Source organism: Jatropha curcas, chromosome 8 (genome assembly GCF_041381405.1).
Source record: "Jatropha curcas cultivar XTBG-Jc1 chromosome 8, XTBG_Jcur_1.0, whole genome shotgun sequence".
NCBI lineage: Eukaryota > Viridiplantae > Streptophyta > Magnoliopsida > Malpighiales > Euphorbiaceae > Jatropha > Jatropha curcas.
This window is the reverse complement of record NC_143158.1, coordinates 5,528,685-5,803,148: the sequence shown is the minus strand read 5'-3', so window position 1 is coordinate 5,803,148 and position 274,464 is coordinate 5,528,685. Positions and strand designations below refer to the sequence as shown.

General features: G+C 33.2%; 39 protein-coding genes, 3 long non-coding RNA genes, 4 other non-coding genes and 1 pseudogene across 60 annotated transcripts in view; 20 read left to right on the top strand and 27 right to left on the bottom strand.

Moving 5' to 3' along the window:
• Nucleotides 1-2,214, top strand: part of BRS1 (alpha/beta-Hydrolases superfamily protein) — a 6,195-nt gene extending 3,981 nt beyond the window's left edge. The window contains exons 2-9 of the mRNA XM_012216131.4: nucleotides 198-305; nucleotides 385-480; nucleotides 561-653; nucleotides 735-820; nucleotides 994-1,406; nucleotides 1,491-1,586; nucleotides 1,665-1,770; nucleotides 1,865-2,214. Coding sequence (XP_012071521.1) covers nucleotides 198-305; nucleotides 385-480; nucleotides 561-653; nucleotides 735-820; nucleotides 994-1,406; nucleotides 1,491-1,586; nucleotides 1,665-1,770; nucleotides 1,865-2,008 — 1,142 coding nt within the window. The 3' untranslated portion in view covers nucleotides 2,009-2,214. The remainder of the gene's footprint in view (nucleotides 1-197; nucleotides 306-384; nucleotides 481-560; nucleotides 654-734; nucleotides 821-993; nucleotides 1,407-1,490; nucleotides 1,587-1,664; nucleotides 1,771-1,864) is intronic.
• A 272-nt stretch (nucleotides 2,215-2,486) lies between these two features.
• On the bottom strand, nucleotides 2,487-7,075 carry LOC105633527 (nucleoid-associated protein At4g30620, chloroplastic). The gene is made up of 7 exons (XM_012216133.4): nucleotides 6,870-7,075; nucleotides 6,149-6,303; nucleotides 3,981-4,081; nucleotides 3,845-3,884; nucleotides 3,206-3,277; nucleotides 2,939-2,995; nucleotides 2,487-2,854 (listed from the first exon to the last, which is right to left on the bottom strand). Exons 1-7 carry the CDS (start codon nucleotides 6,958-6,960, stop codon nucleotides 2,780-2,782), a joined length of 591 nt encoding a protein of 196 aa, XP_012071523.1. The 5' UTR covers nucleotides 6,961-7,075; the 3' UTR covers nucleotides 2,487-2,779.
• An 8,122-nt stretch (nucleotides 7,076-15,197) lies between these two features.
• Nucleotides 15,198-17,859, top strand: LOC105633528 (hydroxycinnamoyl CoA quinate transferase). The gene is made up of 3 exons (XM_012216134.4): nucleotides 15,198-15,346; nucleotides 15,507-15,939; nucleotides 16,781-17,859. The coding sequence occupies exons 2-3, from the start codon at nucleotides 15,511-15,513 to the stop codon at nucleotides 17,663-17,665; spliced, it is 1,314 nt and encodes a 437-aa protein (XP_012071524.1). The 5' UTR covers nucleotides 15,198-15,346; nucleotides 15,507-15,510; the 3' UTR covers nucleotides 17,666-17,859.
• A 4,093-nt stretch (nucleotides 17,860-21,952) lies between these two features.
• LOC105633529 (uncharacterized) lies at nucleotides 21,953-24,957 on the top strand. The gene is made up of 4 exons (XM_012216135.4): nucleotides 21,953-22,916; nucleotides 23,883-23,953; nucleotides 24,113-24,506; nucleotides 24,601-24,957. Exons 1-4 carry the CDS (start codon nucleotides 22,788-22,790, stop codon nucleotides 24,793-24,795), a joined length of 789 nt encoding a protein of 262 aa, XP_012071525.1. The 5' UTR covers nucleotides 21,953-22,787; the 3' UTR covers nucleotides 24,796-24,957.
• A 1,638-nt stretch (nucleotides 24,958-26,595) lies between these two features.
• Nucleotides 26,596-31,211, bottom strand: LOC105633612 (uncharacterized). Its single transcript, XR_016322066.1, has 3 exons — nucleotides 30,782-31,211; nucleotides 30,092-30,498; nucleotides 26,596-27,990 (listed from the first exon to the last, which is right to left on the bottom strand). It is a non-coding gene; the product is annotated as an uncharacterized LOC105633612 (transcript).
• A 1,593-nt stretch (nucleotides 31,212-32,804) lies between these two features.
• LOC105633530 (PMP3 family protein At4g30660) lies at nucleotides 32,805-33,594 on the top strand. Its single transcript, XM_012216137.4, has 2 exons — nucleotides 32,805-33,023; nucleotides 33,182-33,594. Exons 1-2 carry the CDS (start codon nucleotides 32,934-32,936, stop codon nucleotides 33,317-33,319), a joined length of 228 nt encoding a protein of 75 aa, XP_012071527.1. The 5' UTR covers nucleotides 32,805-32,933; the 3' UTR covers nucleotides 33,320-33,594.
• A 2,262-nt stretch (nucleotides 33,595-35,856) lies between these two features.
• Nucleotides 35,857-37,469, top strand: LOC105633531 (F-box protein SKIP1). Its single transcript, XM_012216138.4, has 3 exons — nucleotides 35,857-36,410; nucleotides 36,540-37,117; nucleotides 37,232-37,469. The coding sequence occupies exons 1-2, from the start codon at nucleotides 36,028-36,030 to the stop codon at nucleotides 37,111-37,113; spliced, it is 957 nt and encodes a 318-aa protein (XP_012071528.1). The 5' UTR covers nucleotides 35,857-36,027; the 3' UTR covers nucleotides 37,114-37,117; nucleotides 37,232-37,469.
• A 1,637-nt stretch (nucleotides 37,470-39,106) lies between these two features.
• LOC105633532 (hydroxycinnamoyl CoA quinate transferase) lies at nucleotides 39,107-41,939 on the bottom strand. Its single transcript, XM_020679090.3, has 2 exons — nucleotides 41,465-41,939; nucleotides 39,107-40,204 (listed from the first exon to the last, which is right to left on the bottom strand). The coding sequence occupies exons 1-2, from the start codon at nucleotides 41,873-41,875 to the stop codon at nucleotides 39,314-39,316; spliced, it is 1,302 nt and encodes a 433-aa protein (XP_020534749.1). The 5' UTR covers nucleotides 41,876-41,939; the 3' UTR covers nucleotides 39,107-39,313.
• An 819-nt stretch (nucleotides 41,940-42,758) lies between these two features.
• On the bottom strand, nucleotides 42,759-45,189 carry LOC105633533 (hydroxycinnamoyl CoA quinate transferase). Its single transcript, XM_012216140.4, has 2 exons — nucleotides 44,562-45,189; nucleotides 42,759-43,869 (listed from the first exon to the last, which is right to left on the bottom strand). The coding sequence occupies exons 1-2, from the start codon at nucleotides 44,970-44,972 to the stop codon at nucleotides 42,964-42,966; spliced, it is 1,317 nt and encodes a 438-aa protein (XP_012071530.1). The 5' UTR covers nucleotides 44,973-45,189; the 3' UTR covers nucleotides 42,759-42,963.
• Nucleotides 45,190-46,289: 1,100 nt separating this feature from the next.
• Nucleotides 46,290-46,933, bottom strand: LOC110009403 (uncharacterized). The gene is made up of 2 exons (XR_002284287.3): nucleotides 46,723-46,933; nucleotides 46,290-46,606 (listed from the first exon to the last, which is right to left on the bottom strand). It is a non-coding gene; the product is annotated as an uncharacterized LOC110009403 (long non-coding RNA).
• Nucleotides 46,934-48,256: 1,323 nt separating this feature from the next.
• LOC105633534 (uncharacterized) lies at nucleotides 48,257-49,069 on the bottom strand. Its single transcript, XM_012216141.4, has 2 exons — nucleotides 48,803-49,069; nucleotides 48,257-48,649 (listed from the first exon to the last, which is right to left on the bottom strand). Exons 1-2 carry the CDS (start codon nucleotides 48,906-48,908, stop codon nucleotides 48,399-48,401), a joined length of 357 nt encoding a protein of 118 aa, XP_012071531.1. The 5' UTR covers nucleotides 48,909-49,069; the 3' UTR covers nucleotides 48,257-48,398.
• A 2,050-nt stretch (nucleotides 49,070-51,119) lies between these two features.
• Nucleotides 51,120-56,685, bottom strand: MPS1 (multipolar spindle 1). 2 transcript variants are annotated; one of them, XM_012216241.4, is made up of 10 exons: nucleotides 56,383-56,685; nucleotides 56,100-56,157; nucleotides 55,878-56,024; nucleotides 55,743-55,799; nucleotides 55,282-55,361; nucleotides 55,110-55,164; nucleotides 53,994-54,104; nucleotides 53,582-53,771; nucleotides 53,172-53,242; nucleotides 51,120-52,926 (listed from the first exon to the last, which is right to left on the bottom strand). In XM_012216241.4, exons 1-10 carry the CDS (start codon nucleotides 56,545-56,547, stop codon nucleotides 52,742-52,744), a joined length of 1,119 nt encoding a protein of 372 aa, XP_012071631.1. In that variant the 5' UTR covers nucleotides 56,548-56,685; the 3' UTR covers nucleotides 51,120-52,741. The 2 variants fall into 2 exon arrangements, with proteins under 2 accessions (XP_012071631.1, XP_089580751.1); XM_089724625.1 differs by lacking the exon at nucleotides 53,172-53,242 and having other exon boundaries at nucleotides 52,790-52,926.
• A 3,117-nt stretch (nucleotides 56,686-59,802) lies between these two features.
• EIFISO4G1 (MIF4G domain-containing protein / MA3 domain-containing protein) lies at nucleotides 59,803-66,671 on the bottom strand. The gene is made up of 9 exons (XM_012216143.3): nucleotides 66,167-66,671; nucleotides 64,973-65,044; nucleotides 64,490-64,585; nucleotides 63,992-64,219; nucleotides 63,140-63,237; nucleotides 62,137-62,224; nucleotides 61,705-62,055; nucleotides 61,357-61,599; nucleotides 59,803-61,287 (listed from the first exon to the last, which is right to left on the bottom strand). Exons 1-9 carry the CDS (start codon nucleotides 66,347-66,349, stop codon nucleotides 60,244-60,246), a joined length of 2,403 nt encoding a protein of 800 aa, XP_012071533.1. The 5' UTR covers nucleotides 66,350-66,671; the 3' UTR covers nucleotides 59,803-60,243.
• On the bottom strand, nucleotides 65,478-65,582 carry LOC119370552 (small nucleolar RNA snoR103). Its single transcript, XR_005178058.1, has one exon. It is a non-coding gene; the product is annotated as a small nucleolar RNA snoR103 (small nucleolar RNA).
• Nucleotides 66,672-73,492: 6,821 nt separating the features above from the next.
• On the top strand, nucleotides 73,493-74,137 carry LOC149494065 (heat shock 70 kDa protein-like). Its single transcript, XM_089725362.1, has one exon. It carries the CDS (start codon nucleotides 73,493-73,495, stop codon nucleotides 74,135-74,137), a length of 645 nt encoding a protein of 214 aa, XP_089581488.1.
• Nucleotides 74,138-74,266: 129 nt separating this feature from the next.
• Nucleotides 74,267-75,694, top strand: LOC105633541 (heat shock 70 kDa protein-like). Its single transcript, XM_089725361.1, has one exon. The coding sequence runs from the start codon at nucleotides 74,425-74,427 to the stop codon at nucleotides 75,463-75,465; it is 1,041 nt and encodes a 346-aa protein (XP_089581487.1). The 5' UTR covers nucleotides 74,267-74,424; the 3' UTR covers nucleotides 75,466-75,694.
• A 707-nt stretch (nucleotides 75,695-76,401) lies between these two features.
• LOC105633540 (Translation initiation factor 3 protein) lies at nucleotides 76,402-81,060 on the top strand. 2 transcript variants are annotated; one of them, XM_012216151.3, is made up of 10 exons: nucleotides 76,402-76,750; nucleotides 76,825-76,864; nucleotides 77,025-77,084; nucleotides 77,668-77,720; nucleotides 78,625-78,680; nucleotides 78,781-78,814; nucleotides 79,084-79,156; nucleotides 79,258-79,350; nucleotides 80,107-80,298; nucleotides 80,557-81,060. In XM_012216151.3, the coding sequence occupies exons 1-9, from the start codon at nucleotides 76,467-76,469 to the stop codon at nucleotides 80,248-80,250; spliced, it is 837 nt and encodes a 278-aa protein (XP_012071541.1). In that variant the 5' UTR covers nucleotides 76,402-76,466; the 3' UTR covers nucleotides 80,251-80,298; nucleotides 80,557-81,060. The 2 variants fall into 2 exon arrangements, with proteins under 2 accessions (XP_012071541.1, XP_012071540.1); XM_012216150.3 differs by having other exon boundaries at nucleotides 76,403-76,750; nucleotides 80,606-81,060.
• Nucleotides 81,061-82,339: 1,279 nt separating this feature from the next.
• Nucleotides 82,340-87,202, top strand: IRX3 (Cellulose synthase family protein). Its single transcript, XM_012216147.4, has 12 exons — nucleotides 82,340-82,523; nucleotides 82,643-82,838; nucleotides 83,210-83,418; nucleotides 83,509-83,602; nucleotides 83,687-83,801; nucleotides 83,888-84,154; nucleotides 84,252-84,597; nucleotides 84,692-84,955; nucleotides 85,032-85,244; nucleotides 85,353-85,757; nucleotides 85,838-86,191; nucleotides 86,420-87,202. The coding sequence occupies exons 1-12, from the start codon at nucleotides 82,449-82,451 to the stop codon at nucleotides 86,999-87,001; spliced, it is 3,120 nt and encodes a 1,039-aa protein (XP_012071537.1). The 5' UTR covers nucleotides 82,340-82,448; the 3' UTR covers nucleotides 87,002-87,202.
• MEF29 (Pentatricopeptide repeat (PPR) superfamily protein) lies at nucleotides 86,248-90,026 on the bottom strand. The gene has a single exon (XM_020679065.3). The coding sequence runs from the start codon at nucleotides 89,929-89,931 to the stop codon at nucleotides 87,556-87,558; it is 2,376 nt and encodes a 791-aa protein (XP_020534724.1). The 5' UTR covers nucleotides 89,932-90,026; the 3' UTR covers nucleotides 86,248-87,555.
• A 389-nt stretch (nucleotides 90,027-90,415) lies between these two features.
• On the bottom strand, nucleotides 90,416-99,744 carry LOC105633542 (AUGMIN subunit 8). 2 transcript variants are annotated; one of them, XM_012216153.4, is made up of 7 exons: nucleotides 99,442-99,744; nucleotides 96,328-97,774; nucleotides 95,761-95,880; nucleotides 94,449-94,565; nucleotides 94,275-94,364; nucleotides 92,858-92,965; nucleotides 90,416-90,761 (listed from the first exon to the last, which is right to left on the bottom strand). In XM_012216153.4, the coding sequence occupies exons 2-7, from the start codon at nucleotides 97,630-97,632 to the stop codon at nucleotides 90,651-90,653; spliced, it is 1,851 nt and encodes a 616-aa protein (XP_012071543.1). In that variant the 5' UTR covers nucleotides 97,633-97,774; nucleotides 99,442-99,744; the 3' UTR covers nucleotides 90,416-90,650. The 2 variants fall into 2 exon arrangements, with proteins under 2 accessions (XP_012071543.1, XP_012071542.1); XM_012216152.4 differs by lacking the exon at nucleotides 99,442-99,744 and adding an exon at nucleotides 97,902-98,573.
• Nucleotides 99,745-106,386: 6,642 nt separating this feature from the next.
• PDE327 (FAD/NAD(P)-binding oxidoreductase family protein) lies at nucleotides 106,387-113,583 on the bottom strand. The gene is made up of 14 exons (XM_089725101.1): nucleotides 113,192-113,583; nucleotides 112,912-112,974; nucleotides 112,144-112,593; nucleotides 111,325-111,396; nucleotides 110,653-110,778; nucleotides 110,297-110,509; nucleotides 108,944-108,991; nucleotides 108,632-108,793; nucleotides 108,205-108,366; nucleotides 107,775-107,868; nucleotides 107,577-107,695; nucleotides 107,447-107,491; nucleotides 106,832-107,246; nucleotides 106,387-106,742 (listed from the first exon to the last, which is right to left on the bottom strand). Exons 1-13 carry the CDS (start codon nucleotides 113,504-113,506, stop codon nucleotides 107,013-107,015), a joined length of 2,103 nt encoding a protein of 700 aa, XP_089581227.1. The 5' UTR covers nucleotides 113,507-113,583; the 3' UTR covers nucleotides 106,387-106,742; nucleotides 106,832-107,012.
• Nucleotides 113,584-114,131: 548 nt separating this feature from the next.
• Nucleotides 114,132-117,682, bottom strand: LOC105633545 (Ubiquitin-like superfamily protein). Of its 2 annotated transcripts, XM_012216157.4 has the most exons (5): nucleotides 117,507-117,678; nucleotides 117,337-117,391; nucleotides 115,872-116,057; nucleotides 115,698-115,737; nucleotides 114,132-114,541 (listed from the first exon to the last, which is right to left on the bottom strand). In XM_012216157.4, the coding sequence occupies exons 2-5, from the start codon at nucleotides 117,337-117,339 to the stop codon at nucleotides 114,459-114,461; spliced, it is 312 nt and encodes a 103-aa protein (XP_012071547.1). In that variant the 5' UTR covers nucleotides 117,340-117,391; nucleotides 117,507-117,678; the 3' UTR covers nucleotides 114,132-114,458. The 2 variants fall into 2 exon arrangements, with proteins under 2 accessions (XP_012071547.1, XP_020534691.1); XM_020679032.3 differs by lacking the exon at nucleotides 117,337-117,391 and having other exon boundaries at nucleotides 117,507-117,682.
• A 1,375-nt stretch (nucleotides 117,683-119,057) lies between these two features.
• LOC149494064 (uncharacterized) lies at nucleotides 119,058-122,710 on the top strand. The gene is made up of 2 exons (XR_016322178.1): nucleotides 119,058-119,212; nucleotides 122,397-122,710. It is a non-coding gene; the product is annotated as an uncharacterized LOC149494064 (long non-coding RNA).
• A 2,862-nt stretch (nucleotides 122,711-125,572) lies between these two features.
• LOC149494063 (uncharacterized) lies at nucleotides 125,573-128,088 on the top strand. Its single transcript, XR_016321971.1, has 2 exons — nucleotides 125,573-126,130; nucleotides 127,775-128,088. It is a non-coding gene; the product is annotated as an uncharacterized LOC149494063 (long non-coding RNA).
• A 1,086-nt stretch (nucleotides 128,089-129,174) lies between these two features.
• LOC105633546 (uncharacterized) lies at nucleotides 129,175-133,899 on the top strand. 4 transcript variants are annotated; one of them, XM_089725342.1, is made up of 6 exons: nucleotides 129,175-129,413; nucleotides 129,531-129,637; nucleotides 129,746-129,842; nucleotides 129,950-130,059; nucleotides 131,261-131,335; nucleotides 133,579-133,899. In XM_089725342.1, exons 1-6 carry the CDS (start codon nucleotides 129,344-129,346, stop codon nucleotides 133,627-133,629), a joined length of 510 nt encoding a protein of 169 aa, XP_089581468.1. In that variant the 5' UTR covers nucleotides 129,175-129,343; the 3' UTR covers nucleotides 133,630-133,899. The 4 variants fall into 4 exon arrangements, with proteins under 4 accessions (XP_089581468.1, XP_020534692.3, XP_012071552.3 ...); XM_020679033.3 differs by lacking the exon at nucleotides 133,579-133,899 and adding an exon at nucleotides 131,540-132,772 and having other exon boundaries at nucleotides 129,178-129,413; nucleotides 129,531-129,655; XM_012216162.4 differs by lacking the exon at nucleotides 133,579-133,899 and adding an exon at nucleotides 132,800-133,157 and having other exon boundaries at nucleotides 129,179-129,413; nucleotides 129,531-129,655.
• Nucleotides 133,900-135,791: 1,892 nt separating this feature from the next.
• On the top strand, nucleotides 135,792-138,801 carry LOC105633547 (uncharacterized). Its single transcript, XM_012216163.4, has 4 exons — nucleotides 135,792-136,171; nucleotides 136,324-136,411; nucleotides 136,922-138,353; nucleotides 138,451-138,801. The coding sequence occupies exons 3-4, from the start codon at nucleotides 136,965-136,967 to the stop codon at nucleotides 138,472-138,474; spliced, it is 1,413 nt and encodes a 470-aa protein (XP_012071553.1). The 5' UTR covers nucleotides 135,792-136,171; nucleotides 136,324-136,411; nucleotides 136,922-136,964; the 3' UTR covers nucleotides 138,475-138,801.
• A 3,256-nt stretch (nucleotides 138,802-142,057) lies between these two features.
• On the top strand, nucleotides 142,058-142,360 carry LOC149494062 (signal recognition particle RNA). The gene has a single exon (XR_016322331.1).
• A 1,308-nt stretch (nucleotides 142,361-143,668) lies between these two features.
• On the bottom strand, nucleotides 143,669-146,788 carry LOC105633614 (Leucine-rich receptor-like protein kinase family protein). The gene is made up of 2 exons (XM_012216242.4): nucleotides 144,189-146,788; nucleotides 143,669-144,075 (listed from the first exon to the last, which is right to left on the bottom strand). Exons 1-2 carry the CDS (start codon nucleotides 146,734-146,736, stop codon nucleotides 143,669-143,671), a joined length of 2,955 nt encoding a protein of 984 aa, XP_012071632.1. The 5' UTR covers nucleotides 146,737-146,788.
• Nucleotides 146,789-150,099: 3,311 nt separating this feature from the next.
• On the bottom strand, nucleotides 150,100-150,403 carry LOC149494061 (signal recognition particle RNA). Its single transcript, XR_016322379.1, has one exon.
• A 1,499-nt stretch (nucleotides 150,404-151,902) lies between these two features.
• Nucleotides 151,903-166,492, top strand: SCA3 (DNA/RNA polymerases superfamily protein). Its single transcript, XM_012216164.4, has 19 exons — nucleotides 151,903-152,875; nucleotides 154,763-154,966; nucleotides 155,128-155,258; nucleotides 155,616-155,685; nucleotides 156,137-156,195; nucleotides 157,588-157,705; nucleotides 158,131-158,244; nucleotides 158,708-158,839; nucleotides 159,092-159,508; nucleotides 160,855-160,905; nucleotides 161,776-161,846; nucleotides 162,078-162,162; nucleotides 162,253-162,405; nucleotides 162,738-162,812; nucleotides 162,917-163,006; nucleotides 163,737-163,784; nucleotides 163,874-163,988; nucleotides 164,810-164,913; nucleotides 165,661-166,492. Exons 1-19 carry the CDS (start codon nucleotides 152,042-152,044, stop codon nucleotides 165,769-165,771), a joined length of 2,982 nt encoding a protein of 993 aa, XP_012071554.1. The 5' UTR covers nucleotides 151,903-152,041; the 3' UTR covers nucleotides 165,772-166,492.
• A 255-nt stretch (nucleotides 166,493-166,747) lies between these two features.
• LOC105633549 (Tetratricopeptide repeat (TPR)-like superfamily protein) lies at nucleotides 166,748-170,826 on the bottom strand. Its single transcript, XM_012216165.4, has 2 exons — nucleotides 167,726-170,826; nucleotides 166,748-167,015 (listed from the first exon to the last, which is right to left on the bottom strand). The coding sequence occupies exon 1, from the start codon at nucleotides 170,603-170,605 to the stop codon at nucleotides 167,849-167,851; it is 2,757 nt and encodes a 918-aa protein (XP_012071555.1). The 5' UTR covers nucleotides 170,606-170,826; the 3' UTR covers nucleotides 166,748-167,015; nucleotides 167,726-167,848.
• Nucleotides 170,827-171,475: 649 nt separating this feature from the next.
• On the bottom strand, nucleotides 171,476-174,391 carry LOC105633550 (cyclin-dependent kinase-activating kinase assembly factor-related / CDK-activating kinase assembly factor-like protein). The gene is made up of 7 exons (XM_012216166.4): nucleotides 174,164-174,391; nucleotides 173,968-174,067; nucleotides 173,770-173,874; nucleotides 173,230-173,303; nucleotides 173,050-173,153; nucleotides 172,722-172,787; nucleotides 171,476-171,935 (listed from the first exon to the last, which is right to left on the bottom strand). The coding sequence occupies exons 3-7, from the start codon at nucleotides 173,829-173,831 to the stop codon at nucleotides 171,699-171,701; spliced, it is 543 nt and encodes a 180-aa protein (XP_012071556.1). The 5' UTR covers nucleotides 173,832-173,874; nucleotides 173,968-174,067; nucleotides 174,164-174,391; the 3' UTR covers nucleotides 171,476-171,698.
• Nucleotides 174,392-174,968: 577 nt separating this feature from the next.
• Nucleotides 174,969-177,694, bottom strand: LOC149494060 (serine carboxypeptidase-like 29; annotated as a pseudogene).
• A 736-nt stretch (nucleotides 177,695-178,430) lies between these two features.
• On the bottom strand, nucleotides 178,431-185,021 carry LOC149494059 (serine carboxypeptidase II-2-like). Its single transcript, XM_089724728.1, has 10 exons — nucleotides 184,420-185,021; nucleotides 183,575-183,682; nucleotides 182,830-182,925; nucleotides 182,642-182,734; nucleotides 181,753-181,838; nucleotides 181,393-181,656; nucleotides 180,631-180,764; nucleotides 179,906-180,001; nucleotides 178,910-179,015; nucleotides 178,431-178,756 (listed from the first exon to the last, which is right to left on the bottom strand). Exons 1-10 carry the CDS (start codon nucleotides 184,709-184,711, stop codon nucleotides 178,595-178,597), a joined length of 1,437 nt encoding a protein of 478 aa, XP_089580854.1. The 5' UTR covers nucleotides 184,712-185,021; the 3' UTR covers nucleotides 178,431-178,594.
• Nucleotides 185,022-188,541: 3,520 nt separating this feature from the next.
• On the top strand, nucleotides 188,542-193,240 carry LOC149494058 (splicing factor U2af large subunit B-like). 3 transcript variants are annotated; one of them, XR_016322043.1, is made up of 13 exons: nucleotides 188,542-188,849; nucleotides 189,416-189,702; nucleotides 189,810-189,923; nucleotides 190,027-190,109; nucleotides 190,728-190,804; nucleotides 190,886-190,933; nucleotides 191,040-191,099; nucleotides 191,184-191,244; nucleotides 191,326-191,438; nucleotides 191,543-191,989; nucleotides 192,174-192,303; nucleotides 192,426-192,690; nucleotides 192,816-192,896. XR_016322043.1 is itself a non-coding variant. In XM_089724727.1 (13 exons), exons 1-13 carry the CDS (start codon nucleotides 188,697-188,699, stop codon nucleotides 192,951-192,953), a joined length of 1,776 nt encoding a protein of 591 aa, XP_089580853.1. In that variant the 5' UTR covers nucleotides 188,543-188,696; the 3' UTR covers nucleotides 192,954-193,240. The 3 variants fall into 3 exon arrangements, 2 of the variants coding, with proteins under 2 accessions (XP_089580853.1, XP_089580852.1); XM_089724727.1 differs by having other exon boundaries at nucleotides 188,543-188,849; nucleotides 190,889-190,933; nucleotides 192,623-192,690; nucleotides 192,816-193,240; XM_089724726.1 differs by having other exon boundaries at nucleotides 188,543-188,849; nucleotides 192,623-192,690; nucleotides 192,816-193,240.
• A 768-nt stretch (nucleotides 193,241-194,008) lies between these two features.
• LOC149494057 (phosphoribosylformylglycinamidine synthase) lies at nucleotides 194,009-198,342 on the bottom strand. The gene is made up of 7 exons (XM_089724582.1): nucleotides 197,589-198,342; nucleotides 196,757-196,812; nucleotides 195,704-195,813; nucleotides 195,442-195,601; nucleotides 195,100-195,192; nucleotides 194,355-194,486; nucleotides 194,009-194,186 (listed from the first exon to the last, which is right to left on the bottom strand). The coding sequence occupies exons 1-7, from the start codon at nucleotides 198,340-198,342 to the stop codon at nucleotides 194,136-194,138; spliced, it is 1,356 nt and encodes a 451-aa protein (XP_089580708.1). The 3' UTR covers nucleotides 194,009-194,135.
• A 98-nt stretch (nucleotides 198,343-198,440) lies between these two features.
• Nucleotides 198,441-203,943, top strand: LOC149494056 (vesicle transport protein GOT1-like). 2 transcript variants are annotated; one of them, XM_089724589.1, is made up of 9 exons: nucleotides 198,441-198,464; nucleotides 198,558-198,673; nucleotides 200,466-200,527; nucleotides 200,684-200,747; nucleotides 201,642-201,733; nucleotides 201,833-201,913; nucleotides 202,032-202,129; nucleotides 202,214-202,295; nucleotides 203,521-203,943. In XM_089724589.1, the coding sequence occupies exons 4-9, from the start codon at nucleotides 200,717-200,719 to the stop codon at nucleotides 203,557-203,559; spliced, it is 423 nt and encodes a 140-aa protein (XP_089580715.1). In that variant the 5' UTR covers nucleotides 198,441-198,464; nucleotides 198,558-198,673; nucleotides 200,466-200,527; nucleotides 200,684-200,716; the 3' UTR covers nucleotides 203,560-203,943. The 2 variants fall into 2 exon arrangements, with proteins under 2 accessions (XP_089580715.1, XP_089580714.1); XM_089724588.1 differs by lacking the exons at nucleotides 198,441-198,464; nucleotides 198,558-198,673 and adding an exon at nucleotides 198,958-199,097.
• Nucleotides 203,944-205,386: 1,443 nt separating this feature from the next.
• Nucleotides 205,387-212,726, bottom strand: LOC149494055 (mRNA capping enzyme family protein). Of its 5 annotated transcripts, none has more exons than XM_089724587.1 (15): nucleotides 212,062-212,726; nucleotides 210,619-210,708; nucleotides 210,192-210,275; nucleotides 209,604-209,728; nucleotides 209,444-209,512; nucleotides 209,274-209,345; nucleotides 208,831-208,932; nucleotides 208,556-208,612; nucleotides 207,810-207,948; nucleotides 206,763-206,827; nucleotides 206,632-206,682; nucleotides 206,342-206,404; nucleotides 206,034-206,157; nucleotides 205,851-205,912; nucleotides 205,387-205,694 (listed from the first exon to the last, which is right to left on the bottom strand). In XM_089724587.1, the coding sequence occupies exons 3-15, from the start codon at nucleotides 210,271-210,273 to the stop codon at nucleotides 205,605-205,607; spliced, it is 1,101 nt and encodes a 366-aa protein (XP_089580713.1). In that variant the 5' UTR covers nucleotides 210,274-210,275; nucleotides 210,619-210,708; nucleotides 212,062-212,726; the 3' UTR covers nucleotides 205,387-205,604. The 5 variants fall into 5 exon arrangements, with proteins under 5 accessions (XP_089580713.1, XP_089580709.1, XP_089580712.1 ...); XM_089724583.1 differs by lacking the exon at nucleotides 212,062-212,726 and adding an exon at nucleotides 210,893-211,346; XM_089724586.1 differs by lacking the exon at nucleotides 212,062-212,726 and adding an exon at nucleotides 211,053-211,346.
• Nucleotides 212,727-219,737: 7,011 nt separating this feature from the next.
• On the top strand, nucleotides 219,738-227,448 carry LOC149494054 (autophagy-like protein). Its single transcript, XM_089725025.1, has 5 exons — nucleotides 219,738-221,694; nucleotides 222,807-224,484; nucleotides 225,549-225,766; nucleotides 226,176-226,389; nucleotides 226,821-227,448. Exons 1-5 carry the CDS (start codon nucleotides 220,751-220,753, stop codon nucleotides 227,244-227,246), a joined length of 3,480 nt encoding a protein of 1,159 aa, XP_089581151.1. The 5' UTR covers nucleotides 219,738-220,750; the 3' UTR covers nucleotides 227,247-227,448.
• A 2,406-nt stretch (nucleotides 227,449-229,854) lies between these two features.
• On the bottom strand, nucleotides 229,855-234,183 carry LOC149494053 (uncharacterized). The gene is made up of 6 exons (XM_089724826.1): nucleotides 233,846-234,183; nucleotides 233,006-233,287; nucleotides 232,699-232,872; nucleotides 232,487-232,593; nucleotides 231,666-232,000; nucleotides 229,855-230,986 (listed from the first exon to the last, which is right to left on the bottom strand). Exons 1-6 carry the CDS (start codon nucleotides 234,005-234,007, stop codon nucleotides 230,373-230,375), a joined length of 1,674 nt encoding a protein of 557 aa, XP_089580952.1. The 5' UTR covers nucleotides 234,008-234,183; the 3' UTR covers nucleotides 229,855-230,372.
• Nucleotides 234,184-235,886: 1,703 nt separating this feature from the next.
• Nucleotides 235,887-237,541, bottom strand: LOC110009395 (uncharacterized). Its single transcript, XM_020679045.1, has 6 exons — nucleotides 237,526-237,541; nucleotides 237,328-237,422; nucleotides 237,023-237,196; nucleotides 236,837-236,934; nucleotides 236,436-236,737; nucleotides 235,887-236,203 (listed from the first exon to the last, which is right to left on the bottom strand). Exons 1-6 carry the CDS (start codon nucleotides 237,539-237,541, stop codon nucleotides 236,193-236,195), a joined length of 696 nt encoding a protein of 231 aa, XP_020534704.1. The 3' UTR covers nucleotides 235,887-236,192.
• On the bottom strand, nucleotides 237,335-240,344 carry LOC110009404 (uncharacterized). Its single transcript, XM_020679088.3, has 7 exons — nucleotides 240,060-240,344; nucleotides 239,250-239,364; nucleotides 238,951-239,012; nucleotides 238,647-238,820; nucleotides 238,447-238,559; nucleotides 237,684-238,074; nucleotides 237,335-237,422 (listed from the first exon to the last, which is right to left on the bottom strand). Exons 1-6 carry the CDS (start codon nucleotides 240,303-240,305, stop codon nucleotides 237,720-237,722), a joined length of 1,065 nt encoding a protein of 354 aa, XP_020534747.2. The 5' UTR covers nucleotides 240,306-240,344; the 3' UTR covers nucleotides 237,335-237,422; nucleotides 237,684-237,719.
• Nucleotides 240,345-241,827: 1,483 nt separating this feature from the next.
• Nucleotides 241,828-244,418, bottom strand: PRPL35 (Ribosomal protein L35). The gene is made up of 3 exons (XM_012216182.3): nucleotides 244,028-244,418; nucleotides 243,740-243,856; nucleotides 241,828-242,079 (listed from the first exon to the last, which is right to left on the bottom strand). The coding sequence occupies exons 1-3, from the start codon at nucleotides 244,301-244,303 to the stop codon at nucleotides 242,002-242,004; spliced, it is 471 nt and encodes a 156-aa protein (XP_012071572.1). The 5' UTR covers nucleotides 244,304-244,418; the 3' UTR covers nucleotides 241,828-242,001.
• Nucleotides 244,419-244,785: 367 nt separating this feature from the next.
• Nucleotides 244,786-248,407, bottom strand: LOC105633561 (Transducin/WD40 repeat-like superfamily protein). The gene is made up of 5 exons (XM_012216183.4): nucleotides 247,647-248,407; nucleotides 246,447-246,516; nucleotides 245,788-246,022; nucleotides 245,421-245,494; nucleotides 244,786-245,344 (listed from the first exon to the last, which is right to left on the bottom strand). The coding sequence occupies exons 1-5, from the start codon at nucleotides 248,279-248,281 to the stop codon at nucleotides 245,291-245,293; spliced, it is 1,068 nt and encodes a 355-aa protein (XP_012071573.1). The 5' UTR covers nucleotides 248,282-248,407; the 3' UTR covers nucleotides 244,786-245,290.
• Nucleotides 248,408-248,582: 175 nt separating this feature from the next.
• Nucleotides 248,583-249,244, top strand: LOC105633562 (DNA-directed RNA polymerase subunit beta). The gene is made up of 2 exons (XM_012216184.4): nucleotides 248,583-248,944; nucleotides 249,065-249,244. Exons 1-2 carry the CDS (start codon nucleotides 248,673-248,675, stop codon nucleotides 249,195-249,197), a joined length of 405 nt encoding a protein of 134 aa, XP_012071574.1. The 5' UTR covers nucleotides 248,583-248,672; the 3' UTR covers nucleotides 249,198-249,244.
• Nucleotides 249,245-250,556: 1,312 nt separating this feature from the next.
• On the top strand, nucleotides 250,557-266,102 carry LOC105633563 (Tetratricopeptide repeat (TPR)-like superfamily protein). The gene is made up of 23 exons (XM_012216187.4): nucleotides 250,557-251,208; nucleotides 251,511-251,572; nucleotides 251,832-251,924; nucleotides 254,412-254,484; nucleotides 254,625-255,011; nucleotides 255,122-255,186; nucleotides 255,276-255,407; nucleotides 255,520-255,561; nucleotides 255,674-256,198; nucleotides 256,289-256,446; nucleotides 256,719-257,235; nucleotides 257,449-257,511; nucleotides 257,595-257,696; nucleotides 258,841-259,161; nucleotides 259,246-259,338; nucleotides 259,427-259,528; nucleotides 259,629-259,733; nucleotides 260,240-260,373; nucleotides 261,092-261,275; nucleotides 262,444-262,575; nucleotides 262,664-262,776; nucleotides 263,391-263,469; nucleotides 263,573-266,102. Exons 1-23 carry the CDS (start codon nucleotides 251,139-251,141, stop codon nucleotides 265,631-265,633), a joined length of 5,613 nt encoding a protein of 1,870 aa, XP_012071577.1. The 5' UTR covers nucleotides 250,557-251,138; the 3' UTR covers nucleotides 265,634-266,102.
• Nucleotides 266,103-266,572: 470 nt separating this feature from the next.
• On the bottom strand, nucleotides 266,573-269,748 carry HHP2 (heptahelical transmembrane protein2). The gene is made up of 4 exons (XM_012216188.3): nucleotides 269,323-269,748; nucleotides 269,151-269,243; nucleotides 268,942-269,026; nucleotides 266,573-267,578 (listed from the first exon to the last, which is right to left on the bottom strand). The coding sequence occupies exons 1-4, from the start codon at nucleotides 269,571-269,573 to the stop codon at nucleotides 266,922-266,924; spliced, it is 1,086 nt and encodes a 361-aa protein (XP_012071578.1). The 5' UTR covers nucleotides 269,574-269,748; the 3' UTR covers nucleotides 266,573-266,921.
• Nucleotides 269,749-274,464: the final 4,716 nt, after the last annotated feature.

Genomic DNA, 274,464 nt, shown 5'->3' with positions numbered 1-274,464 from the left:
ATGCAGAAATGATTATAATCTTATACGAAAAAATGGTATTTTATATAGAAAGATGGACGCATGGAAATGTCCAGAGCTAGAAGTTTCCGTGCATTGTTGGTTATACTAATGCTTGAATTTCGATAATTAAAAAGTAGATAAAATAGAGAGAAACCATTGATGGGTTCTGAGACAAGTTTAAATGAATGAAAATGCAGGACCAGGTTGTTCATCAGTTGCATATGGAGCATCAGAGGAGGTTGGACCATTTCGGATTGACAGAACTGGTTCATCTCTTTATCTGAATAAGTATTCATGGAATACAGGTAATTAACAATAAATAACAGTTCTTAATAACCGAATTTTAAATGAAAATTTTATTAAATCAAATTTATATGCTTACAGAAGCAAATATTCTTTTCCTGGAGTCACCTGCTGGTGTGGGATTTTCATACACAAATAAAAGTTCTGATCTTAAAGATTCTGGTGATGAAAGAACAGGTACCAAAACTAGAGATTCTCAGTGCTAATGCCAAAACTACGTAGTTTAATAATGCAATTTACTACTTTTTATGGTGCAGCCGAAGATGCTTTGATCTTTCTCATCAGATGGTTTTCAAGATTTCCACAGTACAAGTACAGAGATTTCTACATAGCTGGAGAAAGTTATGCTGGTTAATAACCCAATACTATAACAATTAAAGAATCTAATTAACTACATTTTTTTCTCTAATTTCAATTATCTTTGTACATAGGGCATTATGTTCCTCAACTGGCAAAGAAAATCCATGATTATAATAAAGCACATTCCCATCCAATCATCAATCTCAAAGGATTCATTGTGAGTACAACATCAATCACATGATTTTTTTTTTTTTTTTTTTTTTTTGGGGTTTTCAACCAGTTTCATATACCCTTTATATGGTATGAGACTAATATCGGGATTCTTGGCAGCCCCTCACTATATGGCAGCCCCTCACTATAAGTAATATTCATACAAATATGTAAATGCAGGTAGGAAATGCAGTAACAGATAGTTACTATGATAGCATTGGAACTGTTACATTCTGGTGGAGTCATTCAATGATATCAGATAGAACGTATCGATCAATTCTTGATAACTGCAATTTCAAAGACGAAAATAGATCATCCGAAAAATGTGATGAAGCAGTAAATTATGCAATGAATCATGAATTTGGAGATATTGATCAATACAGTATTTATACACCATCTTGCATACAACTGCAAAATAATAAGAGCAATTTAAGGCCTTTAAGGCTTTTCAAAAATACGCTTCTACGTGGAAGAATTTCTGGTTATGATCCTTGTACTGAGAATTATGCAGAGAAATATTATAACAGACCTGATGTTCAAAAAGCAATGCATGCCAATGTTACAGGAATTCCTTATAAATGGACTGCTTGCAGGTAGATTTTTTTTTTATTCGGTTTTAACTAATAGAATTTAAAGATTTCTATAATAATTATGTGATCTTGTGTTGTGATTGGCAGTGATGTGCTTATTAAGAACTGGAGGGATTCTGAATCTTCTGTATTACCTATATACAAGGAGCTAATTGCGGCTGGTCTAAGAATTTGGGTTTTCAGGTAAATTCTTGACATTTTTAGAAAAAAAAAAGTTTCATACTAACAGAGTATGATGATATTGCTGCTTCTTTGTTGCAGTGGCGATACAGACTCTGTGGTTCCAGTGACCGCCACGAGGTTTTCCCTCAGCCACCTCAATCTCACCGTTAAAACGCGGTGGTACCCTTGGTACTCCGGCAACCAGGTAAATACTCAACATAATGTTCTTGAGATTCATCCTGTTTATATGCTCTTTGGGACTAGTTTAAAAAGAGAACTTTTGAATTTGTGTTAAATAGGTAGGAGGATGGACAGAAGCATACAATGGGCTCACATTTGCAACAGTAAGAGGAGCTGGCCATGAAGTTCCATTATTTCAACCACGAAGAGCTTTCATTCTTTTCAGGTCATTCGTAGCTGGAAAAGAATTACCAAAATCTTAACATTGGCATATTACTCCAAGATTTTTTTTTTTGGCTGCTTCAAGAAGGTTCTTGGAGTAATCCTCATGTAGAACCTTCCTCCCATAAAAATGATGGGTGAAGCAACTAGCTAGGTTAGTTCATGACTCATTCAAAGTGTAATCCATGTTTCTAAAGACAATTTGTTCTTGTTTCAATTCATACAAATAGAGATTTCTATTTTTTGACATGGGTATAAAGCAAAATGTTCTTTTACTATCTTTACTCTGTTTAACATAGCTAGAGAACACCTTTCCATGGGATGCTTCATATGTTATTCCACAGAATGATTTCTTCTTCAACCCAACCAAATTTTGGTTGCACCCAAAAAAGAAAAAAATTCAGAGTACTGCAAAAATCTCAGACCCACCAAATGAGTAAATTCAGGCTTCACTTTTAGATTGGAGAGAGGATTCCAGAAAGCGTTAAAGTTTACATCTTTAGTACGAGGGCACCAAAATTTACGAGGAATATTCATTGTCAACCAGAAATGAGTTACCCAATTGTGGCTCATCATCACACCTTTAGCGTTTGAAAGGAGCAGTTAGTAGCCACAGTATTCTTGTTGCAACGATAACGAAGATCACAAAGTCCCCAAATATTTTTCACTCATTAAATTAAAATAATCATTAACATAAACAAGGCTGTAAATTTCAAGTTGCACTATAAATGAGAGAACTCCTAACCAGCTCAATTACAAAATTTGAGCTCATTTCAGAGACCAGTATGAGATGAATCCACCTTTACCTTCCTTCACTTTAATCCTTCGCTCATGCCAGGAGGCATTCCTAAACTTTGGGCGAGATTGCTCATCCTTTCTTTCATGGCCTTAAAAATAATAAGTGCAGGTGTTTTATTACAGTTACAAAATGAAGAAAGAGAGTTTTGATTTAGTGAAAAATAGGAGATTACCTGGACACTTTTTTGGTGTGCGTCCTTGTATGCTTCATTAACTAAAAGTGAGAGCTTCTGCACAAATGAAGACAATTTCTCTTGGTTTGTGTGCATGTGAAATTTGAAGAAAATATACAGCATTTATTTCTCAACAGAATTTGCATGAAAATTGAATAACCACATTTAAATCAACATGCAAAATGATATAATCCTTATGACAATATCTTGTGCATACTGTACAAAAAAGAAATGCATAAAAAATCAATAGAATTAGTGTGTACTCACTTCTGGACCTAATTCCATTGCAGCCTCAGTGATCTCTGTTCGTATAGGCTGTTGGTTTCCAGATAGTGTTACCTGAAAAATCACATCAAAGTTCAAACTGTGCTTGAAACCAATATGTAGAGATTCAGTTAATGTTTGGAATAGAACCATATAGCATTACTTCTTCCTTCTGAAAATGATCTAGATATTTTTTCATACATCAACATATAGTGCCTCTAAAACCAGGATCTCCCATTAGAAAACCAAAACATCCATCTTCATGAAATCCATAATGACTGACCGAAAAGGAACCATAATGCCCCCAGTCCCTTTATCAAATCATAAATGAAAATGATAAGGGCAGAATACCAGGTTTTGCAGTCCAGTTCAGATTATGGCTAACTCAAATCTAAATTTAAGATATTTTGACAAGATACTAGCCAAATTCAGTCTGCCAATGTACATACTGTCAGTAAACAAAAATCACAAATTTGTATTCAAATACCAGACAGCAAGCATGATACAAGAATACTTGGAGATGCAATGCTGCATGCACACAAAAAACACTCACACCCATGAATGTATGTGCCTATATACGATGCACATGTATGCTCTCCCACAAGCACAAACTCACACCGAAACACAGAGAGCATAACATACCTTAATTAGCTCACCTTCACAGTAACCATCAAACTCTGCCCTGCAAGACGGAAAGAAAGATAAACAAAAGTGAGAAATCAACAGAAGCCACAAAACAAAAAAAATTTCAGTGACTGTAATTATTTATGAGCCATACGCAGCAAGTTCTTTTTGAACCCTAACTGCCTCAACTTGGACAACCATCTGCGCCTTCTTCACAGTTTCATATAAATTCTGCATGTTTCCAAGAATTCCTGCCTAAAATCAATCAGTGGGGACAATGTCAGTCTCCAATAGTGAGATAAGATCAGTACCTCTCTCTTTTCATGTAAAAGAGTCCAGAATAAAAAAGAGTGAGTACCATAACTACAGAAATATGAATGAGAATTCTAAATTAAACAAATAACTGCAGATTCTGAATCAGTTAAACATGCAAGGATGATGCTTCTGCAGTAGTCAAAAGAACATGCCAGGTCAAGGCAACAGAAGTAGCGCTCAAACACATATAGTGAGAGCAACTTACAAAAACGTTCTTCAAGCTCATTAATTTCAATATATATGACTGGTTTAAAGTGGTAAGTAAAAGATTCCGCCTGATTTCACCTTTGTAAGCGTGAAAAACTATAGTTATCTATAAGGATTATATCTTTGCAATATCAATGAAATACTTTTTCCATCATCCCCATGCACATATCACATTCAATCATTTTCATATTAAATCTATATAATTCTAGTATTCAAATAATAATTTGAAATTTAGCTTCATGTGCATGATTGAATTATTTGACATTGCTAAACACGAGCCATTATTTGACACTGCTAAGCACGAGCCATAGACAATTAATGATTTACAACAATTGATGGACTTAATTCTGAAATTAATTACATATATTTTTAAATAAATCCATAATAAATCAGTGAACCCCCCTATTGGCTTGGTGCTTTGTGTGTGTTCTCTAGGAGACTAGGACATGTGGTGTTTTCTCAATTGCCACTAACCAAAATAGCAGAAATAAATTGCGTAAATGTATTCAAACTTTCCAAATTTTTTTTTTTTTCTGTATTATGAAAAACTTTGTACAACACACAAGACAAAATTGCAATCTTTGGTAATCTCTTCAATTCAATACATATTGCAGCATACTCATTTTTACAGTCACACAACTGACCGCAAGATTGTGATAGAAGAAAAATCTATCACTGGCCTTTAGAAGATCTTCCAACAACTCTAAAAGGAAAAAAAAAATTCTTGATTTTGGTAGGTACTTAGACCAACATGCTACCAGCTCAACTGCTAGAACCAATTACAACTGTAGATATTTAATATAAATTATCAAAGAGACATGAGCAACACAACAGGGTCAGGGAGCAAAGTTTAGTCTCCTTCCCAAACTATTACCAAAAAGCATGGTGGATCATTGTGGTACATGCAACAACAATATTAAGCCTTTACTCCCAAACTAGTTGGGATTGACTACATAGATTCTTTGTCTCCATTTTACCATATTCATAGCTAAATCCGCATTAATATCAAGAAACCACAGATCTGTTACAACAAAGAGAACACACAACGTTCTTGTCTAAAAATGTGGTACAGTGAAGTAGATTTCTATTTAATCACTTGGTGGGAACAAAATATGATTATCCAGATAGCATATGTAATAAAAAAAAAATTATGCCAAAATATCATGTAAAGATTGATTGAAATAAAAACAATCACGAAGTTTTTTTCACATCCAATGCTAAATTGTTTTCAATTGACAAATTCTACTTCACCACCTAGGTGGTGCAGAAATATCCAAATCTTAAAATTATCACATAATAATGTTAATAGTAACAATATCATTTGAGCTTTTTGTGAATAAGATTGTTTGGTTCTTTAGCCAGATTGTTTGCATTTTGTAATTGTAATTTTTAACTTTATGAATTGCTATAATCTAGATCTTGCAATCCAGAAAACACTCCCTGCAGTGCAATAGGGGGTTGCAATTTCTAGTTGTATTACTCTAAACCATAGCATAAGTGAGCTCCAACATAGTAACTGGGCACCATTGACCTGTTTATATCCACATTGACAAAATATAAATTATGAAATCTATCAGTCTGAAATCTCCTTATACACCTAGACTGTTCAAAAGGAAGAACCCTAGGGAATTAAAATCAGATGAGAAGCATTGTTGCGGGGAAACGGTATTGCATTATAATATAGAAACAGATGGTCTAATGTAAGGGCGACGTGAATTATCATTCTCAATTAAAAAAAAAAAAAATTAAATTCAAGTTCTGTATGTAACGTTCACTACAAGAAAAGGGAGCAAGGTTGACCTTTGATGGTGCATCATCACTCTTTTCATTATTATCCTTTTTCCCTCCGAACAAACCATGTACACAAAGAGACCTACTGCTACGCCCAGATTTCCAATGGCCAGACTGAGATATAAGCTGCTTACCGACTACATTTGGATTTAAGCTCAGATTACCTGAAAGTAATGGGGCAAAACTAAGTTAACACGCATTCAACAAGATTCAAACTTGAGAATGGAAAAACAGATTCATACATTGCAAAACATAATTTTCTCCACCTATTCAATCAACTAATAAAAAAAAACAATCAATGACATAAAGCAGGCCACTTTCAAACAATTATGAACCAAAAGCATATGTAATTTCTTATGCAACTGAATTTAAAGAACTACATAAAAACAATTACTTTAATCACAATATGCCATTACCTTCTAAACCCACTTTCACTTTGAATTACATTAAATGTATAAACAGCGAATAAAAAGATATGTTGAACTGTTCAGAATAATCGAAAGTCCAAATTCCATTTATCCATAATAATCAATATGACATAGGTTAGTATATCCGTTCGCATAAACAAATATCGTAAACTCAAAAATAAATTCATGAGCAGCCTCAATTAATTCTTTTCAAATAATAATAGTAATAGAGGGCAAGGAAAGATTAAAATTGCACTTCCTATTGGAACGATCCATTTTATCAGCAACCAATCACAATACAATTATAAGGAGAGAGAGATTACCTAAATGAAATGAAGAAAGCCTAGGCCTTTTCCAGTCAGCAAGTCCGCTTAGGTTTGAGACTCGGGGAGACACTGCACTCGTCGATACCATTTTTCCGATTTCAGAGAGAGGAGGAGGAAGAAGAAGAGGAAGATAGTTTTGAGAAGATAATGTAGGTTTACTTTCTCCGATTTTTTTTTTTTTTTTTTCTGTTCCAAAAAAATTTCTCTTTACATTTTTTAGGGAAAAGTTCAAATTAGTACTTATAATTACGGAGTCTTCTAACATTAGTCTTTAATGCACCATTTGGTATAAATGAACTCCAACTGTCGAATTCATTTATAAATAAATTCTAAATATAATTTATTTATAAATAAAATTTTATTTAGAATAAGTATAAAAATTAAAAATTTATTTACTTTTATTCCTAAATTTAAGATTGTAAACAAGCCGAGCTGCCCGTGAGCCGTTTATGAGCCGCTTAAGGCTCGGCTTGGTCAAAACTTGTTCGAACTCGTTCAATAAACTTATCAAGCTAAGTTGAGCTCACAAGCTAACGCAATAAGTTAAAATCAATTAAAATCCATATTAAAATGACGTCGTTTTGGTTAATAGATTTCAAGCTTGAGCTTGAGTATATTCTTATTGAGTTGAGCTGAAGTCACCAAAGCTCGACTCATTTACGGCCTATTTAAAATATATTGACATAGTAATTTTGGAAAGTTGGGAGAATGAATAGAGGTGACTCGCTTGAAAAATAAATAACATAGTAAATGCTGTGAATTTACCTATTTACCGTCACTTTCAATTGCATAAAGTTTTGCATTTAAAAGAGCTCATTTATTCCTTTTGCAAACCTAAATCGATTTCTAGGACATTGAAAATAACATTTTTCTTCTATCAATTATGGCTCATAGGTAAGGGTGGCCATATTATGGTTTTGGAAACCGAAACCGTCGATTCGAACCAATCCCGAACGGTAATTGGAATCGGACTGAACCGGAACCGGAGATTTTCAGTTCGATTTCGGTTCCAGAAAACTGGTCGGAATCGGATTGGAACCGCCGGTTCCCCGTCCAGTTAGAACCGCCGGTTCGAACCGGTTTGAACCGGCGGTTCTAGCCGTTATAAACTGTTAGTTGTGTTTTTTTAAAAAAAATTTTGTTGTGAAATCTCTTAATTACCCCTCCCAACAGCCATAAACGGCTACATAACGGTTAGTTTCAAGGGTATTTTTAGAAAAATAATTTTTTGGATTTATTATAAATACCTCATTTCATTTACAAATTCATCACAAAAAAATCTCTACTCTCTCTACTTACTCTCTCTACAATATACTACACTCTACTATACTCTACTCTATATTATTTTTCTCTACTCTACAATCTCTCTTATTAAGTTATTATTCTCTCTAATTTTTTTTATTCAATTTTCCAAATTATATCTTATTATCATATAATGGCAAGTGGAGGAAACTCAAATTCGGGTAAGGGCAAGGAAAAAATTGGAGAAACACAATATTCATCTATCCCTACAAACGACATCTATGATTTCACTCTTAACCAATTTAATTTTGAGGGATATCCAAATGAAAATTTGGAAATTCCAACTCAAGAATCTGAATTTAATGAGCAATTACAAGAAGAGGAAGAGCAAGAGCAAGAGCAATGAGCACAAATTGTTGGAAGAGCAAGACAAAGTTCTGACATATTCGCCATTCATTTCACGAAAAAATTCAAAGGTGAGAAAATGTACGACGTAATTTGCAATTATTGTGCAAAATCTTATAAATTTAAACAAGCGGGCGGCTATGGATCATTTTGGAAGCATTTGGAGACAAAACATGCAACAAAAATAGGAGTTGATCGGTCTTAAACACAAATTTCTAGATACGCATCTTCTAACCTTTCTTTATTTTAACATTCTGAAAAAAATACAAAAAGAAGAATTAGCAAAAATGATTTCTATGGAACATTTAGCTTTTAGTTTTGGTGAAAAAGTAGGTTTTAATAATTATTATCAAAAAGCTTTAAATCCTTCTGCTAAAAGAGTGCCAAGAAATACTGTAAAACGAACTATTATTTCTTTATATAATAAAGGAAAAAATAGTTAGAAATTTTATTTTCTCAAATGAAAATTCGTGTTTCAATTTGTTGTGATATTTGGAGTGATCATTGGCAAATGCATTCTTATATGGGTATTACATGTCATTGGATTGATGATGATTGAAAAATTCAAAAAAGAATTATTGCATTTCGTGTTTTTGATGATAAATATACTGCAAATAATATTTATAGAATAATTGTTTCAATTTTAGATGAATATAAGTTGACAAAAAAATTTTTTTCAATTTCATTTGATAATGCTTCTGCTAATACTAAATCAATTATTGAACTTAAAAATATTTATGAACCAAATATTGGTGGAAAATTTTTTCATATAAGATGTGCATGCCATGTTTTAAATTTATGTGTACAAAATGGTTTAAAAATTCTTGAATATTTTATTTCTCCAATTAAAAAAGCTATTTCATACTTATGGGGACATCTCCAAGTGATGAAAAGTTGGGCTAAATTTTGTAAAGAAAATAATAAAAGACCAAAATGTTTTTCAAGGGATGTCCCAACTCGTTGGAATTCAACATATGAATTACTAAACGAGTCTTTTTCTTATAAAGAATTATTATGCTTTTTTGTTACTAATAATATTGAAAATATTAATTTATATCCACAAAATTGGGATATTTGTGCAAAAATTTTAGATATTTTAAAAATTTTTAATGATGCTTCCTATAAATTTAGTGTGGTTTATTATCCCACATCTCATTTATTTTTACCTATGTATATTAATATTGTTAGTGCACTCCAAGAATTTGAAAATGATTGTATATTAAAAGATTGTATTTTTTCAATGAACAAAAATAGTTATCTTATTTTAAAAATATACCACCCCTTTATCTTGTTGCTATTGTATTTGATTCTAGATGTAAAATTGATGTTTATGTGATTATTTGACTATTCATTATGAAGTATTAAATCTTGATGTAGAAGATAATGTTAATATAAATGTAGTATTGCATAAAGTTAAACAAAATATTATGCAATTATATAATGAATTTGTTCAATTTTCTAGTTCATCTACTTCTAATTCTTCTCAATCTAATATTCAACAATTTCCAACACAAAGAGTAAGTGGTGTTGGTGTTGCTCAACAAGTTTTACTACAAAGATAAAAAAAAAAACAAGGAAATTCAGTTCTTTTTCTGAATTTGATAATTATCTAACCACTTCTTTTGAGTTTGGTGATGATTATGCATGCAGATACTGATTTTTCAATTTTAGATTGGTGGAGTCGTCACGCAAATACTTTTCCAATTATTTTTTTAATTGCAAAACAAGTTTTAGCAGCTCCGGTCTCCACTGTTGTGGTTGAACAAGCTTTTAGTCAAGGAGGAAACATACTTGATGAAACACGATCTCGTATGACACCCGATTCATTAGAAGCACAATCATGCGTGGATGATTGGAGCAAGGCCGAACTAAGAGCACAAGAAAATCTAAAAGAAAATGAAGATTTATATGATTTATACGATGGGTCCTTAACGGGAATATCAATCGGTGGTACAAATTGCGATTAAGGTAAAAGGGATGAAATTGGTATAAGGTAAGTAAGAACTATGTGGGCTTTGATTCCTTTAAACCCCAAGAGGATACATAGGCAACTTAATTTTTTTTTTTTAAAAAAAAAATTGAGTTCAAGCCCTTTTTTTTTTAAATTATGTTCAAACTTTTTTAAACAAAAAATAAATTCAGTTGAAATTTTTTTTTTAAAAAAATAATTATGTTCAAGTCTTCAAAAAAAATAAATTTAGTTGAAGTATTTTTTAAATTTTTAGGTGTATTTTTTAATTTTTTATGTTCAAGTTTTTTTTTTTAAACCGGTCTTTAAAATTTAAAATTTAAAATTATGCGATTCGCCGAAAAACCGACCGGAACTGTCGGTTTGGTCACCGTACCAGAACCGGAACCGAAACTTTTCGGTTCGGTTCCGATTTCAATTTTTTTGGAACCGGAACCACCGGTTCTGGAACCGGAACGGTGGCCACCCCTACTCATAGGGACTTCAATGTTGTCTTTACCCGGCAAATTTCCAGGTTCTGTCATTAAAAAATATTTAAAATCCTAAACATTCCAAGCAAGCAGTTAACTTAACGTGAAGGCTTTAGGATATGGGTTTGTATTTTGTTTATCTACAATGGAAGGCTTTAGTTTGTAATGAATTAACTCAAATGATAGATTGATTGTTTCGGGTTAATAGTAGTTTGTAGAAATCTCATTTTTATCTATTTGAATGATGTATTAATCCACCCAGACTTGTCAGATTATATTGAATGACAGTTGTTCTTTTTTATGCATACCAGCTGTTTGATTAAACTTGTGAATGAATACATTCACTTTTTCTTTTTATGCATACCAGCTGTTTGATTAAACTTGTGAATGAATACATTCACTTTTTATTTATCTACTCTGTGATATGAACAGGGTTGGTCATGTCACGGTTTTTAGAATCTGAACTGTTGGTTCGGAACCGGTGGGAATTCGAACCGAAATTAGAATTGTGAAGAATCGAAATCAGTCCGAACTGAAATCAGAACCAGGGATTTGCGGTCTGTTTCGATTCTAAATTTTTTGAGGAACTATAAACTAGCGGTTTTAAGAACCGGCTGACAGTTTTTTCAACCGGTTAGAAACGGTGGTTCTGACAGTTCGAATCGGCAGTTCCATCCAATTCTTATAACTTTTTTTATTATTTTTTCAAATATTTTTGTGAAATTCCAAAATTAATCTTCTAACAATTATATAACAACTAGTTTTAAGGGTATTTGTGAACAATTGATTTTTTGAACTTATCATAAATACCTTTTTTCATTTAAAAAAATAAATTAAGTTTAAACCCTTTTTCTTAAGGGAAAAAAAAGTTCAAGCCTTTCTTTTTTAAACAAATAAATTAAGTCTTTTTATTAATTTTTCTTAAAGTTTTTTCTGAAAATTATTTCATAAATATTTCAATTTTCAATAAAAAAAATATTTTATAATTTTTTATTTTATAATTATATGATTCGCCAGAAAATCAATCGGAGAATCTGCCGAAACCATCAATTTCAAACCGCTGAGAAATCGAACTTAAAATCGTAACCGTGCAATTTTAAATTATAACTAGAATCGTCAATTTTCAGTTTGATTCTAAAACCAAAACCGACGGTTCGGGAACATTTACCCGTGGATATGGATATAGTAGATTTTACTTATAGACATACTTCTTTTAAAGGTTTAGGTGTAGGATGGTGACAGATTTCTGTGTTGGCATTAAATAATCAATAAACATTGCATTAACTAATTCTAGAACCCATATACTAATTGTAGCAAGCAAACCATTTCTTTACTTCTGTTCTTTGCAAGTACTGTCTGAAGATTTCTAAATTTCTCTTTCCTTCCCCCTTTTAGATCCTTGGCTTCAACCTCCAGTGAAAATGTAATTAATCCAACAACAATAATAAAAATTACAAAGTCCAGCAACTTCTTCATCAAACTGCAAAATAATTAAATGCAGCGATTCCAACTGTATGCTTCTACAAGCCAAACGGTGCTTCTGGCCCCTGAATATTGCAAATATATTTAAGATCAAACAAAAGGTCTATCGATTCAAAAAGAGTAATAAAAAAAAAAAAAAAAAAAAAAAAAAAGAAGAACTTGCTAAACAAAAAGACTATTATTATCTGTGAATTACCGGTATATTTCAATTGGGAATGAAACTAAAATTTAAATGAGACAACTCTGAATTTGGATTGATAATATCTAAATAGTTTTGTTCTGTAGATGAAATAAAAAACTTTCCATGAGGTAACTCATTTTGAAATTTCTTCCAGGAGGCCATCCATTTTAAAATTTCTCTTAAACAAATACATTTTTATTCGAATTTCTTTCAACTATCCAGACCATTTCACCGTATAAAGTTTCTAACTTAACTCATTTGTTAAACCAACTCCCTAAATAAGTTAGAATTCCACATTTTTCCATCAGAATATGAGCATTGTAGTATCATATCCAACACAAAAGAAAGACAATGACTCGTCTGAATTGGTAGGTGGCGTTTCAATTTATTGATAATGCCTTTTGAATGGTAGAATTCGTCCCACATCTTACTGGCATACAATATATTCAGTGGGTGCATAAATAATTGTCATATTATATATATATATTTTTTGTCCCTTAAAGCTTTTTGATTTATCTAATTTATAATAAATTTTTGAAAAAAATAATTATATTACCAAGAGAGAGATTTTTAAGATAATATTAATTAATATATTTTATTTTACAAATGATAAAAATGGATAAATAAATTTATTATGGAGGGAGGCTGTCATTGTCTATGTCGATTTCAAAATAGTTAAGACAACAGAGGTAGTTGGTCAATAAATGAGTAATAACTAAAATTGTGTCATTTTCTTTCGCTTTCTTGACGCCATTCGACTAGACCAACAATGGTGGTTGTGTCATCGTCCACGATTAGAGGCTAAAAATAGTTCCTCGGAAATTTTGGGGATATATATGTTATGAAGTTCACTAACCGTTTGTTTGGAAGACGGAGGAAGGAAAGTATTGGAGCGAAGAAAATAATAAAGGAAAATAACGAAGGATTTTTTTTTTTTTTTCGATAGTTATTTTCCACACTTGTATTTAGATATAATGAAGGGAAAAATAAATAATTTTTCTTTTCTTTGTTTGAAACAGGAAAAATTTTAAAGGAAAATAAATGTTTTGTTGCAAGTTGACAATTATTTATTTATTTATTTAAATTATGGAGTATTTATGAAAGGCTTAAAGTTTATTAATTAATTTAGGTTATTTGGAGAGATTCATAACTTGGGATCTCAATGGAAAATAAGTAAATATTAATTCCTTCAATATTTTCCTCATTTTTCCCAAACAATGAAAAATACATTTTCCTAGATATGTTCCATAGTTATTTTCCTTCATTCACAAATATGCATCCATCCAAATAAAGGGTCAGAGTTTAGAAATAAAAAATTGTAAACGGAAATAAAATGTTTTTTCAATAATTCATTTTTCAGTAATATTAAAAATTAATTTGGAAATATTTAGTTTATAAAAACGTGAAAAAAATACATAAAAAAATATAAATACCGATAGTGATCGTGACTATATTGATTGGATAATATACTAAATTAAAATTAATTGAGGAAAATGATTGAATTCATAAGAAATTTATATATGAAAATTAAAATATAAGCGAGAACAACGAATAACTTATAATGAATAATGTATACCTGCAAATGTAAAAATTATTAACAATCAATTATTAAATCAAATAAATTTCCTATCAAAAATCAAGAAAAGTAACTATAAATTAACAATTAAATTTATATTTTAATAATAATAATAAAATAATATAATATAAAAACGCAATTATTTAGTCCGTGGACCATAATTCTACGAAGGGCGCTGATGAATGGAACAAATCGTTCCAAGTCACGGATATATTTTAGAATCATGGTGGGCCATAAGAATTCCATTGGCTACAACGTATAAGAAATAAAGCAGGCAATAGGTGTAAGTGACTTCCATAATGACAGGAGCAAAGAAGGAAAAAAAAAATCAGAAACGAATCGATTTGGGTAAAATGGGAGGAGGTAACCTAGACTTGAAATCTGTAAAAGAACTAGATTGAAATCAACAAATCCTCAATTAAAAGAAGAAACAAAACATGAGTATTAAATCAAAAAGAAATTTTAATTGCAAAAACGGCTCAATACATAAATTCACTTATATATTTCTCACAAAATATTTTAAACACTTTAATTTATAAAATTATATTTATTAAATATTTTATTTGACTCATTGAACACGTTATCTTATAAAATTAAATGGATTGAACTTATTGAAAAATTAAAAAATATAAAATTATTAAATTAAAAAGTTATATTGACTAAGTATCAAACTAATATTTTAGTTAAAAAATCTTAAAATTTATTGTTTTTAATATAAAGAAGTAGGAAATTGTTATAAAAATTTAAATTCAGGGCGCCACAAAGATAATTTTATAGTCTGGGATGTCACAAATTTTTTCTTTTTCAAAATTTAGGGGTTAAATATTTTATTTAGCCTTGCAAAACGTTGTGCTCCAATGCCACAGCCCAGGAGTTGCATTGCATTTACACTTTTGTCATCTCCATTCTTCACATGCTATTACCATTCCAACCGTACACGTTCGTCTACAATTATTTACTGGCCCTATACTGTACTATTTGAGATTATATTATAATATGACAGTGACTTAAAGTTAAAGACGAATCGGGCATCTATGTTGATCCTTTTATAAATATCACCATCACTTAGCACTACATCGCCTTGAAAGCGTGTGTTGTGTACAAATTTTAGAGTCTGCAACTGCAAGTCTTTCTCTCGTTGTCCTTCAGGTAACTCTTTCCAGTTTCTAAAATTTCTAAAACAAGCATTTTATTAATCCCTTGTGTTCTTGTGTGTGTGTGTATGTGTCTCTCTCTCTCTCTCTCTCTCTCTCTTTTTCTATATATATATATATATATATATATACACTTCATGTAATTAATTTTTCAGGTGCATGGCTCTTAAGGAGATGAAAATTAGTGTCAAAGAATCAAGCATTGTACTGCCTGCAAAAGATACACCAAGAACAAGCATATGGACTTCAAACTTAGACCTTTTAGTTCCAACAATTCACATCCCAACAGTATACTTCTACAAGCCAAACGGTGCTTCTAACTTTTTCGACTCTGAGGTCCTTAAGAAAGCTCTAAGCCACGTTCTGGTTCCCTTTTACCCATTGGCAGGGAGGTTACGTACTGATAAAAATGGTAGAATTGATATAGAGTGTAATGCAAAGGGAGTGTTGTTCGTCGAAGCTGAAACAGGTTCTGTTATAGATGATTTTGGTGATTTTACTCCTAGCTTGAAGATGATGCAACTTGTTCCAACTATGGATGGCTATTCATCGGAGGATATCTCTTCTTACCCATTACTGGCCGTACAGGTACTCCTAATTAGTACATAATAAGATACATAACTCCCTCTATCCAACAAATATATGTACTTACTGTTTCTATTTTGCTCTGTCAAAAAAATTAGTTAATATACGTGTCCACGACAATATGGAAAATAAGAGATCTCAAGTTCGTTCCAATCTTTTTGACCATTAAAATTTTCATTAAACCCTTATTCACTAATAACATTTAATATAATGCTTTATTTATAATATTCGATGCTATAACGTTTATATTAGTACTTAAAAATTTGAAAAAATAGAATATGAAACTTTAAAACCCTAGTAAAATATTTAATAAATATTAGAACAACTACTTACTATTAAAATAGATTTTTTATTAAACAATACTTGATTCTGTGAGCCTAACAGAGCGCTGCTATTTAAGATTAGACTTACTTATAATAAGTTTATGGCTCTACTCATAGATCAAATTAATATATCATCAATTCAGTAAATATATATATATTTTCATTGATTTGGTCCATGAAGAGGCTTATGGAGTGATTTTAAGGCAAGTTAATACTTACTTTTCATCATATCTACAGTAAAAAGTAAAGAAAATATTTGCCTAGACAGATTCATAACTCTACTTATAGATCAAACTAATTAAAATATAAATTTTTTAAAATTTATTCTAAAATTCATCATTTTTTTTATATATGATAAAAAACACCGTCGTTTATAGCGAAAAAAGAAATTCTATTTTATTGGTTTGATTTATGGACGAAATCATATTATCGTTCTAAATAAGCAAATCTCTAAAAGTAACGTAGATTCAACGATAATTTTACTTATAGTAATTCACCCCTTTGTTTCTTCTGCTGTCTAGGTAACCTATTTCAGATGTGGAGGGGTATGTCTTGGTGTGTGCCTGCATCATACCGTAGCAGATGGTACTTCTGCCATCCATTTCATCAATTCATGGTCTGAGATAACACGTGGCAACTCCATTACCCTTTCACCGTTCATCGAGCGGACACTACTTAGTGCTCGAATTCCGCCCACTCCTACTTTCCATCATGTAGAGTATGATCCCCCTCCGTCCATGATCACCCCTATCAAATTAAACGCTAAACCCACTTCAACTAAAATACTCAGGATCACACCTGATCAGCTCACCACTCTCAAGTCGAAGTTTAAAAAAAATGAGAACGGAATGGTTCGCCACAGCACTTACGAAACCCTAGCTGCACATATTTGGCGTTGCATGTGCAAGGCACGTGGCCTATCCAATGACCAAGCTACAAAACTCTATATTGCAACTGATGGACGGTTCAGATTGCGTCCTCCATTACCACGCGGTTACTTTGGCAATGTTTTATTTACCGCTACAGTAAAAACCTCATCTGAGGAAGTCCAATCAAACCCATTGAAGATAGTAGAAAAAATCCATTCAGCACTAAAAGGAATGGATGATGAATATTTAAGATCAGCCCTTGATTTTTTACAAATGCAGCCTGATCTAACGGCTCTGAAGCGAGGGGCCAGCACATTCAGGAGTCCAAATCTGAATATTGTGAGTTGGATGAAACTCCCTATACATGAAGCGGATTTTGGGTGGAGCCGGCCCATTTTCATGGGCCCAGCAAGTGTCGTTTTCGAAGGAATGGGATATGTTTTGCCAAGTCCGAGAAATGATGGGAGTCTAAGGTTAATTATTTGTCTGGAGACAGACCATATACAACTCTTTCAAGCCTACTTTTATGAGTTGTAGGTACACTTGTATTTCAACAAGTGTTTTCTAATCTCTTTTTTTTTTTTTTTTTTTTTTTTTTTCTGTTTTCATCTACATGATAAATGCTCTTTCAATTAATTCCTTCTTTCTTTTTCTCTGTGAAAACAAAATTTATTATTGCCATGTATCGTCAACCTGACCTAAGCTGGTTTAATTTAATCGTTTTGATTCGATTTATCGGCTTTCAGCTACTTTTAAGCTGATTTAAATTTATATATATATGAGCTTAATAAAAACTAGACTCAATTGAAACAATTTTATTTTTTCTACTGAAGACAAAATCGAATAGAAGATGCTAAAAACCAAATACTAAATCTAACTACTAAAAACTAAAATAAATAGTACAACCTTTCATTGTTTTCCTCACTTATTTTCTTTCCTCTCCTTCTCAAACATACACTTAGGGGTGTATTGGATTAGGAGTATGTAAGATTTTAAATGAACTGTTGAGTTTGATGTAATTGAAGGATTTCCTAAAATTTCTACAGATTCTATTAGAATTTTACATAGAGTTTTGTGGAATTTATGAGATTTTTTTTTTTTAGATTTTGATTGACTTTGATGGAATTACAGTGATTTTTCTATACATAATCAAAATTAATTTCAGGACCTAATCGAACAAATTACAAGGTTTTAGAGTCCAATAGAAAAACTGAAAAATAATGAGGAACTAAAAAGTAAATGCGTCATATTCTCCAAAATCTTTTTTTTTTTTTCGTTATTAAAACCTTACCGTCGCTAATAATAAAAGACTTATAACGGCCAGCGTCACCGGCAGTTATCTTATGCTTTCAAAATAGTCACAATGTAGTTATAAGACTATAGGTTTTTTGTCCCTTAACTAAACTATGACCGTCTCGTTGGAACATCCATTATATATATTTAAAATCGAAAACTAGCAACCACCGCTAGCTAGGACATGCACCAACTACCAGAGCTTGCCTAAGGAGGCGGTTTTATATTAATTTAAAACTGATGCACGACCCGTCGTTTACGGCTCATGGAGCCTAGTGGTTCGGCTGCAATAACGACAAATTGTATTCTTCAGCTCTTTGACTATTTCAAAGTTTTTTCAAATTTTTATTTAGTTAAATCATTATTTAATTGAAATCAACGTAAAAAAATTTCAAAAAATAGCAAATTAATTTTGAAAATTTTGAAGTACCATTAATATTAGTTTTTGTCAAAATATCAAATTCTTAGCATATGAATTAATTCAAAATTAATCCAATAATTAATACATTGTTTTACATCTTAAGGTGTAGGGATATAAGTGGGTACAAATATTTTATGGTATCCACTCTGCTCCGATTCTTTTAAAGAGTATATGAGTAGTTATAAAAGGGTTTAAACGAATATGGATAATAAATTACTATCTGTAATGTATATGAATAGTGAAATTACACCCATAATGGATACATGTAGGATATGTGTATAGATATTTGGATATCCGCTACCCATTAATTGCTATATTAAATAGGTTTGATAGTGGTACCTGCGGGTAATCTATCCATGGACATCCTATTCATTATTAGTAAAAAAATGTATTTTAAATAAATTCAGATTTGAATAATTTAAGATTCGTAAGCATCCTATCTGTTTAAAAGGTACTTTAGATGCATTTTAGACAGATATGACAATTTAAACGGGTTCGAATATGAGTACTTAAATGAGTTTAGAACGGACACGAGTAATAAAATTTTAAACGGATATTACATCTTTATTAAAGGGTATATTGAATTAAGACTCTGTTAGATTTTAAAAGAGTTTTGAAATCTTTTAGTTGGAGGATGAATTTGTAAATGGCTTTTTTATTTATACCTAGCGCCTTAAAGTCCAATGAAATCAATAATTTTATAAAATTTTTTCAAATTAATAATTTTTTGAATACCATCAAATTTATATGAACTTTTAAAAAGTCATAATTAATTATCATTATATTTTTATATATCTTATAAGAGTGAATTGAATACCACAAAATTTTAATACACTTCAAAAAAATCTAAATTAAATATCATTAAAATTTTAAAATCTAATAGAATCTTAATTCAGTATATCCTCGTGTCAGCTTCGTTTGATATTTACCGGTTAACATCTACGTGGCTCCCTCTATGCTGTATGTGACACGTGGATACTGGATATGAGGTTAAACTAATCCAACGTTGGTTCTAAACGTATCGTTTACGGTCTATAAAATTAAGGTCCATTTTAGAAAAACGAAGGCCCATTGGGTCTTCAAACTGCAACTAAAATTATTTTTTAATTGATCCAGTAGATATAACAACTGAGTTTTCTTCTCTTCAAAAAAAAAAAAAACAACTGAGTTTTCTATACATCCAAAATTTATTTTGAAAAAAGATTGAAATTTGAACTTTAATTGCTTTCAAATTGATTTTAAGCATCTGAAATATTTTTTCAAAATCAGTTTTGCGCATATTGTTAGTTGTTGCATCAAATTTTTTCATTGATATGAGAAAACTTTAAATCAAGTTAGCCTTAACTGCTAACATTTGTTAAACGATAAATGTTTAGTAAAATTCTAACAATAGATCCCAACAGAAATATTAAATGGCTATTAAAATTATAATTATTTTCATAAATTATCATATATTATATAGTTTTTTTAAAGAATTTTCAAATTTGATAGCTAATTATTATATTTAAATAATTATAAATCAAATGATGATACCAAAATGTTAATTTTTTAAAAAATAAAAAATATATTAGTAATTTTATGAGGTTAATACAGTTTATTAGTAATCAACTACTTACCTATCATCTCTATTGAAAAATTACCTATCATGAAAATTATTAGCCATGTAAATCAAACCACTCAAACTTATCTTGCCTCCACATAAAAAAAAAAAAAAATAATTAATAAGCTTTAATTATCAACCACTATTAAAAAGTTAAATAAAAAAACATTATTAGTTAAAGAAAAAAAAAAAAAAACCATATGTTACCCATAATTAGGAAATTGGTTTATTGATGGGACTAATCTATAATAGAAAGAAATAACAAAACACACAAAAAAGAAGTACAAAAAAAATGTTGATAAAAATCTAAGATTACTTAATTATTTTTATATTTATGACATCATCAACATGAATGAAAACATTGTAGTAAAACCTAATTAGTTTTTAACCTCTATTGATAAATAGATTTGAGGATAATATTTAAATTTTCTTGATATAATTAGTTTAAAAAACAATTAAAAGTAAAAAGTAAAATAAATCAGTCTCAAGTGTCCATGTCATGTAACTTCCTACCTCGATGCTATGAAATGGAACCATTTTTACAGGCATTGAAGACAAATAAGAAAGGCAAGGAGAGGAAGACACCTAACCTATATTCATCTCTCTCAAATGATAATAAATCCAAAACACCACCTCTCCATCTCTGCCCTCCTCTCATAAATCAATTTCCAAAAAGAATATACTCCAGAGAGAGAGACAGAGAGAGAGGAACTTAACTTGGTTGCCGACAAAATTGCAAGAGAAGGCAAGCCAACTTCAAGAGAGAGAACCAGAAACCTTTTTGCTTTCCTTTCACTTAAGTTGTATATGGATCATCAGTGATACACAAAATGGTGATGGTAGATCACTATAGTAATAAAATTTATAATTGTGCATCTGCTAGGATTATGAATTTAAATATATCATTATCACTCTTTAATCTTAATTTAAATAAAACTATTTAACAAAAATTCAGAGGCTTCATATCAAAAAAGTAAAATAAAATAAAAGACTTGGATCAAATTTGATAAATTCAGATATTTCAAGATGGTTACTCCATACTTATTAAAGAAATGAAGTTTTTTTCTGTCATTAGGTGGATAAACAGGTAGGGACTAGGGACTTGCATCCATAGTGGACAAAGGATGAGATAGATTTATAGAATGGGTTTTGCAAAAGTTTACCAATTTGCCCCAGAACAAGTTAAATTTGATAGCCATGGGAAGGGAACCGCTCAACCCTTCAACAATATAATATTAATGGCTTCAAGATTAAATTTGTTTGTGTATCAGCCAAAACGGGGTTTTCTTTAATTCTTTACGTTTTTTAACAGCCAGATTCTGGCAGGCTAAGTGGGAAAAAAAGACAGAAAAGGAAGCATTCTTGATGACAAAGGAAGCGTAGAGGGGCAAAAGAGTAAAAGCAAGAGAATAGACCAGGTGTGATAATAATATAGAAAATGAAAAGCATCTGCTATCTCTCTCAAAGCCTAAAAAAAAGGTAGTAGCAACAATTGCTGAAACAACAGCAACAACAACACATCAGAAAACAGCATCATCCCATTTATCTCTATCTATCTATGCTTTGCTTTTTCAGCCCCCCACCCATAACCCATTGATCTCATTCACTCTCACTTTCTCTCTCTAGAAAGGGGGGTACATTTCTTTTCCTTTCTATATCTCTCTACACAGTCACAGAGCCTAAAAAACACAAAGAAAGAAGAGAAAACATGGAAACTCCACGCCCTCAAAAACAAGGAAGAGTCCACACCACCCAACTCTCTCTTTCTCTCTCTTCAATGGCCCAGCTGGACCAAAATTTATGTTAGAAGAAAAACAAAAAAAGAAAAAAAAAGAAAGAAAAGAAGAGAGAAGAGATAGTATTAGTAGATGTCTTCAAATGTTGTCGTCCAACCAAACCCACCTCTCAAAAACACTCTTTCACTTCTCCTACAACAAATAAAAATTACATCAAGCTATGCCACAATTACCCTTCTGCAACCCCCCAAAAAATCCCATCTTCATCACTGTCTCAACTCTCAAAAGAAACATTTTTTTCACCGAATTATGTGGGCTTCTTTGGGTTTTCTTTGTCTTGGTCAGAGTTTCACAGAGAGAACAGGAAAGCGAGAACCTTCCCATCTCTCTCTTTCTTGTTTCTCTCTCCTTCTTTCTATCTACCCTCTTCTTTCCTTTCCTTACCTTCTTTTATTATTTCTTGTCCATCTCTTTCTCTTTCTTTCTTATTCATCTTTCTTCCCTCCTTTATTTCCCTCTACCTCCATCTCTCTTTCTCTCCTCCCCCACCTAGGTCTTTAGTTTTTTTCTTGTGGGTTTTTTTTTATCTTTATCTGATTTGATCTAATCATGAAGAGGATGAAAGGGGTAGCTGCTGCTATGGAATCTTCTCCTTCTCCATATTCGACTATGTATGAGGATCGAAGAACCAGGCTCAGGCATCAGAGTCTCATGCAGGACTATATGGAGTTGTTTAAGGTAATAGCTTGTTGGGTTTAGTTGAATTTGTTGTTTCTGCTGTGGGATTTTTGTATCAGATCTGATTTTTTATGGGATTTGCTTTTCTGGGGTTCTTTCCATGTATTCTTAGGTTTTATGTATTAGAGGTTTGCCATGCTTGATTGTTTTCTGGGCAAATATAATTAAGGGGATAAAAATTAATTCTTTTCTATTTTATTTTGCTTTTTGTACAAAATTTTGTACATCTTGCCTTACCTTTTGCTTGGTTATAGAGAAGAACTGGGTAGGACGGGTGGAAAATGGAAATTCCAATTTCTTAAGTTTCATTGAGGTTAAACCCACAAGCTAAGTATTTATTGTTGGGGCTTTTTTTCTGGGATATATGTATGATCTTTAATGTTTCATGACTTGGCCAACGACCAAACGGATAAGTTGACTCGTTCTTTAGTGACTTATCATGGGTTTATCAATAATTTCTGTTTTTGATCTGTGATTTTATGTTGCCTCTTTATTCGTGCACATGTTTATATATTTTGATTTATGTGGTTTATTGGGATCATTATTTCACAGTTATATTCTGTATGTTTGATTGATTGAAAATTTTCAATCTGAAAGTTCCCTGCCTTGAGAATTTCACAGAAAAATGCTTTTTTTCTTGCTTGGTTGGAGCTGTCTTGAGATGTAGCACTTATCTTTGGGGGTTTAACTTATTAATTATACCTTTTGATGTCGTCAATTTAATTTGTTTGCAAGTGTTATTCACTTTCCTTTGAATTTGTGTTGATTGATATGGTTTACTAAGAACTTGCCTTTTAATCTTTTATGTCCTGTTTGTAGTTTGAAAATCCTATTGTTTGGGTTCCTAACCTTTCTCCAGAAACTTTTTTTGTGTTGGGGGAGGGAAGGTGTATTTGAGCTTTAATTATGGATTTATGCAATAAGTTCAGTTAGTAATAGATGGATCTATTATTATGCTTTCTTCAGGAAACAGAAGACCAGAAAAAGAAATTGCAGACCATGAAACAGAAAAAATTGAACCTAATGGCAGAAGTCAGGTAAACTTGTTTAAATAAGTAAAGTTGGGAATTTTTTTTATTAAAATTTATATGACTGGTTTAATATTATATTACATGTTTTTTTAATTTGCGGATTTGCAATTTTGTATTGGGATTGAAATTGAATGTCACTCAAAGGTTGTATTTTTCAAATGGTAGATTTCTGAGACAACGATACAAGTATTTGATGCAAAACCAGTCTCAAAATCCTGCCCCTGAGCCAAAACATGTGCAGCGGCAAAGCCTAGCAAATGGAACTAGAGCTGTAAGAAAAGACAGGAATTACACTGGAAATGATGCTGCGATACAGCGCGGAGGCCCCCGATTTGATTTAAACAGGAAGGGAAAGATTTATAGTGAAAGGGAAGCCACTTTGCGAAACCCTGCTCAAGATTTTGATTTGAGCCAGAAGCATAAGACTTGCATGGGAAAGGAGCCTGCATTGCGTAATTCAGTGACAATTCCGGACTTAAATCAAAAGGAACGGATTTACGGTGGGAAAGAGGCAGCTGTTAGAAACAATACACCAAGTTTTGACTTGAACCAGATTTCGGTAATCAATTATAACCATTATAAATGACGTTAGCCATGAATTCATACATCATCATTTTGTTACAAGCTAATGTTATTATTGTAACTTGTTGCAGATGGAGGAGGAAGAATTACAGGCAAACGGAGATACGATGAGAATAGAGGAACCAAAGATATGTTTAATGAGAGGTGGAAGTGATGATCAACACAACGACATGAAGTTATCAGCTTGTAGGACAGTCGGAAATGGATCGAGTAGGGCAGGGAAGAGGAAGATTTCATGGCAAGATCAGGTTGCTCTGAGAGTTTGATTTTGTTCTTATTTCAATTGCAACTTAGTCACATTTGGCGAGGTTGGAAAAGTTCCCTAGCCTTGTTATGGTTAACTCACATTTTCATTTTTCTCTTATTTGTAAAGAAAGAAATAGTTCCACATATTATAATTACAGATGAATTGGTGTTCAGGTAGCAAATTCTTGGTTCTTTTTATCTTTTCATCAGCATGCCTCTGGCTAGGTTTAAAATTTTGCTAGTTTGTCTATTTGATGGACACATTAGTTTTAATAGAACAAATTTGAGGGAATTATAGTTCATTTTGCATATTCAGGCCGGCACAATTATTCTATACTTTGCGTTACTTGAGGGGTAGAATAGTTATCGATTACGACAATTGAGAAGTGTGGCAGATTCTTTAATGGGCAGCGTACGTATGAGGGTAGACTAATGACCAATTCGACAGCTCGTTTATGACTCTTTAGCTATACCTTTTCTATACGGGCAGACGTCAACTATGGGGTCGTTTGACATTATTTGTTGCTTTCGGTGGAAAAACAATGGCCACCGATCTTCACTTTAAATGCAATTTTCACATGTTCCTGTATCATTACGTGTTTAGACAATTGCCAGTAGGCTGTAATTCTTCCACTAGCAATACAAAATAGACGCCACTCCCTATTGTTTTCCCAATTTTTTTATTTTTCTTTGAGATTAATCTTATCTTAAAGATAGGGGAAAAAAAGAAAGTTCAAATTTTGGTTTTCTACTAATTGAGTTTTTAATGGGTATTCACAATAGGTGAATTGTACCTTTTGGAATTAAATTTAAGAGTATAGGTGGCAAACAACAAGAGAAATAGATACAGATCTAATGAAGAACGGAGAATAGCCACTGCAGAATCTGTTCCAATAAGTGGAGCTGATATTTTAACAGAAGAACACTGACCAGAAAATTCAACACCAGTAGTTATGGATATGAAGATTAACATGAAAGGAATACAAATATAAAAGAAAACGCTAGAACTATGTTAAAAAAAAAAAAAATACTAAGCTAGATTTGGAAGAAATAATGAAAGTAGATACAGACAATTGAAGGCAATAAAATAAAATTACGATGAAAATAAAGTGAGATAAAATATGCGTAGAATAGATTTTGTAGTGATAATGTAGGGTCTTCTGCAAATTTTCAAACGAGGAACTTACAGAAGTTGTTGTGTACTTGGTGCCTTTGGTAATGAAGCGGCATCTTGGCACTCAAATTGGCTAGTGTGAGGTGTCTTTCTCTTCTAGAACATTCACTTTGTATTCCTCATTCCACAATCCTTAAAATTATCTAACACCTTACGTTCCAATCAACGGAGTTTTTCATCTCCAAATGCATAAATTCACCCTCATTCTGTATAAAAAAATCTTATACTATCCTCAACTTTTACTTTGATCAATTTACACTTCACTTGTAAAATTGTATCTATCAAACACTTCAACTTATAAAATTAGATCTATTAAAAACTTATTGGATAGTTAAAAATGCGAAAAATATTATTTTAAAAATGTATTAACCACAAATCAAACTAATATTTTGCATATAGAGCCAAAGACCTAAAAAGATGTCATTTCCAATATAAAAGCCAAAATTGTATACTGTTACTAAATTCGTAACTTCAAAGATATAATAGGTGCTCCCTAAAATTTGAAGTGCTAAAAATTTTTTTTGATAAACTATAGAGTGAATTTATGCCCTTTTAATCATTGATAATAGTTACAGACTCCATAGACTTTTGCCTCAAATACAAAGACCCATAATTGATGAATTTTAGAGTGTAAACATCTACAATATCTAGAACCCTTGGCCACTTGGCCATTTAAGGTTATATATATTTTTGAAAAACACAAAGATTATCATAATTCAAACCCACAACTTGGTCAAAAGGCTAGGCCATTTGAACTATCTGGCGTTTTGCAAAGCAAAGACAAGGGGCAAGACAAAAAAAGAAAAGGGAAAAACACTAAATAGTTATTATATATGGTTTGAGCAAAAAGTGCTTGTTACAGTTACCTCCAGGATCTTTGCATCTTTGACTCGATGCCAATTCCAAAGGTGTAGATCAATTGTTCAATGCTGATATCTGTTGTGAAAATAAGTCCATGTTTAAAGACCCTGTAAGAAGAGTTTTCAACTTCCAATCCAACCTACAAAGGAACATGATAACAATTTCAATCATGATCTATCCAATCTTGAGGCTGAGTCAATTGCTTCTGGTGCTATTTCATCAATTTCATGACTCAAATAAGATACAGCATACATGTGTTTACTAAATCTAAATATACAGAACCAAATAAAGGAACCTTGAACTTCAAAGTCTATGTCCAGAGAGGTACCTTCCGAAAGGCACCGAGAAAATTTTTGCTTATTAGTTTGCCACTCATCCATCTGCAATTATAACTGCATTTTCTGTTATCTTTTCATTATCTGCAACAGTTTTTGTTTTTTGATTCCTTTTTTATGGAATTGTCAGTCAAATTCTCATTTGCTTTATCGGCCACAATTATGTCATTCTTTGCCTTACGATCAGCTTTAGATGATTCCATGCTGGCATTGCCCAGGACAGTTTTCCCATTTTGATCAAGTTTCCGCAAACGATCTGCATGCTTCTTCCCCATTTTATGAGCCTCCATCACCATAGTAGAGTAAGCACCAACATGACATTCTTCGCACCAGAACTTAAATTTCTTCTTCTTTCTAAATTCTTCTGTCCTCTTCTCTCTCTGCAATTTTGCTGCCACATCTTTCTTCACACTTGTTGCGCCCTTATTTTTCTGCTTCAACTGCTTTTCATTTTTCTTCCCTGAATCTTTTTCATTCCCTATTTTCTTTTCTGTGTAATTACTCTTAATAACTTGAAGGGATTCCTCAACTTTTGCCTCTAGTTCTGTGCATGAAACACCAATAGTAAGCTCGGCTGGCTTTGCAGTTTTCTTTGGCAATTGTAAGGCACTGAGGTTTTTCGCCATCTTAGTTGCTCTCAATCTTGCTTCTTTGGCCTTGTGCTTCTTCCCTCGAAGATGTTCATTCAAACCATTTTCACTTGTAGCACTAACCTGACATAGGGCACAACTCCACTCCTCCTTGGGTTTCTTCTTTAAACCAGCCAAACAGAGCTCCCCAGCATCTCCTGCAGGTATTGTTGCAGCCTTTCGCTTTGCCCGACAGAGATTTGGATCAGGCTTCGCCTGCAACATAATACTCAAACACAGTATATAACCTGCAGTCGTGTAACATTACTTGCTGGAAGAATTGTAAGAGTGCCCTCACAAGCAAGAAAGTAACACTAATTCAGAATCACAATTAGGTAGTTTTCAAAAGTCAAAGCCATCAGTAAATCAAGAAATCACATTTGGTTTAATACAGATAAATGTTCTCACTTAAAAACTGTGACATTGATATAATTTAAGTAAAGTAACCACTCATTGTAAAAATTAAAAGAATAATTTGTCAACCCATGCCTGCTAATGCATTTCTTCCAAAAAATCAAACATTCCAATAAGTTTTTCTTCAATCATAAACCAAACCAATAAATTTAACATCAGACCTGATCACCTGAAACAAAGCTTCTTGAAAGAACTTGATTCTAAGGCAACATATAAAAATTGCTTGCAGAAATTGATGAAGTGATTTCTTAAAACAATAACATGTCCGTTTGACCACCAGATCTCAATTAACTAATTTATTTTCTAATATAAGGATAAAATCGTTATATACTGGGAATTTGAAGTTCTCTCTTCCCACCCATTATCTTTCCAATAGAAATGTTGGCCTACTTCTGCACAAGATATATCATATATTGCCTTTAGTGAGTTGATGGAACATAACAGAACATTCATATTGCCTTCTTTATATGTGTTCGAATTTGTAAATTATAAATGTCCTCGGCGACACTGACCAGCATTTCCATGGCAACAGCCGAATTAACAGGGCTGTGCCTCAAATATTGCAGCCACAATAATTTAAGACATTTAATGCAGAGATGTGCCATGGAAACTTTTATTTATAAGGTGGCAAGAATAGTGCATTTCTTAGCATTATAGATAACACATTTTGAATAAACAGATTTGGTGACTCCCATACTGGTTCGCACTACTACACTAGTGGATCCCTCTGCATGACATGGATCGATAATGATGAAGGTCTTTGGTGGCAGCTTTTACTGCTACCAATGCCAATATTACTTCAATAATACCAAAAATAAATGCTGTTTAATCATGTTGGATCCCTTTGCAACAAACAGAAAACAATTTCAGGCTGAAAACCATATTATAATATCCCATTCAAAAACAGGCATGACAAAATCATTTAAAGGGCTTGAACTAAAACCAAAAGTTCTATAATTGTTGAAGCTATGGTTTCCCTGGTCCTGGACATGCAAAATGTCACCTGAGGTTGTGATTCAACTTTAGCCTAGGGTCACAAATAACTAAGGCCTAGAGGCTTTTTCTTGAGGGCTAAGGAAGGACTAAGAAGTAAGAAAGCAATCAGAATGATCATGAACAATCATAACTCTGAGGTCAGCGTAGAATTAACATCTCATAAATGTGTTTTTGCAATCTGTAAAAACTAAAAGGTGCTGACAATGAATTCTGAGATCCCCATCGACAGGTTTACTCCATGCTTTACATATTAGGATTTGCAGTACACAACTAGACTAATTTATGGGGAGCATACTGCCTTGGCCCAAATTTTATTACCAACTGCATTAGCATTCGTGCATGTGCCTTTAAGTCGCGCACATTTACTTGAGTTCACCATCTCAAATTGTGGATTTCTCACCTAGACCATGGTTCACCATTGACCATCTCACATGGTGTGGGTCCAACATGTAAGGTGGTCTATCATGAACCATGGTCCAGGCAAAAAACTTCCATGAGCAAATGCTATTGCATTTGGATAAAATCAAGACAGTTGGAGCATCTATGCATTACCCCAAAAAACTATGTAATGTGTGAATTGAAACCAATGCTGAAATGCACTTTAAATGGATAGATCCAAGGGGAGCCGTTAAAAAACATTTAACCATAAACTCCCTAGTTTTTTTTGTTCCTTAAGTACCTTAAGCTCCATGGTATTCTTTCCACCAACTTGTGAAAATGCTTCAAGAGAAAATGTTTGCTGATTCTGACTCATAAAGCTAGAACAAAGTCCAATCCACTAAATCAAGAAAAACTATTCCACAACCTAACATGCACTTGACATGCAAGTTTAAATAAAGAAGAAAGGAATTACAAATTTAAAAAACATAGTTAACTGATAAGAGTATGCAAAATTAGGAATGCTTACCAGTACTATTAATCTAGACTGATTATATTCCGAAGCAGGCTTAACATCAGGCGCAACCAAAGCTTCTGATAACCGGGGTGGCTGCAGCCACTGATCGAAAACGCCACGAGCAGGAAATGGCGGACGCATTTCAAGTCGCCGATTGTAAAACTGGTCGTTCAAAGAGCACGAAACTCTAGGGCGAATTCCCATGGTCAGTCTTTCCTCAAATGAGAGGCCTCCTTCTATTCCTGCTCGCATTGCCATTTCTCTCTCCATCATAAGCTCTCTCCTAACTTCAGCTTCAAGCATTCGACGCCGCACAATTTCACCAGTGATTATCTCTTCTCTTATGCGCTCCTTCTTAATCTCGCGCTGGAGCATTTCGTTTCGCATTAGCTCCGGGTTTAGGATATTTGTATAGGCGGCTGAAACAGAGAATTAGTGCAAAAAACAATTTATTTACCGTTTCGTTCCCGGGACAATAAAGTGTACTAACTGAATTAGATGCAAATAGATGAGATAATTCCTTCAAGTCCTATCGTTCGAAAAATTTTTAACTGAAAACTCAAAATTGCTAGCTATATAAACCTGTTAGTCTAAATTTTCTCAGCAACCAAACATCGAATGTATAATTTTTAAGTTATGAGGCCGAAAGTTAACTGTCCTGAAAACAGAGTACTGATTTTGGAGGTTAGAATTTGTACGGACCTCGAAATTCTTGTTCAGAGAAGTATCCAGCGGTAGTGGAAGAGGATTCGTACGTAAACCGCGGTCTTCCATCCACAGCTCGAAACTTAAATTCCATGGAAATTTACAAAGATAACTGCAGAGGAAACTGACAGAGAACCGTAACCGAAAAATATAACCGAGAGAGCAAGACAAGGGAAGAAGAAAAGGAGATTGTAAGCTGTTTGCACGCGGAAATTGCGCGTGAGAATAGTTGCGGTTAAAAAGCTTGAGTTGGGTGCCGTGAGAAGTCTTCCGTCGAGTCTGCGAGTATAGGGCAGTGTGTTCCTGTCTGTAAGCAAGCCAGGTGCACTATGCGCTGAGTCGGGAAGGCGGAAAAGAAGAAGTAAAGAACGTTAGCAAAAGAGACTATTTTCCTTTTGTTTTCACTTTTTGGGCCTAAAACAGATGGATATAGAAGAAAACGCATTGATGGAGTTAGATTTAATATCATTAATGATATTAACTATATTTCTTTATTTTATTAAATAGTTAATAAAATTAATAATATCATAAATATTTTTTTTAAAATAATAAATATTTTAGTTTCTTTTTTTTAATAATTAATGAAATTAAGAATCTAATTAATATTGTTTAAAGTAATAAATAAACTACTAGCATTATTAACATTTTCATTTGAAAAGTGTAAAATAAATTTTTATAAAAAAAGAAAATTTATAATTTTATCATTGTATTTTACATTTCATTAATACCATCCCATTTCTAAAGAGGGACTCCTAAACTTAACAACTTTTGAAAAAGGGAGAAAGGATTACTCCTCTCCTTCGATATAAAATATAATGTAATATAAATAAAAAATAATATTTTTAAAAAAATTTTCCTTTGCCGTACATCACTAGCCATGTAAAGATAATTGCTATCAGATGATGAAATGATGATAATGTATTACCACGTTATATTTTAGCGAGTACAGGTACATCACTCATAGCAGCACCTGGCTATCTTTTCTTATCTTGTTTCTGACCATAGGTCGTACCACATTCCTAGATCTAGACCGTCCATTGCCTGGAACAACAGCTGATCACTGATCTAGATCAACATGCACTCAATAACAAAATTCACCCCGTAGAGAAAACTCATTAATTTAGGAGGAGTAATTATTATATAGTTACTAAATTTTATTAATAAAGATTTTAATTTTTTAAAATATATTCTTTGCATTATAATTTTGTTACATTGAAATGTCTAATTATTAGCTTTTCGTCAAGTGAGAAACGTCAAAAACATCCCTAAAGACATTAACTATATAATCCTACCCTTTGGCAAAAAATATTAATAAAGACTTCAATTTTCTTTACATTATCTAATTTATATATATTATAATTATCTTTAACGGTATTTTACTATTTTACAACCATTTAAAAGAAAAAATAACTGTGTAATTTTATAATATAACAGAATTATTATGCATGAACCAAATGGTGTAATTTTGAAAATAAAAGTCATTGTTAATGTATTTGATAAAAACGTTGGTAGTATAATAATATTTACACTAATCTAATAAACCCAAATTCATAATTAGATTATTAATTAATGAATTAACTAGTTAAGTAACATCAAGGATTTACTTATACTCCTTTATTTTCAAATATTTATCACATGAAAAAGTACTATATTATTAAATATTTGTCATATTTATGCATTAAAAAATAAAAAATTGATTTTTTAATTTTATAATTTATATACAATTAAGAGTAATTAATGAAAAATTTAGTGTTTAAATATTATAAATTATGAATAATATAATTAATTTATTCAATAATTTATTATAATTTAGATAAATTGAATAATTTTTTTAAATGACTGAAATATCCAAATGTTATAAATTATGATTCATCATGGGATTTAACGCTATTAAATATTGTGAAATTTATTTAGTTCTCACATTTATCATTAAATTATTAGCTATCCTCACCTTCGTACCCGGCGGGTTGTCGTAGAAGATTAGGTCTAATAGATTTGTTTTGTTTTGTTTTCTTCCTCATTAAGATCTCGTCACTGTCTATCAGCGCGATATAAGGATCAAACTGTTTGTTAGATTCAAGGCCAAAGAAAAAAAAAAAAAATCCTGAGCCAAAGAAAAATACTCGAGTTTGGATTTTACAGTTGAAAAATGCCTACCAAGTGTGAGATCTTCTGCGAAATCCTTATCGCCGTTTTGCTTCCTCCTTTGGGCGTCTGCCTCAGGCATGGGTGTTGCAGTGTACGTCTTCTTCTTTTTTTTTTTTGGTTTAGTTTTTTGTTTAGTAAATTAATTCATTAGATCGAAATTTTTTACTCTAGCTCTAATTTTCTCTTCAGCCAAACAGATCTTGAAAATTAGTTTATTTATTTCTTTTTTTTTTAAATGTGATATTGTAGGTTGAGTTTTGGCTTTGTGTGCTACTGACGATCCTCGGTTATGTCCCTGGAATCATCTATGCTTTGTACGCCATCGTTTTTGTCAATCGTGAAGAATACTTTGATGAGTATAGGCGTCCTCTTTATGCCTCGTACTAGTGAGCCAGTTCCTTGTTATTTGTAGTTTCTACGCTGTAGTGTCATGAATTGGTGTATCGTGTTTGAACTCTTTGCAATAAGATGAATTTGATGCTTAATTTCCTTAATTTGATGTTGACTGATGCTTTAGCTGCAAGCTTGATCACAAACAAAAGGAATGGCATGTGGGATTATGTTAAGATGGGCTTGATTATGTCTATGACTGATTCTGGTTCACCACTTTGTATCTGTAAGAGATATCACTTATTTGAGGAATGTGATTTTGATTTTTTATACCTGGGTTAGTATTTTTGATGAATTCAAAATGGAGCGTGGCCTTTGTTTGTTACAATTGTTTTGGAACTATTGGATGTGCTTATTGAGTCATTTGTTCAAATTTAAAGGTTTTCTTATTCTGCCTGTTCATAAATTTTCATTACTGGAGTGAAATGACCGTAAAATTTCTCTTTCAAAATTGTTTCTACAAAAAAGTATTTCAAAGCGTTTTCCGATTTATATTTTGCTTTGGGCTGCTATTAGTTTGATAAGAGTGGATATTGGAAATAAATGATTCATATAGCCGATCTCAACTAGTCTGGGACTAAGACTTGGTTGATGTTGTTACTAGAGTGAAATAATGTGTTTGTATGGCTGAAATTTTCATTACTGGGGGGATTTGTCTACAAAATTAGTTGTGTTTGTACAGGTGAAAAATGGCTTTAGATAGTTAGATTGTTGCTGACGGTTCATCTTTTATCATATAGGGGAGACGAGCTTACATATATATCTCAAGTCTCACAGAAAATTGGAACTTAGATTTCTTTTCTAACTTATTGTCATTGCAATAATGATGCCATTGTGGTTTAGAAATTAGATCATCTATTATTTGTGCGTTTTCTACATAAGCTTTCTTTTGGTTCCTGAGCAAATCGCTAAGATAAGAGAAATGAACAGTAGTGAAAAGTGCAAAAATTTGATATACTCATTCAGGGTTAAGGTCTCTGGTTTGGTGTTTGATGGTGGTGGCATGATACTGAATAGAAGTGGAACTATGAGTTTAAAAACTTATGGTGTAAGTCTTTATAATTGCTGTTTCCTTTATTCTGATGAAAGTGGCTTAACTGGGGGTAACTATTTGAAAGTAGTATGGTTTATCACTGTCAAACTAGGTTCACCTATTGGTCTTGCAATTATGACATCTGAGACCGAGAGCCTTGCTTAATAGCTCATTTCAAGCTTTTGCCTGCACAGGCTTTTTAGTTTTTATTTGGTTGTGGAAGTCAGCAATTTCTCCCATCTTCGCTTTCGTTATTAGTCATTACTTTGTTAAAGCTTTTTTAATTTTATAGATGAAGGTTGGATCTGTTGATAAATGATACAGTGCACAGACCTTTCTAATTATATGAATAGCCATAGGAGGCAAGAGAATAGTATAACTTCTATTACGTGATTCCAGAATTCCTAGCCTTATTAGCTTGCAAATGCTGTTGAATATGTATATGTTTCTGCATCCAGTTAAGTTGCATTTTTTCCATTAGATGCAGTAGACAAATGGCGGCTTCGTGCCCACCGGCGGTAAAAAGAAATTTTTGTTTTAAATTTACTTTATCAGTTAGAGCGATTCGGTTTGTTTTTTTTGGGATTTTGCCTTTCTAACTTTTAAATTTTTGTTTGACCCCCTAATTATAAATCTCGGATTTCCCTAATTTAGAGTGAATCCTTGATGAAAAAATCTGCTAGAGCCATTTAGCTGATTCATTTAGCTTTTAACTGTTAGCTGTTTGAGTATTTTTTTTTTCATAAAATGCTAATACAAAATGTCACGGAACACTATAAAAAATAACATTTAACGGTTTGATTGGTTAAAACTGTAAAAGTTATTTAAAAAGCTTTAAAAGTTATCTATTATTATTATTTATAAAATTATAGATTAAATTAAAAAAATTAGTTAAATTGGCCAATCAAATAATAAAAAAAGAAGAAAAATTTTAAATCTTAAAAAAAAAAAAAAAGAATGTATGGCAAAGAGAACGCTTTAAAAATATAGATTTTTTATTTTTTTTTATGTTTGCATTGGATTTAGAATTTTGTTTTTGAACAAACTTTATGCATTAAAGCCAAACCCACAACGAGGGACCAAAATTACAACAGTTGACATAGAGCTTGAGGTGGAATACTATAAATATCAACTATCCACCAAAATTCATTTAATTCATAGTTATATGGATGTTGTTAAAATAAATTAATTATTCTTTTTTACATTTTCTTAATTAATATATAAATTTTGATTTTTACAAATTTAAAAAATAACTTTAATTTTTTCTAAAACTGTCACTAATTTTATTTTATACCATTAAACTGAGCAAAGAGCTTCTGTGGCTGTTTGATCCATTTCAATCAATTTAAAATGGATTTAAATATCAATTAAATGTATTCGAGATGCATATATTAAAATTTGGATTATACTTTTCTATATTAAAAATGTCATTATTTTTTAATAAAAAATTATTTTTTTATTGATCTGCTCCGTTGATAAGTCTATGATCGAGTTTAGGCAAGAAAATCCATATGAGAATTTGAGAAGAAATCGTAAGGGATTTAATAAAAAATTATAGACAGGCTATGAATAAGCCTACAATGTTCCTAAATTATCATTTTATCCATTTTCCATCCACATGATATGATCTTGGAACACGAAAGTTCGGTGGTTACCATAAACCCAAAACAAAATGAACGGATACGATGGCAATGGCGATGGGGTAGACACCGAGACCGGAACCGAAACTGAGTTATTGGGAAGGGACTGGTCCGAGTTGACTCACGAGTGTTTGATCAACATCATTGCGCGACTCACCCTGGAGCACCGATGGCGAGGACCTATGTTGGTGTGCAAGTCCTGGCTCAACGCCTGCAAGGACTGCTCACTCAACTCGACGTTCGATCTCGATGCTTTGTTCGACTCATCAACTGAGTTGTCTCGGTGGTGGATTCCCGAGTTCGAGCGTAAGATGGATTCGATGCTCCGTTCTGTCGTCGCTTGGAGCGATGGCTCTCTCACCGAGATCCGCACCAGACACTGCTCCGATCGCGCCCTCTGTTTCGTAGCAGAAAGGTACAAATTATAATTACCCCAAAAAGAAAACATCAAATTTGAACTTCTGTGAAAACTTGCCTGATAGCAATTAATCTTTAAGTTTTGATGATTTCTTCAATATTCAATCTTGGGTTATTGCATTTTCAGGTGCCCAAACCTCGAGGTGCTATCTATTAAGAGCTGTCCAAATGTTACTGATGCATCTATGGCTAAGGTAGCCTTTAAATGCACCAAACTTAAGGAGGTTGACATTAGTTATTGCTATGAAATATCTCATGAATCTCTAGTGATGATAGGAAGGAATTGCCCTAATCTTAAGGTTCTAAAACGAAACTTCATGAACTGGTTAGATCCTTCCCAACATATGGGAATTGTCCCTGATGGGTATTTGAATGCTTGTCCTCAAGATGGGGATTCAGAAGCAGCTGCAATTGCAAAGTCTATGCCTCAGTTGGAGCATCTTGAACTTCGATTCTCTAAGTTATCATCGAAAGGGCTTGCATCAATTTGTGAAGCCTGTTTGAATCTTGAGTACTTGGATTTATGTGGGTGTGCAAATTTGACAAGCCGGGATATCATCAATGCAACATCTGGTTTAAAGAATTTGAAGGAGATTAAAAAGCCAAATTTCTATATCCCCAGGTCAGTCTTCCATACTGAAAGGTATGGCCATTGGAGGCTGTATGATGAGCGATTCCAGACGGATGTTTTTCGTATTTGATCAGGTGATTTTAATTTGATTATCATCCATGACAACATCTTGTTTTTCTTGTGCTGCTGTCAGAGCTTGTAATGGTTTGTTCTGCATCTGGACGTTAATGTTTTATTAAATCTTGCAGATTGTTGAATGCTACTGGGAAGTTGGATTCCTTCATGTTTGCTGCTTTGGTGGATTGGTGCCTACGTGGTAATTTCTTATAAGTTATGTCTTTGAATTTTTTTTTTTTCTTTTTTGAAACTTTCTTTGCATGTTTCTGCATATTATGTCTCAAATTGTTGTAAAGCCATTATTTGTTTCCTACTTGGTCTTGTGCTGAATAATTTATTAAATAAAAATGTATAGAATTGTTAGTTTTATTTTGGTTGAAAAATTGGAGAGTAGTAGCTTCTTCATAATTTTTTTGTTTGTTTGATTTGAATGTTATAAAACTTCAACTTTGTTCATTTTCTTCTTGGTTAGTTTTGCTGATTGGTGTCTCTTGGGCATGTTCTGTATGATAATTTCTTGACAAACTAGGGCATAAAATTCTGACCCATCAAGCAATAAATTAAAACAGGAGTCCTCTCTTGGAAACCAGTTCTCTACCCTCTATGATAACCTCTTGTAGCAATTCAAAACTACACATATTTAAATTCAATGAACAACAATATGTGTCCAATACTAGTAAAGCATGCACCTAGCTTAAAAACTTAAAATCTGTACATAAGGTCAACAAAGTAGTAAGCTGAACATCCAAAATATCACATTAAATCTTAGAATGTTGGAATTTATAACAGGATTTTAGAACGAGTGCATGTGATTTGCCTCTAGGCATATTTCCAATGCCCAATTTTCACCACAGTTCAGAGTTAGTATTATGTATGCCTTCCCATTGGAAGGAGTTACATGCCTGACATGTATTGGTTTGCTCATCCCAAAATCAATGTCATAGAAAGGGAGCTGCATCCAACTAATGATGTTGAGGTTTTAGAAACTGAAAAATTGAGGGCCTTAGATGTTAGTGCTTCCAAAATAATCAATAGTCGATCTTAAAATACTCATCATCCATCCGCTTTATTGCCTTGTTAATTCTTTCCAGTGTCCTCTAATGACTCTGATAAGAGGTCACTGGATAAATCAGTTGGTTTAGCCAAGAGGATGGCATTCCCAAAAGTAATGGGCTGTGACCTACTGTCTATGGTTACGTTTAATTGATTGCCAGTAGATGAGCCACATGCTTTTCACGTAGGATCTCATAGCTACTGGACTTCATTTTGCCATTGTTTGTACTTGATTTAAGTTGAGTAGGAGTGATCTTAAGGTCAGGATTTGAATAAAATTCGATTGGTTTTATGGTTTTTGGTGGGCGGTTTGTGATCTTCAATGTGCAGAAATTTTGGGGATTGAGGGACTTGGCCACCGAAAATGGTTTGATTAATGCATGGTAAGATGCTAATGGGGAGGCCATCTGCTAGTGTTCGACTCCATTGTGAATTGGCAGTAGTAAACAGTATGTTGTCTGCTGGGAAAATAATAAGAGAAATAAACCATTGCTGGAGCATAGAAATCGAACATTAAAGAAGATAAAAAAATTTTTGGCAAGTTATTATAAGGGAATAAAATGTAATGTGATTAAATAAATGTTTAATTTAATATTGTTTTTTCTAAAAATATATTTATTGAACTATTTCACTTTATGCTGTACATTAAAAACTAAAAATAAATTTAAATATGTTACAATACAAAAGATAACTTATCAGAGTACGTGTGTTGCCCAATTCACAAAAACAAAAGATAACTTATTTAACAAAAAGGCAATACATATGCGATGAGCAGAAGGTATCAAGTCCAAGTCCTAGTATTTAGTGAATTAAGGGGAGGCCTACCCCTATCCCTATTGTAAAAAATTAAAAAAAAAAAAAAAAAAATGAAAAGCAGTACATATAACTCATTCTAACGATACATAATCTCAACAAATCTCCACTCACTACCAATACTCAGGATAACTTTATTCTTAAATTAACAAAAAGAAAAAAAATAACTATCCCCAAGAGTGAAATGAGATGGAGAGAGCCCTTCTCGCACTTTTAAATCTCAAGAGATTCCTTTGTAGACCTTAAGTGCAAATCTAGATTGGCTGAACCAGCAGACTTTAAATACCGAATGATTTACAAAAAAAAAAAAAAAAAAAAAAAAACACTATATTTTGGAAGGAATAATATCAGAGATCTGCCTCCAACATGTAGAATAACTTGTTGAAGGATTCCATATGATTTATCTCTAGGGTTATAATTAATGCCCAACTCCCATCGATTTCATTGCTCGGAGTTGGTAGTATGTATCCTTTACCTTCCACTGGATTTACAGGTCTAAAACATAATGGCTTACCCATCCCAAAATCAAGAGAATAAAAAGGAATCCTCATCCAACTTGTTATACCTAAATTCGGACACCTGTTTTGAATTGCACTTATATCATCCAATCCATCAATATAATCCATAGTTGACCTCAAAAACTCATCATCCATCCGATTTATCGCCTTTCTGATTCGTTCTACAGTTTCCTTCAACGTCTCTGATATTATCTCACCAGATAAAGCAGTGAGACTAGCCCGGAAAACTGCATTGCCGAAGTAGCCGCTTGGAAGTGGAGGTTTTAACCTTGACCTCCCATCCACAGCCATGTTGATCTTGGTCGCTTGATCATTCGATAAGCCACGTGCTTTGCATGTGCAACGCCATATATGTGCAGTTAGAATTTCATAACTACTGTACTTAGTTTTTCCATTGCCATGGTTGTTGTTTTCTTCCTGTACCTTAGATTTCAGGGCATTAAGTTGTTCTACTGTGATCTTAAATATTTCAGTTTTGGCATTATTGTTTTGCGTTGGATTTATAGGAGGTAGATTGTCATATTCAGAGTGTCGGAATTTAGGTTTTCCGGCGACTTGGTTACGGAGGATGGTTCGGTCGATGAATGGTTGATGGCTAATGGGGAGACCACGAGCTATTTCACACCATGTCTTGGCAAAATGGATATAGGCTCTACCATCTGATAGTGTATAATGCCACTGCATTCCTAGTGATAGTCCACCACATCTAAATTTTGTTACCTACCAACAATAACCCTATCTCATTACAGATATAATTATACAGTAAAAAATTATACAAACCAAATCAAACTATAATAATAATTTCAAAGAATAATGGATCTGGATCACGTGAAACGTATAAATTCTTTTTGGCCTTGTTGGACAATAATTTTAAGACAATCGGCTAAGGCCAAAGCATTATTTCTGTAATTATACTGTTAGATAATATAATACATATCTATATCTATAAAAATATATCAAATCTCAAATATAAAAGTTTATGTGTCACAATATTAGAATATTAATATGCTTACGTTGCATAATGTTAAAATATTATTTTATTGAGTTACAAATACTTTTTATATATTTTTAAAAATTATTTTTTAAACAATTAATAATATCATTAATATATATATGTATATATTTATTTTATTAATTTTCTTTTTTCTTGCGAAATCTATATACATATCTTTCATATAAATAAGAATACAAAAAACCAATTCATACTTTCAATAAAAAGAATTGGATTCTTTGCGATTCTTTTCATAGTATTTTATTGAAGTGAGCTTGATTATTGTGGGATGACGATAAAATTATGAAGTGTATTCAGTTTCTGATAATCAACTAAGTGTGATTTTGTGATCTGTAACTATTAACGTCTTTGATCCATACAAAAGTATTTTTTTTATTATTATTACTAAACTTAAGTTTTTCTTGTTATTATTCAACTGTATGTCATCTAAATTATACAATTCACTTTTCACCGGTGCTATATTTCTAATGAAATTAAAGTTAAAATTCATTTTTTAATGTGATTATGTGGGCGATAGGAGAATATTCTATAACAGAATTAATGTTTATATTTTGTTTTATAAAAGGAGATGATGGTGTTGTTCAACCTATTTCAAATCAAAACAAATTTTGATGAATAATTTTTTTTTTAACTTTTTAATATTCATTGGGTTTATGCTTGGATTTTAAATTATTTATTTAAAATAAATTCAATAACTTTTTCTTATAGATTAATTTTAAGATGTATTAAAATATTTCTAAAAATTAAAAATTTTATATTTCTAAATAAGAGTTACTGAAATTAGGAAAAATTCTAAATAAGAGTTGGCCATGAATTACTACTCTATCCATGCACTCTAAAAAATACACTGCAACATCTTTATAGTTTATTTTGTTAAAAGCTTTTGTCCTTCCGTATATTTTTTACAACTTATGTCGTTTTATAGCAAACTACAAGGACAAATTTATAAAATAAAATCCAAGTTTTACCTGTAATGCAAAAAGTGGAAAAGAAGATATGTCGTTCTTGGAATGATCAACTCTTGGAATAAGTTGGCGATTTTCCTCATAAAGCATGGAGTCACCAAGCTCATGTATGGCAGACTCTGTTTCAGCTTCTATAAATAAAACCCCATCTCCATTACAGTTTATTTGAAGCCTGCCCTTCTCATCTCTTCCCAATCTGCCTGCCGCAGGATAAAATTGCACTAAAACGTTGCTCAGTGCCTCTTTTAGCACTTTAGTACCGTCAAAAAAATTATTATTTGACTCGTAAAAATACAGCATATAGTGTATGCTTGTTTGAGGCAGATTTATATCCAGTTTAGAGAGATATAGATGCTGGTTAGGCAGCTCTTGGGCTGGGCATATCATGCTTGTTTCTTTTACCTTTATATTCATCTTCTGTGTTACTTTGTAATTAACACAAAAGGACTTAGAAGACAGAGTGATCAATATATTGTTAAGAAAGTTTTTGGGTCTTCTGTTTTTTCATGAAGTGAACTATATATATATAAATATAATATTTTTCTGAGCTTTGATATCAAAGATGTGGTTCAGAATGCGAATCAGGTGACGGTACATAAAAATATTATTTTATGTGATATTATCGCAACAGTTATATATCTATTTAATGAAATAAAGTCATATTAATAGTTTATTTTTTTCTGTTATCTGTGATATACGGACACGGGAGAGACTTGAGGTTTTCACATTTCGAAAATATTTTTGAAAACAGAAATGGCTTGAAAATGTATCGGTTCCATTTCCATAAATGTTAAAAAATCGGACACCAATTTCCACTTGCTGGAAATATTTCTTGCATTAAAAAAAAATCAGATTTTAAATCCAAATTAAATTTAGATGATTAGCAAATCCTATTCGAGAAATAACAAATAATCCTACTTTTAATTTCAATATTCAAATTTAACAGAATTTCATTATTTTGTTCCATTTTAACATTTGCATATTTTCTTTTCTTTTTTCTTTAGAATATGAAACTTATAAACAGTTTTTTCTCTCTTTGGATGTGATTTATAATGATTTATTTTTAATTATAGTTAAGAAACTTTATCTGTTATTGATTGTTTTTTAAAATTTATAAATATACTCTTTCTAAATTATTTTTATATTTATTCATATATTTTTAAATTTTATAAATAAATCTTTATATTTTTTATATTTACATGTTTTTTCCACATTTCCGTTTCCTATATTTTTGAAAATACAATTTCCTTATGTCTGTGTCTGTTTCCCCCTTTCTGTGTCTATACTTCATAGTCCGTTATACATCAATAACTTCTAAACCAACACAATTAGATTTCCTATATCTAAACAAACAGAACATTTAAAAGGATTAACAGGAAATAAGTGGAAAAAAAAAAAAGCAAACATATATATATATATATATATATATATATATATATAACAAAAATGCACTACAACCACTTATATATATGTCTCAACAAGCTCTAGGCATGCGGCCAATGTCACAGAAGCTCATCATAAAACAAGTTTTTGAAGAATTGCATATGATGAACCTCTAGGCATAGAATCAAAACCCAACTCCCATCAATCTCATTGCTTGGTGTTGCTACTATGTATCCTTTACCTTCAACTGGATTTGGAGGTCTCATACACAGTGGCTTACCCATCCCAAAATCAAGAGAATAAAAGGGCAACCTCATCCAGCTAACAATACTTAAATTCGGACACCGACAAAACTCCGGTCCCCTTACAATTGCCATTATATCATCAACTCCATCAATATAATCCATAGCTGATCTCAAGAACTCGTTATCCATCCGATTTATCGCCTTTCTAATTCTTTCTACAGTTTCCTTCAACGTCTCTGATCCAATGTCACCAGCTAAAGCAATCGAACTAGCCAAGAAAAGTGCATTACCAAAGTAGCCACTTGGAAGTGGAGGTTTTAGCCTTGACCTACCATCCACGGCTATGTTCAACTTGGTTGCTTGATCATTGGATAAGCCACGTGCTTTGCATGTGCAACGCCAGATATGTGCAGTTAGGATTTCGTAGCTACTGAACTTAGTTTTTCCATATCCGTTGTTGCTGTTTTCTTCTTGTACCTTAGATTTTAAGGCATTAAGCTGTTCTAATGTGATATTGAACAGTTCAGTTCTAGTATTGTTTTGGGTTGGATCTGTATTGTTTACAGGAGGCAGTTTGTCATATTCAAAGTGTTGAAATTTAGGTTTTCTGGTGACTTGGTTACGGAGGATGGTTCGGTCGATGAATGGCGGATGGCTAACGAGGAGACCACGAGCTATTTCACACCATGCCTTCGCAAAAAGGATATAACCAGAACCGTCTGATAGTATGTGATGCCATTGGGTTCCAAGAGATAGTCCACCGCATCTAAATTTTGTTACCTACCAATAAAAAGAATATATGAAGCTAGGATAATTATACAATGTATGACTCGAACCAAAATCAAACTTAATAGTAAATTATGGTTTTATTTAAATGGAGATTTGAGTCGATTTAAACAATTATACATTTAAGTTCATAGTTTTACTTTCCAAAAATGGAAGTATATTTGCAAATATTTTGGGATATCTAAAAAAAAATAACAACGATGGAGGGAGTATATTTGATTTTTAGAAATTTTTAAATGTTAAATAAATCATACCGAGTTATTTTCAATTAAATATCAAAAATTTTCTTTTATTATTTTATTATTGAATTAAACGGAACTAGTTAGATTCGATTTCTTTTTCAGTTTATCCATTATTGCCCATCCCTAGTTGCATGGAGTTGCAATTTAATTAAAAGGAGGAGAGAAATGTAATATCTATGTATTTGGTTTGAATTTTATACTTCAATTAAATTTTGTAATAAAGTATAATCTACATATTTTCCTGAAAAATATTTATTGTCACCTAAAGTAAATAATTCATTTAATATCTTTATATTTATTTGTAGAAATCAAAATTTCTTAAAGAAAGTAATTTTCTTTGAACTGGATAACCAAATACCTCCTAATAAAATAGAAAAAAATATATATATACTAACTAATTAAAATAAACAGATATTAGTATAAAGTAAATACTAGTATAATTACCTGTAAAACAAGTAGTGGAAAAGAAGATAATATGTCTGTCTTGGAATAATCAATACTTGGAATAAGTTGAAGAATTTGCTCATTAAGCATCAAGTCACCACCAAGTTCTTCTACTGTAGAGTCTGTTTCAGCTTCTATAAATAAAACCCCATCTCCATTACAGTTTATTTGAAGCCTGCCCTTATCATCTCTTCCCAATCTGCCTGCTACAGGATAAAATTGAACTAAAACTTTTCTCAGTGCCTCTTTTAGCAGTTTAATGTCAAAAGAATCAGTATTTGACTTGTAAATATACACTTTAGAGTTTTGGCTTCTCTGGAGAAACAGATCAATGTTAGAGAGATATAGATGCTGATTGTTCAACTCCTGAGCTGGGCATATCATTGTTGTTTCCTTTATGTTTATATTCATCTTGTGTAATATTTCCACCTACAATCATACAAAGGTATAATTTTTATAAAATAAAATTATATATAAATCACTAAGTTGTGAGAATTAAAAGATTTTGATTAACAAAACACACTAAAGGAGAGGAAAAGAAACCAAGAAATTGAAATGATGGTGAAGAAAGGAAAGAAAAGGCCAGAAGGGTAGGGAAGTGAGAAAGAAACTTGGTGGGATACAGAAAGAAAATATTGATTCCTATTTAAGTTAATTTATGAAGAAAAATCTCTATTAATAATAAATGATTACCTGCACCCAATGTTCAGGTACACCTGTACATTAAACCAGTCAAAAAGTTTTTTTTTTAAAGTATGTTAGCTACTTTACCTTTTTTTTCTATACATAGATAGAAATATTATCGTTTAAACTAAAATATTATTTATAATTAGTTTGGTGTGTAGATGAAATGGTACGCCGGGAGTAGTTAAATCTTCCACTATTAATATGTAAATCGTATGAGAATTTGCAACCTCTATTTTCAAGTAGTTAATGAATATATTCTTTTAGATATAACTAGACGTTAAGTATCGGAGATCAATTATTTATTTTTTTTTTTTTAAAAAGTAATAGCAAAATTAGGAAAAATATATAACTTATAGGGAAAACTTTTAATTTTAAAAATTTTGGAAGGTAAATGTAGATGTTTTCGAGAAAATATAGAAAAAAATTAAGGAGGGACAAATAAGAATATTTTTGAAAATTTATATAAAATTCTATAGGGAAAATTGGCATTTTAAAAAACTTACGTGCTTGTTTTATGAATTCTCTCAATTATATTATCCGTTCACGCCTTGATGCAAATGCTAGATGATAAATAAAGCCGTCATCATTATAGTATGAATGGATAACCTTATCCACGGTGGGGAAGCAGTGGAGCTTGATGGGACTCGGCGTCGGAGAATGTTGGAATGATTCAAGGTGGCCCGCCAATTGCGCTACGGGTGGCATTTTAGATAAACTGAATTTTTTTTTAGATAATTATATTTTAAGCTTCTGAAATTTTAAGTTTTTATCACCTTTTTTATTTATAGGAAAGTTTCGCGTCCACTTTTGAAATCATGTCCAATTTGAAATCTTCCAGACCAAAACTAAACTCTGTTCACTCAATTTAAGATTGGATTTCGGATAATTTATTCGTAATTAAAATTATTAAATTTTATTTTTTGATAAAATCAATTATGTTAATTTATAATTAATATAATCAATAATTCTTATAATTAGATACATTTAAGACGTTTTAATTATTTAATACATGTATTTTAATTGCATGATACAATGATGGCGGAGAGGAACCTCCAGCTTAGCTACTAGGCCAAGGCTTGAGGGAGTCCGAACTTCATTTCAGTAACAAAACAAGTACATAATAGAATACATAAACTGCTTTATGTGCACTAATCAAACAAATACAACGTAAAACAGCAATCCTACCACAATATATCTAAATAATATTATTACAAATGAAGATGATTTGAGTAGAAATGAGCCTGAAGCTTTGCTCCGGCGAGGAGTGCGGGGACGAAGAAGATCTCCGCCGCCATAAGATCCCTTTCCATGTCCACCTCTTTGGACAATCTTTACATGCACGTCCTTGCTATGTAAATCTACATGCAAACGAAATATATATTATATGTATATGTATATATACAGAGAGCGAGAGAAAGAAAAAAATCTTATTTACAAAGGAAGAAAAATAATGAAAAGAACTATATATATACACCTTTAGCTATATGATTTGGGTTGGGTAGTGGGCTAGATTGAGGGATGAAATGATCTTCCAATGCATTGCTTGAAATATATGTGCAGAAAATTATGAAGAAAAAAGGCCCTGAAAATATTACTCTGGCTGTCATGTTAATGGTTTCTTTTCACTTTCTCTTTTAGAGTCTGTAGCTAAATAGGTAGCATATATTGAAAGACCTGCACTTTAAAGTGATGAATAATGGCCTTTGCTTCCTTTTTAAGCTTTTCTTTAGTGGGGAAACTGTTAAAGATTTCAGATTTTTTTTTTTTTTTTTTTTCAAGTTAAAGATTATGGCTTTCCATTGGCATGCCTGTTATGGAACTGATGCTATATGTTATTCAATTTTATGGTCTAGAAGAGACTTGAAGGCTTGTTTCAGAAAAAAATAAATAAATAAGTGGAGAGTTTGTGAATAGGTAAATGGCATTTTATGTCACAAAAAAACCAACGGATTTATATTGAGGAGCAAAGCCACAAGTTTCAATTAAAGGGGGTAGAAAATTAATTTTTTAAACTTCATTTACTAATTAAAGAGGTCAAATATTATTTATCAATGGGGACAATTTTTTTTTTTTTTTATGCTAAGATACTATTTTGTAAATTTTACTTAAACTACACTTACTTTGAAAATATTTTCAAATTTTTGATATTTAGGTTGACAGAAAAATTAATCAATGGAAAATATTTTTCTAATTAAAGAGAAATACTAAGTCGTTTTACAAAAAAAAAATGAAACCCTTTCAAAAAAAGAAAAACATTTTCTAAACATTAATAAATTTACTGTAATTTTATAAATACATCTTTTAATATATTAAATATCAATAGTCACTATTATCAATCACTATCGGCCACTACTATAATTTATATTTTTACCTAATTTTTATGTCAAATTTATTAATAAATGTAATGCTTTTCATTCAACAGTTAAAATTCAAAGTGGAGAAAGTATATAATGTCTGCATATGTTTTATTGGAATTTCTTATGTTCTTTTTAAATACATAAGTAATAAAGAACATCAATTACGGATGGGCATATGCGCTGCGTTTTGGATAAATGCCACTTTTATCTTATTTTTTTTAGATTCTTCAGATCATGCAAAGAATATTTACAACAGAAGAAAATGCATCCACTCATATAACTGGAATACAACTAATTCAAAAAAAAAAAAAAAAAAATCAATAACTATAATAACTTCCTGAGATTCTAATTCTCATGGCATAAGTGATTTGCTTTGAAGTCCGCTGAAATTCCCATCTGACATCTCCGAGAAATTTTGCTATGGAATTTTCTTTTAATTAGGTTTCCATTTGAATTTAATATCGAAATTAATTTTTAACGAATCATTATTATTTTTAGGATTTTCTTTTTTATGCATTTGAAATATATATAGGGAATAAAGATGTGAGGATTTAGATTGCTAACATCCTGCAGCACTGTACATATGGATTGAGGTAGTTCTGTAAATATTTAAAGAACTTCTGAAAATTTGAACTAATAAATATAAACAGCTTTCTCAAAATACTGCAAAAATTAATTTAGTTTAAAAGAAAATTAGGCAAACACACTAGCACCATCCAAATATCTTGTTACAAAACACCAAGTTGCTCCTTAACTGTGTTCCAATTATGGTATACTCACCCCAATCTAGGACTCAAAATAACGCAACAAAAACTATAAACCCTACTGTAACATGTCTGAGTGTAGAACAGAGGAGGGTAGAGGATTTCAAGAGTAAAGAGCTTGCTCCACTCTTTTTAGGTACAGAGCGAGGCCGAAGCGTATCCCCACCACCATAAACTCCTTTCGCGGCTTTCTGAAAGCTCTTCGCATCAACTTCATGTCTACTCTCATGTATACTCGGATTATTTTTCTTTTTTGATTCGATCATCGATTCATATACATCTATAAACCAAAAAAGATTATAAAACACTAATCTTATTAGCTCGATTAATATATTTGTAAATGATCAAAAAAAAAAAAAAAAAAAAAAAAAAGAATACGTACGATATAAATAAACACATGAACCTTAAAAAAATAAATAAATAAAACACTTACTCTTAAGTTGCTTTGCCCTAGTATGAGGGTTGTGCTCAGGGTGACAAAGTGTCTTACAACAAATGACAAGGAATAGGGAAGCTAGAAATAGTATTTCTGTCTTCATGGTAACAGTTTACCTTTCAACCTAGCTGGTTTTATTTGATGATGTAGGAGAAGGATTAGGGGAGATGTGATATATAGCTAAGTGTATTGTGATTAGAGCTTTGGTTAGGGTGATTAATTCAGATCTAGTTGGCTTTATAATAAGATGCTTCTTATGACCAGACAATAAAGAAGAGAGAGTTAGTGGCTCAAATTGCAAAAGTTAAGTGAATTCGAATATGTTCTCTTTCAATTCAAAACATTCATTTTTAAAACTCAGTCAGCAAACCGTTTTCACATAACCAATATCGATTAGAATGGAGTGATTGAAACTCATTTTCTCTTAAGCAGAAAAACTAAATTATTTTCAAAGAAAATGAATTCTGATAAGACTGATTATAAGTAAAGTCTTATCCCACATTAATTTATAATAGTTTATAAGTAAAGTCATACTTTTAGGGTTGTAAAAATAGCTAGTGGAGGCCACAACTTAAAGTGATAAAGGACACAGTTTAATTTATGGCTAATGTATCTTTCGGTAATAAAATATGGTCAGAAATTGGATATGGAAATGCTGTTGAGAGGTGCCGGGAATAAATAATACTTTCGGTAAATGTATGTGAATAAAATGCTTTCGTTTAAAAAATTTAAAAGCATCTACTTTAAATTTGAATAATATTTTATTACCTACTAGCTAAGAGTCAATACAGTAAAAGCAAGTTCTAATATCGGACATGATATATAAATTACCTTTCCTTTGTTCTTTTTAAAAGCTTTGCTTGTCTCCTTGTAATTTAAAAAAAAATTGTTCGCGGCATCTCATAGACGAATCCCAGGAGGAACCAGACAACGCCTTTCGTTTTTTCCCCCTTCGTTGGCACTTGCCGACTTTCTTAACCAGCCCCCTTTGCACCGCCTTCTTTACAGAATAGACGGGTGATTCGATACTTTTTCCTCGAATACAAAATTTTTCATTTAATAATTGATCTGATAAGAGCAAAATATAATAAAAGACTGAAAATACATGTAGTTAATTATAAATATATATATATATATATATCAATCCATGTGGCAGATAAGAATTAATTAAGGTGGACGATGTTGAATTTTCGGAAGGTAAACTTACAAAGGATGACAAGTAATTGCAATGCTGCAATAACGTATAACGTATCTCCATAACAACAACAACACAAGTTTATATATACTGCTAGTGATTTAATCTGTATAATTCTGCCATGCAAGTGCCATATTTTCAAATCCTTATTCATATATCTCCGAAAATGGAAATGGAAATGGAAAATCCAAACTGGGTCACATGGCAACCCAAGCAAGTCAGGCTACAGTAACAAAAATGGCACAGAAAAAACAAAATAATATATCATGTTGTAATATTTCTTAAAAAAAAGGGTTTCGAAAAGAATACAGCCGAATTCTCATGGACCGTCTCTTGTAAGTATAACAGTACAAAAGCAGGCACCAGGGATGACAAGGATCATCATCATCCTATGATAACTTTCAAATAACTTTTTCTTAAATAAGATATTGCCATTTGCCACTTTACGTCAATATTATATGAATTTATTTATTTTTTTTGATATAATAATTAAATTCACAAAAGCAAAATTTAACATAAAATCCATATTTGACTATATATATATATATATATATATATATATATATATATATATATATATATATATATATATATATATATATATATATATATATATATAGTGGTTAGGTAATCAAAAAAAAAAAAATCCATATTTGACTAATGGCTCTTTGACAGAAAATATAACATTGTATAAAAGCTAAATAATTGAATACCATTCCAACAAACGATTATGATAACCATAAACTAATAATAAAATGTTAAAATATTTTGTTTACCCACAAACATATTACACAATCCCACATCACAACCGGCCCCTTTTAAATAATAATAATGCACTAGTTATTGTACATCCAGATCCTTTCATTGTACTAGCTATAATATAGTGTGATTTTCCGTTCATATATATATATATATATATATATAGAAGAAGAAATCACACTACAATACTACATGATAGCTAGATTTGAATTCTGAAACTTTACTAGTAACGAAATCACCACCTTCAAAAGGCTATCTAGAGCATGAAGAAACAAAGGAAGAGAAAGGAGCCAAGAACAGAACCAATCAAATGGAATGAGGTCATCTGAGTTCGGATAGCAGATGATTTAGGACGTGTACGTGGAGCAAATCGAGCCCTTCGTTTGATCTGAATCCCAAGCTTCCTAGTAGAGAATGAACTAAGATCAATATGAGCTAATTGTCTACCCTGGTGAAGATACTGGGCAATAGCTTTGTTGAATTGATCAAGGACAGGTTCATTAGCCATAATTGGAAGAGACTGGGACAGCAAAAGTAGGGAAAGAACAAGGAAAGTGAATATATATCTTGTTGGAGCCATCTCTGCTAAGCAAAAATTGGAGAAAGGTAGGAGGAAAGGATATCCTATCATGTAATGCTATAATGGACCATAGGAAGTTAAAATATATTTTTGAGATATTAATAGGCAGTAGTTGAGGTGGGCCAGCTTTATAACCAGAAGCTTCTTCAGGACAAACTGCTAGTGCTAGCTTTTGACTTAGTATGAAAACCCATTTCAAGAACAATATTTTTATCTGTACACTGTCTATCTGTAATACAAGAGGTTAAAGATTCAAACTCTAATAATCTTCGACGATAATCTCTAAAACGATACAATCTGTCTGTTGAAAGATGAAAAATATGACGGCAAGAGCCTAGCTGAATGAATTTGCAGTGAATCTAATAGCATTCGCCTAAAGAGGATCACTTTCGGCAAAAGTGTATCACAAGTCTCACTAATTTATTTCTGTGCCTCAAAAGGAAGATAAATGAAAAGGTTCACTTGTTATTCAGAATTCAAGGGCATATATTTCTACAGCCTTAACCAAATTTCGGACGAATATTAGATTGCATAGCAACATGCACCGACTAAGTAATAAAAGATTGGAATCAGAAGAAAAGAGACTAGTAAGACCAGAAAAATGAAAAATCTGTGTTAGGGGTACCACTGTCCTCGATTCAAAGAATTCTATAAGATGTGGATACATACCAATGTTGTAGTTGGTTGAAAATTGAATCCTTGCAGCTCTGAAGAACATTGGTTTACATTATGTATGGAAGTTCACTAGAGAGATCTCATCTGGAGATTAACCTTCTAACCATATTTGAAAGGTTACTTTAGAGTTCAAGTAAAAGTTAATGACTGTCAAGATTTATATTTATTAACCAACCTCAAAAATATCCATTTCTTTAAACCATCAAAATAAAAATATATAAGGTGGAAAATAAAGTTTTTAAACTCCCAACAATATAAGATTGATCAACTTTGCTTTACAAAACACAGTAAATTCCATATTCTTACCTTCATTAACCTCCCCCCATTACCCTAAAAAAGAAACTCAATGCAGAAGTAGCCAGAAAGGCAGCAGAGAATGATTCTCTAGACAATTAACTGTTCACTTAGATTTGAGGCACATATTTACTTTAAACAAAATTGCAAAGGTAACAAAACTTAAGAGAAGAGTGTCAGAAACATGTTAATGCAGAGTGAGATTCCAATTCGAGTGGCATCAAATCATTCAATTAATAATATTTCTTTCTTACTACTTAAAGATTTCAAAATCTCCAGCAAATCAGGCTTTATTTGAAATATAGGCTTTCTCAAGTGTTTAAAATGTATTCTTTCAATTTCAAAAAAGAAAAATTAATCTTTAAGTTTCGGGATGCAACTTGAGCTTTACCAACAATACACAGGAAATACCTTTAGTTTTAGCACTTTGTAGTCAGCGGAATAGATTATCCAGAATATCTTGGTTGAGCTTCGGGATTGGCGAAACTTGACCCACTTGTTTAGCCAGTTGGCCCATGACTCGATCCAGGTATAACACATAAAGCCCATTTCTGTTTTCCAGAAGTTCTAATGCTTTTCGAGCATGAAGTAGTGATATCACCCACTCTTCAAACAGTACTGCAGTGTCAATATTGCATATCATTTTTCGGGTAACCGCGATCCTTCCAAGTTACTCAAAATAAAATTCTGTTAATGCAAATTGCTGAGAAAATATTAATCTGAGAGCTACAAGAAAAATCTTGGTTGTAAAAAATAGTTATTGAGTACATAACACCGTGAAAAAGTCTACTACCACGAGCCAAATGCATAAATCAGTTGTAAGAGACTAATTAAAATGGATATGATGCAGTCAAGATAATTACCATTGTCAAAGCCTTCACCCTTTAACCAAGTTAACAAGTAATCCGATAACAAAAACTCAATAAGCTGTATCCTGTCATGCAAATTTAAAATGAGTGAACAAAATCTGATGCAACATTTCACAAATGATATATACTCGGATCTTAAGTTCTTCTGCCCTATGAAACTAAACTGTATCACTGGCTGAAACGTGTTCAGATTTTACATATGCAAGATTCGGGTGCCGAGGCCTATTAATTATATGTAGAACCAAGAAAAGGACTGCAAATTAGCATGTCATTGTTATGTATATTCTAAGGTAAATACTAATGGATTTCTCTGTTCAAACAGAATAATTTTGACAAAGATATTAAGATTAGTGATGGAATGGATGATCAAGGTAATAAACATATCATGGAAAATGAACACTTACATAATATACAAACATCTATGCATATTTGGAAAAGCATCATCAAATGGGTCCATGAAGAGCAAATTCTCTGCCACTAGAGATATTTTTTGAGAAACTAAAAAGATTGCACGCTGCCCGATGTAAGATTCACTTCCAAGCTTGCGGATCAAGTGTTCAATGTAGAACTGGGTATCAGCGCCACAGTTTGGCTCTAAAACAGCATATCAACTAATTAGTAAGAGGCACTCACTGAGAGACAACAATAGAAAGGCCGAAGGTAGCATCATCCAAGAAACAAGAAGAAAACAGTGTCCATTTCTCAATTTATGAAGTAATGGTTCCTTCTATTAACAAAACGAAACAAAATGCCTCTAATTAATACTTCAGAATTATGAAAGTTCAAAGAGCACCACAATTTCTAACCAATACTCACCATCTTGTGAAGGGGAACACATCCTTCTAACCAATCTCACAATCAAGTTGTTGACAATTCCTTCAGTAAAGTCCATATTCTTTTCTTTTGACAGCAGGTTCCTCGTTGAATCTGAAAGAGACGAGAGGAAAGTGGAAAATTATTACCACAAATGGTAAGCAATAAGGAAAAACAAAAACCAGAGGTTGTGATGAGGCAATGGTCCAAGACCAACCTATGAATTAGAGGAGAAACTTCACAAATAAAACATCATATAGGCAAAACTTATCATGAAACCATTAGAGGTAAACCGAACAGCATGAACTGAAACAGTACTCTTCAAAACTAAACTGCTCCTTGAAAATCTATTAAGAGATCATCATGTTTCTCAGTCTTGTGGCAATTCTCATTTTAACCTGACTTTAACTTTCGTACTTCGTTTTCACAGGATTCTTAGTTCGTGAAAATCTAATCCTGAGGCAGCCAACCACCATCCTTCATCAACCTCTTCCTCATATTAACATTCTCTAGAACTTCTTTCTAACACTTATATTGCCCGAGTTAATTCAATTCATGATCAATTCACCTAGCATCTGGAATACCATTTTGCATCACAGTAATTTAAAGTAGGAGGTTTAACGAAGTTAAGAATATTAAATATTTTGGTCACAATGGATACTTTTATGTAAAATTATACCTATTACAGCATGGATAACATGAAACACTTGCATGCACCATTATTCTTGTGAGATTGGAATAGTAGACCAACCAATCAAACAAAATACAGTAGCCAGTTGCAAAAGTAGAAACCAATGGATACACCAAACAAATAAAAGATAACTAATGATCTCATTTGCCATCACATTGCCCAAGATAACTTCTCCTAAAGCAACAATCAAAATGTCCTAGAAATATAGTTTCCCTTTTCTCTCCTCTTAACTACCAGACAAATGAAGGAAAATACATTTTCACATCCCTTCTTCCAATTTCCACCCATCTCCCTCATAACAAACAAACTGCTACTCTGCTGAAAATGACTTACAATGAGCTTTTGAAATAGATCTGAATGTTGAGTGTTGTCACATTAATATTCTCAAGAGGAGAGCTATCTAAGAATGTAGAAGCTAATATCAGTACCTAGAATGAAATCCACAGCTTGGTGCGACCAGTTTGCAAAATTAGCCTCTTGCACCTGCAAAACTTAGGTGAGCATAAACAACAGCTGCCGATAGATATAGTTTACTTAAAAACATTTGATTTTTGGAATAAAATGAAACCATAAAGAAAGCAGCCAGCATAGCACTCTCACAGGAGAGGCAGTGTCACAAAGCTCCACAAGAAAATCAATAGAGGCCCTTAGCTGCTCAGCTGCATCTTCATTGTTGAAATCTGCAGATGTATAGTGAGCAGAAATTTCATTTCATATTTAATACATATACTTGCATATATATTACATTACACTGCTCTAGAATACCCAATTCTTCAGATGTAAAAGCTCTCAAACTTTATCTATTATTAACCTGCCAAAGTCATAGTCAACACTCTTTTTTTTCTCTTGACTTGAACAGAGTTAAGTTAACTAAGCAACAAAACAAGAGAAATAATTGGAGAATCAGCACATCTAGCAACTTCTATAGTTATATACGCCTGTCAACAATGTGGTAACATATAGTAAGAAATTTGGCCCAATTAACAACATTTTGAAGCAAAATGAAATCAAGTGGAGGAATAATTTTGGTTAACTAGTCCAAATAACGCGATCTTTTAAACCTGAAAACTTCAATTGTTGTTTTGGACCACCAGTTTTCCTCCTTTCCTTTAACCGCACTGGAAAAACAAAACAAAAGAGCTCTTAAACTTAACCGATAATTAAAGCATATATTATGATAAGATTGAATGCGAAACCTTGTCTGAGGAATCTGCGGCGAAGAACGTCGTCGAATCTACGATCAGAACCATCTCCGTCTTGCTTAAGGCTTAGTTTCCCCGAATTGTCAAAGAAATAGCACTTGCATGAAGCATTTTGCGGGAACAATTCGTAATGCGAAGCATCTAAACAAAAAGTCCATACACACAATAATGAATATATCCAAAAATGAAAATAATAGTGGAAATCCAGAGAGATACCTTCTGCTTCCTTGAGCTCTTCTCTGAGTCGAAGTAGCTCTTGTTTCCGCTCCTTAGCCTGAAATTCTCATCAAATAAGCGCGAAATTAGCCTCTGTTTGCCTGCCTAGAAAAATAAAAAAAAATTAAAAAAAAAAAAAACTGAAAATAACGCCGAGAATAAGAAGGATATTTACTGCCATTGAAGGATAAAAAAGCTGTTAGTAATATTATTGCATTTAGATTTAATCGTGAACTAAACGAAGAATCAAGTGATTATTGGAGGGTGGAAAGTGGAGAGAAACCTTTCGCTTCCAACGAAGAGCGTCGGATTCGGGACGACTATCAGGCAAAGGAGATTGCCTTTGGAGGAGCTTTGATCGGAGAAGAGAGATCGCTACGGCGAGCTTCAGTGACTGATAGCTCATCGATGCCGTATTGGCGTTCGCTGCTTGTTCGCTTGAACCCATTCGCTGGACGCCTGTAATTAGCGCGGGAAATATTCGATTGTTTAAGAACCTTCAATTGCTTTGAACGTTCACTCGCTTTTTATATTGGTCAGAACTCTCTTGTAACTGCTGATCCTGCACTTCTCGCCTCACAAATTGCTAAGCATGTCGTTCAAATTTAACCGTAAAGTTTTTGAAAAAAAATGGATAAAAATTACAATTTCATGATGTAAATTAAGCGAAAAAATTGATTTTGTTCAAAATTATTTTATTACAATTTTGAAATAGTTTTATTCATAGATATGCTATCATTAACTCAATAATAAACTAAGAATATTTTGAAAAATGATCATAAAAAATTAAAAGATATTTTCATTCCTTAAATTAAACCATTAAATTTCACCTCAATTTGAATTCTCCTATCTATTTATTTCAATATAAATGTATAATTTTTAAAGGACGAAAATCACGTGGTAATATACTAGATAATGAAAGTAATAATGCCGCATTTTTTTACTTTTCCTTTCAATTTAAACTCCATTTATTTGTGGAAGATAACTTACATTTGAAAAATATTTTTCAAATCACTTATTTTCTGTTGTTTAGCTTCAATTTTAAAATTAGTTAAAAATATTAAAATTCTAACTCATAAGACCATAAAAATAAAAATACTAATAATATAAATTTCATATTTTAAAAATTATATTGTTAAACACGAGAATAATGCAAAAAGAAAAAGTAAATTATGAAAGTCGTCAGTGGCCGTTGGTGATGGTCGATGGTAGCGGGTAGTTATGAATGATGAGTTGTGGTAGTGGCTACCGATTATTAATAAATTAACAAAATATAAATTTATAAGATTATAGTAAGTTTCTCAAAATCTAAAAAATATTTTATGTTTTTGAAAATTGAAAGTCATTTTCCTTAAAAATTACTTAATTTTCATTTGACTAAGAAAATATTTTCCGTTGACTTATTTTCTTGAACGTCCCCCAAACACAGAGGCAGCGTCAGAGTATATAAAGTGGAGTCAATTGACCCACTCAACTTTTAAAAAATATTTATAAAATAATTGATAAAAAATTTTAAAAAAATGTATATTAAATGACAAATTTTAGATTTTTTTAATCTAATTGGCCCAACTAAAAATTAAATTAAATAAATGACTCCGCCAACAATAAAAAACTATAGATAATATTTTCCTATAAATTATTTTACGAAAACAAACGGAACAGATTTCTTTTTTTCAATTTAATAGACATTAAGTTTTTTTTTTTAACTAAAAAAGAATCCAATGGAGTTAATATTTAATGAACACTAAGTTTTTAATTAAATAAAATAATAAAATTACAAAATAATACAATTTATTGAAATTATAATTAATAAACATCTAAATAATTCAATTAATAATAAACTTTAATAATTGCTTCCTCATTTGGGTCCACCGATATACTCACTAGGAAATTGTCTCATACGTTGTGTAAAACAAGTAAAATGAAAGTAATCATAGTGGTAGCGAACTCCCGGAGTATAGCTAACATATATTAGCGGTTGCCTATCCAAATCTTCTCCTTCGCACACATGGCAACGACGCACAACAAAATAAGATGGCAGATAAGAAGGAGGGCATAAATACGACCTTTTTGATCCAATTGTGAGCTCCGAAGGTAACATGCAATTGACATGAACATCAAAATTGCAATCATAGCATTTGTAGCCAACTGAGCTGCCCACTTCATCACAAATAATACATCGAAATTGGTAATTGTACTTAAAGGGCATGATTATGAGATTAAAATAATGTTTATGCACCCCATCATAAAGAATAGCTGGCAAAATTTCAAGTTTGAGATTGGTTTGCAAGAGGCAATCATAACAATCGTCTGAAAACTCTTCACAGTTGTTACATTTATACGTCTTCTCGAATTCATATTTTTCAGGGTTCTTTGCTGTCAAACAACTGGAATGCGTAAATCTTGAGGCTGACTCTGCACAGAATTTATGAAAGATGAATTCACTGCACTCTGCACATTCATAAGAGAGGCCAGAAACAAGATTTGAGCATTTTTTGCATTGGATTTTCTCTGTTCTTGGTTCTTTAGATAAGACTAATTCATGCAAATGGTCATTTAGTTTTTCTGCATTCTTTCTCATACCCTTTTTAGCACGGCAAAGTAAATTAAGTATTTTGGTGACATCTTCATTCACGTTAAATAACTCTTTACTGATAGTTACCTTTAAGATAGGTCCACCGTCATCATAAAGATAATGATCTTGATGATAAATTGTTTTGGGTTGAATAATGACCGAGCGTGCTTTCCCAGAATGCTGCAATTGTTCCAATTTATGGAGACGCTCGTTATTACATTGCATGTTGACAACAACAACATTGAACTTCAAACTAAGCTGGGTTAAAGCGATTCGACAAATAATTCCAAAAGATGAATCGACAGCAGCGTCATTAGAAGCTGCACTTATGGTTGGAGATGATATTGTTTCAGGGGTTGGAGTGATATCGTTTTCATCAACGAGAGGACATTGAAGGAATTCTGCGAATTCATGAGATACTTTCCTGCTGCCAATGGCTCCTGAAAGATCGTTAATTGCAACAATTAGTGGTACCTGTAGATGTTTTAGTTGTTCCATTCTTTTTTTGCACTTTCTTCTCTCTTTCTCACTTGAAATAATAATTTGGAGTAATTATAACATACAAAAGGCAAAGCATCTTATACCTCCTGTAACCATAGCAAGCAAAACAAGCCTAAAAAGTAAAACACAGATCTTACTCGTAGAATCTTAGAGGTGTGCAATATGTCTACACTATTAGTTTCAGGTCTTACATTTAAACTAGATGAATTTAACCTTAATCATAATTATCAAACATACATTTGCCAATTAGACCAATAATAACTTGATTAAGATTTTAAATGTATCAAAAATTAAAAAGCAGCAGCAAGAATCATGATATCAAAGACTGTAAGCAACTTTAGCTTTCAATAAGAACAAAATGCAGCATCAACAGTTGTTTTGTCGACCAAGGAAGACTATAATGCCAAGATTATCCTTATTGGAAAGGAATAACATGCCACCTTCAACCAGCTTGAATAAAGCTTTTAGATTTATAAATCAAATGTATACCCATAGAATCATGAAGCTGATATACATAGAACGTATAAATAATTTATACAGCTCCAATAGAGAGAAGCTTAATAAAGGCTGCAAAATCAAAACCAAACAGCAGAAGAAAATTGCATGTACAAAATGCCATCAGAAAGATAAATGAAATGATCTCTTTACTAGTGCAAAGATAAAATTGTACGATTTATGAGCTGAGCAGTTTAAACAATAAACTAAATTACTCAAAAAGGTCAAGAAAATGAAGATCAAAACTAATCAAATACAAAACAACTGGATCCCTTAAAAGGGCCACTCTTCCCAAGCTATTAGGCACATAATTAGCCACGCTCGAGAACAAAATCCATGGCATTATGGTTTTGATTCTTTGCTCAATAACACACAGCTATGACCTTGGGGGAAAATATATCGACTTAAAAAGATAAAAAAAGTAACCTGTTCTTGGCAGCTTCATCTTATCACATAGTACAAATTGCTCGCCTCAAAAAGGTTCGGGACGGGGCATTATGATTCGAAACAAAGCACAAAAAGTTCTTGTGGATACAGACGCTCAAGTACTCACACAATTGCATGCCACGCCTACTAAAGCAAACTCTGGCAAGCCTCAATATCAGATGCCTGCGAATCTAATAAGCCTTGCCCATTTGGACTGCAACCAATGGTCCTTATCGCTGCATCAAGTACAGCTTTTTGATACATATCATCTTCCATCTTCTTAAGGACCTCTCTCACCACTTTAAAGTCCAATGCCCCAGCCAAAACCAGTTTCCCAATAATTTCACCAAAATTATGAGGTGCTTTTGGTAGGTCAATGCCAATATCATCCAACAATGAACCATAGAGCAAACATCCAGTTCCTACGTCTTTAGCTGTGATAACCTTCTTCGCAAACAAATACTCCAAAAGTTTCGCAACTGGCTCAACACAGGGTGGGTTTTCCTCCAAGCCAAGGGAGATGGCTTCCTTGACAACTTCAGGATGGTAAGCAGGGGACTTCAGTTCCTCCACACATTGCAATGCTTCATCCAAAAGTCGGATGTTGAAATATTCTTTCAAAAGCGAAATTGTTTTTCTCTGGAGTTCATCAGGATTTATACTTGCGGCTGAAACAACTGGTTTCTCTGCAACAGGAGGCATATAGGGGGTTTTACTAGGTATGGGAGTTTGAGGAGAAGGCTCTGTAGCCAAACCAACATTGTAAGGACGGGGAGAAGGGCCACCACTTCCCTGCAATAGGGCACTACTCTTTCCACCTATAAAGCCACCACTTCCCTGAGGCAATAACCTAGCGTTAAGTGATGTTGACTTATTATACATTGGTGATGGCACACGTCCTGTAGACTGCTGCATAGTTGCTCCATCACCCCTTGGGATTGAACGGGTCCTTGGAACCTCCCAATTTTCATTATCAATTCCAGGCATCCCAGGCATCCTCCTAGTTCCTGGCATGCCTGGCATCATACCACCTGTGCCAGGTCTGTTGATGGGAAAGCCCCCTGGGCCAGTAGTCCCTGGAGCAGCAGAGATAACCCCACGACTATTTCTGATACTTGAAGTAGCACCTGGACGCAATCCAAGATTCTTTTCTGCCTCAGAATGTATTTCTGTAATGGTTTTGGCTTTAACCTGCACAATAACAGGAGGCGTTAATATAACAAAATTTGCATTTAATTACCAATGAAAACTAAAACACACCTCTTCGCGTCTAGGAATCCAGTTATTTGACCGCAGATCAAGAACATCACGAATCATGAACCTTAATCGAGGAGCCAGTTGAGGGTTTGATGCCAATTCCTTTAAACGACTAAAGTATATATCATTTATACGCTGCGACTTTGGACCCTCGTCAAGCTGCTTCCCAATAGTGTTAAAGAATTGACATATGGCTTCGACATTTTCTTCAGCAGGACAAACTTTGTTATCAGGTCCCAGAAGCTCCTGTTTCACATAGCAAACAATGATAAGAAATTAAAAAAAAAAAATACACATAATAATCTATCTCATCTTATTGTCAGGAAGTGCAACATGAATTTCTAATTTAACCTTAACAATGTGATGAACAATTTTCTCAGGAACCATCTTCTGCTTCAGAAGTTCTCCAATCAAACGGATATTTCCAAGAGTACGAAGCTTGACCAATCTTTCCTTATCCCTGCGTTCAAGCTCTTGCTCTGGAGCAGTCATCTGCCTGACTTCCTCCCTTAATTTATCAGCACCTTCAAATGCCTCCTGGCAGATATTCAGGAGAACTCGCTTGAACGTGATTTCTTTCCCACCTGGTTCATCTGATGGGAATGGAGGGAGCTTCTCATTAAGATCAGAACACAGCTGAGCATACATGGGACAGAATGTGGGCTCCAGAACAGCCTTCTCAAACACAAGCTGTATCACACCCTGCATGACAAGGTACATGTGAATTCATCTGGCAACTATAATTCATCTAAGGAACAACTATATAAAAACAGATTAATTAACCTTTAAGATGTCAGCCGATGTAATGCCAGAGTCAATAAGTTGACCCTTGAGAAGATCAAATTTCTCAGGGGTAAGCTTGTTCAGTATACTGCAAAAAAAAAAAGGGGGGGATAGAGATCCGTTTTAAGCACACTAAAACTTGTACCTAATACTGACCCTTGCATGGCATCAAGAAAAACCAAAGCAGGGAACCGTTTAAACAAAAATAACGAAAGACATACAAGACCTATATTCTAACAAGTCCATGAGGGTTATTTGTCATTTAACCGAGACCCAATATTTGTTATTTGTCATGCTAAACAATGCTTCCTAACCAAATTATAGAAATATAATCATCTTCAGAAGCAACAAGTAAAGAGAGAGTAAAAAATAGGAACCAGTAAAATAATAAGCCAATTCTATCTCTTCAGGCTCTTTTGTTGCTTACTACATGTCATCTGTGACTGGGTAAATGTTTTTGGTTTGAAGCAGTCAATTTATTGATTTATCATCTTCATTTTAATACTAAATTATTAAGCATAAAAACAAGTATAGGGTTATGAGATTCTGTCAAAAACAATTTATCAAATCTGAAAAGGATGCTGCTTTCTAACATTTCAAAACATGATTGAAACACTAACATGAAAAAAACCACTAAAATGCAAACAGGCGAATACAGAAATGCATTAAGAATTTTTTTTCCCTAAAATGAAAAAACCACTAACATATTTTAATTGCTTAAAGGAAAAAACTGGTGTTCAAACGTACCAGTGAAATTTTATGAGGATCTCAAATAGATAACCTGCTTCAAAAATTAATCCTCATGCAAATTTCATTATTTAAAAAAACATATACATGCAGGATTCTTTAGTGCCTTCTGGGTAGCATACATGAATTTGTATCTAAAAGATCATAAAGCCATTAAGACTCACAGCAAGTCCACACTTTCAATGAGTAAATGCATCAATTCAAACACTTCGTAATCAGTGATTCAGTGACACTTCAAATAATTGCAATAAATTACCCTTTCACAGTCTTCAATACACGTTCATTCTCAGAAAGATTACCCCTTCTAGCTGACCATGGCACCTCAGCCTTGACTAGAGCTGGAGCAGGACCTCCCTGGTTTTCAAAATAATCCAAAGATGAATAGAGAAACAAAGAATATCACTACTGTGTAAACAAAGAGTTCGAGAGTAAGCATTATAAAATCTCCAAGACCAAAAGGCAGGTTTTTACCAAAAGCCAATCCATATGCCCGGGGACAGAATTTCGAACCAAATTATTTTAATGATAATAAAAATAATGACAGAACCACAACAATGCAATCAAGATAATATACATTTACACATTTTATAATATAACTTAAGCAGGGTTTCCAGCACAGTGATATCTTTTAATGCCAAAAAATAATCATTATTTAGGAGGCAGGAAAAATTAGAGAAAATTAAAAGACCACGCTTTGATAGAATCCTTTTGCAGCACTCTAAGATGAACTTATATTCACATGCATTTTATTAAGATGAAATAGTTTTGACATTTCATAATGTGTATTAGAAATGGTTACCACAGTATATTAAAGTCTAAATTCAGCTATTTGTGTTTCAGCATGCCACAACTTTTTTGCAAAATGGCATTCAAATAACTAGAGCAAGACCCAAACAAATGGAGGGACAAGACACATTGGATGACTTCATGAGAGGAGAGGAACTTCCAAATTCTTGTCATTGATATAGATATCATCATGGAACTGAGTTTTTATTTGGTAAATTATATTACTTTACTCACAGGTGCATAAACAGCAGTTTCAGAAAACTATACCAGAACCAATAATAGAGCAAAAATACACACCAATAAAATAGATTGTACAAATTACCGATTGATTGGAAGAAATCTGAGATCTTGCAAATTGGGAGTTGAGTTGGTCCTGACGACTAAATTGATTTGCTTCCTGCTGTCTGGAGTCATATCGACCAACCAAGTCTCTGTTTTCTCGAAGAGAATCCCAGGACCTCTCCTCTCCTGGCGAAGAAAATTGCGGAGTACGACCACGCCAATCACGATTGTCTGGCTCTGAATAACGACTCTGAGGCTGAACTGGTGGCTGCATGAAGCAAAATAAAATCATTTTTCAAAAAGCCGAATAACTTAAATGCAAGCAGAAAATTCATCACTTAATCATATTTGACCATTTTAGTTACAAGCAGTCCAGCCATAACAGAGCATTTGTTACCATTTGGTATTTGGAAGGTAACTAGCTGTCTGACTAAATTAAACAATTTTAAAAATCCACCACCCTTTCCTTCTGACAAAGGGACAAAATATAAAGCTATATATAGACAAGAAATCAAATCAAGATAGAAGAAGAATTTACATTGCTTTCTCCACGACTCCAGCTTTGATCTTCACCAAAAAGCTCAGCTTCAAATTCCCGTTTGATTTTTAAAATCTCATCAGAGATGATAACAGCCTATGAGAAAATTAAAAAGCCACAATCAGGCAGTGAGGATATACATGAAGTGCATAACTGAAAAGATTCCCCAATAAAAATACTATTTCCAGCTTATATGCTCCACATTCAATCCAAGATCATAATCTGACTTGATCATGTATGCAACTAAATCTCAAGGAGATGCAAAATACACTAACTATGAAATGAAAATTTTTAGGGGGAAGGAAGGAACATTCTGTTCTGAACAGAGAAAAAAAGTCTAATTCATTCATCATGGTGTTGACTTTTGGTGCTGTGTCACCACAATTGAAATCAGTCTAAATGAGCCATCAAACACAATTTTAAACTAAGAAGTTACATTTACCAAGCCTTATGATATCTCAAGCATAAATTTAGAAGAATTACCTCTCTGAGCTGCAGCAATTGGTCCCTTGTGTACCGCACTCGCTCACGAACCTCAAACCGTGAGTCTCCAGTCTAACAACAAATCAAACAGTTGGGAAAGTCAGGCACTTCAACAATCAACTACCATGTTATAAAGACAACAAATGAAAACCAAACAGTGAATGAAATCCACTGAAATAAAGCCACATAGCTTGCACAAAACTAAGGTGGATTATTACAATAGGTGACACAAATCATATACTCATTTTATAACTAATGTCATCATCACATAAAATAACTTCTCTTATCCATTAGCATTACTTAAATAAAAGTAAAAGAAACATTCAAGAAACATGCACATAATAGCAAGCCAACAGGAAATTACATAGCCTCTAGATATACTTAAGATGAATAATTAAATTCAAGAATTAGATATACATTTGGATGAATAATAATATCTAATTGTTGTAGAACACAGGCAAAACATCATCTTCCATTAGCATCCATTCACAGTCCACATAAAATTAAATGTTAGTAGGTCCTTTATGGGCAAGCTGAAACTCAGTACAGGCCCACCTAAAGCCTACATATTAGTTTTCGTCCATATTTACAGCAGGTACACATATTAAGTGGCCCACCAAGAATTAGGACGCTTGAACAAGCTTCGGCTTTAGACCTTCTAAATGTAGGAAATTAAAAAGGCCATAAGTTAGTTGCACCAATCCAATCCAATTATGAGCAGTATCCAAAATATAGAACAATACGAGAAACAGCAACGCAGAAAAATGAAAAACTTTTCAAAAATAGCTTAATCTACTGCTCCTTTTTCAACATCTATCTGAAACACCAGCTTCTGGGAGCAAGAATTGCAAGAATCTCAAAACCAATCACAAAATACAGCCTGACAAAAAGTAGGTTCTAAGTTTATTGGCTTGTAGCAACTACCAAAACATCCGTAGCAGTGAAGCAAAAATTCATAAATAAAAAGCTCGCACATGTAATAAAATCATCGACATAACCAATCCCAGATCCAATATATTTCAAAACCCAAATCACAAACAGGCACCTTTCCAAATAACAATACCAACAACAAAATCATAAAAATACACTGCAAATAATCAGAACAATAATATCTATAAGCTCCAATAACTCCAGATCCAAATAGAGATAACGATTTTAAAATAATAACAATCAATAAACGGAGAAAGAATCAACCTTTAAAGCAGCACCGCCATGAGGACGCAAGAGAGGAAGATCACCAAAAGCGATGGAGGAAGAAGAAAGTGCGGAAGAAGATGAATTATTAGATGAGGATGACTCCAAGCGTGGATTGAAGAGTCTATTCCCTCGACCACCACCAGGTCTCAAGCTCAACACCGTCTGATCAGCCTGCTGCATACCTCGATCTTTCACTCTCAGATATAATCACCACCGTGCAATCAAAAAAGCAAAGAAAACCAAAAAAATTCCTAGATTCAGCTATAACAAGACAAGCTGAATCGAGATAACGCCTTCTTTTCTTTTATATATAAAAGGAAAGAGCTACAAATCTATATATATAAACAAGGTAGTATATATATTGATAAAAGATAAAAGAAAGGATGGATTTTGAAATAAGGGTTTGGTGGGGATGGGGGCTTTCGTTGTTTTTCTCTCTCTTCTGCAGAGACAGAGAAGAGAAGAGAAAGAGAGTATGTGAGGTGTGGGGGCAGAGGAATACAAACCCTACTTTAGGTTAGAGAGCTCGTTTTTTTTATTTTATTAAAAATTAAAATTAAAACTATTTTCATTTATATCTTCCTTTTTTTGGTTTTTTTTTTTAATTTTCAGGATTTTATCTTTTCCCATTGTGCGTTGGAGTGCTTTCTAATTACGTTGCTCTCCTTGGCTGTTGAGGATTTCAGTTACTGTCTATTTACAGCTGTACCCTCCTACTTGTGTATTAACTATTCTGCTGTTAATTAATTTCGTTGGGTTTATAGACTAATTCTTTTTTTTTTTTCTTTCAGTATTTTGATATCCAAATTCTATTTTGATTTTAATTTTTCATATCAAACACTATTAGCTGTTGGATTTCCTTTTTCCTACCTTAATTAGGTACCATACATCAATAATTCAATTCAATTCGGTTTCACCAAATCTAAAATGACAGGTTAAAAATAAAATAAATTACTTAAGTTAGATTAAATATTTTTAAGAATTTATGAATTATATTTAATTATAAATTCAATAAGTAAAATTGTATAGGGATCCAATTCATGAATTGATAATAACCCTACTTTTGATTTTATGTATTATTTTGTTAATATTTTACATTATATTTGTAACAATTCAAGTAATTTAGGATTTCCTAAATACTATATAATTATAAAATATAAATAAAAAAATAAAAACTTGGTACATTTTCATTACTGGTCTTTTTTTTTCCAATCATTTAAATCTCTAACTTTCATGCACTGGTTTATAAAATCCATATATAATGCTGGATGATCAGGAATTTATTTTTTTTATTTTTAATTCTGCTTTGTGTAAATTATTTTAAAGCATATAATATTATTTTCAAATGAATTCCATTTATAAGCAAATCTTTCGTGATAAGTTAAAATATAAAATTTAATTGAATTTCACGTCATTTATACTTTGCATCGTTATGTCATCTAAAAAGGGTTGGATTTCTGATTAATATTAAAAATTAATTGTTAATACCCTTATAAATCAATCAATATATGTTATAGAAAATAAATTTTCTCCTGAAATTGCCACGTGTGACTCTAAAATATTATGTTGTCACATAGGATTTCAGTTTAGTATTTCATCATAATATAAAAATAATCCCTGTTCTTGTCACGTATGAATCCAAAACAATAAAACTTTTAGTTATGATAAGTATTTTATTAATTATTACACGGTGTACTTTTTTATTAATAATAATTTTTATTTATTTTACGGAAAACAATGATAATAAAATTAATAGCAACAAAAATTTTTTTCAAAGTAATGACTTAGTTTATGTCTTCGAGTGATCGACAATCAACATTTTAATGATTGATAAGTCACATTATTATTTATCATATAGGATTTCAAAATAATAATTTAGGTTTATATTTATTTGAAATAAATTGAATTTTATGGTTATTTATTTATTGAATAAAAAGTGTGTTAAATAAATAAATTATTTATTTATTTATCATTTTAATCGATTAACTATAACATTAGAAATGCCAATTTATATAGCTTTTAATAAATAAATTATTTAATTAATATACTTTAATGATATGACTATTATTTTTAATTCATAAATTTTAATATATAGGCAGTTATTATTTACATTAATTTCAAAAAAAATCTTTAAAAAATATATTAAATTTATTAATTGTTGACTTACCTAATTAGATTTGTAAAAATATAATTGATAAATTATAACGTTAGATAACTAATAACATATTAAATAACAATTTATGTAGTTTTAAATAATTTTAATTTGATTATTGAGGATTGTAAATTGATTTCAACCATCATTCGATTATTTCAGTTAGTCAATTAGATGAATTAGGAGATAAGAAAATATTGAGGCTCATAATTTAGCTAGAGACTTTTTTGCTCATGCTGATCTCCAAGTTTGGAGTTCCATCCCTACTTATTTGTAATTTATTTACTTTGATTTATGAAATTTCACATTTCCCTTCAGAAAAATGATTAAATTACTTCTTCAAATTTTAATAATGAATGGCGGCGCTTATTGTTTTGAATTATTTATAAAATAAATTAAATTAAGAAATTTTACTCATGACTATTTATTTCACTTTTTTTTTTCTAATTTCATTTTTATAAATTCTACCATTTTTAATTCACACTCTTCAATACCTATCTATAATTGATTCATGCAAATATTCTTTTAATTTTTTTTGGATTGAATCTTTGATTTTTGTATAAATTGTCAATTGAATCTAAACATATTTTACTATTTAATTCATTTGTTATGGGTAAAAAATTTTCTTTTTTTTTTTCAGAAAATAGTTATTGTATACTACAACCCAATAACCATACCCAAACGCAAAAAATAAGACAAAAGGGCAACCAAGTACTTTCAACTCCAGTCTCCAGCTTGTCACTTTCGTAATCAAAGTTAAGGGAATATTCAAGGACAATATTGACACTTAGGAAAGCAAGATATATTTTTAAAAAAAGAAAAACAAGATAAAATTAACTTCCCAATTTCCCAGCCAAAATTCGTCATTAAGTAGAATATTTCCGAACGTTACCGTTTCACGAGTTGAAAAAAACGACGGCGTTTTTGTACGATTGTCAGTCGCACTCGCGCTTACCCTAACTTTTTTAACTGATTACCTGTTACCGGCTGCTGGCCCCACATTCAGTCACTTAACCTCGCCTAGGTTCAATGCAGTCATGATGCTTTATCTTTCACGACCTCATGTCAAAGCAACAGCTAGCTATTTGCTAGTAGGCCTAACTTATACGTGGCGGTTAGTCTATTTTGTGTGAGGCTTTGGTCGCTTAAAGCGTGTCCGGCATTAATGTGGACTGTAATTAATATGTCATGTGAGAAATAACATGTGAATGATAATATTATTCAAAATTTCTAAATAATCACTCTAATGTAATAAATTTTTTCGTTGTTTAACATACTTTTTAAAAATAAAAGGTGTGATAGATAATATTTATATATTTATTTGACAGTTCAACTTGACATAGCAAATAAATATTAACATAAGAGAATGTTTTTTAAAAATTATTTTCTACTTTTTTTCTGATTTGTCAATTAAATAAGAGCAATATATATTAACATTGAAGATGCTTTTGATGCTACATGCATAATAAGACTAAAATTCGATTTTTTCGGTTCAAATCAAACATAGATTAATTTTATAACAGAAACCAAATTGAATTAAATTGGATTAATTCAATTCAGTTAGGTTGGTTTTTTTTTTCAATATTCTAAAACATCGAACCAAAAAAATTCGGTTATTGTATTATTAACAGGTATAAAATTGATATGAATGAATTGAGTTTGATTTTCGGTTTTTTTAATATTTTCCACCACAAGGTAAAACATTAGAAAGAAAGAAAGTAAAAGATGAAATGTTAGATTAGGTATGCCTATGGGTTACCACTTTCCACACGTCATTATTATTTTGGCTGTTTGTGAAGGATTTTGTCTGTTGCGGATTTGGGTTTCACTTTCACTTTATCGCTCATTCGTCTGGGTTTAACCTTAAGAGTAACTTTAAGGACAGTTAATGGCGATAGGCAGTGAATTTTATTTCCATTTTTACCTTCACTTAGATTTTGGAACTTGTGGATTCGTGTCACGTTAGGGAACAATTCTTATATGTTTGCTGGCCAAAAATCATAAATTTCATTTTGAATCTCCGTTTCACCGTGATTCTCTAAATTTTGTATGAATTTAATTTCCATATTTCAATAATAACTATATTATTCGCTAAAATGAACTAATTTACAGAAATGTAATTATGATTTTACATTTTCATATTTTATTTTCGCGAGGAATATAATTATTACTAAAATGTGAAAATATAAATTATGATAGATTCTCGCAAAATTTAAACAATCACAAAATAATCGTAGAGAGTATACGATGCAAATGTAGGCAAAAATTTTTGTTATTCATCACGATTAAAATTATTTTACATTTAAAATATACATTCTTCATATCCAATATGTAGACATGATGCTTTAATTTATCTCGTGGTAAAAAAATAAAATATTTTTTAAAGCTAGCTCAACATCGCCTTAATTAAAAGACCGTGTGATTGTCACTTCAATCACAGAAGCAATATATTGATAGTGGTGAAATTAATTCACTTAAATACTTTTAACATGTCAAAATAATTATACTAATAAAATAACATATCTACGATTGTTTTTTTTTTTTTTTAATGAGGAGAGTGGAGTTTGAACTTAAATCATTCTTGCAAATGGCAATATGGCATAAGTAATTTACTGTTGGCTAAAGCACATTCCCCACATATTTATGAAAAATGACTTGTTGTTTTTATTTAATTAATAACAATAGAAAAAAATTACAGTGGATCCTTATAGTTTGTAAAATAGAATTAGTTCGGACATGTTTTTTTCTCTAAATATACTAATTTGTTTTTATATTTAGCTTCTGTTATACTATTAGGTCATTCTGTCTAATTTTTGTATATTTTCCGTTAAACCAATAAAAGAACACAAAAGTCAAAAGATAAATGTTAAAATAGTACAATCACTATAGTATGAAAAATACAACTAATTCGTCCCTCTGTTTGTAAAAATAAATGGGATATTTTCGTTATTTCATAAGATACTGAACAGAAAATATACAAAAATTGGACAAAAATACGTTATAGTATGACAGAAGTAAATTATAAGAATATTTTAGTCTATTTCTTAAAAAACGGAACGGAGGCGAACTATTTATATTTCACGAACCATAGAAATCGTAATGTAATTTTTCCATAATAATATGGCTTAATAAATTAAAATCAAAATAAGTAGGTTTAGTTGTAAGAAAGACACTTATGCATCGTTGCGATGAAGCATTTTCGTAATATTGAAAATAATATTTTTAAACTTTATAGATTGATATGGGATGAGTGAGTGTTTAAAATTGTTTGGTGAGAAAACTTGAGTTCGTTACATAGAAGTCGATCTATGTAGAATCACTCTATATTGTTTTCAATGAGTTTAGAAAATAAGCAAAATATGTTAGCATTCAATTCAATCAAATCAAATAAATAAAATCACCCCATTTAATTCGATTTTGTAAGCTCAAACTCATTAAAAATGATTAAAAACTGAATTAAATTTGTCGATTTAGATTAATCAATTCGATTTAATTTTTGTTTCAAAATATTTGGTTTGCTTTGATTTACTTCAATTTGAACTAAACCAAGCAAATGTTTTGAAAATATTCACAAACAATAAGTTTAGGTAAAAATAGAATTGATTTTCGGGTCAATTGAAATTTGAAATTCACAAATTTACGCGATCAAATCGCTTTACAGTGAGCTCAAATTGACAAATGCCTTATATAGATACTTCCATGAGTAAAGAAGTTAAGCATGCAAGGCTAACCTGGTGGTGGTTTATTTGGTTATCTCACTTATACGAGAAGTGAGGAGTTTTGAGTACGGAGTGTTATTTTGGACATAAAGATCTTAATGACTTCAAAAAAAAAAAAAAAAAAAGTTAAGCATGGACCTAAAAATACAATACCTTTTTGAGAACTGAGTTGGGCAGGCTTGCAGGCTGCCCGGGCCGAATCCACCTTAGCCGGATCACATGAGGCCGTAAATAGATCTAAAATTCTAAATATAGTGCCGATTAGAAATGGAAGCACAAAATATTCTTACAAGTATCTTTGACCTTCTTTTCAAAAAAAAAAAAAAAGTATCTTTGACCTTTGAAACGCCACGTGTACTCAATTAGCTCCTTTAACTGACACCTCACCTCCCTTCCCACCAGCTGGTTTTTGTCTGCCGCCGCATTGAGAAACGTTTCCAAAACAGTCCCGCCGTTTGACGTTCTCATCAAAACTGACCAAAAAGTCACTGATTTCTCTTTACATGTACGATGTACAAACCTCTGAACTTTTAAGCAAGTGAATTTTATAATCATTTCTTTCAGATAAAATCAATAATAATAATAATAATTACTATACTTAATAATTTTATCTTAAAACACTAAACATTAGTTTTATAAACTTAATTTAATGTTCGTTATATAAGAAATAGAGAATAAACTGATATTATCATTTGACGATTAGTAATATTTTTCTTTTTAAAAAAAATTATGAAATTTTGTAAGTACTTCTAAAAAAGATAAAATTTATATGAAAGCCTACTTATAAATCATAAATAATTTTTAATTATAATGAACATATTTTTGATCTAAAAAAATGATAAGGCAACAATAATTTTTAAAATATTTTTATTTTATTTGGATGTATGGGTAGTCCGTAAAATATATTTAAAAAAAAAATGAACGAAAATAGAGATGAGTATTTGATTAACCAAATTCAATTACGCGGTTTTAATATTTTGAATATATATTTTTTATGATATTTAAATTTAAAATCAAATAGTATAGTAATCAATGGAAATTGAATTAAATCGGTTTGATTTAATTAAATTTTAATTATTTAAATTAAATTAGCATTTAAAATAAATTTGGTAACCATACGTTCATAACCGAATCAAGAACTAATAACCAAACATATAGTTTTATAACTAACCAATCGTTAACCAAATTTCTAAAATATTTGAATCCGACCAAATCAGTTGATTTGATTCCGTTAGAAACGCGAATTGGTCACCGCTAAATGAAACAAACTATGGAGATCAGTAACTCTCCGGAACAGTCTAGCTAACTCTCACATCTTCCATTGTATGTCTGAGCGCTGGAGTTTCCTGTTTCTCTATAAAACGTAAGTCTCTGCTATTTTCTTTTATCCGACACGACCAAAGCTAATTATCTCAAACAAGCTGTCTACTTTCCATTTCAAGCTTTTCAACAATGTCAGTCAATACTGAGAAAGCCATAGGGATCGACTTAGGCACCACCTACAGCTGTGTAGGCGCTTGGCTAAACGACCGCGTTGAGATCATCGCTAACGACCAAGGCAACCGCACTACACCTTCTTATGTTGCCTTCACAGACACCGAACGCTTAATCGGCGATGCAGCAAAAAACCAAGTCGCCATGAATCCAGAAAACACAGTCTTCGATGCTAAACGACTGATCGGTCGTCGTTTCTCTGACGCTTCTGTTCAAAACGACATGAAGCTCTGGCCTTTTAAGGTGATCCCAGGACCTGGTGATAAGCCGATGATTGTCGTTCGTTATAAAGGAGAAGAAAAGCAGTTTTCTCCAGAGGAGATATCGTCTATGGTGTTAATCAAAATGAAAGAAATAGCAGAGGCGTTTCTGGGTCACAGTATAAAGAATGCGGTGGTTACTGTTCCTGCTTATTTTAATGACTCGCAAAGGCAGGCGACGAAAGACGCTGGTGCTATTTCTGGCCTTAATGTTTTGAGGATTATCAACGAGCCAACTGCTGCTGCTATTGCTTATGGTATTGACAAGAAGGCATCAAGAAAAGGCGAACAGAATATTCTTATCTTTGATCTTGGCGGGGAACTTTTGATGTTTCTTTGTTAACAATAGAAGAAGGGATTTTCGAAGTGAAAGCTACGGCCGGTGATACTCATTTAGGTGGTGAAGATTTTGACAATAGGTTGGTTCACCATTTTGTATCAGAATTTAGGAGGAAACACAAGAAAGATATTAGTGGAAATTCCCGAGCATTAAGACGATTAAGAACTGCTTGTGAAAGGGCAAAACGAACATTATCATCAACTACACAAACAACAATAGAGATTGATTCTTTGTATGAAGGTACTGATTTCTATTCTACGATAACTCGTGCGAGATTCGAAGAATTAAATATGGATTTATTTAGAAAATGCATGGAAACAGTTGAGAAATGCATTCTTGATGCCAAGATTGATAAAAGACAAGTTCATGAAGTAGTTCTGGTAGGTGGGTCGACAAGAATTCCAAAAGTTCAACAGATGTTATCTGATTTTTTCAATGGGAAAGAGCTCTGTAAAAGCATTAATCCTGATGAGGCTGTTGCTTATGGTGCTGCTGTTCAAGCTGCGATACTTACAGGCGAAGGAAGTGAAAAAGTGCAAGATTTACTCTTGCTTGACGTAACACCTTTGAGTCTTGGGCTTGAAACCGCTGGTGGCGTTATGACTACTTTAATTCCAAGAAACACGACAATCCCGACCAAGAAAGAGCAGATTTTCTCTACTTATTCTGATAATCAACCTGGAGTTTTAATTCAAGTTTATGAAGGCGAACGAGCAAGAACAAGAGATAATAATCTTCTTGGGAAATTTGAACTTACTGGAATCCCTCCAGCTCCAAGAGGTGTGCCTCAGATAAATGTGACATTTGATATTGATGCAAATGGGATTTTGAATGTTACTGCAGAAGATAAGACTGCAGGAGTAAAGAACAAGATTACGATTACGAATGATAAAGGGAGGTTGAGCAAGGAAGAGATAGAGAGAATGGTGCAAGATGCAGAGAAATATAAAGCAGAAGATGAGGAAGTGAAGAAGAAAGTAGATGCAAAGAATAATTTGGAAAATTACGCCTACAATATGCGAAACACTATCAAGGATGAAAAATTTTCAGGGAAATTAGATCCACAAGATAAGGAGAAGATAGAAAGGGCAATTGATGAGGCATTGGAGTGGCTTGATAGGAATCAATTGGCTGAGGTTGATGAACTTGAAGACAAGTTAAAGGAACTTGAAGGGTTGTGTAATCCTATAATTTCAAAGATGTATCAGGGTGGTGGTGGTGGTGGTGGTGGTGGTGGTGGTGGTGATGCTCATATGGGTGGCGATATGCCTGGGGGTGGGACTAGCGGGTCTAATTATGGAGATGGGCCAAAGATTGAGGAAGTCGACTGAAATTGAAGTAGCAAGTAGAAAGTCTTGTGGGGTGGTTCTTTTGGTTTGTTTTAGTTTATGTTTTTCTGGGTAGATTTGTAGTCTTGTGCGACAATAGTGTTCTTTTCCCTTCTTTTTCTTTCCATTTTTGTTGGTCTTTGGCCTTTAATTGCTTCTGTTTCAGTAGCATACTGGCATTGTATATATGTATATATACTAGGAAGATAAAAGATAGTTCCGTTAAATAGCAGTTTGTTTTTTTATGATTTAGCAATTACTCTAAAACGTAAATAAAAAATATGAATGAAATAGAAAGTGTTTACTAATACCAGTTAGAATTAAGAAATTAAACACAAAAGAAGCTAACATTTGATTGGACAGCAGCAAACACTATCCTTACAAGATTAATTAGTCCAAACTCTTCGATGTATAACCAATAAGATGTAAGGTGTTTTAGTGTAATGGCGGAAGCTGATGCTTTTAAATTTCGGGTCCAATCTCTATCCTTTTCTTGAATGGGAATTTATAGACTGTTGTTTAACTCGTAGCGGTTTATACAATTGTTTAAATAATAATAAAAAAAAGAATTCAGTTATTTATTTAATTGAATTCAAACAAAAGAAATAATAAATATTGATTGTCAAAAAAAAAAAATTAAAAGCTAAATGATAGAGTGTGATAAAAAGCTCTCTCATCATTTAAAAGTTATTGTAAAAACTATATTACCCAATAGAGCCCCTATCTCCAAAGAAAAATAAGAATTTGCAAATTTTTAAGTACCAGAAAATAAAACAAAATGGTATTATTATTAATTAATATAGTGGCAAAAATTTATTCATTTTATTGCTTTATGGGCTAAGTCCAGATTTAAGCCAGTCCTAGGCCCGGCCCAAATTTCCTCAACCCAACACAGAAAAACAAAATTAAATAAAAATAAAATTTTCGGATAAGAATTTCTCTCTCCTAAGTCCTGAGCTTATCAGCCGAATTGCCACTCGACTTTCACTCTACCACCAGAGCTAATGGCTGGGATCACCAGCACCAGCAGCTTCTTTATCCTAACCCCGACAACAAGCAGAACGACGCCGTCTTTACTCTCTCTGTCCTCTCTCGAATCCAAGCTCTTCGGCCTCCGATTGCCTGGCTCCAATCTCTCCAAACCCGACTCTTCCATCGCTTTATCGTACGCCTTCTCCATCTCTGAAGTCACTGCCCGTTACGGTGGGTCCCGTTCCGGTTTTGATTCCCGCCGATCGAGGAAGAGTGATTCTGATGATGAGCAGGCTCTTGATATGTCTATTATTAGGTAATTGTTAGTTTGTTGCATAGTTTGTGCGATTGGAAGTTTGAATTAAATTTGTAAATGTGGTTATATTGTAGGTCAGCTAGTGTGAGGCTCATTGATGAGCAGCAAAATATGGTTAGTATTGGCTCTATCTTCTTTTTTTGTAACGTTGGAAAGGGAATTTTGTCAAAAAATTGAAGCTTTCTGGAAGTGCTTTTGCTGTGGAATAATGGGATGTGAACATTTACTGTATTTAATAACCAAGTTGGTAATGAGGTTGCCTGTGCTTATGTAGGTGGGAGTGGTGCCTAAAACTCAGGCAATTCAAATGGCTGAAGATGCTGAACTTGATTTGGTATGTATTCTTGGTTAGTTTCAGTTAGTTTACTTAGATTTGTTTGAGTTAGGTTATGGTTCCTTAAGGTGCTTAGAGTGGTTAGTATGTATTCCTCTTTATATCAACTAATCTATCCAAACATTTTGCTTAGTAGTATACGTTTTAGTTCATTCATCATTGTTGCTTTAGTACCATACTTTGCTAGTTTCATTTGAATTCGTAATTATATGGTAGCTGTATATCATAAGGTGACAATTAGAATTGCACTTTTTCCATATGATTATGGATGGCGGCATGTAGTATGAATATGTTTGGGTGTGGCTAATGAACTGTTTTTTAGAACTTGAATTTGTGGGTGAGAGCTCATAAACTTGGGATTTTTACGGTTGGATATCAGAGTTTAAGGGCCTAGATAATTGAATCTTGTTATTATTTTTAAGAACCAGTCTCCTGAGTAATTGGATATGGCATGGCTGCAATTGGTGCTGCAGCTTATATTTACAACTGTGTTCGAGGGAAACAGAAATTTGTTTACTTTCTTTAAAACCTTTTAACTTTTAACCTTCTGATGTTTGAGCATTTTATTCTTTTATCTTTGTAGGTGATATTATCCCCAGAAGCGGATCCTCCAGTTGTCAGAATAATGGATTACAAGTAAGATATTTTCTGAACCTTTCTTTTACACATAAAATCAAATGTGTCCTTGTAGCATGGAAGACCATTGCAGCTGATAATGCTTTTTTCTTGTAATTGGGTAGCATTTCCAGATGAGTGCATGGTTCAATTGCAGGTTTTAGTGCTTAAATATCATTTCAAGTTATACAGATCAACGAATATTTATGGGAGAATCTCTGTAGTTACTGGATAGGTACTAGATATAATGGGCTGGACCTGGACCCTTGTAGTTGGCCAATGAACCAATGGGTCAGGCCTGGACCCCCTGTAGTGGCCAATGAACCAACAGGGCAGGCCCTGGTTGGCCAATGAACCTACAAAAGGGGCCAAATCAGTCGATATGAAAGTGTGGATTGGACAGGTTTATGCATAATGATGAAAAAGATTTGATGAAGGACATAATCGATATGAGCGTGTGCATCAAATGGACACTCTCATAATTTGGAAAGTGGGCGAGATGGTTCAACCGGATAAATTATTATATGCCCCATTTTTGCTAATTATGACTGTTGGCCTTTTCCATTTTTTTGTATCTTCTTCTAAACATGAACTGCAAAAATTTTGCTTAAGCTATCTTTGAATTTCTTTTTAGTTGGAAGTCTTAAAATGAAATTGTGTACCCATTTGTATGCTTATCAACATATTGTGAAGCTATTATTTTTCATTTACTGTTCTCTTCATTAAGTTCGCTGAAACATAAAATATTAATATGCAAGAGCAAAGTGAGAAGGGATGGAAATGATTTAGTGCAGCAAGAGGGAGTTGAGCCACCTATGTAGCTATATGAATGTCCTTTCTAGTTAAATTTTATATTTTTAATTGTCTGCCTTGTGAACTTTTCTAAATGGAATGTGCAATAATACTTGCGATATGTCTTTTTCAGCAAATATAGGTATGAACTGCAAAAGAAGAAGAAAGGACAGCAGAAGAAAAGTGCTGGTGAATGTCTAATTTGTTGTTGAGCTTGATGCATTTCTTATTCATGTTAAGTCTCTGTTATAAGAATAAATACTGACCAAATTGTGCTCCTAAATGACAGCAACTCGCATGGATCTAAAGGAACTTAAAATGGGGTAAGGAACAGAGTTTTCGATTGATGATATACTAATTTATTCACAATCTCACTTGTAATTCCTCAGCTTGTGTCTTTCTCTCTAAGAATCTAACTTTTGTTAGCTCATCTGTAAGATTTGCCATTCATAGCTACAAACTTGACATCCTGGTCATATATAATCTTTTCAAGTGGATGTTTCTTACATTGGTTAATGGGGTTAGTTTTTCTAGATTTATTTCTATATTCACTGAAAGAATGTCAAATTTTCTTGTTTAATTCTGTCAACAGTTACAACATTGATCAACATGATTATGATGTACGTCTGAGAGCTGCTCAGAAGTTTTTAAAAGATGGTGACAAGGTTGTTCTATAGTACCTTTATTAATATTAGCATATGATCACATACTCAAATTCCAAATGCAAGATGGCTGTCAATTGATTTATTTTATTTATTCCTTCCAGGTTAAGGTCATAGTGAACTTGAAAGGCCGTGAAAATGATTTCAGAAATATTGCTATTGAGCTTATCAGACGTTTCCAGAATGATATTGGGGAGGTACCATTCATACTTGTGTATGATTGAGAGATCGTAACCTATTTTAAACTATTTGATGCCTTGATACTTGTTAGAAGTTAGAACCAAAAATAAAAAAAATTTCTCTCCAGAGGTTTCTCATTTGCACTGGAATGGGTCTATTCATATCAGGCTGACCTAATTGAAATGGAAACCTGTGTAGATCCGTCTTGCTACAAGGCAGGCCATGGTTCCAGACTGAACAAGAACCAGAACTGCTGGTTCAGGCCAGTTCTTTCGACTGGATGGGCTGGCTTTCAAGGCCAAAATTCAAAATTTTCATTTTTTTGGAACCAGTTCCAAACCGGAACTAAACCCTCAGCTCCAACCTAGACATTTGATCCCATTTCCAGTTCTTTTTTTTATGGTTCCATCTGATTCGGCTCCAGACGTTTCCATTCCCAGTTCCAAACTGAAAATTGGCCAGGCTGTATGTATGGCTGTATATACAACCATACTTTGAAATGGTCTGAAATGCCTTACAGTGTAGGAGGTCAGGCATCAAACCCCTGGCAGCCTCTTCCCTTCAAGGCTTCCTGATGTACAAAAAGAAAAGACTGACCCTAACAGCAAATAAGTTCTTTGCCCGGACAATCTTAAACTGTCCACTATCAAGGATATTTTCTTTTTCCTTCATCTGTCTATTTTGATTATTTTGGCAATAAATTTTTGTTAAGTATCTTCTTTAGATTCTTCATTTCTGTATGTCTAACTTTCATTTGATGCGGCAATCTGTAGCTTGCAACCGAAGAAAGCAAAAACTTTAGAGACAGGAATATTTTCATTACTTTGGTACCAAATAAGGCTATTCTACAAAAATCGCAGGAGCCGCCAAAGAAAAGGGAAAAGTCAGCTACAAATGAAATATCAGCTGGCGTATGAGTTCAGTTGGAAGTTTCATGAGGGTTTTTAACTAAGGATTATTGGCAGGTACTCCATGTTTTATTTGGCAAATAGGTTTGGGATCTCAATTTTTGTATAGCTTAGTGTAATACATGTATAACAACATTCTTACCAAATTTTTACAACGGAATCAACCTTTTGTATTTTTAATAATTGTGAGATAAGCTAGGACCGGCCTTGATTTGTTTATTTATTTCTTTATGTTCCAAATATGAAGTGGTTCAAAGCATTTTGTTCTATGATATTAGGCTGAGTTTAGGGCTTATAGTGAATATATAAATGCAGTGATCCTATGAGCGTGGAACTCCAACAATAGAATTCTTTATTCTTCCAGGTTGATGCAACTAAATTTTTCCATTTTGTGGCTCGAACATAGCAACAATAGTCGTGGATGGATCAGGCCAATCATACAAGGGCAAGAATTCTCTAAACCATTTTTTGAAAGTTGTGAAGCTGCCTTCCTGAGGTTTCTGCATATGGTTTGTGTTGCTGAATACATTAAATCATCATATGGAGTTTCTAGTAATAGTTACACGACCGGAGATCAACGATGAGAATTTGTCTTGTGGATTATGGTTGTTTTTCTCCAATTCAAATGTTCAAGAGCAATACCCACTCTTGATTGGTATCTTTTTGAATTATTAAGTATATAGAACTATAGTTTTCTCATAAATTTTTAGTGGAGAAAGGGTGGAACTTTAATCTTAAACATTGTATGCTGTGAGACTACCAAGTAGTATTGTTGATTTAAAAACAAGTTTCTCTATTAAATTTTTTAACGTACCAAAATTGGGATATGGCAGGTTTGGTGTGGGCGCGGCATCTGATCTGATATGTAAATATAGTAGAGGGTGGTGGTGTATTTAAGTAGGAGAGCTTACTCTTTTCTAGATAGAGAGGCTTCAACTTACTCAACTAACGATTTTGCAGTTGGCTTAGACGCTAAGTTCTTGCAGCTCAAGCATTGCCCTTCACATGTTTTTTTTCAGGTTCCATAACCAGCTAACGGACACCTCAAGTTTTGAAAATTATGGATTTTTAACCCTAATTTAGTATACATGTATATTTTTCTTCAATGCAATCTTCTATTTATTATTATTATTATTATTATTATTATTTTTTTGTAGTGATGCCTTGAGTTTATTCAAGTGGATCCTAATTAACCAAAATGTGGTTGTAATGGAATCAAACTAAAACACAAAAAGGGTAAATCAAACCTTTTAGGTTTAACATTCATAAAAACATGAACCTAATTTTGTAAAAAAAAAAAACAAAATAAAGAAAAGATTACAATCAATGCATGTCTAAGTAAACATCTTAATGTGATTCAGAGGTGTTCAGCTCTTTTTATGGAGCTGCTAGCTACTTTGTACTTATCTTATATTTAATTTTACAAAAATAAATATTTTTTTTTTCAAATTAATACTTTTACGTATTTTTTATTTATAATTTAAAAATAATAACTACTATACATTATTATAAAAAATTTAATTAATATTTGTTATTTATATAACATACTATTAAAATAGAAAAATAAAATACATTCACTTTCAAATATATATATAAAATATGATACAAGATAATATATAAAAATAACTATATTCTTATCATTTTATATTTCAATATCAATCACTATGAACGCCAGTTATTAGTTACTGTAAGTAATTAATTCAATATAAATAATAACGGTTGCCAACAAATATTTCTTCTAACTAACTATGCTTAAATTATGACAACACTATAAGTCATAACCAACATAAAATATAAATAAATAAATAAATAAATAAAAGAGACCTCTTCAACCTTATTTATATTTATTTCCAATTACACACACGTACTTCTGTGAAAATTAAAAAGAGAGTACATTCAGTTTTTAGACATAAATTCCAAAAGAATGTATTTATCACAAGACAACCAAAAGGTGGCCGTTGAAAAAGAAGTATAAGGATACGAAGGTAGTTGAAAAATAGACGAAGCTTAGCTTTACGGCAATGGTGACTCTGCAACCAACAACAATACCACCATCCTCCTTACACATTAGGTGACAGATAATTCACATTCTATGCCCAGTAACCCTACCCTTTTCATTCATAAAAAAGAAACACTCTTTCACCAATCAACCTTAACACACATTTCTCTCTATTCTCTTTCCACTTCTCCTTCTCCATTGACCCATCATGGAAGCCAGTGCCGGACTTGTCGCCGGCTCTCACAACCGCAACGAGCTCGTCGTTATTCATGGCCATGAAGAGGTAAACAAGAAAGATTAGTTCTTTTTTTTTTTTTCCCTTTTTGTTAAGCAAGTTAATTATGCATGTGGGTTGTTTAGTTAAGTTGATATTGGGTTGGTTATATATATTTGCATGTGCAGCCAAAGCCATTGAAGAACTTGGATGGTCAAGTTTGTGAGATATGTGGTGATGAGATAGGGGTAACAGTGGATGGAGATTTGTTCGTTGCTTGCAATGAGTGTGGTTTTCCTGTGTGTAGGCCTTGTTATGAGTATGAAAGAAGAGAAGGGACTCAAGTTTGTCCCCAGTGCAAAACTAGATACAAGCGTCTCAAGGGTATATTTGGGATTATAAATATATGATACAGACAATACCATTTTTTATCATTTTTCTGCCATTGCACTACTAATAATATCTCAGAGAAATTACAGGAAGTTTATTCTGTTTTCTGTCACTAGTTTGATATTTTGGTACTAAGTACTTGTTTCTCTTAAAAATTTGTTTCTCTTTTTCCTCAAACAAAAACATTTTTCAGTTAGTTTATCAGTATCTGAAATGAGTTCAACACAGAAATATTAGCTTTTAGAATGAAATTTTCATGCATTTGGATTTTTGTTTATCGAGTGCTTGTCTAGTAACACATAAATAAAGATTCAAAATCTTGATTATATTTGTAAAATTTTAAAACATAAAATTTCCCCGCACAGGAAGCCCGAGAGTGGAGGGAGACGATGAGGAAGAGGATGTGGATGATATTGAGCATGAGTTCAACATTGAAGATGAGCAAGACAAGAACAAACATCTTACAGAAGCTATGCTTTATGGGAAGATGACTTACGGAAGAGGCCGTGACGATGAGGAAATGATCAATAGTCAATTCCCACCTGTTATCTCAGGCGGAGTTAGATCAAGACCAGTTATTAACCTAACTCTTAATTTCTTACTTATGATTTTTTTTTTCCCAAGTTTTAATATTTATTAAATGTATAAATGGATTTGCAAGCAGGTGAGTGGAGAGTTTCCTGTTGGTTCTCATGGAGAACAAATGTTAGCTTCTTCACTTCATAAAAGAGTGCATCCATATCCAGTTTCTGAGCCTGGTATAATAATATTATAACTATTGCTTGAAGTATAATTAAGGGTTAATTTTCTTATAATTCTCTAATTATTATTATTATTATTAGGAAGTGCAAGATGGGATGAAAAGAAAGAGGGAGGGTGGAAAGAGAGGATGGATGATTGGAAATTGCAGCAAGGGAACTTGGGACCTGAACCAGATGATGATCCAGATGCAGCCATGTGAGTATTGAATTACCCTATTGAAGCTAATTAGTGCTTAATTTGGGTGATGTTTGATAATATTTTTAAACAATTACTGGTTGCAGGTTAGATGAGACAAGGCAGCCATTGTCTAGGAAAGTACCAATTGCTTCAAGCAAGATCAATCCTTATAGAATGGTTATTGTGGCTCGTCTTATCATATTGGCATTGTTTCTTCGGTATAGACTTTTGAACCCTGTGCATGACGCAATTGGGCTCTGGCTGACATCAGTCATCTGTGAAATTTGGTTTGCAATTTCATGGATTCTTGATCAGTTCCCCAAGTGGCTCCCAATTGATCGCGAAACGTACCTTGATCGACTCTCTCTCAGGTTACAGGCTATTATAATCTATCTATAAAATGATTTACGTAACTGAAAATGTAACCTTTCAATTCTCATGGTGGTGAGTGCTGATTTTGCTGTGCAGATATGAGCGGGAAGGTGAGCCTAATTTGCTTGCTGCGGTGGATTTCTTCGTTAGTACTGTGGATCCTATGAAGGAACCTCCTCTTGTGACTGCAAATACAATTTTATCAATCTTAGCTGTGGACTACCCTGTAGAAAAGATTTCATGCTACCTATCTGATGATGGTGCTTCAATGTGCACCTTTGAAGCGATGTCCGAAACTGCTGAATTTGCTCGAAAATGGGTACCATTCTGCAAGAAATTTAACATAGAGCCTCGAGCCCCTGAATTTTACTTCGCTTTGAAGGTGGATTATCTCAAAGACAAAGTCCAGCCAACTTTTGTTAAAGAACGTAGAGCTATGAAGGTTTGTGATAAACCTCTCTAGATGGGCGTAGAAGAGCTTGCAGCTGTATTAGCCAATGAACTAAATGTTATGTATTTGTGTTTGTTTTTGGCAGAGAGAATATGAAGAATTTAAGGTTCGGATAAATGCAATTGTAGCAAAAGCACAAAAAGTTCCTCCAGAAGGATGGATCATGCAAGATGGGACTCCATGGCCTGGAAACAACACCAGGGATCATCCAGGTATGATTCAAGTGTTTCTAGGTCATAGTGGAGGTCATGATGTTGAAGGAAATGAGTTACCTCGCCTTGTTTATGTGTCCCGTGAGAAGAGGCCTGGTTTTGCACACCACAAGAAAGCTGGTGCCATGAATGCCCTGGTAATTCAATTTCACAAGACGAAGATTTCACTACATTTTGTATGATAAATATATAACTTCTTTCGGCAATTTACAGATTCGTGTCTCTGCGGTGCTTACAAATGCTCCTTTCATGCTGAACTTGGATTGTGATCACTATATCAATAACAGCAAGGCTGTCAGGGAAGCCATGTGTTTCTTGATGGACCCTCAAATTGGGAAGAAAGTTTGCTACGTACAATTTCCTCAAAGATTCGATGGTATCGATAGACACGATCGATATGCAAACAGAAACACAGTCTTCTTTGATGTAAGTCCATTCTTTATGTATATTATAATTTCTCTAACTTTATTCATATAAATATATAAATAAATTGTGCAAGAAGGAAATGTCAAATGATGTACCTTTGTTCTGCAGATTAACATGAAAGGTCTAGACGGAATTCAGGGCCCAGTGTATGTCGGGACAGGATGTGTTTTCAGAAGGCAAGCGTTGTATGGCTATGAACCTCCAAAGGGTCCCAAGCGCCCAAAGATGGTTAGCTGTGACTGCTGCCCATGCTTTGGACGTCGTAAAAAGAAGCAAGCTAAGAAAGGTGCCATTGGAGAAGGTGCAAACCTTGAAGGAATGGATGATGACAAGCAGCTATTAATGTCCCAGATGAATTTTGAGAAGAAATTTGGACAATCAGCAATTTTTGTTACTTCAACTTTAATGGAAGAAGGTGGTGTTCCTCCTTCCTCGAGTCCTGCAGCTCTGCTAAAAGAAGCCATTCATGTGATTAGTTGTGGCTATGAGGACAAAACTGAATGGGGAACTGAGGTATGATCAACAACCAAACTTCATAACTCTTTTCGGTTACAAATTTTTGATCTCTTAACTAATTTCGCTTTCCTCTGCAGTTGGGCTGGATTTATGGTTCAATTACCGAGGATATCCTTACAGGTTTCAAGATGCACTGTCGTGGCTGGAGGTCCATCTACTGCATGCCAAAGAGACCTGCATTTAAGGGTTCAGCTCCCATCAACTTGTCTGATCGGCTGAACCAAGTGCTTCGGTGGGCTCTTGGTTCTGTTGAGATCTTCTTTAGTCGCCACAGCCCTGTCTGGTATGGCTACAAAGAAGGAAAGCTCAAGTGGCTTGAGAGATTTGCATATGTTAATACAACTATCTATCCTTTCACCTCCTTGCCACTTCTTGCCTACTGTACTCTCCCTGCAGTCTGCTTGCTGACTGATAAATTTATCATGCCAGAGGTACATAAACTCTATTTTCTCCAATGAATAAAAGAAGGATAAATAGCACATGTATGTTTTGGAAGGCAAAAAAAGTTAAAATATTTTATTCATCAGCCTAAATTATTTAAAACACGAAATATATAAGTAAACTCAATGAAATCAAGGTAAATTGCATATTAGCATGAAATATATATTTTTTAACTTCTAAGATAATGGTTAACATATTCCGACTTGATATCCATCCAGATAAGCACCTTTGCAAGTCTCTTCTTCATTGCTTTGTTCATTTCAATCTTCTCAACGGGTATCCTTGAGCTCAGATGGAGCGGAGTAAGCATCGAAGAATGGTGGAGAAATGAGCAATTCTGGGTCATTGGCGGTATATCAGCTCACCTTTTTGCTGTTGTGCAAGGTCTTCTGAAGGTTTTAGCTGGTATTGATACCAACTTCACTGTCACATCCAAGGCAACTGATGATGAGGATTTCGGAGAACTTTATGCTTTTAAATGGACAACCCTCTTGATACCGCCAACTACCATCTTAATCATCAACCTTGTGGGAGTTGTTGCTGGAGTCTCAGATGCTATAAACAATGGATACCAATCGTGGGGGCCTCTATTTGGGAAGCTCTTCTTTTCCTTCTGGGTCATTGTTCATCTTTACCCATTCCTGAAAGGTCTAATGGGACGACAAAACAGGACTCCGACAATTGTTGTTATCTGGTCTGTCCTCTTAGCTTCAATCTTCTCCTTGCTTTGGGTTCGGATAGACCCATTTGTCATGAAAACCAAGGGACCTGACACCAAGCAATGTGGAATCAACTGCTAAGAAGTTCATATTTTTTTACTTCTTTGATGTGCACTTGGCTGGAAATACATGTACATTATTGCTTTTCACAAACATATGATATATGAACACAACATGGAGATGCACAAAGAATAAAATTAGAGTGAAAATTTTTGTGTAGCAATTTGTAATGTACCAACTACCAAGTTTTGTAATGGAATTGAAGATTTGATTCTTACATAATTATTTCTTCCCAACTCCCCCAAGGATTGCAGAATACCTGAAAAGTGTCTGAAATATTGAAAAGGCTTAAAACTTGTACAGACATTTAAACTTCCTTGCTTCCTGCAAGTAAGTTGTGGCTCGATATAGTCAGCTTTTATTCGGCTATCAAGCAATTAGGGAGACAAAGAGCTTAAGCATGAAATAGCACTGTTGGCCCATAATCTGTTAACAAAGTCTCAGAATATGACGAGGAAATGCAATGCTATGCTTCTCAAAATGACTGTGCCACTGTTATATAATCAGCATGAAACTGACACATTGGATGGTTATTCCAAACTCACATGCCTTAATCAGTGTAGAGAACAATTTTATCACCAATAGTCCCCGCAAGAACATATGCCATCCTTGAAATGATGGAACCTATTGGCATCCCTTACCACAATGAATCTGTTTGTGATTTTGGATATATATTTGGTTGCAGTATGACAGTCTAAACAAACCCGGAGATTCTTAGTAATCCTAATTTCAGTTCCGGGTTCAGTAGAGATAAGGCCAAAAACAATGGCTAACTTCTCACTGTGAACCTTCATCATTAGTTCCTTCTCCTCTTCCTCCACATCATGTAAAGCAGTGTCGGTCTCTGTCTGAAATCCAGCCTCCTTCAGCTTTCCAGTCAATTTCTCCAGCTCAGCATATATTGCTGCTGATTGAGGATGGGACTGATCACCAGATGTGAAAACATGTGGGACCTGGCCTACCTCAATTAAGGTGCAGCCTGGAGTCTTTATCAGCTTTCTATTTTTAGCTGTTTGTCTCACCAAAGCAGCTTGTGGATAGTTCCTCTCAGTGGAGTAAATATTTGACATCAAAACATAATAACCCATGTTTTGTGGGTCCAATTCAAATAGCTTTTCAGAAGCCATACTAGCTAGTTTTGTGTCTTTATGAATCATGCAAGCACCGAGCAAGGCACCCCAAACAGGAGGACCTGGCTCAACTGGCATTTTCTTGATAAATTCCAAAGCATGCTCCAACCGTCCAGCTCTGCCAAGGATGTCAACCATGCATGCATAATGCTCAGCTAAGGGTTCAAACCCAAAGTCATGAACCATGCAATGGAAAACTTCATTACCGTCCCTTACTAGACCAGCATGACTGCAAGCATACAATACAGAAAGAAAAGTGACCCTAGTTGGTGGAATGCCAGATTCTAACATATCATAGAAGAGTCTTAGAGCTCTCTGCCCATGGCCATGGAGACCATACCCAGAAATCATAGCATTCCAAGTTACCTCATTCTTCAGTGGCATCAAGTCAAATAATTGCCGAGCCTCTAATATACTCCCACATTTTGCATACATGTCAATTAAAGCAGTCGAGACATATATATTAGACTCAAAGCTCTTACCCTTAATTAATCCATGCACCCATTTTCCTAGACTTAAGGCTCCAAGTTGAGCACAAGCTGAAAGAATACTAGCAACTGTGATGGGATTTGGACTGATGTTAGACATCTGCATTTCCCGGAAAAGAGAAATTGCTGTTTCTGTTAAACCATTTTGGGTATAACCTGCTATCATGGCATTCCAAGAAGCTAGAGTTTTCTCTGAAGATTCATCAAATAGTTGTCGTGCTGATTCCATTTCATTTAATCTACTATATACTGTGGTCAATGCAGTTGAAACAGAAGAATGCGAAGCAGTGCCAGATTTCACACAAAAACCATGGATGCAGTTAGTAAGAGATAAATGACCAAAAGGGAAACATACAGGAATCAATCCCACAATCGAACTAGAATTGACCTTCTCCCCAGAACTAAGCCACTCTTGGAACAATCTCACTGAAGACTCTGTATCACCATTAGAAGTAAATCCTGAAATCATAGCATTACAAGATATCAAATCTTTTCTACCAATATCCCTAAACAATATACTTGCCGTCCCAACATCCCCACATTTAGAATACAATGAAATCAAATCCGTAAGCACTGAAATATGAGAATGAAAGCCACGCTTTATTGTCAAGCATTGAATCCCCATTCCTAATCTCAACTCCTGCAATTCTGCTACAGCCGGCAACACTGCAATCACTGTGGTTGAATCAAACCGCGGCCCGTTACCAGAAACCATATCCTTAAAAAGATTAATTGAACCCTCGAAGCAACACATCCTTGACAACCCAGAAATCATTGTATTACACAAAACGGTATCTCTATGAGGCAATCCATCAAACACCTTATGTGCTAAATCGTCTCGGCAAAGTTTAAAATACATGTCGACAAGAGCAGAACCCACATACAAATCTGAACCAAATCCATCAACAATTCCCTTCCCATGCAATACAAGTCCAACTCTCATGTCCCCGAAACTCGTTGCGGCAGATATAATAAAAGCATAAGTAAAGTTATCAGGATAAAGATCAGTGCTTTTTCTCAAATGGGTAAAAATCGAAATGGCGGACAAAGGCGAGTTATTCACAGATAAGCCTTTAATGAGGACGTTGAATAAGAAAAGGTCAGGTTTTGGGACGGTGAAAAAGAGGGCACGTGCGTGGTGGGTGGAGCTGAAGTCGAAGAGCTTGTGGGTAAGCTTAGTGGCAACCGCGAGGTCGTCCTGGAGACCGCTGAGGAGGAGCTGGGCATGGAGTTGGGTTAAGTGTGAGAGAGTGGTGGATTTGTTGAGGAAATTGAGGAAGAAGTAGCGGGTACGAGGCACGCAAGTGATTGCTGTTATGCTTTTCAAGGACATTTCTTCGATTTTCTTTTTCTTTTGGTTGAAGATGGAGGGCGTTAATAGGAGTTTACCGTCATGGTTTTTGAGAAAGCGGCGGGAAACGCAAACTATTTTTTTTATTTTATTTTTTGAAGTTCAACCCTTTAGTAAAAAACAATTTTTTCCTTTACAGTTTACATAATTTTATTAATTAATTTAGAACAATTAATTTCAATCAAAAATTATTAATCATTATTAAATAATGATAAAACTTTTAACAAAAATGTTATTTTCTAATGTCCATTATAATTATTATTTGGTAATATATTAATAAAAATGTTATTTATATTTAATTATATTTTCAGTTTTAAGTTAATTGACTTATAAATTAATAGGAATTTACCCAAAATATAAGAAAAATTGGAAAAATATTAACTTCAATGAAATTAACCTATAAAACCTTATTTTTCTTATTATTAGTATTATTTTTTTATTCTTTCCTTGATAAACTGCTCATACATTGAATTGCCAACCCTTTGCTTCCTTCTTTACTTTTCTTTTTCATTTGCCTGATACAAAAAATTACAAGTAGAAAATGATGGAGCCAAAAGCTCACTGTTGACAAAAAAGAAAAGAATTAACCCAGATGAAACTTCTGACCAAAGACAAAAAGTAAAAAGAAAATCAATTTACATTTACTGAGACAGTAGAATACTCTGATTTGTCTCTCTGCTGAAGTAATATTTGGTAAAAGGTTAGCTTAGAAGATGAGCAGGCCATGGAGGAACTCTTTTCACCATAAACAGTCGATTATTAACAGCATGCTTCATCTGTAAGAGATGGGTTCTAATGCTATACTCCTCTACCTGATTCATAACCCAGAAAGGGAAAAAAAATGGCAATCAGACATCATCCAAATTCCAAGATATGCTTCATAGGGGAGAAATGTAAGTAATAAGCATCCTTTATAGAGTAAAACTAATTTTACCTCATATACTGACAAGCACACATATTTTCATATCTATGCATATCTGACTTACACGAATGGTGACAGACCGAAAAATAGCTCCAAAAAAAAAAAAAAAAAATCTTTCTAGCAAGAAAACCTCCTTTCAAGCAATGCAAGTAATTACAAGACTGAACTAGGCCAACGGAACTGATAGAGATATATCAGATTAGCCACATGTATAGTGATAGAATCACAACAAGATTGAACACATTGCTAGAGAATGAAGCAATTGACAGCCTGTATATAATTGACCTCAACAGGCAACAACTTGAATATCCAACCAAGGAAGCAATAACATTTTTGAATTATATCAAATAAATGAAAATGGTCAAGCCCAACCATTTAACCTAACCTATAATGTCTTGATTGACGCTACCAAGTGCCGATACTACTAGAACCGACTCCATTAGCATGGGCATGGGCATTCTTGTAACCAAGTAATCCACAGAACGAAGTGATTTTGCACTTAGCGCAACGATGAAATCTAGATCAAATAGACCTTATCTACAGCCACACAAATGGCATACATATTAAAGCATGTCAACCTGCCACATTAGCTTACAGATGAAAGGACTCTCCAAATTCAGGCAGATATATATTATGCTTGTAATCTTTCCATCTTCTATGTTCTTTTTTTTTTCTTTTCATCTAAACATGGCCTGTGAGGATTGATTCAACCCCATGTCAAATGAAAAATCCATATGCAGATTCAAATTTCAACAATAAATCCATCGTTTTAAGTCCTTAGAATGGATGTAGAATTTTTTTTTTTTTTAACATGAATCTCAAGCAAAGTACACAGACAATAAAGCAAGGATAAGATAGGAAAATAAAATCTGATGGATGATGTAATAGCATAATCCAATAACTGGTATGTGGTAGCTCAAAATATCCCAAATCAATCACACTCAAAAAGCCAATAGTTGATGGTGTAACGAAGAGTATAAATTCAAGGAAGACGAAACCAGGAACAATGCATGGTAGGTAGGGATGGACCCACGATATGTGGATGAGAGGCCAGGGGCCCCCCAATTTTTTTTTTAGTTTCAATTTTGTCCTTTTTTGTCTTTCATTTTTCCATCTTGGTTCTATCAGCTTTGAATATTTTTCATTTTGGTCCCCTCAACTTTTATTTTTTTCTCATTCTAGTACCTCCACTATCTTTTTCCATTTTTACTTCCAGGTTTGTTTTTCCTATTTCAGTACCTGTACATTTTAAACATCTTCCCATTTTTTTACCCCATTTTATTTCAAATATAAATAATAGGTCTCCGGATTTCTCTTTTGAAATGTAAACTCATATTCTAACTTCAAGTTTTTCTCTCTCCCTCTCTCTCTTTTTTTTTTGAAAAATAATAAATGCTGTTTTAAAGTGATAAAAAATCATTATTTAACTAATTTTTTGTTTTATCATAGTTCTCCATCTTGATTAATTTAAAAAGATGTAAGAAATTTATAAATGTATCTTAATTTTGATGTATTTAATCTTAAAAAGAATTCCTTAAAAAATTTTAAATGAAAAATAATGGAATAGAGAACTTAATTTTTTAATAAAAACAAATTATATGAAAATTTTTAATTTATAAAAAAATATCTTATACTAATTTTTATCAACTATGGAAAAAAAAAAATTCCCCCATTCCCCAAAAATGAAAATTTAATTCCATCCTTGATGGTAAGGTGTACAAAGTAACTAGATTAATATTAACTTATGATTCCTAATGATCGTAACTGTAGCAATTTTTCTTAATTAATTGCATCCACTTGATGCCCTATCCAAACGTGAAATCTCACAATATTACAAGCTACTGTGATATGTTGAGGCAGAAAATGCAAGCATCTAATTCTAACCATGTCAATAGCTTTTTAGTTACTGCACTAAAGTTCTTCATTTTTGTAACTCTTTATCTTCTGCAAGCATTGGGTACTACAACCATGCATTTTTGTTCTTACCTGCAGAGCGGTTGTGGAAGCCAATAGAGTTTCCAGTTCATCAAGCATAGCTTTCTCTTCTGCTGCTATAAAAGCAAGCTCAGAAACCAATCCATTCATCCCCTCCACCTATATCACAAAAGTAGAAACAAGATTTAAGCATCAGATGTGCAAATATTACCGGAAACAACAATCTGCAGCACATATAAGCACAGTAGAGATTTGGGCTGTGGGGCTAAAACTCAAACTGCTAACAAGAACCTTAAATAATTAAGATACTCATGCCCTTGTCCCAAGCGGAAAAAAAAAAGTGAATGCAATTAGTATATTAGTAACACGTGCTAAATGTGAACAGTTAAAAGAAAAGGAGATATGAAGAAAATCACCAACCAACTGAGATTTAAGTGAATCCTGAAGTATTGTACTCTAAAATGCAGCATTGGACACCCAAAAAATCAGCACTAATCTTGTGCAACACTATTATAACTTCACCTTGAAAAGCTTTTAAGATTCTGAATTTTACTCTTCTGTAACTCGTCCACACTATCCAAACGAGACTTATTTTGCAGATCAACCACAGAAACGGAAGTCCAAGAAACCAGTCTCCATATGTCATCAAAGAGTTGAGAGGAAAATTAAACACATGTGAAATGACTTTACCATGTCTCAAAAGAATACCATGCCATTGGCTTATATTCAAAACACATATGACTCAAATTTTTTAGCTTTTCCCTAACTTGTACCTTCTTGTACGAGATATTTCAACTAGTTAGTTGATACGGGAACTTGAGTGATGACATTATGCAGTCAGTATCTGCTTTCTGCCGCATGAACTACAAACTAGATGACAGTTTTGTTTTGAAGCTTTGGTAATCAATGTCATTAAACTTAGCTTCGGAGATGCCATTTGTCTGCATGACAGTTTTTTATATCTATCCGGTGTTTCAGAAACACACAATCTATATAAAATTGTTTTTGAAGTTAAAACCAAGGATCTGTCCAAAACCAAGCAGAAGATGAACATATGTGAATATATAATGAGTTTCATCACCACCTGATGCCAGCACAGATAATCTTAACTTCTTTTGTAACTCTTAATTTTCAGCTCAAGCAGCACTAAGATCCACAAGCAAAAAATAGTACTTTATAGCTATCATATCAGGTTATTAATCCTTCAAGTTACACACTGATGAATTCAACAAGATACTAGCTTGGCTCTACAAGCAACCATATGGTTCATAAACCACCTAAGAAATAAATGCATAATTGCATGGAAAAATGCATGGTCCACATAATGGAACCAAAAAAAAAAAAAAAAAAACAATTAGCTCAAAAGAGAAGTGAGCAAATCTAAATTCACCATTGTGCTTTCTACAAGAATTGCAACAGGAGGTATGTGAGAGAGAGAACAAGGGGGACAGAGAAGATTTTATCTCACCCTTGAGAGTAAAGAACATATGGAGGATCCCATTGCCTGCAGCACATCAACAGCTGAGGAAATAGCAATCTTCAAAGAGCCTATATCTGCCTGAAAAATGAAAATCAAATAAAGATGTCAAAAGTTCTCTATCTTTAGAAATCAATTCAATGATGTTTAACAATCAAACAAAACCTTTGCCCCTCTAGTCACTGGAACACGAAGAGTGGTTGCCTCCAAATCTTCCAAAGCCCCAGATAAAGAGTTTACATGATCTCTTTCAAGTAAAGTCCAATCATCTAGGTAGGCCATCTGAAACAATCATTGAAGTTATTAGATTAATGCATAACTACTGAGTATGCAAAAAAAAAAAAAAGGAAAAGGAATTGGTAAAGATTGCTATTCAAAAATAAAGGAGGTTAAAAAAATGCAACAGAAGTTTGTAGTTAACTCTTAAACAGGCATAGAATAATGCTTCTTCACAAGTTGTTCTGTCACCAAATCTAGTCGCCCTACCCCATGGGACCAATTATTAGTCTCTAAGGACTCTCCAATTCAGACATCTAAGGCATCTTAAGCAACTTGGCCACACAATAATTAATCTGTTATCACTGCTTAGGCAAAGAAGAGGAGGGGGTGCATGTCAAGGGTGTATCTAGTGTTGATAAGCGACAGAAGTAAATCCTATAGCTATTCTCATATGACTAGACCAGTGAATGCAGCAAAGTTGCATAACATAGGACCCAAGTAGAATTGACTAGATGGCTGAAGTAAAATGACAACCGATCTTGCTGATGACTCCAAAATGAAACCACAACCCTTCAGAGATTGAGAATCAGATCTCTTAGTTCGATGTTAGATTAGGTCCTAAAAAATAACAATGTAGTACATGTATCAGATTTAAATCCAGTACTCTACTGAACTACTGGCACATGCAGGACGACGACTCTGGTTCTAATGGCCTCTAAGCTACCACAACTCTGGTTCTCATGGCCTCCAAGTTATCACAACATCTTTGTCTCTTATGAAATCACTAAAACTCTTTTGCGAAGAGAATTAGAGAATGGCTGGACATTGTTAATTTTGCTAGATATGACTAACATGCAGAATTTGCCGTGTGCATATCTATAAGTCTGTACAAGGTACGTGCTTTTAAGTTAGTATCTCTATCAAACCTAAATACAACCAAGCATTTATGTTGTAAAAATCCAAACCCATTTATAATGGTTCTAACACCTCTGCTTTCAAAATAATTCTGCTGCTAATTCCAAATTTTGCTTGCCAAACCCCCAGTCAAAAGAAAAGTTTTGAAGGACACAAGGTAGCTCAAGTTTATTTTTGGGAGAACTAAAGAGAAAAAACTATTGCACAATCAAAAAATACATTAATACCCACCACAAGAACTACAACCAACACATGTTCACATAGAAAACCACTCCAGGGGATTGATATAAAAAATTAGATATAGTTGCAAAATTATGGTGCTATAACAAGGAAGAGACATTACTTGACCATTCAAAATAGCGATCAACTTAAGTTCTTGCTTCAGTTGTTCAAGATTGATCCTCTTCTTTATTACTGAATCCCACAGTGCTAACATACTGTTCCAAACATCATACAGAGTTTTCTGCACCATCATAAAAAATTCTATGGAATTAAAATTGTCGTAAAATGGAAATTCTATTCTAAAAAAGTCAAAAATGAAAGAAAGATTTTGCATTACATATGAAAACAGTAAATTTATATACCATGGAGGATAAGTGAAAAATAATTTAGTTAAACTATAAGCAGATATACATTTTTAGCAACTTCTAATATTTTCAGTAGCAAAAGTTTCTCTCCTCTTTTTATTTCTGTTTTCAATTTTTCCTTTTATTTGTCTTCTCAATTTTTTTTTTACTCTGTACATATAAACGTTCTGCATTTTATGATACAAGGAAAGCTGATAGTTTAGGCACACATGAAAATATTACCAAAAGCATCACTGTAGTAACAAAAGATTAAGAAAGACATATGAAAAATTTGGGAGTCCTACATAACAAATTTAGCTAGCTAGATATTCAAGATACCGTACCTCTGCAGTTATTTTCTGAATGTAAAGAACAGCCTCAGCTCTGGCATTAGCAAACCGCCATTGCAAGAATCTGTTGTATAATAGCCGTATCTGATGAGCATCTTCAATATAACTTGCACTCTTTTTCCCTTTCTTAAAATCGACTATAAAGCTAAGCACAGAACTAGAACTATTGGGTTGGCAAGAGACACTTGCTGGCCATGCCCGAGATGGGCTGACCCCTCTAGCAGGAGGAGTGGATGGCCTTGCACGAGTTGGACTGAAACCTCTATTTACAGAGTTCTTACTTGGAGATGAAGGGCGTGATTTAGGGGTCGACAGGGACTGTGATCTAACTGTAGGAGTTATTATAGACATTCTATCTGATAAACTTGGTGTAACAACCTTTGGAGTTCCAGATAGCCGCAGCAAATTATCATCTGAAGAATTTGCCTCAAACCCTATCCTGCGCATATCTTCCAGACCTGATAATTTTGCAGCGTCACTACCTGATTTTTGTAAAGGTTTAAAGTTACTATCAGGCAGAGACAATCTCCTGAGTGAAGGTAAACCAATTCCAATTGGTGGGGGCAAAGCTCTCACTGTCTTATCGGTGAGATCCACACTTTTATTTGATGAATTGGAAGGTACCTTCCCGCCTAACCTACTAGGCCACCTGTGCTGATCAATCAATTTAGCATGTAAACCATCTACAGGTTTAGCATTCTCTGATTGATCCTGTACATTCTTCCCTCTGAGAGGACTCTTCCTTCTCGCTGACGTAGGTTTTCGCGATTGAGTAGGTGTTTCAGGCTGCTTATGGGCCACATTTGAAGATGGCCGCAATGTACGATCAGAGGAGATATTAGCCACTGGTTTTTCCTTCTTGCTGATAGGAATGGAAATAATATCTGACTGGAAGGAAACACTAAGACTTCTCATTGTAGAAGGCCATAAACTCTCAGGTAACCGGCTGCCACTACTAGGCCTTCTAGATTGTAACTGAACATCGACAAAAGAATCATGAACTGGTGTAGAGGGGCTCAAGGGTGAAGATGGAGTGGAAGGCCGCCTTCTCTCGGCTGATTGGGCTCTTTTTGGCACCGCCAGGGGAGTTGCAGGCAGTGCTCTTGATAGCTTCGGTGACGAACAACGCTTGGAAACAGAAGGTGTTGGCATTGGTGTTGGCGATTTATATCTAGAACTAAGTTCCCTCGTTCGAGGGCGACGAGTGAAGGCTGCTGCATTGCTGTTCCCTTCAGGTGAAACCAAGAGAGTTCTTGGGGTAACCACAACTGTGTGCTTCTCTGATTCATATACATCCATCAAACAACGTCCAAATTATAACGCATTGATGGAATATTTCACATAATTGAACCAAATTTGACCGTTTTAGCTTCCATTTAACCCACAGTGAAGGGAATCAGACCAACAGCTCAAAAAGAAGATACTTTCCCCTGCAATAAATCTGCCACAGACGCACATAACCAGAAAAAGTACGATATTACAGAATGGCAAAAGAAAAGCAACGAATAATAAACCAATAAAAGATTAAAAAAAAAAAAGAAAAAAACTTAAAATTGAAAAAAGATTACATCTTTCCAAAGACCCAGATCTGACTGGGGATGAATTTGATAATGACAACAACTAAATGCAAATGGGCACTTAATTATCATTAACAAAAACACAACTCCAAGCAGATCAGGCATCTCAAACATTTTAGCCAGTGGTGATGACAAAGATGAGGATAAAACAACATCAGGAATATATCTAATTACAGAGAAATCCTTAGCATGCTACAATGTGTATTAAAGTCATCGCTAGAGCTTGTTCTTTTTAGGGTAAGGGGGTCCCCAGAAGAAAATGGGGAGACCAGAGAGTAGACTGCTGTTATTGAGAGAGAGAGAGAGAGAGAGAGAGAGAGAGAGAGAAAGAATCAGGTAGAGAGAAAGAGAGAAAGGGTACGTAGAACAAGAGAGGTTCTTTTATTTCACTTTTCCTCTCCTAATTTCCCTTTTGTCCTTCTCACGGGACTGCCGCGGTCGGCTGGGCTGGCAATTTAGGTTCACTCACTAACACAACACAACACAACATTGCCCCACTCCTTCTTCATGATAAAGAATTCAATTGGAGTGATTTCATAACTAACAAAAGAGATCTTTCTCTATAACTGTCACTAAAAGGTAAATAAACTAATCTCATTGATATATTATCTTAGGATAAACTGTAATAAATCCCATCAACAGGATTACATCAACACTATCACTATAACAAACAAACAAACAAATATATATATATATAACTTATTTATTTAAGGATAAACTGCAATTGCCATTAATGAAACAAAGAGCTTACCTTGAGATCACACACTAAATTTCAACTGTCTCTTACCTGGGTTTTCTAGTTTTGTCATGTAGTTGAACTTAAATATTATTAAAATAAATAGAATAAAAAAATAATGTGATTTGTTAGTTTATAGCTAAATTATTAAAAGATTGAAGTTGCAGATGCTAATGTTCTTGGGGATATGGGAACAGACATGGAGTACCACGTGCAAGCAAGATCATTGTCCATCCCCATACTAACAGTGATATTCATATCATTAATTTACAGTATTGAAAAATTAGTAAAAATTACTAAGAAAATCCATTGATTTTCCATAACCAACGGGGCTTGATATAAATAATATTTTAGGTTTTGACGTACTGAAGAAAAAAATTAAATTTCCTCGTTTAGGAACGAAAATCGATAACATGTTAAAAAAACCCACAGAGGTTTAATTATAACAAAAAATTGATTTTGAAGATTAAAAAGGAAAGTCGGGGTTTTAATAAAGAATTAATTCACATAATAATTGCTGTGTTTGACAGGTTCATGTCTCTGGTTTTGAAGACACGTAAAGTGATCAATACTGTTCATGTAAATCTCTCTGTAGGTTTCAGAAATGGCAGGGGAGCAAAAGAGAGAGAAAGAGAGGGTTTATTGAATCAACAAAAAAAAAAAAATCGAACTTTGTCGATTATACAGGAAATGAATTTTCAATTATCCGATAAATTTGCAAGCAAAAATCGAATCAATGAGAGAGAGAAAAAAAAAAAGGAAAGAAAATGTCGAATTAGAAGGTAAATATCTCACCTTGAATCAAAACCCTAAATTCTACTGATCACTTCGTTTAATTCTGTCAAATTCCCTCTAATCAGTTGAAGAAAATTTTAGAAACTGAATCTAAAAAAAAAAAAAAAGATGGCGGAGGCTACAAGAGGTGACCGGAGCCGGAGCTGGGACTTATAGAACCTGTGGCGAACTAGCGATCGGAAATAGAATATTCCGGCGAGAGATTGGGGGAGACAGGGAGTTATAGTGATTAGAGTTTTATGGGAAGAGAGAGAGAGAGAGAGAGTGCTTAATTAATAAAATTTAAAAATAAAAAAAAAATGAAAAGGAGAAAGACAAGATTTTGAATAAAAATTTGAGGGAAACGGTTTTTCAGTTGAGAGGGACGTTGTTTTCGCGCCACCTACTCATGAATCAGACTTTCTTTTTACATTTTGAGTCTTTGACTGTTAATCTGTTTTCTAACTGACCATATCTTTCAATCTAATCCAATCTGTATTTTTTTTTTTTTCCATCATATATTTTTTTACCTCATGGTAAAATAATTATTACAGCTAAATTAGCTAATTTGGCAATTAAAAGAAAACATATTTTATATTAACAAATGTCCAAGTGAAAAAAAAAAATTCTTAAAATTCAGTTGAAATTCAGTTGACCTGGTGGTTAAATTTAATTAGTGTAAGTCTCACGCATGACATATCAGCATTAATTAAGAAATTCATTAACAATTCAAGAAAAAAAAAAAACCATGTTGATTAAATAATTCAGATTAACAACACTAAAATTTAAATTTTGACTATTAAAAGATCGAGTTTTTTCTTATCATAATTAATGTATATCGCATTCATATTACCAATTTTAATGTCGTGTTTTAAATGAAAATTAAACGAATGACACATTTACTAAAAAAATAAAATACAAGATATTAATTGATAAAAATAAAATACACTCGAAAAAAATTGATAAAATTAAAAAAAAATAACAAATATAAAAAATGATGATTTTTCTTTTTTTTTTTTTTTGTCAATTTAGACTTCATAATACACCATAAATTGACTCATTTATCACATAATTAAAAATACTAAGTTGAAATTAAAAGAAATGGCTATTCTAAATAATACTATACCAAACAACTATTACATCAATGGGTTAAGAGGCATTGTATTTATTGGTAACTATACTTTTCAATTTTTTTTTTTTTTTTAGAAAAGAAAAACTATACTTTTCAATTATTACGTTTCTCCTACCACAAAATTGTAATATGTTTTATAGAAATATTTAAAAATAGCAAGTTATAACTATAATTAATAAATCATTAATGGCATTTTAATTTCATATCAATCTTAATTAATGGTTTAATCAATGGAGAGGTGTGAGAACATAAATATTGGTATGGGTAGTTTTTTCTTTTTTTTTCTGAAGCTTAGTAATATTTTTTATAAAATATACTAGTGTTTAAACTGTATTTTTATAATGTATATAAATTAATAATCCATTGATCAAAATTAAAATTTTTATCTCCTCAAAAAAAATTAGCACAATTTATAAGAATTTATATAATAATGATCGGAAGTCATGAGCTTTTTTTTATCAGTAAAAATTTCTTTCATTATTAAAATTCAGAAAAAATTGAACATAGTCAAGCATTTAAACCCAGTCATCAAATCTTTTCAATACACTCATCTTTTCATTATTAAAATATTCACTTTTTTTTAAAAAAAATTACTAAGCAACATTAAAATTTATTTTTCAAAATTAGAACACAAAATCCTTTAATTTTTCAAAATTTCTCTCTTTTTAATTTTTAATTCAACTAAAAGATATTTTTTTATCATGAAAAAAAAAACTTATTGTTATATGAAGTTTGAATATAATTTTTTTTTTTTAACATTAGACTATTAAGCTACTAGTTGATTTAAAAATGATGTAGTATAAAAAGTATATTATTTTAATAATTGTAGAAAAATTAATTTAATGGGTTTGAAGGGTTAGCTTGTCATCTTTCCTTCATCACAATCATTCTCAACATAGAAAATTATCTTCTTCTCTTGGAAGGAATCCTCTGTCTTTAACATTGTCAATTATTGTTGTCTTAATAGCTAACTTTCAAAGGGACTTGATGAACACATAATTACATGATAGTCTCATTCTCTTATTAATTCCCAAAATCATAATTTAAATATTTCAAGGTAAAGGAGAATCACTTCAAAGAGAGACAATTGGAGAAATGAAATGATTCCAACTATAAAATGTTCACATGGTGAATAGACAAATGACAAGGAAAATGGATTAATTAATTTATATTCTTCACAATTAATTAATTATATGCACATGGTGGATTTTTTTTTTCCCCATTAGAACTATAGATAAACACAAGCTCTAGTAATTTTATATAATATTCTTTTCTTTTAAAAATTTTCAATAAGTTACAAATGAATTAAAAATAACTATTTGAATTATGAGGCATGGCAAAAATATTCAAATTATAAATTATATTTTAAAATTTTAATTAAATGATTTATTCTTTAGATGTATATATTTTTCAGTCAAGTCTTGTACAATTTTCAAATTAGATTTATTTGTGTGTATTGGATTTATATTTACCCAACTAAAGGAGACACATTTATGATATAATAATTTATATTTGTCCATAGTTCAAAGTCCTAATCTATGAAATTCTTAATTTCTATTTTTCTCTTTGGAAGTTCTTGATGAAGTGTGGGAGTGATCATTTCTTCTTAGGGTATGAACCAATAGAATTAGAGAAAAATCCCATGAGAAAGACAAATTCAACAAATTCAATGCCCATCATATGTTTTACTTTTTCAAAGAAAAGTTGTAATCTGGTCAAAACACACAAAATAATAATAATAATAATAATAATAATAATAAAAACCAACTTGTGGAAAACTCAACTCAATGCAAGCTTGAGTAGGATACTGTTGTTGTGTTTTGACTTAGGAATTGTTCTTATCCTCTTCATATATATCTAATCTATTTGCTTAGTTGACCAAATATATAAAATAATAATAAGGCAGAATTGAAATTCTAAATTAAAACACTCGTATAAAAATAATATAAACAGTCTGAATACAATTTTTTGAATAACCAACAATCAAAATTATTACATATTGCATCCAAAAATTTTATTAATAAAAATGCATATCTTTAGGAAAATCAAAATACATATCTCAAAATTTTAATTATTAATCCTTAATGCATAATTGTTTTTTATTATTTTTAATTAAAATTCAAAAAAATTATCAAAGTTTGAACCAAGTTACTAACTTGGGTGTTAAAATTTTAAATACTAGGCACACTTACAACTAATTAGATAGACCCACAAATTTTTTTCCCTTAATTAGTTAATTTTTTGAGGAAATTTGAAATTTGGTTCCACAATAATAATTACAAGCTTAAAAGGTCAACCAACCCCACTTAAGCTCTCAACATTTATCAATGGGCCTCCTTTTGATTAGGAAAAAAAAAAAAAAAAAAAAGGTAAAAGTACACTACACATCATGCTTAGAGCAGTACTGCCCATCATGTCTCTTTTATATTATTTGTCTATTTTATTTTGACTCATGTGATGAAATATTTAATTAATTCATTGACAAAATTGGTAAGTTAAAATATGAGATCATGAGAAATAAAATTATGAAACATGGAGTTTTTAAATTATCCATCAAAATATTCTCTTTATTTAATTATTATTTGATTTTGATGATGTGGTGTAAGCTCACATGTTTATGATTATTCTCATGATATTCTATGTGGGAATATGAGATGCTGGAAAATGGTATAAGAATGACAGTAACATCTCTTTATATTTCTAATAAAAAACAAATGATTATAAATACACAATTGCTAAAAGAAATCAGGGTACAAAAAAAAAAAAAAAATTCAATCACAATTTTTTATCATTCTAAATAGATTTTAAAAAATTAACCATCATCAATTTTCTATGCGTCAAAATAGAATAAGCTGTCAATACGAGATAAACACTCAATATTATATAGTCTAACTATTAATCATATAGAGGAATCTTAAGTGTTATGTTTAAAAGCTCTCCCCAAGATGCCAACTCCACAGAATAAAATTTAATGCGCTTCAACCATTAGACCAAACTATCCTAGAATATTATTTATCTCCCTTTGGTAAACAAGAAAAGGCATAAAACCCTTTTTGTCTTTCCCTTGTTGGTAAGAAATGAACAAATTTTGTGGGTTTGATCTTCATTATATTGAAGGGCCCATTTTCTAAAATTTGACCTTTGATCTTCATTAAGATGGAGGCCTTGATTGAGTTTCTCTCCTTTATTACAGTTTGTAAGATGATTAAGACATATCATGTATTATTATGTTACTTTCAGCTTCTCACTTGGGAGCCTTTTGTCCCATTCTTTTGGGCCTACTTGCCTTTCTCATTTTTATGTCTTTTGCATTTATTATATTTCTGTTTTTTAATTAAATTGCTTATCTTTTTGTTTTTTTATATAGTATTTATAATCATGGTGATGGAGATGGCAGACATCACCACGGTTTTGAATCTTCGGTTCGGTTCCTAAAAAGTTGAAATCAAGTTACATTTGATTATATTGAGATGATGTCAAAAGAGGGTTCTTTTTTTAAGAAATAAAATCAAGGATTCAAAAGTTTCTTTTTGCTTTTTGTGAGTAAGAAATTATTGAAACAATAGAATGATTTGGTTTCAACTAAAGACCGACCCAAAAAAATATATTTAATGGAGATACTATATAAAAGTAATGATTCAATAGAGATAAAAAGTAAAAATTTAGTAAATTAATGCAAATATATAATTAAAATATAAAAAAAAATTCTGAACTAAATCGTAAAATGGGATTAATGTCCCACTGCCATGACATAGATACATTTCTGATTGAATGTAATTTAATATGATTAAATGTATTTCTGATTATATAGATATAAATGCATTTAATTATATATTATACATAAGAAACTTTTGATAATAATAATAATAATAATAAAAGTAGCTCCATAAAAATAGAAGTTAAAATGGCCGAAAGCCCATTTGGTCCCCTCAAGAGCCGGTGGTTCGCAAAGCTTAAACCAAATGATGAGTACTCATGTCATGTGGGACACGATCATTGTGGTCAAGCCCATGCACATGCCATGTCCTTTTCCTTTTCTTTTTCTTTTTTAATAAAGTTAATTTTTTTCCTTTTATTTTCCAGGAAGGATATCATTTTCGTGTTTTTTATTGTTCTAAGAAAATATCTACTTCTAAAATCAAATATTCTAAACTTAAAATCACAATTATTAACGGAATTTTACTTGAGTATTATTTTAATATTTTTACTGCCCGTAACAATTTTTCCTATAGCAATCAATGAAACTACGATTTATATTATTCATAATATGGCTAGTGTTTATACCATTGTTCACAGTTTGAAAAAGCGGATTATAAAACGTCATCTCCTTCAATATTTAATGAAACGTTAGTTAAATAGATAACAATTAATTTTACCAAACATATCTGAATATAAGCCTATTGTGAATGCAAACAAGAGAAAAAAAAAATATTATTTATTAATTTATCCTTTTTTATTTTTTTTTTTCTTAGAAGGGTAAGGGTAAGGACAGCGTTGTTCCAATTTGCTGCCAAGATTTGAGACATTTCATGGCATACCAAATCCCAAACCCTTTCTTGTGAATCATATAATTCATTCAGTACAAGAACAATCCAAAAAATCAACATTAATAATTTAATTTCTCAGCAAGTCTAGAATAATATACAAATTATATGCCGTTTGCTATTTTGTTTGAATATGCTAGAGGATTTGAAAATGTTCTTGCATTGGATACCCTAGCAACCTAGTATGAACAAGACATTGATACATCAATACTGTTCAATTAGTAATTTTTTTGCTTTCCCCTCTGTTCTTACAGGGAAACTATGAAATTTTCTTTTCTTTTTTTTTTTCAATCAATTAATTTATGAAGATTGATAAAAACACACGTTGGAAGCACCACAGCAGATGGTCCTTTACAGAACAAATTGCACCACGGCACATCTTTCTGCTGCCAAAAGATAGAGCAAATACAGTTCACTAAAGTTTCATAGCCTCCTAATATCACTTGTGAAGGAAAGCTAGCTTAAAATAGGTATCAGAATTCGATTCTTGAAATTAGATTATAAAATTACAATTTTTTTTTTATTTACGAATTCTTTAATTCAAACGTGAATGTTTTATTTTTAATCAACCAGAAGAAGTGAAATTAATACGATATATAAAAACTAACCCAAAAGACCATTTTATCGTTAAACGACAAGGAAATATATGTAAGTGCATAGTTATATGATCCATCTTTTCCTCTACAAGCTCACTTACAAGAGCTAGCCTGACTAATTGCTTTGTGTTCAATTGAAAAGATGATCTATATATACGTTTCAATTACAGGCAATCCTTCTGAAACTAAACTTGTCTTTAGAGCTTCCATTTACATAATAAGCTCCAGAACTACAATTACTTTGAAATTAAAATTTTCCAGTTGAAGAAGACAGATGAGTTCTTTTCAGTTTTCTCTAACAATGACCTTTGATAATGCAACTAGAACAAACGAATTCAATCCCTTTAAAAGATAAATGTACTTGATCAAAAGCTAGTGGATGAACTTGACAGAATCTTCTTTATGCTTGTTTATGAAGTTAAATGAGTAAGTTACAATCAAAATTTGAAGTTATTTAAACAAACTAACTAAAAATTATCAAAATTATGCTTTCTAATGATAGATTTATTTAGGCTCAACTATAGTAAAATTAATGCAAACAAATTGTTTAAAAATAGTTAAGATTTTCATTCAAATTTAAGCTCAATTACAGTATCAAGTGTCAACCTTAGTTTCAGCTTGATACCCTTTTTTTGGTAAGTTGAAAATTATTAAAGAGGTGGTTGCCAGGGTTCAGACATGGACACTCGATCCCTTGCTACTAAACCAATTGCCAGCTTGATACTTTTAATTAAGCATTTTGAACAATAAAATGTCAGCTAGAATTCATTTTAAATAAAGTAGACCAAGCTGAATACCTTGATACTCAGTTGGGCTTATTTACATCTCTGCTGTTGTTTGCAATGGCTATTCCTAGGAACCGGTTGAAGAATGGTGCTCAGTTAAATGAGTTGAACCGTGTCAAATTCTCCAGCAAAACAGAGGAATATCCTTGCTTTTTCAAACCTTTTAGCATATTATTTAAGCTGCATGATGATGGTGGATGCAGAGAACGCCTATCATGAATATACACCTCGCACTTATATTCCACCCCTTTGCTTCTGCTTGCATCTGTTAATAAACATCGCAGTACATTAAAACAGAGATCCAATGTTCCAACCACAATGAACAGTTGAAGAAAAATGAAACGAAATACCAACCATTAATATGAAACTCATTGAATTTTTTACGTAGAAAGGACGGTGTTCAAACACATATTTTGCTACTGTAACAATCTTGTGAAAAGATGTCATTCCTTCAATTTTTCGATCTAGTTATATATATATATATATATGCATAATTGAGCTTGTATCCTTGTCGCATTGATGACCCACATGATTTCTAGTACTTCACATATCCAACACCCTGAGCCTTGCCCAAAACCAACTCTATGTCATCTAAAAAGAGATCAAAATTTTTTGCCACAGCAAATCCTGCGTGCATGCCATCAACTGCTGCACTTACAATACCGCCAGCATAGCCTGCTCCTTCACCGATTGGGTAGAGCCCTTTCAAGGACACGCTCTCATAAGTGTTACTATCTCGAGGAATCTGAACAGGAGAGCTGGTTCTAGTCTAGAAGAAAGAATGAAAATTCCAAAAAAAAGAACTTTAGATAGTGGCTAACATAAAGAAACAGCAGCGAAGATGGTTGCTCAATCAACATGAAGAGCAAACATTAAACAGGAAACTAAACATGTAGTTCCACATGAAATCAAATGCTCAATTGCTATGTTCTTAAAGGTGGATTGTAAAATAGGTAAAGAATGAGATACCTCTACCCCATGAAGAAGAGCACTTTTGGAGATAAATCCTGGTAACTGAAAATTAAAATGTTCAAAGAAAAACATAAGCTTCTCTGGTAAAATTATGAGGAGTTTTCCATAATTGAAGAAAAATTAAGACCTCTTTGTCAAACATCAAGATGGAATGCTGCAAAGCATCTGTTATATGAGAAGGGAACAACTCATGAAGATTCGCCGCCATCACTCCTAATCGATAGCTTGATGGGGGCAAAGATGTTACTGACAAAACAAAACAAATCAAACTAGCTGAAATTTTTGAAAGTTAAAAACACTTGTGGAAAAGAAGTAACAACTCTACCTGATAACTTGTTTTCAAGAAAATCATAAACTGTCTGTGCAGGCACCATAAAGTCTCCCCCTCCCATGACAGCTGCCCTTTGCTCAAATTCTCTCTTAATAATGGGGAAATAATTTCACACAACAAGAAAAAGGGGAGTTAAAACATTGATGTTTGAAGAAAGTATCGTAGTTTGAAGTGACAGAAGATAAATGTGTAAAGTAATTGTTTTGGTATGTCATTTATGGATGATACAACGTCCAGAAGAATATTGGCAAGGGATGGAGAAAAAGAGTATTCTCTCTTGCTGTGCAGGTCAAACATAAATATTATGGCCACGTAAGTTGGAAAGAAAATGCCTAGAATTTGTATGTATCTAAATTGAAAAGAAACAAAAAAAATACAATACAAAGGTTAATGAATCATAAACACTCACATACTACAAGACTACCTGGAATTCAACCCCAGCAAGCGGCCCACGGAAGTTCAATGCCTCAAAATCCTGTGTTGAGACAGTGACAGCAAGTGCAGCATTTGCCCACTTAGAAGCACGGCGAGAAAATGACATGCCATTTATGCAGAGTTCCGATGGACTTGTACTAGTAAGAACAACCTGTGGCCACAGATTTAAGCTTCGTCAGTGATACATTCTGGAAATTTTTTTATCAGATGTGATGTTCTCCTGATTCATCTGCCCCACCATACAACCATTTACAGAGGCATAGAAAATAGTAAATTTTGATGCTTCTATTCATGTGAAAACACGTATTTGCCAGTGCAACAAGAACCGAAAATAACATGACTGAGATGTGGCACCTAAAAGAAATGCCGCAAAGTACCAAGTGGAATTTTAGTAGTAGCAAGAACAACATGCATACCTGACCCCCGGGGCACATGCAGAAGGAGTAGCAACTACGACTTTTGGGCTGTGAAAATGAAGATGTTTCCACACCATCTCTACTGACATAATTAACAACCTTGTAATCTGCCACTGGTACTTTCCCACGTCCACTATGAACCTCAGCAGCCAAGTCAGAATACTGTAAATTTGTATAAACTAAGCATAAGTGCAAAAAAGAGAAGAATGCAAATGCACTAACTTTTTACAACATAGTAGAAAAAATCCAATTAGCAGAGCAATTACTCAATAAAACTTTCCCACACAGATAGAAAAGAGATGCAGAGCCAACCTGTATGCTGTTTATTAGTTCTTGGGGATGCTCAATGCGCAAACCAACCTGTTTAACCAAGCAAGTTATAGATGATAGAAACTTCTAAAAAACAGCCACTAGGCTAGCCAACTTTCAGCATTATAATAAAGGAAACATTTTTTGACTGCATATAAATAGAATCAACACAGTGCATGGATACCAAAAATAGAGCCAAAATCAGCAAGTAGATATCATAATGCAATCACTATATTATCAACTAATCAAAATTTTGTTATTAGAACATGGCATTTGATTCACCAAATACGTCATCATTGTATACTCTTTCGTATATATGGCACAACCCAACCCTTGGTTTTCAAGTTTCTAATTCCGAACTTTTGTGAATTGAAATATCTAAATAATAAGAAATTTCCTCCTCTGATTAATTAACACCTTGTTTTTTTGACCTCCTCCTTTCTTTAGTCCGCAGGAGTTCAAAAAGCATTGTAGGTGAGCAGATCAGCAAAGAATGAATCTCTTGAATATCAGAAGCGATAGAGATTGTTATTTTGGGTCAGAAAATGTTAAAACTGATACTATCAAGGAGACGAAAAGCTTCTTCTTCTTTTGATCTTACTTCCTTCAGATGGTAAGAAATTGCTTGCTTTTGCTTACTTACTACCAGCTCCTAGGTCCCAAGACAAGCATCACCCCTGCCACCAGTTGCATGACTTTTACTTACTGGGGATCACTACCTTGTAATTTGTACATTTTTTTTCCAATATGCTTGCTAACGTTCAACTAAAACATAAACATGGGCGAAGATACAAACCTATATCACCAAAACTACTTGTTTTGCGCATATCTTGAATGTCAAGTTTAATATTAACTGCAGATCTAAAACTATATCCATGGGCTTGCAGATTTTGTTAGCACACTGGTGTATAGTGCAAATAAATCGATGATTGTGCAGGTCCCCCAAACCTCATTTTGGATTTAAGATTATAAGTGGATCCCCAAGTCATGCATGTCAACCATACTATACAACCAGACAGTATAATAACTTAACAACATCTAAAGTTCAGTAGAGTGACTTTGATAACATGCTCTTTTCTAACCAAATTTTTTGGTTTAGCCTCTCCTACACCAAGCTTTTTAAGCCACCTTGTGACATTGTTTTAATGTCCACTATTTGGAGATGACATATTCTGTATTCCTCATAGATCTTTGTGCTAATGACATGCAACCACAATGCCATTGATACTTCAGTAATAAATCAACTATAGAAAAGAAATAGGTTGGTTTGTAAAGAACACCAGCTCACATAAAGCGGAAAAAACCATGGCATGGCCCAATGAAAAAGAATGATAGGCGAAAATATTCCAAACTCACAGCAAAATCTTTTGGGACCAAGTGAATATTATGAGAAAGAAGCATTTGATATACATCACGAGCAGAATGCCCCACTGCCAGAATAACTGCATCATACTGCAACCTCTGCCCATTATGCTGCAGTCTGTCATTTGAGTCGGAAACTTTTATCCCAACGACATGTCCATTCTCTATCATTAGATCATCTACCCTTGTGTCAAACATGGTAGAAACCTAAGGATGTTGGAAAAGCAAGACTCAGAAGGAAATTGAGACACCAATAATAAGTAGTTTAGCATAACCAGGTGAAAAACTCTAAAAAACAAGCATAATCAATAAATAGTTACTGACAGGAAAAAATTGATCATGTAACTTACACCTAGCCTTTGTATATGCTGCCGAAAGTTGCGAAGCAATGGAATCAACTTATCTGTTCCCAAATGAGGCTTCCCATCAACCAAAATATTTTTTGGAGCCCCAAAATGAACTAAAGTTTTCATAACCTAAGATAAAAGCAAATATAAGAAAATAAATAAATTTGAGAATCGACTACAATGACAAAATTGTCATAAAATTGTGTCAAAGTTTGTCTTATTATATCTTTGCTAGCCTAAGTAAACTTATTTTCTATATAAAAAAAAAGGATATAGTTAATTCACACTAAAATGCAACACAACGTGCAGGATGTAGCTGATTCATGCTGAAACGGAAGGAAACTGTATCTGGAGATGGTACTGCAACCTTATCTCCATGTGCACTCCTATATAAGCTTCTCAGTAAACAATTAGAATGAACCAACGAATACTCAAGAAGCCATTACAGCACAATAAAAACCTATTCGTTGTTGAAGGAGGACTCAACACTTGTGTCAATTCACGAGCACAAACAAAAACAAAAACAATCATTTCCATAAATGGCTGACTTCTAAGCAGAAAAGGGATTATGTAGTGAAGAAGCCAAAGAGAAAATCGGTAACATTTTAATGGAAAAGGAAAACCATGCATTCATGAAAATATATAATCAGAAAATATAAGAGGAAAAGTTCTCACAGCCAAAACACTGTCACTGTTCTTTCCAATTCTTGTTACTAGCTTTCCATCACTCCATGTACCTGCACCACCCTGCCATGCATAAGTCCTTAATATGACTTGGCAGTGAACAAATATAGAAAAGGTACCAAATGAATAGATAGTGGCTAACAAATAAGTACATGATTTCAATTTAACAAATCAAAATGAGGAAGAAAAGACCACGAAACTATTGAAAAAAAAAAATAGGTGGGAGGTGGTGGAGAATTCCCAGTATCATAATTCATATTCCGAATTTCTAATAATCCATCGGCTTATTAAACAAAGTTTATTCTATAAACAAGCTTATAATATTTGTTCAAATGTACTCCAGAGAATTAGGATAGCATATGTTATATATGCAAGCCCACCACCAAAAGATTTTGGTATCTTGTCATTAGCTTTAGCTACAATGTAACTGTTAGACCAATTTCTAGTGATATACCATTAATTTAAGAAGAAGATCTAAACATGCGGCATGATGATCAAATTTTAAAATGATCTTGCAATGAAGAAATCTAAGAAATTAAAAAATGAAAAGCAACAATAACAGTCAATACTTCTGCTAGTCTCCTAAATTCACTTCACAAAATCAATACTTAAATCACTAATCTGTTCAAGCTAAGAATCACTAACTTTGGCAATGTATTTAGTTCTTAAAATAGTAAAAGTAATTATCCTATACATAAATCAGCCAAAGTCATTTGAACTGCTTAATCAATAAATTGTATGGACTATGGACTCACATATGAGATATTAAAACAACCTTCAATAAGAGTACTAAATGAATCAAGATACAACCTCCCCATAGCAAAAATTGCTTTCCAATTCTAAAATGCGTCGAACCATCAAAGCACCAATATCACGTCCCCTTCGTTCAACAGGTTGACCTCTTTCTATTAAGGTAACATCTGCTCCGAGTTCTGCAAGAACAAGAGATGCAAACAACCCAGATGGGCCACTCCCCACAACTGCAACCTTTGGCCTTCTGGTTGTTGGGTACTTGTATGTGCCTGCAGAGCTGGAACAAATGCTACATCCACTTTCTCTTGACGATTTTTGTTCCTCAACCCTTGTGCAGCCATGTAGTATGCTGATTACATCACCTGAGACTCTTCCTTGAAGTGTATGTTCTACAACTCCAACTTTAGGCTCTAAATCAGAAATGAATTCCTGAGTACGAGGCTCTAGACTAATAAGTTTACTGGCATCCATATCCACAGTATACACAAATTTAGGTTCCTTTAACATCTGAAAAAAAAAAAGAAAAAAAAAAAAAAAACCAGTGTAACAAATTCATCAGGCAAGAAAAAAAAAAAAAAAAAAAAAAAAAAAAAAAAAAAAAAAAAAGAAGAAGAAGAAGAAGAAGAAAACGAAGACCATGTCAACCCCTACTTCTTTACAACAATCTTCATTTTCCCCATATAAGCAACCATTTATCACGAATTCAGATTGCCAGATGGCATGAATATTCAGTTTTACAAAAGTTGGCTAAATATATGAAACCACATTTCATTACAACTAAAAGCAAGCATGGAAGAACAAAGCTCTAATTTCCACCAAACTGACCTTTCTGGCATCAAAAGATTTCCTTATAACAGTAAATGCTTCTGGGGGAAGCATTGAAGCAACCTGAAAAAAGTAAAGGAAGAATTAATAAAATACATTTTGATACACCTTAGTTCAACTCTGAAATGTATAAAACTCAAATTGTGAACGTGATTTCAGCTTACTTAAACCCAAGAAAACAAAAACTGAACTATAGAATCACCATAACTCTTAATTCAGCCAAATCATTCCTTCTTTACTAAAAATTCTAACAAACCAGGCAGAAAATGAGAGAAATTACCGGGAACTTAATTGCTTTCGCAATTTCTTGAAGCAACCCGTCAGAGACGCCGAGAAAGTCCTTGCCGGGGTCATTTTCGACAGAAACAGCAAGCTTGGAAAGCCTCCAGATGCCTTCGAACTTGTTCTTCACATCAGAGAGGACTTCTTTATGCTTCAATTTGAGCTTCTTTTTCTCAGATGGATATCTCTTCTTCCCGCTTCGTTTCGTTGCGCAGAGGATTCGAAGTGTTTGGGGACAGTGATTTCGTCTAGGGGAGGGATAGGGAAGAATTGGGGAAGAGAGAGGAAGGATTTTATAATGGAGAAGCGACATTGTGAGAGAAGAACAGAGTACTCCAGATTGAGTTGGTGGTAGATAAGGAACAATGCTAGAAAGAAAACGATGTAAAATGGTAATTATAGCTGGAAGTAAACTTTTATCTTGTCCTTTATACGCAAGGAAACTTTTCTCTTGTTCTACGTACAATAAGGAAACTTTTCACTTTTCCAATCGCTCACCAACGACAGAAGAATTTTCTCTGTCGTCTGCACATAACATGTTTAAACTTTTAAATGAACGGTCGTTTGTTTTTTCCTGTGCCCATGTCGGCTGACTTAACGGGCCAGGATGCTTCAACACAATAGACAATCCAATTGCCCAAGATTTGGGCTTTCATCAAAATGGAAAACTTTTATGGGCCAAGTTACAGTATTCCCCAGTACATCCAAGAGTTATTTTTCTTTTCTTTTAAAAAATCTTGCACATAACGTATATTTTTATATTAGCACACTTTAATTAATAAATTTAAATATTAAATATATTTGATATTTATACATTAAAATTATTAGTAACATTTTTTTTATTTGCTAATAAAATAAAAATATAATTACTGGAAATAGTTACTATTATTAAATGAAAAATTAAAAATATCAATTAAGTAGTTTATGTTAAGAAGGAATAAATAAAATGAAATAGATATATTAATCAGGTAGGTAGCAGGAGAGAAGAAAGTCATCAAACACATAGACCAACCATACAATTATGTTAACCTATATGTTCAGGATCAGAAGTGTATTGTGGTATGAGCACCTCAGTTAAGTTCAAAATGTCACCTCCACAAGCAAGAATTTTTCAGCTTGCACAAGAAACTCTCATTTCCAAATTATAACACATGTGTTTTTATGGTACCAAGAAAATCCAATGTTAAGCACATTAGAGGCTATATAAACTGTGTACAGCTCAACCTACACTCCATGCTGCAGCCACTGCATTTCAAGGATGTCGCTCACCAATTGCCGTTATCTGCATCACGAGTCTGGTAGAAATCGTTTGGCCGCAAAATATTGATATCCTCAAACTCATTTTCATCTAGAAGACAAAAGGAAAGAAACTATTAAACCACAGATTGAAGTCAAGCACACAAAAATATTCAAACGAATTGGAAATAGGTAGTACTAAAATTTTAGTTTCCAATTTCTGTTTTATAAACCAGCTTAAACCACATTAGATATCACAGATTTATAAATTTGGTGCGCATTTTGATTTTGACCCTCAACTTGCTGAAGCAAGAAATGAAAATCCAGGCAGAAGAATGACTATTTCAATCAGAACAATCACTGAAGTACCTTTTAAACATGCATGAACAAAAAGATGCAAGTCATGCACATTGTAATTGAAAATTTTATTAGAAATAAGTAATGTGAATGGAATAGAGACGCAGTCCAAATTGTAATGGACTATAAGTATCAATGAAAAGCCAAGCCTGGTCTTCAAAATAGATAGCAAAATTGAAAAGTAAAATAACAAACCAAAAACTGCAGGGAGCAAGAGGGTGAAGGTAGAAGGCGGGATGAGTGTCGTGATTCATGGAAATTGATATTAATATTCCCAAGCGCTTATGCTAACAAAATAAATTTTACATATTATGACAAAAAATTCGGGAAACTTTGTTTCAACTCCAAAAGTTTTAGCTACCAGTTTCAAAAAGATAAGAAAACAAACAACTGCATGTGATTTCTATTTATTTGGGGCATAACACTTTTGAGCATGGTAACATTCTGGTTTATTAGAATTCATAACACAATCAGCAGCTAGAAAATTACTACTGACTTCTTACAAATTCATGAAGGAACCTGAGAGATGCATTACAATATTCTATTATAACCCTGCTCTCTAATCTGTCCACAAGCTAATTCACCCACTCTCTTCCCATAGAATGAATACCTCCCAACTGAAATCATTATGGATTTCAGTTTAGAAAATGCAATTCATGATGGTTCTATACTCCCGATGGAGATTTAGAAATATAGCTTATTTTCACATTTATAGGTTATCTAACCTGAAAAGACTTGCTCAAAGCATCTCACGTGAGAACTGTAAAGTTCAAAGTGGGTTCCTTTTTAGTTTTCAGTCTTGTTGATTAAGTAATAAAATGGACAATCAAGACCATTTGATCATGGTTCATATAGCCAATAGGAGTAGACATGAAACCAACATATATTAGAAAGCATAGACAAGAGTCAACCTTTTCTCAAAGTTAGTGCCACAACAGCATCATTTTCAACCTGAAAAAAAAGAAATGATGAATTTATTGAAGAATGTCAAAAGAAATTTAAATAATTTATAACCTCAAAATGCCACAACAAAGCCTTTTCCAGTAATGGAGATTTATTTTTTACTGTAAGTACTGGAGTGGTACCTTCTGGTCTGCCAATGACTTTGAATCATCCAACACTTCCCCATTAGGCATTAAGAAGAGTCTCTGATCATTAACTGGCTTATCAATCAGGACATGCAATTTCTGTTTAATCTCCAGAACTTTCTCAGTTGGATCACATTGGATAAAGTAAGTTGCCTTATCTCGCTTAACCCGGATATACATAGCCTATTCAATCATTACTGTACAAGTCAGCTGATAGTATAAAAGAGCAGAAAACAGAACAATAGAATATTTAAAGAATTACAATAAATAGGTAAAGCATAATAAATAACTGTTTCACATGTGGATTTTCTAATCCTCACTTAACTTGTGCCAAGCATTGGTACTGGTTATTAATTAAGCAAGTGAAACTTTGTCAAGCAATTGGATAGGATGTAACAAGAAATAAATACAGCTCAAAAAATCCAGCACAAAGTTTGAAGAATTTACCACTTGTCTGGAATATATAGCACATTTTGTGATATATACAGCTTACTGTTTTAATAGTTCAGCATTTAGAAATATATTGTTTAAGAAAAGCAGCACTATCCTCTAGTTACTCGGAGAACGGAAGAAGAAAATTCTCCTACGCTGGCTTTAGATAAAAGGAAAGTTTCATTTAAAATAAACAAGAATCAATTAGCTCTTGTTTTTTTTTTTTTATAATGATCACCTAACAACAGGCCAATGGACGTCCTATTGAAGAAATAGGCAATCTATACAGCAGTTCATAAAATGTTTATAAATGTGCCTCCTCCATACAAACTTTTTAAGCAACAAAACTTGAAGTCACATCAAGGTTTTCTCGGGCTTCAACTTGGCCCAACGCCAATCACTTTCTTTCCATATAACTTCTTTTCCATTCACTACAACTAAGATAACTAGGAATTTAGTTTCATGGGAAGCCTAGTCCTTTTTTAATTCATATATCAGCACCAATCACTGCCTAAAAAGAATATTGGATGACCACTCAAATAAATGTCCCATGTCCTGAAAGTGATACCTTTAAATAATATTAATCATTTGACGTGATTCTCATTGAGTAAACCAATGGTAAGCTCTCATTCTTCTATTTCCCTCTCTTTGTCCCTCTCTTTTTCTCATAAATCATAAGTAATCTACCTCAACAAAATGTTGTAACCATAGAGTTACTGCTTCATGCATATTCAACATGCCCATCAAAAAATCCTCATTTCTAGCACCATACCCCTTATCCAAGTAAAGCATCTTCCCTCCAGCATTCTTTCCAATTAACTCACAACCAAAGCCAATTTTATTCCACAACTATTAGTAACTCATCTATGATGCAACCTCAATTTTATACCAGTCTCTTCGTTAACCATCAATGGATGAAAACCAAGGATTGTGTAACAAAAAAAAAACTGTTCATAATTGAAATATAGAAATGCATTTTTAAAGCATCAAAATCAAAGGAAACATAAAAAGGGTATACAGATTCACTCACCATTTTTTAGTTGGAAATTAATGAGAAGGAAAGTGAAGAAGTTGCTGAGACGCACCTGCAGAAATGAATAACAGTATAATAATTGCCCAATTTGCAAATACAACGCCCATCAAATATTTTCAAAGTTAAAAGAGTATATGTATAAACAATCGGCGATAATAGAAACGGACCTTATTTCGCCGGACGACGAAAATCGAGGTGATAATTCGTGGGCTCTGTTGCTGAGTGCTGACCTTCGATCTCTGTCACTCCGTCCGTTACTCCTTCAACCCGCAGAGAGGCAGCAGAGTAAAAGACTTTTTGTACAGTTGGCCGCAGTTGGAGCCTTGGTTTCTTTTTATGGTTATTTCATTTGTTTCCGACAAATGCATTTTCATTTTATAAAATTTTTTATTTTTCTTAAAAAAATACATAAATAGATAGATATTTTATTTTATTTTATAGAAATAATCATTTTTTTATTTTTTTCTTCATTAACAGGGTCCAACGACACAATAATAATATTATGAGCTATATAATTGCAGTAGACTTTTTTTAACTTATTAAATTCATAAAATCTTATTGTGGAAAGAATTTAAATTTAACATTAGAATCTCAATCATACCACATTATTTTGTATTTTTTTTATTTTTGATGTTTGGATTTAATTAATTTTTTAGTTTAATATTTTAATATCATTTTTATCAAAATATTTAAAAAAATATTTTTTCAATTAAATATATTTCATTATAAATTTTTCATAAACATTTTAAATATATTATTTTACTTAGTATTCATATTTACTTATTCACCTTCTTTTTTAGAGTTAACAAAAAATTACAAAAAATACCCTGGTATATTGATATGCACCTTTATCAAAATTCAAAAGAGATTTGTATTTTTTTTTTTTTTTTGTCAAACAAATACTTCTTTCAATAAAATTTATTTTGCATAAAATATCAATTAAGAAATATTTTTACTTAATATTTAAGACATTAAAGTTATTTTTCCTAAAAGCACATTTTTATATAGAAAATTACTTTTGTAGGAAGAAGATAAACTTTCATAAAAGTGATTATATGAATATTGGAATACTTTGTTTAAGTGACAATAAAAATTTTGTTTCAAATCAATATTAATTGAACTGAAATATCCCGAATTTTTATTTTCAAAACTTAGGAAATTTTATTAAATCAAAAATCTGAATTTTTGATAGTATGGGTTGTAAAGATCGAGCAATTCTAATTTGAGCCCAAAATTTTACGAGTTGGGCCCAAGCCCAAATAAAATGTCGAAAATTTCGAATCGTAAACAGTTAAAGTTTTCGAGAAATAATATAAAATCCCAGCGATTAATATATATATATTTACCCTAAAAAACAAATCTCCTTACTAATTATAGTTTATTTTTATTTTTATATTTTATTTTGGTTAAAGGAGGAAATGTTACAGAACTTAATTAAAATAATCAAATGAATTGAACCGGATTCAGAAATCAAATTGATTTTTCAAAAACCACACGAATAATTGGAAAACCGATTGAAAAAGCCGAAAACCAATCGAAAATCAAAGATTTGGGTCGAATCGAACCGAATCGAACCGGTTCGACCCAAACCATCTAGAAAATTCCCTTTCTTTTTTTTTATCTCCAGCGCTGCACCTCTACTCCTCACCATCAAAGCAGCGCCTCCTCTCTTCTTCTTTGTCTTCTTCTTCTTCTTCCTTCTTTCTTTTCTTTGATCGACCACCGAGAGCCACCACACGCAGCTCGTCGCGCCATCGCCACCGCCTAGCCGCCGCTCCAGCACGCCTCCGACCACCAACAGCCACTGCTCTTCGATCCGACACGAGCAAATTTCCGATCTAGCAAAAATTCAACAAAAAAAAATATATTTGGGGTATAAATTAATTTAACTACATTTTCGTTAATTAATTTAATTTCATTAATGATTTTAGTTAGTTTAATTCTAATAATTTTAGTTGATTAATTTCATTTTAGTAATTGATTTTAGTAATCTTGAGTAATTAATTTAATTTAGTAATTTTGATTAGTTAAATTAATTTAATTTGGCTAGATCTACTGATTAGTTTAATTACTTGAGTAATTAAGTTAATTTAAATAGTATTAATTTATTGATAAATAAAATATTTAGTTAGTAATTTTAGTTATTTAGTTAGTTTAAAATGAATTCAAAATAGTTATTGATTAATTAATATGAAGTAATTATTGATTAATAAAAATGATAGTTAGCTAAAACTAAATTCCGTATTAAATAATTTATTAGGAAATTTTGGTAATAATAAAATTTATGGAATTTAAGTGTAGATTGAAGGTAGATTATATTGTATGTAATTTTAATTTATAAATTATGGATGTAGGGTGATGTTAAGGTTGAATGTAATGTTGATATTGTTATTCGGATGGAGGATGGGAAAAATTGAATTGATTGATTGCCCGATGGATGGGCTGTGTGGTTTGGAATTATTGATATATTGTTGACATTTTAACAGGTAGATAGTCCAATTTTTAGGGGAGATGCTGCCGAAATTTCGATAGAACTTAGACTAGTTTTAAGTAATGACATAATTAATAAGTTTATTTAGATTAATTCTATAACTTAATAAATATTAAATAGAGTGCTCTAATTATTTAATTATTTTCATTATTATTCATTGAATTATTCAATTATTTATTTATTTCCATTATTATAATTTATTTTATTGTTTGTTTATTCTTACTATTATTTGTTATTTATTTAATTGCACTTGAGAATGGTTGTCTAGTTGTGCATTTTATTACGTTGTCATGGCCCACACCTGGTTAGTATTGTCCGCTTTGGGCCACGCAGGCCCGCACGGCTTTGTCCCTTGGGCCAGGCTTTTCAACCCACCCCAAAAGGCGCCTAAGCAATTCAGTGGTCCACCTGGTAGGCCCTGCCTTACTTAAGTATTGTCCGCTTTGAGGTATCCCCAGAGTGACCTCTCACGGATTTGTCCTCTTTGGAGAGTATCCCCAGAGTGACCTCCAAGAGGCGCCTTTTGGGGTGGGTTGAAAAGCCTGGCCCAAGGGACAAAGCCGTGCGGGCCTGCGTGGCCCAAAGCGGACAATACTAACCAGGTGTGGGCCATGACAATTGGTATCAGAGCCGAAGCCTCGTCCCTCTGGTCCGGTGGTGGGGCAAACCTCAACGTGGGCGTTGAGTCCCTTAGGGGGGGTGAGCGGTGGCTGGTCACTCTGGGGATACCAGTGCACTCACCTTAGGCGAATCCCACATCGGCTACGCACGAGGAGGAAGTGATGTACATAAGAGGGGTGGTTTCTCACTTGGTTAGCGCGCTTTTGGGGTGGGTTGAAAAGCCTGGCCCAAGGGACAAAGCCGTGCGGGCCTGCGTGGCCCAAAGCGGACAATACTAACCAGGTGTGGGCCATGACAATTGGTATCAGAGCCGAAGCCTCGTCCCTCTGGTCCGGTGGTGGGGCAAACCTCAACGTGGGCGTTGAGTCCCTTAGGGGGGGTGAGCGGTGGCTGGTCACTCTGGGGATACCAGTGCACTCACCTTAGGCGAATCCCACATCGGCTACGCACGAGGAGGAAGTGATGTACATAAGAGGGGTGGTTTCTCACTTGGTTAGCGCGCTTTTGGGGTGGGTTGAAAAGCCTGGCCCAAGGGACAAAGCCGTGCGGGCCTGCGTGGCCCAAAGCGGACAATACTAACCAGGTGTGGGCCATGACAATTGGTATCAGAGCCGAAGCCTCGTCCCTCTGGTCCGGTGGTGGGGCAAACCTCAACGTGGGCGTTGAGTCCCTTAGGGGGGGTGAGCGGTGGCTGGTCACTCTGGGGATACCAGTGCACTCACCTTAGGCGAATCCCACATCGGCTACGCACGAGGAGGAAGTGATGTACATAAGAGGGGTGGTTTCTCACTTGGTTAGCGCGCTTTTGGGGTGGGTTGAAAAGCCTGGCCCAAGGGACAAAGCCGTGCGGGCCTGCGTGGCCCAAAGCGGACAATACTAACCAGGTGTGGGCCATGACAATTGGTATCAGAGCCGAAGCCTCGTCCCTCTGGTCCGGTGGTGGGGCAAACCTCAACGTGGGCGTTGAGTCCCTTAGGGGGGGTGAGCGGTGGCTGGTCACTCTGGGGATACCAGTGCACTCACCTTAGGCGAATCCCACATCGGCTACGCACGAGGAGGAAGTGATGTACATAAGAGGGGTGGTTTCTCACTTGGTTAGCGCGCTTTTGGGGTGGGTTGAAAAGCCTGGCCCAAGGGACAAAGCCGTGCGGGCCTGCGTGGCCCAAAGCGGACAATACTAACCAGGTGTGGGCCATGACATACGTTGTCCAACTGATCAATATGTCTGCACTTGATTGCAATGTTTGATTTATTGTGTTGTGTTTATGCTATGCTTTGTTTGTGTGGAGTTGGGATGAAGTGGGTCACCATGGGTTTGTGAGACTGTTTCTGTTATACGGATCCTGATTCTAATTTCTGTTATATTCTGATTCTGTTATATGGATCCTGATTCTGTTTCTGTTAGCCGGGTAAATGGGAGATCGGCGCCCCCGTGTGCACCTACTGTTACCGTTACTATTAACCACAGGTTGGCTTCTTTATTGGGCGCACCGGATAATCTAGATTTGATCGCAGCCCGCAGGGTGGCCTCCTGTTGTGAGCGCTTGATGATCTAGATTTGATGGAGACGACCGGGTTGCCTCCTGTTGGTATGAAAAAGAAAAGAGAGGATAGAAAAACAATGAGAGGGCTGGTCAAGTGAGGATTAGACCGGTCGGCCAGTATGGGGGATCGGCTCCCTGGTGCACATGTGAGAGGATGAGCCATGTGGGAGGACGGCTCATCGGGGGTTCGGTGACTCCACTGACTAATTTCCACGTGATGTGATTATATGAAGATGTTAATGATTGTGAGTGCTGGTGACATGTCATTTGTGTAACTGGCTGCGTGAGCATATAACTAGTCGGATGACTAGATTGATATATTTACACATATGTGTGAATGTGTGTGTTGTGCAATAATAGTTACTCCTTAGAAAGCTCACATACCTTGTTTAATTTTTCAGGAAGTAAGTTTCTCTTTAATTCGGTTAAGCTATGTTCCCTCGTCGCAGAGCTAGAAAGAAAATTTTTCCTAGACCAATAAATATTTTGCTATGTATCTAGATATATAAAAATCTATGTATATCTATTAGTTAGTGATTCCGCAGTTGTAGAATTTGCGTACAATTAGTCGTGTATTAACATAGACGATATAATTATGTGAGCCCATATTAAAAATGTGATGTACTATTAATTGGGTCCGAACCGTGGAATGTTGTAGCTGATAAATTTGGGCCGAGATTTAAAAATAAGAATTGAGGTTTATTTTTTTTTATAATATGGGCTGAATGTTTGAAATTTATATTGAAATAATAAATTTTAGTGATTCAGGCTTACTACGGGCCTCGGGAGCCTTAAGCTTACCTGGGCTCTAGTGCCGGTCCGGCCCGCGGAAACGGGTCGTGACAAAGTTGGTATCAGAGCTTAGGTTAGGGTTCTAGGACACAACTGCGGAGTATAGGAAATTTCTTTATGTTGGGATCGGCCGTAACCAACATAAGGAAGGAAGCTTGTGGTTTTCTTCTCTAGGGATGGTGGACGCACTAGACCCTATGAGGTGGGAAAACCCACACCTATTGTGTAGATCAATAGAGTATAGAAGAAGTAATTCAAGGTTTGAAGTGAAAGCAGTAGACAATAAGATAAATCCATCGCAATACCTATAGGGGCTAGAATGGTATCAACCCTTAAGCTAGGGAATAGAGTAATACCTGATGGTAGTGGATTGGCCTGATCACCCAGTACACTACTTTTCATGTGAACTCTATTCCTGTCAGTGAGTAGAATAGTGTAGAGAATAGATAGGATTTTTATTGGTATGGTAGATTCATGAACATAAATAATAACTTTGGGGTAATTAGAAATTTGTGTCTAGTTTTCAACACAGCTACTGAATTTCTTTAGAGTTTATTCAAAAATATAAACTTTTTATTTTTGTTTTCATTTTATTTACCTGACATTTTAAATTTAAAACCCCATTTTAATTTTGAATTCAAATTGTGTTATGATAAATAATTTGAAATTGATTATTTATATAGAAAATTATTTTTGAAAGCTGTCTATTTATATCACGGGGCCAATTAGATTAGATCATAAAAAGAAATGATTGCGAGGATAATAAAATTTTAAAGAAGATTTGGAAAAGAAGAATAAGACAAGTGGTGATGATGATATTAAGTAAGTAGACACTTAGTAGCTAAGTAAGAACATAAACATTGGAAAGGTTTGAGGAGACAATTTTAGTTTAGAAGCTAGATTGCAACCAGAGTTAGAGTGTAGGACTGTTTAATGTAATAAATGGGAGAAATAACATTAGAAATGAAATGGAATGATTTAAGGGTATAGAAATGATATATATAACAAGTGGTAATATATGTTTAGTTTTAGATAGGTGAGACAGGTAAATTGAATTAAAATTTGATATAAGTGAGTAACAGATAGATGCTAATTTTAAGTTAATAGTTCCACATATGGTACCTAATACTTGGTTAAATGAGACTAATTAAAATGTTAGCACTATGGTTTGAAATTGTAATCTAGGAGAATATGGACAAAAGAGTAAAGAAGTTAATAGTATAAGTAAATTATACTCTAAGGAGATAATGAGATCGATTTGATGTGATATTTGGATGGTAAAGTAGCATTACCTTGGGACTTAAGGAATTTTATTAGTACTGATGAGAATTGGGTAGAAGGTGAATATTTAAGGCAAGCAATAAAGGTTAGGTTAAAATGTTGGTGAGTAGATAAATCATGAATAATGATGATTAGTAGTACAAAAGAAACCAAGTGGACGAAATAATTAATAAGAGAGTATGTAGGATAAATAATAATGTCGGGATGAGATGCTGATAGTAAATAACTCAGGAATTACAATGATAAGTAGTATGAAAGGAGAAAGAGTAGATGAAATAATTGTTGAGAATATTCTAATATCTTTAAGGTATGTTAATTAGTAACTCAAATTGAGTAAAAGGTTACCAAAATAAGGAGACAAGATCATGAACCGAAACAAGGACTGTTAAAAGGCATTGTTATGAAATTAAATTTTAGTCATTAGTATTAAGGTGACATAAGGAATAAGCGCTAGAAAGGGGGTCAAAATTTTTAAATGATTGAGATAGCTAAGGGGTGCAGTGACTCAGGAGCTGTCTAATAGCTACACTAACATAAGGAAAGAATATTATGGAAAAAAAAAATAAAAAAAATAAAAAAAATAATGGAACTTGTATAGATAAGAACTAAGAGAGTGTGAGTTCGAGTTGCCCTGTGATACTATAGACAATGGGAGTTACAAAGGAAATTTTTTTTTCTTGAAATTTTGCCTTAAAATAATAAGTTTTCCAATTTTTGATCGAGAAGAGTTCTAGTAATTATGTGAGTTAATTCTGATTACCATAAATAAATCAAATTTCAATTGTTTTGCTTTTTGTAAAATATATGTTTGGCTTTTTTTTATGAAGAAATGCTTAATAAAATTTAAATTTTCAAATGAAATTATATAATCTTGAGAAATATATATTATGTACTTTCTTGATAAACCCTATTTTATTGTAAGACTTAAGTCAAAGAAAGATTTTCTAAAGGTTTCAGTAGCTGTTTGAAGATAGTAATTGGAGATTTAGATAATAAGCTTAAGTTTCTCGTAAACTTCAGCCAGGTGGCACTAAATAGGATAGTTGGCGATAGAAATACAATTAGAATATTTGACCCTTTTCTTTCCTCGGTTCATATTATCCACTCTTGACCTGTGTCCTTGGTATTGGAAGTAATTTCTTATGACTTTGAAATTCCCTATGTGTCCATTCTTACTCTCTCCTACTAGATTTCAATTCGGGGACGAATTGTCTTAAGGGGGGGAGATTGAAATATCCCGAATTTTTATTTTCAAAACTTAGGAAATTTTATTAAATCAAAAATCTGAATTTTTGATAGTATGGGTTGTAAAGATCGAGCAATTCTAATTTGAGCCCAAAGTTTTACGAGTTGGGCCCAAGCCCAAATAAAATGTCGAAAATTTCGAATCGTAAACAGTTAAAGTTTTCGAGAAATAATATAAAATCCCAGCGATTAATATATATATATTTACCCTAAAAAACAAATCTCCTTACTAATTATAGTTTATTTTTATTTTTATATTTTATTTTGGTTAAAGGAGGAAATGTTACAGAACTTAATTAAAATAATCAAATGAATTGAACCGGATTCAGAAATCAAATTGATTTTTCAAAAACCACACGAATAATTGGAAAACCGATTGAAAAAGCCGAAAACCAATCGAAAATCAAAGATTTGGGTCGAATCGAACCGAATCGAACCGGTTCGACCCAAACCATCTAGAAAATTCCCTTTCTTTTTTTTTATCTCCAGCGCTGCACCTCTACTCCTCACCATCAAAGCAGCGCCTCCTCTCTTCTTCTTTGTCTTCTTCTTCTTCTTCCTTCTTTCTTTTCTTTTCTTTTCTTTCTTTTTCTTTCTTTCTTTCCTGCACCTGCGTTTGCATCACTGCCCAGGAACTCCAGCCGCTCCAGCAGAGGTGATCGACCACCGAGAGCCACCACACGCAGCTCGTCGCGCCATCGCCACCGCCTAGCCGCCGCTCCAGCACGCCTCCGACCACCAACAGCCACTGCTCTTCGATCCGACACGAGCAAATTTCCGATCTAGCAAAAATTCAACAAAAAAAAATATATTTGGGGTATAAATTAATTTAACTACATTTTCGTTAATTAATTTAATTTCATTAATGATTTTAGTTAGTTTAATTCTAATAATTTTAGTTGATTAATTTCATTTTAGTAATTGATTTTAGTAATCTTGAGTAATTAATTTAATTTAGTAATTTTGATTAGTTAAATTAATTTAATTTGGCTAGATCTACTGATTAGTTTAATTACTTGAGTAATTAAGTTAATTTAAATAGTATTAATTTATTGATAAATAAAATATTTAGTTAGTAATTTTAGTTATTTAGTTAGTTTAAAATGAATTCAAAATAGTTATTGATTAATTAATATGAAGTAATTATTGATTAATAAAAATGATAGTTAGCTAAAACTAAATTCCGTATTAAATAATTTATTAGGAAATTTTGGTAATAATAAAATTTATGGAATTTAAGTGTAGATTGAAGGTAGATTATATTGTATGTAATTTTAATTTATAAATTATGGATGTAGGGTGATGTTAAGGTTGAATGTAATGTTGATATTGTTATTCGGATGGAGGATGGGAAAAATTGAATTGATTGATTGCCCGATGGATGGGCTGTGTGGTTTGGAATTATTGATATATTGTTGACATTTTAACAGGTAGATAGTCCAATTTTTAGGGGAGATGCTGCCGAAATTTCGATAGAACTTAGACTAGTTTTAAGTAATGACATAATTAATAAGTTTATTTAGATTAATTCTATAACTTAATAAATATTAAATAGAGTGCTCTAATTATTTAATTATTTTCATTATTATTCATTGAATTATTCAATTATTTATTTATTTCCATTATTATAATTTATTTTATTGTTTGTTTATTCTTACTATTATTTGTTATTTATTTAATTGCACTTGAGAATGGTTGTCTAGTTGTGCATTTTATTACGTTGTCCAACTGATCAATATGTCTGCACTTGATTGCAATGTTTGATTTATTGTGTTGTGTTTATGCTATGCTTTGTTTGTGTGGAGTTGGGATGAAGTGGGTCACCATGGGTTTGTGAGACTGTTTCTGTTATACGGATCCTGATTCTAATTTCTGTTATATTCTGATTCTGTTATATGGATCCTGATTCTGTTTCTGTTAGCCGGGTAAATGGGAGATCGGCGCCCCCGTGTGCACCTACTGTTACCGTTACTATTAACCACAGGTTGGCTTCTTTATTGGGCGCACCGGATAATCTAGATTTGATCGCAGCCCGCAGGGTGGCCTCCTGTTGTGAGCGCTTGATGATCTAGATTTGATGGAGACGACCGGGTTGCCTCCTGTTGGTATGAAAAAGAAAAGAGAGGATAGAAAAACAATGAGAGGGCTGGTCAAGTGAGGATTAGACCGGTCGGCCAGTATGGGGGATCGGCTCCCTGGTGCACATGTGAGAGGATGAGCCATGTGGGAGGACGGCTCATCGGGGGTTCGGTGACTCCACTGACTAATTTCCACGTGATGTGATTATATGAAGATGTTAATGATTGTGAGTGCTGGTGACATGTCATTTGTGTAACTGGCTGCGTGAGCATATAACTAGTCGGATGACTAGATTGATATATTTACACATATGTGTGAATGTGTGTGTTGTGCAATAATAGTTACTCCTTAGAAAGCTCACATACCTTGTTTAATTTTTCAGGAAGTAAGTTTCTCTTTAATTCGGTTAAGCTATGTTCCCTCGTCGCAGAGCTAGAAAGAAAATTTTTCCTAGACCAATAAATATTTTGCTATGTATCTAGATATATAAAAATCTATGTATATCTATTAGTTAGTGATTCCGCAGTTGTAGAATTTGCGTACAATTAGTCGTGTATTAACATAGACGATATAATTATGTGAGCCCATATTAAAAATGTGATGTACTATTAATTGGGTCCGAACCGTGGAATGTTGTAGCTGATAAATTTGGGCCGAGATTTAAAAATAAGAATTGAGGTTTATTTTTTTTTATAATATGGGCTGAATGTTTGAAATTTATATTGAAATAATAAATTTTAGTGATTCAGGCTTACTACGGGCCTCGGGAGCCTTAAGCTTACCTGGGCTCTAGTACCGGTCCGGCCCGCGGAAACGGGTCGTGACATGAACAGAGTGATTAAGACTCATTCTCTCTTAATTATAGTTTTTAAGTTCCAACATGAAATATAAAAATTGTAAAAATTTATATTTGGATATTTATTTTCTCCCGTACTTTTCTCATAATATTTTATTATTTAACCATCTATTGATAAAATATAATTTTATTTATAATTATTGGAAATATATTTTAAATTAATAAATTTTTAGTGAAGCCAATCACGGAAATTTAAAATGTTGTCTTTTAATAAAAATATAAATTATAAAAAATAGTATTTTTGTGCTTTTCTTTTTTATTTTAAATTCAAGTTAAATTCAAATTATAAAAATAAACTTCTCAACAAGTTAAAAACTACATGTATATCTGTCTTTTTTATTCTAAACAATGAACATATATGCGCTCAGTTTCAATAAATATTTTTTTAAGGTAAAATATACTATGCATTAACTTTTATAGGAGTATTTAATAATTATTATCTCTCATTTATTTTATTAGAACCCGCTCTTTTAAATTATAAAATTAGTGTAAATGTTTGGCTATAGAACATTATAAATAATAGAGATAGTTAAAATATTAAAATTATGTTAAAAATTGTTGCTGAATTTATTATCTAAACTTTGCACAAAATATTTATAGGGCCAAATTTTATTAAAATTTAAAATAAAATAGTAATTTTAAATATTTGACTAATTTAATTTATTAGTCAAAAACATTGAATATGTTTTAGACATTTTTTTAAAATTAAACAGTTTTTTAATTTAAAAATGCTATTTTTTAATATTTTAATTAATCTTTTTAAATATTTAACATTTTCAATTAATAAAATTTACTAATCAAAAATATTAAAAATTTGTTTTCCGTAAAAACGCATTTGGTGCAAAGCAAGATTGGTAATTTTATAAAAAGTTTACTTTTGAGCAACAGTAAATTTTCCCCAACCAAGTTCAGTAGCAAATTTGACATTTTTTTATGAATCATAGAACTTTTTTTCATCGTTAGACTTAATTCTCAACAACCTCCTTCACCTGCCATCACCAATGTCAGCAAACAGTTAGATACCAACTTCGAAGTAGTCGCACTTTTTTTTGTAAAAAAAAAACATCCCTGCAATTAGTATCAGCGTTCGTCGCCATGGGAAACACATCTTCAATGCTCACTCAATATGACATCGAAGAAGTCCAAGAACACTGCAACCACACCTGTAACCAATCAATTACTTCACATTTCAATTCGGAGGTTTGTTAACCGTTTGATTTTTTTCTCTTTAGATCTAATTTTCTGCATTTTTCCTTTTTTTTTTTTTTTTTTTTTTTAATAGTTTCGCAGCAAGAGATAGTGGCATTGTACGAAAGGTTCTGTCAGCTGGATCGAAATGGCGGCGGATTTGTCTCCGCGGAAGAGTTCCTTTCAGTGCCTGAGTTTGCCGTCAGTCCCCTTTCTCAGGTCCTTTTTTGCTCTTAAATATATTTCTTATGATTTTTTTTTTTCAGTTTTCTCACTTTTTGATTTTTTTTTTTTTTTTTTGGGAAGTAGAGAGTGTTAAGGATGATAGATGGATTGAATTTTAAGGAATTTGTGGCGTTTTTGTCTGCATTTAGTCCTCGAGCTTCTTGTCAGCAGAAAATTGAGTGTAATATCTGTTTTTTTCTTCTCAATTGTTCGTTGAATTTTTGTTAAGGTTATTTATTAACTATATCTTTGAATTGTTTTGTGTTTCTGTGTTTTTAAATTGTGTAGTTATTTTCAAGGTATATGATTCTGATGGCAATTGGAAAGTTACATTCAATGACATGTTGGATGTGTTGCATGATTTGACTGGACAATTCATATCGGAACAGCAGAGGGAGGTTAGTTTTTTTCTTAACATTATATTTTTGTTGTTAACTTTTGTTTTCTGCAAATTTGTTTTCCTTTTCATCAACTTTTGATGTAAAAGTTGTAGTGTAAAGGAGGGGAAAGAGGTTGCATACTTGTCTTGATTCATTTTGCCAATGAAAAGAAGGGAAAAGTATGAAATATAAGGAGGGGTAGCGGGGGAGCTTTATTTTTTGAAGTAAATTTATTTGAAATGCAGTTGATTGAAAACTTTTCTTATTTCAAATACTGCAAAAAAAAATCATTGATTTAATATCTTAACATCTAAGGTAGGTCTAGCAGGGTCTATATAAGGCATTTGGGAAGAAGTTTTTCAAAGATTATTTGTCTAATAATGTAATTTTCTTAGTGAATCGATTTCTTATATCAATGCTTTTGTTGTGTTAAATTTCCTGTGTAGGGATAGTTATTGATTATTCAAAATTACTAAACGATTGATAATGTTTTTGGATTAGATTTCAGTACTGGTGTGCAAGTTATGGGTTTTATCAAGAATTCAGGTTTCCTCTGATGTTGGTGTATAGGATAAAGTTTTTCTTTTTGGTGATAAGAAATGAAAATTTATTGAGAATAATAATAATAATAATAAAGTTTGCCTTGGAGAATGAGGAATCATCCTTTATAATTCAATAGGCAACTATAAACAAGAACATGAAAAACAAGCTAAGGAAATTGATACTCTCCAATCAAGTTGGATAACATTCGAAAGAGACTCTGATGAAAGCTTTTGAAGCACAAGCCTATTTAGAAGCCAAGAACCTACTTTGTCAACTAAACGACATATTTGGTTTTTGTGAACACACATTCATTTTCTCCATCCAAAGACTCCACAACACTGCAAAGAAAAAAAGCATAATTCCAAAAAGACCATATAGAATAAGCTTTATCTATGCTTCACCACTGTTGACAGAAGTGTAATTTGGGGTGGGGGAAGTAATATGTTGATGTTCTTCAGAAGCTAATCAATTTGTTTTCATCTACAATATGAAATTGGGACCTATTCAACAAGTTTTATTTGACTTTGTATCATCCTTTTGATGATTATTGTCAAAATCATTTAACAAAAATGGTTAGCACCATAAAGGTAGCAGTTGTATCTAACACATTGCTGACCAATTAATATCGACGTGAGTGTGAAGTGCTTTATGATGGACATGTTTATGTTTAATGCAGCAAGTGCTGATCCATGTCCTTGAGGAAGCAGGCTACACAAAGGATTCTTTGTTAGTTTTATCAGACTTTATAAAGGTACCATTTTGGTTCTACTTGCTGTATATGGTTACTGCATCATTGAACATTTTCATTATTTAGGATTACAATGGATTAACATGATTTTCTGATTATGGAATTGTAATATATTTCTACATCCTGATTTGCATATTTCTTTGCTTTGGTTAATTTTATTCATTATGTTTAAGCATAGTTTGGTCCGTTTGGGATTCTTTTTTCTAGGAACTGTAAAGAAGTCCAAAATCATATGATGACTACACGTTTTAACACCACTTCTACGAGTTTGACAGCCTCCCTATTAGTCTCACCTGGAAACAGCATCCTTTTTCCTCTTGTCATCTTACAAAGTTTAGCCTCATAAAAGAGAAGTGGTGAAAGTGTTTTTGTACGTACTTTTTGATGGATCAAATATTTTTAATGAGGAACATCATGTTTTCCAAGAGGGTAATGGTTCAGTTGTTTGTTGGAAAGTCAAATCTCGCATTGGTTAAATATAAGTACGGGATTAATATGATTTATGGGGCTTCTCCACCTTCTGTCTTGGGCTTTTGGGTTTTTAAAACTTCTAGTGATGGAATATTAACCACCTCTGTCGACTTTTGGCAGTGGAAGCCTGGTGAATTTCGTACAATTAAGTTGCATTGGGAAAACGAAGTCTTCAATAATTATCTTGAATGTTGGTGTGAAATTATCTTCAAAGTCTTGATAAAATCTAATCAGTGTCATTTTCAGCAGTGTCCATTTCTTAAAGGTGCCTTGGCATTGAAATAGGGTAAAAGGAAAGCAGTCCTAGTACATAAAATAGGATAGATGTTCCTTATGGACCTTACCAACTAATAGGATCTGATTCAAGTCATAAAGTAGGTGGCCTTCTGTTTTCTTGCCTTAGGTGGAAGTCTGAGGGAGGATATTGGAAATGCGTTTGGTTCTATCTGGTGAGAGTTAAAAATCTCTTATCATAAGCAATCCCTTGATCGGTGCATCCATATCCTCTTAGAATTTTGCGTCCTTATCACAGTCACTTAGAATTTGTTCTCTTGGTTTCCACATTGGAAAATGCTTAAATAGTTTTTGATGCGGTGCTAACATGAATTGCTCTAATGGTTATACCAAGGGTAGGATTTTATACTTTCTTGTCTAAGGTGGATTAAGATTAGTGATAAGTTGAAAATACTTAGTGATAACATGGAAGATCCAAGTGGTGATAAGTTGAATGTGTTCAGACTTCAGGGACAGTAACTCGGGGGTATAGCTTGTGGTTCTAAGGCTTGTGTAATACCTCATCTATTGTGGGGACACGATCCTGAAAACTGTTTTCGGTCTTTACAGCAAAATGCTGAATGAGGAAACTAAATTTTGGTTGCATCAAGGAACATGGCTGGTAGAGTTTATAATCTTAGTGTTGCCCATTGGTTCAAAATCAGTAATTTCTTTTGGCAAATGCTAGATTTATTTTTGAAAAATGGTTATCTTAATTTCCAGAAGTAAAGTGGAGGAAAGAGGCTTGATGCTGAGCAAAGGCTAATGTGGAGAAATCTTGGCCAGGTCTTGTTTCACTCTTGCTTCTGTGCGGAGAAAAAGTTTTCTTGTCCGAAGAGTTTCAGTTCTATGCTTGGCTTTGGCGCCTGTAACTCTCACTTAGAGATGACTAACATCTGGGGAGGCTAAGTTTGTGTCTATGGTTATCAGTTAATCCTCCATCTCACTATAAAATATTCTGAATTCTGTCAATCACAAAATGTATACTCTGTGCATTTCCTAGTTTCAGTTATTCGTACTTTTAGCTGTTATAAGTACCAAGTCCCTAAGCTTCTCTAAATTTCAGTTGCCCATCTGTCAAGATGCCATAGTGCCATCCATTTATTTATTTAATTTTTAGGTACATCATAAATTATTTATTTGGTGCTTGGATTTTTCATTCTATCAAATAGAAGTTTTAAGTCTAAATACGATGAATATGGACACAGTTGTCCTTTTTTTCATCTGTCCTCACGACTCGGTTAATTCACACTGTAACTCTCTCTCTCTCTCTCTCTCTCTCTCTCTCTCTCTCACTTGCACGCCCCTGTTCTCCAATGCAGATCACCACGTGCATCAGACTGAACTCCTATTATTTTTTTCAAATGCCCTTTCAACTTCTGCAATCTCCATTTGCTTTACTTTATAAAATCCTAGCTTCTTAAATTGGTTGACATTGTCTATGTAACATGTCTTTATGTTCTACTGTTTGCTTAAATACACTTCTTTTATATTGCATCCAGATTCTTGGAAATTCTGATTTGAAAATGGAAGTTGAGGTTCCTGTGGACTAAAACAAGGTAATATTAGGCGAGACTGTAGATGGCATCGTCTGAATTCTATTCCCATTGAAATGTGGTCTTTCCAATCTACTTCCCTTTAAATCAGTGCCAATTGTTTCTACAAGGTATCTGATTTTGAACATATAAAGCATCTCCCATTTCATTTTATTTTGTTTCCCTCAGCTCGTGATGACAACTTTGTAACGTTATGTGTGAATTTTACATTATGGATATGTGCCCATTACTTCCAAACTGCTAAAATCTCATTCATATCTTCTCTAATTCTCTCTTAGTGCAGCCAACAGGATCTTGTTTCAGAGGCTTGCTAATACATTGGTAGTCCTTGCTTTGTCATTTTCTAATCCTTCTAACAACCCATTTGATTGCTTCAAGCAACTCCCTCTCTCTCCCTCTCTCAAATTTAAGTGCTTGTTTTTAACACAGTTATTAAACCTGGCTCGTCCCGGCAGGTCAACCCGGAGAACTGGTAAAACCGGCCCCAAAATCGGCCGGATTTGATTTTGCACCACTTAAGGAAGAGAACCGAATTGAACCGGCTAACCCATGGTTGAACCGGTCGGCCCGTATAGATCCGATGATCTGGCCTGGCTTTTTGATATTTTAATTTTTTATTATATTATAATTATTTTTAATTATAATTATTTAATTAATATATATTATTAATGTTTTACAATCCATCCAGCTATGTTTTTAGTCGGGTCAATGTCCTAGCCGGGTTTAGTAGCACCAACACTGGTTTAGAATGATAAATCCATGTAATTTTACACTTCGTATTTAGTTGGAAAACATACTCCATGGATTTGAAGGATATTTTTATAATGAAATTAGGTGATTAAAATTTCATCATTTAATAAAAATGATGAAATTGAGAAAATTCCACATAAATTGGTATTTCTCTCTTTTTTAAAAATATAGAATTGACCATGATAAAGTTTATTAATTCCATGGATTTTAGATTATTTTGTTACTAAAATTTAATAGTGGTATAATAGATAATTTAAGGATTAACTATAATAAAAAAATGAAAGTGGATTATATTTTGGGACAAATCAAAAAGGAAAGATAGACTATCTTTTTGGAAAAATGCAGTATCTTTTATCAACCAAACAAAATAATCTAATAAATCTATAAAATAATTATATTCCATTACTCAATTTTTTTTTTTTTTTTCCTTTGGTATATATAGTAAATTCTTAAAAAGAAAAGGGACTACCAATTCTTTATTATCGATTAGATGTTGGTTTCTATTATTGATGAGGGATTAAATGTTAGTACACGATAACTAGCTGTATTCCCGACTGAAACATACTTATCTCGATAACAAGAAAAATGGCATTTTTTCCGATTTAGATGGAGAGAGATGGAACAAATTGGTTTTTATTTACATAAGAAAATACTTGCCTCTCTTTTTTTTTTTTTCTTTTTTTTTCTGTTCTTGAATTCACAGTTAATTGCTATATAAAAAAAATTGTAATTTGTTATTGTTATTATTATTATTATTATTATTATTATTATTATTTTATTCATTTTTCTTAAATTGATACCGTTATTTGCATCGAGCATTAGATTGACAGTAAACAAGTGACAAATATTTCCTTTTAAATAAATAAATATAAAGGACATTTTTTTTTTAAGTTGAGAAATAAAAACCAAAAACAGTAAACAATAACTACTGTCTTAGGTATGTTGTCTATTACTCCTCTGAAAGGAAGGCTTGTTTTTATTTTCACACCGATTAATAAAGAGTAATTATTATTATTATTATTTGAACAATAAATTATTTCTAAAATTTTTAATATTATATTTTTATATTAATATTAAATGTCATTTCTAATAAAGAATTACATGGAGAATGATTAAACATATTAAATAGAGGTAAATTAACTGTATTTTAAAAAATGAAAGTGTCGCATAATTTGGAACAATCATAAAAGAACGATAAAGTTTATTTTTGTGGATTCAATCGTCAAAGCAAACAAAAATTCTGCTCGCTATATCATATGGACACGTGTTTATGCTGGTACTGGTGACACGGTGACACGTGGACAATCAAGTCTTGTAATTGTAACCGTTGGAAACGCTATTAACAACGTTTTAAATTTGACGGATCCTTGAATAACGCTTTTATGTCTTGATGATTGAACAAACGAAAGCAAAAGATAAACGAGGACCCACGACACAGCATAATCATCATTATCTATCTATTAAGTATTAATCTCGAAATTTTTAAAATAAATTTTAATTATACAGATCAACTTGGCAACAAGGTTACTACATTTAGATCAGTTACAGACAATGATAATAAATTTTGGTTAGCTAATTAAGCATATTAGCCGTTTTAATTATCTAAATATGGTTTTATAATCTGTCATCTTCTCTCCTTTACAAATTTCAGATTTACTTACAGGGAAAGGAAAAGATAATCTTTTGATTATTTAGATTTATTTCAAATCTTGAATGGAAAAGCCAAAACAGAACCGTTATGGTTTGCTTTATTTTTGCTTTTGTATGGAAAGATAATCTGCAAATGATGGTGAGTTATAACTTTTGGATACTTGTAATGGGTTCTTTTATTTATACCTGAAATCTGTAATAAATATCTTTTATTTTTTGTTCTTCAATTTCAAATCTGAATCGTTCTTTAAGGATTTTACTTCAAATCCGATTGTTTCTTTGTTTTTCCAGTGTAAAATCCGGGTTTCTTGAAGAGGATTCAGTCTATTCTTCTCTTTTCAGATTTTGTCCCTATTCGGTGGCTTTTGCAAACTAGCAGGTATTAAATCTTTCAATTTTCTTCTCGTCCTGGTTCTTCTTTTTGTTGCTGCTGTTATTGTTAGGAAATTCTCATTCTATTGCATGAGATGAGACTCCCTGCTTTGCAATTGTCAAGGGAGAAGGATATCAAGAAACCCTTCCCCTGGCACCTTAAAAAACACACGGACCTTTTGATATTATAAATTTCTTGAGGGATTGAATCTTGCCAAGAGTTCTTAGAAGGGGTCAACATAGGTGAAAGCTATATCTTACATAGACATAGTTCATGGTGCACCATTTCCCATAGGGCAGGTACCTATATCATGCGAGAATGGTCCATATAGACTTGGTCTAGGCATGGATTTTCCCAAGATTTGGCAGGGATATAAATAGGTGGTCGATACTTCGATTTCTTGTGCATTTTTAAATTATTTTCTTGAAAACACATAATGTAGGAACTAAATGAATAATAAGAAATGTTAATAGGGATGTCAAGACTGATACGGAATTGCTATTTTTCTGTGTACAGAAAGAAGTCTTATCGGTTCCTTCAGATTTAAGCGAATTCTGCCATGGCAGAAGGTGCTTCATCGGTTATGCTTGAAACTGATGTTACTGCTTTAGAAGAAGCACTTTATGCACAACAGAAACTTTTGCAAAAACTTAATGTAGAAGTCGAAGAGGAAAGAGAATCTTCAGCCACTGCAGCTAGTGAAGCTTTATCCATGATTATACGTTTGCAAGGCGAAAAGGCATCGCTAAAGATGGAAGCAAGTCAATATAAGAGGATGGCAGAAGAAAAAATATGTCATGCAGAAGAAGCTTTAGCGATCTTCGAAGATCTAATATATCAAAGAGAAATGGAAGTTGCTTCTCTTGAATATCAAGTTCAAGCATACAGGTATAGACTAATAAGCATGGGATGTGATGATATAAGCATTCATGAAAATAAATTTCCGGAGAATCTACTAGGTCAAAGAAGTGAGTTTTTATTTGGTGATAAGGCTGTTAATAGCAATTCATGGAGACTCAATTCTTTGCCTCAGGCTCTTATCAAAGATCCCAATCATAAGAAAAGTGTTCTTGACAGAATAAGAGCATCGCATCCTGGATTAGAATCATTATGGAGTCCTATGGATGACATATTGATTCAAGAGGTTGATGAGTCAGAAAAGAGACTGGGAAGTTTCGCGGCTAAAGAGAGTCTAGACCTTAGTACATATTGGGAGCATATAAGAAAATGGGATGAGAGAGTAAAAGAGACTACTGGCAGTAAAGACTCAGGAAGAAACAGAACAACAACTACACTCTTGAAAGGTGGGAGTTGGTCTCCATCAGAATTTTCGCAAGTGAATGCTTATATTGATTCCATAACAGAAGTAAATGTTACTACATCAGATCAAGTTAAAAATGCAGAAAGTTTACAAGAAAGACAAGACATTATTGATTCTCCTTGCTCTTCCAGTGTCCATGATGTGTTTGAAGTTCCAGAAAGTAAGGAGACTCGTAGCGCTTTTGAATCTTGGAAAAAGACACATTGTAAATTGACTTTGGAACCCGAAGTCAGGTTAGGGAAGCTGGAACTAGCTGCTGAGGATGCTCTCAAATCGCCTAGTACGATTGAAGCAGAGAAGGTTAAGGCAATGTTAATATCTGCTTCTCAGGACAGGAAATTAAATAAAACAAGAAATGCAGCAAACCTTGCTCGTTGTATTTCGCCTGTTCTTCCTGCAGCCAATTCTCCTATTGAATATCAGCAGCTGAATTGGAGAGTAGAAAGGCTCGAGAGAGCGAGAAATAATACGAAGCAAGAAATTAGTGGAGAAGGAGGAGGAGAAGAGGTGTTGAGTATATTGAAGGAGCTTCGCGAAAGACTTAACTCTATAGATTCTGAAATGAAAAGCTGGAAAGCTACGAAATCATATTTTCCTGATGAACCATCTTTAGATCCTCTTCAAGAGGTATACCCTCTCTCTCTTTTAGACACAAAAATATATAATATCATTCTTATGAAATGCAATTTTGAAATTTTAACATGAGCTGTGTTTCTATTTGCAGGCCATGTTGTACTTCTGGATTTAACCAAATCATATAATTGCAGAGGACTGTTGTTTAACATTCTTGTAATTTATTATACAAACTTAGCTGGATTTGATTTTTTTTTTCTTTTTTTGGTTGGAATAGTATGAAAATTGAGAGGAAAATACTTTTGGATTAGATTTGATTTTCCATTTGAATGGATTTTTTGTTATAGAAATTTCATATTGTACATTAGCCATAGAACAAGTCTTTTTTTTTATTTTTTTTATTTTTTATTTTTATGTATTCTTTCCAGCGAGCTTATGATATATGTCTGTTAGTTCTCATTAAATATGGATTGTTAGAAATTAAAACTGAATTTGGTGGTAATGATATATGTTTTAATACCAAAGTAGCTCCAATTCTTGTTATATAACTATTTATTCAAAATTATACATGATTCTGATAAATATTATAAGTATTAATTATAAGAAAATATATGAAAAATGATAAACTTTAGTTTTTTATTTAATAAATAAAAAAAAGAAAATAAATTTGTGATAAGTACCCTTATTGTTAGATTTTCCATTATTTCTTGCCAAAGTGAAAATATATTTGTGAAATATAGTTTTCCCTTTGCTTCATAAAGATATCAAATAATTGTTATTTCCTTCTAATAATTTGCTTCTCAAATGAAATTAATCCAAAAAGAAAAAAAAAAGAACAATTTTCTTTTCTTATAATTTCTAATAGTGAGTTAAATTAATTGATTATTTGAAGATTCCACATAAAAATCCTAAAAAAAAAAAAAAAAGAGGAAAACAAATTATAATAATAATAATTTGTGAAAAGAAATTTGTAGTAGTTCCCTTTTTCTAACGTGTCTAAATCTAATGCCATAATCCTTATACAGTGGCTTGAAATCTTGAATCCAAACATCTGTCAAAGCTCAAAATAATTCAAGTTGAGTTCAAATAATTATCTTTTTCTGTCTTTTATAGTAACTAGTATTTTGTACGACGTGCGTTGCATATTGACTATGTTCGTTATATACTCATTTTTTTTTATTCAATAAGAGATTTGATAAGCTGAAATAATACTGCAGACTATATAACAATCATATCAGTAACTCACCTAATAAAAAAAAACATTTCAATTATATAGATATATAAATATATCAATAAAATATATTTTTTTTTAATTTTCAACTGTTTACCATCACAGATTTAATTATGTAAATTCTATTTGAAAATTTACTTTTTAAAAAATATATCCAATCAAATCTTAATATAAAGAACAAAAATATTCATAAAAATAATATACTTTTTTCTTCTTTTTTATCTCTCTCCTAAATAACATATTATATATATATATATTTTTTTTTTCTTCTTTTTAAAAAAATCTAATCATATCATACAAACATAAAGAAAATATATATATTTTGCTTCTTTTTTTATATATTTCCTAAAAGAATTAATATTTAATAAATAAAATATAAAAAATTTACAAATATCTTATTATCATATATATTCATTAAAAAATAAATTTAATAAAGATAAAACTTTAAATTTTGAAATGTTTAATTATTTATATGTATTTATTTTAAAAATAATTTTTTATTTATTATGAGGCCTCATGGCTCGAAATAATACTACGGGCTATACAATAATCGAATAGGTGAAAACACTTGTGGTTAAGAGGACTCGAACTCGAGACCTCTCACTCCTTACATAAGTGAGAAGACAATCAGACCGTACATAATGACTTAAAAAAATTTTATAAATTATATCCAATCAACTAATAAACTGTAATTTTTTAATTGGTTATCATTAATGGTATTTTAGAATATTTTAAATTTCATTAAAAGTTATATGAAAAATCTCATTATTCTTCTTTATTCCTACATTTATATATAGTATAGATATAGGAGACTAGCCTTTTCCAAGACATGCATTGCACAATGACAATGCTCGTTATATTTTCATTTTTTATACTCTTTTAATTTTTTATCTATATAATATTAAAGTATAAGTTTTGTTTATATTAAAATAAATACTATTGGTTAATTTCAATTAAACTTTATCGTATAAACTACTTGCAATGTTTTTTCTTATATACTTGATTCTATTTTTATATAAAGAAATGTTCGCAAAATAAAGTTCAATCCAATCTCTATACCTTATCTTTCAGTCTCTAATTTATAAACAAAGATTCTTAAAATCCTGATAGGTGCTCAAAAAAAATCAAGTTATAACTCAATTCCTAACCTTTGCCCTCAATCCTAAATCAATATCTATATACAGTTATAATGAAAAATAATAATAATTTTTTTTACTGGTAGGTAAAAGAAAAGAAATGAGAAGATGATTTAAATTAATAATGGTATTTATTTTAGCTATAGTGATAGAATTATTTACCCAGTGCATTAGAGAAATGAATATATGAACATACATACAAACTCTTGAAATCCAAAAAATATCCAATACAGAAATATATAGTTCTATTTTTTTTTTAATTTCATAAACATTATTTTCTTTCAAATCAAATATATTTAGGATATTAAAGAAAAAATATCAAAAAAATAAAAAATGCTTAATCAAGAGTCCATCTATTTAACGCAAATGAGATATAAATCTCTTACTAAATTAAAGTGATAGCGGTTGTAAATTAATTCAATAACGAAAAAAAAATAAAAAAATAATAAATTTTTATTAAAAAAAAAACTCTTTTAAGAACTCAACTGCTAAGAAGAAATAAATTATATTAAAAAATTACCGATTTGAATTTCAAAAAAACCCCTGAAAATGTTATAATTTAATTAAATTTAATTTTGATGGACAAAAAAAAAAGCCAAGTCAATAAACGAAAATTACAAAGCAAATCATGCTATGAATCAATATTGATCGGTGAATGAGTTTATTTAAGTATTTTGTTTCTCTATTGTTCTAAGTTGCAAATTTAAATAAATAAATAAGTTAATTAAGTAAGAAAAAAAAGATTATATAAAAGAAATGTTATATCCTCTCCAAATAAACTCATAACTTTTCCTACAACCATAAAAAAAAAGAGTATACTTTTTTTATTATATATATTTATTTATCTAAAAAACAATTTTTAGAAATAATATCCAATCAAATAATAAATGTATTTTTTTTTTTTTTGTCTTAACCACAAGTACACCGAGTCCACTGGGCTAGAGAACTAAATCCTGCTTGTACCAAGTTAGTCCAAGAAAAGATAAAGTGCTCTCAGCAAGTATTTGCTCCATTCGTGAGGATCGAACCCTCTACCCCACCTAAAGGAGAAAAGTGTTAACCACTCATCCAAACACTCGTTGGTATAAAATGTAATTTTCGAATTGGTTACGACTAAGGTTATTTTAGGATATTCTAAATTTTATTAAAGGCGATATAGAAAATTCCATTATTCCCCCTATTCCCACATTTATATATAGTATAAACATTATATATATATATATATATATATATATAAATTAAACATATGATAACAAGAAATTTGTAGTGATATTTGCATATAACTGAAATGAATTCCAAAGTCCCAAAAACACGAGAAACTAGCATATCCCACATCGGGAACAGTCTTGTGTTTTTACACTTTATAATCGTAGTGCAAACATCGTTGCACCGTCGGACTGGGTAACGCTGGCCTGTGACCTAAGTGGGGACACGAAAAGCATGGAACATGGCTTCTGCCCATCTCGTCGATCTCCACTTGGCTATTTCCTGGCTCGCCCGTTCCAAGCCGAGAGTAGAGTCAATTGACCCGGGCGAAGGCTTGGTTCGCTTGACTCCTAAAGTGGAGGGTACCGCGTTAGGCTGGCTTCACAGAGCAGCGATCACCTCCCTCTCCTGGCAGTGGAAGGATAACGGGTCGGTGCCTGTAGAGTTCAAATGGCTTGATGGGCTGCGCTAACTGGACCATGCCTTTTTTTATTAATTGTTTTTCCCTATAAAAATCAATCTCCTTAATCTTTGTGTTTTTATTTTAAATTATGTCTTCAAAACTCAATGAATGATTTTTTTTTTCTCTCCTGGCAATGGATGGAATTTTATCATATAATTGAAAAGTTTATAGAATTTTATCCTAAGTCTCTTCATCCCAATTCTTCCTTGATATTATATTGAAACTTCATGCATATAATCATATATATACACAAGAATTATTATATTTTTATATACATAACATATTTTACAATTAACAATTAGGGAAACAAAAAAATTTTATTATTAACAATTAAAAACTATTTTTAATTTTAAAATTAAGCATGTTAGAGCTACTTAAATTAAAAATTTCCATCAATCAAAACGATAATATATCTATTGGTTTGAGTTACAGGTAGCTGTAATTGGTATGTTGGTAGCATTTACGGAGGAAGAAGAATCATCTGTTCACTTAGGTCCTGCTGTAAAGAAAGTTTGACTTTTTTTTTTTTAATATTGGAAAATGAGATTCCAACTTGAATTTATTGCCGAGATATATGTATTTATTATTAAACTATGCTTTGGCGTGTCTCTCTTGAGTTGACTCAAAATGTCAAACACTGAATTAATTTATTAATTAATTATAAGACATGCTTGAATTTTTTTTCCAGGGACAATTTGACCTACTGCAGCAATTAAACATTGGACTAATTTCTCCTTAATTAATTATATTATAATACAAAGTGCTTAAAGGGATATTGATTCAAGTGCTATGTATCATCAATTGATGAAATGAAAATTGGGTGATTATCACCTACCACTTACCAGTTTTCTTTAAGCTATTCCCTATCAGAAAGGTAGGCTAAAAGGGACTTTTCCTTTTTTTTTTTTATACCACAAAATAATTAAATGCTGATATTTTAAGATAAAAATAGACTAATTGAGTACAAATATAGGCTGAAGGATCAATGTATGTTCATAGTTGAATTATGATTCATTGTTCACAATCTTGCACAAATCTATTAAAATATTAACAAACTGTGAGGGCTGGATTTGGTCGGTTGAGATTAAAAAATTTAATTAACAATAAAATATTTGAATGCTTCTGTGGCTAAAATAATGTATTTAATTATTATTTCGTGTCTCAAGATTTTCTTTGCTTTTTTTTTTTTTTTTTTTTTGAGATATAGGGACAAAATTGTAATTTAAAGATGGAAATATTGTCGAAATAAATGTTTTATTAAATTGAAATTAACTTTACTATGATCAAAATCAATGAAACAAATGAATAAAATGATAAAGATGTTAACAAAATGTCATGAAGCACCAAATTTATTAGGAGATGCTTCTTGAATGAGCAAAGATGGAGGGTTAGAAAGAAACTGCTTTAGCCTACCCATTTCATTGGCAACATCTAACATAGTTGGTCTAGTTGAAGGATTATATTGTGTACACATAAGACCAAGCTCAATCAACTCCACAATCACTTCACTCCATATTTTGTTACAATAACCAGAAATGGCTAATGGAGCAAACCTAACCATTGCTTCTTCCACAATCGGCTCCAGCTTTCGAGGGTAATGACTCTTTACCCATTCATGTAAGCTAGAACCTTCCTGGAAAAGAACATCTGTTGGACGCTTTCCGACTATAATTTCTAGCAAAAGAATTCCATAACTATATACATCTCCTTGTGTCGAAACTCGCCTCCCAATTCCATATTCTGCAATCAACACAAGTATAATATTCGTTAGCAGGAGCGGAGCTAGACTTTGAAATGTAATATTATTGAAAACATATATAATTTTTTAAAAAAATGTATCAATTATAAATTACCAGGAGCAATATAGCCAACTGATCCGCACAGCAAGCCATCAGTAGAGCTGAAGGACACTGAATCATTCGCATTAGACGTTGCGTTATTCTCATCAATGCCTTTAAGCAATCTTGCAATTCCGAAATCTGTTACTAGAGCTGTCATGTCATCATCGAGAAGAATATTGCTCGGCTTGAGGTCGCAATGCACTACTCTAACAGGAGAGTAATGGTGCAAATAGGCAATACCTTCAGCTACATCGCTACAAATGCTTACCAATTGGATCAAATTCAACTTAGCGCTCAATCCATGGCTTGGATATAGATACCTTTCTAGACTCCCATTTGACATTAAGGGAAGAACGAGTGCCTTAAAGTCTGGTTTGCTGCATATTGTAATAATCCTTATCAAATTTCTGTGTCTTGCCCTTTTTAGTACTTGACATTCTCTTTTAAAGCTTCCTGAGATTTCCTTAGCTGTTTTTGAATCCAATACTTTAACAGCTATTCTTGTATTGTCCTCAAGAACTCCCTTGTAGACATTACCGAACCGGCCTGAACCTACTAGGGCTGAAGCACTGAAACCTCCGGTAGCTTCAATGAGTTGTTGATAAGAGATTCGCCGATATTTAAGCTCTTTTGATTCTTTCTCTTCATCGTCTAAGTTGCCTTGATTGAATATTGCTAATTTCCTTTTGAATTTTGATCTAAATACTAAAAACAAACACAAAAAAGGAGTAGCAAATAAAGAAAGAAGGACAGGCAAAATAAAGGAATGAAAAGAATATTTTTTTCGACATTTTTTCATTCCTTTTATTGTTCCACAGATGCCTTTGTTTCCAAGAAAGGAGTCCATCGTCAATGAAGAAAATGCCCCATTTTTAGATACATTGCCAACGAACTTGTTGAATGAGAAGTTGAGATACTTGAGGGTTGGTGATGATTGTAAAGACTCTGGTATTTCTCCACCTAATTGGTTTAAAGAAACATCTAATTGCTTAAGATAGGGCAATCGCCCTATTGAAGAAGGTAGAGTACCTTCTAACGTATTGCTTGAAAGGTTAAGGTACTCTAATGCAATGCAACTTCCAAGTTGTGGAGGGATAGTACTTGAAAAATTATTTGAAGAAAGATCAATTGCAAGGACCATATCCATTTTACTTAATTCTAACGGTAATGGACCTTGTAAATGGTTGCTAGACAAATTCAAGTACAATTTCAAACTCCGGAGGGCTGCAACTTCATTAGGAATTGAACCAGAAATTTGATTATGAGAAAGGTCCAAAATCTCTAAATTTATACATTTGCCTAAACTTGGAGGTAGAGTTCCAGAAAGGTGATTCTCGTAGAGAAAAAGACGTCGCAATTGTGAAAGATTAGCAAAACTATCTGGAATTGATCCTGAAAGTTCGTTTTTGGATAAATCAAGAAGACCTAAGTGGGAAATGTTACCAAGAGCTGAAGGAATTTCACCAAAAAGTGAATTATTTGATAAATAAACTCTTTCTAGCTTACCTAAACGACATATTTCTCTAGGAATAGTACCATTCAAAAGGTTACTAGACAAATTTAAAAGGGTGAGGTTGACAAGATTTGAAATTTGAGGAGGTATAGCACCAAAAAGAAGGTTTTCATCTAAATGAATTTGTACAAGAGCAGAAAGATTACCAATAATAGGAGGTATCCTTCCACCAAGATTATTTCCTGCTAATTCAAGTTCTGTTAAATTAGAGGAATTAACCAAAGAAGTTAAAAAAGGTTCAAGATTGGTGTTATTATTATGACTGACAAAACTATTGTAGGACAAGTAAAGGAATTGTAATTGAGGCATTTTTTGAACAATTTGTGATGGTAATTCCCCACTTAACATATTAGATTCCAAATCAATCCACTTAAGCTTTGAAGAGTTGGAAAGAGCTAAAGGAACATGACCCACTAATTTATTTGACCAAAGTAAAAGAAATTTTAATTCCTTAAGCTCACATCCGTTCTTTAAGGGTATTTCACCACTTAAAGAATTATTAGAAAGGTCTATGTACTCTAAAGAAGAGGACCCGTTGCAGAAAATTGGTGAAGGAATTTCACCAACAAAGTTATTACTAGCCAAATCGAGATAAACCAACTGGGTAAGATAACCCAACTCGTAAGGAATCTTTCCTTGAAGAAGATTCCAAGACAAACTTAATTGTTGCAGTTGAGAAAGATTCCCCAACTCTGCCGGAACACTCCCCTCAAAGAAGTTCTTTGACAAATCAAGAATCTTCAAAGAAGAAAGATTAGCTAAAGATGGAGAAATTCTTCCTCTTAGTGAAAGATCACTAAGATCAAGTTGAAATATTTGATTACTCACATTGTCGCATTTGACTCTAGACCATTTGCATATATCAAGATTTGATGAGTTCCAGCTTTCAAGAACACCTTGAGGATCGGACACGACACCGGACTTGAAAGAAAGTAAAGAAACTCTTTCTTTAGCAAATGGGATTTGAACACTTTCTTTGACAGAAACCAAGAACAAGAAAATGATCGAGAAAAGAAGACTCAAAATGGAAAATTTAAAAGAACCCATTTTAGTTCTTGATCTTGTTTAGCTGAAAAAGATTAAAGAAAAATGGTTTCTAATGAAAGAAATGCACCAACCATGCATGCATACTTGTCAAGATGAACAGGTTTGACATGTTCATTGCATATATATAAGGAAACAGAAAATTAATTAATATACACTTATTGATGAGACAAAGATTTCAAGTTCTTTCTTTTCAAAGAAAAACAAAAAGATGTCAAGTTCTTTAGCGTTTGTGTCTGCCTAACCGCCGTCAAGGAGGATGTGAAACGTACGTTTGGCGCGCATGATGTTTGACTAACGACAAATACGGCAAATAGTTGACTTACATGTGTCCGCGTGCAGATGACACGTAAGCAAGGGTTATTACAATTAGAACCGTGTGGTTATGGTGGTGTACATGTCAGCACTAGGCCTAACACGTTAAATTCTTTCTTTATTTCTGATTTATCTTTGTTTTTAATATTTTCTAATTAATTTATATGTATCTATCTAAATTAGAATTTTTCTACCAGTGAATTTAAAGGAATATTTCTGTTGATTAAGATAGCAAGTAACATCCAAAATTTTTTTACGCTCTACATTCAAATAATTACACCTCATGTTCTAAAAAAATTATATAATCAGCCTGTATATTCAAAAATTACTTTTTAATTAAAATTTAATTATAAAATAAGACTAAATTATAAATAACACTTACATATATATACATATACATATATTTGATCCTTTAAAAAAACAATTTAACAGAATGACTAAAATTTATTCAAAACTGCTTTTTAGAAATAAAACTAATTTCGTTCAAAAGCTCGTGATTATTCATTTATATAAGTATTTTTCTGCAGATCGAGTCTTTAATTTTACAAAAGTCATTGGCTAAACTTAAGCATTTCACCTGTTCATGGATAAATTATTATTAATTTGGTTGAAAATGGGGTAGATAATGTTAGTGGATGACGTATTAATTGTGTTAATGGAAAGATAATCTAGGTTAATAGGGCATGCTTATGAGGGTGAATTAGCAATTACTCCATTGGATATTAAAGTTTTTGGTACATTTGTCGGTTTGATTATGGGTTGTCCACTATGGAAGGTGGACCCAAAACATTAATTAATTAATTAATTAACTAACTGAATGGTGAAAAAAAGGTGGTGAAGTGAATGATGACGTGTATATATATGCACTTGATTGGGTAATAGAGCACTAGGTAGGGGGGTTTAAGGATAGCACATCATGCAAGGAAGTAGCTAACTAACCCCAGAAAATTTATGTTGCTACGTGGTTGTTTTAGAGGGTTTTTACGTGTTGCATGAAAACTAACGGAACAGAGTTTTGTATCACATTTTTCAAATGTTTTTTTTTTTTTTTCTAAACCTGTACAATATGTTAGGATAGGAATTTAGGAATTAAAGAAAATACTAAAACAACTTTTTATGATCTTGTCTAGTAGTTTTTCCCCTCTTTGGTAAAAAAAAAAAAAAATTAAAAGAGAGAGAGAAAATATTTGGATTGGTAAAAAAAAAATGAGAGGAATAAAAAATTGAAGAAATAAATTATGGAATCCGCTTGACATTATTCTTTTTAATAACAATTTTTAGAAAAGAATATGTTTTTTTTTTTTTTATTTAATGAATCATAGATATGCAATTTAGAAGGATAAAACTCAAAAGCGCACTATTAATTTGTAAGAAAATGGGCCCAAAAATTTGGAAATAACTATGGTTTTTTCTTTTTATAAAATGCCGGTATCCGGACCCTATTACCAAGGACCGCCTAATTCGGCTGGAGACTTATTTACAATTAAGGCTCCTAGCCCTCTCTAAGGGTGTGTGTAATGGTATCGAACTCGAGAGCTTTTCCCACATGTCCAGTCTGCGTTGCCAACTGAATCACAATCCATATACATTTTTTATAAATGAGCTGGGGTTATCAGCTTACTTTTAAATGAGTAATAATAATATATAATGGCATTATTTTTCCACCACTATATGGTATGTATGTGAAAATTGCACGCAAATGTGGGACTTAAGTATAGAAACACATATGTATTTTTTAAAAAAATAATAAAAGATATAATATAATTTTTTTAATATCGGGGAGACCTAATGGATCGTAGTGATATAATAAAATAGTCAAACCTCTTCATAATCCACATTTTTTATAGCAGAGACTAATTAAGCTTAGGACTTGAAATTATCTATCAGCAAAGTGGGCTTTAGGTTTCCCAAATAACAATTTTCTCCGTGCATTCACAAAAAAACTAATTACATAATCCGTTATATTTGAACGCGGTTTATATTTGTTCAAACAACTCCATATAAGTCAACTATGTGATCATTAATCATAAAGGGGATTGAAATTTCATAATAAAAATAATTAATTAGAAACAAATGGTTACAATTTAAAAAAAAAAAAAAATTGCAGTGCTTATAGGCCTAATGAACAGAAACATACACGGAATGTGTTTCGATCAATGATTTTTTTATATTAATTAATCAAGCTTTATATTTTAATTATTTATCATCATTACTTATTTTTTCATTTACCAAGTTGCAAATAAATTACACCATAAAAGCCAGAAGTGACCAGTCAGGTTTATAGAGTAGGATTTGGTTAATTACTTTATGTGATTCACGAGGTTTTTTTTTTGTATTATTATTAATTTTAAATTATAAATTTCTGTAGGGTTTTAATGTAAATTCTAAGAACTTAATTTATGGTTATATGTGTAAATTTACAAAATAATATCATGAAAAAATTGGGATTAAGAGACTTAGAATAAGCCGATAACTGAATTGTCTGAGCTAAATCAATAAGCTAATTTTATGAATTTGCAAGCCTAATTTTATTTGAATTAAATAACTTTATTTTATAGTTAAGCCAGTGCAACCAGCCAAGTAATCCAAGCTTTTGCTCGGGTCACATGGTTCCGAGCCAGAAGTTAGCCACCTAAAGCCCAACCATCTGGGCTCTAGCCATGTTCTATAGTTACATAATCACAGATGTTTTCTTTCTGTTGTACTCGAATAAATGGATTCAAACCAATGTATCTGGATTTTGCCATTAGACCTAGTTGGACAAAAATAACTTTTATGTTTTCATTTAACAAATTATTATTTTTCTTAAAATTTTTATTATCATTCAGCCCGTGATCCATCAAAATTACTACCAACCATTACTAAAATTTTACTATATAATAATCAACATTCATTACCTATCAGATATTGCTAATTATCTCACAAAATCATATTAATATAATTTTTAATTGCATTATAATTATTAACTGGGTTTTGAAGACAAAATAAAAAAGAAAATTTTTGGTACACAAATTTAAGGAGATTGGTTTTAATGGATAAAAAATAAAATAAAAAGGACATGGTCCAGTATGCACAGCCCATCAAAGCCATTTGACCTCCAGGGGCACCGACCCGTTATCCTTCCACTGCCAGGAGCGGGAGGTAGTCGCTGCTCTGTGAAGCCAGCCTAACGCGTTGCCCTCCACTTTAGGCGCCAAGTGACCCAAGCTTTAGCCTAAATCACATGGCTCTACTCTCAGCTTGAAATGGGCGAGCCAAGAGTTTGCCACATGGAGTTCGGCCAGTTGGGCAGATACAACGTTCCATGTCTTTGGTGTCCCCACTTGGGTCACAGGCTCACGTTACCAAGCCCGACGCTGTGCAAATGTTTGAACAAGCAATATAGAGTATAGAGAAAAGATGTTTACTTTCAATGTGGGATGTTCTTGGAATTCCTTTCGGTTATATACACATACTCAATAGAAAATTCCTATAATATTACTGCAAAATACAGCAAAACAAGTTAATTATTTGAACTCAATTTGAATTATTTTGAGCTTTGACAAATGTTTGGATTCAAGATTTCAAACCATTCTATAAGGATTTTGGCATTAGACATAAGTTGGAATAAGGGAACTTCTACAAATTTCATTTTACAAATAGTAATAATTATTATTTTTCCTCACTTTTTTTTTTTTTATCGGATTTTTATGTGGAATCTTCAAATAATCTTCAAACTCCCTATTAGAAATTATAAGAAAAGCAAATTGTTCTTTTTTTTTTTTTTTTATTAGTTTCCTCACTTCTTATTCAAAGCAAATTATTAGACGGAAATAACAATTATAGGTATATGCCAACTACGTGCAGTCTAGTTAATTTTCCCTAATGTGTAATGCACATTAATATTCCAATTTATTTGACCTCTTACATTTTAAAAAATAATGTATCTTTATGAGGCAAAGGAAAAATCGTTTTTCACAAATATATTTTAACTTTGGCAAAACATAATGGAGATCTAACAATAAGGCTACTTATCACAAATATATTTTCATTATTTTTATGATTAGAGAAAAAACTAAAGTTTATCATTTTTACATATTTTTCTTATAATTAAAAATGAAAAATGAAATATATATTATTTTTATAATTAAAATTTTAATACTTTTTAATTAATTTTCAATATTATAATTTGCAACAAGGTAATAAATTATTTATTTTGAAAAAATAAGTTATTTTTTATTATCATACTGTATATGCATTTACTAATAAGCTATACCTTAGTGTGTCAGCATTAATTAGTTAAAATTTTATTTAATTCTTTAAAATATTTATTTTTAAAATTTATTTGATATAAATATTTTTTTTATTGTTTCAATGTGTTTAGTTCGCTTTTAAAATTAACTTTTACACATATGATAAATCATATTATTTATTTATCTACGTTAAGAAGGGGATAAATCTATTTGATTGGGATGGAAGAGATATTTATAAAAATTGTTTAATTAATGAATTCATAAATTAATAATAAAAGTTTCTTAAATTGTAGAAAGGATAAAAAAATCATAAACTTAATAATAAATACTCTCTCCATTTGGTTGTTATTCATTTCTGGATATCTCAAAATATTTGTAAGGTTTCTAAATTTATATAATCTTTGTGATTGTTTATTAAATGAAGTATTTTTATTAATATTTTAATAAATTAAGAGTAAAAAAGAAAAAATAATTTTTATTAACTAAATTATTCTTATTAACTAAATTCTTAATAATAATAGGTGTGTTGGAGAAAATAAAATGGGACCGACTATTTTTTTTTTTCCATTATTTGAAAATTACTAAAATAGTTATTCTCAATTCTCTCTTTACTACTGAGAAAAATATCTCATCTTACAAAGCGACGAGAAAGAGAAGCTAAGTTCAAAAATCGCCGCTATGGGGTTTAAGAGAGGTTTCATTTCGTCTGGTTGGCTCTAAAATTTCCTCTTCACTCTTGGAGACCTTATCTCATAACAAAAATGGCTTCCACAGCCACTTTAACCCAAAGAGCTCAAATTCAGTACCCAAATTGGTCAATAAAACCTCCTAAGTTCAACAAAATTTATAAACCCCACAAAAATCTTCTTTTCCTATCTGTTCCCATTTCTCATTCTCTGTCTAACACTTCTCTATCTTCCTCTTCTTTCCCTTTAAACCCTAAATTCCCGCGTAAGCTCCTTCCTTCTCACCCATTACATGATGCTACTGAAGAGCACCTACTTGAAGACATGGATAATTCAATGCCAAATCTCCAAAATTTTGAAAATTTGATTAAATTTGACTTACCCAGCTGCAGTAGCCAAAATCATCAAATTTTAGGTCAAGAATCGCCCAAAAGAGTTTTTATCCAAGATCCACCATGGATTTCAGCTCTTTTTTTAAAGGGTCTTTATAAGGTGGCCAATCGAAAATTTAAGGTAGAGTTTAAAGATATTGAGAAGAGGAAATATAATTTGTTAAGGAGGAGACAAATTAGAGAAGAGACTGAAGCGTGGGAAAGAATGGCTGACGAATACAAGGGTATGGTTAGGGAAATGTGTGATAAGAAATTGGCACCAAATTTACCATATGTGAAAGGATTGTTTTTGGGGTGGTTTGAGCCTTTGAAAGAGGCAATTGAGGCTGAACAAAAATTGCAGAGATCGAAGAAGCAGAAGTCAGCTTTTGCTCCCCATATTGAGTTGTTGCCAGCTGATAAGATGGCTCTGATTGTGATGCATAAGATGATGGGGCTTATGATGGTTGGCCATGAAGATGGGTGTGTGCCTGTTGTCCAGGCTGCAGTGCAAATTGGCATGGCTGTAGAGCAGGAGGTAAGTATTTAAAGTTGCTGGTTTTTCTGTTCTAATTTTGTCGGCTGGAGGTTAATTGGAAACTACCTATTTTTTCTGTATAGCTTTTTGTGTTTATGTTTGGGAGGATAATTGTTTCTAGGGCTAGTTGGCATACCCATGTCTAATTTTTACTTCAAACTTTCGATATGTGTATCCCATGATTACAATAGCTGTCGTATTCTTCTTAACTTTTGAGATTGTCTCCTTACAATTGATCGTTGTAGACATAGAATCCTCCTTGTTAATGGTGAAGAATTTCATCACTTATACAATGCTGGTTATCTGACGTTTACTTATTTATGAGCATGAAAGTTATAGCCCGAGTTAAAAGGAACATAAACATTAGTAGCCAATTTTTGTCCCCTTTATCAAAGTCTTGGATGATCAAGTTCCCTTAGTTTAACTCCGAATTTGTTCTAACTGCAGTTGCAATTTATTTCCAATTTTCAGTATGTAATTTCAGTGTTAAACTGAAAAGGCACTTACAGAAAGAGCATTGCTAAGCTTAAAGGGGATCGCTAATCTAATTACTTTGATCCTCTAATAACTTTAAGTTGAACCATGCATGATATGGAGTTTTCATAGCAGATGAGCACATTATGAGATCAAATTAGGTACTTTGTGAAAGATGAACTATGTAATATAGAAGCTCTATTGGTTTACACGTTACATTGATGTGCATTGGTTCCTGTTCAATTTTGAAAACTAACCTGATTTATTTTAGTCCTTGGTTCTGGGGTTACCGTTGCCTCTCAAGCAACATGCTAATTTAATAACTTAAAATATTTCCTTGAGCAACCTTTACCTGAAACACTGGTTCCTATAATAGAAATGAGTCAAACGACTCATTTCAAATAGGCTGCGTCAATGGTTGTCTGATATTTAATTTAATCTTCATGGTTATTCACTTATCGGGTTTCCACATTAGCAAATGCTACGTTCTGCTTGAATGGTTCAGGTCAAAAGACACGTTTTGTCTAGAATTAAGTTGAGTTTTGTATTGGTCTTACTGCAAGTAACCCAATTAGAATCCAGTTGACACGGACTCCTCTTTAGCTGTGATGGATAAATTTTGCTGATTATTAACTCGTCCAGGTCATCTTACTTATGCTGGTATATCTGTGTCGAATACAGCATACTTGAACTAATTGCTTATTAAGAATAGCCTAGTTAATTGATGTAGTGGTGATATCAGGTTGCAAAAGAAGGGGCAATAGGAATGTTTCTAGCAGTAAGAGAAGGGAGGAAGAAGTGAAGAGATGGGAAGCAGGGGCAGAGAGTGACAGTTGAAAACAGAAGCAGTAGAGGAAAGGAAAAGAGTGCCAGTAAGGATGTAGGTATGTGCCTGAGAGAGAGGGGGAGTTATAGGAGGTGAGTGTGCCTCAAAACCAATGCTTATAATTCCATCATGAAAATTCTTAAAGTATTAGTAGTTGATGTTATTCCTATCCTATTTGAATTAGTGATTCAAAAAAGGTATTTCCTAACTAATTCTAAGACTTACTAGTTTTGGAGATGGAATAGGAAAAGTAACGAAAGGAAAAGAGGCAGGATAAATTTCATCCATGTTTAGGAGTTTAATGCGCTTAAATAAGAAAGGATGATGAGAGATTATTTGTCCCATTTAGCCTCACTTTCTTTTTCTCTTGAAAAGTTGAGGGGATTAGAGATGTACCTTATAACTAATCATAATATTTTAGTAAGACTATTTAACCCATAAGCATAACTTAAAACTACTATATTACGATGATGACAACAAAAACAACAACTAAGCTTAAAACTACTATTTAAGATAAAAATTAATCTGATGTTCCATTTATTAAGTTTAATCATTGTAATTAAGCTACATCATTTTGTTCAATCCAGGTTAGAATTCACAATTTCTTGGAAAAAACTAAGAGTTTCCAGAGGAAGAACGCGGTAGGTGATGCTCAAGAGAGTCTTAGCAAAGAGAAGGAAGTACTCAGAAAACGCATTAACAATTTGATTAGAAGAAAAAGGCTTATTCAGGTGCAAAAGCTGGTGAGAAATGAAGAAACAAAACCTTGGGGTCGAGATACACAGGCTAAGGTTTGTGACCTTCATAGTTGTTCTTTTTGGATGGATAATTGATCCTTTTTTTCTGTTTTTTTTTTTTTTTTTTATTATATTCGAAATTGTGAAATTTTTTCTCTTTTTTTACCCCTTCCTTTCTTTCTTTGCCCCTTTTGATGCAAAATGAAATTGTGCAGTTGGGAAGTCGCCTGGTAGAACTATTAATTGAATCAGCTTTTGTTCAACCTCCAGTTAACCAGTCACCAGATACTCTACCTGACGTGCGACCTGCATTTAGGCACAGATTTAGAACTGCAAATAATCCAGGGTGAGTTATTTTTACCTTATCTCCTTCACGAAGTTATTTTTGTCAAAGTGCTCTGGATGCCAACAAACCATCTGCAGACAGTGTGAGTTTTAGGCCCTTTTTGCAGTAGGGAACTACCTGGGTAAATAAACCTTGGGAATATCTGATTCTTAGGTGACTCCAACTGATTTCTATTCGGCTATGGCCTCATTTGAGAGATGGCTGATGTTTAGATCTAAACTTTGTAGCTATTGTGATATGTTTATTTGGGATCTCCAGTGACACATATTGCAGTATATTTTCTCTTACTTGAATTGATATTCTTATCCTCATTTGTGGAACTGTGTTGATGAATTTTTTATTTTGTGCTCCCTGTAGGCGGAAAATTATGAAGAGGTATGGGGTTATAGAATGTGACCCCCTTGTCCTTGCTGGACTTGATGGATCTGTGAGTCAAGATGTCTCTTTTGTTTTGTACTTGCTGATTTGGTCTATTTAAAATTGATTTTATTTCTGAACCTGCTTGTATAATTTGCCTGAAAAGCTCCAAACTTATATGTTATTGCATTCTACCAGTTTTTCTTTTTTGTCCTTAGCATACATGACTGAAATACACCCAAAAGAATTTTTCTAAGCGAGAAGATAGACAAATAGGATATATATGAAATATTTAATGGTCTTACTGGAAGAAAGAAAAATGATTTCTATTGGCATAATGTTTTTCTTTCAATTAGTGCATATTAGTGATTAATGGTTCTCAAATCTATGTTTCCTACTGTTAAATCATTTTGCATTTTTAACGTGTATGGATTTGATTACTGCAGCACAAATATTTGATAGTGGTACTTATTTTATTTCTCAAACTTAAGTAATCTATAATCTTTTTCTCCCTGATGCAGGCTAAACATATGATGATTCCTTATTTTCCAATGCTAGTACCTCCCAAGAAATGGAAAGGGTATGTAAGAGGATGGGTGATGTAGATATCATGTGTTTTCTCAATAAATGCTTCCACATGTAATTAAAGCATAGTATTTTTGAGAATCATATCATGTCATGTTTGGGAGGGTGGATGTTACTAGATAATCTATTCTTTTGGTTCAAGCATTGGGGACATAATTCATGTGAACCACACCCAGCATGCATATTTTACTTTTTGTAATAAGTCTTCTTTACATTTGAATGATCTTATCCAAGTATCCACCTACATATGAAGGGTTCTTTGTTGCTTTGACACAGATGCATTAGGATAGGGGGAAAAAGCAAAGCGTCAGAGCAATGTGAGAAACAAATAGGCCATATATCAGATGTTAGGCCATACCTAATTGCATAGTTTTTGATATGTGCTCATATATGCTGGAAAATAGACCCGCTATTTCAGTACAGGTCAATTCTTGACGCGTTGGAATAAAATATGGTTGTATGGAACCAAGGCTAGCAATAAGGTTCTATTTTGTTGTTGTTTTCGCTCCTATTGAGAGAAGTACTATGTTCAGAACATTGATTAGAGGTAATTAAAGTTTATTTTGAAGGTGAAAATTTCTCATAAAAGCTTTAGAATAGCTAAATAACACTCCCATAATGCTTTTCCCATTATCTACAATGGTGTGTCTTCAGAAAATCAGTTTCAACCTCTGTGTTGAACAAGCTCATAATTAGAGTGACAGAGAGGAAGCATACTTCGTTGTCTGAGGGAGGCAGAGGCAGAAATGAAATCCTTATCTTTCATACCACACCCCCCCCCCCCCCTCCTCCTCCTCCTCTTTTTCTATGTTTTGAAACATTAAAAATTGCTTCAAGCCTTTTATTTTCAGTAGTCATACCATTGGCAGATAAACAAGGTTGAGAGTCACCTTTTTTCCCTTTTCTATGAATTATTTGTAAACATAGGTTGTGAGACGCTTTAAAGAAAACACGAGTAGGAAAAAGTTGTGGAAAAATTTTTATTTTCAGATATTTTGATTCTCAATTTTCAATAGAAGATAGTAGTCAAGTTCGGACATTAGTATTTCTTGAGTTACGTGTCTAACTAATTAGCATGCTGATTTTCAAATTTTCAATAAATTCTTATATAGGTATTCGAAGTGATAATATAATATGTTGTATTTTCAGTTAAATTCTTGTTAAACTATGAATAAAAGTCATTTTTCTGTTTTATTAAAGATCTATGGAAGCAATAACATGACTGTTTCTCTACTTGCATGAGCTTGCCCTCTGTTTCTCCTTAGCTTTTAGATTGTTTTTCTTTACAAGTGAAGGGTAGATTTAGACTCTATTTGTCAATGTAGGATATTTTCCACTGTTTTAAAGTTATTTGGAACTTTCATTATGTGCTTTGAAATATTTGCAGGTATGACAAAGGTGGGCACTTTTTTTTGCCTTCATTTCTCATGCGTACTCATGGATCTAGGAAGCAACAAGATGCACTTAAACATGTTCCTGGGAAAAATATGCAGAAAGTATTTGAGGTAAAAATATTAGTTTACTTCTTTGCTTGTTTCTGCCTTTCTGTTTTTCCCTTCGGGGTTATTGGTAATGGCCATCAAAAATTGCTGGCTAAATCATCATGCGGCATATTGGAACACTTTCTTCTACTTGCTGATGATTGAAAAATTAAAACAGGGATATCAAGGTAGGCCCTCAAATAATTGATAGATTATCTCATGACTACTGAATGAATTAAGTGCATCCCAGCATTAACTGAATTTGACTGGAAGTTCAGTTCTATTTATTATTCTCCTCCATTTAACTGAATTTAGGGCTAAATCCACAGAAAACACTCTTGTTGCTAAATACTTCAATTTGTTATTGCGCTTAGTCATCCTAACAGATTTGCTGTTGCATGATGGCTTTGAAGTCTGACTTTATATGGTTCTGAAATGCATGTGAACAGGCACTGGATACACTTGGAAATACCAAATGGAGAGTGAACAGAAGAGTTCTTGATGTGGTGGAAAGCATATGGGCAGGGGGCGGCAATATTGCAGGCTTGGTTGATCGAGCAGATGTGAGCATTGCTTGAACTATCATATCTTTAAAAGTAATTTCATGTGAAAGAATTGCGTCTTTATGCAACCAGCAAGTCATGGTACTTGGATGTTTGAATATGCAGGCTGCCAGCTCTCAGCAATCAGCAGCCTGCTTTTTTAACAACTCCTACATTCTTTATCAATTTATTTAGTTTGATAATCCTTCCAACCTTACGTAGATTTTCTTTTGAAAGTCTGTTGTGTGTCAAGACTTGACAAGTTGAGATAATGGTGCAAGAAAGTGTCACGCATTCAATTCCCATGGACAAAATTGATCTGCCCTATCAGTTTGAATTTTTGGTTCACCATTTTTTAACAATTTGAAATACTGATGGAATTTTTTATGTTGTTATTTTTCAACATTTTAATTATATGTCTAGACAACATAAGTTTCATCCATTACGATGCATATTTCCGGGTCATTTTTTCCATTGGTTTCAGATTCCAATACCAGAGAAACCAATATCTGAGGATCTAACAGAGATTCAAAAGTGGCGGTGGAGTATGAGGAAGGCGAAGAAGATAAACCGAGAGATGCATTCTCAACGATGTGACACTGAACTTAAGCTTTCTGTAAGTCTTTCTTCTTAATATAGGTGCAACATTGATTAGTTGGTTGACTTGATGGGATGGTGAGTCTATATGCTAGTATATGTCATCATAGCAAGAAATATCTGTAGGTCTATTGCTATAGATCAATTGTAACTTGATTCACTTAACAACTAAAAGCAATTTGCCATACAGCAATTTCTCATTATGGCTTGCCAAATGCATATGCTTATATTCTTGTGGCCTTGGATTCTAAAGAAACTCATTTTCATACAGGTGGCTAGGAAACTGAAAGATGAAGATGGCTTTTATTATCCTCACAATCTTGATTTTCGGGGACGTGCATACCCAATGCATCCTCATTTGAGTCATTTAAGTTCTGACCTTTCTCGAGGAATTCTGGAATTTGCGGAAGGACGACCCCTAGGGAAGTCTGGGTTACATTGGCTGAAGATACATTTGGCAAACCTTTATTCAGGAGGTGTGAAAAAACTATCGCATGAAGGACGCCTGGCATTTGTGGAGAATCATTTGGATGAAATATTTGATTCAGCAGCAAATCCTGTCCATGGAAAACGCTGGTGGTTAATGGCAGAAGATCCTTTCCAGTGCTTAGCTGCTTGTATTAATCTATCAGAAGCCTTAAAGAGCTCATCACCATATAATGTCATTTCTCACCTGCCAATCCATCAGGTAAACACTTCATTACAAGCATTATACAGATAAATTAAATGTGTATTTGCATACAGAGACTATAAAGAAATCTTCTTTCAGTCAAACTCATCTTAATTGAAATCAGTCTCAAACTCAAATAACCATATAGATCCTTTTCCTAACAAGGTGATCGTTACAAAATGGGATAAATAAATAAATAAATATCGTCTGGACTTGTTGATATTCTTTATTTACTTAAATGTGTGAGAAACATATTTTCTAATATATCCATTTGTATTTTTCTGAATGGCAATATGCAGTCAAACATTTCTTGTTTCCTTCTTCCCTTTGTGTGACAGACACCATCATTTCTTTAAATTTTTATCCAAATAGCCCCTATCATAGTGATCTTGAAATTGTAAGAACTTGAAGGAAAGTTTAACCATGGCCTACTTTTAAGTCAGGTTTTCTGCTCAAGTAAATTCCTTACTTGATTGAAGGTCATTGTAATACACCTGTGCTTGAATAAGTTGGTCCAGCTCCTTGAGTACATAAAAATAGATGATTGGCATGCTCGTCAAAGATTATTTTTAAAGAACTTTCTCAAATATGCTTTCACAGGGAATAAGGAATTTTAGATTTGAACTAGCAAGGCAACTCCTCTAATACATCCATGAATTATCTTTGCTGAGTGAAGGGAGTTCATTTGAGACAACCTGTGTAGATTTCCAAACAATGTAATTCAATCAACTTTTAAAGGAAGAAGAATAGAGGTTTCTGGTGCCAGTTTTATATATGGCAATTTAAGATAATTTCTCTTAATATTATTCTAAACTGCATTACTCCTTGAGAAAAGATTTGCTCTAATTCCCATCAAATAAGGGCAGTGACTCTAACAAACACCAAAAGTGGCATCTGCATGCGTGAATATCATTTCACTTATTAGTGTAAGATGCTTAATAAGAATTAACTGCTTCACCTTGTTATCTGCAAGAAAATTAAGATATCTCTGCATGTAGATTTACACATCCATTTGAATTGAATCTTTACTTTGTAGATAGGCATAATAGTATCGTTCCATGTGTGTTTCTGGGATCAATATTGGCACCTTGGTTGTAATTTTCTTCTTTTAGGTTCTGGCATGTGGGAAGCTCACGTTGTTGTTTCTAATGGAACATGTGCTCATTATACACTAGTATATTCAAGTACTTTTCCATGTCATTGGGGGAGGGTTTATAGTGTGATATTGCTCTCATATATCTGAATCTTGTAACTTCTATATTTTTGTTCATCTTTAAAGCAGTTTAACTACAATAAATATTGTAATCATACTACTGTGGAGTTAATTCTCTAGCGCTCCATTTTCTTTTTTTCTTTTTAAATAGGACGGATCTTGCAATGGCTTACAGCATTATGCAGCCTTGGGAAGAAACAGTGTATGTCTTCTCTTCCAAATTTATATTATTTCTTTTTGCTGAACTTTCTAAAATCAGACAGTCATTCCCTGATTCTCTTTTTTTTCTTTTCTTTTATATGTTTTTGTTGTCATCGTTGACTATTTGGATATTAAAAAATCCTCTTAATTTCAGTGGAAGCTCTTATCAACTCCTTGGAATGTTGTTTGTCCTTTGACTTGGACATAGTACATGAATCATTCTAACAGTTTTTCTTGCAGTCTTGCATGATACAGAGTTTATCGATCTAATTTAGGCACTGATTGAACATGCTGTTAAATGCCTGAATTGTTTTCAGGGAATCCCTTTTTGCATAACAAAATGTTTCCCCTTGCTTATACTCTATTTGGAGCAGCTGTTTAAAACATCTATCCATCATGGCAGTGTGCTTTTGTGCTGCATAAGAAAAGAAAAGGAAGTGGTTTGTCTTTGAAAAGATGGAGCTCCCAAAATAATCAGAATGTATATTTGAAGAAACCTTGAACTACTCACATTGGCTATTTTAGTTTAAACTTTCACAAAATTACTGGAAGTTATTATACTTGCAGTCCTTGAGCATAATTTAAATGTAAAATGGAACCTCACATTTCTAGCCAAGTGCTTGGCCAGACTCTTGAATTCTAGCTGGCCTGCTCTCTGAGGTATGATTGGGAATCCGGTATTAACCAATCCCTGAAATCTTTCTTATCCTGGGTTCACCTAAGGAAAGTTTATGATTCAGTGATGAAACTGAATACTTAAAACTGTTCAATTTACTCCCAGACTGTTATTTTTTGTGCTATTTTCTTTACTGGTTGATTTGAGCAATATTTTAATATATTCTCATGGTGATTTTTTTTTTTTTTCTTTCAGCTGGAAGCAGCAGCAGTTAACTTAGTTGCTGGAGAAAAACCTGCTGATGTTTATACAGAAATTGCTGTGAGGTAATATAAAATACTATGAATGTGAAAGTTACGTCTATATTTTATCAAGTTTGGTGTGCATCTCTCTCTCTCTCTCTCTCTCTCTCTATATATATATATATATATATATATATATATATAAACACACATATTCATATATATTCATGCATACATTTTGCACATACACGTTAGCATATGTGTTTAGTATTTTATGTATGCATGGAATGACACTAAAGGAATTTTCACTGGCAGGGTCCATGAAATAATACTAAAGGATAGCAGTAAGGACCCGGCTACAAATCCAAACGCCTTGTTAGCCAAGCTCTTAATTGATCAGGTCTTATTTCTGTTACGGTCAAGTTATAGATTATGATATCCTAATAACGATGATTTTTTTTTTCTAGATCTAATATTTGGGAACTTTCAGGTGGATCGAAAATTGGTTAAACAAACAGTGATGACTTCAGTATATGGTGTAACTTATGTTGGGGCACGTGAGCAAATAAAAAGACGATTAGAGGAGAAGGGTCATATTACAGATGATAGACTGCTATTCAGTGCAGCTTGCTATACTGCTAAAGTAAGCAACCATACACCTAACAAGGTTGTTTAGGTTTTTGGTACTTGAGAATGTAGTTGCTATCTTAGAGTATAGGATTGAGAATTAAGTAAGAAATTAATTTGACTTGATTGTTAGATAAGTTCATTAAAAGGTTGATCATGCAATTCAGTTTGTTTTGGTAATGTATCTCAATGCTGGAGCAGCACAGTTTAGATCTAATCTATCAGCAGAGTGTATGTACCATGCATAATTTGAATTAACCAAATGATACTGGTATCCATCTAGAAATGTAAATTTATAATTATTCTGTTGGTTGAACCATTCTCAAGTATGCATCAACTCTTTAATAGGTGACGATGAAGGCCCTAGGAGAATTATTCCAAGCTGCACGTGATATAATGTCTTGGCTTGGTGATTGTGCAAAGGTATACCTTCCTGTTATTTCTGGGAATCAAATCAAATGAATCTGCTGGGAATTATGGAACATTTGATTGAGATATGTGTATTTTTTGACTATGATCTGTTTTAGGTTATTGCTTCAGAAGATCAACCTGTGCGGTGGACAACTCCTCTAGGTCTTCCTGTTGTGCAACCATATTTTAAGAGTAAACGACATCTTGTGAGTATTACACCCTTTGTCTCTGATTTGCATATGGTGCAGCTTGCTATCTTGCCAGATGCCGCTGCCACCCCCCCCTGGGGGGGCGGTGAAAAAAAAAAAAAAAAAAAGAAAAAGAAGTTCATCTTGTTCTTAACATTGGTGCAGATATAGTCCTTTTTTTTTATTAAGAAATCCACACATGAGATGGTGCATTTTGTTGCGCAGTTGACAGTGATACTGTGGTAAAGGGAATACAGGAGTTAATGAGAAGATCCGGATCATATTTTAGGTCATAATGAAAAATGTTGAAAAAGAAATCTATGGAAGGATCTTACCTCAATGCACCAGGGAAAAATTATTTGTGATAAAACAAGTGAATTTTAGCTGCCTTTAAAGTCATGCCATCTGGCTAAATAGTCAGCTTCCATGTTTATCTCAGTTGCTAAATGGCATGACTGTTAGTTTTTTCTCTTGCACATGAAATGACCTGATTAGTGAAGCTCCCTATCACTTTTTTCCCTATCTATTGCTTCTGTTTGAGCATGATAGATTTGTGTAATCATTATTACCTCATGAATGAGAGTGTGTGTGTGTGTGTCTGCTTAATTTTTAAGAGACACATGCTATTATTACATTTCCAGATGAGAAATGGTATCAAAATGACATTGGATATGAAGTTACACTCTCTGGGTCCCAGTCTTCCCCTTTATGTCTTGTGAAAAAGTAATAATTAAACTCAGTTTTGCAGATACGAACTTCACTTCAGGTTTTGGCCCTGCAGCGGGAGGGTAGCTCGGTAAGGTTGCTCTGTTGTTTAGCTTTCAGCCTCTCTTTCCTTTCTTTTATCACAAAAACTTATGAAGTAAATTATAATGTGAATACCAGGTAGAGGTTAGAAAACAGAGAACTGCATTCCCTCCTAATTTTGTGCACTCGCTTGATGGTTCTCACATGATGATGACAGCAGTGGCATGCAGAGATGCTGATTTGCGGTTTGCAGGTTTGGCTTATGAGACACTAAAATAGTTATGTGGACATAGTTTTGGAAATAAGAGGAGGAAATTTCCTTCCTCAAGCATTTACTTTGTTTTGTTTCTTTCTGTTTGTGCTTTGTATTGTTTTGTCATTTGCAAATGAAAAAGAAGAGTAATTATTTTCTTCTTTTGAAGTTATCAAAGTTGTTTAGATTCAATTCAACCCCAACATATTACTTGCTTGACCTAAACAAGGAATTTGAAGCATTATATTTTCATGGCTGACATAAGTCCACGTGGAAGTTATAAAGTTGTAAAAATCCCATCGTTAGTGCCCTAATTTTTAGATTTTTTCTTTTGAAACATTCACCAGGCATACAGTCCAATTCTGTGTCAATGCGACTGCAACTGGTACTATTATGTAAAAGATGAAACCTTGATTCTAATAAGTGGTAACTTTATTGTAATTTGGTGAGAATGATATGGCACATTAACTTCAGTTCTCATGCAGATGCTTTGATTTCCTTGAACTTGGTGAATGCTGCTGTTAGTGTCAGTCAGTTCTTGTCTGTCTCATAGTGATGCCTATGATAAACTTAATCAAAATGTGATGTTTTAGGTTAAGTTTAATATGCAAGATAAATGCTATATGAGGTTCTCAAGAAAAGAAGTCTGTTTCCAGCGTTTGATACTATATACGTATGATGCAATAACTTTTTCATAATATATGTCGTACTTAAGTTCTGCTTTGGGGCTCTGTTGTGATATGATTTGAGAGCAGGACAGTCTGACTATTATTTTTTACCTCTCTAATTCTGATTCTTTAACAAGTGAATCAATTCTGCAGGTGTGCATGACTCCTTCTGGACACATGCATGTGATGTGGATTTGATGAATCGAATTCTCAGGGACAAGTTTGTGGAGCTTTATCGCATGCCAATTCTTGAAAATGTGAGTGTTTTGATTCAGTATCTCGCAATTTTGTTTAGCATGGCTGAACATTCGAGGACATTTGTTATTGTCTTCAAAAGAAACTGAATGACTGTTTTCTTTGCTAGTAATTTCTGTAGCTGCTTTTTTGCCTTTTACTATGAGTAAGTAAATAAGGGGTTGAAACCAGAAAGTGATTGATTACTTTTGATTTTGCTAGAAAAATAAAAGACATAATGAGAAAGCATGCTGTTCACTACAAAAAATAACACGGATTATCGGTCGCTAATCCTTTGTGGTTGGTTGTAAATTAAATCAGAGATTGATTTGTATCGTTCACTAAAATCGGTAGCTAAAGCGTGTTTTTTTTAGTTGTATTTGTGAATTTATAAATTTTGTTCACATGAAAGCAAAAGGCCAATGAAAGAAGAAAATAAATAATGAAAACGTAACATTTTTATTTTTCAAATTCCTTTGGCTTGCTAAATTAAATACTACTTGCTTTTGCTTTTAAAATAGCAAAAGTGGAAGGAAGGAACTTTGACATGCTAACCAAAACTTCACTTGTGTGGCATCATTTATGTATCAAATGATTTCTTAAAATCCTGGTACAGGAGGCATCTGCTTGAAATTGGTTGTTCTTTCTTTTCTTTATTTTTGTCTTATTTCCCCCCCTTCAATTACAAGGCAACTCATCTATGAAAATAATATTATGTTATTTTAGTTGTTCAATTTGTTTACCTTTAAATTAACCTCAATTATCTACAGTTGCTCGAGGACTTCCAGACATCATATCCAGCATTGACATTTCCACCTCTCCCAGAAAGAGGCAACTTTGACTTGCAAGAAGTTCTAAAATCTCCATACTTCTTTAATTGATTCTCCAACTAGCAGTAACCAAACCATTCCTTAAACAGAAGCATCAGTATTCTGTTTTTAGCCCAAGAAAGGCCAGGAGATCCGTGGAATGCAGCGTTGAGCTGACGTTTCAAGTGGGAAACAGTAGCCTCAGGTTTCTCCTCTGGAGATCCAGAAAGGTTTTGTACAGATACCTATTGCCTTTGGTACACCTACAATCGAGAGGGCTTCTCAAAGACTCTGTACATGGTAATCAGGATTGAGACAGCAAATTCTAGCAGGGAGAATTAACTGCTTAGCTGGTCTACACAACTACATAGTGAAGGAAACTCGTCCTCCAGTTGGATTACAATTATTGATTTCAAGCGCATGGAGATGTTTTCTGGAAACTAATCTGCAGAAAGATACAAAATAAGTCGATTCTTTTTCAGACAAGGTATACAACCCGCTCAATAATATACGCAGCAGGTTCTCTTATTTTTTCTCATCATTTGAAGAGTTCATAGACAGGTTAGGCTTTGTTACTTTTGTCACCATGTATAATGTATTCTATCACGACGAATGAGACAAGTTGATACATGCTAGGAAATGCTAACTGTAATATCTATATAGCAAATAGCAAAATCAGTCACAAGTTTACTGAAGGAAATGCAATATAAAGATTTTTGGACAAGCTTCGTTTTGACCAGTATTTTAGGTTCAAGTTGTATCTCTGTAATAATATTTGTCATGGTTTTTGAAATGCTTCCAACTTATTTACATTTAGAGCCAAGCAATTATCTTGAATCTTAAATTCATTCACTTCAGCTACTCTGACGGCTAACAAGACCGGTAGCCAAGTTAGTATCTATTGCAACCCTTCTAGTTTTTGGTTCTGGATCAAAGCAGAGATGATTTCTATTTGCAATCTGGGCTCTTTTGAGGGAAGAGATTTCATTGATTTGCAAAAATGAAATTTTGTACATACTGATTCTATTACTGGATAAAGAAAAAACAATTGAGAGTTAAAATGTTCTGAATCTTATTTCAAATGCTGATGTAAAGAAACACCTAGTTACACTAGTTGCATCAAATCATGAAATCTATAAACCATCACGTCCTACCTTGAACTTGTTTCTATTTTATTATACTTCATCAAAAGACTATCCACTTCCCTGTACCTCCTTAGAGCAATGCAGGCTAGGATTCTCCACTTCTTTGTTCTCTGTATGCCTTTCAGTTTTTCATATAACAGGAATAACTTCATCGTCCAGAATGTCTAGAATCTGATTCAGAAAATATTGCTATTATCAGTGAGGAGAAAGCAAAAGAGATATATAGTCTAAAAACAACTTCTCAGAATACAAAAGGAGGTTTCTGTCCATAAAACAGGGATACCCAACACAAGCATATTCTGAAAACTGGATTGAGATCCTTTCGGATTGGGATATTTATTGATCTATCATGTTTGCAAAATCTCAACTATTCAAAATCAATGGTTTAGTTTCGTTTTCAATGTGTAACCATTCACCTCTTGGAATTTAAAATTTTAATTCTTTATAATAAAATCTCAACCATTCTTTTGTTTTTTAAAGGTGGATATACTACAAACACGGTAGGTCATATTTATAATAACATGAGAAGTTCCAAACCCAGAAAACTGATGGCGACAATGTATTTTTCAGAATTAGAACTGCAAAAAGTTACTAAGAACTTTTCAAGAAGTACATATTGCCAACCTTTTCCAAGTTAAGAAGATCAAGCTCAAAGAAATTCAAGGAAAAAAACGAATGAAAGTTTTATTAAGTGAACAACATTCTACAATAAACAGAATGGTAAGCTTATTAGAAGTTAGTGTCCTGACATTTTTTTTTTGGAAAATGTTTGGTTGAGAACTTTGAAGAGCTATTACTAGTAGCGGTCTTGTCTTTGAATCCCCATAAAAAGAGATAAAACAAATAACTGAAGCAACATGAATAATTAAATATAATCTCACCAAGGACGGCAAAATGTTGAGACTTCTTTAGCTCTGCATACCGACCAGTTCCAAGCATGGAGAGGCATTGGTGAAGAAAATACTGGAACTGGAGGAAATATATGTACATTGCTTCAATGTGCTCTATAGCCCCAGCTGCTTCATCCACAAGGACCATTTAACAGCTTCCAAATATTTATCATTCTTTTGCAAGGCAGTAATCAAATTGGTGTAAGTTATCTTATTGGGTTCTATTCCACTTTTTCTCATTTCCTTGACCAAATCGATGGCTTCTTCAATCATCCCAGCAATTCCGTATGCCTTTATCAATGTGTTATAGCTGCACAAATTAGGTCCCAGTCCGCTTTCTTTCAGTTCTGCCAGCACTTCTGCTACTTCATCAATCCATCCTTGCTCTCCATAAACATTGATCATAATATTGTATGTATAATGGTCAGAAGTGCAACTCGATTGCTTCATTCGTTGCAAGACATTTTTAAAACTTTCCATTTGACCTCTTTTACCATAAGCATCCAACATGCAATTATAGGCTTCAAGAGAAACTGAAAACCCGTCAAATTGCATATTCTGTATAGTTGAAGCCATATTCTTGAAGTCTCTATCATGTCCATAAGCAGCTATCATAGTATTGTAAGAGATTACATCAATCATGCCTTGCTTTCTTGCCATCATGAACAATTCTCTAGCCTTATTGAAGAGCTTAGCTTTTCCATAAGCATCAAGCATGACATTGAAGGTAATAGTATTAGGAGAAAAGCCTCGATGAAGCATCTCATTGAAAAGTTCAGAAAGATCATCGATCGGTACAGCACGAGCACAACAGTTTATGACACAATTGTATAATTCTTGATCCCAAACAACTTCACTTCTCAAGATTTTGTAATAGAGATCTTTTAACTTGCTCATCATTCCACATTGTTGATAAATACGAAGCATGTCACGAAAGAGGTAAATGTCTGGAATTATGTCCTTTTGCTTCTCCATAGTTTCCAGAACAGAGCAAGCAGCTTTCAGGGATCCAGCTTTCACATACATTCTTACAACAATGCTATAGGCAATCATGTCTAAAGAAATTCCAGAAGATTTTATTTTCAAATAGAGTTTATCTCCTTCAAAAAATAAACCAAGTGCACCATAAATGTCAATCATGGTACAACTGATGTGCAGATTTAACTTATCATCAGATTTGGGCATTTGAGTGTATATCTTGACAGCATTCTCAAGATAACCCAACTCCTTGCACGAACAAATTAACAAATGATACAAGTTATCCTCAAAAACAGGATCATTCCACTGTTTGTCTCCCAAAACTTTTAATGCATCATCAACCAAGCAGTGCTTCACATAAGCCATGACCAGAGTGGAACAAGAAGTCTGGTTTACGAGAACATGGTGATAGAAAGAACCTTTCAAAAGGAGAGGGACTTTATTAATCCTTCCAGCCTTCTCATATGCTTTCAGTAGAGTGCCAAGTATTGAAGGGTACTGACATCCTATCTTCAGCATATCCTCAAGAGTTCTAATAGCACCCTCTTCATCACCGTGTTTTGCTTGTAAGTTTATTAGTGTATACAAATTAGATGAGTTAGGTTTGAATCCCAACCTCTTAAGTTCCTTAAAATACAATTCTGCCTCCTTATAACTGCCAATTCGACCCCAACCCTCGATCATGGAACGGTAAGTAGTTTCATCAGGCTCCAATCCAACATTCTGGATGTCTACAAACACACGTTGAGCAGCAGCCATATTTGATGACTTTCCATACCCAGTTATAAGTGTATTGTATGCAACAATATTGGGAGAAAGATTGGCTTCTTGCATTGCAACGAAAACCTGCTCAGCCTCTTCTAACCGGCCTTGCTGGCTATAAGCATTAAGCAACACCAACCAATTCTCCAAGTTCAGCACCACTTTATCTTCTCTCATTAAGCCAATAACCTGTTCTGCTTTGTCATATAAACTTAGACGGGTGTAAATGGTAATCATCGCAGAGTATGCAGATTGACATACAATTCCAAAACTCCTCATCTTGGCAAAAACAAACTCTGCCTCCTCAACATTCCAACCCTTTTGGTAAAGCCCCATGAGCATGCCAAAGGTGGCAATGTTAGGTTGAACACCAAGTTCCAACATCATCCGAAACCATTTCCCACCAAATTTCATATGCCCCCGCTTAGTACAAACATAGATGAGACTGTTAAAAATTCGAAAATCTAGTTCATCAGAAAACCTATCGCCCACTTCCCTAATCATCCTCTCTGCAGAATCCCAATCTTCCATCCTACCCAATACTCGAAGAATCGTGTTATAAGCACTCACATTCTTTTCTAGCTTCCGATTACTCCTCATCCACTCAAAAAACCTCAATGTCTTGCTTTCACTATCACTACTACACCCCTCAAGCCTTTTCAAAATATAATTACATTGTTCTAAGCTCAAGTTGGACTTAATAACAGAGTAATTAACATCAAATTCACTATCATGCACAAAAAAATCCTCTATGTTTGGTTCACTTCCATTTCTTTTGTAACGAAACTTCAAACCCTCTTGTCTTTTCATCCCTCTCTTTCCACCCTTATACTTCTTCTTGATTTCACGCTTCAAATCCTGATTTTGTTCAACTAAATCCTCATTTATAGTTTCATGAACCAAATCGCTAGTTGTGGATAAAACTTTTTCAGACAATTCGGTTTCAAGTCTAGATACATTAATTGGACTGAATCTACTCACAGTGGCAATTATGCAAGCTCTAGTTGAAAGAATACAACTAGAAATGGAAAATGTTGAGGTATAAGTGGAAAATTGATGTGGGTTTCTAGAGAAATTTGATTTCTTCGAATCGAATTTGTCCAAAGAAATGGGTAATCTCAGGGATGCCATAGTTACTGTGGCCTCTAATCAAGTTTCTTGCATTTATAAAGAGTAAGAGAGATACAGAAAGTATATTCCAGAGGGAGAGAGAGCAAGAGAAATTAGGGTGTCAGGTTTGCCGTACCTTTTGCTAGGTTATTGGCAGAGACAATCTGATAATGGACGTTGAGTCAGTGGAGGAAAATAACTGACCTTTTCTTTTGGATTTGACAATTTTTGGCTGCTCTTGAACGGGGAAGACAGTAGTAACTTGAACTAGGCTGGACAAAGCCTGAACCGGACCGGATCCAAATTAAATCCGACCTGTTATTTGTTATATAATTATTTTTTCTAAAATTTATACTGATAATTTATGATTTTTCCCACGTTTTAAAAAAATTCTTGTTTCTTCTCAAAAAAAAAAAAAAAATTCTTGATTAGAATTTTGAATAAGATCTTGGAATCGAACCAAAACTAAAATCAAAACTTAATCCAAAAGTACTATTACCTTGAACCGAACCAACCCATGGCCGTGGCCAGACCTTTGACAGTACTTGCCTAGTTGTTAATAGTTATGCTCTCCCGTCTCAGTATATACATAGATATTTTTTTTTTAAAAAAAAGATCAAAAGTAAAATACGAGGAAAATATGATAAAAAAAATATTTATTATATTTCATTTAAGAGCATGTAACTATTTCAATTTAAATTATAATATAAAAATTGGAATTCAATACGTTTTTTAATACATTTTATAATATTATATGTTTAAAGATTGGAATTTAACTTTTTTTTTTATATATTTTACACATTATAAATTTTAAATTTTCAAAAATCATAATATTTTTAAAAAAATTTTCTTAACTATGTCTCAAATGTATTGATAACATAGAGAGAGGTATGGTCCATAAAATACTTCAACGTCATTAATAATGCAAAATCTTAACACCTCAAAAAAAAAGACGAATAGTCCATAACGTGTTAGATGTGTTTTCAATTTTCACATTCATCTCAAAATCCCATTAGGCACATCACATGAAAGCTCTAACAAAAACAGCCCCTTTACTGTATGGCATGGGAGCCAACCAACATATAGACAAAACTGGTGTTCATTTAGGAAGAGCCTAAATCCAAATGCTTGAGAAAGCTTCCTCAAGTGCCCTCTTCTTGCTAAGCTCCATACTCCAACCACCGGCCCTGCCCCCTCTCTCTGCTCGGAGTCTCATCATTTCCTCGTCGTCAAGCATGTCTGTTCCACCAAGTGGCAGAGGTTGTGGAGCCATGCCTGTTGGTCTTGGCTGTCCTCCGGGAACTGACGGTGCATATTGCATTGTTTCAATGCTGAATCCTCCTTGAGAGCTCTGGTGAAACGAATAAATTTTTATCAATTCATAGGAAGAAGAAACAATGATATTGATTAAGATGCGTTTAATGAGAGTAGACGAATTCAAAGGGAAAGATGAAGCAGCTGCCTTCAAAATTTCCATAGGCATACAGGTGGAGAGATGTATGGAACGAGGGTGGACCATTCCACACATGACAAAGCACAATATGAGATATCAATTTACTTGAAAATTTGTCTGTCAAAGACAATTGCAAGCTATCAAAGATAATGGGAAGAACTCAAAGAATCACTTATCTGCTATAGTACTTTAAAGATTCTAACAGTCAAAGATGAAACAGGTTCTATATCCTCCATTCTGAAGGGCCCTATTATGAAATCAGAGACCTTATATTGAATTGTCCTACTGAGTGGATAACCAAAAGCACTTTTCCTAGCCAATTTGGCGAGCAAATTAAAAGACTAACTTAATGCTAGGCCAGTTCAGCGATTAAATAAAATAAAGCATGAAAAGAAATCAAGACCAAGTACATCATTAATTTCCAATGTTATTTGTTGGCTGCAGCCCAAATTTTTATAGATCAGAAATAAAACCTAACATTAACAACAAGGGGAAAAAAAAAAGAATTATACTCCAAAATTCAATAATGTGGAAAGAACAAACCAACTCCTAGGAAAAGTTGATGAATGTCTAATGGTTCAAAAAGGTTTAATAAACAACAAGGCTAAGAGAGTGTGAAGAAAAAATTGAACAACGAATTTATTAAAAGAAGGAAAGAAAAGAATCAAAATATTTCATTCTCACCCCATCAGCATCAGCCTGTCCAGGATATGCCTTGCTAGCTGCCAAAGCTGCAGCTAATTCTTCAGCCTGTTGAATAAATATCACCACAGAACAACTTCAGTAAATATACCAAAAAATTGTTCAAAAATCCGGGAAATTAATTCACGTATTTTCTTTTTAATTATATGATAAAGATGCAAGGAATTGTAAAAAACAAATTTCCTGTGTTCCCTTCTCAGTATGCTAAGATCTCAACCTAAGACCCAGCAATCCACTGCCCCTTTAATTGGTCTGAAGCTGAAGGCTAGAAGAATAATAATGTCTGAGTAGCAGGTAACTCCACAAGTACCTTAATTGCTTGATTAAGCATTATTTGTTCAGCATTTTCTTTCTGGTACTTCGCAATTTTTTCTTCAATAGCAGGGACATCCACTCCAGCAACCAAGTCAAAAACTGTATCAGAAAATTTCTTATGTCAAGAATAAAGGTTCAATCAAAATGTCACTTAAAAGTTATTAGAAAAACGTACTCATGTCCTCAACGTCCTCCAAGTAATCATTGTATTCCTTCAAAGATGGAAAATCTTCCTGTCGTTTATTGTATCTATAAAAATAGAAGGAAAGTGAATTATCAGCAATAGAAGTTTTAACTAATACTGCCATGTAGATAATGACTACAAAATATATGATCAATATTACAAGACTGATGGAGAGCACAAGCATGCCTCGAACAGTCAGAATACATTCTAAATTTTATCAAAATTCATTGATCATTCGACATTGAAAATAAGCTAATAGAGAAAATTTCTATGTCAACAAATGCTGGAAGTTTTGAGAGTTGAACTATTACATTTCCTTCCTACCAAAATGTAACCAAACATTTCCAATGCAGAACCTTACTGGTTTTTATTAAACTGAACAAACATATGCGCAGAATAGGAACCAAACCAATGCCTCAAAATATCATGAATTCCTCATCAATTAAGTAAAATAATAGCTTAATCATCAAATTTGATATGCACACTCAAACTATATTTAATTTGAATAAAATAACCAAGGAGAAAATTTACATGCTGGCAATCCTTCTCCTGACACTTATCTCCTTGTTGGAATTACTACTGGAGACCACCATTTTTGTTGCTACTTCAGCTTTCTTCTTCTTTCCGTCCGTCTCTCTACAGCTCAATCAGGTCAAGCGGGTTGGTCTTATAAGGCATAAAATTGCAAAAAATGGATTTGACATAAAAGTGCAGATTCCTTAGACAAACCTCTTCAATCCAGTCTGATTTTTGTAATTATAAAAGGATTAGAACCACAAAAATCCCAAATTTTTTGTGCTGGTCGCGACTACTGCCAAAAGGATACAATCTACACTAAAACATTGTTAGCTTTTTGTCCAATTTTGTTGAAATCAAAGAAGGGGAAAAAATATTAATAAGAAAAAGATAAAATGGTATAATTCACCTTCGCCCTTCCTATCTTAAACTTATGAACGCCACAAGCCGGTGGCCCAGCAACGACGTCGACGCTGAGCCGAAGAAGTTACTGACGATGGAACCCCCGGTTGTCTCTGTGTGAGGAAGAAATTCTGTATATAAGAGAGAAATGAAAATGGAAGAACAGGGGAACAAATCTTCTCTGTTTTCAATTTCTAAACAAGTCCTATGTGTTTTCTTGAACTGGACTACAGTGCAGGGAGTGCACAACTTTTTATTAGTAATTAATTAATAATTAAAATTCCAAAAAATATTATAATTAATTATTTAATTTAATACTTAGATCTATTATACATAATCTTTGTACACACATTAACCATGTAATATTATTTTCATTTTTTATTTTTTTATTTGCTTTATATTCAACCCTAAGTCTAATTTAAGTCTCATTGCAATTAATCTCCACGTTATTTCTTAAGGCATGATTGTGAACAAGGTGAAAATGGGCAAAATTCTAATTGTTACTTTTGTTAGCTAGAAGTTTAACTTTTGGAATTACTAGGAATAAACAAATTAAGTATATAAATGTGTTCTTACATTCATTTTAAGAAAAAAATTTTCCGAAAATAAAAAATTAATAAAATAGTATTTTTATGCATTTACATGAATTTACGGGTTCGATACCATCTCTATATTTCCTCCCGTGTATCTAAGAGGAAAAAATAACAAATAATATAATGATTATGTTCTTAAGATTGTCACAAACACTTAAAATTTGATAATTGATAATAATTCACAATAAGACTAATTCCAGATGAATTTAAAAAAAAAAAAAAAAAAAAAGGACACACAGCACTTACTTTCCACCTTCAGAAGTAAAATATGCTGGTTTTACAGGAAGCAATATAAGAATTACATTCACATACAATACCTTCTTCCTTCAAATCTCAAGAAATAAGCCCTAATAAAAAAGAAAAGAAGAAACATCATGAGGCACTGGCTTGTTCAAGGGTTGGCATTGATGTTCCTGATAAGAAGGCTTTGAGGAGTGTTAGAGCTAGTTTAGGTCTATGGAGAGGAACTTTATGGCCTGCTCCCCTAACTGCGAAGAATGTAATCCCGGCGTACTCTTGACTCCATCCTCCCACCTGTTTCATACATCACATTTTTCTTCTTGTTAATAATTTGTCAAATGTGCAAATACAACTGACTTCATTATAGCCGAACTTCAAAGAATGAAAGGTATACTTATATGTAATCATTTAAACGTCCAAGCAACTTACTTGTCCATCATCATACCAAGCATGCCAAGGCTTTATTGTTGGTGGGTTAAGAGCATTTATGGAACGCTGGGTGGATGTAACGGGGATAACAGCATCTGTATCACCACTGCCATGAAAGGGAAAAAAAATCATATATTTGCTTGAATAGGTGTTCGGAAAAGGATAAGAAAAAGCGTGACATGGTTCTTCCATTAATTATTAATGTAAAGCTAAAAACATCGAAAAAATGGCTGTTGTGGTTGCAAGCTTAGAAATGATAGTTTAAATTTGTATGTGATGAATCTACAGCAACAGTTTTAACGTTATACCCAAGGTACCTGTACATCCATATACGAAGTCCTGAATGTATGAGCTCTTGATAAAACACGACTAACGTTATACCCAATGTCCAACACTGTCACAGGAGAATCCTTCCAGTTGGCAGCTATAAGATCACTGCAAAACAGGAAGCCAAAAAAACACGACTACCATAATATGTGAACTTAAGGCACTTCAGTCAAAATTCATGCCATGCGGTCATATGCTGAGCATTAAAAAAAAAAAAAAGCTGCAGAGCCATTGTGAAGATGGAAACTTCTGACTTTTCCTTCTTATCAACTACAATACGCTTCTCAACATTGTTACTCTAGCAATGGTTATAAATTGAGATAAAAGAAAAAAAAATATATGATCACTGACCTGCATAACTCTCCCCCGTGATAAAGAAGTCCCTTTCTTTTTTATTGTGGGAAGCGCTCAAACCACTTCAGCAAAAATGCAAGCAAGTCCGCAGCTGAAGGCAGGAAGCTAGGGAGTAAGTGGAGAAGGTAGCATTGATGGCAAAAATTACAAGATACAGATTGGTAAAATAGTACCAGTCCTTTTATCACCATTATTCAGCACATCAGAGGAAGTATTTGAATATGAAAAACCAACTCCAACTGGGGAATCAATAAACAGAATGTTTGCAACTGCAAAACGGTAAATGTGCTTAGTCATGCAGTATTCAATTGATTTTAATTGTAGGAATCACTATCAGTATTTGAATTCTGGGATACCATGTAACTGATATTGTTATTCAAGTAAAGACAGCATTGCAATAACTTTTATTGGAACGAATGTGACTGCCTAAAGGCACAAAAGCGAGATCATACCAAAATTTATTTGAAAAAGAAAACAAGAAGAAAGAAATTTTTTTTTTACCATTATTCCAAGAGTAAGGATTTAAATAAAGGGTTTTTCCATCTGCCTGGATATAGAATAAGCCCACTTCCTCTGCCTCTCCATAACCAATGGAGGAACATCCAGGCCCTGAAGGAATATTATTAGGTCAGAGATCATTTTATGGAAAAAAATTATCAAGTAACAAACAGACTATCAATTCCAGTAGCATACACGCAGAGAATCACAGTGAATATGAAGTTAAGGAATTTCTAGTATTAGTAAATTACTCAATTTTGACAAGTTAAGGATATGAATTCAAATTCCCATAAAATTACTTCAAATAAACACTGCAAATCTAAAACTAATTTGTTGAATCTGAAGTTAATTTAGAAAAACATATCAACAAGAGATAAACCTTTTTCCCAATGAAAGTTGGAAAATAACATATAAAGCCAACAAAAGTTGAACCAACTATATGATTATTCTCATTTTTCCCACAGCCTCACTCCACCTAGTAGTCTTGACTATCAATCTTATTTTCCCGCTTCACAACAAATTTACAAAAATGAGCCATTAGCTTCTAGCACAAACGACACACATCCAAATCAAACGACAATATGAATTGGCTATAGCTTTCTACTTAAATAAAAGAAAAAAAAAAAAAAAAGATACCCAGAGATTGAAATCAAACAAAGCAAATAATCATGATTGAAATAATGAAGGTCAGTAACTTCGTTGCAAACAAATGATAACTTAGAGAAAAGTAAGACACCAGAAGCTAACATGAATACCAATGGATACTAAAAATACACTCAAAAGACAGAAGTTCGACTTCCATTGAGCCAAAGAACAAGGGGCTTAGACTCAGGATCCTCGACAGCCTCCATAAACCAGTAGAAGAAGGCCCTTCCAGATTCTTCATTGACAGTGACGTAACCTGAGTAGTGAGCGAAGCTTACGTCGAAGGTCTGGCCTGGTAGTCCTAAAACCCTGTCTAATTCTTGCTGGGCAATTGGATCGCTCAAAGAAAATGCAACACCAGTACCCACGTAAAGATTAATTAAGAAGAACAAGCAAATGACAATGGAACTTTGAAGAAGAGAAAATTCCCATCTGGGTTTGACCAATCCCATCATTTCATGAAAGTGGCAGTGAACATTGGTGCTGAAAGAGGATTACTAACAATAATGAGGCCACTGCTCGCTCAGCTGCCATTGTCAATTAAAAAAAATAAAAAATATTCTTTTTGTTTGAGACAGACAGAGATGCCAATTGTTAATTGCATGTGATTAATGTGGGTTGGTTAACACAATTAAGTGATGGCACTTTTTATCTTAATATTCTTTATTTTTCCGACTGTGGACTTCGCGGACTAAAATTATGGGCATGTTCTTGGGAAGAATTAGAATTAATTGACTCTAAGATAAATAAACTAAAATGAGATGATTCAATTAACAAATTAGCTTATTGAATGTCTCAAAAGGCTTTACTTGAAAATAAGGATATATCACAGAGCTAGCTAAAGGTGGTTGATTTCCTCACATTCACGGTTGATTTTCTAGCTTATCTGATAAATGGGAGGAAGATCTCAAATTCGAGTTGTATATGCAACAACTACCTAGAGTCAATTAAAAAATGTTAAACGGTATGGTCAATCAACACATTTGCTCATATAACATAATTTGATTCTAATCTAACTAACTTTATATTTAAGCTTGATTTATTTGTTTAGTTAATGAACAGAGACTCATTCGAGTATTTCAACTTGGGCAGAGTTTGGATAGCTCAAATTGTTTTATTACAACCTTACCCACTTGATCATAACTTACAAGATCCCATTGCGACACAATAATATTGTTTGGGCAATGATTATGTTTAACCATCAATAATAGCTTTTATTTTATTTTAGCTTTTATTTTATGTTTAATCATCCACCAAGGACTGGTTGTGTTACAAGAGCATAAATAATGCAAAAACCCCACACTCCAACAAGCAAATCTTGAATTTGAACATCAAGAAGGAAACAAGAAACATCATGAAGCACTGACTAGTTCATGCGTTGGCATTGATACTCCTGATAAGAAAGTTTTGATGAGTGCAAGAGCTAGTTTAGGTCTATGCAGAGGAACTTCATGACCGGCTCCTCTCACGACAACAAAGTTAAGTCCTGCATACTCTTGTGTCCAACCACCCACCTGTTTAACACATCATATTAGGTCCGACAAGTTACTAAGCCAACTTGGCACGGAGTTTCATAATGTATCTTTTGATTTTGTTGCAAGTTCATATCTAACATGAACCTGCACGTGAACGATGAAGGTGATGTGCATTTCGCTAGAGTAACTAACCTGTCCATCGTCATACCAAGCATGCCAAGGCTTTGTTGTTGGAAGCTTAAGAGCATCTATGCTATAGCGGGTGGATGTTACTGGGATAACAGCATCTGTATCACCACTGTCAAACAAGGAGAAGAAAAAAAAAATATAACCACAATCACTAAAAACTCCATATTTTCTTGAAAAGGTGTTAAAATAAAGTTGGACGAAGAAACAAGTATAATCAGTCTCCAAACATAGCCTTGGTCTAGGAATGGCAAAATTTGCCCTGTACTGACAGATATCCCTTGCCCAACGCTAATTGAGGCAGAAATTGTTAAAATAGCCAGCTGATATTCGCCTAGCTCTTCTCTTTAATTGAATTAAAGAATCAAAGAAAAATATCTCGAGCAGGTAAGGAGAGAGAGAGAGAGAGAGAGAGAGGAAAAGCAGAAATCAAATGAGTATAGAGCTAAAAATATCACAACAAAGTAGTGATCAATTGCTTAAAAAGAATGTGTGGTTTGGCAGAATACAGAATATTGCAAAGAAGCATTGGGACCTATAGGTAACATGTAAGCCAGATATCTTCTTCAAATCCTGAAAAATTTGGTATCACACAATGCTTATATTTGATTTCTAGTGTTTGGTGATCACACATTACAGTTGCTTGCATCTTTTGTTATAGCAAATTACATTCCCCAGCGCCTTTACCTTGATGCCTCCATTACATTTGAGGATTGCCAATTCATATTGTTATGATATGTTCACTTATTCCTCTAGCAAATTAATAAAAAAAAAAAAATTGCAAAGGTTGTTTTTAACCGACATTTACTAGAGTCGTCTCTAAGAGTATGAGGCTGAAAAATCAAACCTTAAGTATTGGTAAGTAAAATGTCCTAAATAATGAATGCAATAATTCTCACAATAACCTAAAACACGAGCAAGTGCAAAATGATAGTTCTGATGCATCTTTAATAAATGAAAAGCAACGGCTCTGTGAAAATAAAAAATGTATTCCTAAGATACCTGAACATCCATATACGAAGTCCTGAATGTATGAGCTCATGATAAATGTTCAACACTGTCCTAGGAGAATCTTTCCAGTTCTCATTTACAAGGTCACTGCAAAACAGGAAGCAAAGAGAGACATTATAGTAACGATATGTATTTGCGGTGCTTCAGACAAGGTAATCTAAGCATAGAAAAAAAATAAACAAGATGGCCATAACAGATACTTGAATTAAAGTTCTATATTCATTTTCCACTTGCAATTTTCTACTTCTGTAATCAATCAAAATCAATATACACACCTTAACCTAGTTAATATATGATATGATATGATGCTAACATCATATTAGGATATTATATCAATATGTCATCAAATCACTGTTAAACACTTCAGTTTTGGGCCTCCATTACCTTACACTTTTTCTGGAGTAACCTTAACAGGAAACAAATTTGAAATTTTCGGTCAGTGAATTACTTACACAGAAAAATATAGTCACATGCCAATCACAGACCTTTGGAAATCAGACTGTGCTAATAATTCTATGCATACAGCTCTAGCATATGCAAATGAATCCATGCAATCGTGCAGGAATTCTAGTCCTTGGCCAGGAATTGGTTTGAATATCTCCAATCACCCATGGAGAACACATGAACGCTGCTGATGTTTCCTTAAGGCCAGTTTAAGAGACAAAGAACAAGACAACTATAAGTTTTTTTTTTTTGTATTTTTTGAACAGATATACCTGCAGGTTTCCCATTTGGACGGTAAGAATTCTGGTGAAACATGCAGTGCCTTCTGAACCTCAGGAAGATTGAAGTACACAGTTGAGTGGGCCTCGGTACAAGGATCATACTTCTTGCTGACATGTCCAACCCTCTGCAATATGCCATTACATTTCATCATTGGTATTATACAAACACATTCTTCAGAAGGAAATTCTATTATATATACCATGTGATTCAAATGAGAAGAACAAAGAGTACAAACAACAAAAAACAAAAAGAAAAAAAGAACTCCTGGAATCATAAATTTTGGAGAACATACATAAAGGTTGTGGGGTCCATTCTCACAAGGTGACTAGTCTGTTTAGACATTTGGTTAAATTTGAAATGGAAGACATGTGAGAATGAGACCATATATAACCATATCATTTTTCATACATTGAGGAACAGCTAAGAAGGCTCCATTAAAAAATTTTTAATAGATCAGAAAGGAAAGGCTAAACAAGGTAAGATAACCCTGTAGCAATAAGTAGATATTTAAGCCTAAAAAATATCTAATGTCCTGCGACATCAGCATTCAAATGTAAGTATTTTCACGACAATACTCTAGAGACATGTAACATAAAATGAAAATTTTAAAAACAATGCTAACTTAAGTAATATATAGGGTTTGAACAGACTGGGTTTGCTCTTAATTTGGGGAAACAGTAAAAATTAGGGTTGCAACTGATGCGATTTTAGGTAGATTAAGGAACACCCAACTATCCAGAAACTCCACTTACATGCCTCTTTTTGAGCAATCGATTTGAACCACTTGAGTTGGTTGTGCAGGGAGGAGTAAATATGCTATAGTGGTCAATGTCTCCAAGTTCTTTGTCGGCAACTTCTAGAATCGCACCACATGCATCCGAAGAATGAACAAATGATTGAAAATCACAAAGAAGATTAAGTTTCTTGTAAGTTTGGTCGGAAATCAAACCAGCTGCCCACATAAATTCAAAAACCCCCAAGTGATCATGGTAGTCATCAGTTAGAGCATTTCCCACCTGCATTACATATTTATTGCCTTTTATTTTATTTTTTTCAAAACAATACACAAACACCAGGTCAATGCTATTTCAAGAGGAGTCCATAGTTCATACCATATAACCCCTCAGATTAATTGCTTTTCTCTTTGTTGCTTGGTTGTACCTTACAATGGCTTGGCTTAGCTGAGGAACATAATGTCCTGCAACACATATGTCAGTGTTCAGAACCATAACATTCAACATTCTTCCCAGTGAGTGGACCTCACCTCCAACCTAATAGGGAGGTATTCTCATAATTTTCCCATCACAATTTCTCTCTTGTGCCCTCTTTATATCATCAAAGTCAGGCAAACAATATAACTCATCATGCAGAAGACAAACAATTGTGACACATATGACATAGATATACAATAAGCAGATATCTTCAACAGTCAGAAAATCAAAATAAATCACAGGCCAACAAATATGAAAATTCAAGTCACACATCAGCCATTTCAAAGGGGATGATACAACTAGAAGGACAAAGAGCCTTCACAGCTCCTCTATAAGTAATGACTTCCCAATTTTAAACATGAAATCTAGCTTTGGCTTCCAACTAAACTTATAATAGATCTCTGTTAGCATGGTGTCAACTAGTTGATTCCATTCAACAAAGTAAATTCCATAATGGTTGAAAAATTCTCCCTTTCCCCTTTCTGGCCTCATCAAATATGGCAATCATACCATGAATGCTAATTTTAGGCCATGAAATTCTGCATGACAATAACTTAATTATCATTCTTTGCAGGATAGAACACAGCCAACAATTTAATTACATAAAATTTAGCCCACATGCTGTATTCCTAGAATTATAGAACGAAGGAAACTCATTACGTCAACATCACCAAAGTTATGTGTATTTTTAATGGTGTAGAAACAAGAAACTTGTGCCCATGTGGTTTGCAGATATTGAAATAAATTTAAACAGAAGTAAAGGATAAGAACAAAGAAACTGATCATCTACCAGCATAGCTCTCCCCTGTGATATAGAAATCTCTTCCTTTGTACTGGGGGAAGCGCTCAACCCACTTCAGCAAAAATATCAGTGAGTCTGCAGCTGCAAGAATGAAACCAAGGAGTAAGCATACAAGCTAGCAATAAAGACAAAAACTTTAAAGCAAAATTCGAGTTACAAAATGGTTGAACTAGTACCAGTCCTCTTGTCACCATTGTTCACCAAATCAGAGGAAGTATTTGAATATGAAAAACCAACTCCAACTGGGGAATCAATAAACAGAATGTTTGCAACTGCAACACAGAAAAGGTGCTTAGACATGATAGCATCAATAATTAATAGGGACACTTTAGATTCTGGAAAATCTAAATTGTGCAACTAATACTAATAAAATGGCCACCTAAACAATAACATCCATTTCTGAAGATCACTTATTTAAGCAAGATACTGTACTTGGCAAATTACATTAGAAAAAGTAGTAAATGAGGAAGACTCTAGAAGGAACACACACATATAAATACGTTTTGCCAAAAAAAATGTGTTGGCTCTCCAGTGGATGATATACAGGTACAACGTACATGACAGAGACCACATATATTTCCCAAACTGCTGAGCATGCATTTCTGACTCTGGGGAAGATAAGCTGGAGACTAAAGCACTTTTACTTCAAATAGGATTATATTATGCAAATAAACAATAATTTACTGACAGCAGCTGAAGTGTAACCAAGTGATGATGATAACTAATTCCCGTTATGAAATCAAATGCACTATGGTGAGCTCCAAGTACCCAATGATACAAAGATTCATGTAACTAAAACTCCCAGTTTATGTATCATAGGTTAAGACAAGAAGTGTGCTCACAGCAACTTTGAGTGGCTAAAATGCAGCAACTGGAATCTGCTCAAATAAAAATATGAAAAATTATTAAAGTTTCTTTTACCTTGATTCCAAGAATAAGGATTCAAATAGAGTGTCTTCCCATCTGCATGGATATGAAATGGTCCTATTTCTTCTGCCTCTCCAAAACCAATGGAGGAACATCCAGGTCCTAAATGAACAATCTTGGGTCAATTTTCAAAAGCCTTAAAACAATGGATCACGAAAGAACACGAAGTTAAGGAAATCTTTTATATAAATTAATTACGCTTAAGCTTAGAACCACAAAATGAGAACAAATAATAAACCAACCGACTGAAGAAAACAAACACGCCAAAACCCATAAAAATTTCTTCAAATAAACATTGAAAGACTCGGACATAAAGATTGGACGTATAACATAAGATAAAAAAAAAGGTCATATTTTCTAGGCTGCAGTAAATTTACAAGTGGAGAAGTAACCCGTAGAAGCTAAAAAAAGTCTATAAGCAGAAGTTTACCAAGTCGTGATCATAGAAGCTAAAAAAATTAAAGCTTTTCTATGGAACAGCAAACATCACCACAGATAAACACATAAAAAGACAGGTGTGTGTAGTATCAAAGAAAGACTTCCATGAAGCTAAAGACTAAGAGGCTGGGATTGTAGGCAGTAAACAACCTCAACGAAGCAGTTAAATAGACCAATATCCACACAAACATTTACACTTAAAATAGCGCATTCAAAAAAAAAAAAAAAAAGTGATCATGAGTTCACGACTGAACAGCGAAAATTACATACTTTACGCAGAAAATCACCACTCGAAAGCAAAACCGCCGTAAAAACCAGTTGAAAAATTGGAAGTAATACAAAAAATATCATTGATAAAACAATGAAGTAAAAAAAAAGGCTTTATAAAATAAAAGTTTGACCTCCATTAAGCCAAAGAACAAGGGGCTTGGAAGCAGGGTCCTCTACAGCCTCAATGAACCAGTAAAAGAGAGCCCTTCCAGATTCTTCATTAACAGTGACATATCCAGAGTAGTGAGCAAAGCTAACATTGAAGTTCTGGCCTGGCAACTCCCAAACCCTGTCTAGTTCTTGCTGGGCAAGTGGCTCCGTCAAAGAAGATGCAACAACAGTAATATCCACATAGAGATTGATTGACAAAAATATAGCAGTGAAGAGTTGAAAAACACCAAAATCCCATTTTGATTTGACCATATTCTTTCTATTTTATTGAACAGATGCTATAGAAATGAACTGAGTAGTGGCTTTTAAATTGATAAAGGAGAGTTTGAACGACAGGTTTGGGTCAATAATGAAGCAATATCGAGATGGTAACCGGTGGGTCAGGGATGACACAAGCACTGAATCTTCCACATGCAAAGAATGATGATCGCATCACTGGTGAAAAAGGAGAGAGAAAGGACCAATTGAAGGCCCCGGGGCCGGAATGCGGATTTTCAGTTCTTTTTCTGCTTTTGCCGAAAAAACGTAATAATTCATAGGATAATGTGTTATGAGGTTGTCGTCAAGGAACAGTATTTCATCCATTCTGTTTCATCTTTTGTTGCAAAAAGGTTCGAACTTTTCTGTGAAAAAGACTTTTCCTGACAACACCGGCCTTTATTCCAGTTTTCTGTGGCAAATTACCGTTTGATCCTTTTATTTTTACTTAATCGGTAAAATTTTCATTTTTGTTAACAAAATAATATTTGCTCCGTACCAAAAAAAAAAAGTTATCTTCCCTTTTTTGTTTATCCCAAAACACAGTTTATTTTCCTTTTTTACATTATAATTAATTTTTAAATTATCTATTATACTTTTATTAAATTATCTTATTTTCAATAAGCCACTTTAATTTTTACTCAAGATAATCATAATAGAAAAGTTATATGAATAAATTTATTTTTTAATCTGTGTGAAAATAGAAAGTGGATTATATTTTTTGTACGAAAACAATACATTCATTAGTTAAACTCTTTTTAGTAATTAAAACAAAAATTTTCATAGTAAAACACTAAAATACCATTAAAGAAAGATACAATTTCAAATTGATTTATGGATATTTTTAAATTTTTATTTAAATTCAAAATTAATTTATGGAAAAATTAAAAAAATAAAAATTATATCCATATTTTGATAACAAAATTTTTATATTTTTCATAAATTTTTTATATTTAAAATTAATTAAAATAGAAGAAGATTCAATGATAAGGAGTGGGATGGGGACAAGTATTATTTATATTGATGGGAATAGAATGAGACAGGGACGGATAGCAATTCTCAGCCCTCGTCCTTTAAGCAAAAACTCGCCCCATTGGGAGATCCCATACCTTTTTTATCAAAAAAAAAAAAAAAAAAAAAAAAAAGAGAGAGAGAGAGATTTTTTGTTTCAATAAATGATATAATTGTTTTAAATGTTGAAAATTTTATTTAACAGAAAATAATAAAGTTTTTTTTAGGGAAATTATTTATATCTTATATATGGAGAATCCAAAATATCTGAATTTACAATGCCTTTTAATAAGTGGGGCAAAGAAACAAAAGTGGGAAAATTACAATTAACTGAGAATAATCTACTGAAACGAGCCAAGAAATTAGCTGCTTGATTTCCCTCTCGATAGACATGGTAGAAAGAGACATTGGATCCCGAGACTAGATTCTTAATCTGTTTGGCCAATCGAGGCTTACCGGCTGAATCTGAGGAGGTGATGAAGTCAATTGTAGATTTGGAGTCACTCTCTATAATAAGGGGGTAGGCGTTTAAGTTTTGACTCCAACAGATACTGAAAAATAAGGATTGAAGTTCAGCATCTTCAGAGTCTCTGGCATGAATTGGGAAGCAGTATGCAGCGATGAGGCTACCTGAATGATCTCTGATTATGGCACCTCCCGCAGAAGAAGAAGAAGTGTGGGAAGCATCTACGTTGAGTTTGTAAAAGCCAGGTTGTGGTTTGACCCAAGGCACCAGCATAATTTTTAACTTTTTGCCGAAGAATTCAAGCAGGTAATCCTGAAATAAAGGGATGGACTTTGCAAAGTTTGATTCTGAGTGAGCAACCCCCCACTTGTAGATCAGTGTACAAATCTGTTCCAGCAAGTGAGGAACATGAAAACCTCCTTCTCCCCAGGTGATACAGCAATAGGTTGACCAAATGGAGTAGAGAATTAATTGGGAAATGTATCTCATAGTTATACATGTTGATGTTTTAGGAGCATAAAGAAGCCACCATGAGACTAGTTCCTATCGAAGGGAAGGAGCTGTTAACGCTTTATTAAAGAAAGAGTAGCGAAAGAATTTCCAAACCAGCTGAATTTTTGAACAATTAAAGAAAACATGATTAGTTGAACCCTCAGCTGCACAGCAAAAGGGACAGCAAGAAGCAAGTTGGATTCCCATCTTTTGCAAACGAGATGGAAGAGGCACAGCCCCTTGCAAAATTTAACAGAAAATAATAAAGTAAAAATTCAAAAAACATTTAAATCAACAATTAAAAAAAAATTCAAAAAACATTTAAATCAACAATTACAAACATGTTAACCAAAATTAAATATAAATGAACCTAATTTATAAAAATTCTTAAAGATAAACCTAATGTATACTATCATAATTGAATCCGCTGATTAATATCATAGTTATAAATTTATAAAATAACATGTATAGTATATTTGACATTAAAGACATATTTTGTGTTTCGCTATTGGATAGACAATGATAACAACGTGCAAACGGGTTCAATTTTGAATTGAACAGAATTGTACAAATCGAACACTAAAATAAATAAGTTTGAAGATCGAATCAGATCGAATTATTGAATTCAATATTATTTTATTCAAAAAATAATTGTTTTGCACCAACCAATTCAAAGATTAAAATTTAAAATTATAAAAAATTAAAAAGTCGAAGCCAAAACTTAAACAAAAGAACCAAAATAAAAAATAATTCAATTTGATTCAGTGTTCGGTTTTTTCTAAAGTTTGCTCACCCTAAGTGGTGGGAGGTTCACTGATTACAATTTTCAGAGAAGCAAACAATGTTACAGATGGCCTTGCGAATGTAGCGACTTCTAAGGCTCGTGGTTTGAGGTTGCTTGATAGATCGCCGGCAGCGATTTCTTCTCTTATTTATGCGATTTATTGATATCATTCCCTCCATTTATTTTTTTTTTTATTTTGTAGGAAAAAGACATAAGGGCATTTTTGTCATTATATGTACTAAACTCCCACGAACTGGATTCATCAGCAGTATAGTATGCAAATGGAGATATTGCTGTATCGTACGCTATTGACTTTTAAGAAGTTTATGAAGTTTGGTACTGTATTGCTTGCAGCTGAAACTATGACCTGGAATTCATGGGGTGACCTTTTGTTTATGAAATTATAGAAGGAGAGAGAGATGCATATGGTATTGATTTAAAAACATTGAATTGCTTCCAACTGAAACTATGAACTGGAATTCCTGAAGCACCTTCTTTCTTAATTCAATTCTTTTATTCTGATACAGGTTGAATGATCTAATAATGGCTGTCTGTCAGGATGAATAGCGAGGTAAAAACAGAAGGATTTGAACCAGGAAAGTGAAATTCAATTTAAAGAATACTGTCTCAACCCTTTACCGGTATAAAAAGGAAGATGGATAGAAAAAGTACAATTCTCTAGTTCATACGCAATGAATTTAGCTGTTTATACTATAATTTAAATATATTTTAATTTATTATATATATTTTTTATTTTTTATAATTTAAAAGCAATTTATTTCACGGGAAGTTAATTTGTATACTAGACATATATATTGGTTCTAGAAAATAAGTTAATTTGAATCAAACGAGCCAACTACGAGCATGTAATCTATGGATTTGGTTTTAAACTGAAATTTACCACTAAAACTCAAGATGCACTTTTTTTTAAATCAAACCAAATTCGAAATATGTGATTACAGAATTGAACCGACTCAAACAGATTGTTTTCTATATCAAACTGAAAAATCAATTTAGGTTGGTTCGATTCGTGCATGTATATATTTTCTCCATCTTATTACTTTTTATTTTAACGTAAATAGATTTTTTTTAACCTAAGATCTTTTGAAGCGTGAACACGGAACAGCGGCGCAGTCCTGGCGGGGGAGAGAGTGTTAACTGTTGAACCTCTAACAAAATATAATCGATCAAAATAATTAAAACGAAATAAAACAAAAATATCAAAGATGACTGACTACGACGGAGGCGGTTACGAACGCAACGGCGCAGATTTCGAGGTCGACAACAGTGGCGGCGGTAGTGGTGGCTCGTCCCCCCAACCTCGCCCTAGCAGCCACAGCCGTGGCGGCGCTGACGATCACAGTTTTTCCAAATCTAAGGTAAGATGTCGACAAGTGCAATTAGTACAGCTATGCTAGGTATATCTACGCGTTCAATTTAGGTTTGATATGCATCGGGCAGAGATAGATTGCAAACATTTTCTAATTCTCGGGGTTTAATTTTGTTTCTATGCGTGTTCATGATTTTTTTTTTTTTTTTCACGACTAGTTTTACAGTAGAAGTTTGAGGCTGGTTTAGGGTTTTGTTCAGATTAGACGTAATGGAGTTTGAATTACCATAGAGAATAGATGCTTTACTAGTGGTTCTTTCTTTCCCTTTTGTTTTTGTGGTTGTCGTTGTTGAATCAATTGAAAATAGTTTTTGAGTGATTTTTATGAATATAGACAGTACTGGGTTACTGGGTTTGGTTCTGATTTGTGGATTTGGTAATGAGTTCTCCTCTTAGGTATTTTAAGTGAAATGAATTATTCACTTAATTATATTAATTCTTGATAATATGTGGATTTTTTCTGCTGGTAAGCTTAGTGTCCTATATCTTTATGTTTTGTTATTATTAAACATCACTTATTTTCTGGAATTGGGCTTCTACAATTTGTCAATGCAGCATGGGTCTCATGACTATACAAGAGAGTCTTCAAAAAGTAGGGAAAAGGAAAGAGAAAAGGTTTTTGATAAGGAGAGGGATCGAGATGGTGAGAGAGACAGTGATCGGAATCGTGAGAAGGACAATGATAAGGGGAGAAGTAGGGACAGGGATAGGGATAGGGAAAGAGACCGAGACAAGGACAGTGACTCTCACCATGGACATCGTGATCGCCGCAGAGATCGCAGTGAGAAGAGAGAACGGGGCAGAGGTAGAGATGATGAGGATCGTTACCGAAGTCGAGACAGGCAATAAAAATCGAGCCATTTCAGATGATTTAAATACTGTTCCATCTTTCATATTTTTCTTTTATTGAACAAAGCATTCATCATTTATTGCTTACTGATATTCACAGACATAGAGATTATGATAGAGACAGGAAAGATAGGCACAGGCATCGGTCACAATCTCCTTCAAGGGCTACATCTGAGCACAGATCAACATCACGCTCTCGCTCACGTTCTAGAAGGTATGTTTTGGCTTATAAATGTTGGAGACAACACTCATGTGCTCATTGTTTATAGGCATGCTTGACATTCACCTTTCTTTTTGCAAACCGTATCTATCTACAGCAAAAGGATCAGCGGTTTCGATATGGCTCCTCCCCCATCTGCAGCATTGACTGATGCAGCAGCGGCAGCTGCTGCTGCTATAGGTACATGTACCCTCTTTTATATGTAAGATCATTGTACTTTTGATGCCGCTTTTATATTTATGTGGTCTAGTGTGCAAAAAGTTCATATCAAATTGCATGATGTAATTTTGGTAAGCAGCATTTTTGTTCTTTTATTTTTTACATATAGCTTCTTAAAAATTGAGTTCTCTAAATGGGCTGTACTCTTATCATTATTGCTTGGTGAAATAATTCCGGAACTGAGAGATATTTTGGTTTTTCTTCTGTTTGGTGTTTTTTTTTTCTGTGTCATATTTTGTTTTAAGAAGGCAATGTTGGGCTACTTGCCCCACTGCACTGACAAATACAATGGGTGTGAGCCGACTTCTGTAGCTTTTATGTACAAGGACGAATCAGAACACGGGTAATGATTCTTGCTCGTCTTCAACTGGCAATTTTTGCCAACTTTGGTTGTCTTACGAATGTCAGCTCCAGATACTGAAATATGGTGTACACCTTTAGCTTTTTCTGTAAAAATTTGTTCTGAGTTAGGACTTAATTGCTACATCAGAAAACTGCTAGAGTTAGTTTGGCATCTCAAACCACTTTAAACTTTTGATTTATATTATGCTCTGATTGTGATAAAAATTACCTTTGCAGGTCAGAACCCTATGACAAATCCTCCCATTCCTGGAATGTTTCCAAACATGTTTCCTTTACATTTAGGGACTGGTCAGGTATGTTTTCTCCTAATATGCGATATATTTTCTTATCCGGATCCTGTAATTTATTAATTTGTATCATTTTTTTACCTGCAGCAGTTTGGTGCTCTCCCTGTTATGCCAGTTCATGCAATGACACAGCAGGTTGGCAGGATTACTGATGCATCATGTTTGCCTTTTGGAACATCTTTCTTGTGCATTATCATATTTTCTTGCTGGAACAATCATATGATTTATTTTGTTGTTTCAGGCTACTAGGCATGCCCGACGGGTCTATGTTGGGGGGCTTCTCCCAACAGCCAATGAACAGGTTTTTGATTTTGTCTATTTCTACCATGGCCAATTGTAATTGATATATCTAGTTATCATACTGATGCTCTATTTCTTCCTCCAGTCTGTGGCAATCTTTTTTAGCCAGGTTATGGCTGCAATTGGAGGAAACACTGCCGGCCCAGGTATACAGAGTATTTGTTGTCATTCAATGGTAACTAGACGGCCTGCATTGTTTCGTATCACTAATCTTTGTGTTTCTTAAGGGGATGCTGTTGTAAATGTCTATATAAACCATGAAAAGAAGTTTGCGTTTGTAGAGATGAGATCTGTAGAGGAGGCTAGTAATGCAATGGCTTTAGACGGGATCATTTTTGAGGTAGTTATATCTTTTATAGGATCACTGTCTGGGACTTTGGTTTGAAGTAGTCACTGATTTTAAGTGCTTATCTATTCTTATCTTTTCAAAAACTATACTTCCAGGGAGCTCCTGTCAAGGTGAGGAGACCTAGTGACTATAACCCATCCCTTGCTGCAACACTTGGTCCAAGCCAGCCCAGTCCCAATCTTAACCTAGCTGCAGTTGGCTTAAGTCCAGGCTCTACTGGTGGACTTGAGGGTCCAGACCGCATCTTTGTGGGTGGACTCCCTTATTACTTCACTGAGGCGCAAGTCAGAGAGCTGTTGGAGTCTTTTGGGCCTTTGCGTGGCTTTGATCTAGTAAAAGACAGAGAAACTGGGAACTCAAAAGGCTACGCGTTTTGTGTGTACCAAGACCTTTCAGTCACGGACATTGCTTGTGCTGCGTTGAATGGAATTAAAATGGGCGATAAAACTCTCACTGTTAGGCGTGCCACCCAGGGTTCTAACCAACCTAAGCCTGAGCAAGAGAGTGTACTATTGCATGCACAGCAGCAAATTGCATTGCAGGTGAAATTACACACTTGTTCCCACTAAATTTTGCACATCGCTCTGTAGACTAAGTTTCTGGTTATTCCTTTTCGTTTTGCCTTTTTGTACTCTTGGTTGTTGTATACTGCTTACTTTGTCAAAGCTTCTCTCTCTTTCTCTCCTCTCTATATTTATTTCTTCATTTTTTATTATTTTTCTGCAGAGACTTATGTTACAGCCTCTCCCTACAAAAGTTGTATGCCTGACCCAAGTGATTAGTGTGGATGAGCTCAAAGATGATGAGGAATATGAAGACATTTTGGAAGATATGAGAATGGAAGGCGGGAAATTTGGTAAAATCTTTGTGCTTGCCATTTATTTTCTTTGCCACCCTCCCTTTTCACCTCTCTCTCTTCTGGACTTCTTACATGGAATTGATGTTCTTTATTTTCTGTTTTATATGTCTGTTTTACAGCCTTTTGTAGTCCCACATTCTGCCATAAAGAATCAGGCCTAACACACAGACAGAGGACTTCATTACCCTTAATTGTCTTTTCATGAGATCCTTTTCTTAAAGCACTAATAGCAAAACAAAAAGAATACTAATAATAACAAGAACGATAATAATAATTTGGAAAATTGTAGTTGCATCTTTTCACACGTTTACTGCAGGTACACTGGTGAATGTTGTTATCCCTCGCCCTAGACCAGATGGCGAAGCCTCACCAGGCGTCGGCAAGGTGAGTATGCAGTGCCTTGTTATAAGGTTTTTCTTTGTGTTTGTGGTGCATTTGTCCTTGTTCCTTTTTTGAAATTGTAATTGTTTTGAGGCTGTTGTCTGACCGCAATATATCATTATTTTAAGGTTTTCTTGGAGTATGCTGATGTTGAAGGCGCTACAAAAGCCCGAGCAGGGATGAATGGAAGGAAGTTCGGTGGGAATCAAGTTGTAGCTGTCTTTTTTCATGAGAACAAGTTTTACCAGGGTGAATATGATGGCTAAAGATTATTTTAGTGTACTGATGATTTTGCATCAGCGGTCGAGTGATGTTCTATTAGCAAAAGACTTGTAAATTAATTAGAGAATGAAAAATTACTGTTAGATATTGATGATAGCTCGAGTTCTCTTCTTCGTTTTTGAGTTTTGTGTTGCCTTGTTAATGGAGTAATAACAGATAAGAATTTAGTATTGGACTGCGACAGTTGAATTGAAACATCTTGTTATTCTTGCTAAGGAGAGCCATGTTTAGTATAATCAATGAATGGTTTCATTAAATATTTTTATATTAATATTTGTATTGTGAAGGAAAATTATATCTTTTATTCCTAATAATCTTTTTAGAAATGTAATTTTAGAAGGAATTATATTTTATTGGCAAAATCAATAAAACTCACAGTTAAATAGATACAATGCATCAAATGTTAGTTTCATCAGATACAATTGAAATGGCAGGTAAACGCTGGAGGAGAGCAAAATAGAATAAGTGACAAAGGGTATACGTGGTATTTAAAAAAGAGGCCATATAGAATTGGGATGAGAGGGTTCAGCCAAAAGTCCATATTCTTCTATCAATTTCTAAAGTCTAATTCTATGCTATCGAACAAGGGAATAATAATACAATGGCAAAAATTACATTCTCTTTTCCATTCGAGTTACTAAACACGCCGAAAAGCCATACTTTTTATATTACATATAAAAATAAAAAGAGAAATGATGGACCCGCATGTCCAAGTCCTACACAATTTTATACAATTTTTTTTTTTCAAATTTTATTTTATATAAAATAATTTATATTTTAATAAAAAAAAGAGCTATATTAGTATTAATAAATAGAAATCAAATTAATAGAAACTAATCTATCAAGGAAAACAAATTGCATTCCAGTTGGTAAACGATCATGGAAAATATCATAATTTAAAAAAAAAAAAAATCTTATGAAATTCTAAAATGGCAAACAGTCAGTTAATTTAATGAAATAAACATAAATCACCGATTCTTTTTGCATTTATTAGTATTTGTTGTTTTTAGAATTCTTATGTGCTTTTGAATGATAAAGATAAAGAGAAAAAAATATTTAAAATTAAGATTAAAGAAATGGTAATCAAGCAAAACTAATACTAGTAAATGATATTATTAATAGCAACAATCTACACTGAGCTTAGAAAAATGTAAAAGTGAATGTATTCAGGTATGCTTGCCCTCTTGTTGGTCACCAACACCTCTAGGTGAGAGCATCTACAATGAAGAAGACAGACACAGTATTAGAGATTGCAAGACACTGCGTATAAAATAAAGCAAAACCGCATTATTTACAATAATTCCTAGATTATACGAGAATGAACCAAACCTAGTTAAAAAAAATGGCAATATAAATTCAGCAGATGAAAGGAAATTTGCACAAACCAAACCAAGAGCATCTGCTGCACTTCTATGACTCTCTTCACTGCAAACTGAAATAAACATATTCATTAAACGTTCCCTCTGCTCCAGTTTTAAGTGTTTCGCTAGGCCCCGAGCAACCATCTCCATTTCAGGCTGCAAAATCACATACAACCATGATTCATATCAGATCATAAACAAGTATAGTTTTCATATAATTCATTGGCTGTGCTTGCTAAGACACTACTACTAGCAAGCATCGGTCATAGACAAATGCCTCAATATTATAACACAAACACAGCGTAGCTATAAAGGTAGTCATATTGAATAATGGATCGCAGATTCGAATTCTCAGCACATAAAATAGCAAGGAGATTTGCTTCTGTCAAGACTGGTAGCTAGAAAGGACCCGTGCCAAAATGAAACAGGAGGAGATAAATTGCCATGGTGCCCGCAGCATGCCTATTTTATTCCTATCGGTTTAATCAAGGACATGCAAATACATATTGCACCTCCATCCATTAAGATCACTCTGGTATCAGGCTCAGAGCCAAACAACCAGAAGAAAGTTTGACATAGCAGTGTTATCATGCGTGTCCTTCTATAGGATTGGCCATGCACAGAGAGCACCTATAATATCATTGCTTACAGCAACTAATTAGCTATACAGACTGCTTTTCATCACAGGCACTGAAGATATTTCAAAATGAAGAAAAAAATGATGAGCATGGAAGAAAAGTATAATAATGCTCATAAACCAATAACATACAGATGATTCTTCAGGAGGAAATGTTTGGAGAACAAGGCATATCTTTGACAGTTCTAGTGCTGCTTCAGAATGTTTACCCTGGACTTCCAAAGCCTGAAACCAATGGAAAGCAATTAGAACATGGATTCAATAAAACCGAAGTAAAATTAAGAGACAAAATACATTAGAAGCTCAATATTCATTTCTAAGAGGAGCACACATTTTGTGTTCCTCTGTCAAGAACCTCCTCTTCAGGGCATGGCCCTGAGACTAGTGCTACTCCCTGCCTCCCTGGGATTAGTACATACAGCATAAATTGCTGATGATGATATCATGACCTACCAAAAAAAATAGAAGCATTACCCATGCCTGTAGGAAACATGAACGTGTGCGTGCAGCAACAGCTGCAGACACCATTCTTGCAGCACGAATGTTCTCAAGCCCAATGTTTTTAGCAAGACCCACAATGAAATGTTGAGCATCTTCACCATCAATCTGATTTAAGGCATAATAACTTGGGTCACTGCAGGCTTGCAAAACAAGTTACAACAGTAAGAAAGGACTCACAAGTAAAATCCATGAAGTAACAAGTACAAAATGTTTCAAGCAGGCCTAAAACACAGACCTGCTACATAGATCTAAAACATAGTTAACTGATGCACGATAGACAGCATCCCGTGTGTTTGTTGTATCGAAGGAGACATGCACTCCAGATGTCCTGCATATTCGACGTAACTGCTCACCCGTACAAGGAAAAAAGTCCATTTCATATTGAGAATCAGCGAATGCTACTAAATATCATAATTTCATATTAGAGATGTTAAAAAAGAAACCAATTCCACAAACTTTTAGCATCAAATTTGCTAACCAAAATCAATGCAATGAAATATACATTGAAAGACAAATATGAACATGAACAAACGAGCAAGAAGAAATAGCTCACAAACTTAGACATAGAGATCGCAGCAGAATGTAAATAACACAATAGTATGTTCACCAATCAGCTTGTGCACATATTTGTTTTATCAAAATGAACGCATTCATGGAAGAAAAGCAAAGCAATAGCAGTTCACTTCAATCCAATGATTGACTCTTCCCTTAATTTTTCATTATACCACTGAATTTTCTTCAATTTGATATTTTATCTTTAAAGATTAATTAAATCACCATTCCCAGGTAAAGAAGGCACTAGAGGGCATAACTAGGCATCAGAAAAGGTAGAGTAATTGCTTTAAGACAGAGCAATCATAATTAGGCAACTGGATATCCTATGTAAAAATCTCATTTCAATCAACATGGTTTAATACAGAGCAAATTAGAGTGCCAGAAACCTTATCTACAGTGTGAGCACACCACTGCCACAAAATTCTAGTTAAATGAAGCCCATTTAACTCTCTGGCCAATCACCCTGGCCGATATAAACAAGGCTAGTGAACCAGATAACAGAAATTTGCATATGCAATATTCAAATTACTTTTGGACAATTGTGTTAACCATAAGAATTACAGAACCCATATCATTAACATTGTTTATTTATTTATTTTATTTATTCTGGAATCAAGGGTCGGGCAAGAGGAGACAAATTTGATGATTCGAAGCACATATCAAGAGGTTGATTATGTTATTATGCAAAATTAATGCATCAGCATGGCAATCAAAAGGGTTCAACAGCACTGACTTGAATTATATCATACGCTGTAACATCCCTTCCACTTGTTCTATAGTCCGTGATTGCTGGAAATCAAGCTGATGAGTTGCAACTAGCACAAATATAAAGGAATTTATTGAAATTTCAGAAATATATTTACCTGCAACAAAAAGAAAGTTAAAATAAAATACACAATCAGTTCACCACATAGACATGACTGTAAGGCATAACAGATAGTAACATTAAAAAGCAATGCTAAAGGATAAAGCAAATAGACATCATTCCAGGTTAGGCATAACTGCAACCACAGTGCATATAATTTGTGCCAAATTATTATCTTAATCAATACAAGAGGAAAAAAGAAAGAAAACCAACCTCAAAGGAGGATGCCATGCATTGATTTTGACATAATTAACCCTTTTAGATCAAACTAGATAAATTTCTCCATGCCTCAATTGAGAACTAAATCTCCAATTTTCGATCATTACAATGTTAACCCAGCAAACCATTGAAATTGAAAACCTCATAATTTTTTCTTTTAGTCAATTCTCATTTATTTCTCGATATCCATCCTATTGTTTATAGTATCAAGTATCGACGATTTGAATTCTGCATAATTTAAAAACTTGAATTTGAACCATAGTAGATATTTCTTTCCTTGAGTTCTTATTAATTTTTCGACAGTTCTTAGGGAAATTTCTCAACTAGAAAAACAAATTCATGAGTTATCAACAAAAATTGATACATGAATTATATTTGAAGCAATTGAATAATAAATCTGAAAATTTTCCTGTAAATTCCTACAAAAAGTAAAAAATAAATTACACTACTTAACATCTGGAGAAAACGATTAGACACCAACCTCGAATTAATCTGTTAGCCTCTCTCTGGTACTCCTCCTTATTCACAACCAAATCCTGATCCGTCGCCACTGAGACCGGCCACCATTTTGGCAACTTCTCCTCTCTCCTTACCCTGTAACTCCTCCAATCATCTTTACCCAACTCCGACCCGAAAGCCCAACTCGGAGGAGAAAGCGGAGTATCCAAAGCTCCAGAACTCTGCCTCTTCACCTCTTGTCTCTCATTCACTCTAGTTCCGACAACCACCTCTCTGCCCCCAAGACTCCGGTCCCTACGCACCACAACATTCTGATTGGAAGCCCTAAACCTACTCCTAATCCCTAATCCCAAATTGATTAAAAGCCTAATTGCAGAAACTGCAACAAACCCACAGAGCAACACAGCACCAGTAAACTGTATCGTCGACCTCCGACAAGAAAACACAATCCGATTATTCTGGTCGACTGTGATTAAAGTCTTCAAATCATAATAAGCATCTTCAGTTAAAGAAAGGAATCGATGGAGTTTAGATGATGTAAGATATGATATTTGATCAACGTCGAGGACTAATTTGAGACTTCGTTGATCACTAGTAGTATCATAAGATAGGGAGCGTCTAGTAGAGATATCGGATGACTTGAAGGTCTTGTTGCGGCGGGAATTGAGAGAACGGCGTCGTTTAACAGAAAAAGAGTTCTGTGGGAATTTGGAAAGCCACTTGGTAAAGAAATAGTGCGGAGAAGAAGTGTATGGAAGTGTGTAAATGGAGTTCATTGATTTACATTACCAAGCAAAACAATTGCTTTGTTTGGTTTTGTAAATGAACTGTTTGATTGTTGCTTGAGAGAGAGAGTGAAGAGAGACGGCCGGAGGAAGACGGGAATAGAGAATATAAGGTTGAAATTTTCTCATCATCCGCCAAATTCCTCACACGTGAAATTAGGAATTGTTTTTTAATATATATACTACTGATTTTTTCTTTTTATCAGGCTGGGTCAACTGGTTAAACGACACTGCATTCTCCTCTGTTGTAGCTCCAGCTCTTCCCCTCTCTCGCATCTGCAGACTGCACTCCCTGACAGCTTCCACGCTCCACTCAGCTCTGGTATTTCTATGCCCAGTCTGAGCTAACCCATAAGCAAAATTACCAACTTTTTTAAACATACTATCATAAGCCAAAATTCCTTTCTCTGTTTCTTAATCTGAGCGAAATCTTCCATAAATTTAATATCAGGTGGTTGTCTCTCTTCTCCAAAAAGAGGAGAAACATTCAATTTCTTAGCAGCAACACCACCTCCTCCATTGAATCTAAGATCAGAAGAAATAGGATTAAAGGTTTTGATTACTTGAAGAGTCAAAATCGGTGGATTTGGATTGCAATCCATATTCATTAAGAAGCGAAGAAGAAGAAAAAGATCGATGATTAATAAAAATTTATCATTTGAGCAAGTCAGTAAAAAATTTGGCATCCCCCTGATAAAGCAATGTGGACTTTCTAGATGAAATCATCTTCCATTTCTCTCCATCCTGTGAGTTTTCATTTCCAAAGAGAAAAGTAACTCTTTATTATACAAATAACATATAACAGAATGTTATCTGTCGTCTATCTGGATTCTGTAACTCTCTTCAATTTTCTTCCCGGTTGTCTCTCAGTTTCTAGGGAAAATTACTTCTCGTTATTTCTGGTTGGATTCTGGTGTGACACAGAGGTGTGTCGCCGATTTTTTTTTCTTTTTATGAGAGCTATATCTTGTGGTTTTTTTTTTTTTTTGGTTATTTTAAAGATTTGCCCTAATTGATTTCTCTTTTTTGTTAATAGTGCGGTAGATCCCTTCTTTTAATGGTTCTCATTGATTTGGTGTCTATATTTATTATTAGGGTTTCAGATTGGTTGTCCGTGGTTTATTTATTTAGGCTTACAATTGGGTTTCTTGATCAATTGAGTCCCTAATGTTTAATGGCACTGGCATTTTTATATACCCTGCAAAATCTATGGCCTTTATCAAATTTTTAACTTGATGATTCAAAAGCATCCAGTGAATTGGTTAGCAAAATATTTATACCCGATAACACAAAAAGATTCGTTTATGCAGCTTGTGATCATGAATCTCAATTTGTGATTTACACACTTTCTGTTCAGAGTTTATCTGAGCGGTCGGCGTAGACGCTGGGGTGATTAGACCTGAAGCTGTTGTGATTTAGATAGTTCCTTCAGTAATAAGCGAAATTCAATCAAAAGAAGGGGAATATGTATATAATGTAGATGACCAGTTCCTTAGTTCTTCATTTGGAATGCTTCAAAGATGTTTTGTACATAAGATCAATAAAGACAAGTATGAAAATGTAGTTGAAAATTTGGTGTTAACGGAAATATTTGGGGTTAGTTTTTACGGTCATATCATGGCAGCTAGAGATGTAAATTAGCCTCAAGCTCAGGTCGATAAGGATATGCTCGAGTTGAAGCTTGAGTCGAGCTTGAGACACTGCTGTCATTTAAAATTTGCCGAGCTCCAGCTCAGCTAGATGAGTTGTAAAAGAGCTGAGTCCAAACTTGACTTGTTTACGAACTCAAGTTCATTTACAACTTATTGAGCGAACTAGAGCTCCGTGTTTCAAGATCGACTCAAGCTCAAGGTTGAATATATCCTTATCAAGCTTCACTTTAGCTCAGCTTGACTCATGTACAGCTCTATGTACACATATCCCTGACACGTGCATCGCAGGTCCTCTCTCGAGTTCTGTTTGGTTGATGAGAAAACATTACTAGTGCAATATGTGAAAGAAACTTAGGCTCGGTTTTCTCACTATCAAATTAGAGCTTTTGATTCAACATCCCTCTGTTTGTCTATTTCTTTAACCTGCTAAAATGCTTATGTGGTTCAATCTTTGTTTTGTAGATCATTTTAGGAGGCTTTCAATTGAAGAATCCAAACTTTGGTTCCTCTAGATTTTGCCCAAGGTAAAACAGCAAATTGCAGTGTTTATGGTTCTTGTGAGATCTGATCCTTTTTTTGTTCATACCAACTTGAAATGTTATCTTGCTTAGTTGATTTTCCATCTGAGATGCTTTGTTTTCATTCTTGTTGTTGTTGCTGCTGTTATTGTTGTGTTGCAGTGAATGTGATAAAGCACTTGAATCAACATCACAATGGTTTCCTTTGAAATGAATGACCACAAGAGTGAGTGAACTTTGATCTCATAGCTTTGCACATTCGTCGTGTGTATTTACATGTTTTATGAACAATTGTCACTTGAAGATATTTTTAGAGAGAGAGAGAGAGAGAGAGAGTTGAAGTTGGTGGTAGATTGAGAGAGATAAAGTGGTGAATTAAGAAATCTTGTTAGTTTGAGGTTTATTTGTGGAGAAAGAGAGGTGTAATAGTAAATTCAAAAATATATTTCTTCCTTCAGGATCCAGAAAATTTCTATACGATCCTCATTTGTTCTCCTTTCTTTTATCATTATTAGTTCCCCATTACAATTAACAGGTTGTGAGTGTTTGAGCATTTTGAGAGGCAAGAACCAGGAATCAGATTATATCCAGATCCTTGAAGATGCTACCTTAAGAGCATAGTTATGATTGGATGCCGTTTAGTAGTTGACATTGTCTGTTTCTGGATTTGTCTATTTAATGCCTGATTCTGTGAATTTTCCTAGAAAAGATATGTGCAGCCATCTGTACTGGTTTAAGTTCTTAGTTCTCTGTCCTATATACACAATAATGTGATAAAATGATTTAAATAATTATGACTATGAGCATGGACTTCAAGGACTTGTCTAATATTCTTATGTTCTAAAATTTCTATGTTAATCCTCCTTAATGAAAAAAGTCGACTTGAAGTTTTTGCAAGAGTCTTTAGCAATTGGGAACTTTGGGATTCTTGAGGTGGTGAAGTCACTTAGCTTCGGTCAAAGTATTTTCTCTGTCATATATGGATTTGATGATCAGTAAACTTTCTGGTGCTCCCGACACCAATTAGCATAGGAATAGAGAAAAAGGGATTAGTATATTCATCTATTCTTTAGTCTTACACATTATACTTTTTCTATTGTGAAAAAAAAAAAAAAAACAGAGATTGGGCTAGGATTGACAGGATTTGGCATATTTTTCTCATTCCTGGGCATTATTTTCTTCTTTGACAAGGGATTACTTGCCATGGGAAATGTAAGTGTCATCCTATGAATATCCATAAATGTTACACATTCTGTTTTGTATGTTCTGTATTTATTTAGATGCTCTTGTTTCTCTGCGGTACATATTCAGATCCTCTTCATATCAGGAGTGAGTCTAACCATTGGACTAAAGTCCACCATGCAATTCTTCATGAAACGTCAAAATTTTAAGGTGTTTTATCCCCCTTTTCTTTTCTCCATTTTCTTCTTCAAGTATGCTTGCTTGTGCATTTTGCTGCTGTTACATGTATTTCATACTCTTATGTCACTTGTTTTTTCTGGTCATGCAGGGAACTATTTCATTTGGTGCTGGCTTCTTCTTTGTTGTCATAGGATGGCCAATTATGGGAATGATCTTAGAAGCATATGGATTCGTTGTACTATTCAGGTCTGTGAACTTTTTATCTGAATGGTTCGACCGTAATCTTCATACTTTGCATGGTTTTAGATGCTGACGGGAATTTTTGTGCAGTGGCTTCTGGCCTACATTGGCTGTCTTCCTGCAGAAGATACCTATCCTTGGCTGGGTGTTCCAACAACCATTTGTTCGATCGGTATGTCCACTTTAGAACCCAAGTGACATCTTTTTGCATTCTTGAAGTGCAATTTTCTTGTTTCTAACAGCTGCTATGCTATTGAGTTGAGACTCTGTTTATGCAGTAGATACTAGTTTTTAGACTGTTAAAATTAGAAATAGACTGTACTCCAGATTCAAGTGCCACATGAATCCAAATACTGCAGAAGCTTTTGTGCACTAAGTTTGGAGGTAGAGGGGTTCTATGGATTTTATTTCAGTTAATATTTTCATCTAACATATCGAGTGGATGAATTGCTAAACTTCATATTATTGAGGACTCCTTCACAGGGAGGAGTTTAGTTGTCCGACTCCAGTTCAAGGTTGTTTGTCTGTGTAACCATCGCAGCGTTAGTTACTCATCTATCATGGATCAAAACAGTTTAGAAAGGAGACAATGGTTTGCTAACATTTTTTTCATTTATTTTTACTCATTATAAAGCATACAAATATTATTTATAAGTAGTTGTCTTTAGCTTCTCAAATACAAACTTGTCAAGAGTATGTTAATCTGGATGGATTCAAGCTGTGGTATTGGAACAATTTCTTTTTCTCTTTCTTTGTTTTTCTCAGAAGTTCCTCACCCGTTCCACCCTTTTGGTGGCTAGCTTAGATACTTGCTGAGCTTTACTGCCCTAATGAATATAACCCTGTTCATTAGTGACTTTCATTTCCACTTTTCGCTAAAATGGTGAGGTGAGACTATCCATTCTTGCAAATCATTGTTTCCCCTGAGTTTTCTGTGAGAGTTGTTGGGATTTATAGTACTTTTCTCATAATTAAGACATTGTTAGTCTTTTAAGTTGCACTTGGGCCCATACATTTGTCAGTTTGGACAGGTTTTGCAAAAATTTATAGTCCAAGTACTGAGTTTGTAGTTTGTCAAAACTGAATCACAAAAATGCTATGTAAAATTTTACATAGTTGAGTTAAGCTGTCTTCTTTTCATCAAGCTACTAGTTTACCAATAGTCTGCCCTTGGTTTAGCAGCTAGTTCTCACCATGTTAATAAACCTAACTTAGGTTACCTAAGCTGTAATCTATCAAGAATTTAAAGGTTGAATTTGGGTTAGGATATAAAACTATAAACTCTTTGATCATAAATTGTTAATTATTGTGGAAAGAGAATACCTGATTTTGCAAACTTAATTTAAAGGTTGAACTAGTTTCTTATTTTCTCTTTTTTTTTTCACTGAAATATGCAGTTTATGGATCAGTATCGAGGCAGAAGAGTTCCTGTATAATGCAGAATCAGAAAGAAGTGCAACTAATCTTTGAATAGATCCATATGCAAGTCGTGTTAAAAAATAATGTCTGGCTACAATTCCTTTTTTTCTGGGGTGGGGTTTAGAGATGGGTAGCTGCTCAAATACGGGATTGAAGGGAAGTGCAAGTAAGCTGAAGGTAGGTCCATTTCTAATTCCTTGTAAAAGGTAATTTTAGATTTTTTTTTTTTTTTTTTTTTTTTTGGGGGGGGGGGGGGGGGAGTTTCTATTTGCATGACTGTAGAAAAATTAAGATAATTTGGTGATGAGAAGTATTTTGTCCTTCGTAAATGGATTCTATTTCTTCTTAATATTGATACTTTGCTGCACAATTGTTCGTAATGAAAATCTTTTTTGTGGAAACCTTACGCTTTATTAATTGTCAATGTAATATTTGTTCTTTGAGCCGGAACAAGCAACAACTATTTGTTTCTATTGAGCAGGAATTTTAACATTGCAAAAAATTCATTTCAGGCGGATTGTGTAATTACAGATTGCCTTTTAATATGTATTAGTTACTATCTGCATAACGATAATATTAGTGTATATTGTTTTTGGTTTTGATGCTGGTGTTTAATTAGATTTCTCAAACTGAATATAAACCCAAAATAATAATAATAATAAAATAAGAAGATATTAGTCATATCAAATAATATTAGAAAGCATGACATTGAACTATTGGTAAGTTCTACTAATTTATCATTCTATAGCTTCAATAGCCAAGGCGCTTGCTCAAATATTTCTCTGTGAAAGACTACCTTCGGATGACAGAAATTGAATAACTGAAACTCATGGAAGAAGTCTCTACTTCAAGCTCAGCAATTATGCGAAGATTGGGTAAACAAATTGTGATTTCGAAGGATCTATTCCCATTTCGTTCATAAATCCACAATCTTTTGAACATTTTCACATCCATTACAAGCTTTGAAGCAGGACTTTACTTTGAATCACCAACAAAATATTAGCATTCTTCTCGCAAAATGTCAGACGTTAGGTATCACTTGATACTCCAGTCGAGAAGTCATCATTCTAGGAAACGTTTTATAGTTGAAATGGTTTTCTGATCGGATTGAAACAAGCCTCAAGAAATTGAAACTAGGATTCAAAAGTTTTTCTACATCTCTTTTCGAGATCCAAGGGCTGCAAGTGAACAAGGTCAGGCGTTGAAGCACCTTTAGACAGAAAAAAAAACTCCAAAGCTTTGGGGAGAATGAACTTCTCAGGTTGGATGATAGATTTTTTGGTACTTTGTGATTATCTGAGAGATATGGGCATCTGAGAATCCAAGATTCTTGAAATACGAATACAACCAAGTCAGGCTTCTCTGGGGGTTTCAAATTGGACATGTTTTGAAGCTGATAATGCAGATTTTGGAGACGGACCACGTTTTCATGTGGTAAGACACAGTAAGAGAGTTTTGATTTGCATCAATTGACAAGAATCCAAGAGAAATTATAACATCATTGATGGGTTTTGAGCTGTGATAGGGTAGCCATAATAGCTCTACAGAGAGAATAAAAACATAGGAATTCAAATTAAGGTGACGAAACAAAAGAATCTCACCTCATTCAAAACAAGTCTCATATGAGATATGCAAAAACTTCAATTATTTCTGGAAAAACATAAATAAAACATTGACAGAGATCATGCCTCAAGTACAAGAAGATAATTAAAGTTGGGACTTGTGATACTATGCTATCATTGCAAAAACTAGCAGCAGCAATTTTTAAAAACTAGTACCTCCACTATTTATACTTTTGTCCTAATAAGATAAATCATATCCCACAAAGAAATAGCACCTTCTCATGCAAAGGAAACTACCAGTACTCGTTATTGGAGTCTGCAAAATTTGAGTAACATCAGTTTAATTTTTTAAGAGAGGGGGACCGCGGGGTCGACTATTAAAACAGACCCAGAGACGACTACCTTTATCTTTTTGGCTAACAAGTGTTGCTCTCATCCACAAACCCTTGTTATTATTGTATTTGGAACCTAAGTATTTGCTTGTGTATTAAATTACATTGTTAATTGATGTACATGATGTCCTCCTTTGATATATGCATCTTTCCCTTGTCTCTTCTACCATTAATTTGTGTTCGATCTGGTTGGCCCCGCTGAGAAAAATACGCAAATTTACCTCAAAACCTTAGTAATTAAACTTTGACAGGATTGACATGATTTAACGTATTGTCCTTGCTGTTATAAACGTAGTAGAATAATGGAATATAACTACTTGGGGATTTACTTATGAAGTGACAAAATATGCTTACCTTCTTCAACACAAATGCCAAGTATAAATAAGCTACTTCCCACTCATCTGGTGATAGTGTGCCTGGTTAAACAATGGCATAATAAGAACGATTTGTTTTTACCCTATTAAAGGAGAACGAAAAATAGGTAACATAGAAAGCAAATCCACAGAACAAAACAAAGGTATGGTGCAAGAAGCTTACTCTGGTCTTGGTTACCGTCACCCAAAGCACCAAGCCTTCGCATTAAGTCAATATATTCCGTTTTTTTCAAATATTCATGAACAAATTCATGTGCATTCTTGACAAAAATCAGCTCCAAATCATACTGCCAAAATTCAAAGCAAATTAAGATCTAAGGAACAAGGTCTGCTGACTCGTACCCTGGCAGTTACTAGTTTAAGCATTATCAACAAAATAAATAAATAAGCAATCATGCAAGCAGTTAGTGAACAATAAAAAGTAATTAAAATCAGCTACTTCATTGGACGCAGCCTAAAACAACATTATACCTCTTCTGCCAATGATTTGAATATATGGAAGGGGACAATCCATTCAGGACAGTCTACAGCATCCTGCAATTGCAGAAAATAAGAATAATTTAGGCTTGGCAAGAAAAGAAGATGGTAAACTGAGACTTCCTCATTTTTGCTTATGATACCTAATTGGCTACCACATACAAGCATGATTGAAGCAACTGATTCAAATTCATTAACCTGAGATATATGTAATCATCTTGTTTTATTGAACAAATGCATTAGAAAATCAAGCCAAATACAGAGAAAATTAAACAGAGCAATACCTCAAGGTGGAACTTGTACTTGATACCGTAAGGGCTAGAGCATTTAAATTTCTGATCCAGGAAACAAGCACTTGTCATCAGAGTATAGACTACCAACAGCAACATAATTTTAGCAATCGAGAAGAATTGACCTTTTCAGAGAAATCTTCATCAAAACGTATCCAAAAGACACTATTACCAAAGGCTAGTCCTTTCGCTGCATAAAATGAAAATTGCATCTTCCATCAATAATGAGAAAAGGTATACGTGATGCTCATTAATCTTTATTTCTTACAAGGTCAGAACAAGAAAGTAAACATAAAATACTCGGGGTTTCAAATTGTAATTCAGATCCTATAAAATGAAGGAGTCTTCGTATTTCTACAAGCAGTTAGCTCAAGAATCATATCTTAGAGTAATAATAGCAAAAAGGATAAAGCTCAAGGCCAAACTCTCATTCTAAATCCACTTCTCTTTTTCATTATTTTATGTTCTCTGTGAGAACCAGTTATCTTTATCTTCTATTGTCCACAAAACTTTTGGTGTCAACACTTATAATTTGGCCATAAACACCAAGACTAATAATTAGAAGAAAAAACCTTTCATTTGGACAAACACAGGTAAAGGGCACATATGATTTCTAAGGAAGTCTAAGTCATAGCAGAACCAAAAAGATTGTTCTTTAATCTTATAAGAATGAAGAGTGTATCTTCCAAAACTGATAGGACAACCAACAAAGAACTGCACCAGCTAGAGCTTCTTCCTTGTCTAGAGAATATAGTACAAAAGGTTTCATATGATTAATCAATATGGGATAAACAATAACCTGTCCTATAGATATTTATACATGTAAATTCACTACAGCAAATGAATGGCACTTCGTTTGATGCCAACCATAGAATTAAAATATGGAGAACTATTTCTCAAGTTTTTTAATTTTGATTATAACAGTCACACCAAGGAAAATCAATGTAATATACTGCAGATCGCATCCATGGGAAATTTTTCTAAAATTGTCACTTGGAATTCTACTTCACCCTTACTTCCCACATTACAGTTTTTCTCAGCAAAATTCTGAACTAAAAGGACGGACCTAATAACACATAAGAGTGTAGGACTCATACTTCATTAATACAACTAATCTTTCAGAGTATTCATTCAGGCATATGAAAAGAATATCTAAGAACAGAAAACAAAACCTTCTCTAAGCTTTTTGACAATAACATTGGCATCTGGCATTGTTCCAATGAAGGTGCCCCCCGGGCGAAGCAAGGCCGACACATTTGCCAAGGCTCTTCGAGCACGTGCTTCAGTGGACCATGAATAATGCAGAGCAAACTGCAAAATTGTGTTGATGCTTCAGAACAAAGCAAATGAGCACATAGGCACACACACAGAATTTGAGAAACCAATGGATATCCATGATATACAAATTTACAGATGAATAAGCATTCAGTAAAAAAACGAAAGCAAATGTTTCTTTATCGACACCAATATTCAGACCCATGAAGAAACTAGCAAAAACTACATTTCACGGTGCCGTGGAATCAGTATGTAAGGGAACTCAATGTGATGCTAAGTTTGCAAAGTTTGCACCATCAACCAGCTCCTGGATTTCTCTCACTATGCCATGTCCTTGTAGCAAGAAACATAGAGGAAGCACAGAGTTTGATGGTCAAGGGCAACATTTTGAATTTCAAAATTTTGTAAAGAAAAATAATACTAAAAAATCCTATGCCATTCAAAATCTGCTAGAAATTATTTAACATTCCTCAAGATGTCCTATGCCCATATTGTTGATTATTAGCTGACCATCAATTCAGTTACAAAATCTACTTTAATACATGGTCTCCAGCATGGAGACAGAATCGTAGAATTCCAACCTCAGTATATTTCGAAAATTGTTAACAATGTAATTAGAAATCATGAGAACAAAAATATTCACCTGACAACTGCAGATATCAAAAGGAGCATCCTCTGCCAGTACTTTGTCCAAACAAACCTGAATATCATGACACAACGTAAATCTCAGGTTATGCATCAATAAGGTGCTTATACAATTAAATCAAACGATGACGATCAGGTCAGTTTTTGAAAGGATTTACAACTGAACTGTGAAATCGATAGACCTGGTAACATATTCCATGAATTTAAGATCAAACTATAGCAGTTCAAGCGACGCATCTTTTTTTATAGACTAGCTGTAATCACTGAAATCACCTCATAACAATCCCCACATATAAGGCGGGCAGGAAAAGAGAACTTTTTGCGACGTTGATGATGATCAGCATCACCATTGTAACGTGTGCGGCAATCTTCTATCTATAATGAAAATCAAACACATAGTTGAAAAGTTAACCAATAGAATAACAGTTTCGATGCACTAAAAATTTAGCATATAAAGACTGAAATAATTGACAAAAAAAGGGATGATAAAAGATTCCATAAGACAGCAATAAAGATTTTAACAATCAAAATGTATGATAATATTATTGAACACTATGAATAACAAACTCAATGCTGTTGCATTACTGTAGATAATCCAGTAAATAATACATAATGTAACCGCAACTCACAAAAAAGAAAAGAAAAAAGAAAAAGAAGCACAAATTAGAAGCAGCTTTGTCTGTTCATATCAAATTAACATTAGGTAGTATGTTTACCGAGCCTTCAGCTATATCAATGCCAACATAATATCCAATTCTTGCTTTATCCCATTTGATAAGATCACCACCCTAGCAAACACCAAAAACATTAGAAAGGAAAGTTAACCAAACATGTAAGAATAAATAAAACTTACAACACAACTGATGCAAGGGATAATCTATTTTACTTTTCCACAAGCAAGATCAAGAACAGCATCTCCTCGCCGGGCATAAAGTTGAACCAAGACACTTTTTATCTATCCAATTACAAAATTTATTTGATTGAGTTGTTTCATCATGTAATCAAAATGAATGGTATTTACCAAGTACAACATTACAAAAACATACCCAATTGTTAAGCTTCTTTAAATGGATAATTGGGCTTGCTTCTCTTTCTTCCAGAGTCTGATTTGTCCTTGCACTATAATGGTCAGCTACTTTTTGAACAAAATCATCAGAAAATTGTGCTTCACCTACAGATACATAATTAAATCTTCAGCCTAGCATTGATTATAACTATTTTAGCAACAAATATGTCATACAACCACAAATAATAATTTTTGCAAGTACTGAATTATTTGAAATTGAAACAGTTAATAATTCTATTTTCAATTTCCTTTTGTTGTTTCTAGAAAATAAAGCAGTATAGATATAAAACTAAGAATTTAATCTTTAATTCCACTTAACAAAATACAGGGTTAGGCTGCTAAAACACCCAAATGCAAATTTCATCATTAACCAAATAACCAACAGATACACCAATTTTACATATTATCACATTGCAAATAAAATTGATTAGAATAAAGCAAAAGCACAAATCCAAGATCAAACGCTTGTAAACAAGACCAATGCAAAAATTTAAATAATTAATCTGAGAAGTAAGAAAATAAATATGAACCAGAACAATTGCATATAAGGACATGCCACAAACATTACCTTCAGGTGTATATTTGACTCTTGACTTAGGTGGACCATCACCAGCAAAGGTTGATGACGAATCTGAGTATCCTCGTTTCATGACTAATGAAAAATAAAAACGCTTATTATATATGGCCTTTGTTTTACTGATTCTTTTGACAATTAAATTTGGGGTTCACTGGGAAATGATTAGACAATGATGGGGGTTTAGCGTAAATGTAGTTGGGTTTTATTCCAAAAATAGAAAATTAAGCAAAAATCAGAATGTTATTTTTATTGCTAAGGTTTCTAGTTTTGGGCTTCTAATGTGAGGATTTAGGGCTTTGTTAATTTCCTATCACTAAATACAATAAGACTAAAACATGTGGCTACAATTCTTGCAAAGCAAAGCAGCTTATTGCAGTGAACCAATGAAGTTAAGCAAAATGGTAGCTCCGTGTCATGCCTAGTAACACAGTAAAGCCGTTGAACCACTCTACAGATAGCCTTCTGCAATTCCAATTCCAATTATTAGAATCCTGAGGCAGCTTGGCTCCTGTCCGCCAATAAAACATAGCAAACTCAAAATTCTTTACTTTCTGAAAACAATTAATACAATTTCTTAATAGGAATTGAAAGCTTGTGCACAAATCAATGAACCCAACTCAAAAGACAACACCGAGAGAAATAAACAGAAAACTATACAAACATCTAAATATCACAATAAAATTAAAAAATACCTATACAGAAAAGATCATATAAAAGACCCAGACGAGTTTTCCTTTCCATAGGTACTTCTCCAAATAATGTGGTAAACATTTTGTGGGCATTCAGCGACAAGGGAGAAGAAACAAATAGTAGAATAAAAGTAAATAAGCATGTAGATGGGAAATATTGTACCAGGCACGAGAACTACAGCGCTATTGGTGCGAGAGTATTAGAAATTCAAGGTGACAATAAATTTTCATGATCTCCGGTACTGAGGACGCAGAGCAGCGATACAGCATAAGAAAGAAAAGGACAGAAGAAGACGAATAAAGAGGGTGAGGTCGGTAAGGTCTTTCAATTAGGGGTATATCTAAGTTAAATGGCTTAATTAAATTAAATTAAATTCTCATTCTCATAAATATAAATAAACACCAAGCTCGAGCTCAGCTGGACCAACCCGAGCTCATTTACAACTAATCTGGCTAAGCCCAAGTCGATCTAGCTTAACAGAATTCGGTTCGGCTTATTTACAACTCTGGCCGCCATGATACACTGGACCCAAACACCAAATTTGCAGCCACATTTTCATCGTTTTCTTGATTGATTTTATGTATAAAACATATTTTACGCACTCAATTTTCCAATGTAGTAGTAGGAACTGGCTCATTTACATTATTTCTATATTCCCACTCTTTGGATTGAGTTTCACTAAGCCACCTGAAGCTTTTCACTGAGCCACCTGAATCACAGCTTCAGGTCTAATCGCCTTGATAAGACACTCAGCATCTATAGCTTACCGCTCAGATGAACTCTGAACAAAGAGAGTGTAAACCACAGATTGGGATTCGGATCAAGAACAGCATAAACGATTCTCTTTTTGGGTTCTCAGCCTCTCAGGTATAGATAGTTTGCTAACTAGTTCGTTGGATGCTTTCAAATCATCAAACTTGAAAATTGAGGCCATGGATTTTGCAGTTTGGTTTCCAAGAAACTCAATTGTAAGTGTAAATAAATAAACCACCGAAAACCAATCTGAAACCCTAAAAAATAAATATTGACACCATCATGAGAACCCTTAAAAAGAAGGAATCTATCCGCAGCATTAACAAAAAAAGAGAAATCAAATAGGGCAAATCTTAAAAATGAATTAAAAGACACCAGATAAAGCTCGCAAGAAAAGAAAAAAAAAAATCGGTGATACCTCTGTTTCACGGCAGAAACCAACCAGAATTAAAGCGAAGTAATTTCGCCGAGAAAGTGCGAGAAACCAGGAAGAAAATTGGACACGTTCCAGAATCCAGATAGACAAAAGATAACAATATGTTATGTATTATCTGTATAAGGAAGTTCTTATTAGGGTTTTCCTCTTTGGAAATCAAAACTCTCAGGTTGGAGAGAAATAGAAGATGATTTCATCTAGAAAGACCACATAATTGCTTTGACAGGGGCGATGCCAAAAATTGAGTTAATTATTTAAATGATAACTAACTATTTAATCATGGATCTTCTTCTTCCTCGATTCCTAATCAAAATCCATTGATTTTGATTCTTCAAATAATCAAAGTCAAAACCCTAATTTAATTCAACAAAATCCTGTTTCTTCTGATCTTAAGATTGAATTGAGGTGCTGCTGCTATAAGATTGAAGGTTTCTCCTCCTCTTGAAGAAGAGAGACCACCGATTTTGCTCTGATTAAGCAACAGAGAAAAAGAATTTTGGTTTATGAGAGAGTGTTTACGAACGCGCACTATATTGGCTCAAACCAGAGTCCAGAGCTGGATGGAGCGTGTAAGCCGTCGGAGAGTGCAGATGCGAGAGAGGGAAAGAGATGGAGCTACGGGCTACGGTAGTGTCGTTTAACTAGTTACGACAAACTAAGCCCCACAGTGCCTCAAGTAGCAGAGAAACAAAAAAACGCAGGTGTATCTGACTTGAAACTGGGCCCAAGCCCAACCTAAACGCTTGAACAGGGTTTCTTAGATGAATAAAATACTACTCTCTTACACGAATAAAATTTTTTTTAACTACAGTTGTTTTTATCAATTTTGTGAATTAAAAAAAATCACTATTATATAATTTATTGTGTTATTTTGATCTATAAAAGTCTTCAATTAATTAAAAAAAAAATACTCGTCTCTTAGTAAGGGTGGTGATAGGCGCAATGTATGGGATTAAAATATTTCACATTCTCTTATTCCCATTCTTAATAATTAAATTATTTTCTACCCATTTTTAGATTGGCTTTAATAGGCTTGGCACTACCTGATAGTATAGCTATGAACCACAAAAAATATTGGCTTGGACAACTACCTTGTAGTATAGCTAATTATTTACCATATATTATATTTGTATTTACTAGGTAAAACACTGCGTTTTGTTTTTCTTTTTTTTTTTTAATTAGTTATCATTCATCTTACCGTTCCCCATTCCACACGTTGCTTTATATAGTATATTGATGCCTAAACTTAAAACAATTTAGTTGATTTTGCTAAACTCATTGGAAGGATGTATGATGTTGACTAATTGGATTAGATGCATGTGTATGTGGTGGTCCTATTTATGTATCACCATCATTCATGTATGTCCCCCATGCGAGTATGAGACAGTCCTGGCAATATGATGTAATGTAACAGCACCAGAAGACAGTTTGTGAAATGCGTACATTCACTTTTATGGCATTTTTTTAATTTTTATTTTTATTACGCATTTCAATTTAAAAAAATTACAGTATTAAAAACTTTAATTTATAAATTATTCTATTTAACACTAAAACTTGTAAAGTTAGATGAGTTATATAAAAATGTGACTATTTTATTAAATGGTTGAAAAATGTTAAAATTATTATTTTAAAAATTATACCACCAAGCGTTATAATTTTTTTTTAAGATTTTTTTATTTTTTCGGTTGTGAATATTTTTTTCTCTGTTATGTTTATCATATATAATTAAATGCCTAATGCACATACCGACCATGTATTTTTGACCCCTATATATAAAATTTTATATTTTTGATTTGTACTTTTTTATTTTTTTCTAATGGTTTTCATAGGAACATATCACTTTTGATAGCATTATTTCTGTTTTGTGCTTTCTCACAATTTCTCATAGGAAATAGACTTGTAAGAGCAAATGTTATACTGGCTTCTTCATTTATATGTGAATATAATACACGTTTAAATAAGCCCAGCCGCCTTTGAAAAAGTTTTAAAAAATTCAGCTAAATTCAAGTTAAGCATAATGATATTCGGCTCGAGATCGCATCGAGTTTTTATTGAGCTTTATCAAGTTTTATCAATTTGAAATAATTAAATAAATATAGACAAAATTGAACTGCAATTTTCAAGTCGCAATTAAATTCAAAATTTTTAAACTTATTGAATTTTGAGCCAAGTAAACGCCCATTAAATTGAGCTTGGAGTGTGGCACACTCAAATTCAATTTGACTCGATACAATCTCAAAATACAACCATCACAATATAAAAATTATTTTTAAATTGAATTAGAAAAATTAGCCAGATGAATTTTTTTTACGTTAAAAGAAATTTTTTGAAAACTGAATATTTTCAAAATCGACAACCCATTTCTAAAATTTTATCTACTCGTTCAAAATTAATATATATATATATATATATATAATTAATTAATTGGAAGTTAAAAGTCAACGTGCAATATATTGAAGTCACGTTCTTACAAATTTTTTTGTCCAGTTGCTTGTTTTTGTCATTGATTAAAATAAAAGAATGGTCAATTAACGAGTAGACGATTACTGCACGGTTCTGCGAGAAAGCTGAATTAAGAACCTTAACAAAGCCATTTTTTGTATGGAATATAGTAATTGACCGTTGGATTTTGATTATTGAAAATGATTTTTTCAGTAATCATTTTCCACATGACAAAACAACTTAATTAAATAGGTATTTAATTGAAATTTCTCAACTAATCCAAATTTTCTTGTCCACCATCTTCAGTGTTTTTCTTATATATTTTTATATATAATTCTGACTCTTTTATAATTTCGTATTGGACAACAACTTTTTATAGTATTCGGTAATATAATATTTGAATTAGATTTTAAAAGTCAAGTTGCGTTTTATGAAAAGTTAACTCATATAAAATTTAGTTTTTTGCTTTTTATGAAAAACTATTAAAACATATAACAATTATCAAAAAAAACTAATTTTGCCGAATAAAATCTTAGTATATTCACTATTTTATTTTATTTTTTTTCTATAATCAGGAAGATGTGTTATTTCTCTCAGACTATAAAATATTAAGGTATTTTTGCCTTTCAAACAAAGTGCATTTCCCGAATATTGAATAAAACAATCGGTTTCTAATTCATTTTTCGATATAATATGTTTTTATTGAAAACAAAAAATTATGCTATAATAAACATGCCAAAGACAACAATTTCTTCAAGTATTTAAGCATAATTATTCACTAATTAATATGCTACATTTGAAGCGACACGCTTTTTTTTAGTATTAAAAAATGAGAGATTCGAATCTAAATCTATTGTCAGACTGTATTTACACTTATTACTAGGCTACCTTTGTGTGCTATGCTTTTAATTAATGCAGCCGACTAATTTTTATTTTCTAATAATTTTCCTTTTTGTTGGGTATAAATCTAATATTGTTATTTTTGAAGATGAGAGTTCTCGATAAAAGATATTAGCATTAGCATATTTAATCTTAATATTATTTTGCCCTAATTTAATAATAAAGGTGAGATTATCTACAAGCATACGCTAGAATCAAAAATTTCTTTTGCCAAAAAAAAAATACAGATCTTATTATTATCCATTTTATGTTGGATATACAACTTGCTTGGATTATGATCAAAGCTCGTGCTAGTTAGCTGTCTTGGGAAACTGTATATATATAAAAAAAAAAGACATTCTTCTCATATGAAATACTTTAATTACATAAACATATTATTAAATATGTGAAAATAAATTATATTTTCCCGACGAATTTTACCTGAAAATTAAGAAAATGAAAATTTAAATTATCATTATTTTGAAAGATTAATTTAAATTATCATTATTAAGTGGTTTTTATTTGAATATTGTTTCTTTCATCACTACCGTGAAAACATTACTTAAATATATTTTTATTCAAAATTTAATTAAGAGCAGTTATGGGGTTGATCACAATGACTTAATTCATGGGTTCAATCATTTGTAATGCAAATTCCTCAGATCAATCCCTTTGCCTCCAAACACGAGCAGAAATTAATTAAATTTATGAACCGTTAAACGAATATGGACCTGAATATTTCGTGCAAGTATTAAAAAATAATTAAAAATATTATTATTGAGAAAATTTTTTATAAATGTATCTTTCTCTTTGCTACTGTTGAAAATTTTTTATCTAAATGTCAATTAATAGGTAAACTGCTACGTGTCAATGTAATATTGGCAGGGCTACAGAGTAGCTATTGGAAATTGTTTAGCCTATTAGAGTGTATTATACATTTCTTTGGTATAGTTATTGGAAATTGTAGCACCTCTTAAGCTACATTGAAACATATTATTGAAATAATTCTTTTCACAACTTATATTTTTTCCCACCATTTTAATTTCTTATAAGGTAAGATATCTAATAATTCAAAACTAATTTATTTGCATTTTTTATATTAATTTTATGATTATAATATCATATGCTTCATTTTAATTTATGTGTGTATTTTCTTGAAAAGAAAAAAAGATTTTATCTGTCTTTTCCAAAAAAAAAAAAAGAGAAAAAGAAAAGAAAAACACCAAGAAACAGGAACATAGTCATAGAGAGAATCTTTAGTACAGAAAAAAAATTACTTTATGTTGCCAGTATGCACTTACCAAGAAATTACTTGGAACAAAGGGTCACGTTTTTTTTACCCTTGATCTCTATTTATTTAATTTTTTGTCCAAATAATGAAACATCAAGAATGAACAAAGCTAGTCACAATCATAGCCACCTAATAGGACCATCTCTAATGTCCCAACTTGTCCAAGTGCATGGAAATTTTGTACACTTTTTTTTCATATAAACGTGGAAAGTGAACTGAAAATAATGTGGAAAGTGGAAATTGTTTCATAATTCAATCTTATTATTGAAAAAGAAAGAAAAATGCGTTTGGCTGGCCTTGCGTGGAGAAGCCTGCTGAAGACCAATGTGAACCTCCATGTTCCAAGCCAATATTCCAACACCTAATGAGGCTTACGTTACCTATGTCGGCAAAAAATATATGTATATATAATTTTATTACATATAAAAATTTAATTAGGATTTACCAAATATACATGATTAGGTTGTAAACGAGTCAAGTCACTTGTGAGCTGCTTGAGACTCGGGTCGGTAAAAGCTCGTTCAATAAACTTATGAAGCTAAGCTCGAATATGGGTCATTAGCTCGTAAGCCAGCTTTATCGAGCTGAGTCGAGCTCACGAATTAATTTAATAAACCAAAATAAATTAAAACCTATATTAAAACAGAGTTGATTTGATTAATAAATTTCGAGCTCGAGCACAGATTTTCAAACTTAAAACGAACTCAAGCCAAGTTCGAGTTTGAGATATCGTTATCAAATCTAGCTCGAGCTCATCAAAACTTGATTCAACTCGGCTCGATTACAACCATATGTATGATTTAATTGATTTTTTTTTACTTATAAATGGAATGTTCACCAATTTAGTGAGTAAAAAAGATGACTATCTCTTATTGTGTAGTCTACAATGCTCTACAGTTTTACACGCATTAAATCAATAAATTTAATTTAGAATTGAAATTAAATTGGGTTTGATGCTAAATGAAAAATGTAAACAAAATAAAATTGGTGAATAACATACACATTGCTTGGACGACAGAAAGTACAATTGCTCTAAAGTTTTGTAAGAAGGCGTTGGAGAAGTCGAGTCTTTCCTTAAAATTTTGCCAACTTTAAAAGCATATCTAATACTCCCTTTTGAATATGCTTATTATATTCTATCCCATCCGATCTAAACTCGCGGGGAAAACCCGAGCCGTTTATAATTTGGTGGATATACATATGTATCAATCCGACCCGAACTCGTATGACCTTTTTTCCTTTTAAAAGTGGGCTATTTTTATTGATTTTATATATATATTAACATGATACGGTCCAAATTCTATCTCATTTTTGTTGATGGGTTACATATGGATATCCAATCATAAACCGGTTCATAATCATCTTTACGCCCTTCCCACTTTTACGTGGTTTAAAGTTTTTATATGAATTAAAAAAGTAATTAATCACTTAAATTACAATAAAATATTTATTTTTATCCATATTTACTTATTATTTAAAGTTTTATATGATAATTAAAAAAATAATTAAATTAGTTGAATTATATCAAAATTTTCTTTAGTGTGACTAAATTATCCTAGTTATTCAAATCTCAACAATTCGCACTCCAACAAAATAATATAAGTATCATATTTAATAAAAACAAAGGAAAATTTGAAAAAAAAAATACTTCTTAATTTTTTCAAAGAAGTTAAATAAATTTTAAATAAAAAGAACTTCTTAATATTTTAAAAATAACTCGTTATTGGAATTAGTAACGATAAGAGTAAAATTAGAAAAAAAATTAATTAATACTTCTTAATTTTTTTTTTTTTTGTATAAAAAATATATGGAAGGCAATAAAAAAAGTATTAAGTATAATTTTAAAGAAATCAACTTATAACAAGCAACTAACAAAAAAAATGAATCAAAAATCGTTATGAATTTTGGATAAATATGTAATCAAAATAAATGTAGATTTAATTTAATTTATAAGGTGAAAAATATAAAAAATATATTATAATTATAATTTAAAAATTCATTTATTTTCAATAAACTTTTCAATGGAATTAGATTGCCAATAAAAATTATTCCTTGTATAGAAAATTAGATGCTTAACCATCTTTGAGCTAATTAGTGTTATGATTACTAGAAAATTAGATTTTATTACCATCTTTGACCTAATTGATATTGTGTCTTTAATATAATTAATCTTTTTTTTACATGACATAATTAATCTTATAATTTTGAAAATTAACATGTTTATATATTAAATAAGTCATATATGCATGATATAGTAGCAATGATTAATTTGTTAAAAAAAATTGAAAATAAGAAATTAATGTAAATTAATTATGAATGTTATTACTTTAAGACACTTATCACAACTCTAAATGTTTAGGATTATTAAATTTTTGAGGCAATTAGATGACTTTTGTTAATAAAATTTTACAGATTTAAATTCATTAATATTTGAATTTCAAAAGTCACCGTAAAATAAAATGAAAGTAAATTGTTCAAGTAATTATTATTTTATGCTATTTATAAAAATTTCTTTTTATCTATATTTTTAGAGATTTTTCCTTAAATCTTAAATCATCTTTAGTATATTGAAAAGCTTTACTTAAATACTATTTTAAGCGTGAAAATTTTTAAAGATATATCATATTTGTTTTATTTAAATACTATTTTTATTTCAAGCGTGTACTATGTTATAAATATTTGCAAAATGCAATATTATTATATTTTGAATTTTCTTAAAAATAAAATTTAAAATTGATATCATATATATATTTTTAACAAATTTTATGTCATGGAACAATAATTTCACTTTTTTACTTTCAGAAAAAGAAAACAATAATTTCACTTTTAAAAACGGATAAAACCGTCACGTATTTGTTATTTTAATATTTTAGAAAACGAAAAACCTCCTAGAAAAACAGGAAAACAGAAACGGGGCCATAATGCGAATTCAAAATATTTAAGGGAGCAAACTGATAATTTCAAGAAGTTGTATTTCCTTCTCCTAAGCACTTAAGCAGAACAGACAACTGAAAAAACAGAGAACTCCTATATAAATAATTGAAATATCTGTAAAAAGTTCCTTGCTTTTCTCCTCCCAAACTTATATCACAGAGAGAAAAAAAGAGCGAGCGCTCTTCTGCTACCTGCAGGTGATTGCTTCTCGAGGAAGCTTCTCTGTGATTTTTTTTTCCCTGTTACTTGTTAATAGAAGAAAAGTTTATTTATTTATTAAAAAAAGAAATCACATATCACAATAAACAATAATACAAAAAGGGTAAAAAATCAAAGGGGTTCCGTGTTGAGAACCTAGTGCAGAGAGCTTAGATTAATCACCCATTAGATTCCTTCGATAATCTCTTCACGTATTGTTATTCTGTTGGTTTAGTCTCCCAGTTCAAGCTTCTCCCAACAAAATTCGCTGCCCTTGTTTCTATAATTTTGCTCTGTGATTGGCCCTTTCCTGTTTCTGTGAGCTTTTCTGTCTTTATTTGCTTAGGTTTTACTTTTAAGAATTTTGATAGCACAATCGAGAAGGATTTTTGGTGTTAATTGTTGGTGGGTGCTTTGGGATTCGGTCTAAGCTTTGTGATTTTGATGATGGGTTGGTGATTCTTAGGGTTTTCTCCTCGTAATTGCTGGTGGGTCTGTCGAGATTGTTGTTTTCGAAGAATTGCATGGTGGGTTTTTGCTAAATTGGGGTTTTGTGGTGGATTTGGTTGCAAAGTTGTATGCTTTTGGATAAAATCTCTGCTGGGTGTTGTTCGGATTGAGCTATTGTTGCAGATTCTTATGGCGAGTTGACAACAACTGGTTTTCTCTTGATTCAATGCTCGTTGGTTTGTATAGTATTGGTTGTGTTTGCAATTTTCTTTTTGGGCTGGTGAAAAATCAAGGACGAAATCTTTAAAAGGGAAAAAAAATTCTCCCATTTGGTTTTAATACAGATTGAACTAAGGTGTTTTAACTACATCTTTGGGCTTGATTGGACTGTTCTGGAGTTTTAGCTTCAAATTCTCCTGTCTTGTGATATTCAGTGGCTTATTTTCTGTGGTAGGTAATTCTGCTTCTAAGGATAAGATGAGTTCAAGCATCACTGAAGCTTCCGTTCATGAAGGTAAGTTTATGGTTCATATAGCAGAAAATGGCCACTCCTTCGAGCTTGATTGTGATGAAACAACTCATGTGGAGGCTGTTATGCGACATATTGAATCAGTTTCAGGGATTACTTTCAATGAACAGCTAGTTTTGTGTTTGGACATGAAACTTGAACCCCAGCGGCCGCTTGCTGCATATAAGCTTCCATCTAGTGATAAAGAGGTGTTTATATTCAATAGAACTAGGCTCCAAAATAATTCTCCATCCCCTACACCTGAGCAAGTTGATATTCTTGAAGTTCTAGATCCTCCATCACCAACATGTCCACTTGACCCTCATCCCTTAGATGATGCCTTGGACCCAGCTCTGAAGGCTTTGCCTTCTTATGAGAGGCAATTTAGGTACCATTACCACAGGGGTCATGCAATATATAGTAGGACCCATGCGAAGTATGAACATTGTGAGAGGTTTTTGAGGGAGCAGAAGGTACAGGAGAGAGCCCTTGAGGTTGCTAGAGGTAATTTGGATCAGTACTATAGGGTGATTAGTCAGAATTACTCAGAGTTCATGAAGCGCTATATGCAGCAGCACAGGATGCATTCTGAACTCCTAATGAACTACAGGAGGGATTTAGAAAAATTGAGGTCAATCAAACTTCATCCCGCCCTGCAGACAGCTACACGCAAGTGTTTAGTGGATTTTGTGAAGGAAGAGAACTTGAGAAAGGCTGTAGAGAACTGTAGCAATTCGCATAGGCAGTTTGAGAAGAAGGTTTCAGAGTTCAAGCAAATGTTCAGTGAAGTAAAGCGCAAGGTTGAGGAGTTATTTGCATCCAGGGCTTCCTTTTCTATTAGGAATCTAGAGGTGACCATCAAGGAGCATCATCGATTTATCAATGAGCAGAAGAGTATCATGCAGTCTTTAAGGTTGGTTACTCCGGTACCATTCATTTTAACAAAATACTTTCTTTTCATCCTTGTTAAAATTTTCCAAATGCTTTCCATGTTAGCTTGATATCTCATGATTGATTCCTACGTTTCCTTTGGAAGTATTGTCATGGTCGAATACCTAAGGCTTGGTTTTGGTGCTTTCTTATAATTTCTACTTAGAATTTTGTTTACGAGTGAATTTGTTTCAGCGTTCTTCTAGTGATTGGTGAATTCTATAGTAAATACCCAAAGGCTGACCCCAACTAGTTTGGGACTAAGGCTTAGTTGATATTGTTGTTGTTGTTGTTGTTGTTGTTGTCGTTGTCGTCGTCTGGTACCTGATGGTAAGGAGTTGGGGGTCGTCAAGATTTTGTTCTGGTAGCGAAAGTAAGGTGCTTTTGATCCTGTTCTGATTGGCATTAAAGCCTATTTTGGCAATTTGAGTTAGATATGAAGAACTGGACATTCTGAATTCAAATTAAAGTTCCAAATTGATATTGAATTTCTATCTTAGCTGCTAAGAGATACCTTTTCCTTAAAAGTTTAACCGTTCTAAGTGATTGCCACTGTTTGATTGAATCATTTGTTACTCGAGGCTGTTGGTTTTTTTGTTTACAATGCGTATAAAGGCGTTTCTCTCCATGAGTTCTAATTCCTAATCAATTTGTAAAAATTATCTAATTAAAGTAGATTTCCTTTTATTTCGTTATTTACTTTTGCACTAGATGGTTTTGAATTTATGTTTGTTCCTTAACTTTGTGAACTGAACTTCTGGACCCGCAGGATTGTGATAAATTATTTATGGGCTTCATTTATTATCATGAGCTACAATTTTCTGATTTCTTAATTATATTTGATTGTGCAATTTGGGGATCCACATATAAACAGAAATAAAGTTGACAACATTCTGAGTCTTTAAACCCATGTAAAGGTGGTTTTGAAGGGTGCAAATATGTGAAATATTCTGTCTTATCCTTATAGAATTGCAGTAGTGTTGCCATTATTGACTGCTATATTCTTTTTGCTTCAGCTTGTATATGTTGCTTTGATCTGCTGGCTCATTTTGCTATAGAAAAGATTGTGATGATTATGTGATTGCATTTATGCAGCAAAGATGTAAGCACTGTAAAGAAACTTGTGGATGATTGTCTGTCCTGCCAATTGTCCTCTTCACTTCGTCCTCATGATGCAGTTTCAGCCTTGGGTCCCATGTATGATGTCCATGACAAGAATCATTTGCCTAAGATGGAGGCTTGTGGTCGTTCAATTACCAAGCTTCTTGAGTTTTGCAAGGATAAGAAGAATGAGATGAACATATTTGTGCATAATTACATGCAAAAAGTAACATATCTTTCTTATATAATTAAAGATGCGAAGTTACAGTTTCCAGTTTTTAGAGAGGCAATGGTGCGTCAGGAGGATATATTTACTGATTTGAAGTTGGTTCGCGGGATTGGTCCTGCATATAGGGCCTGCCTAGCAGAGGTGGTGAGAAGAAAGGCTTCTATGAAACTTTACATGGGTATGGCTGGACAGTTGGCTGAAAGGCTTGCTACCAAGAGGGAGGTTGAGATTAGGAGACGTGAAGAGTTTCTTAAAGCCCATAGTTCATATATACCAAGGGATATATTAGCATCCATGGGGTTGTATGATACTCCTAGTCAGTGTGATGTCAATATAGCTCCTTTTGACACAAATTTGCTTAATATTGATATTTCTGACCTAGACCGTTATGCTCCAGAGTATTTGGCAGGACTGCCTTTAAAAAATGAGAAGCATGGAAGCGTGAAAGGTTCATTTTCTGTGTCTAATGACAGTTCTCATTCTGCTGAGGCAGAAGAAATTGTTCTGGACACTTTGGACAAAGAGTATTCTGAGGAGCTCCTTGAAGGCTGTGAGTTAGTAGAGATTGCTGGAACTACCAAGATGGAAGTTGAGAATGCAAAACTGAAAGCTGAACTTGCTTCTGCACAAGCACTTATTTGTTCCCTCAGCCTTGAAGTTGAATATGAGTTGATGGATGATAGTAAAGTGGACAGTTTCTTGAAGAATGCTGCTGAGAAGACAGCTGAAGCCTTGCAGCTGAAAGACGAGTATGGGAAGCATCTCCAATCTATGCTTAAAGCAAAGCAACTGCAGTGTTTGTCATATGAGAAGCGTATCCAAGAATTGGAGCAGAGATTGTCTGATCAATATTTGCAGGAGCAAAAACTTTCAAGCAGTAATGCTGTGTCTGACTTTGATGTTCCAGCTGTGAAAGCTGATGATTTCAAACAACAAAGGCATGGTGGTGGTCAAACTCATTTGCCCTATGTATCAACTTCAGAGCCCATGGATGAGGTTTCTTGTATTTCTAATTCTTTGGATGCAAAGTTAGGACTTCTCACTAGGCAACCAAGCAAAGGTCGAGAAGGGGTTGATGAAAATATGATGGATTCCTCTGGAATGCTTAATACTCAGCTAGATTCACTAATGATGGAGCCACATCGTGAAGAACTGCAAGTTAGTGATAGAGATGGGAAAGATAAGATGGTGGGACAATTAGGCATGTCATTGGCAAACAGCTCCACCGCTGAGAGTATGCCTGAACCTATAAATGACTTGCCTTCTGATGCTGCCGTGGAGCCTAAAATTAGCAGTGAGCATTTGTTGGAAGTGCAAAGGGCACTGGCAGAAAAATCAAAGGAGTTGAATGAAACTGAAACCAAGCTCAATGCTGCTATGGAGGATGTTGTGGTGCTTACTGGGGAATTGGAAATGAGTCGGAAACTCCTGGATGAATCTCAGGTAAATCAGTTGCATCCTTTTCTACTGCTCCATCTTGATATATTCTTCTTTTGTTCTTTTCAGAATTAATTTTTTCTGGCAGCTGTTACCCTTTGGTGTTGTTTTGAACTCTCCCTCACAGTTCTAGTATTGATTGTTGTGTTCGAATTTAAATACTTATAACCTGTGGATAAATTTGGTTACTTGTCATATATTATGGCAGAATTACAGTAGGTATTGGGAATTTGCTACTTATTATTTCATTGTTTATTGTACTTGGCCATGCTATTGTATTTGTCAGGAGTTAGGACTGCTATGTTATGCTTGTGTCTGACTTTAATCAAACTCTGCTGCCCTATGCATTCACATTTTTTCTGAATGCATAGCTCTTCATGTTTTTGACAATGCCAACTTATTGATCTTTGCTGAATTGCGATGTTAAATTTTATTCTGCTTAGAAATTTTGTTTGTTTTGCTGTTTCTCAAGTATTTTGGACTTAGCTAAATTAATTGAATATTTATTTTGCTCCAACTGCCACTTGATAAGGAAAAAAGTTTACTTTAGCATTTGGGGTTCTTTGAGCAAGTGATTTGTGTTTTGTTTCCTTGAAAAACCTAGGCTTAAACAGAAAATCCTAGTAAAATTCTACTTTGTGGTGTCCTCAACTTGTGATACTGGCCAAATTATGGTGCTTTATTCTCAGTTCAGGACTAATGGAAAAGACCGGCATTCTCTAGTGCCTCCCACATAACAAAGCTGTTTCAATGATGGAAACTATTACAAAATTATGCATAATAATTTATTTGTTATTTTAATTGTATATATTCCAACAGTTATTGTTGTATTGGCTGTTAATTGACTTCTATATGTTGGTCCAGTCTTGTGGATATCCATTCCAAAATTTAATATTAAACCTGCTGTTTCCACTCTTTTGGTCTTATTCTCATTGGATATGACAGTTATTGTTTCTTGCTTTTGTTGCATTATGCTTGGGTTCATTTATTTGTAAATAAAAATGAACTAAAGGTCCTATCAGCTTGTACTTGACATGTTGCATAATCTTTTTTTGTCCACCGTGCAACAGATGAATTGTGCTCACCTGGAGAATTGTTTGCATGAAGCAAGAGAGGAAGCCCAAACCCATCTTTGTGCAGCTGACCGAAGGGCATCTGAGTATAGTGCCTTGCGTGCATCTGCAGTAAAAGTTCGTGGCCTTCTTGAAAGATTTAAGAACTGTGTATGTGCTACAGGTGGAGTCGCTGTGTTTGCTGATTCCTTGCGAGCTTTAGCTCAATCTTTGGGGTAAGAAAACTTGCATAGTTCTCTGTATTTTATTTTTCAGGGACAATGTTTATGCATCCAGAGAATTCATTTACCAGTGATGCAATTAAACTTTGTCTCCCTTATTGAGATGTCAAGGTTGAACTGCAACTTTGATGGCTCTCACAATTGCAATTTCTGTTAAAGAAAAGGAATGAAGTGTTTCTAAGTCTTTTCATACCTGTGGCGGTTATGGCCATTGCTATAGTCATGTATTGGTCTGCATTGTTGGATACAGGCCAATGTAGGATTAGCATAAATATTAGCATACTTGAAAACTGATACATATAGGTTGATACATCAGTTATCTGTTGATATATAAAACCCTGATGGGTTCAATTTGTAGCATGCAAATGGCAGCAATTAAATTGCTTTACTTTGAAATGTGCAGTTCCATTAATGACAATGATGATGATGGTACTGCTGAGTTCAAGAAATGCATCCGTGCTCTTTCAGAGAAAGTCAGTTTCTTGGCTAGGCATCGGGAAGAGCTGCTCGACAAGTACCCAAAATTGGAAGCTGCAAATGAACAGCTTAGAAAGGAACTGGAAGAAAAGAAGGAGCTGGTTACCACTTTGTATAAAAAACATCAACTTGCGAAGCAGGTACTGGGCTTGTCTTCTGTTCATAATTCATTAGTGCTTCAGTCACTGCGACTCTTAAATTATTGATTTAATCTTTTTTGAACGGTCTATGGCTGTGAAGCCCTCTGGAATTTCCTTATAATCAACTTTTACTGTCCCTATAAATTGTGTTTCTTGAAAAACCGATTATTGAAGACCGACCTTGTTTCTGTTCCTATACAATTATGTTATTATTGATGTCTGGACCTTGTTTCTGGTGGAGTCATTAGTCGTTGGGCTCTATTGTTGTTCTAGTCCAGTCTTGATATATGCTTTTTAGATGTTTCTTGCTCTACTCTGTAAATTTCCCTTTCAAGTTTCAATCTTTCCCGTGTTATTTTTTGGGACTGTCTGTAAAAACTGTGTTTCTTTCAATGCATTTGTTTTCTGTAACTAGATGTTTTGTCCTACAGGCAAACAAGGAAAGGATATCTTTTGGTCGGTTGGAAGTCCATGAGATTGCTGCATTTGTTTTCAATTCAGCTGGGCATTATGAGGCAATAAACCGGAACAGTTCTAACTACTATCTCTCTTCTGAATCTGTGGCCTTATTTACCGAACATCTTCCAAGCCGCCCTAGCTACATTGTTGGGCAGATTGTGCATATTGAACGCCAGATTGTGAAGCCATTGCCTCCTCCAACTATCTTGGTGAGGCCTGAGCATGGCAGGACAGATCCGGCGGATCATCTTACCATCTCTGATGCAGGGACTGACAGATTAACCCTGAAATTGGGATCCACTTCAAACCCATTTGGTCTCCCTATTGGCTGTGAATACTTTGTAGTGACAGTAGCCATGTTACCTGATACCACCATTCGTTCGCTACCTACTTCCTGATCCCCTGCTTCAGGCAGAGAAGACATGAGGGAAGAAACCAAGTGTATATAAATATTATATAATTATATTGTATATAAATGTTATGGAAGTTTTTTTTTTTTTTTCTTTTTTCTTTTTGTACAGCTAAGCATGTAAAAAAAACTGTGAATAACTGAATTTATTTTTATCAATCTCTGGAATTAAATTCATCTTGTTCATATCATATGTGCAAGCATGTGGTGCTGCTGGTAGAAAGTAAATGTTTGAATGAAAACCCTTGTGGAGTTCATGAGATAAAAATTTGGACGGTGAAGTGCTTATAAATATAAATATTATAATTATAGTAATTATGATTATAATGCTTTATTATAATTCAGGTTTTCAACACTTGAAAGGTCTTATTTGTATGATACTTACGGAAAAGGAAATATACAATAAATTGGTGATTCCATGTAAGTATTAGTAGATACATATGTGGAAGGGCAAGCCAATAATGCCATTTTATTATATTTTATTTTTTTTACTTTTCTTGAATTTTATATTTTAATAGTCAAAATTTTATTAAAGACCGTCGTAAAAAAAAGATTTTTTTAAAAAATCACCCATATAATGTTTTAATTTTTTTTATTTTACTTTTTAAAATAATATCAGTTTCACCCTTTTTAACTCTTGAATTTATTTTAGCCTCTTTAACTTTAATTTTTAGCTTCAACCGTTGACTACTAATTACTAAATATCAACAACTACTATCATCGGCAATCCGTTAATATGAACAATTAAACTAAATGGACTCTAAATAATTTTCTTTTATTATACCTTTCTCTCCACCTTTTAAATAAGTTCCATGCAAACAAAGCGTTAGAGTGAGTGTTTAGCCCGTATAAAAGACCAAGGGTATTGGTGTGTTGTCATTGATAATAAACAATTGGTTTGGTACACGAACGGTGTAATCTACTTGCAGTAATTGCAAAATCCAATTCCGCAAAATTAAATAAAAAGACAAACTTTCTTCAAAAAATAAATAAATAAAAGAAACCAAAAAAAAAGAAGAAAAATCCAATTCCGGAAAAGTAAATAAAAGACACTAAAAAGAAGAACTCGTTTTCCTTTTTAAGTTTCCTATCGTACAAAGGATTCATATTCCCTATTATAACCAAAACACAACTCTTCATATTTATATATGTATATATATATATATATATGCACACACACATATATAATGTACAAAATTGATTGATCTTCAACACCAAAACTCTGTATATTCTCTACTCAACCCATTAACTTGTTTGTTTCAATGTTTGCTACTGAAAAAGCTTATGGAAACCCAAGCAAGAAGAAGAAAGAAAATAACTAATAATAATTACAATAGGATCAAGTATGAACTAGTTATCAAAATCTCCAGCGCAGAAGGAATTGATAATCCAACGACATATCCATATAGAGTCGCATTCTGGATTCGTCCAAACGACGAATACATAACCCAGGAAGCGTATGGGTCGCCAAATCTGGTATGGAATTCGACATGTCATATTGAGTTGGACATACTATCAATGGAGGATTATAGATATTTGTACTTGGAAGTGATTAGGTGCGGAGAGGCTGGTTCGTCAGGGTCAGAGCCAGGGACGTCTACTGGCATAACTTTGGTGGGTAGAGCTCAGATTCAGTTGCCCAAACTGTGGTCCAAGCGAGGCGGCCGATTTGAACTTTTTAGGCCTGATGGTGATGGCGTTTCGGCTCAAGGACATGTCCACGTTAGCATGGAGATTACCAATTCATATCGATTCTTTTAGAGTAAGTTAAATTTATGGTAATTGTGTATGATTATTCACATCTAATTCAGGTATTGCTCTCCTCTGTAATGGAGGATTGATATGATCATATTGAGCAAAATACTCTTTTATTTCGGGTGTTTTACTATTTCTTCCTCAATTATAAATCTTTATATTTTCTTTTTTGACCATTATCCTCTGAAAAATGTAAATACACTATTATAGCATCATCATATGTATAGTCCTATCTTGCCACTGAATGGAATGTAAGGAATTGGAAAAAAAAAAAAAAAAAGAAAAAGAAAAAAGAAAAGAAAAAAAGGAGTGTTTGGAAGAAGAAATAGTTGAAGTTGGTAAGTACATCTACAAGGGCACATAATATGTATACTATTAAGAAGAACATCCTTAAAAAAATTAAAATTACGAAATCTGAGTTCTTTATTGAACCTTGTAACAAAATAACAATAATGTAATTTAAAAAACTGAAGGACTTATTAGTATATTTGACGAAAACCTAAAGACTATGCAGTAGTTACCCTAAACGTTTTGCATAAAGTCACTTCAAATTATCAATATCATACTGTTCCTAACGCCATAATACATTCATGATCCTTAATGATTTTAAGGTGCTAAAACAAGATAATGGTTAAGTAACAAAATCATAACAGGATTGAAACTAAACAGTGAGTTAATTATTAGGGAATAACGGCTATATATGTTATCAGAAAAACAGTGAAAGTAAATTAAAAAATTGGGCCAAAAAATATAATCACATCTCGTATTTTTTATTGTTTCCAGCAGTAACTTGGTGGCACGGCAATATTTGAAAATGATATGGTAATCAACAATAATACCAATTGAAAGAAAAATATTCACATTTGCATTTTCTCGAGAAAAACCATTCCACAACCATCCTAAATTCATAGCATACAAGTAAAAGTTTACTGCTCGACTGTATATACAGCAGATCCTCCGTTGCAATTAGTATCCTTGTCGTCTTGGTGATCCATCCTTTTGGTCCATGCTTGATTTCAACGATTTCACTATCTTGTGCTCTGAACCCTACAGAAACAGGGTCAGAGCTCAAGTAGAAGCCCAAACAGGATTTGAATCTGGAGGATTCTATTCTAGAAAGATGAGCTAACAATGCACCTACAGAACCACTCAAGATTTCTACACAGAACATTTACAAGGATTCTTCATCAAAACAAATTTCCGAATCCCATAGCTTCCCAAAGTTCAAATTAATGCAAGCTCAGAAACATTAGGTATATTAAACAACCAGTACATCAAAATTACACGGAGCGACAGAGAGAGAGTTTCACCATCTAACTTGATTTTTTTCATCCTTTACTGCAATAAACAACATCATGAATTATCGAGCTTGACTCTCCCCATCTTCTTCAGAAATATTAAACAAGAACTTTGGAAGAGATGCAATTCGAGGAAGATGAAGCAGCAGGTCTCCGAATGAGTCTTTCCTTGACATGCCTGGTGTTTGCTTGCTGCCAGAAACATCCTTCAACTTACCTTCGGGGTCTTTTGTATCACCCATATTTTTGTTTTCCTGAAACGATTCATTATTAAGGCTTAGTTGAACCTCTTTTGCATCGTCCAAATCACTAATGCTACTTTCTTCATTAATCTGCAAGTTCTGCATTGAAGCAGGGTCCTTCTGCAAGAGACAACAAAGAGAATTGACCCTAGCCATGAGCCTTTTCTCATCAGAGGATGTCGTTAGTTGGGTGTCACTAAGAAGATACTGCGCAATGTCCTCCAGAATGTACTGGCGTTCTGATTCACCTGTAGAAAACTGTGGATTTCCAGAGGTCATTTGTTCTGAAATACAGTTTCCAATGTGATTCATAAGATCACTCATTGACATGGATGGGTGCAGGCCAGGCACTTTGATCTGATCCCAATTCCTTTGCCCCTTGGAATCAACAGCTTCACAATTTCCACTACCCTCAATTGCACGAGTATCCATCACTATTATAAAAGAGGTAAATCAGAAATAATTTTATAGTTTTAAGCACATAGGCAATCAAAATATATATATATATATATATATATACAACTTACAATAACTACTTGGAAACTCAAACCCTATGGAAAAGAATAAGAATAGACTCATGGTATTCTGAATCTAAACAATATTAATGGAAAAACAACCAAATAGAAATTAGAGCGAGAACATAACACTTATTTGAGATAATCATAAAGACAGTCGTTGTGGTCCTGATATGAAATATTTCATGAAAAGAAGTTCCAAAAATCAGAGTAATTATGGGTTGGCAGTTGGCACAGCTTACACTGGCAAATAGATAAAAATTCGAAGAGTATGATTAGTTCATAGTATAAATCTTGAAGTTATCCTCAGCATCTCCTCAATGGTTTCCACAAAAGCAGAAGGAACATATACAAAGATGATTTGCATTGCCTAAACAGAGTCTTTAAACTTTTATATCCATGTCAATTTTAGAAAGACAACCATCTTTGGTAAACCAACCACCTATCCGCATGTAACCGGGGACATGAGGAATCTAAATGGAACCCGAAACTAAAAGACAATTATTTTTCCTCAAATGCAACATTATCAAAATAAGGCTGCTTACTATTTTTCATATAGATCAAGCTACATAAAACAAATTCCAAAAAGTTATCACACCTGAGCTAGGAGAAGGAGCTTCTCGAGATGTGTGCTCTGAAGTTGTACCGGCAATATCCCCCTTTTCTATCTCTAAGGAAGATGAATGAGCAGCAGATGGTGATGCCAGATCTTGGAAACCAGAAATAAAAGATCCTTTACCAGTCTCCACTTGATTAAAATCTTGACTTTTTGTTTCATCTGGGTCCTCAAAAACAGATGACTGTTGTTCAAAATATGGTGAATCCAAAATTATCTCTGGCTGTCGACTTAAAAAGTTCAAACGCATGTCACACTGGATGAGCTTTTCAAAATGTTTATTTAAGAGCCCTTGTGGACATTGCAGAAAATGTTGCCTATAGAACCACAATAGTATATTTTTATGTGAGTAAATAAATAATATTATCATTTCCTGTCACGGCTACAAAAGCTGTATGTTTTTAAGTAAATCACCGTAACGAGGTGAATCTTGAAACCACATCCCTGATGATAAATTTAGAATTGAAGAGGTTTTTCTAAATGAATGCAAAAGATAGGTAATAGCATTAACACATGAACCACTAAAGAAACTGGAGAATTGATCATTGTAGCAAAAGTTCTTCATAGTTAAACAGAACCACAAACAACAGAAAATTGTAACTGTTGAATTTAGAATATAGAGCAGGACTTTGATGAATCAAAAAAAGGGAGAAAAGGAGTGTATTTTTGGTCCATTTACCAACCAATTTGTACAAATTATTAATATAACTTCTCAGTAAGATTTACTTTTAGAAAGAAGGATAAAAAATAATAACAGCATCTACAGAAAAAATCCATTCAACAGAGTGGAAAATTAATCATACCTGTGAATGCTTGCCTGTCCATTTGTAAAATCTGCAGTTGCCTGCCATAAAGTGTGCTTCCGGGGTTGCGGATTAGTCTCCCTAAAGAAAAGAGGCTGTCTAGCCAGCTACATTACAGAAGAAGAACAACAATGCCCTAGTAAGCCACGTCCATAGTATGCATAAACACAGAGAGAGATGCATATAGAAAGAGATCTGCAGTCATGACATACCACAACAACCAATGTTCCGGGTTCATTATCAGGATAGTTAGCCTTCAAAGCCATAATATCAGACCACTGTATTTCAATCTTACTCTTTAGACCACCTTCAAGTACTTCCCAAACCAGCTTATGCTTTGCAAAGTAACACTTAGCTACCAACTCCCCCTCATACCTTGATTTATACTGTCATAACAATGATTCAACAACTAATGTGTTAAATTAACACCATAAACTAAATCATATACATTAAAAATGAGAATATCACAATCCAGCACAGATGCACACATGAAATTCAGAATATATAATAAAAGAGTACCTCCCAGCTTCCAATCTTTAGAATAGACGCAGGAAAGTTTGAAGCCTTGAGCTTGTCAGTTGTGCCTGAAGCAGTACTGCTTTTACTCTCCTTCTTAACTCCTAAATTATCATTTTCTTTCTGTTGAGTGCCTGGTGTTGAAGCACTACCCTGAGAGAGCCTCATTTGTATCAAGTCTAAAAGTGAAGGACTCTTCCTCAGCCGCAACCCAAGTGGGCTAGGCTCATCTAGCGGATTGTATTGTGAAGGCGGAATAGGAAATGCATTAGCACCCGCACCCCACTGCCAAATTAGCAACACCACAATTAAAATTTCGGCAAAATATAATTTCTAATACAATTATGTATTGCAAATTTGAAACCTTTGAAGCAACCATCACAATGACTTGAAATTAACACGCTAATGCTAATTAAAAGCCCAATACCAACACAGGTCTTTAATTCATTACACACAATTTTACAAGTCAAACCAAGCAAATAAAGAAAATTTAATTAAAAAAAAAAAAGAAAGCAAAAAAGCAACAAAACTGTAGCACCAAGCAAATCAAAATTAGTATTAAAACTCATTTTACGAACCAATGAAACCTAAAATCAAACATTTATTAGAGTCCATGCTAATGGTCAACTGATTGACAGCCGAAAAAAACTTTCCAACCTCTAAGAACAACAACAAAGTATAGGAAAACAAGTTCAGCCTCCCCGAGCTCAACTCAAATAAATTAATTAATCTGTTGGGTAATCATTTTCTTCCTTCATTTTCTCGCCAACCAGAGAAAGGAATCATTTCTTAGAACAGAAATTAAAAAAAAAAAAAAAAAAGACCAGAATATAACATGAGTACCTGTTGAACAGTTTGAGATGGCTTGGATCGCTTGTTCAGAGGCCCATGTTCTTCCTCTAAGGGATCCTCGGTGATCTCTAGTTTCACTGGCACCTTGTTCCCACATGACGACGGCGTTTCAGGTTCCGCCGGCAGATTCCCCGATTTCATTAACTGGACCATCGATTTTTCCGCGAACACAACTCCGAGAAATCCGGATCCAAAGACGAAAATTTTTCCCGAGAATCAGAAAGAAACAAATGCTACAAATCAAAAAAACGTTTCTTCTCTTTTCTTTTACTTTTTTTTTTTTTTTTGGAGGGGGGGGGGGGTCGAGAAAATATCGGATGACAGGTAGTCGATTGTGTGAAAACCCTAGAAATGACGGGTAGAGAGATCTTAACGGTGCGTTTTCACGCCGTGCATAGGCAAAATCCCGCGTTCATTATGGGCTCGCACGTGCCATTTTGACTGCAGGGCTCAAAATTACGAAAACGGTGTGGCTTGAACGAGTCATGTTTAGGCTACCGGGAAAGGGGCGGTTTTGTCTTTTAGTTGTGAGGTATAAAGATCACGTGACGGCCGACAAGTAAGAGTTAGTGGATAAAATGTAGGGCCTATTGATTCTTTAAAATGACGGCGCAGGTGGGTGCGGTGCGACACGTGCCGGACGATCCCACGATTGCTTGACAAGTGTGGTTACTTAAGTTGACACGTAGAATCGTGAAATGGATGTTAAGATTAGCATGTGCATGGGTTTAGCATGTTAAAATGCATGACAAATACATAACTCAACCAACCACCTGTCAAGGTGAAATTATATATTTGGCGAAATGTGTGGTATACATATATTTGCACGTCATTGTAAATCACCTGGTAAATATTTCAACTCTGTAAATTTCAATAACTTGCATTTGTATACCTTTTCATAGTAACAATAAAGGTTTCTTACTTTTATGTGTAAAATAATAATTTGATAAGTAATAGCATAACTTTTCGGGACAAAAATTTTATACTTTTCAATTATTTAATTAGATATTTAATTAATTAAAATTTTATAAATTAAAATATATAATAAAATGATTTTACAAATTAAAGTATTTAATAAATATAATTTTATGAATTAAAATATTTAATGAGTAAGAATAAAAATCAAAGACACCGTGGGATTAAAATTAAAATACAAAGTTCAAGGGTAAAGTCAAATGCCTTATGCTCCCTTGACTTAAAAATTTATCTTATGACACCTAAATTTTATTTTTTATACTTTGATCTCCTGAAGGTAACTCATTTCTTCTTCTTCTTGATTATTCTTCCTTCTCTTTCTTCTATTCATTTTCCCTTCTTTTTCTGATTAGGCAAACCCTTAAGTACCAAAAATGCTAATACATGCATAATTAATTAGAAGATAAAGTAAGAACAATTATTGCTTATAAAAACATACATTTAAAGAATAAAATTCTCTTCAAAAAACTAGCGCAATATTTAGATAACTATTTAAAAAATAAAAATTTGAAGGAATAAAGAGGAAAAATTACAATATGACACCGTCATATATTTCTTCTTAATTTTTGGAAATAGGAGAGAAAAACAAGAAAGGAAAATGATTTTATAAATAGTAAATACGAGTTTAACCTTGACTTCTTTTCAAAATAAGTATCATAAATCAGGGCAATCTAATAATTTTTATTATTTTTCTCAAATTTTCCTTCCATGTTAGAGAAAAATGACACGTGGACCATTAATCTATTTTCCTGTCAAATTTTCGTTCATTTCCAATTAAGTGACAGCTCAACAAAGCATACTTAGATACTTCAAAGAAAACAAAGATTCAAATAAGGAGAGAGAACATCTACTTGCTCTAATTTAGGAATGTTTTCAGGACTTGATTGAGGAAATATATATATTTGACATGTATATTGCAAATTAAGTCATATATATATTGATTGATTGATTTTGTTTAATGCATTTATTACAATAATGCAAAATTGTTATAATAATACCCTTACTAATATTATTCAAAAAGTAATAAATAAATATAAGGCAGAGAATAGAGAATATATGATTTGAATTCTCAGATATGGATTAAGATGGTAAACTAAACAATGCAAAGCATTGAAGAAGAGGGACATGCTCAAGTAACAAAGTAGAAATTTAAGCCAAATTTGACTAGGATTCTGGATTAGAAGCAAAATTAAAGAGTACCATAGCACTTGTCTTTTGCATGCAAAAAGCATTAGAAAAAACTTCCAACTGAGGAGTCTTCCTTGAAAACAAAAATGAAAATGCAAAAGATCTCTACTTTGCCTCTTTATTTACTTTCAGAAATGGCAGATCGCCGATCACATCATTGTCATAGTCACTCCAGCTAATTGGATCCTGTTGATAATAACAAACAAACAAGGAGTATTAAGATAATCAATTTTTATATTCAAGCATAGAAAAAATCTACGAAAAAAAAAATGAATCTAAAACATGCTTAATCATAAAAGTGATTCCTCAGAACCTTGCTAAGCCACGAAATTAAATCACAAAGAAATTACAGAAACAGAAAGCTACTGGGCTTGGAGCAACCCAACGACTTAAAACAAATTACAGAAAGCTTTCATACCTGAGCTGGGAGGAGCTTCTTCGAAATGTACTTTAATGACTAAAGTTTTACCAGCAACATCACCCTTTCCAATCTTTACGGAACACGATTGAGAAGCAGATGGTGATGCTTGATCTTGAAAATCAGAAACAGATTGAATAGTATACTGAATTTGATTCTCAGAAACAAATGACTGGTTTTCAAAATATGGTGAATCCAGAATCATCCCTGGTTGTTGACTTAAATGTTTCAGATGCATGTCACACTGGATGAGCTTTTGAAATTCATTTAAGAGCCCCTGTTGAAATTGCAGAAAATGTTGCCTGCAGAACCATAATAGTAGATTTTTATATGGGAAGTAATATAACAGGTTCAACCGGACAAATGCTCCATCAGTAACAGGGTGGAAAAATTAAACATACCTGTGTATGCTTGCCTGTCCATTTGTAAAATCTCTTGTTGAGTACCATCTACGGTGATCTGGATCCCTTGAGCTAAAGAAAGAAGGCTGTCTACCCAGCTGCATTAAAGAAGAAAAAACATGGCATCGCTGTGTATAAACATAGATTCACATGCAAATACAAAGAGAATTGAACTAATGTCATTACCACAATAGTCAGTGTTCCAGGTTCATTATCAGGACAGCTAGCCTTGAGAGCGATAATATCACACCAATTGATTTCTATCTTACTCTTTGTACTGCCTTCAAGTACTTCCCAAATAAGCCTCTTCTTTCCAAAGTAACACTTTACAACCAACTCCCCTTCATTCCTTGAATTATACTGCCAATGAAAATGATCCAACAACTTATTGTATCAACACCATAACCATACAAACTAAATATGAGAATATCAAATTAATGGACACACACAAACATGAAATTCAAACATATAAACATGTAACAAAGAAATACCTCCCAGCTTCCAATCCTTAGAATAGAGGCAGAAACTTGAAAAACCTTGGGCTTGTCAGCAGTGTCTGAAGCAGTTTTGGTGCCTGAAGCAGTAGCTGTTTCAGAGTGTCAGAAATAAGACCATACGGAATTCATTTTTATTTGCAAACAAATTTCATTAATCAAATTCATCTGTAAAAGAATTTTCATTTTGAATACATGTTCTTAGCTTCATTGAATTTACTTATTAATAAGATTAGAATTTAAAAATGCAAAATCCAAAATGCTTTTTCATTTTCAACGAACTTGAAATAGAGGACTTGTGAATGAATTCCATATAATTTTAAAATTCATTTATAACAAACAAGCTTACTTACATCCTTATATAATGAATTTTAAAATTCGTTGAAGAACTACTTGACGAGTAACCCAATGGCTAAAATAGATATAGCACTGCCTGAGCTGGGAGGAGCTTCTTGGGACATGTGCTCTGATGTTTCACCAGCAATATCCCCCTTTCCAATCTCTAGGGTAGGTGAGTGACCAGCAGATGGTGATGCTAGATCTTGAAAATCAGAAATAACTTGATCAATATCTTGACCTTTTGCTTCATCTTGATCCTCAGAAACAGATGAATGGTGCTCAAAATATGGTGAATCCAAAACGATCTCTGGCTGTTGACTTAAAAGCCTCAGACGCATGTCACACTGGATGAGTTTTTCAAACTGTGCTTTTAAGATCCCCTGTGGAAATTGCAGAAAATGTGTCCTGCAGAACCATAATAGAGGAATTTTATATCGCTAACTAATAGCTGTATCTTCTCAAGTAAATAGTGAAAAGGAGTGAATCTTGAAAGGAAACTGAAAATCATTGATGATATATTTTAGAACCAACTATATTAAAAGGTTTTTCTCAAATGAAAAGGATAGACCAAACAGCATAGTGAATGAAACAATGTAAGTGGTGAAGTAATCATAGTAGCAAAAGTTTATTCACAGTTAAAAACAAGCATAATAGCACAAGAAAAAGGCTGTGGAAATTAGAAACTTGGAAATTTTAAAGTAAGGATCCAAAAGATAGCAATAACAGGTTCAACCAGACAAAAGCTCCATCAGTAACAGGATGGGAAATTAATCACACCTGTGTATGCTTGCCTGTCCGTGTGTACAATCTGGTGTCACTTCCCATATGTTGCACTCTCTGTGTTGTGGTTTTGGATACTTTGTGCTAATGAAAGTAGGCTGTCTAGCCAGCTGCATTACAGAAGAAAAACGTCGTGTCATTGCATATAACCACAGATTCACATGCATATAGAAAGAGAGTTGAACTCATGTCACTACCACAATAGTAAGTGTTCCAGGTTCATTATCAGGACAGCTAGCCTTGAGAGCCACAATATCACACCACTGAATTAATATGTGATTCTTTTTACCGCCTGCAATTACTTCCCAAACCAGCATCTGCTCTCCAAACCAAAAAATCGCAGCCAACCCATTTTCATTCGTTGAGATATACTGTCAATGCATATGATCCAACAACTTAATTTATCAACACCATAACCACACAAACTCAATATGAGAACATCAAAAAATGGATAGAAACAAACAAGAAATTCAAACATATAAACATATAACAAAGAAATACCTCCCAGCTTCCGATCCTTAGAATAGAGGTGGGAATTTTAGAACCTGGCATGTCATCTGTTCCTGAAGCAACAGCGGTGTCACATAGTGTTTGGAATACATCATCATTAACTTTAATAGCTTGAGTTTAAAAATGTAAAGTTCTAAATGATTTTTCATTTTCAGCAAACACGAAAACGTGGATCTGTAAATGAATCAATAAACTTCATAAAATTCATTTCTACCAAACAAGCTCTTATCTCCTCCTCAACTCTGGGTTTATGAAAATGTGAATTAGTTTCAGTCTGTTGAGTTAACTACCTTTAGATTGCCTCCTTCTGCATGTGGTCAAAAATGTCGGGAGGTCTCTCAATCGACCATCCAGCAGAAGCAATTGCTCAGGCGGATTAGGAAACGCATTATCATTTGCACCAGACTGCTAAATTGGCAACCAAACAATTAAATTTAGGCAAAAATAAGTTCAAAATACGATCATCGAGCAACCGCCAATCTTTGGGATAAAATTAAGATATTAATGCAAATTAATTAAAATCCAATACTAACAGAGGTCTTAAATAATATCTCGTAATTTCGACATGTAGATCTAAGCGGATAACGAAAAAATAATTACGCTAATAAACTCATAATTAAGGCAACTTATTTTAAGACGTAAAATCGAACACGTACAAGACGTCCTTTAAAAAAAAAAAAAGGTACAAGACGTAACGCTAATATTTGACTGTTTGGATGACGAGAAAACGTAGCACTACGAAAATACAAGAAAATCACAGCAAAGAAAATACAATACGACCATTATTTCTTGGAGTTCAAATAGATCGATTGATTTTTTTGCTAATTATGATTATTTATTCATTTTTGGAAAATGGCACGGTGTCAAGGCTACATTACATTCCACCAAAAAAATGAATTAAATAAAGAGAATGACTACAAAAAATAATAAAAAACGAATGAACAAAAGACAATAAATAAATAAGTATATTAGTCAAAAGCTAGTTGATGTTGTACTATACGTAGCACTGTGATTATTTTACTTCATTTTCTTGCGAACCAAACAAAAGAATAATACCGTCAAAAGAAAAAAAAAAAAGAATCAGAATAGAATATAAGCACTTTTTGAACAGTTTCCGATGGCTTGGACTGCTCGTTGTCAATGAGGCATCCATTCTCTTCCTTTAACGAATCTTTCTCAACGTTTATACTCACTCCCGCAATATTTGCATTCGCTGCCACAATCTCTACAGACGCGGTCACTGACGCCATGTTCTCATTCGCCGTCACTGACACCTTGTTCTCGTTAACCGTCACATTTGTTTCGGGCTTGGTCCTTTCATTTCCTGATTTCCTCTCCTGCTCCATCGATTTTACCGCAAACACAACTTCGAGAAGGACGAAATATTTACCCGAGAAAAGATGAGAAGCAAACGAAAACAGAATTCGTTTATATAATCATTATGAAATTCTAGAATGTTCTAGAATCATTTGGGCTGCAAAGGAGTTTTTCCGAGTTGAACCGAAATTTAACTAGATCAGATTTAGTTGATTAGTAAATGAACCTACCTGAGCTGAGTCAATAATCCAAATTAAGTTAAAAATAAAATAATTTACAAATTTATTTATAAAATTAAAATGTGTATATTTGCTTATCCTCCAATTTAATTTAATTATTTTTATAATGTTTAAACCACATTTATATTTTTTGAGCCTTTTAATTAAATTAATTAACTCAACCAGAGTTTATGGATTAATTTAATTTAATTTAAATTTGGTTAATTAATTATTGGAAGTCTATTAAATATCAAAGCTCAAAAATTAACTTAGATAATTCACTAACTTGTAAAAAAAATTAACTCAAAAATTAATAGCTAACATCAGATCGATTGACTATAAATATCAAACTTGTATTGACCGTAAATACCAAACTTGTTTGTTTTGATGTTGTAACACTTTTATTTTTATTTTTTTTCTTATACATTTTCTAATTGTCTAAAATATGAAATGCTTAAATCACATCTTCAAATGTTTACAGTATATTGCAAATGGATATCATCCAATTTCTCGAGCTCTATTAAATTATGAACAGTTAAAAGTATCAAGCTTTGAATCATCTCGATTATAAGAATATTTCACTAACTCAGATAAATTAAAAAGTGGACTACCTTATGTTTCACACGCTATTACTTCAACCTTTTTGGCTCCAGTAAATAAAAAAAATGACTGCAATATGTCAAAAAATAATCAAATTAAAAAATAAACAATTGAATTGTCCCATATTCACCATCAATTTTATAAATCATTTAATTATTTTATTATTATTCAATGTGAGTATCTCTCAATAATAATTATGTTAATACTATAATAAGTTTTAAACTTAAGAAAATATAGTCCGATTAAAAAAAAATAAAAGAAGGGAAAAAATTTAAAAATTCCAAAAGAAAAAGAAAATCACTTACTCTAGAAAAATATGAATGTATGCATAATATATGTATATAAAATTATATTATATATTTTGTAAAAAAAAAGTTGAATTATCCAAAATTGACTCACAAACCTATAAATAAATGATTTACAAATTTGAATAATTCAAATCTTAAATAACTCGAACTTCATTCATCTTAATTGAGCCTTAAAAAGTGAGTTTGAACAATTTTTTTTATTCAGGGAGACAGAAGAGGAAATAAAAAAAAAAGAGAGAGAAAAAATGACAAATAGGAAATATAGCTATCAGTTTTGCTGCCTATCTTCTTTGAGGCCAAAGCCTTTTACCCTAGGAAGGCAGGAAGCAATCCACCAAGTTTTGTGAACCAACTAGCCATCAAGGATCAAATCCTGATTCAAATTGACATGAAAACAGCAATTCCATCTACAAGAGCTTGCAAGATTACAGGAAGAAAAGTAGAATATGCTCTATAACATGAACAACAAATACAGAATTTCCAAAGAAGCTTCACTGTTTTCTAGAATACAAAAGTTACAGCACTTGTCTTTTGCATACAAAAAGCATTAAAAAAAATTTGAACTGATTAAATCATCCCAAAAACATGAAAAGTGAACTCTACTTTGCGTTTCTATTTACTTTTAGATATGGCAGGGTGCCAATCACGTTGTCATAGTCGCTCCTGGCAACTGGATGCTGCACATAATGACAAACAAGCAATATTAAGATGATGGTAGGAATCTAAAATCTGAAAATCTGTGAATTAAATAGAGAAATTTAAACAACAACAAATATGCTTAATCATAGAGGTGACTCGGAATATGTTTAATCATTCTGCCCGACTCATTATATATGGTTCAGTTTTCTTTGATGGTCTTCTGGTTTGCTTCAGCTCGAAATAGAAAAATTTTAGAAACTCAAAGATAAAACAAGTATCAAGCTGGTTTTGATTCTGTACTTAAGAACAATAATTGAGTTCAGTTTGAAGAATTCCTTGTCTAGGCCGGTTCAATTGGATTTTTTCTTTTCCTTCTTTTTTTTCCCCTTTTTGCAAAACTTGAATTGATTACTGTTGATACTCGAATAAGAAACGTTTGACAGGTTCTATCTCAAGTAAAGCACAATATTTAGATGAGACCAATCCTACCATGTCTTAGGAAAGAGTGAAAAATCATGACAAATGACTTTATTTATATAGTTTTCCTTTTATTTAGCTGCCAAGTGAATGTGGAAATAAATTCATGCATTTTAGTTACTGTTGTATAAATATAGATATGAAGGAACACACATGGATGAGAATTTGCATCTATTTATACATATGCCAATTACATTTTATCCATGTACACACACACACACACACACAACTTAGGGAAACAAAAAAAAAAAAAAAAAAAAAAAAACCCAAGAAATTGCTTGCAGAAGAGAATATAAGACGAGCAGTTGCAACAAGCAGAAAATTGATAATGGATTCATAAATCTTTCACAATTTTATACTTTGCATTAACTACTATTATTTTGAACATAGCAGATTTTAAAACAAAGGATTCATATAGCCGACCCAACTAGTTTGGGACTAAGGCCTAGTTGTTGTTTGTTTGTATATGAACAATCATCATTTTCACAACACAATAGTCATTTTAGCAACTTGCCTCCTGAAACCAGCAATTTACTGATACACAGTAATGCCCTCAATGTCTCTAATCCAAGTTCTCTACTCTACTTGACACACAGTAATTCAATGGTTAAAGCAGATAGAATGTGACCCCATGATAACTTTGAGTTTAAGCACACTTACGTATATTTCATATCCTTGAAATAAAAAAAATGAAATTTATTATCAATTAATCCGATGTCTTTATACTACAAAACTCATTTCTTCATGTTCACACTTGATCAAATTAAAGCTCAGAATGAAATCTCATAATAGAATTCATTTTAAACCAGTAACATATGTGCCTCAGAATTTGAAACACTGCATAATTGCCCCTGAGCATAAATAGCACAAGCTTTAATCTATGTTACATGCACCTTGTCATTTTCTTCTTCTACCCATGATTAGAATCAAATTTTTAGTGTAACTACATTCTCCAAAGGCACTTTCTCTATTTGGGATCACCAAACAAAGTGTTCTAACCAACATCCATATTGGTCAATTGCAACTAATATAAAGAAGAATTTAATCCTACATGAAGTTTCTTTGAAAAACTACAGGATAAGACATCAAAATATATGGCATAAATGCAATAGAATGCAATCAAACGGGTAAATGAAGCGAACTAGTTTTTTAAACTAGAAAAAAAAAAAAAAAAGGAATTTTTCATGCAAGAGCATCAAAAAGAGTTTGAATAGAACCCACCATTTTGGAGAGTCTTAATTTCCTCTTTGTATTCTTCTTCGCTAGCAAATGCTGCTTCCCAGCTCTCCTTCGTACTATTTTCCCTCTACCAGTCACCCTGAATCTTTTTGCTGAAGCCTATAAAGAAAATCTCACCCAATTGAAAATTAAATGCAATAGTAACAATTTGACTGATCATTAATCAAACCAAACGAATCTTAAAAATTCCATTTGGTAAAATTAGGGCTCAAATGGTGCAAAATTATACTACAAAAACTCCATACATATTGAGAAAGGAAAGAAATTGACCTTATGGGTTTTCATTTTGTAGCCTTTAGCAGCAAAAACTGTAAGAGATTGGAATTTTTGAGTGAGACTAGAGATAGTAGAGGGTTTTTGGGAGAAAAACGAGTGAGACCCAGAAATGTTACGAGCCGAACTGAGTCTGAGCGAGTTGTTGTTCAACTTATTAAATGGAGAGAGTTGAGCAGACATAGAAGGGACTCGGGCTGTTGTTGTTGTCGTTGGAGGAAAATGTAAAGGGCCAAACTTCAAATTGGAAGATAAAATCGTTAAAGAAGCCATTTTTGCTTTGTTTGTTGCTTCCGTTAATGTTTTGGAGGAACAAAGATAAAGGGAAGAGCAGAAGAAGTTGTGAAGTGGATTTGATATGGGTGTGGATGGAAGAAACAGACAATTCAAGTCCTCTATCTTTTGTGTATTTACAGTTCAGTGTAATCCGTCGCCGTTTTTGCCGTTAGCTGTATAACCTGAAAGAACCCACCTTTTCATTGACCAAAAAATACATTTTCAGATAGCAAGGCCCATGTAAGTTCAAGCCAGCCACAACCTTTTATTTAGTTTCTTTAAGCTCAACTCATGGCCAATTCCAATCCAACTTGAGACTTAGGATTACAAGTCAGGATCCAAAAAAAGTGATCCAGACATTCTGATTAGCAAACATCAAGTTATGGCTTCCAATTGCACATCAAAACAGACCCTTAATTCCGGAAGTCAACCTCATTCAATGTGATGGGGAAGGACATCATAAGGTAGGAGGCAAAAAATTAACCAAACCACTTTAGATTTCAACTTCTTCTGTAATCACAAAAAAATGTACTGCAAGCAAACAAGCTTTTCACTGTACTACTGTTGTCAAAAAAGTAAAATCAAATTGCGTTTCTTTGGAATCAATTACAACATCAAGCCAGCTTCTGCAGATAGGGAAACAGTCAAGTCTCAAGGTACCAATACGCAGTAATTCTGCATGGCACACACTGATTCTGGGAGGTTACGCTGATGAGAAATCAGTGCTTATCAAGTGCTTCCAACAACAGCAAGCCTGTCATGCACAATGGGCTCACAATTCGTAAATACAGGGCATTATAATTGTTTGTAAATCACTGATACAAGAACATGCCCAACAAAAGAATAAACAAGACTTGCTCTACGCTTCTAGCACATGCATGATGCGGTGCTTTAACTCCAGATGGCTGTAAAAAGCTTTGCCCTGATAACAGGTCCGAAAAATTAAATCATTTTTTACTTTAGCTTTGCATTCTCCATGTCCAACTAGGGTCTTGACACTATGGCTACAGACTCCCACTCCAGACTGCAAATCACATCCTGCACAGCAGTACATAGAACATCAAAAATATATTTCTCTGAACTTTTACAATATATGTGCAAGCTTTCAACATACCAAAGGGTTTTGGCGATCAATGTCAAAGCAGTTGATTGCACATGGTTCAGCCAAGAGCTCATTGGGTTCCTCGCCTAAAGAAGCAGAAGAAAAACAAACATGCACACTTAATCAGTCCTGATTTAAGTATCCAAGGCACATTTGATTTTCCAATATCATAGCACACTCATTTAATCAATCAGCAAATAAACATATAATCAAAGATTTAATACTCAATAGTCTGACCTGAGATATGGTTAACAAGAACAATGATAGTAGATCACTAGATAATATGAACAATCTTAGCTGGAGATCCATATCTTTTATTTTATTTTATTTTTGTTAAAAAAAAAAAAAAAAAAAAAAAAAAAAAGAAAATACTTCCGACCTTGTTCAATAACAGCAAGGATCCCATCTTCTGAGCAGGTCATTGCAGGTAAGATCCGTGAGGATGAGATATTATTTCCAGAAGACTTCATGTAGCTGTCATACTGAACCTCCCAAATATCACTTCCAGATAATGAATGGGTCATCAATTCATTTGTCCTAACCCCAGAAAGAATAATTGGTTCTTGTTGCCAGCGTAGATCCCAGGCAAATACAGTGCCTGAAGAACCTCCTGCCTAAAAATTAATCAGCTTAAAATTCAAACTGAACGAAAACATCTCATCGCAAATCAAAATAAGTGTCGTCTTTGAGCAGGAAAACTGTGTGAACCAATTAAATTTTCACTAGCTAATCCATTATGTCAACTTCACTATGGTTTGAGACAGTCAAATCACCTTTCCTCCTACATCTTTTATCACTAAGTATTAGCAACTAATAATACTAACTGGAGTTAAATAAACATAATTTCTGCTGCATAAATCCACAAAGATTTATTAACGAAGATAATAGTGGCAGGGAGTGGATAGACAGCTAGCAGACCAGCAAAAATTTCCTGCATGCATGCAAACAAAATAGACAAGGAATTCTGCTAACAAGTGACATCCATAACCATTCACATATTAAATCGGAATGAAGATATTGGTGGAGCAGCTATCTTACCAGACATGTGTGCTTTCTTGATGGATGAATATCAATGGAGTGTATGATCCCAGAAGTTGTTCTATGATCCCTACAGTAATAACCCCATAGGAAAATCAATACAATTCTTGCCATAGTGACTAAGATTTGTAATATTGTGTAAATGCATAAATGCATCAAACAAGCAGCCAAGCATGTGATCAATAAACCATTTTTAATCACTAGTGCAGGCAGATCACTTGCATGCTACTTAATTTCTCATCCTGAATGTTATATAGATGCTTTATAATAATTCCAATGTAGAGCTCTGCAACTACATCTAATAACTTCACATATTTTTAAGTATAAGATGCACACACAATTTTCTGCTTGTCATATTAAATATTTTGCTATTCACGTGTGTTATTCTATTTTCGCTTTTTGTTTCCTCATCAAGATTCTCATGAAGTGTACACACTTGTGTCAGTGTTGGTTCTGATGGCAGTATTGAAAATGGAAAGTAACAACCAAAAAAGGAATGGCGGATCATTAGTTTTCACAAAGGTTGTAAGTGGTGACTCCAAGAAATGATGGTTGACAATTGAAACTTAAAAGTAACAGTTATATTGTGGAGATGGTGGTAGAACAAGTGATAACCCATAATTGGGGATACAAATACTTTTAGTCTCAATCCCAAGAAATGAAACTCTAGGACCGCTGACAAGCAATCTTGATTCCCCATCAATTATCTCCTACATTATCGGAACAGAAAAGCTATTAAAGGAAAAACTTCATTGACGAAGAACTTTAAGCAAACCACAACATTTTTCCCCCAATTAAACTACTGTTCAACCAAATAATACGCGAGCATAATACAAGTCAAGTTTTGTCTGCGTTCCTCTCTACTAATTTTGCTGCAGTATTGACAATTATTAGCCAGACCATTCGTAAAGAATCACATACTAAGCAGGTTAAACAATTCAGCAACCAAGAGATTAGAAAATGGACAAGAGTAATATCATTTATCCCAAGTCACACACGCATCTATAGAACAGGTAATATCCTAGAACATTGCACTTATATTATAGATCAACAACAGTAATATACCCAAAACCACCACTTTAATAATTCAACGTCTAGTAAGGTCCAAATTTCAACTGCAAGAAAATATCAACTACAAAATATTACTATGAAAAATCCAATTACATCACAAATGTGCCATAAACATAGATATGCACTCACCAGTTACCCTGGAATTGAGCAACAGCAGCACCAGGTCGTCTAAGGTCCCACCATTGGAGCCCAAAGCCATAACCACCGGTAACAAACTCAGTTGGCGAAGCCCATTTCACAGCTGTATAAGAAACCAATCCATTCCCATCAAAAACCCTCCTAAAATTTCCCTTTCCATAAGAACCCTCGACAAAAACCCTAACCAAATTTATCCTCCCATCTTCGCCAACGCTAACACACTCACTCCCTCCCTCCATCAAATCCACTCCCCCAATGGACCCCAAATGAAAATCCACACCCACCACTGACACCTGCGGCTCCATAGCCAAAGATTCATGGCTTTTGTCAGCAGTAGGGAAGATGTAGAGGGAACCGGAAAACGTGGAGGCGGCGATGATAGAAGAGGTGGATTTGAGGGAGGAGATGCGAGAAGGTGGGGTCCAAGAGGAGAGTAAAGCTAGAGTTTTTGAGGAGCTTAGAGAGTGAACTTCGAGAGAGGGAGTGCTGGTGTCAGCGTCGTAAAAAGCGAAAATGAGGGATTTTTGGAATGGAGAAAGAGAAGGAAGCCATCGGACTGAATCGACGTATCTAAATTGAGGGAGTCTGTGGATTTGGGGCGGTTGTGGGAGACCTGTTATCGCCATTGTTAGGCTTGGAGGGTTCAGGAGGGGTTTTCTGTTTCAGATACAGAGGGAAGAAGATGGTGAGACTTCGGTTCGAAAAGAATTCGGAAACAACTGCTGGGCTCGCAGGCCTCAGCCAGCCCACGTGCCCGCCACGCTAATTATTTTTATATATATTTAAAATTATTTAAAATTTAATTTTTACTTTATATATCTAATGATGATAATAATAAATTATATATTAAAACATACTCACTATTTTTATATGTAAATTTTTTTTTTTAAATGCAAATCATTAATAATAATAATATCAAAAATTACAAAGCTCACCATGCCATTGCAACTTCCTTTTTTCAGATGTTATAGCCCTATTATAGGATAAGATGGTAAAACCGAAAATCCACAGGCCCAAATGCGAAATGCAATGGTGGCCATAGAAAACAGAACCCTTTTCTTCTTTAACAACCTTTCTTCTTCTTCTTCTTCTTCTTCTTCTTCCTCCAATCTCTATCCTCCAAAGAAAAATGGCCAAAAATACTTCGCCACATTGGCTAAAAAGAGGGATGATTTGTCTGAGGATTCAAAAACTCAAAAGAAACAACCTTTTTTTCCACTAAGAGTTTCAAATTCAATTCTTTCTCAGTCTGCCGTTGCAGTATTTGGATTGGGCTTCATAGATGCTGGGTAAGCTTTCTTTCCTTCCACATACATGTACACTATTTCTATTCCTCATAAATTCTTATCTATAATATGCATAAGATAAACAATTCAAATTATTATTATTATTATTATTTCAATTGATAGGTACAGTGGAGATTGGTCAAGAATTGGTGTGATCTCTAAGGAGAGTGAAGACTTGCTAAAGATTGCAGCTTTTGTAGTTATTCCTTTGTGTATTTTTCTTGTATTCTCTATTTCAAGAAAAGAACAAGCTTAAACATATTATGAAATTCAAGAGTAAATACAATCTGGTATTTTTTTTTATTTATTTATTTCCATAGAATTATACTTTCTGATATTTCAATATAATAATTAATATATGTCTATATTATGTCATGTTAGACACTTTATCAACAAATGAATTATATTTATAAATAAAATTTTACTTTAAATTATAATTATTGAGAAAATTTTATTTAAAAGTTGAAGTTTTTTTTAAATGGTTTATTTTTCTCTTTGGTTAGAAAAATATTTTCCTTTGATTAATTTTTTCTGAATATTCTAAACATGGAAAATTCGAAAAATATTTTTCAAACAAGTTTATCACAAAAAAGTCAGGATATGTGACTGATAACAAGTTCATCAATATATTTTTTAATTAGTCGCTAATTATCGTTTTTTTACAGTGGTTGATATCAGTAAATACATGGAAAATATATTACCTTCCAAATAAATAAACTTATTATATAATTAAATGAAACTCTGACGACACATTTAATATAAAATAGAAAGTTGATAACTTTCAACTTGCCAAATTTACGTACTTGGAAGCAACGTACTTAAATCTGAATAGAACTTGGAAAACAGGAAGTTACCTAAATTACATACTTAGAACTTAGAAGTCATGTTTAATATAAATTACGAACTTGGAAGCCACGTTTAATATAAATTACATTTTAGTATAATGTCGCATTTAAAAGTACTAACAACACACCCATGAATACGTAGAAGATTTTACTAACACCACACACACAAATGTATTTTGTGTATACATATTGGTTGTGTGATATTTTTTGCTACCCCACATGTGGCTGTGTGCTAAATGCATGTCTGTTCTTAGTACATATATATTAAATATATAGTTGCGTTGTTAGTACTTATATATATATATATATATATATATATATATATATTTTTTATGATGCTCCCAATATATAGTTTGACTTTTTTTTATTAAAGAAATACCTCATAAAATTAAAAATTGTGATAACCGCACATCGAATCAACATTTTACTTATAAAATTAAAAATATTAGAAAACTATTTTTGTTGGTACGAAGACAAGCGTAATGCTATCAAAATTAATAATTTTAGAAATATGATAAATTTTTGATAAAGCTAAGGATATTACGAGATTTTTTTATATAAAATATACGAGTGAATAAATTTGTCCCAACCAAGTAAAGTCTAGTAAACTTTACAAAGACAAAATTACCATTTTCCAATTCTAGAAAAAGAAAAGTAAAGGAGAGGAAGACAATCTACATATATATAACAACAAGGATAGCTTTAGCCTATAGAGAAAGAAAGAAAGCGATGAGGTGCTATGAAGGAAATATAATTTTAAAAAATGAGAGGCCTGAAATTGCTAAACCTTACATTCTTTCTGTGCTTTTGTGTATGAGAAAGGTCTCGGCTTACCTTATCCTATCCATCCTCTCTCTCTCAATATATCCTCTTTTCAAGAATTTAAGTTATCTTTCTCTCTCTGTCTCTCTCTCTCTTATGCTCTTCAATTCTGTCCCCAGTTTCCTTTCTTCCTCGCACTTTTATCATTACACACTCTCTACTTCAGTTCATTTCTCTATCTTCACTTTGTCTCCCTCTCTCTATTTCCTAACTATGAAACACAGAGAAAAAAGGAAACCGCTTTCTTTATCTTTTTAGCTATTTCTTTGACATATCAATTCTTGAACTTTCGTTCCCTTCCAGTTTTCTTGAAACTGCTTTCTTGTTTCTTGTATTTGAAAGGCAAAGAGTACTGCTTGGTTGGATTGAGTTATTTTGCTCATTTTCTTGTTTCTGTTAAAGATTTTGCATGCTGATAGAAATTATTCATTCAATTGAGCAATTCACAGAGTTCTTTTATTATCAACTAAAAATAAATTACCTATTTAAGATTCCAACAGAGTTCTTATTTTATTAATTTTTTATGCAAAATGGCTCCTAAAACTGGCAAGGCAAAAACTCATAAAGCCAAGGGAGACAAAAAGAAGAAGGAAGAGAAAGGTCTCTGTTTTCATTGTCATATTAATATTAATATATTTTTATTTATTTCTATTATACTAATTTAAATTTTATAAATAGCTAAATGTATAATAGAAAAATTAATGTATGGTTCAAAGATTTTCACTTCCAATCTTTCTTTTCCCTCTTATCTCTTTATCTTTTCGTACCAATGCTGTTTTATATTTATTATGTATAATAATAATAATAATAACAATAATAATAATAATAATAATTAAAATAATTTATATGGAATAAATTGTTATTTTTAATTATAATTTGTTCAAATTTCATGCAATGTACAGTTTTGCCTACTGTTGTTGAAATCACTGTGGAAACACCAGATGACTCACAAGTTACTCTCAAGGTATTTATTTAATTTTTTGTGTTATATCTAATTTATTTATTATAATAAACATGAAAATTCCATTTGTGATATCAAAAATATGGATATGTAATTAAAAATGATAATTATATTAATTGATGAATATTAATATTAATATCAATGTATATAAGGAATGCATTCTAATTTACACTTTATTTTTCAAGAGGGTATTTTTACTTTTGTTTCAATTTTCTATTAATAATATCTCAAAATTTTAATTGGTTGAATAAATATTTCGTAGGGTATCTCAACGGATCGGATCTTGGATGTGAGAAGGCTTTTAGGTGTACACGTCGAGACATGTCATTTGACCAACTTCTCTCTGTCTCACGAGGTAACCCTTCTTCTTTTACTATTTTGTATTTTTCACCCACGCAATTTGCCAAAAATTTGTCCTTGGTCCAATTTTTCTCTTTTACTTCTTGAGAGGAAGGGAGTGAATGTAAAAATAATATTGTGGATTACATGTTTTAATAGATAACCCCATTAATGCAAATAAAGCTTAAAACAATATTTTTATTATTACATAATTTAGTAAGGTAACAAGTTATGTTACAAAATGATTAATATATTTCAACTAAGAATAAAAAAAGTAAAATTTTTCAAGGTAATATTTAATGCTTAATCTAGACTAAAGTATTATTATTATTATTATTATTATTATTATTTATAGTGTTTAGTAGCATAATAATTATACTAATATTTAAATATCGAGAGAATTTTTTTTAGAAATATAATTCATTAATAATAAAATCAAGTATTACAAAATATTCAATTAAACCAGACATTGAACTTACTATTATAATTAATAGAAAGTTCATTGATCATTTGACAACAAAACAATAATCTATTTTCTTTTGAATAATAAAACTAAAAAAATAATAATAATATTGGATTTTTCCGCTTGAAGATAACTTTGACCGATATAAATCTTCATAGTAACAACTAGTCTTTTAATTGGTTTGGACGACATAATAACTCCTCTGGATCTTCTATACTTTGATTGTTTTTTCAAAAACTTTTTGCGTATAACGTACATGGATGAGTTAAAGCCACTATGCATTAATAGCATTAATGGAGGAATATGCCGCACTACCAGACTCTATTGATCGAAAATACACATCAGTAAAACAGTATCTAAATTCTACAATCAAATAAAATCAAATATCATATATTTTAAAAATAAACTTTCACAAAGAATGAACTAAACTCTCGTGGAATACACATCAGTAAAACAATATCTAAATTCTCCAATCAAATAAAATCAAATATCATACATTTTAAAAATAAATTTTCACAAAGAATGAACTAAATCATCACAGAACAAAGGACAAAAAAACTTCAAATATGAAGACAAAGCAATAATGAAAAGAAAAAAGAAAAAACAGATCTATTAAAAGAAAATAGAAGTGAGTTTATTAAAATCGAATTAAAGATTATAAGCAAAAAGAAAAAAGAAAAGCAGGGGGCTACCGCTGATTAACAACGGCAGTCCCAAATAAAAACTAGGATTAGATAAATCAGAGATAAAAGAGATAGAGAGAAACTCTAAACTAGTACCCGCTAAACCATAAATTAAAAAAAAAAATCGAGAGAATTGGTCGTGAAATTATCCTCTTTGATATAAAATACTATAATCGGAGAACTTTCATTTTTACCCCTCTTTGATGAATTGAGTTTTCTTACTTTTGTTTGAATAAATTAACTAGACTCTTAAACTCTTATCTTTATTCAATTGAGCCTTGGTATAGTGGCACTAGATAGAGTGACTATATTTTTTAATAAAGATTTTTTTTTTATGAAAATTCATATTCTTTTCGTTCCATTTTGTCTGTTTGTTATTATTTTTTGGATGTCTCAAAATTTTTGCAGGGTTTCTAAATTTGTATATTTAAACAATTATTTTTCTCATAATAATTTTTATGATTGTTCATGAAATAAAAATGTTTTATTAATATATTAATGAGCTAATGATAAAGAATAACAAAATAATATTTATTGACTAAATTTTTAATATACATATTTTGTCAATCCATGCAAACAAAATTGGACGGAGAGAGTATTTTTTTAGTAGAAATTTTTTTTTTTTGAAGATTTACCCTTTTAAATAGTGAAATTTTTTAACTTTGTCCATTGAACTAATAATTTTTTAATTTCATTTCATAACTTTTCAAAAAAATTTTGGCCCCTATTTTTCAATTGTAGCTCTGCATATATATATATATATATTTATATAAGTTTTCTCTATAATTAAAAAAATAATATATTTTTAATTTTAATGCCTCGTATGCCTCCTCTTTTCTTTGGATACACAAGCAATCGCTCTTGACTTCTGTATGATATGAGATACTATTTATACACATTAAAATAAATAGATTATAGATTATTCATTCAAATAAAAATAAGTAAATCTATTTATTTGAGCTGATTTAATAAACTGACTAAAATAGTAATTTGATTATTTAAATTTTTTTAATGAATTTTTTTAAAGCCGATTTAATAAAATATACAACTTATTTGAATTAAAAGACAAAATTATCTCTAGAATTAACTATAAAATTTTAATTATTTAACAATCATTTTTTGGTACCACTTCTTATTCCGAATAAAATATGATACCTCCTTTTTCTATTTTGATTAATTTCTTCCCATTGTACCAAAAGGAACAAAAAATATATATTTACTCTCTTAAGATTTTGTGATGTTTAAAAAATGTCTAGCATTATTCAGGCTTAAAAAATTTAAAAGAACAAAAAAAAAAAAAAGAAGCTGATGATAACGTGGATGATACACGTGTAACTAACTGCTAAACTTTTTACAGGTGCGGGGACCAAGGCTCAAGGATTCCGTAGACATCGCCTCTCTAAAACCCTGCCACCTCACCATCGTTGAAGGTAACCCCTTAAATCCAACGGTATATAATCCAATACATACACAACGTTAATTGTTCACGACGACCATCAGATCATTACCCAAAAACCACGCATTTTCGTGAATTGAAATCGTAACGAGAATTCGAAATTTTTCGTTACAGAGGACTACTCAGAAGAGCAAGCTGTCGCTCATATCCGGCGACTCCTCGACATCGTCGCCTGCACCACCTCGTTCGGCCCATCGTCGGCCAAACCGGCTGGACGAGCCAATTCGAAAGAGTTTGGTCCGAAGGATACCGGTTTGTCGGAGACAGATCCGATTCAGATCTCCGGTTCCGACAATGGAGACAATCCCAATCCAAAGCCGAAAGGAGAAGAAGATAAGAAAATTGGTGTGGCCAACTGTAAAATCGGTTGCAAGGATGGTTGTAAGGACGTACCGGAGAAGATGGACACTGCGGCAGGAGCCATTTCAATGTGTCCGCCGCCGAGGCTGGGGCAGTTCTACGATTTCTTCTCTTTTTCGCACCTCACGCCGCCGGTCCAGTGTAAGTTTCTACCTCATTATTGTACTTTTTTCTTAAAGTAAAATTGTGAAATTCTCATAATGATTGTCTTTTGCTATATTAATTATATGTTTTTGGGTTAAAACTTGCAGACATTAGGAGATCGGCTCGTCCATTCCTTGAAGACAAAACGGAAAATGATTTCTTCCAAATAGATGTGAGTCTTGTTTTATTATTATTATTATTTTAATTTTTGAATGAAATTAGGTTATTGGCTGATCATAGATTGCAAAATTGTAATTGCAGGTTAGGGTTTGCAGTGGAAAGCCGATGACAATTGTAGCTTCACGGAAAGGGTTTTACCCTGCCGGGAAACATGTTCTTCTCTGTCACTCTTTGGTTAGTCTGCTCCAGCAGATCAGCAGAGTCTTTGATGCTGTAAGTTCTAATTTAATTAATTTCACATATTTTTATTATCTTTGGTGCAGTCTCTTTATTGAAATTCACTTGTTATTTATTAAATTAAACTTCTTCTCTTTTTTTTTTTCAGGCTTACAAGGCTCTCATGAAAGCATTCACTGAGCACAATAAAGTAGGTTTTACCTTCCCTCCCTCTTTTTCCTCTCTTTTTCCCTCCTTTTCTGGTCTAAATATTAATATGAGGAAGGAGCTTTTGTTTTATTTTGTTTTTATTTCATTTTTAGTTTGGCAATCTTCCTTATGGTTTTCGAGCAAACACATGGGTTGTTCCTCCAGTTGTTGCTGATAACCCATCTGTTTTCCCTCCACTTCCCGATGAGGATGAGAACTGGGGAGGTAGTGGAGGTGGACAAGGAAGAGATGGCAAACATGATCACAGGCCGTGGGCAAAGGAGTTTGCAATTTTAGCAGCAATGCCTTGTAAAACAGCAGAAGAAAGGCAAATCCGAGATAGGAAAGCTTTTCTGCTCCATAGTTTATTTGTCGACGTCTCTGTTCTCAAAGCTGTTGTGGCGATCAAATGTATTATTGACAACAATCAGAACTCTTTAAATGATCCCATCAAATCAGTTCTGCTTGAGGAAAAAGTGGGAGATTTGATTATTAAGGTGACAAGAGATGTTCCGGATGCAAGTACCAAGTTGGATTGTAAAAATGACGGGAGTCGGGTACTGGATATGTCACAGGAAGAGCTTGCTCAGAGAAATTTACTTAAAGGCATAACTGCTGATGAAAGTGCAACTGTTCATGTCAGTAAAATAATTTTATGCATTCATTATTTTGACTGAAGCAGGCTATATGAATTGCTGAAAGAACTTTTTGCTCTTGACCTCTTGTAGGATACTTCTACTTTAGGTGTTGTGGTTGTTCGTCATTGTGGCTACACAGCTGTTGTTAAAGTTTCAGCTGATGTAAATTGGGAGGGGAATCCTATTCCACAGGATATTGACATTGAAGACCAGCCTGAAGGGGGTGCGAATGCCTTGAACGTTAATAGGTCTGTTCATCTGCTAGCTTTAGGCTATCGAGTAAAAATGGACCATGAATAGCTCTTAATCAATTGCTATTGTTTTACATACTCCTAAGTCCTAAGCAATGACAACCAAATCCGTACTTTTTGTCCTGTTCCTGGACAACATGTGCTTGCTTGCATGCGTGCCCACGCTATGCAGCAGACATATCATTCTAAGAAATTATCTGCCTCATAGGATTGCAATTTATCACCGTAAGAGCATCATGAGTTGTTAATTTCTATTTTCTTCATTTCAGCTTGAGAATGCTACTGCACAAGTCATCTACACCTCAATCAAGTAGTCCAGTCCAGAGAGGGCAGACTGGAGAATCTGAAGGCTTATATTTTGCTAGGTCTTTGGTGAGAAAAGTACTAGAAGATAGTCTGCTAAAGTTGCAGGAAGAACCTAGTACACCCACAAAGTCTATCAGATGGGAGCTAGGAGCATGTTGGGTTCAACATTTGCAAAATCAGGCTTCAGGGAAAACTGAGTCTAAGAAAATTGAAGAAACTAAGCCTGAGCCTACTGTGAAGGGACTTGGAAAGCAAGGTGCATTACTAAAGGAGATAAAGAAGAAAATAGATGTCAGAAGCAGCAGAGAAGAGGGAAAAGATGTTACTCCAGGTAACCTTGACATGAACAAGAAACTGGATGGTATTAGTCAGAAGGAATTGGAGAAGAAAGAGGAGGAAATGGAAATCATATGGAAAAAACTGCTGCATGAGGCTGCATATTTGCGCCTTAAAGAATCAGAAACTGGTCTTCATCTCAAGGTAATTTCTTATGCTTTTGAGAAAATTTATTGCTTAAATATTTCCTTTATGTCTTCTCTTAAGATTCACATAATCAGCTCAAGAATTGAACTCTGAGATTATGGATTCTTGGGCAAATTCTGATTTTGCATGCTTCAGAAACATGCACTTATATGTGAACTTAGCCTGTGCAATTTTTAGATTCACATTTGTTCGGTTTTGTTGATTTCGCAGTCACCTGGGGAGTTGATTGAAATGGCACATAAATACTATGCTGATACGGCTCTTCCCAAACTGGTTAGTTACTCAATAATACATGTTTTATGTATGGCTGACATTTTTGCAATGAAACTGCTCCATTCATGCTTTCAACTTTTCAGGTGGCTGATTTTGGCTCCCTTGAACTTTCACCAGTTGATGGAAGAACTTTGACAGATTTTATGCATACTAGGGGTTTGCAGATGTGTTCTTTAGGACGTGTGGTAAATTCTCAATTATGTCTTTTCTTATTATCTTACTAACCTTTGGTGCCATTGGATAGATAACATTTTACTACATCTAAGATTTAATCGTCATAGTCTTTCCTTGTGGTGGATTGGTAAAAAAAAAAGAAGGGGAAGTAAAGCTACTGCAGAAAACAAGTATTTATTGCACTTGTTAATGTTTGGAATAAATCTAGTTGAAAGGGGAGTTAATTGGCTAGAAGGCCATAATTTTTTCCTAAATTGGAATACTTTGTAACTAGACAGCTGTGCTTATTAGAGTAACATATCTAGCTGCATATGTCAGCATAAGTTAACAAATTCACTTTAATGAATTTACTTCTGTTGCCATCATTACAGCAGAATACTTTGTAAATGTTTGTTAGGGTGGGTAGGATGGTGCAATTAATTAAGCAAGCTGATTTGAGGATCCTATTTAAAATTGTAAAGTTAAACAGCTGTCTCAATAACAAGGAACATGATCTTCAAAATGAAACTAAAAGGGGAGTTTTGGTTGGTGCTCTTATGAATCCAATTTGGCCGATTATTATCTTTTAATAAGGGGTTGTTAAAAGCCCTTAGCTCTTCTAGAATGTATATTGGAGTCTATTGATGTAGAATTCCCAGATAGTTACCCAAAATATTTAATTCGATCAAAAACCAAATATGCCTAAAGGGGCAACAATCTTGTATAGAGAAAAATAAAATAGAAAACCCTAATATAAAAAAAATACTGCTAATGCAGAAATAAACTAAACATAAAATGATAGTTGTGAAGAGGTCCTATTCTCCAAGATTTGTGGGGGCTATTCCTATGCGGAGGACTAAAAATTATGTTACTACTACATCTGTTTCTATCATGTTGATTCTTTTCCCAAGTAGAATAATTACAAAGTTTGTTTGAGAGAGGTAATTTCAGTCGAGTGCTCATATTCATATTCATATTCATATTCATATCCCGTTCCAGTTAGTGCTATGAAATTTCTTTTTCCAATGTTGTCATATTATCACTACATTGAAAGTTCAACTCACCAACTAACTAATAACAGTGACTTTGTACTTAAAGTGCTCGTGCAAAGTATAAGTAGCTACATAGCTGGATTGAGGATTGAAAGCTTAATCTTTTGTCCTGCTGTTATTCTAGGTCGAACTTGCTGACAAGCTCCCTCATGTGCAATCACTCTGTATGCATGAAATGATTGTTCGAGCCTACAAACACATATTACAGGCTGTTGTGGCTGCAGTTAGTAATATTTCTGACTTGGCTGCATCGGTTGCAACATGTCTAAATATATTACTAGGAACACCTTCAGCTGAAAATGAGGACGCAGACATTATAAATGATGATAATTTGAAGTGGAAGTGGGTGGAAACCTTCCTTTTCAAAAGGTTTGGGTGGTGGTGGAAGCATGAAAGCTGCCAGGAAATAAGAAAATTTGCAATTCTTCGTGGGCTGTCCCATAAGGTTTGAACAATGTTCCTCATGCATGAAATGTCTTAGGATAATTTATAAAATTATAAATTTATAAATGAAGTCATCTTTTGCCAGGTCGGGCTTGAGCTCCTTCCAAGGGACTATAACATGGATACTGCATCCCCTTTTAGGAAGTCAGATATCATAAGTGTGATTCCTGTGTATAAGGTGAGACATGGATAGATCATGTTAGAAATGGAATTTTATTCTACTATAGTATATTAGTTGCTTTGACACTGTTACTTCTTTCCTGCAGCATGTTACATGTTCATCTGCAGATGGACGCACATTGTTGGAATCATCTAAAACTTCCTTGGATAAAGGTAAATTGGAGGATGCTGTTAATTATGGCACTAAGGTACGAGGATACTGCCCGTCTTTTATACTGTCATTTGGTTCTCTCTTTTATCACTGTATACAACCAGTAACTTAAATCAATTTCACTTTGAATTTTGCAGGCACTGTCAAAACTTGTGTCAGTCTGTGGTCCTTATCATCGAATGACTGCAGGAGCTTATAGTCTGCTGGCTGTAGTGCTGTACCACACCGGAGATTTTAATCAGGTTTGTCCTTTAACATGTGGCATACTTCTATCATTCTATGCATGTTCTCCGGGGCTAAACTGCTAAGTATCTAGTCACCCAGAGAATATCAAACTCATTGATTATAGGATTGTGGATAACATTATATATTTTTGTCTATGTCCATAAGGACCATAACAATTAGAATTGTGCATTTTTCTTTCCGGTAATATATTTTACTTTGGCTCTTCTTTTTGCTTTATTTATAATAAAAGCATTTCACAATCACTCAAATTTTTCTAATTTTGTAATATCTTGAAAAAGAAAAAACATATCTTGTTATTAGGAAATAAGTGCATAGCAAAGATATTTACTGCTAATCTGCATGAAAGTGAATTTGAGATTCGTACAAAATAAGCATTAAATTTGCTTAATTTTGAAGTATTCCATTCGCAATTCCAACTCGTTGGCCCAGATGTTTCCCTGTGATGTTTGATATAAATTGTTCTAATTGTTTCCGATGCACTAACTTCCATCACTTTATTTAGGCAACCATTTACCAGCAAAAAGCATTGGATATCAATGAGAGGGAACTCGGGCTTGATCATCCTGATACAATGAAGAGTTATGGGGATCTAGCTGTCTTCTACTATCGTCTTCAACACACAGAACTAGCCTTGAAGTATGATTTATTTTTTAAATCGGAAAACGTTTTTGTAGATGATTTTGTCCCATATTGGTGTTCCTCATTAGTCTCCAGTAGCTTTCTGGTGTATGATTCTTTTAGTTACATATGTAGTCAATTTCCCTCCTTTGATGGGTTTGTTCCCTTAAAGAGTATGGAAACCAATCAGCGGGATTTGTTACTTTAGATATATGGGTTTGACTACACATTTGCATATGTAGTATGCTCCCTTCTCCTAAGCCTACCTCAAATCCCAAAAGGGAAAAGAAAATATTCCAGCCAGTTTACAATATGGTACTGTCTGGGTAATGGTGATCTAAGCTTAGGTGAGGTTCTGAGCTTGCAGAATTTCAGGTCTGACTTAGCAGCTAGTAGGACAGTATTCCAAACATAAATTTAAAGAAAATAATACTATCCTACCCATCTTAGTTCATGAAAGTTAAAGTCTATATACTGTTTTACTTGACAATTGCTTTAATTTTGTAATTTTCCATTATTCTTGTTCCATAGGCGTGTTGGTGCAGTGCTAGAAAATTGGACACTGATATGTGGAAAACCGAGTCTGGCAGTAGTTTGTTTTAAGCCAATTATGGTGCCAATAGGGGCAGGCAAATCCTAAAGAACAATATAAATTTATTCATCTATTCAGGAGTGGGTTTATTTTCTTCAATCTCTTCAGAGAAGTGCCCTTATGATTATTCTTTGGCTTTTCTAGGTATGTGAATCGTGCATTGTATCTTTTGCATTTAACATGTGGGCCATCCCATCCAAATACTGCTGCCACCTATATCAATGTAGCAATGATGGAAGAAGGATTGGGCAATGTTCATGTTGCTCTTAGGTACCTCCATGAGGCTCTGAAGTGTAACCAGAGACTACTTGGTGCTGATCATATACAGGCAAGCTCTCTCTCTCTCTCTTTCTCTCTCTCAATCTCACTCACACACACACACACACACGCAAAAGAAGAATTTCTCAAATAGATTGTTATTGGATTTCTTTTTTTCCCATTAGACCTTGGATAATTACAAGTGTGAAAACACTAGTGCTATGTTTGGGAAGAGGGAGGAAGTAAAATAAGGGAGGTAATAAAATAAGCGTGTAAAATGATACTATTCATTTTACCTCCTTATTTTGCACTAATTGTTTGGATTGGTGTAAAATAAGGATGTAAAATAATTTTATTTTTATTATTATATATGAATAGTAACTTTTCAATCCATTTTGAGAGGAAAATTGTACAAGGTAAAATAAATTTATTTTACACCTTAATATTTTCACCCAAACCAAACAAGGTAATTTGAAAATTCCAATGCATTTTCACCCCCTATTTTACATCCTCCCATATTTTGCATCCATCTAAACAAAAGCTAAAGGATTGTAAGACAAACAACCGATTGATTAAAATTTCTGTCACTGAACTTCCATTAAAATAATAAGTTGGATTGCAATACAAGTTTATAGGGCAGGTCTCTTGGTATCTCTTCATGCTATCTGAAACTGTGGCCCCACTCTTCAATGAGTTAGGAATATCCCATGCATGAAAATCACTGCTGATTTATCTGTTGTAGTTGACTTAAATTTGTTTTGTTTGGTTTGATAAATGTCTCAGCGAGGATATGCATATATATGGAGCATCCATCTAATGATGCACACTGCACACACTATTCGGCCTTTTCTTCCCTTTTTAATAGACTGCCTTTAAAAGTTGAAAAGGAGAAGAGAAAATGCATAAGGCTTCACTAGTTGACAGGACTGTAATTGACTTGCAAACTTCTAAATCCTTTCTTGTATTGCTTTCAAGTTTTGAATTACCAAATCCTGATGAAAGAGAATCATAAGGTGAGGTATTTAAGAGATAGCTGGATGTTGATAGATCATTGACTAAGAAGACCTTAATATTTATTTGGAAAACTCAAATATTATGAGAAGCATGATGAGCTTATAGATTGATATGATATCCTGCTTCTTGAAGCAAACTGCTTGACTTGTGTGCTGCATGTTCACTGTCTAATGTAGGGTAATAATTCGTAATTTTCATTCTTGATGCATTTCGGGTTTTTTCAGACTGCCGCCAGCTATCATGCCATAGCGATTGCTCTCTCTTTGATGGATGCGTACTCTTTAAGTGTTCAGCATGAACAAACTACACTACAAATACTTCAGGCTAAACTTGGATCTGAGGATTTACGCACACAGGTAGTATTGAGTTTAATATTCAAATATCAAATATCATCTTATCATGCGATTCTTGTTCCTGAAATATTTATGTGATGGATTTTCACAGGATGCAGCTGCATGGCTCGAGTATTTTGAGTCAAAGGCTCTAGAGCAGCAGGAAGCTGCACGCAATGGTACTCCAAAGCCAGATGCCTCAATCTCAAGTAAAGGTCATTTAAGGTAATAATTTTAGGTTTAAAAATGCATGGTTCCATTTGATATAATAAGATAGTAACATGAGCTTTTATTTTCATTTTTATTTTATATGCATAAAGATGAAGTCATGTTCAAGTCTAAAGCTGGCTGGACATATCTTTAATAGGTTTCTCTTGTTCTCAATATAATTTTTATGCCTCTTGTTCTCATAACTCGAGTGGTTTTCTAAGACATATCTTTAATAGGTTTCTCTCACTTTTTGTCATTTAAAACCATTGTAAATGATGTTATCTACTTGTGGAATCAAAGTCACTACTGTACTAACCTCTTACCTTGATTAGAGGCCTTGTCCGGCAATGACTTTTTATGTAGTATTTAGCGTTTTGACTAAGGTCAAAAATTTCTATTATTAATATTGTTCGGTGACACAGTGTTAATGTTAGATTTTAGAGTTTGAGGCAGCATATTATTAAATATTATTCCCTTTAACATTTGATGAAGCACTAATAAAATAAGCGACTACTACCATGGTTAACAACTATTAAACCAGCTAATTTTGCCGAACAGAGCCAGAGTGGCACATGAAACTTGAGACTGTTTTAAATGACTAATTGCTATACTTTCTCATTCTGAACCAGTGTATCAGACCTTTTGGATTATATAACGCCAGATGCAGATATTAAAGCAAGAGAAGCTCAAAAGAAAGCTCGTGCAAAGGTCCTAAAATTTCTTACCTGGATATTTTGTTATCTTATGCTACTCATATTAATCTTTTCACTTTGTCAACTAATCTAATAACGTTTCTTTTCTGATCACACAGGTTAAAGGCAAACCAGGACAAAACTGGGAAACTGTCTTGGGTGAATCTCAGAAGGAGGAAGATTTCTCACCAACTTATCCTGTGGAGAATTCAAGTGATAAAGAAAATAAATCTGAAGTTCAATTTACAGAAACTAAGAATGAAAAAACCGATTTGAGTGTACCAGAACAGACAATAATGAATACAGTTGATGATATACTACCGGATGATGAATCAGATGAAGGGTGGCAAGAAGCTGTTCCTAAAGGCCGTTCACCTACAAGTCGCAAATCTTCTGGTTCAAGGAGGCCAAGCCTGGCTAAATTAAATACTAACTTTATCAATGTATCCCAATCATCAAGATTCCGTGGAAAGCCCACCAATTTTACATCCCCGAGGACATCTCCAAATGACTCTGCTGCTACCACAGGACCTAGTCTTTCTGTTCCTAAAAAGTTTGTTAAAAGTGCAAGCTTCAGTCCAAAGCAAAATAATTCTGGTGCCACTGCTGGTGGAGTAGAGAAATCAACCAACTCTAAATCTTCCCCACCCACCCCTGCTTCAATCGATCAAGTTGCCAAATCGGCTTCGTTGGCAAGTCCAATAAGTGTTCAGGCAGCTGGAAAACTTTTCTCCTACAAAGAAGTTGCTTTAGCTCCTCCTGGGACAATTGTCAAAGCAGTGACAGAACAGTTGCCAAAAGGAAATCTTCCTGCAGAACAAAGTCCTCAGTTGAGCCATGAGGTGGCTGCATCGGTGGTTAATGTTGGTGAGTTGACAGTATTGAAAGATGCAAAGGAAGAAAAGGTTCAGAAACCTGAGGAAATGAAAACTCCCATCAATGCAGATCCAGAAACAGAAGTGGGGATGATTAAGCCACAAGAAGAAAAAAAATCTGTTGATGCTAATCAAGCAGCAGAAGAATCTGGAATAGTAGACAATAAAACTGCTGCTGATGAAGTTATAAATGCCGATGCTGGAAATGTTGCAGTTCTTGCACATGATAATTTAGACACTTCCAAAGATTCAAATACCACTTCTTCTAAAAGTGATGATCTGGAGCCTCCATCTGTTATAACTGAAAGTGCAGCTCTATTGGCAGAAAAGGATGCTTCAGTTCCTAGTGAAAAACTAGTAGATGAGAATTCTCAAGATGTATCAAGTGGCTGCATGAGTGTCAAGTCTTCGCCGACAGAAGGAGAAAAACAAGATGATGCGGAAACTGGGAAGGAGACAACAAAGAAACTTTCTGCAGCTGCACCCCCATTTAACCCATCAACAATTCCAGTTTTTGGCTCAGTTCCAGTTCCAGTTCCAGTTCCAGGATTCAAAGAACATGGAGGAATTCTTCCCCCACCAGTGAATATTCCTCCAATGCTTACAGTTAATCCGGTTCGCAGATCCCCTCACCAGTCAGCAACAGCTAGAGTTCCTTATGGTCCAAGGCTATCTGGTGGCTACAATAGATCTGGAAATCGGGTTTCCCGTAACAAGCCTAACTTCCAAAATGGTGAACAAAATGGGGATGGGAATCACTTCAGCCCTCCTAGAATAATGAACCCTCATGCTGCGGAATTTGTACCTGGTCAGCCTTGGGTCCTTAATGGCTATCCTGTGTCACCAAATGGTTATTTAGCTAGTGCAAATGGCATGCCAGTGTCTCCAAATGGCTTCCCCATGTCTCCAACCAATATTCCAGTGTCACCAAGCGGATATCCAGCAACAACAAATGGTAGTCCAGTGACTCAAAATGGGTTCCCAGCATCTCCTGTCAGTTCAGTAGAAACACCAACACCAGTTTCTGTCGACTTGGGTGCTGAAAACCAAACAGAAGCTGCATCTGCAAATGGTTCAGAAAACTCCTCAGCTGTAGTAGAAAACCAGCCAAATGAGCAAAATAGCCATGAAGAACACACACAACCTGAAACTGAAGAAAATCCTAAAGATATAGTTATTTTGACCGGAGATACTGCTATGGCAAAGGAATCATGTAACAATAGCATTTTGATCGAGGAGAAACCGAGCAAATGCTGGGGAGATTACAGCGACAATGAAGCCGAGGTTGTTGAGGTTACAAGTTGATTGAAGGTAATTAAATTTCTTTTTTTCCTTAGATAAACAGTGCTTTGCTTGCAACGCAGGCCTCATGGCAGTGAGGAGAAATAATAATCTTACAAAATTGAGGGAGGCCTCTGTAATGACTTACTGTTCCGGAGTTTGACATAGTCAACTGTGGGCCTCAAAAATGTGAATATTGTCGGATAAAGTTTGGTTTTGTTGAAGAGGAGAATAGTTTGTTGATGGATCGATTTGTGAAAGAAAATCACCATGATTAAGAGAAGGATATGTTGACCAGCACATTCATAAATTAATATCCCTTCTTCTTTTTTTCTTTTTCTTTTTTTTTTTTTTTAGGCGTTATTCTCGTGCTATATTTTTTGTTTATTGTCAAATAAATAAAATAACCTTTGAGGATTTACAATTTCCTGAATGTACTCGTAGCTTTTATAACCCATTTTGATCTGCTGTAATAAAGTTTAAATTTTTTGCACGTATAACTATATATTTTCATAACAGCGATTAATTTAATTGTTTGTAGTTTATGGTTTCCAGGTAATTCATCTGTCAAAATAAAATGCAATTCGTTTCAAGTTTCAACTCTTTGCACTAATTTTTAATTTCCATTTATCACCTGATGGCTTAGCTGCTCAATTGGCCCAACTTGAGCTTAGACACAATTTTCACTGAGATGAGACAAAATGTTTAAAATGCCCTTAACAGGTCTAATTGTGGTGGATTTTACTCACAATTTACATGGAGGGTATTTCAGATATTTTGCCCCAAAAATTGTGGCAGACCCAAGTTTTTATTTTTTTATTTTTATTTTTTTTTATATTTGTATGTATGTATGTATGTTTTTCGACACAAAGTTTTACACTCTTTTACGAAGTGTATTGTTTTTAAAACAGCTAAAATTGTAATGCCAGATAAAGGTGTACAATAAATTGGTATAGAAAGCAATGAACAAATAGCAGTATTACATTTCCAATGCCTGAATGTCTTGTCCGCAAGCCATCCCCAAAATAAGCAAAACTACTTGATTTGCGAGTGGGTCGGAGGTAATTTTACTAAATCTGGGATTACAAATATAAACTACAGGGTCAATTACAAAATACTCCCTAAAGTTTGCCAAACTTCAGAAACTCTTTTCTTGTGTAATTAACCCATAAGAATGTGAATTAATTACCTCTATTTCAAAAGAAGAGCAGAAATTTCTAACTAGTATTAAGAACACGAAGTTCTACAAGAGCTAGCATATGGACTAGAGTATAAAAAACCATTACAACAACACACAGTCAATGCCTACCAGCTAAGATGGACAAGAAGGTGATCTCCAGCGAAAATCAAGAATTATAAGCGTTGCAGCACTATGAGCAAGGGCAGCTAGAACAACAAACAAATGAAAAATCTGGTGACTGTGTCCTGCAATATCAAAAGCACCGGGTTTCCAACGTTCTGGTACTCTGGTCACGTAAAACCCAACCCCTATAGCATATAAAATAGCCATAAGAAGCTCAAGACTAAGAGATATAATGATTTGTGGATTTCCCCAATAAATAGAAAATGCGTGCCCAGCAGGAATTACACCTAGCATCCCCATGATTAAGAACAAGGTAGCCCTGAAGGGTCGATAACGAGGAGAAGAGAGAGTAGGAGCCAAGAGAGTGATAATAGCAATGACACCAATTACAGTTATGGAGGTAATGTAAAAGAACTTTGGAAATGGATTGCAATAGAAGACATAATAGATTGGAGCAAAAAATGAACAAACAATCATGAGGGAAATGCCTGCATAGTCTAAGCGCCAAAAGATAACGTTAAAGCGCTTGGAATGGGAAGCAAGGAGGTGGGAGAGAGAGCTGCAGATTAAACAACCCATTGCTCCTGATAAGAAAACAAACCATGGCCATTTAGGAATAGCTTCAGATATAACCAAGTCTTTTGAAATGTGCCTCAACTGTGCATCCTGCAAGAATCAATTTATGTTGTTCAATGTTAAGTCTATTCGCAAGTTCCAAAAATTTCGCTCATAATTCTATAAATTCCAACAAAATGCACAAAACTTATGGACAAAATATTGACAGATTTGATACTCTTACTATGCTTAGTACTTGTTTTTTCTTTTAAAGTAGTCTTTCTAGGAGTATTTCCATATCTTTTAGACTGATCGGAATATAAGGTTTTGCTATATCATAAATTTCTGAAGGGATGAAGATATCAAGATTTACAATATTCATGCCTTCACACAATACAAAACAAGTACTCAATGTTTGAAATGGATATTGAATACAAAGTCCAACGGCAAAACTATATACTATTTTATTATTTTATTAAATTAAAATATCAACCTTATCAAATATAATATGATATATTAAGAAATAATAAGTCCACATAATCAAGTAACTTATAATAAACAATTGAAAACATAAATCAGTCAAGATTATATTTATTTATTCACATTCATGTTTTCGCATCCAACCGCCTATTTATATTTAATTTTACGGTAATACTTAGCAATTCTATCTAAAAATATATGTTATTCAAATAATAATCACTATCCTTTCAAAAAAAAAAAAAACATAATCACTATTAAACTGTAACTGCTTTGATATATTAAATAAAAAGAATTCCTTAAAAAAAAGAATTATTTTAAAAATAGCATTTCACTTTCATTATCCAAGGGAACAGGGACTATAACAAATTCACTTAGGAAATATATATTTTACCGCCCAATACATAAACTCATCCTTAAATTTTGTGACTTTAATTTTGTGGCACTATAAAATTTGTAAATTTTAATAACATTACGCACTTTTTCATACTAAAAATAATAGTATTTAGGATTTTTGACGATTATATGCAAAATATTGATTTGATTTGTAATTAAAGTAACTTTTTAAAGTAATAATTTTCATTAATTGATTTTATAAGTGTAATTTTATAAATCAAAGTATTTAACGGATCAAAATAAAAATTATGGTGCCAAAAGTTAAATTAACAAAATTGAGTATGAAATTTTGCGTTCGGCCATGTTCTTAGTTTTTTACCATAGAAGATACTTGAAGATAGCTAATGCTGAGCCAGATGCCATGACGTGAACGAATAACAAATTAACAATAGTGGGAAAAAATAAAAAGAAAAATGAAAAGTAAAAATAGATTGCCTATAAGAATCAAAGTATTCACATGGAGTGCTCCCCCACCAAGAAAAGATATCGGCTTTTGGAATATCTCGCTTTCAGGACTCAAAGCAAATTCAAATTGCTTTTCACTTCTTTGCTAAACGAAAAACAATTAGGTAAAAAGAAAAAACAAAAACACAGAAATTACCGGTAACATGTGACTATTATCAGAGACGTTATACTCATGGCTCTTCGTCGTCATCATCATCATCAACGGTCCAGAAACTTTTCTTCTGTCAAATCAAATTTCACAAATTCCACTAATCAAAAAACAGGTCAAGATCATCTTCTTTTCAAAGAATAACAGAGATGATTTGAAGAAAGAAAAAAAATCAACCGAGTTAGTCCAGAAATTACCTGGGGACACCGGTAATGAAACCCCCAAGCTCCGTCTTCTCCATACAACTCATCACCGTCAATGCCAAAAATATAAAAAAACCTCCTAAATGCCTAAACAAATCAACAATTCAAGTTTCAGATAACAAAAAAGCATATATAAATATTTATCTTAAAAGAAAACATCACTTACGTCCATATATTAAGAGATTCATTGTGCAACGAGAAAACGCTCAACAAAGACTCCTTCAAAGGCCATTCACACCTATAATAATCCAATATGTACTCATTATCTTGCAAATACTCCGGTAAATTTTTAAATTTCACTAACTTCTTCTCAAATTTTCTCTTCTCCTTCGTCGTCATCATCGCTAGCACCTCCTCTGCTTTCTCTCCGTCCATGATCTTCTTACCGATTTTTCTTTTCGCTTCGCGTTTTCTCATACAATCTTACAACTTCTAAAAAATCTCGCCGGAAATACAACCGGGATTATGTTCCCGGCGAGTAGTTAACCGGATCTGTAGAGCTCTCCGGCCAATTCTTTTATCAATTTGTGAGTTTTCTTTATTTTCTCCGTTTGTTTCTATTTTTGATCTTTCGCCATTTATACGAGTATGTGGCGTAATGAAACCAGAAGAAGCGCGTGAGACTTTCGAATACCACAAGTGCTCTGTGTTCTTTTACGAGTGATCAGGTGCAACCGTTTTTATTTTATTTGTAAACGTGGCTATTGGTTACTGGATTGATCGTGGTTTATTGATTTATCAGTAGACACGTAATCAAGATTTAATTTTGCTTGGCGTGTTGGATTATTGCTCTTTTAAGTATGGGCGCTTCGTGTCTTCGACTATCTGGTTTGAGTATTTAGAAATGGACGGAAGGTGAGAAATGTACATTAGGTGATCTATAAGACCATGTTTGGTTTGAAATTAAAATGGAATAATATTATTCTTGAAATGGATATGTTTTTTTTGTTAATTTAGTTCACCAGCAACGTGGACACTTTTTTAATTATAGTTTTACTACATTTCAATTTTTCTCCTTTTATTCTAAATTTTAATACTTAAAAATTTTAAAAGTCGTGATTTTGGGAGGAAAATTTCTCAAAGGTGCAATTTATTTTCATTGATGGGAAAAATGAATTTAACTTTAGTATCTCAACAATTAAAAAAAAAAAAAAGCAGCTCGGTGTATGTAATTCCCGCATTGCGCGAGAAAGTTCGGACCATTTTTGTATATGAAAAATTAATTAATTTTAATATTTAATAATAATTTTAAAAAATTATAATAGAATATGTATTTAGTTATATATATTAATTATATGATTGTTAAAAGAAAATAAAATCCTTGAAGTGAATTTGAGAAAGAAAAAAGGGATTTCATTTTCATCCAAAACTTGTAATTATTTTTAGAACAAATAACAAATGGCCAATAAATTAAGTCAAACTTGATGTTATCTTCCAAAAAGATAGATATCTTCAAAAATAATTAATTAATTCATTAATTAAGTAATTCCTTGATGTTATGTTAATTAATTACTTGCACTTCCAGCATGACAAGTCATTCTCATAATGCTTTCATTTCATACCTTAATTGTGAAATATGGATAATCCATATCCATATCCATATCCATATCCATATCCATTTCATAAATATATAAAAGCAATTTTTTTTTTTTTTAGGAAAGGAAATGTAATATTGAGATGAGGTAATTATGGAGTGGTATATTGTTATTTTTTATCAATTTTTTTAATTTAATTATTTCTTAATTTTTAAAAATTGAATTAATGAAAAGCTCTTCTATTCAAATTAAGAAAGCTATATTTTCTGTTTAAATTTTTCTGTCCCTATTAAAAGGAAAATAGAAAAGTTATAAAAAATGTATTAACTAAAGAAAAAATAATTTCATTTTCTTTTATATATAGACACATTTAAAAAGAAAAAATTTTTCTTCCTTATTTTTTTATTTCTTCCGCTTTTATTTTCTTAAATAAAGTGCAAAATAAATACTTTATCAAGATCACGAAGCTGCGAATAGAAACCAATGATGGCAAGGAAGGTGGTGGGAGCAAGGGGGGCCATTCCCCCAAGCCCCAATGTCACATGACGCCAGTAATAGCTATCCAGTTTTTGATATTTTTATTAGCAAGTGTTTAACAGGGATGTAAATCAACCGAACCGATCTCGAACATGTCAGATTCAAAGCTTGGTTCGATTAAATTTAGTTTAGTTTAAAATTTGAAATATAAAAATTTTAGACTCAAACTTGATTTGAAATTCGAGTTCAATTTAAAAAAATTTAGACTCGAGTTCGACTCGAAATTTGATGTAATTGGATAAATTTAAGAAAATATTATATATATGTGTATATAAAAGTTCAATAAGACTCAACGAACTTTCAAACTGAATATTATTAGCTTTGAGTTCAGCTCATTTGCTCAAGAAACTGCTCGAATTTAAACTCAATTTGAATCAAACTTTTTTAAACTTTTCTCCAAACGAACTCAAAGAGCCGGCTCAATTTATTTACTATTTAATACTTGTAAACAATGTCTCGTGATGCATTATATTGTCTCGATGAGCAAGAATTGCAAGATTAACTAATCAACTCAACCTAAAGACAATTTGTTTGGTCCGCACGATAAAGTAGAGCTAGCATTGGATATGGCAAATTGAATTCGGAATTTGAAAATATTTAGAAAATGTACTAGCTTAGTTTGATAAATAAATACACGAGTCAATATAGTATAGGTCGGATTTTACTTTTAAAATTCACATCCGATCAGTAGTGTTAATTATTTTATTTAGATCTAATTTAAATAGATATTCGATGCAGATAAAATTTCTCATTCCTACAAGAAAATGATTAAGAGTTAAAAATTCCACAACACCGGGATCTAAAAATACTAGTCACATTAACAATGTGAGAAAATTTCCATAAGCTCCTTAACAACTTGTTTAGATAGATTTTTGGAATGAAGGAAAATTCAGATAGAAAATAATTAAGTATAAAAAGGATCTTTCCTTATTTGAAAATCTTGAGAAAAATATGGAATAAAGCAAAAGAACTAATAAATTTTCTATGGGCTTCGATGGGCTTTTGACAAGAATAATGCTTTCATAAAACTAATTTTCAATCTAATGCCATTTTAAAACTATTTACTGATCTAATGTTTGTCCTGATGTGGAGAGAAATGATTACACTAAAACCACCAATTAAGTTGGTGGCTTCAGTGCAATAGAAAAAGTAATTCGTACTAGCAATCAGTCAGTAAAAAGTAGTTATATAAATAAATAATAATTTTTATTTTATATTGAGACCACCAATCCAATTAATTGTTTCAATACAAAATAAAAATTTTAAGTTGTCAATTTGCTTTTTCACTAAAACACACAATTCGTTTGGTATTTTAGTGCAGCTATGGGATGTGACTTCTAGTCAGCAAAAAGTACATGGAAAATAGTCTTTTGTTAAGAGTCCATAAAATTAATTAGTGGTTTCAATAAAAAAAAATATTTTTTCACCAAAGCATACATATAATCTGGTGGTTTTAGTGCAATTCATTTGATATGTATAACAAATTAGACATTGGATTTCATTTCGAGGTGCACAAACTGGAGCTGTGATAATTATTTGATATTTTTTTATCTTATCTTATAATTTCTTAATCTAATTGAATAATAATTTTTGTTCTTATTTTCATAATATTTTTTTAATACAAGCAGATGGGCTCCAACATATATATCACAGTTCAACATCACCAACACTTAGAAATCCATCATTCCATCGAAAATTATTTAGCCTTCGGTGTAATGAATGAAGAAATTTATAACGAGACTCATCTTATGCTTCAACCTGCCTCTCCATCTATAGAGTTTCCTAATGTTCAAACACTGAAAGGACTACATAGGCGAAGGAGACGTGAAATGACATCAAGATGTATTCCAATTGAAGCTCCGCCAGTAGATGATATACCTCAAGTCCCTCCCCTTATGACATATAACTATTATGAAGTTTATCGCACTAATATGTCCAAAACATCATCTTCTGCACCACAACCTGAGTGGAGTATACCGTCTGTAGCATTAGAAATGCCATTGAACATTTATTACACTTCGATGATGGCAATCCAGTAAACCCATATTTCTTTCTCCGAAATAAGCGAGGCAACGTCATTTCAGCATACAATAATTGCTTTCAATGCTTATGTGGTGTCTTTCGGCACACTTGATGGATCTACATCTCATGCTAGACACTTATTTAATAATTTCTTTGAGATAATGATGGTACCCGAGCAATAGACTCATTTGATTTTTCCTAGCCCACAACAGCTATTTGTGAATGTGGTTCAAGTTCCTTCCATGACTGACGATATAAATATTGAGCATGGAGAAAATATCAAGGTCTTAGAGAAAATGAGATACGCCGAAATCCACGTCGTAATAGAAGGCCTCTAAGGTGTGGTACATGAGGACATGTGGGTAGACATTAATATGATTAATTTTTCATATATTAGTTATTAAGACATTTTTAACATCATACAAGTTCAACTTGAAACAATTTATTACTCTCGGTAATTTTTAACTGTGTAAGGAAACTTATATTGTTATTATTTAACTTAAAATAATTGTAAATGAAAACCACCAGATTAGATTATATGTACGTTTTGGTGAATAAATATTTTTTTATTGAAACCACTAATTAATCTAGTGGACTCTTTTGTACTTTTTATTAACTAGTGGTCTCATCCTATAATTGTCCTAAAACCACCAAACGAATTGTACAGTTTAGTGAAAAGGCAAATTAACAATTTATTTTTATTTTGTATTGAAACCACCAATTGGATTTGTGTCTCAATACAAAATAAAAATTATTGTTTGTCCATACAACTATCTTTTGTTGAGTACTTGTTAGTACGAGTTACTTTTTCTATTGCACTGAAACCACAAACTCAATTGGTTGCTTTAGTGTAATACTCTTTCTCCATATCAGGACAAATATTAAATTGGTACATAATTTTGAAATGATATTAGATTGAGAAATAATTTTCCAAAAAGCATTATATTTATCAAAAGCCTGACTCCGATAGTTATAATCTCTCGAAATTTCAGAGAAAACGATGGATAGTAAAGGAAAGTTTCATTTGAGAGAAAATTACAAAACATCTATGTCTTTTTTTTTTTTTTTTTTTACTTGGGACTTACTTTTTTTACATGATTTTTTATTTTATTTATATAATAGGTACGAATACTTTATATCTTCATTAATTAATTACAATTAACCAAGGAATTAGCCAACTATAACTTAATTACACAATGCGCAACAATTAATCC

What these genes read in the sequence shown, in the direction of transcription:
- LOC105633527 (XM_012216133.4), bottom strand. Translation starts at nt 6,960, where the DNA reads ATGGTATCGACGAGTGCAGTGTCTCCCCGAGTCTCAAACCTAAGCGGA. An exon ending in GTGATGATGCACCATCAAAG is followed by an intron (nt 4,082 to 6,148) that starts GTCAACCTTGCT and finishes GATTGATTTTAG; the next exon opens with GCAGGAATTCTTGGAAACAT. An exon ending in GTGAAGGTGAGCTAATTAAG is followed by an intron (nt 3,278 to 3,844) that starts GTATGTTATGCT and finishes GTGATTTTTCAG; the next exon opens with GTAACACTATCTGGAAACCA.
- LOC105633528 (XM_012216134.4), top strand. Translation starts at nt 15,511, where the DNA reads ATGGCTCTTAAGGAGATGAAAATTAGTGTCAAAGAATCAAGCATTGTA. An exon ending in ACCCATTACTGGCCGTACAG is followed by an intron (nt 15,940 to 16,780) that starts GTACTCCTAATT and finishes TCTGCTGTCTAG; the next exon opens with GTAACCTATTTCAGATGTGG.
- LOC105633529 (XM_012216135.4), top strand. Translation starts at nt 22,788, where the DNA reads ATGAAGAGGATGAAAGGGGTAGCTGCTGCTATGGAATCTTCTCCTTCT. An exon ending in ACTATATGGAGTTGTTTAAG is followed by an intron (nt 22,917 to 23,882) that starts GTAATAGCTTGT and finishes TGCTTTCTTCAG; the next exon opens with GAAACAGAAGACCAGAAAAA. An exon ending in TTGACTTGAACCAGATTTCG is followed by an intron (nt 24,507 to 24,600) that starts GTAATCAATTAT and finishes AACTTGTTGCAG; the next exon opens with ATGGAGGAGGAAGAATTACA.
- LOC105633530 (XM_012216137.4), top strand. Translation starts at nt 32,934, where the DNA reads ATGCCTACCAAGTGTGAGATCTTCTGCGAAATCCTTATCGCCGTTTTG. An exon ending in TCAGGCATGGGTGTTGCAGT is followed by an intron (nt 33,024 to 33,181) that starts GTACGTCTTCTT and finishes GTGATATTGTAG; the next exon opens with GTTGAGTTTTGGCTTTGTGT.
- LOC105633531 (XM_012216138.4), top strand. Translation starts at nt 36,028, where the DNA reads ATGAACGGATACGATGGCAATGGCGATGGGGTAGACACCGAGACCGGA. An exon ending in CTCTGTTTCGTAGCAGAAAG is followed by an intron (nt 36,411 to 36,539) that starts GTACAAATTATA and finishes TTGCATTTTCAG; the next exon opens with GTGCCCAAACCTCGAGGTGC.
- LOC105633532 (XM_020679090.3), bottom strand. Translation starts at nt 41,875, where the DNA reads ATGAATATAAAGGTAAAAGAAACAAGCATGATATGCCCAGCCCAAGAG. An exon ending in TTCCACTTTTTGCATTACAG is followed by an intron (nt 40,205 to 41,464) that starts GTAAAACTTGGA and finishes TATTGTTGGTAG; the next exon opens with GTAACAAAATTTAGATGTGG.
- LOC105633533 (XM_012216140.4), bottom strand. Translation starts at nt 44,972, where the DNA reads ATGAATATAAACATAAAGGAAACAACAATGATATGCCCAGCTCAGGAG. An exon ending in TTCCACTACTTGTTTTACAG is followed by an intron (nt 43,870 to 44,561) that starts GTAATTATACTA and finishes TTTTATTGGTAG; the next exon opens with GTAACAAAATTTAGATGCGG.
- LOC105633534 (XM_012216141.4), bottom strand. Translation starts at nt 48,908, where the DNA reads ATGAAGACAGAAATACTATTTCTAGCTTCCCTATTCCTTGTCATTTGT. An exon ending in TAGGGCAAAGCAACTTAAGA is followed by an intron (nt 48,650 to 48,802) that starts GTAAGTGTTTTA and finishes TTTGGTTTATAG; the next exon opens with ATGTATATGAATCGATGATC.
- MPS1 (XM_012216241.4), bottom strand. Translation starts at nt 56,547, where the DNA reads ATGGGTTCAAGCGAACAAGCAGCGAACGCCAATACGGCATCGATGAGC. An exon ending in CTCTTCGTTGGAAGCGAAAG is followed by an intron (nt 56,158 to 56,382) that starts GTTTCTCTCCAC and finishes TGAGAATTTCAG; the next exon opens with GCTAAGGAGCGGAAACAAGA. An exon ending in TTTGTGACACTGCCTCTCCT is followed by an intron (nt 55,165 to 55,281) that starts GTGAGAGTGCTA and finishes TAAGTTTTGCAG; the next exon opens with GTGCAAGAGGCTAATTTTGC.
- EIFISO4G1 (XM_012216143.3), bottom strand. Translation starts at nt 66,349, where the DNA reads ATGCAGCAGGCTGATCAGACGGTGTTGAGCTTGAGACCTGGTGGTGGT. An exon ending in ATGGCGGTGCTGCTTTAAAG is followed by an intron (nt 65,045 to 66,166) that starts GTTGATTCTTTC and finishes ATTTGTTGTTAG; the next exon opens with ACTGGAGACTCACGGTTTGA. An exon ending in GGAGTCGTGGAGAAAGCAAT is followed by an intron (nt 64,220 to 64,489) that starts GTAAATTCTTCT and finishes TGCTTCATGCAG; the next exon opens with CCACCAGTTCAGCCTCAGAG.
- LOC149494065 (XM_089725362.1), top strand. Translation starts at nt 73,493, where the DNA reads ATGTCAGTCAATACTGAGAAAGCCATAGGGATCGACTTAGGCACCACC.
- LOC105633541 (XM_089725361.1), top strand. Translation starts at nt 74,425, where the DNA reads ATGGATTTATTTAGAAAATGCATGGAAACAGTTGAGAAATGCATTCTT.
- LOC105633540 (XM_012216151.3), top strand. Translation starts at nt 76,467, where the DNA reads ATGGCTGGGATCACCAGCACCAGCAGCTTCTTTATCCTAACCCCGACA. An exon ending in ACAGCAGAAGAAAAGTGCTG is followed by an intron (nt 78,681 to 78,780) that starts GTGAATGTCTAA and finishes CCTAAATGACAG; the next exon opens with CAACTCGCATGGATCTAAAG. An exon ending in TTTTAAAAGATGGTGACAAG is followed by an intron (nt 79,157 to 79,257) that starts GTTGTTCTATAG and finishes TATTCCTTCCAG; the next exon opens with GTTAAGGTCATAGTGAACTT.
- IRX3 (XM_012216147.4), top strand. Translation starts at nt 82,449, where the DNA reads ATGGAAGCCAGTGCCGGACTTGTCGCCGGCTCTCACAACCGCAACGAG. An exon ending in TAGATACAAGCGTCTCAAGG is followed by an intron (nt 82,839 to 83,209) that starts GTATATTTGGGA and finishes TTCCCCGCACAG; the next exon opens with GAAGCCCGAGAGTGGAGGGA. An exon ending in GAAACACAGTCTTCTTTGAT is followed by an intron (nt 85,245 to 85,352) that starts GTAAGTCCATTC and finishes TTTGTTCTGCAG; the next exon opens with ATTAACATGAAAGGTCTAGA.
- MEF29 (XM_020679065.3), bottom strand. Translation starts at nt 89,931, where the DNA reads ATGTCCTTGAAAAGCATAACAGCAATCACTTGCGTGCCTCGTACCCGC.
- LOC105633542 (XM_012216153.4), bottom strand. Translation starts at nt 97,632, where the DNA reads ATGGATGTATATGAATCAGAGAAGCACACAGTTGTGGTTACCCCAAGA. An exon ending in TTCAGAAAATAACTGCAGAG is followed by an intron (nt 95,881 to 96,327) that starts GTACGGTATCTT and finishes ATGATGGTGCAG; the next exon opens with AAAACTCTGTATGATGTTTG. An exon ending in TCGCTATTTTGAATGGTCAA is followed by an intron (nt 94,566 to 95,760) that starts GTAATGTCTCTT and finishes TGATTGTTTCAG; the next exon opens with ATGGCCTACCTAGATGATTG.
- PDE327 (XM_089725101.1), bottom strand. Translation starts at nt 113,506, where the DNA reads ATGTCGCTTCTCCATTATAAAATCCTTCCTCTCTCTTCCCCAATTCTT. An exon ending in GCAATTTTTGCTATGGGGAG is followed by an intron (nt 111,397 to 112,143) that starts GTTGTATCTTGA and finishes TATGCATGGCAG; the next exon opens with GGTGGTGCAGGTACATGGAG. An exon ending in TCTTGATGTTTGACAAAGAG is followed by an intron (nt 107,492 to 107,576) that starts GTCTTAATTTTT and finishes TTTAATTTTCAG; the next exon opens with TTACCAGGATTTATCTCCAA.
- LOC105633545 (XM_012216157.4), bottom strand. An exon ending in AGTCATTGGCAGACCAGAAG is followed by an intron (nt 115,738 to 115,871) that starts GTACCACTCCAG and finishes CTTTTTTTTCAG; the next exon opens with GTTGAAAATGATGCTGTTGT. An exon ending in GGCACTAACTTTGAGAAAAG is followed by an intron (nt 114,542 to 115,697) that starts GTTGACTCTTGT and finishes TTTGTCTTCTAG; the next exon opens with ATGAAAATGAGTTTGAGGAT.
- LOC105633546 (XM_012216158.4), top strand. Translation starts at nt 129,344, where the DNA reads ATGGGAAACACATCTTCAATGCTCACTCAATATGACATCGAAGAAGTC. An exon ending in CCGTCAGTCCCCTTTCTCAG is followed by an intron (nt 129,656 to 129,745) that starts GTCCTTTTTTGC and finishes TTTGGGAAGTAG; the next exon opens with AGAGTGTTAAGGATGATAGA. An exon ending in TTGTCAGCAGAAAATTGAGT is followed by an intron (nt 129,843 to 129,949) that starts GTAATATCTGTT and finishes TAAATTGTGTAG; the next exon opens with TTATTTTCAAGGTATATGAT.
- LOC105633547 (XM_012216163.4), top strand. Translation starts at nt 136,965, where the DNA reads ATGGCAGAAGGTGCTTCATCGGTTATGCTTGAAACTGATGTTACTGCT. An exon ending in CTTTAGATCCTCTTCAAGAG is followed by an intron (nt 138,354 to 138,450) that starts GTATACCCTCTC and finishes TTCTATTTGCAG; the next exon opens with GCCATGTTGTACTTCTGGAT.
- LOC105633614 (XM_012216242.4), bottom strand. Translation starts at nt 146,736, where the DNA reads ATGGGTTCTTTTAAATTTTCCATTTTGAGTCTTCTTTTCTCGATCATT. An exon ending in AGTTGGCTATATTGCTCCTG is followed by an intron (nt 144,076 to 144,188) that starts GTAATTTATAAT and finishes TGTTGATTGCAG; the next exon opens with AATATGGAATTGGGAGGCGA.
- SCA3 (XM_012216164.4), top strand. Translation starts at nt 152,042, where the DNA reads ATGGCTTCCACAGCCACTTTAACCCAAAGAGCTCAAATTCAGTACCCA. An exon ending in AGAACTGCAAATAATCCAGG is followed by an intron (nt 155,259 to 155,615) that starts GTGAGTTATTTT and finishes TGCTCCCTGTAG; the next exon opens with GCGGAAAATTATGAAGAGGT. An exon ending in ATATGCAGAAAGTATTTGAG is followed by an intron (nt 157,706 to 158,130) that starts GTAAAAATATTA and finishes GCATGTGAACAG; the next exon opens with GCACTGGATACACTTGGAAA.
- LOC105633549 (XM_012216165.4), bottom strand. Translation starts at nt 170,605, where the DNA reads ATGGCATCCCTGAGATTACCCATTTCTTTGGACAAATTCGATTCGAAG.
- LOC105633550 (XM_012216166.4), bottom strand. Translation starts at nt 173,831, where the DNA reads ATGGTGGTCTCCAGTAGTAATTCCAACAAGGAGATAAGTGTCAGGAGA. An exon ending in GGAGGACGTTGAGGACATGA is followed by an intron (nt 173,154 to 173,229) that starts GTACGTTTTTCT and finishes TTTCTGATACAG; the next exon opens with TTTTTGACTTGGTTGCTGGA. An exon ending in GACAGGCTGATGCTGATGGG is followed by an intron (nt 171,936 to 172,721) that starts GTGAGAATGAAA and finishes TCGTTTCACCAG; the next exon opens with AGCTCTCAAGGAGGATTCAG.
- LOC149494059 (XM_089724728.1), bottom strand. Translation starts at nt 184,711, where the DNA reads ATGGTCAAATCAAAATGGGATTTTGGTGTTTTTCAACTCTTCACTGCT. An exon ending in GATTGCTCAAAAAGAGGCAT is followed by an intron (nt 180,765 to 181,392) that starts GTAAGTGGAGTT and finishes GGCATATTGCAG; the next exon opens with AGGGTTGGACATGTCAGCAA. An exon ending in TCCAAATGGGAAACCTGCAG is followed by an intron (nt 180,002 to 180,630) that starts GTATATCTGTTC and finishes CCTGTTTTGCAG; the next exon opens with TGACCTTGTAAATGAGAACT.
- LOC149494058 (XM_089724726.1), top strand. Translation starts at nt 188,697, where the DNA reads ATGACTGACTACGACGGAGGCGGTTACGAACGCAACGGCGCAGATTTC. An exon ending in AGGAAACACTGCCGGCCCAG is followed by an intron (nt 191,245 to 191,325) that starts GTATACAGAGTA and finishes GTGTTTCTTAAG; the next exon opens with GGGATGCTGTTGTAAATGTC. An exon ending in TAGACGGGATCATTTTTGAG is followed by an intron (nt 191,439 to 191,542) that starts GTAGTTATATCT and finishes CTATACTTCCAG; the next exon opens with GGAGCTCCTGTCAAGGTGAG.
- LOC149494057 (XM_089724582.1), bottom strand. Translation starts at nt 198,342, where the DNA reads ATGAACTCCATTTACACACTTCCATACACTTCTTCTCCGCACTATTTC. An exon ending in CAGCGTATGATATAATTCAA is followed by an intron (nt 195,814 to 196,756) that starts GTCAGTGCTGTT and finishes ACGGGTGAGCAG; the next exon opens with TTACGTCGAATATGCAGGAC. An exon ending in TTCCTCCTGAAGAATCATCT is followed by an intron (nt 194,487 to 195,099) that starts GTATGTTATTGG and finishes GTGATTTTGCAG; the next exon opens with CCTGAAATGGAGATGGTTGC.
- LOC149494056 (XM_089724589.1), top strand. Translation starts at nt 200,717, where the DNA reads ATGGTTTCCTTTGAAATGAATGACCACAAGA. An exon ending in GATTACTTGCCATGGGAAAT is followed by an intron (nt 201,734 to 201,832) that starts GTAAGTGTCATC and finishes GTACATATTCAG; the next exon opens with ATCCTCTTCATATCAGGAGT. An exon ending in TGAAACGTCAAAATTTTAAG is followed by an intron (nt 201,914 to 202,031) that starts GTGTTTTATCCC and finishes CTGGTCATGCAG; the next exon opens with GGAACTATTTCATTTGGTGC.
- LOC149494055 (XM_089724583.1), bottom strand. Translation starts at nt 210,971, where the DNA reads ATGTTTACCACATTATTTGGAGAAGTACCTATGGAAAGGAAAACTCGT. An exon ending in ATGAAGATTTCTCTGAAAAG is followed by an intron (nt 206,683 to 206,762) that starts GTCAATTCTTCT and finishes TTCCTGGATCAG; the next exon opens with AAATTTAAATGCTCTAGCCC. An exon ending in TCAAATCATTGGCAGAAGAG is followed by an intron (nt 206,158 to 206,341) that starts GTATAATGTTGT and finishes GAATTTTGGCAG; the next exon opens with TATGATTTGGAGCTGATTTT.
- LOC149494054 (XM_089725025.1), top strand. Translation starts at nt 220,751, where the DNA reads ATGAGTTCAAGCATCACTGAAGCTTCCGTTCATGAAGGTAAGTTTATG. An exon ending in AACTCCTGGATGAATCTCAG is followed by an intron (nt 224,485 to 225,548) that starts GTAAATCAGTTG and finishes ACCGTGCAACAG; the next exon opens with ATGAATTGTGCTCACCTGGA. An exon ending in AACATCAACTTGCGAAGCAG is followed by an intron (nt 226,390 to 226,820) that starts GTACTGGGCTTG and finishes TTTGTCCTACAG; the next exon opens with GCAAACAAGGAAAGGATATC.
- LOC149494053 (XM_089724826.1), bottom strand. Translation starts at nt 234,007, where the DNA reads ATGGTCCAGTTAATGAAATCGGGGAATCTGCCGGCGGAACCTGAAACG. An exon ending in CATCTCAAACTGTTCAACAG is followed by an intron (nt 233,288 to 233,845) that starts GTACTCATGTTA and finishes CTAATTTGGCAG; the next exon opens with TGGGGTGCGGGTGCTAATGC. An exon ending in GGACAGGCAAGCATTCACAG is followed by an intron (nt 232,001 to 232,486) that starts GTATGATTAATT and finishes GTGGTTCTATAG; the next exon opens with GCAACATTTTCTGCAATGTC.
- LOC110009395 (XM_020679045.1), bottom strand. An exon ending in TAAGGATTGGAAGCTGGGAG is followed by an intron (nt 237,197 to 237,327) that starts GTATTTCTTTGT and finishes TTTCATTGGCAG; the next exon opens with TATAATTCAAGGAATGAAGG. An exon ending in GGACAGGCAAGCATACACAG is followed by an intron (nt 236,738 to 236,836) that starts GTATGTTTAATT and finishes ATGGTTCTGCAG; the next exon opens with GCAACATTTTCTGCAATTTC.
- LOC110009404 (XM_020679088.3), bottom strand. Translation starts at nt 240,305, where the DNA reads ATGGAGCAGGAGAGGAAATCAGGAAATGAAAGGACCAAGCCCGAAACA. An exon ending in TAAGGATCGGAAGCTGGGAG is followed by an intron (nt 238,821 to 238,950) that starts GTATTTCTTTGT and finishes ATGCATTGACAG; the next exon opens with TATATCTCAACGAATGAAAA. An exon ending in CTGGAACACTTACTATTGTG is followed by an intron (nt 238,560 to 238,646) that starts GTAGTGACATGA and finishes TCTGTAATGCAG; the next exon opens with CTGGCTAGACAGCCTACTTT.
- PRPL35 (XM_012216182.3), bottom strand. Translation starts at nt 244,303, where the DNA reads ATGGCTTCTTTAACGATTTTATCTTCCAATTTGAAGTTTGGCCCTTTA. An exon ending in ACAAAATGAAAACCCATAAG is followed by an intron (nt 243,857 to 244,027) that starts GTCAATTTCTTT and finishes TTTTCTTTATAG; the next exon opens with GCTTCAGCAAAAAGATTCAG. An exon ending in AATTAAGACTCTCCAAAATG is followed by an intron (nt 242,080 to 243,739) that starts GTGGGTTCTATT and finishes CATTATGTGCAG; the next exon opens with CATCCAGTTGCCAGGAGCGA.
- LOC105633561 (XM_012216183.4), bottom strand. Translation starts at nt 248,281, where the DNA reads ATGGCGATAACAGGTCTCCCACAACCGCCCCAAATCCACAGACTCCCT. An exon ending in CAAGAAAGCACACATGTCTG is followed by an intron (nt 246,023 to 246,446) that starts GTAAGATAGCTG and finishes ATTAATTTTTAG; the next exon opens with GCAGGAGGTTCTTCAGGCAC. An exon ending in TTGATCGCCAAAACCCTTTG is followed by an intron (nt 245,345 to 245,420) that starts GTATGTTGAAAG and finishes ACTGCTGTGCAG; the next exon opens with GATGTGATTTGCAGTCTGGA.
- LOC105633562 (XM_012216184.4), top strand. Translation starts at nt 248,673, where the DNA reads ATGCGAAATGCAATGGTGGCCATAGAAAACAGAACCCTTTTCTTCTTT. An exon ending in TTGGGCTTCATAGATGCTGG is followed by an intron (nt 248,945 to 249,064) that starts GTAAGCTTTCTT and finishes TTCAATTGATAG; the next exon opens with GTACAGTGGAGATTGGTCAA.
- LOC105633563 (XM_012216187.4), top strand. Translation starts at nt 251,139, where the DNA reads ATGGCTCCTAAAACTGGCAAGGCAAAAACTCATAAAGCCAAGGGAGAC. An exon ending in ACTTCTCTCTGTCTCACGAG is followed by an intron (nt 251,925 to 254,411) that starts GTAACCCTTCTT and finishes AACTTTTTACAG; the next exon opens with GTGCGGGGACCAAGGCTCAA. An exon ending in ACACCGGAGATTTTAATCAG is followed by an intron (nt 259,734 to 260,239) that starts GTTTGTCCTTTA and finishes CACTTTATTTAG; the next exon opens with GCAACCATTTACCAGCAAAA.
- HHP2 (XM_012216188.3), bottom strand. Translation starts at nt 269,573, where the DNA reads ATGAGAAAACGCGAAGCGAAAAGAAAAATCGGTAAGAAGATCATGGAC. An exon ending in GAATCTCTTAATATATGGAC is followed by an intron (nt 269,244 to 269,322) that starts GTAAGTGATGTT and finishes TGATTTGTTTAG; the next exon opens with GCATTTAGGAGGTTTTTTTA. An exon ending in ATAATAGTCACATGTTACCG is followed by an intron (nt 267,579 to 268,941) that starts GTAATTTCTGTG and finishes TGATTCTTGCAG; the next exon opens with GATGCACAGTTGAGGCACAT.